The following is a 251,321-nucleotide window of genomic DNA, read 5'->3' as shown; positions in this document are numbered from 1 at the left end:
ATTTCTAATTGTGTGACTGTTTAGCTAGTCCTAGAATGATGGGCCATTTAGAACAGGTATTCCATTACATCATAGAAATATCAACTGAGAAGAGGTTGATGATTCAAGTGCACGCATATGAAGTGCAATACAGTTAGATAACATGACAGGTTAGATGTTAGATGGTTCACTGAGAAACCAAGCTGGGGTAAGGTTGATTGGCTAACTTTGGTTTGTCAAGTCAAGAAGAAATCCATGTTTAATGTAATCTGGTCAAGTCTGTTCAGCAAATATCTAAAAATAATTCAGTAAAGTAAGATGTGAAATTGATGCCCATTGAGCAAACGTGTTTAATTTGATTAATAAGTAACTTGGGGAAAATATCTAATTGATGGATATATCCTTTGTCGGCTTGCAAAAGTAAATTGGTCAACTACTTTAAGACATATCTACTCCATCTTTTAGTGAAATTAATACAATAATGAAATTAATGGACAATTTCAATGGCATTGAAATACTTTATTTCTGATTAATTATCTTCTGGCATTTGGACATGTTACAGCACCATCAAATTGTGAAGTCAGGAAACCTTTTATTTGTTAGTATCTGCAACTCATATGTGCTGGAACAATGCGTTTTAACCAGTTTATCTTGGGCACTTCTTTATAAGCATAATTTGGAATTATGTGATGGGTAATTTGTTGCCAAGCAAGATAATATGAGAACTGGGTTCATAGAGTTTGTTTCTTTTTTGTATGCTTTCTATTAAGCAGAGTAATGGTCTTCTGGAGCTAGATAGGCTAATCAGTGATTCAATTGAAAATTTTTAAAATGATTGGACAGTTCCTGGACAGTTCTTAATGGTAATGAAGTTTTTAAATGATGTATAGTTTGCTGCATTTCTCAAATTATTGTATAACTTTTATTTCCTTGTCCAGTCTTTCTCATTATGGTCAGATAAATTTCAGCAGCTAATTCTAGGCGCATTGTGTATGACATTGAAAGTCAAATCCATGGTATAGATTTCCAGCAAGGTTGAAAATTATTTTTGAAAAAATTATGAAGTAAATCAAAAAGTAAAGATTACCTTATGGTGAACTTTTGTCCTTTAATGCTTGATCTTTTAACGTAAAGAAACGACAGAGGGAGAGAATTCCACAATTTTAATATTCTGGGAAAGATGAATTGTAATAGGTGACTATGGCACAAGTGTTAATTAACTATCACCATTAGGTTTGGTCAATTTAGCTGGCACAGATGGAAAGACTATCGGAAGAAAGCTGCATAGCTAAAAGTTAACTGCAAAATAGCTTTTATATAAACATAAAACACCAATGTGTACCATTAATATATACATCTATTACGGTTATGTGTCTGTTCACTAAATGTGCTTCATATTTATTGAAATGTGGTTTAATGTTGTGATACTAGTTCTCCTTTTTTGAAAGCATGAGAGAAATCCAATGGAGACACAAAGTTCAGTGGTTCAGTATAAGAGATATACCTAGATATCAGGACCATTAAAGATGGTCTCAAGACTCAATGGGAGACCAATGTAAATATGGAAGCTGACGTTTTTCCAAATTGAAAGGACAGAAAAAGGCATGTAATTTCCACAGGACACAAATACATGATCTTCAGCTAACAAATTAATTTTAATTATGTCCTGGAAGTTCCTGGTGAAGAGATTCTGATAATTGTTCGGTTTATGGAAACATCTTTAAACTATACTAAAGTATGGTATATTTTACTTTGATCAATACTTTTCGAAGCTGATTATACAGACACAAAATGTTAAATGTAACAAATTACTTGATTGTTTTTAGAGCATGTTACTAAAATATGACAAGATCATTTTAATAAAGTTATTGGTTAACAGTTATTTTTTTATTAATGTATACAGTTCAGACTAAATTTTGCACAATAGTACACCAAGGCATTTTGCATTAAACAGAAGGTCAGAAGAAACTCATAGTGTATTCTACAGATTAAGAATTTGAAATGCATTGTTTACTCTTTCGGAAGCTATTTTACTCCCCATGTTAATTATGGAACACATGAAAACATGTAAGAGCAAATAGAAAGAAAATAGTGGTGGATTTTTACCCATTTGTAAGACTTTTTTAAACAACTTTTTGAAAAGATGAAAAGTGACATTAAGCGATCACTTGGAAAGAATGATGAAGGCATTGCAAAAGGCCAGTGAATAGAAAATCATGCAGAATGGTATAAGCTGGGTATCCATAGGTGAGGAATCAGATAGAAATTAAAAGTGATTCCTAATCTCCACCAAGAATGTTTTCTGTTCATTAAGTTAATACATATTCCAGATGTCACCACAGCATTCTGTAAATATTGCATCATCTCGGAATGATATGGGGGTGGTGCTGAATCTATATTGTTGAGATTATGAAATATGATGGCAAATGCTACTCCATGAGAGTATATTGTTGAATACTGCATGCTTGGCGGTAAACAAGTTAGAAAAACACACAAAAGAAAATAATAGGTAGTTTTAATTATGCAAATATAGACGAGGGTGATAAGTAATTTAAGTTGCAAATCAACAGACAGATTTATATAATGGGAATAAAAATCAACTTCAAGGATGCACAATGGATGGTGGAAGATCACTACCTGTTATAAACCATGTTTTATTTTATTTTCCAATTAAGTCAAAATCAGATAAAGCATGTATTTTGCATGGGTATTCACAAAGGAGAGGAACATGTTGATTGGTGGTGTCTCAGAGGGGTGTGTAAACACTTTAGAACAGGTCGTTATTAGGAGGGAGGAAGTGTTAGGTGAGTTAAAAAGCATTAAGGTAGACAAACCCCCAGGGCCAGATGGCATATATCCCAGATTACCGAGGGAGACGAGGTGAAATCGCTGGGCCTCTAACAGAAATCTTTGTGTCCTCATTGGCTACAGGTGAGATCCCAGAGGATTGGTGGATAGCCAATGTTGTACCATTATTTGAGAAGGGTTGCAAGGATAATCTGGGTAATTATAGGCCTGTGAGCTTGCCGTCAGTGATAGTGAAATTGTCGGAAAAGAATCTCAGAGATAGGCTCTATGCATATTTGGAAGTGAATGGTCTTATTAGCAACAGACAGCATGGTTTTGTACAAGGGAGGCATGTCTCAATTATTTAATTGAGTTTTATGAGGAGGTGACAAAACAGATTGATGAGGGAAGGGCTATGTTGTCTATATGAACTTTAGTAAAGCATTTGATAAGGTCCCTCATGGCAGGCTGGTGCAAAAGATTAAATCACATTGGGTCAAGGGTGAACTACCTGGATGGATTCAGAATTGGCTTGGCCATAAAAGACAGAGGGTAGCAGTGGAAGGGTATTTTTCCGAATGGAGGTCTGTAACTAGTGGTGTTCCACAGGGATCAGTACTGGGACCTCTGCTGTTTGTAATATATATATATAAATGACTTGGAAGAAAACATAGCGTGTCTGATTAGCAAGTTTGTGGATGATTCTAAGATTTCAGGATTTGCAGATAGTGATGAAGATTGTCAGAGAATACAACAGGATATAGATAGGCTGCAAAATTGGGTGGAGAAATGGCAGATGGAATTTAACCCAGACAAATGCGAGGTGTTGCATTTTGGTTACTGTGTCCAATTCTGGTCACCGCACTACCAGAAGGACGTGGAGGCTTTGGAGAGAGCACAGAAAAGGTTTACCAGGATGTTGCCTGGTATAGATTGTATTAGCTATGAGGAGAGATTGAATCAACTGGGATTGTTCTCCCTAGTGAGACAGAGGCTGAGGGGCAACTTGGTAGAAGTTTATAAAATTATGAGGGGTATAGATAGGGTGAACAGTTGGAGGCTTTTTCCCATGGCAGAATTGAAAATTACAAGGGGGCACAAGTTCAAGATGAGGGGGGATAGGTTCAGTGGAAATGTGCTGGGGAAGTTTTTTGACCCAGAGGATGGAGGTAGCCTGGAATGCACTGCCAAGTGAGGTAGTTGAGGCGGGTACGTTAGCGACCTTTAAGACTTATCTGGATAGGCACATGAACAGACGGGATATAGAAGGATACAGGCAGTTGGTCTAGATAGGACACGTGATTGGTGCAGGCTTGGCAGGCTGAAGGGTCTGTTCCTGTGCTGTATTGTTCTTTGTTCAATGTGATAAGCAACCAGTGCATAAGCGCTAGTTTTGTGCACCACTGTAGTTGAAATTTGCCCCCAACCTGTCTACGGTTGCTTTTTGGATTGGAAAATAGGTCATTCTGGATCAGGTTCTAGGAAATTAAATGGAACCAATAGGTGTTGTACAGATTGGAGAACATCTAGGAAACAGTGATCACAACATTATTAGGCTTCATACAAAACCTGAAAAGGAATAGTCAAAGATAAAGGTACTTGGGTGAGCAAAAGAGTCACTTTCCCTACAAAATCCACCCCCCCCCCCCCCCCCCCCCCCCCCCAACCACCGCCCCGAACCATTTCTGCCTCTCTTTACTTTTAAGATGCCCCTCTAAAGGTTATTTCATTAACCAAACTCTTAGCCATCTGCTCTATTCAGGACTACTAAGGTAATAATCCCTGGAATACTACTTGAACCATGAGCAAATTGGCAAAGTGTGAATAAGATCAGAGAGTTGAATGCATGGCTCAAAGGTTAGCATAGGAAAAATTGGTTTTGATTCATACAAACATAAGAATGCACCAGCAAATAAGGTCAAAGTAGGGGGGAAATGGCTTTAACCCAGCAGAGAGAAATTAGAGCTCCGGAGATTTAGAAATCCAAAAATAAATGTTGAGCCATAAGAAGAGTATATTTCAAAGATGAGCTGAGTAGATGGGCAACACGGTAGCACAGTGGTTAGAACTGTTGCTTCACACACCAGGGTCCCAGGTTCAATACTTGGCTTGAGTCACTGTCTGTGCGGAGTCTGCACGTTCTCCCCGTGTCTGCATAGGTTTCCTCCGGGTGCTCCAATTGCCTCCCACAAGTCCTGAAAGACGTGCTTGTTAAGTGAATTGGACTTTCTGAATTCTCGATCTGCGTACCCGAACAGGCGCTGGAGTGTGGCAACTAGGGGCTTTTCACAGTAACTTCATTGCAGTGTTAATGGAAGCCTACTTGTGACAATAATAAAGATTTATCATTATTATAAGACAGGAACGGGCAGAGAGTTTAATAGTAATTGTGCATCCATGAGTAAGGTCCATGGAGGTAATATTAGCTAAAAATATTTTTAGCTGACTATGCAGAGTAGCCATAATAATGTAGATGAACGAATGGCACAAATAGAGATAAGTAGTTGAGATCTAATCAACATTACAGAGACATGGGGCGTGATCTACCAGCCACGTCCCACCAGAATTGGAGAACGGTGCAGCTGGTAGATGCCGGGAGAGGCCGCCCCCAGGTTTCCCGATAGCCGATGCGCCTAGCGAGATCTGGTTAGATACAACCAGACCTCACAAAGTATCATGATCAGGATTCTGCCCACAATGGACGGGTCCCAGTCTTGCATGGCTAAACCCACTTAACCGTGCTGACGCTGGATCTAACCGGCTCCTGGCATCTACCAGCCTCCCTAAGGAGAACCCCGCCGAGTGCCAATTAGCAATGTGGACCAGGCGGAACGGCACCTGGGAGGTCTCCCAGGCCATTGGAGGCCCCTGGAAGCTCAGGGACAGGACAGGGTAGTAAGTCTGAGGATTGGACGTGTTTGAGGGACCAGTAAATGGTCATCAAAATCTTGATTTAAAAAAAAAGGAAAAAACAGAGCACAAGAGGAGATTAGTCAGTGAAAGGAAAACAGATTGAAAGAGTTTTCACAAGGATAAAAAGCAAGAGAGTAGCTTAATTAAACATTCTTCTCTTTTGAAGCAGAGACAGCATGGGGAATGAGGAAATAACAGAGCTATTGAACAGATATTTTGCCTGTCTTCACAGTAAAAGACATATATTACATGCTACAAATAGAGGGTAGTCTAGAGGCTAATACGACTGAGGAAATTAAGGTGATTATCAACAGAGAAAAGTACATGAGAAAGTTAAGGGACTAAAATTTGAAAAATCCCCAGACTTGATTGCCGACAGCCTAGAGTTTTAGAAGAGGTAGGCAGCACACCCATTGTTTCTCCCCAAATTCCCTAGATTCTGAAACAGATTGGAAGTTAGCTAATGTAACAACACTATTCAACAGAGGGAGAGAAAATGGGGAACAACAGGCCAATTAGCCTAAAATTAATCATTGGGAAAGTGCTGCAAACTATTATTAAGCAAGTCACAACAATGCACTTAGAACATAGTACGATTAGAACAAGTAAATATGGTTTTGTGAAAGAGAAATTGGGTTTGACAAATTTATTTGTTTTTTGAGGATGTTTCTATCACAGTAGATAAAGGGGAACCAGAAGATGTAGTATACTTGGATTTCCAAAACGCATTGGATAAGGTGCCACACAAAAGGTTAATACACAAGATAAGGGCTCATGGAGTTGGTTGTGATATATTAACATGGTTAGAGGATTGGTTAATGGACAGGAAGCAGAGAGTAGGGATAAATGGGGCATTTTCAAATTGAGAGGCTATGACCAATGGAGTGCTGAGGATGAGTGCTGGGGTCTTGGCTATTTAAAATCCATATTATTGATTTATACATTACTCTGTGTCACTTTGTCCCTAATTTTTCTGATGATACAGTGGTCATTTTAAAATCATATTGCAATCAAACCTCAGGAAGCTTGTTGTTTGTAGCCTAGATCGAGCCTGACTTTCTGTCAGTGAGATTATCTACTGTTGCCTTATATGGGAACAGGTCATGTGCAGCCCAACCACCAGAGATGGGACACCTGGGGCGGGCTCACGTGACCTGTCAAACAGTCATCAACTGGATCATTGGTTGCTGGGACCCCCTTCCCAAGATCTCATTAGCTGGAAGCAGAGAGGTTTCTGGAAAAGCGAGTGGAGGGGGGTAAAAGTACGCATCTCAGAGACAGCAGATACTACAGCAGCGGTGGCGGCGGCAGCAACAGCAGAGCAGGCGGAAGAAGCAGAGCAAGCGGAAGTAGCAGAGCAAGCGGAAGAAGCAGAGCAAGCAGAAAACAGGCAGAAGACTTGAAGCAAAGACTCAGTGTTTGAGGTGACCGTGGCAAGACCAGGAGGAAGCAAGCAAGAACAGCCAGCGAGAATCATGTTTGCAAAGAGAAATTAGAGGGACTCCGGGATCAGATCTACAACTTACCAAACCACCGTTGTGGGTAGTGTAGTCAAATACTGGGTGTTTCTTGTAAGTATAGTGGGTAATTTACGGGTTAACTACATTTAATAAAGTGTGTTGCATTATGGACATTGTTCTACTCATAATTAAAGACACCTGGGTAAACTTTAATCAAGGAGCTGGTTGAAGTATCTGAATTGGGACAGATACAACATTTTGGCACCTCAGACGGTCCATCGATAAGAAGCGATACGTTGCTCCGAAGTCCAACCTTCAACCCAGTATTCTCCAACACTCCGTCTGAGCCTGAATTAACAGGGCAGAAGCCCCACGTAATAACCAGTCTTAAGTGAGTGAAGAACCCGGGAAGCTCAACGAGCCTCCGGATGCCCTATCCCGCGGGACAGCGCCAGCGCGCAGATTGACCGACTGAAAGTCATCCACAACGACCTCTGCCACTCGGAGGTCCCCCGGCTCGCCTACTACATCAGAGCCCGAAACCTGCCTTTCTCCAACGAGGAGGTAAAAGCGGTCACCAGGGACTGCCCGATCTGTGAGGAGTGCAAACCGCACTTCTATAGACCAGACAGGGCCCACCTGGTCAAGGCTTCTAGGCCCTTTGAGCGCCTCGCTATTGATTTCAAAGGGCCACTCCCCTCAACTAACAAGAACGTTTACTTTCTAAACGTCGTAGATGAGTTCTCCCGTTTCCCATTTGCTATCCCGTGCCCCGACATTACCTCCCACACAGTCATTAGGGCCCTGCATAGCATCTTCACCCTGTTGGTTTCCCCAGCTACGTGCACAGTGACCGGGGTTCGTCCTTCATGAGCGACGAGCTGCGTCAGTACCTGCTCGACAAGGGCATTGCCTTGAGCAGGATTAACAGCTACAACCCCAGGGGGAACGGGCAGGTGGAGAGGGAGAACGCGACAATCTGGAAGACCGTCCTACTGACCCTCCGGTCTAGAAAGCTCCAAGTCTCCCAGTGGCAGGAAGACCTCCCAGACGCGCTCCACACTATTAGGTCCCTCTTATGCACAGCGACCAATCAGACCCCTCACGAGAGGCTCTTCATTTTTTCCAGGGGCACTACCACGGGGCTCTCACTTCCGGCATGGCTGAGGACACCGGGACCAGTACTCCTGAGGAAACACGTCAGGGCACACAAAACCGACCCCCTTGTTGAGAAGGTGCGCCTGCTCCACTCCAACCCCCAGCATGCCTTCGTCGAGTTCCCTAACGGCCGTCAGGGCACAGTATCCCTCCGGGATCTGGCACCCGCCGGATCCAGCGCCCCCTCTACCCCCACAGAAGGACCACTCACCCTACACCCCATGCTGCCGCCCCCTCGCGCTCCCGAGCCCACGAGCTCGCTCCATCAGTTCTGTGCACCCGCGCCGGCCAGCCCCCAGCGCCCCCAGTCCCCGGTCGAACCAGAAGAGTATGAAGCTCGGACACAACCCTCCCTGGAGTCCGCCATCGTACCCCAGCACACAACACCCATCCAGCCACCGCAAGAGGCTGCAACCCCGGTGCTCCGCAGATCACAGCGGACTGTTCGACCACCGGACAGACTTACTTTGTAGACCACCACCCCCGCCGGACTTGATTTTTTTGCAGGGGGTGAATGTGGTAAATGTAACTTAGTAATTCACACTGTATTTACCAATACCATTGTAAGCGCAGTAGCATTATCCGACCACTAGGGGGAGTAGCTCTGGGAATGCTCAGGAGTTTGTATAGGGCTCCACCCTTGGCTCCGCCCATGACTCCTCCCCCTGGACTACTGTATAAATACCCTTGTCCAGAGCCAGCCTGCAGTTCATCGAGAGTTCAACGGGTAACAGGCTGGCTCTGTAGTAAGTAGATTAAAACCACTGTTCATATCTTAAAGCACGTGTCTAGTGAATTGATGGTTCCATCAGGGAGTGAGACTCACGGAGACATGGGGAGAATGTGCAAACTCCACGGACAGTGACCCGGGGTCGGGATCGAACCCGAGTCCACGGGGCCGTGAGGCAACAGTGTTAACCACTGCGCCACCGTGCTGTCCCGAGAAATTTATTCACTGAAAGGTTTGCGAGTAATTGAAATTCTCTATTCCAGAGGGCTTAGATGTTCTAACGTGGTCAACTTCCGCCTTAAATATATTCATACTTTTGGTCTCTGACTAGATGGCTAGAGTGTGGTGCAGCATGACACCAAGACTGGCTCAATCCCCATGGAGTAGTTCATGAATGCCAAAAGGGGTGGGCAGCATGGTGGCACAGTGGTTGGCATTGCTACCTACGGCACTGAGGACCCGGGTTCGAATCCCGGCCCTGGGTCACTGTCCGTGTGGAGTTTGCACATTCTCCCCGTGTCTGCGTGGGTTTCGCCCCCACAACCCAAAGATGTGCAGGTTAGGTGAATTGGCCACGCTAAATTGCCCCTTAATTGGAAAAAATAATTGGGTACTCTAAATTTATATTTTAAAAAATGAATGCCAAAAGGGGAGGGGTGCCGATGAAAGGGGTACAATGTTATATAGGAAACGTGTCATTCTGTAAATATTATGTCCTCTTTGGTATATCTAAATGTTATATTATTAAAAGTGGAAAATTCTAATACAAATATTTATTTTAAGAAATGAAGGCCTGCCTCCTTGCCTTGCTCCACACTTGGTGTATCCCTCAAGCCTTAGAACCAATTATCTCTTCCTCTCTCACTCTCTCTCTCTGGATACCAAAGGTCCCTCGTGAGCTGCAGCTGCATCCCGTAAGGATGCACAAGGTGACAGTGACTGCACTTGGCAACAACCCAGAATTTTTTTTTTTAATTTAGAGTACCCAATTCATTTTTTTCCAATTAAGGGGCAATTTACCATCACCAGAGCATCAGGGGAAATTGGAAGTGGGCAGGAAAGTGAAGTTGAGGCCCAAGATCAGTTATGCTCATTGAATAATAGAGTAGGCTCAACAGACCATAGGGTCTTCGCCTGCTCCTATTTCGTGTTATGTTTTAATATCACCATTATATGGCTCGATAGCAAATTTTGCTTTATAATACTCTTGTGAAGCACTCTGGAATGTTTTATGTTAAAAGTACTATATAAATACTAGTTGTTCTCTTTAACCTGATGCATCTTGTCATCCATTTTGTTCCTTTGCTGGTCCAGCAGGTAAAACAATATTTCCTATGAGTAGAAGACTTTGAAAGAGGACAGGAATCGATTTTAGAAAATGAAACACTGAAAACCTGGCCTAAAGAGAAACTCGTATCTTCAAAAACTGAAAAACGGATGTGATGGGAACAGCACATAGCAAGTAGCAAGTTCATAGCTGTAGTATGTTAAGGGTTCAAATGATGGTTTAAACCCGTTCAGTATTATGATGGTTGCTCCACCATTAGTGAATGTGCCTTCAGCAGTCAAGGCACAAAGCTCTTGAATCCCCTACCTAAACTTAACCACCTTTTTCTCCTTTTTAAGATGCTCCTTAAAACCCGTCTCATTAGGCCAGATGACCAGAAACTAAGCACCCTCAAATTTTGTTTCATTATGTTCCTGTGAAGTGCATTGGGATTGTTTATTACATTAATGATACTATATAAATGCAAGTTGTTGATTGTTGTGGCAAAAAATGGAACAGGGACTTCCGGTGGCGGCGATGAGCAGTTAAGCCGCACATTCGGCGGCTCCCGCGGAGAACGGACTTTGGGGCTCTTTTCAGGGCCCCCAACGGAGCTGTAGCGGCAAACCCCAACGGGGGAAGAGGGCAGTAGTTGACCCCAACGGTCCCATGGTCCGGACCAGGAGTGGGGCAGAGAAAAAGCCGAAGAAAGCACCTCTGGAAAAACGGGGGCAGGGAGATAAAATGGCGGCCGGCGGAGACCTCGAGGAGCTGAGGCAGTGGGTCCAGGAGCAGCAGGCAACTCTGCTGCGCTGCTTCCAGGAGCTGAAGTTGGAGCTGCTGGAGTCCCTGAAGGTAAACTGATGGAGACCCAGACATCCCAGGGGGCTGCGATCCGGGAGCTGCAGCAGCAGGCCTCCAAAAGGGAGGACGAGGTCGTGGCCGTGGCGGGGAAGTTGGAGATGCACGAGGCGCTCCATAAAAGATGTCAGGAGCGGTTCGAGGAGATGGATAACCGGTCGAGGAGGAAGAATTTGCGGATCCTGGGCCTCACGGAGGGGCTGGAGGGGTCGGACCTAGCGGCCTATGTGGTGATTATGTTAAACTCGCTGATGGGGGCTGGGTCCTTCCAGGGGCCCCTGGAGTTGGAGCGGGCCCACAGAATTCTGGCTAGGAGGCCCAAGCCGAACGAGCCGCCGCGGGCGGTGTTGGTGCGGTTTCATCGGTTCATGGATCGTGAGTGTGTGCTCCGGTGGGCCAAGAGGGAGTGGAGCAGCAAGTGGGAGAACACGGAGGTGCGGATCTTCCAGGACTGGAGTGCGGAGGTGGCGAGGCGGAGGGCCGGGTTTAACCGGACGAAGGCGGTGCTCCATAGACGGAGTGTGAAGTTCGGCATGTTGCAGCCGGCGTGTCTGTGGGTCACCTATAAGGATCGGCACCATTATTTTGAGTCCCCGGAGGAGGCGTGGGCCTTTGTGCAAGCCGAGAAATTGGACTCAAACTGAGGGTCTAAGATGGGGGATGCTGTATAATACTGTATTTGTATTTGCTTGGTTTAGTGTAAGAAGTGGGTTGGCCTTAGGGTGGGTGGGGTGATGTCGTACTGTTTTTTCTATATGGGTTTTTAAGCAGGGATCGGGTGGACGGGTTCGGGCAGAGGGGTAAACGGGGAGTTCGGGGAGCTGGTGGGGGGGACTGACAATGGAAGTGGCCCTGGAGGAGGCGGGGCCCGGCAGGGTGAAAGCGCGGGCTTTCTGCGGGTTTCCCGCGCTGGGAGATGGTGGGGGCGGGGCCGGGGCTGAGAAGCGCGGGTCGTTGCTGGCTGTTTTCTTTTCCCGCGCAAGAGCGGGGGGAGGGAGGACCCGTTGACGGGCACAATGGAGGAGGGGCAGTCCCACGTGGGGAGGAGCCGAAGGTAGGGCGGGAGTCGCCGGGGTCAGCAGAAGTTAGCTGGCTCACAGGAGTGCTGTGGAGGGAGGGGCGCGGCTAGGAGGGGTCCTAGCCTGGGGGAGGGGGGGGGGGGGGGGGGGGGGGTACGGGTTGCTGCTGAAACAGTCAGGAAGGAGCTGGAGGACGCAGGGGGTGCTAGGAGGGGGGAGAGTTGCCGCCGTGGGAAACTGGCAGAGCGGGGGACGCTGGCCGTGGGTGGGCATGGGATGGGGTATGGCTAATCGGCAGGGAGCCCTCGGATCCGGCTGATAACCTGGAATGTGAGGGGGCTGAATGGGCCGGTCAAACGGGCCCGGGTATTTGCGCACCTGAAGGGGCTGAAGGCGGATGTGGCCATGCTCCAGGAGACACACCTAAGAGTGGTGGACCAGGTTCGGCTGAGGAAGGGATGGGTGGGCCAAGTATTTCATTCAGGGCTGGATGAGAAGAGTAGGGGGGTGGCGATCCTGGTGGGGAAGAAGGTATCGTTTGAGGCGTTAAATGTGTTGGCTGACAGTGGCGGGAGATATGTGATGGTGAGTGGCAAGCTGCAGGGGGAGTGGGTGGTGTTGGTGAATGTTTACGCCCCAAACTGGGACGATGCGGGGTTTATGCGGCGTATGTTGGGCCGCATTCCAGACCTGGAGGTGGGGGGCCTGATCATGGGGGGGACTTCAACACAGTACTGGATCCCCCATTGGATCGATCCAAGTCCCAGACGGGTAGGAGGCCGGCGGCGGCTAAGGTGCTGAGGGGCTTCATGGACCAGATGGGGGGGGTGGACCCCTGGAGGTTTGCGAGGCCAAGGGCCAGGGAATACTCGTTTTTCTCCCACGTACATAAGGCTTACTCGAGGATTGATTTTTTTGTCCTGAGCAGGGGGTTGGTGTCGAGGGTGGAGGATGTAGAATATTCCGCCATTGCCATTTCAGATCATGCCCCGCACTGGATGGACCTCGGGCTGGGGGAAGAGAGGGACCAACGTCCGCTCTGGTGCATGGAGGTGGGGCTGCTGGCAGATGAGGAGGTGGCCGAGAGGGTTCGGGGGTGTATCGAGAGGTACCTTGAGGCCAATGATAACGGGGAGGTTCGAGTGGGGACGGTCTGGGAGGCATTGAAGGCGGTGATGAGGGGGGAATTGATCTCCATCCGAGCCCATAGGGAGAGGGGGGAGCAGAGGGAGAGGGAGAGACTGATAGGGAGATAGTGCAGGTGGATAGGAGATATGCGGAGGCCCCAGAGGAGGGATTGCTGGGGGAGAGGCGTAGCCTTCAGGCCAGATTTGACCTATTGACCACCAGAAAGGCGGAAGCTCAGTGGAGGAAAGCACAGGGGGCTGTGTATGAATACGGGGAGAAGGCGAGCAGGATGCTGGCACACCTGCTCCGAAAGCGGGACGCGGCCAGGGAGATTGGGGGAGTGACGGATAAGGCTGGGAAGGTGGTGCGGAGGGGGGTAAATGTTAATGGGGTCTTCAGAGATTTCTATGGGGAACTGTACCAGTCGGAGCCCCCGGTGGAGGGGGGTGGAATGGGGCGCTTCTTGGACAAGCTGCGATTCCCGAGTGTGGAGGAGGAGCAGGTGGAGGGACTAGGGGCGCTGATCGAGCTGGAGGAGGTGGTCAAAGGGATAGGGAGCATGCAGTCGGGGAAGGCACCGGGGCCAGACGGGATTCCGGCGGAATTCTATAAAAGGTATTTGGACCTGTTGGGCCGGACCTTTAACGAGGCATGGGGGGGGGGGGGGGGGGGGGGGCTTTGCCCCCAACTATGTCACGGGTGCTGATTTCCTTGATCCTGAAGCGGGACAAGGACCCTCTGCAGTGCGGATCATATAGGCCGATTTTGCTGCTGAACGCCGATGCTAAGCTGCTGGCAAAGATCCTGGCCACTAGAATAGAGGATTGCGTGCCCGGGGTCATCCATGAGGACCAGACGGGGTTTGTGAAGGGAAGGCAGCTGAATACAAACGTACGAAGGCTCCTCAACGTTATTATGATGCCGGCTGTGGAAGGGGAGGTGGAGATAGTGGTGGCATTAGATGCGGAGAAGGCCTTTGATAGGGCTGAGTGGGAGTATTTGTGGGAGGTGTTGGAGAGGTTTGGGTTTGGGCAGGGGTTTATCCGGTGGGTGAGGCTGCTCTACGAGGCCCCGATGGCGAGTGTAGCCACAAATAGGAAGAGGTCGGAGTACTTTCGGCTGTATCGGGGACGAGACAGGGGTGCCCTCTGTCCCCCTTGCTCTTCGCGCTGGCAATTGAGCCCCTGGCCATGGCGTTGAGGGAGTCAGGGAACTGGAGGGGCCTGGTGCGGGGTGGGGAGGAGCACCGAGTGTCGCTGTACGCGGACGACCTGTTGCTGTATGTGACGGACCCGGTGGGGGGGATGCCGGAGGTGATGAGGATTCTTAGTGAATCCGGGGGTTTCTCGGGGTATAAGTTGAACTTGGGCAAGAGTGAGGTGTTTGTGGTACATCCGGGGGATCAAGAGGAGGGGATTGGTAGGCTCCCATTGAAGCAGGCAGGGAAGAGCTTCAGGTGCCTAGGGGTCTAGGTGGCTGGGAGCTGGGGGGCCCTGCACAAGCTCAACCTCACAAGGTTGGTGGAGCAGATGGAGGAGTTTAAGAGGTGGGATATGTTACCGCTGTCACTGGCGGGGAGGGTGCAGACCGTTAAGATGACGGTGCTCCCGAGGTTTTTGTTCCTGTTCCAGTGCCTTCCCATCCTTATCCCGAAGGCCGTTTTTAGGAGGGTCAACAGGAGTATCACGGGATTTGTGTGGGCGCATGGGACCCCGAGGGTTAGAAGAGGGTTAGGTGGATTGGCCATACTAAATTGCCCGTAGTGTCCTAATAAAAGTAAGGTTAAGGGGGGGGTTGTTGGGTTACGGGTATAGGGTGGATACGTGGGTTTGAGTGGGGTGATCATGGCTCGGCACAACATTGAGGGCCGAAGGGCCTGTTCTGTGCTGTACTGTTCTATGTTCTATGTTCTAAGAGTGTTCCTGGAACGTGGCAGGGATAGGGGGGGGGGGGCTGGCATTGCCCAACCTCTGTTTATTGGGCTGCTATTGGGCTGCCAACGCAGCGATGGTGCATAAGTGGGTAATGGACGAGGAGGGGGCAGCATGGAAGAGGATGGAGGCGGCGTCTTGTGTGGGCACGAGCTTGGAGGCGCTAGTAACGGCGCCGTTGCCGCTCCCTCCAACGAGGTATACCACGAGCCCGGTGGTGGCGGCTACCCTCAAATTCTGGGGGCAATGGAGACGGCACAGGGGAGAAGTGGGGGGCTCGATGGAGGCCCCAATACGGGGGAACCATCGGTTTGTCCCAGGCAGCATTGATGGCGGATTTCTGGGCTGGCACAGGGCAGGGGTTAGGAGGTTGAGGGACCTGTTTGTGGAGGGGAGGTTCGCGAGCTTGGGGGAGTTAGAGGGGAAGTTTGGGCTCGCCCGGGGGACATGTTTCGGTACATGCAGGTTAGGGCGTTTGCCAGGTGGCAGATGGAGGAGTTCCCCTTGTTGCCCCCACGTGGGGTACGGGACAGGGTGCTCTCGGGGGTGTGGGTTGGAGGAGGGAGGATTTCGGACATATACCTGGTAATGCAGGAGGTAGACGAGGCCTCGGTGGAGGAACTGAAGGGTGATGTACCATCGATTGTACGCGAGGCGAGTGATTTACCAAAGTCTGGCTTTAATTGACTAGAACATAGCTCTGCGATCGTCTACAGTGGAAAGGGACGATCGTCAGGCGTCTGAGCATTTATACCTCGTTAATAGAGGCGTGGTTAACTCAGCCTCTCGGCCAATCGGTCGTGAGGCACATGACCGACCAGGGCCAATGGTAAGCCGACGTTCTGGCCCAATGGCAGACGAGTATGCAGATCATATCACCACATTCACCCCTTACGGAGAAGGAAGGCGGGGGGGGGGTGGGTGTGAACGAGACCCGGGGGGGGGGGGGGGGGGGGGGGGGAGAACTGGTGATATGAGTAGCCGTCGGGAGAATCATTTTCTCTCCGTACCCTTATCGAATTTGGGGGCTTCCCACTGGCCCAGACATAACGATATTTACAAAAAGAAAGTCCATGGGGCTGTAGAACTCTAGAAGGATTCGATCAGTCTTTTGGTGGTCCTTGACGTCCTGGCCGAGCGCCGCAGTGGAGGAGTTGTTGTCGGATCGGCTGATGGTCCTGCTGATGTCCTGGAGTCCGGGAGCGATAGACTTCGAGTAGTCTCCGTCACCTGAGCTGGTCGCGGAGACGCCATGGATGAGGGATGGGGAAGCTGAGTGGGGTGCTGGGGTGAAAAAGGGGAGGCGGGGTCTGTGGTGGGGGGGGGCCGCACGCCGGCGGGTGCCAGGTCCCGGAGGGAGACCGTGTCCTGCCGACCGTCGGGGTACTCCACATACGCGTACTGCGGGTTAGCGTGGAGTAACTGGACATGCTCCACCAACGGGTCGGACTTGTGCACCCGCACATGCTTCCGGAGCAAGATGGGCCCGGGGGTGACCAGCCACGTCGGGAGAGGGGATCCGGAGGGCGACTTCCTGGGGAAAACAAGAAGACCTCATGAGGTGTCTGATTAGTTGCAGTACAGAGGAGTGAGCGGATAGAGTGTAGGGCATCGGGGATCACCTCTTGCCATCGGGAAATAGGGAGATTTCTGGACCGGAGGGCCAGTAGTATGGTCTTCCAGATGGTACCATTCTCCCGCTCGACCTGTCCGTTACCCCGGGGGTTATAGCTGGTCGTCCTGCTAGAGGCGATGCCCCTGTCGAGCAGGAATTGACGCAGCTCGTCGCTCATAAATGAGGACCCCCCAATCGCTGTGTATGTACGCGGGGTAGCCGAACAGTGAGAAGATGGAGAGTAGGGCCTTAATGACGGTCGATGTGGTCATGTCGGGTCAGGGAATGGCGAAGGGGAAGCGGGAGTGTTCGTCAATAACCGCCAGGAAATAAATGTTGCAGTTGTTAGAGGGAAGGGGCCCCTTGAAGTCAATGCTAAGACGTTCGAAGGGGCGGGATGCTTTGATCAGGTGTGCGCGCGCGGGGCGGTAGACGTGCGGTTTGCACTCGGCGCAGATGTGACAGTCACGGGTTACTGACCTGACTTACTCGATGGAGTAGGGCAGGTTGCGGGCCTTAATGAAATGGTGTAGGCGGGTCACCCCTGGATGGCAGAGGTCTGCGTGGAGGGAGCGGAGGCGGTCTGTCTGCGCGCTGGCGCAGGTACCGTGGGACAGGGCATCAGGAGGCTCATTGAGCTTCCCAGGACGATACAAGATATCGTAGTTGTACGTGGACAACTCGATCCGCCACCGTAAAATCTTGTCATTTTTGATCTTGTCCCTTTGTGCATTATCAAACATGAAGGCTACTGACCGTTGGTCTGTGAGGAGGGTAAACCTCCTGCCAGCCAAATAGTGCCTCCAATGTCGCACGGCTTCGACTATGGCCTGGGCTTCCTTTTCCACAGAGGGGTGGCGGAGTTCGGAAGCCTGGAGAGTTCTGGAGAAGAAGGCCACGGGTCTGCCCGCTTGGTTCAGGGTGGCCGCCAGAGCTACTTCTGATGCGTCGCCCTCGACCTGGAAGTGGAGGGCCTCGTCGATGGCGCGCATCGTGGCCTTTGCGATGTCCGCTTTGATGCGGCTAAAGGCCTAGCAGGCCTCCGTCGGCGGCGGGAAGGTCGTGGTTTGCATGAGGGGACGGGCCCTGTCAGCGTAATTGGGAACCCATTGGGCGTAGTTTGAGGGAATTGGGGGTATTGGGGAGAGGGAGTTCCATCAGGGGGCGCATACGTTCGGGGTCGGGGCCTATCACTCCGTTACGCACTACGTAGCCGAGGATGGCTAGACGGTCGGTGCGAAACACGCACTTATCCTTATTGTACGTGAGGTTAAGGAGTTTTGCGGTTTGGAGGAATTTCTGGAGGTTGGCGTCATGGTCCTGCTGGTCGTGGCCGCAGATGGTGACATTATCAAGATACGGGAAGGTAGCCTGTAATCCGTACTTGTCGACCATTCGGTCCATCTCCCGTTGGAAGACCGAGACCCCATTTGTGACACCAAACGGAACCCTAAGGAAGTGGTAGAGGCGCCCATCAGCCTCGAACGCGGTGTACAGTCGGTCACTCGCGCGGATGGGGAGCTGGTGGTAAGCGGACTTAAGGTCCACAGCGGAGAAGACCTTGTATGTCGCGATATCGTTTACCATGGTAGAAATACGGGGAAGAGGATACGCGTCCAGTTGCGTAAACCGATTGATGGTTTGGCTGTAATCGATGACCATCCGGTTTTTCTCCCCCGTCCAGACCACCAGCACTTGGGCTCGCCAGGGGCTGTTGCTGGCCTCGATGACCCCTTCCTTCAGCAACCTCTGGACCTCGGACCTGATGAAGGATCGGTCCTGGGCGCTGTACCGTCTGCTCCGTGTGGCGATGGGTTTGCAATCGGGGGTGAGGTTGGCAAACAGGGAGGGAGGGTCCACTTTGAGGGACGCAAGGCTGCAGACAGTGAGGGGGGGTATAGGGCCGCCGAATTGAAAAGTCAAGCTCTGCAGGTTGCACTGGAAGTCCAGTCCTAGGCGTGCCGGTGCGCAAAGGTCAGGGAGGACAAGGAATTTATAATTTAAAAAAACCTTCCCTTGGACCGTGAGGTCCGCGATGCAGCAGTCGGTGATGTGGACGGAGTGCAAACCTGAGGCTAAGCCGATTTTGCATGTTACGGGATGGACAGGGAGCGCGCAGCGTCTTACCGTGTCAGGGTGAACGAAGCTTTCCGTGCTCCCGGAATCCAGCAGGCAGTCCGTCTCGTGGCCGTTGAGGTGGATCAGCGTAGTCGTTTTGGCGAGCGTGCGTGGATGAGACTGGTCGAGTTGAACGGCCGCGAGCCATGGAGAAAATCCGTCGTCGCCGTCCGAGTCGATGCTGGAGGGACCTTGCGTGGCAGACCTGGAAGTCGGTGGCCAGGATCCATATGTGAGGTCTGTTCCCCAAGATGGCGGCGCCCAGTATCCGCACATGGGGTTGGGGCCCCAAGATGGCGGCACCCTGGACCCGCACGTGGGGTCGGTGCCCCAAGATGGCGGCGCCCAGGACCCGCACGTGGGGTCGGTGCCCCAAGATGGCGGCGCCCAGGAAGCCCTCGTGGCCGCTGGTGGCGGAGATAGCGTTGCCGGCGCTGCGAGCTGATGAGGTGAGGCGCGCAGGCCGGCTCCAGGAGGTGAGTTCGGTGCATCAGCTGTGGGGACGCGCAGGCCGGCTCCAGGACGCCGGTTAGGTGCATCAGCTGTGGGGACGCGCAGGCCGGCTCCAGGACGCCGGTTAGGTGCATCAGCTGTGGGGACGCGAAGGCCGGCTCCAGGACGCCGGTTAGGTGCATCAGCTGTGGGGACGCGCAGGCCGGCTCCAGGAGGTGAGTTCGGTGCATCAGCTGTGGGGACGCGCAGGCCGGCTCCAGGAGGTGAGTTCGGTGCATCAGCTGTGGGGGCGCGCAGGCCGGGTGCGGTGGGCCGGGGGCGGGGGGGAGCAGAGTCGTGCTGCGGGCAGGCAGGGACCGGGGGGGCCCGGAGAGGCGAGGCGGTCCGGCGCCGGGGCCCGGGGGCGGGGGGGGAGAAACGTGCGGGGCAGGCCGGCAGAGGCCTGGAGGGGCCGGGGAGGTGCGCTTGTCGGCCCGCGGGGCGCGAGTCGGGAGCGGCTGGGGCGGCCCTGGGGGAGAGAGAGAGGCACACAGGCCGTTCGTAGAGGCCTGGGAGCGGGGGGGAGAGTGCTGTGCAGCTTCCAGAAGCGCCGCAGCCAGCGTTTTGGCCTGGCAGACCGTGGAGTAGTGGCCCTTCTTCCCGCAGCTCTTACAGAGGGCGGAGCGGGCTGGGCAGCGCGAGCGAGGGTGTTTAGCGTACCCGCAAAAGTAGCAGCGGGGCCCCGCGGATTTATCGGGGCGCCCCGCGGCACAAGCCTGAGGGAGGCCGGGAGCGGCGGGTGGCGGGTGGGAAGCGTGCCAGGAGGCAGCCTGGCCAGGGTCATAGGTGCAAGCGCTTAGATCTGCGACCTCCAGGGAGGCGGAGAGAGTCAGCGTCTCCGTTAAACTGAGTTCGTCTCTTTCCAGCATCCGCTGGCGGATCACGGGAGACAGCATCCCAGCCATGTAAGCGTCTCTGATGAGTAGCTCCATGTGCTCTGTAGCGGACACCGCTACACAGGCGCAACCTCTCCCCAGGGCATAGAGGGCCCGGGCGTATTGGTCTAGAGACTCACCGGGGACCTGCATTCTGGTGGCCAGCAGAAATCGAGCGAATACCCTGTTGACCGGTTTGATGAATTGTCCCGTCATCATAATCCGTTTCCTCTTTGATTATTGCGTAAGCGTCAATACCCACGCTGGAGTGGAGGACGTGCAGCTTCTGTGCCCCGGTGGGGGGGGGGGTGGTTGTAGATGCTAGGAACCGTTCGAGGCAAGTCAGCCAGAGTTGGAAAAGTTCTGCAGAGTTCGGAGTTTGCGGGCTGATGCGGAGGCATTCGGGCTTGATGCGGAACTCCATCTTCAAAGTCGTAGTCAATTAAATTGATGTACCATCGATTGTACGCGAGGCGAGTGATTTACCAAAGTCTGGCTTTAATTGACTAGAACACAGCTCTGCGATCGTCTACAGTGGAAAGGGACGATCGTCAGGTGTCTGAGCATTTATACCTCGTTAATAGAGGCGTGGTTAACTCAGCCTCTCGGCCAATCGGTCGAGAGGCACATGACCGACCAGGGCCAATGGTAAGCCGACGTTCTGGCCCAATGGCAGACGAGTATGCAGATCATATCACCACAAAGGGTAAATGGGAAGAGGAGCTGGGTGAGGAGATTGAGGAGGGGACGTGGGCGGATGCCCTGGAGAGAGTGAATTCCTCCTCTTCCTGTGCGAGGCTTAGCCTCATACAGTTCAAGGTGCTGCATAGGGCCCACATGACTGGGTCGAGGATGAGTAGGTTTTTCGGGGGCGAGGACAGGTGTGCTAGGTGCTCGGGGAGCCCAGCGAACCACGGCCATATGTTTTGGGCGTGCCCAGCGTTGGGGGAGTTTTGGAAGGGGGTAGCAAGGACGGTGTCGAGGGTGGTGGGATCCAGGGTCGAGCCAGGCTGGGGACTCGCAATTTTTGGGGTGGCAGTGGAGTCGGGAGTGGAGGAGGCGAAAGAGGCCGGTGTTCTGGCCTTTGCGTCCCTAGTAGCCCGGCGGAGGATCTTGCTCCAATGGAAGGATGCGAGGCCCCCAAGCCTGGATCAATGATATGGCGGGGTTCATTAAATTGGAGAGGGTGAAATTTGCCCTGAGAGGATCAGTACAAGGGTTTTTCTGGCGGTGGCAGCCTTTCCTGGACTTCCTGGCGGAACGGTAGGGAAATAGGCCGGCAGCAGCAGCAACCCGGGGGGAGGGGGAGGGGGGCGGGAGGGGGGTGGGGGGAGGGAGGGGGGTGGGGGGAGGGAGGGGGGTGGGGGGTGGGGGGGGAAGGGAGGGGGTGGGGGGGAGGGGGGGAGGGAGGGGGTGGGGGGGAGGGGAGGGAGGGGGTGGGGGGAGGGGGGGAGGGAGGGAGGGGGGGTTTGGATTGGGGGGAGGGAGAACTGTGTACGTGGGTCTGTGGGGTGTGGCGGGTGCTATCTCTTTCCCTTTTGTTGTTTGGGTGATCTTTTGGGTTTTTTTTTCTTTTTCCTTTTGTTTGAAGTTGCTCTTGAAGTTAGGTGGGTATTGTTTTGGGGTGTTACCGCGGTTGTTTGTTAATAGAGTTAAGATGTTTATATTTTGTAAAAATTTCAATAAAAATTATTAAAAAAAAAAAAATGGAACAGGCCCAGAAAAATTGGCAAGAAAACCTGGCAAATAGGACAGCACAAAAAAAACGTGAAATGTTCAAATAGAGATGATTAGACCACAGACTAACATTCCCTGTAAGCTCTGCAGATGCACAGCCGTAACGTAATATGGAACATGCTGCAGCAAGGAACAAAGAGGCCACACACAGGCAATGTTCCCGTAAGGATGCACAAGGTGACAGTGACTGCACTTGGCAACAGCCCAGAATTTGTTTTTTTAATTTAGAGTACCCAATTCATTTTTTTCCAATTAAGGGGCAATTTAGCATGGCCAATCTACCTACCTGTACATCTTTGGTTTGTGGGGGCGAAACGCACGCAAACATGGGGAGAATGCACAAACTCCACACAGACAGTGGCCCAGAGCCGGGATCGAACCTGGGACCTTGGTGCCATGAGGCAGCAGTGTTAACCACTGCACCACCGTGCTGCCATCAACCCAGAATTTGACTAAGTGTGGCATCAAGGAAGCCAGTCAAGTTGAAGCCAATAGGGAAGTGGGGGAGGGGAAATCTTCACTGGTTGGAGTCATAGCACAAGCTAGATGGTTGTAGTTGTTAGAAGCCAATCATCCAAGCAATCCTTGCTGGCATGCAGAAAGACCTGGACAAGTTCAGGCTTGGGCTGATAAAAGGCAAATAACATTAAGTAACATTCATTGCAGACAATGACTATTTCCAACGATAAAGAATCTAATCATCTCACCTTGACATTCAATGGCGTTACCATTACTGAATTCCCCCAGCATTAATATGCTGGGGGTTACCATTGACCATCATAAACAAGTGGATTTCAAAGGCTGAGAGTTATGACTCCTCAAAGCCTGTTCACCATCTCCAAGCACAAGTCAGGAGTGTGATGGAATACTTTCAGCTTGGGAGGAGAGGAAGTTAGGGTATTAAAGGACCTGTTCCTGGGAGGTCGTTTTGATTCCTGCATTAAGTTTCACCTGACATTTGTACAATTTCATTCTCTGAAGAAGAATGATAGAATTTATTTACAGCAGAAGGAGACCATTCAGCCCATCGAGTCTGCACCGGCTCTTGGAAAGAAGACCCCTCTTAAGCCCATGCCTCCATCCCATCCCGCAACCCCACCTAACCTTTTAGAATCAAAATCAATTGTCGGCTAAAGTGAGGAGGCTGCTTAATGTGATAATGATGCCCCGGAGGGGCAGGAAGTGGCGCTGGATGCGGAGAAGGCTTTCGACAGGGTGGAGTGGAAGTACCTGTGGGAAGTGCTGGGGTGGTTTGGATTCGGGCAGGGATTTGTGGACTGGGTCCAATTATTGTATAGGGCACCGGTAACAAGTGTTTGGTGAACCGGGTGAGCTGAGGATATTTCAGTCTGCACCGTGGGATGAAGCAGGGGTGCCCGCTCTCTCCGTTGCTTTTTGCCTTGGCGATAGAGCCATTGGCAATGGCGCTTAGAGCGTCAAGGGACTGAAGCAGGATCGAAACTGGAGGGGCATTGAGCACAGGAATTCACTGTACGCGGGCGGCCGGTTATATATTTCAGATCCATTGGGGGCATTGGCAGCATTGTGGAGGACTTTGGTTAGTTTTCCGGGTACAAGTTGAACATGGGAAAGAGCAAGGTGTTTCAATTGAGACCAGAGGCTGGGAGAGGAGGTTAGGGGAGCTGCCATTCAAGGTGCTGGGGACAAACTTTAGATAATTGGGCATCCAGGTGACATGAGGTCAGTTGCAGCTAGATAAGTTAAGTTTGACTCGGCTGGTGGAGCAGATGAAGCAGGATTTTGAGAGGTGGGATATGCTGCCACTGTCATTGGCAGGACAATGCAGGCAGTGAAGATGATGATGCTGTCAAGGTATATGTTTACACTACATCGATCTTTGTCCCAAAATCATTCTTTAAGAAGGTTAATGAGCTGATCTCGGGGTTTGTATGGGCGGGGAAGACCCTGTGGGTCAAAAGGGCTTTTTTGGAGCGGGGGAGAGGAGGTGTGGGGTTGGTGTTGACAAACATAATGAATTACGACTGGATGGCAAACATCGCTATGGAGAGGAAATGGGTAGTGCAGGTGGACAGGAGGTATGCGGAGTCTCCGGATTAGGAGCTCCAGAAGGAGCGTCAGAGACTTCAAATGGAATTTGGGCTCCTGTCCACAGGTAAGGCAGAGGGGCAGCTGAGGAGGGTAAAAGTGGTGGTGTACGAATATGGGGAGAAAGCTAGTAGGATGTTAGAACATCAACTGAGGAATCAGGAGGCGGCGAGGGAAATTGGGAAGGTAAAGGATATAAGGGGGAAGTTGGTGGTGGACCGGGGGCGATAAATGATGTGTTTTGTGAATTTTATAGTCGACTTTATAAATCGGAACCCCCAGCTGGGGAAGAGGGGATGAAATGATTTCTGGGGGTGGCTAAAGTTCCCAAAGGTAGATGAGGAGCTGGTGGAAGGCTTGGGGGACCAATTGGGCTCAGGGAGGTGATAGATGGATTGGGGGCGTTGCAATCGGGTAAGGCCCAGGGACCTGATGGATAACCAGTGGAGTTCTACAAAAAGTTTTCTGGGTTACTGGGGCCGTTCCTTATTAAGGCTTTTAATGAGTCAAAGGAGTTGGGAGTGCTCCCCCCCACAAGCATCGATCTCTCTCATTTTGAAGTGGGATAAGGACCCAGAGAGCTGTGGATCAGACAGGCCGATTTCCCTTTTGAACGTAGGCGCTAAATTGCTGGCAAAGATCTTGGCCACATGTATAGAGGACTGTGTCCCGGAGGTAATCGGGGAGGATCAGACAGCATTTGTGAAGTGTAGGCACCTGACGTCCAACATTAGATGGCTCTTAAATGTTATAATGAAGCCAGCCAAGGGTCTCGGAGCCTCCAAAGTCATGAGTGTGGGTTAGCAACATAGCAGGGTTTCTCAGGCTGGAACAAATTAAGTTTGCCTCGAGAGGTTCAACCCAAGGGTTCGCCATGAGGTAGCAGCCGTTCATCGATTTCTTTAAGGAAAATTGAACGTCAGCAGTAATGGGGGGGGGGGGGGGGGGGGGAGGGGGGCTAGGAGGCATGGTAATGTAAGACAAAGACAGGGAACTTAATGTACGGGTAATCAGGAGATAGGGCGGAGGGGGGGAGGGGGGGGGGGTAGTCGGGTATGTTACTTTAATGTTGTTGCCTGTGTCGGCCCGCTCGGTTGTTTAAGAAATGTTAAATTGTTAAACTGTGAAAATTACAAATGCTTCAATAAAATATTTTCTTAAAAAAAAGGAAATGGGTAGTGGGGAGGGGTTGATATGGGGGCGGCTTCTTGTTGGGGAACACTCTCGAGGGCATTGTTGACAGTGCCTCTGCTTTTCTCGCTGACCAGGTACTCCGTGAGCCCAGTGTTGATGTCGGCCTTGAGGGTATGAGGGCAGTGGAGGCAGCATTTGAGACTGGGGGGGGGGGGGGCTCTGTGATACCAATCTGTGATAATCATAGGTTTGCACCCGGGGGGGGCTGGATGTGAGGTTTCGGGGCTGACGGCAGGCAGGGATTGAGTGATTCGGGGTCTGTTTGTAGGTGGGTAGATTTGTGAAATTGGAGGACCTGGAGGAAGAGTATGAGCTGCCGAGCAGGAACAATTTCAGGTACTTGCAGGTCCGGGGTTTTGTCAGGAGAGGTGCCATCCTTTCCCTTGAGGCTGCAAGATAAGGTGTTGTCGAGGAAGGGGGTAGGGGAGGGGAAGGTGTCCAAGGTCAACAAGGAGCTGATTGATTGGGAGGGGGCTCCTGTGGGGGACATTAAGAAGTGGGAGGAGGCCCTGCGGAGGGTGAATGCATCCTCATTGTGTGAGAGGCTCAGTCTTATTCAATTTAATGTAGGTCACAGATGCATATGACAGCGAGGATGAGTAGATTCTTTGAGGGAGTAGAGGATACGTGTGGGACGTGTGCGAAGAGGCCCGCCAATCATGTCCACATGTTTTGGGCATGTCCGAAACGGAAAGGATTCTGGCAGGGTTGGTGGACGTAATGTCAGAGTTGTTGGGGGTGAAGGTGGCCCTGAGTCCTGAGTCCTGAGGCTTTAGCCTCCCTGATAGCCCGGAGACAGATTTTACTTGAGTAGAGGGACTCTGGCCTGTGGAAAGCGGGAGTGTGGGTGAGTGACTTGGCGGAAGTCCTGAGAGAGTGGGTGTTTGGTTATTTATTATGTTGTATAATTTTACTTCTGCTTTCATTTATGTTATTAGTTGTTTGCTTATGCAAACGCCTGAATAAATATATATATTTTTAAACTGTTTCTCTCCACAGATGCTGGATGAACCTCCTGAGTATTTCTAACATATTTTTATTTTAGGGTTTCCGGTATCTGCAGTATTTTGCTCGAGTTGATTGCAGGTGTTAATAGATGCTGCTTTTCAGGCTATGGACATTGAAGACACAGCTAGTAGAAAATGTGTCTACTAGCATGATGGACTGTTACAATTTGGGGTCTATTTTAAAAGAGATGACTTAAACTTCATAGGAATGATATTTTTAGAATGGAGGAGCTTTCTTGGCTCTGTTCCTTGTATCGTTTGCTAATGGATAGAATTCCATAAATTAGTGCTCATGTACCACTGTTTTTCCAAGGTGGGAACTGGAAGGGCAAGGATCCTTTGTAAATTTGATACATAGCATCTGACTTCTACTTTTGCTCAGTAAATTGGAACAATATTTTAGCCTGTATGGTAAAGTTTTTCTTGGACAGACCCAGCAGAGGTGGCAGCACAGTGGTGGTATAGTCAGGAAGGGGTTGCCCTGGGAGACCTCAACATGACTCTGGATCTCATGAGGTCTCATGGCACCAAGTCAAACATGGGCAAGGAGACCTCCTGCTGCTGACCACGTACCATCCCCCTTCAGCTGATGAATCCAAACTCCTCCATTTTGGCAAGGATGGAAAATATAATAATAATCGCTTATTGTCACAAGTAGGCTCCAATTAAGTTACCGTGAAAAGCCCCTAGTCTCCACATTCCAGCACCTGTTGGGGAGGCCGGTACGGGCACTGAACCCGCACTGCTGGCCTTGTTCTGCATTACAAGCCAGCTGTTTAGCCCACTGTGCTAAATATATGCTAGGTGTCCATCATCAAGAATGGCTTGGTAGTACCACCACAGACCGAGCAGGCTGGGTCCTAAAGGACATAGCTGCTAGACTAGGACTGTGGCAGGGTGAGGGAACCAAGACAAGGGAAAAACATACTTGATCTCATCTTCACCAACCTGCCTGCCACAGCTGCGATCTGTCCAACACAGTATTGGCAGGAGTGACCACTGCACAGTCCTGTGGAGATGAAGGCCCGTCTTCACGTGAAGGAATCCCTCCATCATGTTGTGTGGCACTACAAGTATGCTAAATAGGATAGACTTCAAACACATCTAGCGACGCAAGACTGGGCATCCACGAGGCACTGTGGGCCAACAGCAGCAACAGAATTGTATACATCCACAATCTGTAATCTCATGGGCCGGCATATCGCCCCACTCTACCATTCCGACCAAACCCTGGTTTAATGAAGAGTGCAGGAGGACATGCCAGGAGCAAAATCAGGCATACCCAAATTAGAGGTGTCAACCTGGTGAAGCTACAACACAGGACTACTTGTGTGCCAAACAGCAAGTAATAGATGGAGCTAAGCTATTCCACAACCAACCAATCAGATCTAAGCTCGACAATTCTGCCACGCCAAGCCATGAATGGTGGTGGACAATTTAACAGCTCACTGATGGAAGAAGCTCCACAAATAGCCCCATTCTCCCCGTGATAGATGAGCCCAGCACGTTAGTGTAAAAGACAATGCTGAAGTATTCACAACAATCTTCAACCAGGTGCCACGTGGATGGTCCTTCAGGGTCTCCTCCGGAGGTCCCCAGCATCACAGATGTGTGTGTTTAGCCAATTCAATTTATTCCACGTGATATCAAGAAACGGCTGAAGGCACTGGATACTGAAAAGGGTATTGGGCCTGACAATATTCTGGCAATAGTCCCGATGACGTACTCTAGAACTTGCCACGCCCCTAGCCAAGCTGTCCCAATACAGCTACAACGATTGCATTTACCTGGCATTGTGGAAAATTGCCCAGGTATGCCCTCTACACCCAAAACAGGACAAATCCAACCCGACCAATTATTGCCCCACCAGTCTATTCTGATCATCAGCAAAATGATGCAAGGGGTCATCGAAAGTGCTATCAAACAGCATTTACCCAGCATTAACCTGCTCACATGCTCAGTTTGGGTTCCGCCAGGGTCACTCAGCTCCTGTCTCATTACAGCCCTAATTCAAACATGGACAAAAAAGCTCAACGCCAGGGCTGAGGTGAGCGTGACTGTCCTTGAAACCAAGGCAGCATTTGACGGAGTGTGGCCTCACGGAGCCCTAGAAAAGCCTGGAGTCAGTGGGAATCACAGGGGAAACTCTCCATTGGTTAGAATCACATCTGTCACAAAGGAAGATGGTTGTGATGGTTGAAGGTCAATCATCTCAGCTCCAGGGCATCACTGCAGGAGTTCCTCAGGGTAGTGTCCTAGGCCCAACCATTTTCAGCTGCTTCGTCGACGACCTTCCTTCCAACATAAGGTCAGAAGTGGACATGTTGCAGATGACTGCACAATGTTCAGCACATTTGCAACTCCTCAAATATTGAAGCAGTCCATGGCCAAACACCCAAGCAAGACCTGGACAAAATGCAGGCTTGAGCTGATAAGTGGCAAATAACATTCACCTCACAAGTGCCAGGTAATGATCATCTCCAACAAGAGAGGGTCTAACCACCGCCCTTTGATATTCAATAGCATTACCATCGCTGAATCACTGACTATCAATATCCTGGGCCTTATCATTGACTAGAAACTGAATTGACTAGCGATATAAATACGGTGTCTACCAGAGCAAGTTAAAGACTAGGAATCCTGCAGCAAGTATCTCACCTCCTGACCCCCTGTCCGGACCTCCTGTCCACCATCTACAAGGCACAAGTGTAATAGAATACTCTCCACTTGCCTGGATGAATGGGCAGCAAAGTGGTTAGCACTGCTGTCTCACAGCACCAGGGACTCGGGTTCAATTCCGATCTCAGTGTGTGAAGTTTGCTCATTCTCCCAGTGTCTGCGCGGGTTCCATCTGGGTGCTCCAGTTTCCTCCCACAGTCCTGAGATTTGCAGGTTCGGTGGATTGGTCACTCTTTTGAGGTCAAAAGAAGGAAACGAGCGGAGGGACAAAGCAAAAAGGGCCGTTCCTGTTAGGGACACTTCCCAAACGTAACAAAGGTCAACAGAAATTTTAAAACATCAAATGAAAGTGCAATTAAAAGGGTAAATAAAGTACCCCATCCCTTACGGTGCCCACCGTGCATGGAAGGTCACGATGGTGCCTCTGGACACCGCATGTTCCCTTTCTAGGCACACCCAGCCATGAATGTAGCCATGGAGAGGGGCAGAGAGTCTGGTTGGACGACCCTCTCAGTCGCTCGCTGGTTGGACCTATATATGGCGCACTTCGCCAGGCCCAGGAGCAGGTTCACAAGGAGAACCAGGTTCCGCCTTCCCTGTCTCTGTGCACCGGGTGCCCATAGATCAGGAGTGCGGGGCTGAAGTGCAAACCAAACTTCAACAAAAGATTTGTCAGAAATCTAAACAGGGCACACCTAACTTAAACGTGGCCCACAGATCCACAAGGCCGCAAAAAAAAAAAAAGAGAGCAGGCTTCTCGGGAGTCTGAGAACCGGTGCAACCAGTGATTATACGGCACTGCTGCATGCAATACCATCCACCCAAGGTGCTCAAGACTCCTCCATAGAGGGATGTCCAGTGGGGACCTCTGCCACCGGAAGGGAACAAGGCACGCCATGGCGTGTCCGGTCGATGGATGAGGGTAAGTGAAGAGTGTGCAGCAGCAGCAGCCTGTACAGGAAACCCTACGCGCAGAGCGAAAAGGCACAGAGGACATTTCCATGAGGCGGCTAGGATTACATAGAACATAGAACATAGAACAGTACAGCACAGAACAGGCCCTTCGGCCCTCGATGTTGTGCTGAGCAATGATCACCCCACTTAAACCCACGTAACCTGTATACCCGTAACCCAACAATCCCCCCATTAACCTTACACTACGGGCAATTTAGCATGGCCAATCCACCTAACCCGCACATCTTTTGGACTGTGGGAGGAAACCGGAGCACCCGGAGGAAACCCACGCACACACGGGGAGGACGTGCAGACTCCACACAGACAGTGACCCAGCCGTGAATCGAACCTGGGACCCTGGGCCCCAGCCCCCGAGAGAGGTTTCGGGGCTTGGGGGCCTATGTGGAATTCCGTCTGAGCAGGGGTTCGCTCAGACGGGATACCTCCACACACCTGTGTGTCCTTCAGACCACGAGAGCCATCGGACCCAAGCACGACCATTTAAAAAAAAAAAATGTTTTTATTCTCCATTTTCACATTTTCCTTCAAATTTTACACCCCACCAACAGACAGTAAATGGTAACAAATACAAAATCAATCTCCTTAACAATAACAATGATCCCAACCCCCCACCACCCCAAACAACCGCCCACCTGTCAATATATGCATTCAGTAAAACAAACCCTCCCACAGTGGAAACAAAAAACAAAGGAGTCCGGGACCGCCCATGGTCACCATTAACCTATAGAGTCCATTCCCCCCCACCCCCCCACTCAATGCCATCCAACCTCTGAAAGAGTACCATACATGATACCCAAGAGTTGTAAACATCCCCCTCTCCAACTCCTCCCTCCACTGCCTCTTGTAAAACTCCTCCCCCCAACCTCGGTTCCTTCCCCCCAACTTTCCACCCTGGCTAGATCCCTCGAACCCTGTTCTGCCAGGCCCCAATGGCCGCAGCCCCTCCCCCCACCCCACCTCACTCCGTTCACTGGCCGGCTTAAACCGGCCAGCATGGAGGCCCCCGCCCGGGTCCCTTTCCCCATTGCACGGCCCTAGGAAAACCCAGAAATCCCCTTTTAGCGCACACACCCCGCATATCCACCTACACCCCAAAGAGCCCTCATTTCGAGTGAAAGTCCCATCACTTCCCATGTCCAAATATATATAACATTGGCTCCTTTAGCCCATACACCCGCCCGCAGTGAAACAAAAAAGAGGAAAATACAGTCATAAGGTTACATCGGCACATGGCCATTTCTCAATTTCTCAGTTCTGCCACAGTCCTGCCTTTGCAAACTCCTCCGCTACTTCCACCGTTCCAAAATAAAAGTCCCTGTGCTTGTAAGTCACCCTCAGCTTCGCTGGATATACAATGCCGCACTGCACCTTGCCCTCTTCACCTGGTTGAAGGCAGCCTGCCTCCTCACCAGCTCCACCGTAAAGTCCTGGTATACACGTATACCAGCTCCAGCCCACTGTACCACCCGCTTCTGCTTGGCCCAGCACAGGACCTTCTCCTTCACACTGTACCTACGGAAGCACAGAGTCACTACTCTTGGCAGCTCACTCGCCTTTGGTACAGGCCTCCATGAGCGATGAGCCCGATCCAGTTCATATCGGGAAGGATCCTCTTCCCTCCCCCAATAGTTTCACCAGCATTGCGGCAAAATACTCAGTCGGCCTTGGGCAGCCCCACAATCCTCAAATTCTGTCGCCTGGATCTGTTTTTCAGGTCTTCCATTTTCCCTCGCAGATCCTTGTTAATCCCTATCACCTTCCGCATCTCCTTCCCCATCGAGGTAAGTTGATCACTATGCTGCAATAATGTCTTTTCCACTTCCTTCAGCGCCTCGCCTTGCTTCTGCACCTCCGCCACCGTCACCGGGGAAATCTCCCTTTTCACCAGCACACTCAAAACCTCCCTCATTGTCGCCATGTATTTTGTAAACTGCCTTTTGAATTCCGCAGCCATCACCTTAGTCATTTCTTCAGCCGTAAGCAATGCGGCCTCCCCTGGTGCTCCAGCCTCCATTTCCTTGGTGACCCCGCGGTGACCTTTCCACTCCCCGACTGACCTTCAGCTTTTTTTTTACGGTCGTTTTTGTGCTCACTGACATTTTCCTTTACTGTGCCTCCTCTGTGCCTTCTCCCTGCTTTTGCCGCCTCCGTGGACCCTGGGACTGGGCTTAAAGCCCCGAAAATGCCGTTCCCGAATGGGAGCCCTCCATTGTGCAGCTGCCTCCCGCCCGCAGTCACCGGAAGTCCTCCGAGCACGACCATTTTGAGGTCTCGGGTGGCATTGGCCATGAGCTGGACGTCTACCGCCGTGTGTTGTGCTAACCCATGGGGTGTCACCTAGCCCACTCCTCCGCCACACAGCGCATCCCCGATCCTAGTCACCCACAGCAGCCACAGCTCGCTCCTCCGCCAGCCACTCAAAATGGTCTTGGTGGAGGTGCGGATTCCTGAGTAGTGCCTCCCCGACGACAGCCACCACTGCTGATGGGGGAGAGCTATGACATGAGGTGACCATGCTCCAGACTTTGATACGGTCCTGGTAAAAGACAGGCAGCATCTACATAGAGTAACAAAGACACTGCAGATCTATGAACAGGAGCTGCATGTCATAATTCAGGCCGTGCACCTGGCGGACAAAATGCGTTGCCAGGTCATGGTGGAGGCTCAATGTAAAGGTATCGCTGCAGGGTCTGAAGGTGGAAGGTCACCACCTGGATGCAAAGGCACACCAACGCCTGTGCGCCCTCCCTAAGTGGGAGACTTCGAACCTCAGCAGCGACCCAGTGCAGTCTCTTGTTCCAGAAGAATTCTACAAGCGAACTCTACAAGCATTCTCTGGAGCCTTGTGACAGAAGTCAGGGAGAGGGGTCAACTCGACCCCTGTAAGTCAGCATTCTGAGCAGTCCTGCCCAGTGTCTCAAGCGAGCGGTGACCTTGGCCTCCAGCACCTGCCAGTTAACCGGCCAGGATTCCTCAGCTGGGCAAAGATGGACTGTCAAGTAGAGGAGGCTAGTTGTGCTCCAGGTGAAGGGCTTGCCCTCTTTTGGAAGGGGTCCACCTGCTACGGAACGACTAAGAGTCTAGAAAACTTGGCCCAGTTAATCCTGGCAGAGGTCGCAGCAGAGTACACAGCCTGGCACTGTCGCATTCTCCGCAGGGTCGGTGAACACAAGGACATGAGGAGCACATAAATCAGCATAAGCTGAAAGGACAACCCCAATTTCTTGCCCGCGCTGAACCAGTCCCGACAAACCAGCTGCTGTTGATGTTGGGGCTGGTGTCAGCAGTAAGGTGCCACCTTCATCGTCACCTTTTTTAGTGCTCAAGAGGGAGGAAAGATTTAAGCTAGCGCTGTTCAGTTGGATCCGTGTCTCCCACCTCTTTAGCGTAGGTGCAGCAAGACAATGAGCAGCACTATGCCCGACCACCAATCCAGGGCTAGCTGCACTCTGTTTCGGCGACCGCAGTTTGTTTTGGCAACCGAGGTTTGTTTCGGCGACCGCAGTTTGCATGTAGAAAATCCTGGCGTTCCCCCGGGGGGGGGGGGGGGGGATGAGGATGAGGAGCGACTCTGTGTTGGACAGGAGGGAGTCCACCGCTTCCCTACAGATGGACTGAAAATCATCCCCAGTGCCCCCGACTGAGCAGACGTCCCCTCCAGGCAGTCACCTTCTAGGACCCAGTCCCCCCCGGCCCCCCACCCACATTAAATGTGGCGGACGGCACGGACCCACCAACTAGCCCTGGGTCTGCTTCGATCAAACCTGCCGGATCGTTGACAGACAGGTTCCTCGTGGGCTCCTCTGGGGGTATTGGGCCAGAGGGAGATGGTGGCTCAGACACCCACTCCTCTTATGACACTGGGTCACCGGACAGATCTGGGAAAAGTTCCAGAATGGAGATTGAGGTGCCTGGCATCGGAGGTTGGGACAGAGAGGGGGGCACTCCACACCACCACCGTCCAATAGTTGAGGTTAAGGAGCCGTTGCAACCCTCCGGCATCATGAAAACGAACACCTCCAGGTGCTGTATTGCACCAAATGGAACAAGCTATGGGGGGGGGGGGTTTCCTCCACTCTTACCTGGTCCCGAGGCGTCCTGCTCGGTCCTCGGGGAAAAACATGACCTTCCCGTACATGCAAGGGGTGGCTACAATAGCCAAGGGGCTGATGACCCCAACTATTGCGCGAACGCATGCCTCTATGGCCACCGTAGGTTGAGCTTGGCACTTGCCCTCCAGCTTCCAGGTTAGCAACTGGATTTGTGGCGGGACTGTGGAAGTAGTGGAGGCCGAGGAGGCACGATCCCCGCATAGGCTCAGCAAATACACAATCCGTACTCCCACCCTGGGATGACCACACCGATGAAAAAGCAGAGGTTCTCCGTGCCAAAAGAAGCCGCTGGTGTGGGAGGTCTTCAGCCCTGGAGGGGCTCAGCAAATACACTGTCTACCAGATCCCCACAATGGGACAAGCACACCTGATTGAAGAAAAATGCTTCGTGCTCGCTGAAGGTAGTTAATGGGTGGGAGGACCAGGCCGGTCAGGGCCCTCAGACCGGGAGGAGCCCAGCAATTAAGCAGTCCATCAGGATCCGAAGAAAGACAACTCTAAAGTCTACACTGAGAGTGCCTGCATCAGATTGGCAATGCAAAATTGCCCCTTAATATCCAATGGTTAGGTAGGGTCGCAGGGGAGGGGGCCAGTGTACTCTTTCAGAGGGTCAGTGCAGACTTGATGTACCAAATGGCCTCCTTCTGCACTGTCAAGATTCTATGAGCTCCAACAACTCTTGAAGCTCAACACCATCCAAGACAAAGCAGCCCACTGAATTGCTACTCCTTCCACAAACATTTAATCCCTCCACCACCAACAGCGGCAGTCATGTGTACCATTTACAAGATGCACTGCAGGAACTCCTTAGGCTGCACCTTCCAAACTCACAACCACTACCATCTAGAAGGACAAGGGCAGCAGATACCTGGGAACCCCACCACCTGGAAGTTCCCCTCCAAGCCACTCACCATCCTGACTTGGAAATACATCACCATTCTGTCACTGGGTCAAAATCCCGGAATTTCCTCCATAAGTCAATGCACACCCACAGTTCTGAGTATGGAAACCAGTAATGAGCTTCAAATCATAAGTAATACAGAAACTATTTGTAAATATGTGGAAAATCTTTGGAGAAAAGCTGGAAGGATAAGGGCAGGATGGCCACTCATACTGGTGACCACAAACCAAGTTTAACGAAAAACCGCACAGCACAGTATTTAATTTCCAACACTGTACACATGCACAAGCAGGACTGCCCACACCTGGTTTTGGACCAGTTTAATGCTCAACATCCCCAACGCTAGTAATTGTTTGTGTTCAACTGGCAATTTTTAACCATCATGCTGTGAAATAACCAATTGAAAGACAACATACAAACCCTATAAATTCTCACACTCGAGTCCTCTTTAGGACTTGGTCAAATGTGGCAATTCTAATTATAGCAGAATAAACCATTGCATTGAATGATGGATCACATGTACACATTAAGCTAGTCGACATCTGCACTCCACCTACAGCTTAATGGAAAGGAAAAATGTTCATGTTGAGCAGAGTTAGAATACTTTAAAATGTTAGATATTAAGTACACAATGAAGTAGTGTTTTACTTTCCTCAAGTATCTGTCAGTTTGGCCCAATAATTAAATTGACTTTGACCAACTGCACTCAATAGTGATTTTTTTTCACGAAATAACATTTAAAAAATGAAGCCAATTTTTATTGTCCTCCTTCACCAACCTGCAGATAGTAGTTCACCCGACTCCTCCCCAGCACCCAAAATAAGCACTCCAGAGTGGTCTACCCAACAATATCTTGGAGGAGGAGCCCCCCCCCCCCCCCCCCCCCCCATCACTTTTCTCTTGTCCCATTCTGTTCAACCATTGAGCAGCATCAAGTTTCATATCCACCAACATTTGGGCTCTGGATTGTCAAATCTCTGCTCCCCTTAGGATCACTGCCAATGCCTGCAAGATCCATGCACCCCAACTTACAATCCAATGCCATTTTTTCAACTTCTACTTTTCTTTTGGAAGTTTAATCCATCTCCAGATCTTTGTTGTTTTTCAAATTACGGCCATTTGTCTCAACCATTGTTCACCAATGTGATTTTCAAATGATCCATTTGTGATCTGTAGTTGGCTGTATTGATGTGGCTATCCCAGTGGTCATGATGTGGAGATGCCGGCGTTGGACTGGGGTGAGCACAGTAAGGAGTCTTGGACTTTAAGTCGTAGACTTTAACCTGGTGTTGTAAGACTCCTTACTATCCCAGTGGTGATCTTGCCTGTACTACTCGATTTGTTGTCACGGACATCATTTCAAATGCCATAACAGTCTGTGACAAAGCTGTTCATGGCTAATTAATTTGACTCGAAACGTTAGCTCTTTTCTCTCCCTCCAGATGCTGCCAGACTTGGAGATTTTCCAGCATTTTCCCTTTCGTCTCAAATCTGTAACTGTTCTCGTTCAAGGATCCCCAAGCTGTCTACACTTCCATCATTCCCTATTCAGTGAGCATCTGATAGCCCTCAACAATAGGCTACAGCCTCTTTCTCCATCAGTCTCACTTTTCTCCAGTTTAAAAATCAATACTGCTTGTGAATGCTACCAGATTAATTCCAGATTCACCAGATCCTTCCTGTTACCGAAAGTATCTTTAAAAATAGTTTTGACCCTTCATTATCACAATTCCTCGATTACTGGGCAGCACGGTGGCGCAATGGGTTAGCCCTGCTGCCTCACAGCACGGAGGTCCCAGGTTCGATCCCGGCTCTGGGTCACTGTCCGTGCAGAATTTGCAAGGGCTGGTTTAGCACAGGGCTAAATCGTTGGCTTTGAAAGCAGACCTAAGGCAGGCCAGCAGCACGGTTCAATTCCCTTTACCAGCTTCCCCGAACAGGAGCTGGAATGTGGCGACTAGGGGCTTTTCACAGTAACTTAATTTGAAGCCTACTTGTGACAATAAGCGATTTTCATTTCATTTCACATTCTCCTCGTGTTTTACGTGGGTTTCAGCCCCACAACCCAAAGATGTGTAAGGTAGGTGGATTGAACACGCTAAATTGCCCCTTAACTGGAAAAAAAATGAATTGGGTACTCTAAATTTATAAGAAAAAAAATAAATAAAAATAATTCCTCGATTCTCTAGTCAAATTATCACTTATAGACGGCAATCAAACACAGGCCTTTGCAGAGCTGCACTGGTTGCAGCTTATGGGGTCATCACTTCCAACCAAGTTGCTTGTGTAAGTGTGTAGATTTATAGAAGAATTTACTAATGTTGCTTTTATTCAAAATCACATTCTGAAAACAAGCAAGTGTCCTGTGTGAACATTTTACAAGAACTTGACAAGTATGGATGATACGTTTCTGAATTGATCTTTTTTTTGTAAAAATATCCTTCACGAAAAGGTCCTAACAGAAATTTTCAATTGACACTCAAATACTTCACAAACAAAAAAAAAAATACACCAGAGGAAACCATTTACAGATAACTTCAAAACGCAGTCATTGTCAGTTACTGGTTGCATAAATAGTGATCTTGCATCTGACCATTGAATGCTGAACAGGTTGAAAATCTAACAGGAAATTACTGCAATAGTTTTCATTAAGCAATTCAGTTCATTACGTTGGTCCTGTACCACAACAGTGCCCTTGTGAATCCACCGCTTCACTATCATTTCAGACTGTATACCAGTGGCTGATTAAAGTACGGCCAGGGCTACAAAGCAGGCCTAGCAAAAGTTATGGAGAGCCAATCTGAACATGTCATTTGTGCAGATCCACTTGTCATTATCATTTTTCAGAAGGAATAACTGGTGAAATCCCATCACGGGGTCATCATCCACCTAAAAGGGAGACACAAAAGATTTGAATTAGTTGAGGTTATTTAGTGGAACAAAAAGAAAAATTAACCTTTCATTAGATTTGTACAGCACTATTTAAAAAAAAACACAGTACTGGTTAGCCTCAGAGTCAGAGAATTGCAGGTTAAAGTTCTACTCTGGAGCAGCAAATCCAAGCCGATACTCCAATGCAGGAGTGCTGCACTGCAATGGAGAGTGCTGCACTGCAATGGAGTGCTATCTTTCAGATGAGACGTTAAGCAGAGGCCTGATCTGCACTCAGCAGGTAACAAGAGACCCCATGGCACCACTCAAGTGCTCTCTCGGATGTCTGTCCAACTGCTCTCCTTCATTAAATGCTTAAAAAATCATTTAAAGTGCATTAGGATCTTTTATGGCCATACCATGAATACATCTTTTTAATGGCAGTTTTACAAAAAAGATGACTGCAGAATGATACGGCAATGTATAAAATAATTTAAATTTCCTGAGTGGCATGAAAATTAAATTAACTCTACATTTGAATGCAAAGCTATCCATTTGCGGAAGATGGTTGACAACTTGTTAATCGAGTACTCATTTTATTAAGGCAATAAGATCAACACAATCGATCTAGACTGCATTCAAACCTTAGGACACAATTAACAGCAACATGTGCAAGTTACTGTCACTGTAAACGGACTCTTTATAGTATATAAATATATATTCAAAAAAGTCCAAATTAGGTATGCAAAATGCTTGAAACACTCAAGTACACCTATGGTACAGGTGGCAAATCCACCTAATCGTCACATTTTTGGACCGTGGAAGGAAACCGGAGCACCCAGAGGAAACGTGACGGCGTTCACAGCAGCGCGGAAACTCTGTCCCGCGATCGGAGAATCGCGCCCTGCATGTTTCATTAATTCCAATACAAGAATTAGATAAAAGTTAATTCAAACAAACAGTAGATTCCTTTGGCACAAAATGTAAATCTGGAGCAGAAACTGAATTGACCAGAAGGGTGTACTTTGGAGGCTTCTTTTTCCGTGTTTAAAAGTATGTGCATAAATTTCACACTGACTGCAACCAATAAAGATTTGCATTTATAAAGCGCCATTTGCATGGAAAATCAAGGCACACCAGCAAATACACTTGGCTAATTCAAATACACTTGGCTAATTCAAATACACTTGGCTAATTCAAATACACTTGGCTAATTCAAATACACTTGGCTAATTCAAATACACGCGGCTAATTCAAATACACGTGGCTAATTCAATAACAAAATTCATGGAATTAGAACGAGGCATTAACTTTGTATAATCGATGCAGAAGCAAAGGATAAATTATAAGTTCAAACATTTCCATTAATCGTCTGGTTAATTACATTTCTTGGTAATTTCTGACCAGCTTTGTGCTTCTATTTAAATATCCAAGCTTTGGCACTTCCGAAATGAAAAAATTATACAGTTGAGCAGTGCATCAAGACTACTCAATTGGCTGTTGGAACAGTCGATCAAATTGCTCGCGTGACGAGTGCAAAAACAGCTCAAAAGCTCAATGTATACCAGGGGGGTGTTACGTAACCTCTGGCAGAAGTGACTCCCAATCACCAGTCTCGCACCAAAGGCAGGACTGAACCATTAAGCGTTCCTGCAAAAGCCATGCTGAACAGATACACAACCAAAGAGTTCGGCTTTTGTCATGGAATTAAATCCAATTCAGCTGCTGAACCAATTCCCAACTGACATTTTAATTTCAGCATAGTAGGAATTGGTCACATCACATCTGAAAATGGGTTAAACAAGGGGCAGAATTTTCTGTTATTGGCCAAGGTGTGAAACCCGGCGTGTTACTTGCAGGCCGCACAGCCCGCCTTTTGTGCCACATTTTGAAGCACTCTGCAGAAGAAATCTCCTGGTGTGGCCCACGCCGTCACGCTGGCGGGTTGGGCCTAATAGAGCTGGCAACACCAACCGTACAGAGGTCAGAGCGTCCTTGATCTGTGATTTTTAAAAAATTATTTTTATTCTCCTCCTTTTTCACCTTGAACTGTGATTTAAACCATTCACTACCCACCCTCTCAACAACACGCGCAAGAGGCCCCCCCACCCGGACAGGCGCAAGAGGCTCTCTTCCCCCCCCCCACCCCGGACAAGTGCAAGAGGATCCCCCGACACGTGCAAGAGGGCCCCCCCCCCCAGACAGGCGCAAGAGGCCCCCCCCAAATATGCGCAAGAGGGCCCCCCCTGGATAGGCGCAAAAGGCTCCCCCCCCCAAACCCAGACAGGCGCAAGAGGCTCTCCCCCCCCCCCCCCCCCCCCGGACAATGCAAGAGGATCCCTCGACATGCGCAAGAGGGCCCCACCCCCCCGATATGCGCAAGAGGGCCCCCCAAACATGCACAGCGGGAACCTCCCTGCCCCCCAATATGTAGAAAGGCAATTCTCACCCCCCCCCCCCCCCCCAATAAAAAGTGGAATCCCCAAATGGAGCTCCCCAAAAGGGCCCACGGCATTGCCAGGGGGAAGTACAGAATGCTGTGTACTGCCCAGCCACGTCCCACTCCCCCCAGGGAGGCTATAATTAGCTGTGCGCCCCCAGCAGGTTCCCTTCTCCTGGTTCCCGTTTTTGAAAAGCAGTTTTAATACTTGCGAGCATGACCGTTTTTTCCAAATGTGAGTGGGTGGGGATTCCCTCATCCTGTCAGTGGCAAGGGCAAGGAGTGGGGAGAATCGGAAAACGAGATCTCACCAGCAAGGTTCTTCTTTTCAGAGTCTTGCGGGATTTTGCAGCCACGTCGCCCTGTGCACTCCTGGCGAAAGTGGGCACAGAATCACAGCAACTGTCTTTAAATTATCACGGATTCATTGGTTTGGTGGATTGCACTAGAGATTCACCAGAATGTTACTACAGCTATGACAAGAGGACAGGCTGCCTGTATTTCTTTGAGCAGAAGGAGTGACCTAATTGAGGTGTTTAAAATGGTTAAAGGATTTTGCTTTTTGTTGCATGGAGGGGTGGGGGGGGGGGGGGGGGGGGGGGGGGGAGAGAATCTTAATTAGGACCAGGCTGTTAAAGGGTGAAATCAAGGACTTGAGTATTGATGAGAAAAAAAAATGCTGTTGAATCTTTTTGTCCTGCACTCATCAGAACAGGTAGGCAAGAATACCAAATCCCAAAGGTAACAACCTGTACTGCAGAAGAAAAGATCCGATTGGTTAACAAGTGGACTCTGATTGGTAGCGGTGGTTACTATGGAGAATGCACTGAGGACAGTTAACTGCCACGTTATTGTTTAAATTCAAACCAACCAGTCGACTGATTGGTCAAGGTCTTGCCATGGGGAATGAACCAAAGTATGGCTGTCCCCAAAATTGTTTAGTTGGAAAAGGCGTGCACCTCTGTCTGCAAAAGACAGCCCTGTATGTGAATATATGTAGTGCTTAGTGTTATGGGCCAGGGTTTAGAGAACCCCAAAGTGTATCATGGAGTTCACCTGACCCACAACTTTTAATAGATTGTGGTATGGGGAGCACATGGCCCACTCTACAGGTGTGGTACAGCAGAAATGGAAAAGTATTTTTTAAAGCAAAACAATGAACTCAAGTTAACCTTTTTAAAACATAGTGAACATCTCAGCAACCATCAATTCAAATACAACCCCCAAAAGAATATAACACTAAATAATCCTTAATAATTTCCTAAACAACATCCAGAAGACAAAAGAAACACCTTTTAACAGAAGCACATTAGGTTTACATTCACTATTGAGAATATTTATAATTCTGAATTCACCAAATGATCAAGTGATAATCTTTTCAGCACAGAGCACCTGCTCTGTCTGGCTTCAGCTCCAACACTGAAAACAAAAATCTAAAACACACCCTGCAGCAAGCAGCCTGAAACAAAAGTAAAAAGCTGACAGACAGCCCAGCTCCACCCACACTCTGACATCACTGCAGTAATATGAGCAGCCAAACATTTCTTAAAGCGGCATTCTCATGACACCTCCCCCACCAAAAAAACCCATCAACTTTAAGATGGTTTCATTTTTCACCATCCTTCAAGAAAGACATACAGTAAATATACTTTTTTGTTTCAAAAAACAAACACACGTAAACAGGTATAATAATGTAGTCCATTTATTTTCCTTCTTCCTCGAACTGGAATCCTTCCTGATTGACGGTCTCTGAACAAGAAGGTCTCTGCATGATCCGTCCATTTCGCTACGCCTTGGCATTTCTCTTTAAAGTCAGATACTTTAGTTCAATCTGATTGCAGAGTGCTTTGTAATTCTCCAACACAGGAGCATTGGTTATCACAGCTTTCAGGCCGTCAAATGCCTTTTGAAAGTCCGCTGTCTACTGAAATTTTCGACGTTTCTTCAGCAAGTCCATCAGTGGAGCAATCACGCTACAAAACCTTTGCACAAGTGTTCGATCAAATCTATTCATGCCAAGAAATCGTATTATTTCCCTTTGTCTTGAGGGTATTGGAAACTCGTCAAGGAAAGTGACGTGGGCTTTTCCAAATTCACTTTTAACTAGGTTTGTCAGCAAACCCGCCTCCTGAAGTCGATCGAATAACTCCATCAGATATTTCAAATGTTCTTTCCATGTCTGGCTGAAAATGACCAGATCGTCGATGTATACCGCACAATAGGGTAATCCTGAAACAACTTCGTTAGTTAACCGTTTAAATGTGGCTGGTGCGTTTTTCATGCCAAATGGCATAACTTTGAATTGGTATATACCATCTGGAGTCACAAAAGCTGAAATTTCCTTTGCTCTTTCGGACAAATGTACCTGCCAGTAACCTTTAAGTAAATCCAATTTGGAAATAAAAGCTGATTGTCCCACTTTCTCAATGCAATCCTCTAAACGTGGGATAGGATAAGAGTCTGTTCTTGTAACTGCATTAACCTTTCTATAGTCCACACACAACTGTTGGGTACCGTTTGGTTTTGATACCAATGGGCGAGCTCCATTGGCTGCAACCCACTTCAATTATGCCATTTTTAAGCATACTCTCAATCTCACTGTTAACCTGTGCCAATTTTAAAGGGCTAAGTCTGTATGGATGTTGTTTGATTGGAACAGCATTTCCCACATCTACATCATGTATAGCCATTTTAGTACTTCTTAATTTAGCTCTACAAACTTGCCCAAGTGATATCAATAACTTTCAGGACAGTCCGTTTTTCCTCTGGAAGGTAACTCAACAATTTATCCCAATTTTTAAGAACATCCTCGTTTCCCAATTTAGTTTGAGGTATGTCAAATTCACAGTCATCTGGATTTGGTTCATAACTTTGAGTTAGAATCATTAAAAGAGGCCCATTTCAGAGGCTAGATTCACAGTATAAAAAGAATCCAGCTACAGTGCAGACTTTGTTTGCACTGGAGTGCTGAACTTGGTGCATTTGAGTGCTACAGTGAGAGTTTCGTGACTGAGGGAGTTAGGCGAGAAGGGAGCAAGGTACTCCTTTCATTTCATTTCCGTAAAGAGCGAGAAGGGAGCCAGGAGTTTACAGAGTGCAGCTGACTGGAAGCAGAGTCGGAGGGCGGAGGTCCAGTTGGTCTACAGGGCAGCTATATTCTGCAAAGTAAGAGGGGATGGAGGCTAGGGCCGTTGCATGCTCCTCCTGTAGGATGTGGGTGGTGAGAGATACCACCGGTGTCCCCGCTGACTATACCTGCGGGAAGTGCACCCAACTCCAGCTCCTCAGAGACCGTGTTAGGGAACTGGAACTGGATGAACTTCGGATCATCCGGGAGGCAGAGAGGGTTATCGAGACGAGTTACAGGGAGGTAGCCACACCCAAGGTACAGGGTAAGAGTAGCTGGGTTACAGTCAGGGGAAAGAAAACTATCGGGCAGACAGTGCAGGGATCCCTCGTGGCCGTTCCCCTTCAAAACAAGTATACCGTTTTGGATGCTGTTGGGGGGGGGGGGGGGGGGGGGAAAGAGAATGACCTACCGGGGGAAGGCCCTAGCGGCCAGGTCTCTGGCACTGAGTCTGGCTTTGGGGCTCAGAAGGGAAGGGGGGAGAATAGAAAAGCAATAGTAATAGGAGATTCAATGGTTAGGGGAATAGATAGGAGATCCTGTGGTCGCGAGCGAGACTCCTGGAAGGTTTGTTGCCTCCCGGGTGCCAGGGATGTCTCGGATCGTGTCTTCAGGATCCTGAAGGGAGAGGGTGAGCAGCCAGAAGTCGTGGTGCACATTGGTACCAACGACATAGGTAGGAAAATGGGTGTGGAGATAATAAACAAGTTTAGGGCGTTAGGCTGGAATTTAAAGGCCAGGACAGACAGAGTTGTCATCTTTGGTTTGTTGCCGGTGCCACGTGATAGCGAGGCTATGAATAGTGAGAGAGTGCAGTTGAACACATGGCTGCAGGAATGGTGTAGGAGGAAGGGCTTCAGGTATTTAGATAATTGGAGCGCATTCTGGGGAAGGTGGGACTTGTACAAGCAGGACGGGTTGCATCTGAATCAGAGGGGCACCAATATCCTGGGACGGAGGTTTTCTAGTAGTCTTCAGGAGGGTTTAAACTATTTTGGCAGGGGAATGGGAACCGGATTTGTAGTCCAGCAACTAAGGAAGCCGATATTCAGGATGCCAAAGCGTGTAGTGACGCAGTGGGGAAGGTAACACTGACAAAGGAGAGTACTTGCAGGCAAGGAGATGGGTTGAAGTGTGCATACTTCAACGCAAGAAGCATCAGGAATAAGGTGGGTGAACTTAAGGCATGGATTGGTACTTGGGACTACGATGTGGTGGCCATCATGGAAACTTGGATAGAAGAGGGGCAGAAATGGTTGTCGGAGGTCCCTGGTTATAGATGTTTCAACAAGATTAGGGAGGATGGTAAAAGAGGTGGGGGGGGGGGGGGGTGGTATTGTTAATTAGAGATAGTATAACAGCTGCAGAAAGGCAGTTCGCGGAGGATCTGCCGACTGAGGTAGTATGGGTTGAAGTCAGAAATAGGAAAGGAGCAGTCACCTTGTTGGGAGTTTTCTATAGGCCCCCCCAATAGCAGCAGAGATGTGGAGGAACAGATTGGGAAATAGATTTTGGAAAGGTTCAGAAGTCAAAGGATAGTAGTCATGGGTGACTTCAACTTCCCAAACATTGAGTGGAAACTCTTTAGATCAAATAGTTTGGATGGGGTAGTGTTTGTGCAGTGTGCCCAGGAAGCTTTTCTAACACAGTATGTAGATTGTCCGACCAGAGGGGAGGCCATATTGGATTTAGTACTTGGTAATGAACCAGGGCAGGTGATAGATTTGTTAGTGGGGGAGCATTTTGGAGGTAGCGACCACAATTCTGTGATTTTCACTTTAGTAATGGAGGGATAGGTGCGTGCAACAGGGTAAGGTTTACAATTGGGGGAAGGGTAAATACAATGCTGTCAGACAAGAATTGAAGTGCGTAAGTTGGGAACATAGGCTGTCAGGGAAGGACACAAGTGAAATGTGGAACTTGTTCAAGGAACAGGTACTGCGTGTCTTTGATATGTATGTCCCTGTCAGGCAGGGAAGAGATGGTCGAGTGAGGGAACCATGGTTGACAAGAGAGGTTGAATGTCTTGTTAAGAGGAAGAAGGAGACTTATGTAAGGCTGAGGAAACAAGGTTCAGACAGGACGCTGGGGGGGATACAAGATAGCCAGGAGGGAACTGAAGAAAGGGATTAGGGGAGCTAAGAGGGGGCATGAAAAATCTTTGGCGGGTAGGATCAAGGAAAACCCCAAGACCTTTTACACATATGTGAGAAATATGAGAATGACTAGAGCGAGGGTAGGTCCGATCAAGGATTGTAACGGGAGATTGTGTATTGAGTCTGAAGAGACAGGAGAGGTCTTGAACGAGTACTTTTCTTCAGTATTTACAAACGAGAGGGGCCATATTGTTGGAGAGGACAGTGTGAAACAGACTGGTAAGCTCGAGGAGATACTTGTTAGGAAGGAAGATGTGTTGGGCGTTTTGAAAAACTTGAGGATAGACAAGTCCCCCGGGCCTGACGGGATATATCCAAGGATTCTATGGGAAGCAAGAAATGAAATTGCAGAGCCGTTGGCAATGATCTTTTCGTCCTCACTGTCAACAGGGGTGGTACCAGGGGATTGGAGAGTGGTGAATGTCATGCCCCTGTTCAAAAAAGGGAATAGGGATAACCCTGGGAATTACAGGCCAGTTAGTCTTACTTCGGTGGTAGGCAAAATAATGGAAAGGGTACTGAGGGATAGGATTTCTGAGCATCTGGAAAGACACTGCTTGATTAGAGATAGTCAGCACGGATTTGTGAGGGGTAGGTCTTGCCTTACAAGTCTTATTGACTTCTTTGAGGAGGTGACCAAGCATGTGGATGAAGGTAAAGCAGTGGATGTAGTGTACATGGATTTTAGTAAGGCATTTGATAAGGTTGCCCATGGTAGGCTTAATCAGAAAGTAAGGAGGCATGGGATAGTAGGAAATTTGGCCAGTTGGATAACGAACTGGCTAACTGATAGAAGTCAGAGAGTGGTGGTGGATGGCAAATATTCAGCCTGGAGCCCAGTTACCAGTGGCATACCGCAGGGATCAGTTCTGGGTCCTCTGCTGTTTGTGACTTTCATTAATGACTTGGATGAGGGAGTTGATGGGTGGGTCAGTAAATTTACAGATGATACGAAGATTGGTGGAGTTGTGGATAGTGAGGAGGGCTGTTGTCAGCTGCAAAGAGACATAGATAGGATGCAGAGCTGGGCTGAGAAGTGGTAGATGGAGTTTAACCCTGACAAGTGTGAGGTTGTCCATTTTGGAAGGACAAATATGAATGCGGAATACAGGGTTAACGGTAGGGTTGTTGGCAATGTAGAGGAGCAGAAGAGATCTTGGGGTCTATGTTCATAGATCTTTGAAAGTTGCCACTCAAGTGGATAGAGCTGTGAAGAAGGCCAATGGTGTGCTAGCGTTCATTAGCAGAGGGATTGAATTTAAGAGCCGTGAGGTAATGATGCAGCTGTACAAAACCTTGGTAAGGCCACATTTGGAGTACTGTGTGCAGTTCTGGTCACCTCATTTTAGGAAGGATGTGGAAGCTTTGGAAAAGGTGCAAAGGAGATTTACCAGGATGTTGCCTGGAATGGAGAGTAGGTCTTACGAGGAAAGGTTGAGGGTGCTAGACCTTTTTTCATTAGAATGGAGAAGGATGAGGGGCGACTTGATAAAGGTTTATAAGATGATCAGGGGACTAGATAGAGTAGGCAGTCAGAGTCTTTTTCCCCGGGTGGAACAAACCATTACACGGGGACATAAATTTAAGGTAAATGGAGGAAGATATAGGGGGGATGTCAGAGGTAGGTTCTTTACCCAGAGAGTAGTGGGGGCATGGAATGCACTGCCTGTGGAAGTAGTTGAGTCGGAAACGTTAGGGACCTTCAAACAGCTATTGGATAGGTACATGGATTATGGTAGAATAATGGAGTGTAGATTAATTTGTTCTCAAGGGCAGCACGGTAGCATTGTGGATAGCACAATTGCTTCACAGCTCCAGGGTCCCAGGTTCGATTTCGGCTTGGGTCACTGTCTGTGTGGAGTCTGCACATCCTCCCCGTGTGCGTGGGTTTCCTCCGGGTGCTCCGGTTTCCTCCCACAGTCCAAAGATGTGCAGGTTGGGTGGATTGGCCATGCTAAATTGCCCTTAGTGTCCAAAATTCTATGATCTATGATTAACCTAGGACAAAAGTTCGGACCAATATCATGGGCCAAAGGGCCTGTTCTGTGCTGTATTTCTCTATATCAAAACCTCCTCCTTTTTCTCTCCTTCCCTTTTAAAGTACCTTTTAAACATATTCACATGACACACTCAGTGAGTCTTCCTTCTGTCTGGTGTTTTTACCACAATTCACCTCATTTAATTTCCTTTCAATCTGATATGGTCCACAAAACCTAGCTTTTAAAGATTCACCTACCACTCGTAACAACACTAAAACTTTATCTCCACTGGCAAAACTACGAACTTTGGATTTCTTGTCCGCGACCCTTCATCACATTTTGTGCAACTTTCAAATGTTTTCTAGCCAATTCACCTGCTCTATTTAATCGTTCCCCAAAATTTGACACGTAACCCAATAATGCAAGTTCTGATTTCGCACCCACCAATTTTTCCTTAATCAATTTAAGTTGTCCTCTTACCTCATGACCAAAAATTAGTACAAAAGGAATAAATTTGGTTGACTCAATAGGTGCATCCCAAACTGCAAACAGTACGAATGGAATTTCTTGATTCCAATTCTCTGGATATTCTTGACAATAAGCCCTCAACATTGTCTTTAATGTCTGATGCCACCTTTCTAACGCTCCCTGCGATTCTGGATGGGACACAGTTGATTTAAGTTGTTTTATTCTTAAGCTATCCATAACTTCTTTGAATAACCTAGAGGTAAAATTCGATCCTTGATCCAATTGTATTTCTGTGGGTAGTCCATATCTAATAAAGAATTTAAGTAACACCTCCACAATCCTCTTAGCTGTAATATTGCATACTGGAATGGCCTCTGGAAACCTAGTAGACACCTCCATTATCGTCAAAAGATATTGATTTTTCACTTTTTGTTTTAGGAAGTGGTCCTACGCAATCAATTAGGACCCTTGAAAAAGGTTCCTCAAATGCTGGAATGGGTATTAAGGGCGCTGGTTTTATCACTGCTTGAGGTTTCCCTATCACTTGACATGTGTGACATGATTGACAAAATTTAACTATACCTTTATGTAGTCCAATGTAGGACATTGAAAAGAGCGCAAGAGGAGAGACAGCTGGGACATTGAAAATAGCGCGAGAGGTAAGACAGCCGGGACATTGAAAACAGCGCGAGAGGAGAGACAGCCAGGACATTGAAAAGAGCGCGAGAGGTAAGTCAGCCGGGACATTGAAAAGAGCGCGAGAGGAGAGACAGCCGGGACATTGAAAACAGCGCGAGAGGAGAGACAGCCGGGACATTGAAAAGAGCGCGAGAGGTAAGACAGTCGGGACATTGAAAACAGCGCGAGAGGAGAGACAGCCGGGACATTGAAAAGAGCGCGAGAGGTAAGACAGCCGGGACATTGAAATGAGCGCGAGAGGTAAGACAGTCGGGACATTGAAAAGAGCGCGAGAGGAGAGACAGCCAGGACATTGAAAAGAGCGCGAGAGGTAAGACAGTCGGGACATTGAAAACAGCGCGAGAGGAGAGACAGCCAGGACATTGAAAAGAGCGCGAGAGGAGAGACAGCCGGGACATTGAAAACAGCGCGAGAGGAGACACAGCCGGGACATTGAAAAGAGCGCGAGAGGTAAGACAGTCGGGACATTGAAAACAGCGCGAGAGGAGAGACAGCCAGGACATTGAAAAGAGCGCGAGAGGTAAGACAGCCGGGACATTGAAAACAGCGCGAGAGGAGAGACAGCCAGGACATTGAAAAGAGCGCGAGAGGAGAGACAGCTGGGACATTGAAAAGAGCGCGAGAGGTAAGACAGCCGGGACATTGAAAACAGCGCGAGAGGAGAGACAGCCAGGACATTGAAAAGAGCGCGAGAGGTAAGACAGCCGGGACATTGAAAAGAGCGCGAGAGGAGAGACAGCTGGGACATTGAAAAGAGCGCGAGAGGTAAGACAGCCGGGACATTGAAAACAGCGCGAGAGGAGAGACAGCCAGGACATTGAAAAGAGCGCGAGAGGTAAGACAGCCGGGACATTGAAAAGAGCGGGAGGGGACACATTGAGAGCGGCGGGGTGCCAGTGGGAGCAAAGATAATATAAGGCGGGAACCGGAAGTACGACCCGCGGACTTCTGGGAAGGATTTTCTCCTAGCCAATAAATTGTGGTGGAGAGGATACCCGAGACACTACACGTGTAGTGTCTCCCACCCGCCCTCCTCCTCTAACCTAATAATAAGACCCATTGGGGTGAGCAGGTAAGTGCTATATTATATTATTATTTTTTTATTTGTTTTATATTTGTTTACCAGAACTTGGTTGAAATTAAGTGGGATGGCAGGGAAGGTAGTGCAATGTTCCTCCTGCAGGATGTTTGAGGTGAGGGATGCCGTTAGTGTCCCTGCTGATTTTACCTGCAGGAAGTGCAGCCAGCTCCAGCTCCTACAAGACCGAGTTATGGTACTGGAGCTGGAGTTGGATGAACTTCGGATCATTCGGGAGGCAGAGGTGGTCATAGATAGGAGCTTCAGGGAAGTAGTTACACCAAAGACTGGAGATAGATGGGTAACTGTAAGAGGGACTGGGAAGAAGCAGACAGTGCAGGGACCCCCTGCGGTCATTCCCCTGAGTAACAAGTATACCGTTTTGGATACTTGTGGGGGGGACGACTTACCAGGGGTAAGCCATGGGGTGCGGGACTCTAGCATGGAGTCTGTCCCTGTTGCTCAGAAGGGAAGGGGGGAGAGGAGCAGAGCATTAGTAATTGGGGACTCAATAGTCAGGGGCACAGATAGGAGATTTTGTGGGAGCGAGAGAGACTCACGTTTGGTATGTTGCCTCCCAGGTGCAAGGGTAAGTGATGTCTCGGATCGTGTTTTTCGGGTCCTTAAGGGGGAGGGGGAGCAGCCCCAAGTCGTAGTCCACATTGGCACTAACGACATAGGTAGGAAAGGGGACAAGGATGTCAGGCAGGCCTTTAGGGAGCTAGGATGGAAGCTCAGAGCGAGAACAAACAGAGTTGTTATCTCTGGGTTGTTGCCCGTGCCACGTGATAGTGAGACGAGGAATAGGGAGAGAGAGCAATTAAACACGTGGCTACAGGGATGGTGCAGGCGGGAGGGACTCAGATTTCTGGATAACTGGGGCTCTTTCTGGGGAAGGTGGGACCTCTATAGACAGGATGGTCTACATCTGAACCCAAGGGGCACCAATATCCTGGGGGGGAGATTTGTTAGTACTCTTTGGGGGGGTTTAAACTAATTCAGCAGGGGCATGGGAACCTGGATTGTAGTTTTGGGGTGCGAGAGATTGAGAGTAGAGAGGTCAGGAGCACAGATTTGACTTCGCAGGAGGGCAGTGTTCAGGTAGGTGGTTTGAAGTGTGTCTATTTCAATGCCAGGAGTATACGAAATAAGGTAGGGGAACTGGCAGCATGGGTTGGTACCTGGGACTTCGATGGTGTGGCCATTTCAGAGACATGGATAGAGCAGGGACAGGAATGGTTGTTGCAGGTTCCGGGGTTTAGGTGCTTTAGTAAAGTCAGAGAAGGGGGCAAAAGAGGGGGAGGTGTGGCGCTGCTAGTCAAGGACAGTATTACGGTGGCAGAAAGGGTGCAAGATGGGGACTCTTCTTCCGAGGTAGTATGGGCTGAGGTTAGAAACAGGAAAGGAGAGGTCACCCTGCTGGGAGTTTTCTATAGGCCACCTAATAGTTCTAGGGATGTAGAGGAAAGGATGGCGAAGATGATTCTGGAAAAGAGCGAAAGTAACAGGGTAGTTGTTATGGGAGACTTTAACTTTCCTAGTATTGACTGGAAAAGATATAGTTCGAGTACATTGGATGGGTCGTTCTTTGTACAATGTGTGCAGGAGGGTTTTCTGACACAATATGTTGACAGGCCAACAAGAGGTGAGGCCACTTTGGATTTGGTTTTGGGTAATGAACCAGGCCAGGTGTTAGATCTGGAGGTAAGTGAACACTTTGGAGACAGTGACCACAATTCGGTGACCTTTACATTAGTGATGGAAAGGGATAAGTATACCCCGCAGGGCAAGAGTTATAGCTGGGGGAAGGGCAATTATGATGCCATTAGACATGACTTAGGATGTGTAGGTTGGAGAAGTAGGCTGCAAGGGTTGGGCACACTGGATATGTGGAGCTTGTTCAAGGAACAGCTATTGCATGTTCTTGATCAGTACGTACCAGTCAGACAGGGAGGAAAGGGTAGAGCGAGGGAACCGTGGTTTACCAAAGAAGTGGAATCTCTTGTTAAGAGGAAAAAGGAGGCCTATGTGAAGATGAGGCGTGAAGTTTCAGTTGGGGCGCTTGATAGTTACAGGGAAGCGAGGAAGGATCTAAAGAGAGAGCTAAGACGAGCAAGGAGGGGACATGAGAAGTCTTTGGCAGGTAGGATCAAGGAAAACCCAAAAGCTTTCTATAGGTATGTCAGGAATAAAAGAATGACTAGGGTAAGAGTAGGGCCAGTCAAGGACAGTGGTGGGAAGTTGTGTGTGGAGGCTGAGGAGATAAGCGAGATACTAAATGAATACTTTTTGTCAGTATTCACTCAGGAAAAAGATAATATTGTGGAGGAGAATGCTGAGACCCAGGCTATTAGAATAGATGGCATTGAGGTGAGTAGGGAAGAAGTGTTGGCAATTCTGGACAAGGTGAAAATAGATAAGTCCCCGGGGCCTGATGGGATTTATCCTAGGATTCTCTGGGAAGCCAGGGAAGAGATTGCTGAGCCTTTGGCTTTGATTTTTAGGTCATCATTGGCTACAGGAATAGTGCCAGAGGACTGGAGGATAGCAAATGTGGTCCCTTTGTTCAAGAAGGGGAGTAGAGATAACCCCGGTAACTATAGGCCGGTGAGCCTAACATCTGTGGTGGGTAAAGTCTTGGAGAGGATTATAAAAGATACGATTTATAATCATCTAGATAGGAATAATATGATTAGGGATAGTCAGCATGGTTTTGTGAAGGGTAGGTCATGCCTCACAAACCTTATCGAGTTCTTTGAGAAGGTGACTGAACAGGTGGACGAGGGTAAAGCAGTTGATGTGGTGTATATGGATTTCAGTAAAGCGTTTGATAAGGTTCCCCACGGTCGGCTATTGCAGAAAATACGGAGGCTGGGGATTGAGGGTGATTTAGAGATGTGGATCAGAAATTGGCTAGTTGAAAGAAGACAGAGTGGTGGTTGATGGGAAATGTTCAGAATGGAGTTCATTTACGAGTGGCGTACAACAAGGATCTGTTCTGGGGCCGTTGCTGTTTGTCATTTTTATAAATGACCTAGAGGAGGGCGCAGAAGGATGGGTGAGTAAATTTGCAGACGACACTAAAGTCGGTGGAGTTGTAGACAGTGCGGAAGGATGTTGCAGGTTACAGAGGGACATAGATAAACTGCAGAGCTGGGCTGAGAGGTGGCAAATGGAGTTTAATGTGGAGAAGTGTGAGGTGATTCACTTTGGAAAGAACAACAGGAATGCGGAATATTTGGCTAATGGTAAAATTCTTGGTAGTGTGGATGAGCAGAGGGATCTCGGTGTCCATGTACATAGATCCCTGAAAGTTGCCACCCAAGTTGATAGGGTTGTGAAGAAGGCCTATGGTGAGTTGGCCTTTATTGGTAGAGGGATTGAGTTCCGGAGCCATGAGGTCATGTTGCAGCTGTACAAAACTCTGGTACGGCCGCATTTGGAGTATTGCGTACAGTTCTGGTCACCTCATTATAGGAAGGACGTGGAAGCTTTGGAACGGGTGCAGAGGAGATTTACCAGGATGTTGCCTGGTATGGAGGGAAAATCTTATGAGGAAAGGCTGATGGACCTGAGGTTGTTTTCGTTAGAGAGAAGAAGGTTAAGAGGTGACCTAATAGAGGCATACAAAATGATCAGAGGGTTAGATAGGGTGGACAGCGAGAGCCTTCTCCCGCGGATGGAGGTGGCTATCACGAGGGGACATAGCCTTAAATTGAGGGGTAATAGATATAGGACAGAGGTCAGAGGTGGGTTTTTTACGCAAAGAGTGGTGAGGCCGTGGAATGCCCTACCTGCAACAGTAGTGAACTCGCCAACATTGAGGGCATTTAAAAGTTTATTGGATAAGCATATGGATGATAAGGGCATAGTGTAGGTTAGATGGCCTTTAGTTTTTTTCCATGTCGGTGCAACATTGAGGGCCGAAGGGCCTGTACTGCGCTGTATCGTTCTATGTTCTATGTTCCAGGCCAATAAAAATGTTTTTGGATTTAGCTTAAGTTTTCCTTATTCCCAAATGACCTCCCACTGGTACCTCATTTGAAACTCTCAACACCTCCTTTCTATACCCTACCGGCAATACTACTTAATGAACTTCTGTCCACTTTTCATCCACTTGCATATGTAAAGGTCTCCAATTTCTCATCAAGACATCACTTATACGGTAATAACACTCTGGTATCCATGCAGATTCCTCTTCTATGTATGCTTTCTGATACACGCGTTTTATTTCTATATCTTTCTGTTGTAACTCCGCCAATTTTCCTGAACTAAAAATATCTGCCTCATCCTCCACCTGTTCTTGTTCTTTTTCAACCATCTGAGCAAAAATCGTTTCTGATAATTGCACTTCAACGTCGTCTTCACTGTTCGATTTCTCCTCTCGTCTTAACCTGTGACTTTGCGACCTTGTTACTACACAATCCGGAAAAATCCCAGGATATTCGTCCGTCAACATTTCAATTGTCTGATTTTCCACTGGCTTATCAACCACAGTAGGCATCACTTCCACCTGCGATCCAGCTATATCATTACCCAAGATAAACTGTATTCCTGGACAAGATAGCTTCTCTATTACTCCAACTACCACTTCACCACTCTTCACTGGACTTTCCAACCTTACCTTATATAATGGAACACTACTCCTCTCACGCTGAATTGCACATATCACCACCTTTTGTGGCAACATTCTTCCCAAACTGCACAATTCCTCATCTCTTACCATTAAAGATTGACTAGCCCCTGTATCTCTTAAAATTGTGACTTCTTTACCTGCTCCTCCTGAGGCACACGAGTAAACTTTACCCACACAAGTAAATTCTTTAAAGAGATCTGGCACCATCTTATCAATCACCTCTTGATCAGGCTGTACAATCTTCTGCACCTCCTTCGCTTCACTTGGGCTTTCCTTTACCATTTCACAAACCCGGTCTTATCCTGTTTTACCACATCAGCCTTCCCAGTGCTTTTCTCCAACCACCAACACTGACTTTACATGGCCGAGTTTATTACAGTGAAAACATTTGAAATTTTTCATGTCTCTTCCACCCTCCTGGATTTCTTTTTTAATCTGAGGTATACTCTTCTTTATTGTCTCCCATCAGATCACCTTTACCACTTGAGTATTTCTCATGTCCCAAGTGTCTGTCCCTCACAGGCTGAAACTGATGTCAGAAACCAAGCTCTGATTAATGAACTAATTCCTAATCATCTGCCATTTCTGCTGCTAATCTCGCAGTTTTAACCCTCTGCTCTTCCACATGAGTTCTCACTACATCAGGAATTGAATTTTTAAACTCCTCCAAAAGTATAATTTCTCCGAGAGCTTCATGCGTTTGGTCTAGTTTCAAAGCCCTTATCCCCCTATCAAAATTACTCTGTTTGAGCCTTTCAAACTCCATGTATTTTTGACCAAATTCTTTCCTTCAGTTTCTTAACCTTTGTCTTTCAGCTTCAGGCACTAGTTTATATGCACCCAAGATGGATTTTTTTCACCTCCTCATACGTCCCACATACCTCCTCCGATAGTGATGCAAACACTTCACTAGCCCAATGTTGGAACCAACAATTCTACGGACACGTGCTTGTAGGATTAGAATAGCGGTTTTAATATACTTACAACAGAGCCAGCCTGTTAGCCGTTGAACTTTCGGTGAACTGGCTAGCTGACCCTGTGGCACGGATCTTTATACAGCAGTCCAGGGGGAGGAGTCCTGGGCGGAGCCCAGTACAAACTCTCGAGTACTCCCAGTGCTACTCCCCCTGGTGGTCAGGTAGTGCAACTGCACTTACAATATTGATACATATATATATATATATATATATAATATATATATATATATATATATACACACACAGATTATAATACCGTGTGAATTCTCATTCACCACATGTGAAAAAAATAGAGTCCGGCGTGGGTGGTGGCTCACAGAGTTAGTTTGTCCGGTGGACGAATTGTTCGTTTCGATCTGCGGAGCACCGGGGTTGCAGCCTCTTGTGGTGGCTGGGTGGGTGTTGAGAGCTGGGGTACGATGGCAGACTCCGGGGCGGGTCTCGTCCAAACCTCTGGCTCGACAGGAGACTGGGGCGCGCTGGTGCTGGCGCGTGGAACCGGTGGGGCGAGCTTGCGGAATCGGGAGCGGGAGCATAGGGAACGGGGTAAGGGGTTCCTCAGTGGGGGTAGGGGGGGGCTGGTTCCAGCGGGTGCCAGGTCCCGAAGGGATACTGTGTCCTGGCGACCGTCCGGGAACTCCACGAATGTGTACTGGGGGTTGGAATGGAGGAGGCGCACCTTTTCAACAAGGGGGTCAGTTTTGTGCCCCTGACGTGCTTCCTCAGGAGGACCGGGCCTGGTGTCCTCAGCCACGCCGGAAGTGAGACCCCCATGGTAGTGCCCCTAGAAAAAGTGAAGAGCCGCTCGTGAGGGGTTTGATTTGTAGCTGTAGAGAGGAGGGATCTGATTGCGTGGAGCGCGTCTGGGAGGACTTCCTGCCATTGGGAGACTTGGAGTTTTCTAGACCAGAGGGTCAGTAGGACGGTCTTCCAGACCGTTGCGTTCTCCCTCTCCACCTGCCCGTTCCCCCTGGGGTTGTAGCTGGTAGTCCTGCTCGAGGCGATGCCCTTGTCGAGCAGGTACTGACGCAGCTCGTCGCTCATAAAGGACGAACCCCGGTCGCTGTGCACGTGGCTGGGGAAACCGAACAGGGTGAAGACACTATGCAGGGCCCTAATGACTGTGTGGGAGGTCATATCGGGGCATGGAATGGCAAAAGGGAATCGGGAGAACTCATCGATGATGTTGAGGAAATAAATGTTCTTGTTAGTGGAGGGGAGTGGCCCTTTGAAATCGATCGCAAGGTGTTCAAAGGGCCTAGAAGCTTTGACCAGGTGGGCCCTGTCTGGTCTACAGAAGTGCGGTTTGCACTCTGCACAGATCGGGCAGTCCCTGGTGACCCCTTTTACCTCCTTGTTGGAGAAAGGCAGGTTTTGGGCTCTAATGTAGTGGGCGAGCCGGGTGACCCCTGGATGGCAGAGGTCCACATGGATGGCTTTCAGACGGCTGATCTGCACGCTGGCGCATGTCCCGCGGGATAGGGCATCCGAGGGCTCGTTGAGCTTCCCCGGTCGATATTTAATATCATAACTATAGGTGGAGAGTTCAATCCTCCACTGAAGGATTTTATCATTTTTTATTTTGCCCCTTTGCGCGTTGTCAAACATAACGGCAACCGATCGTTGGTCAGTGATGAGGGTGAACCTCCTACCTGCGAGGTAGTGCCTCCAGCGTCGAACAGCCTCCACAATGGCTTGCACTTCCTTCTCGACAGAGGAGTGTCGGAGTTCTGAAGCGGATAGGATACGGGAGAAAAATGCAACAGGACTCACTGCCTGATTTAAAGTGGCTGCTAGAGCTACCTCTGAGGCGTCGCTCTCAACCTGAAAGGGAGTGGATTCATCCACCGCCCACATGGCTGCCGTGGCGATGTCCTCCTTGATGCAGCTGAAGGCCTGGCTCGCCTCAGCAGACAGGGGAAATCGTGTGGCCTTAAAGAGTGGGCGGGCTTTGTCCGCATATTGGGGGACCCACTGGGCGTAGTATGAAAAGAACCCCAAGCACCGTTTGAGGGCCTTGGGGCAATGAGGGAGGGGTCTGGGTTCCAGGACTCCGTTCTCCACGACGTAGCCGAGGATGGCCAGTCTGTTTGTGCGGAAAACGCATTTCTCCTTGTTATAAGTGAGGTTTAATTTCTGTGCCGTCTGGAGAAAACGGTGGAGGTTGGCGTCGTGGTCCTGCTGGTCATAGCCGCAGATGGTAACAGAGTCCAGATACGGAAACGTGGCCCGCAGCCCATACTGGTCTACCATTCGGTCCATTGCTCGTTGGAACACCAAAACCCCGTTAGTGATGCCGAAGGGAACCCGGAGGAAATGGAAGAGGTGGCCATCGGCCTCGAGCGCTGTGTAGTGGCGGTCCTCCGGGCGGATTGGGAGCTGGTGGTATGCAGACTTCAGATCCACCGTGGAAAATAGCCGATATTGGGCGATCTGATTAACCATGTCTGCAATTCTGGGGAGGGGATACGCGTCTAGGAGCGTAAAGCGATTTATGGTCTGGCTATAGTCGACGACCATGCAAAATTTTTCCCCAGTCTTGACGACCACCACCTGAGCTCTCCAGGGACTATTACTGGCCTCTATGATACCCTCACTCAGCAGCCGTCGGACCTCCGATCGGATAAAGACCCTATCCTGTAGGCTGTATCGCCTGCTGTGAGTAGATACTGGCTTGCAATCTGGAGTGAGATTTGTGAAGAGAGGAGGGGGGGGGGAGATGCGCAGCGTGGCGAGGCTGCAGATAGTGAGTGGGGGCAGGGGCACGCCGAAGCCGAGGGTGAGTCTCTTGAGGTTGCACTGGAAATCCAGGCCTAATAAGAGTGGTGCGCAGAGGTCAGGCAGGACATAAAGTTTAAATTTTGAATAACTAGCGCCTCGAATTGTAAGTGTAGCGACAGTGCGTCCTTGGATTTGCACTGAGTGGGAGCCCGAAGTGAGGGCAATAGTTTGGCTCACAGGAAAAATAGGAAGCGAACAGCGTCTTACCAGCTCTGGATGTATAAAGCTCTCGGTGCTCCCGGAGTCAAAGAGGCATGGCGTGCTGTACCCGTTGATCTGGACCTCCGCCATCGAACTTCGTAGGTGCTTGGGATCGATCTAGGGTGACCGCGTTGAGTTGCGGGCCGCGTGATGAGTGCCCGGGAAGGTCGTAATCTTCCGAGTGGGCGTCCGGTCGAGTAGATGCCGGTACGTTCTGCCGAGCTTGATGCAGTATCGCTGCGCTGAGTTGCGGGCCGTGTGATGAGTGCCCGGGGAAGTCGTAGTCTTCAGATGAGCTTTCTGAGCATACCGATGCAGATGGGTCCCGTGGATCGCACGTGGTGAGTGGCGAGGAAGATGGCGGCCCCCATGAGTCGCACGTGGCCGGCCGCATGGTGGGGGTTTGCCAAGATGGCGGCCCCCATGGATCGCACGTGGCGGGAGGGGGCGGAGTTGGGGCGTAGGCTGCAGCATTTCGGGCCCCGCTGGTGTTGGGAGCGATTTGTTCTCTCTACTGGGGAGTTAAAAACTGGGGCCCTTTTCGCGAGGCACACTCTGGCATAGTGGCCTTTCTTCCCGCAGCTGCTGGTCGCGGATCGGGCTGGGCAGTGCTGCCGCGGGTGCTGGCTTTGGCCACAGAAATGGCAGGCTGGGGCAGCTGAGTAGCTGGCTGGAGCAGCTGAGTAGCTGGCTGGGGCAGCAGAGCAACTGGCTTTGGCAGCGCGGTAGCTGGGGGGCCGTGCGGCACAGGCCTGGGGGGATTGTTGGTCGGGGGTCAACGATGAGGCCGCGGGGTCCGCGGGAAACAACGTGAGGCTGCGGAAGGAGACTTCCATAGTGGTAGCAGCCTCCACAGTAGTATCTAAGTCCTGTGTCCCCTTTTCTAGCAGTCTTTGGCACACAGTTAGATCTGAGGCCCGCTACGAAAACGTCCCGCACAGCAAGCTCCCTATGTTCAGCCGCGGTAACGGCCTGATAATTACAGTCATTGGAAAGATTGTTCAGTTCCCGTACAAACTCGGCTACCGTTTCTGTAGGCCGCTGACGGCGAGTCGTAAGCACGTGGCGTGCATAAACCTCGTTAATGGGCCTAACGTACATTTTGTCCAATATCGCCAGTGCCGCGGTGTAAGAACCGGCCGGATTTAGCTGTGTGGAGATTCTGTGGCTTACCCTCGCGTGCAGTAGGCTGAGTTTTTGTTCCTCCATTGTTCCAGCGGTGCTGGCTTCTGCCAGGTCGGCCTTAAAACATCTCAGCCAGTGGGAAAACATTTCATTAGCCCCTGCATCCTGCGGGTCAAGTTCTAGGCGTCCGGGCTTGAGGGCTGCTTCCATAATTTACTTCGACTGTTTCGTAAGTATATTAAATTGTTGGAACCAACAATTCTACGGACACGTGCTTGTAGGATTAGAATAGCGGTTTTAATATACTTACAACAGAGCCAGCCTGTTAGCCGTTGAACTTTCGGTGAACTGGCTGGCTGACCCTGTGGCACGGATCTTTATACAGGAGCTCCAGGGGGAGGAGTCCTGGGCGGAGCCCAGTACAAACTCTCGAGTACTCCCAGAGCTACTCCCCCTGGTGGTCAGGTAGTGCAACTGCACTTACAATCTAGATACATATATATACAGATTATAATACTGTGTGAATTCTCATTCACCACACCCATCATATCAGCTTTGTTTGAATCAGTAATACCCACATGTCCTATGGCCAGTTCATTTGTTTAGCCACCTTCTTAAATGAAATAAAAAAAGGCTTCTCCCTCCTTCTCGTCAAACCTTGGCAATGCTTGGACATATTTAAATAGATCCCCACCAAGCCTTTGACGCTCTTTCTCACTATCCTCATCACTATCATCCAATTGTACGTTTCCCTTTACGTCTGCCAATTTTAACTGACTGTCATGTTTCATGGCCATTTTCCAAAGTTCAAACTCTCTCTCTCTCTCTCTATCATTTTCCCTGATCTGTATCTCCCTTTCTCTTTATTCTGCTAGGGCAATTCTTTCTTTTCTCCTTTCTTCTCTCTCCCTTTCTTTTTCCTCTATCTCTTTCTCTTTCCACTCTTTCTTTTTCCTCTTTCATATTCAAGCTGCTTTCATTCTTTCTCATGTTACATTTGTTTAATTTGTAACTGAATTTTTGCCATTTCCAATGAGTCAGACTGTATCTCAGGCAACTTTAAATGCTTAGCCACCGCCATAATGACCTCATCTTTCCGCATTTTGCCAGGTAATGTTAACTGCAATGTTTTTGCCAAACCTAACAGTCTGCTTTTAGTCACTATCCGTAAGGTACTGCGTGTGACCATCCCCACCCCCAAAAACTTGAGCCTCTGAAAGAGCCATTGTCCACAACACACTCCCTACTTAAACTAGAATACCGCACCTGAAAAGCAACCACAATATGCTCACCCCTCACTGTCTTTAAGTTCACTAAGCCAATCCAATAGATAGACTTTTATCCCCCTCGAGCCCCCAGTTTATGTGCCAGGATTTAGAGAATCCCAAAGTATAACGTGCAGTATGGGGAGCAAACGGCCCACTCTACAGGTGTGGTACAGCATAAATGGAAAAGTATTTTTCAAAGCAAAACAATGTTTATTCTATGAACTCAAGTTAACCTTTTTAAAACATACAGTGAACATCTTAGCAACCATCAATTCAAATACAACCCGCAAAGACTACAACACTAAGTAATCCTTAATAACTTCCCAAACAACATCCAGAAGACAAAAGAAACACCTTTTAACAGAAGCACATTAGGTTTACATTCACTATTGAGAATATTTATAATTCTGAATTCACCAAATGATCAAATGATAGTCTTTTCAGCACAGACATCAACAGTGCACCTGCTCTGTCTGGCTTCAGCTCCAACACTGAAAACAAAAATCTAAAACACACCCTGCAGCAAACAGCCTAAAACGAAAGTAAACAGCTGACAGGCAGCCCAGCTCCACCCACACTCTGACATTACTGCAGTAATATGAGCAGCCAAACATTTCTTAAAGCGACATTCTAATGACACTTAGCACATATAAAAAGTGAGCCACACTTCAAGCCTGACTGATTATCTTAAAATTGGTTTTCAGTGTAATTCTCAGCACAATCAAGATTGTTTAGCAAGTGCCGTCCAACCACAGAATCACATCTAATGTTGGACACTATATTTGAGTTTTGCTAGCGATATTGTAGTATTGTCACTGGATTAGTAATCCAGAGATTTTGGGTTTGAATCCGCCATGGCAGATGGAGCAATTTGAATTCAATAAAAATCTGGAATTAAAAGTCTAATGATGACCATGAAACCATTGCCGATTTGTTGTAAAAAAAAACATCTACCCATCTGGTTCACTAGAACAGAGAACAAAGAAAAGTACAGCACAGGAACAGGCCCTTCGGCCTTCCAAGCCTGCGCCAACCATGCTGCCATAAACTAAAATCTTCTACACTTCCAGGGTCCGTATCCCTCTATTCCCATCCTATTCATGTATTTGTCAAGATGCCCCTTAAACGTCACTTTCGTCCCTGCTTCCACCACCTCCTCCGGCAGCGAGTTCCAGAAACCCACTACCCTCTGTGTAAAAAGAGCTGCCTCGTACATCTCCTCTAAGCCTTGCCCCTTAAACCCATGCCCCCTCGTAATTGGCCCTTCTATCCTGAGAAAAAGCCTCTGACTAGCCACTCTGTCTATACCCCTCAATTTTGTAGACCTCTATCAGGTCGCCCCTCAACCTCCGTCGTTCCATTGAAAACAAACAGTTTATTCAACCTCTCCTCATAGTTAATGCCCTCCATACCAGGCAACATCCTGGTAAAGCTCTTCTGCACCCTCTCCAAAGCCTGCACATCCTTCTGGTAGTTTGGCGACCAGAATTGAACACTATACTAACTAAGGTTCTATACAGCCGCAACATGACTTGCCAATTCTTATACTCCATGCGCCGGCCAATGATGGCAAGCATGCCGTATGCCTTCTTGACTACCTTCTCCACCTGTGACACCCCTCTCAGTGACCTGTGGGCCTGTACACCTAGATCTCGGACTGTCAATACTCTTGAGGGTTCTACCAGTCACTGTATATTCCCTCCCTGCATTAGACCTTCCAAAATGCATTACTTCATATTTGTCTGGATTAAATCCATCTGCCATCTCTCCGCCCAAGTCTCCAAACGATCTAAATCCTGCTGTATCCTCTTAATTGCTACCCGCAATTCCACCAACCTTTGTTTAGTCCGCAAATTTACTGATCAGACCAGTTGCATTTTCCTCCAAATCATTTATATATACTGCGAACATCAAAGGTCCCAGCACTGATCCCTGCGGAACACCACTAGTCACAGCCCTCCAATCAGAAAAGCACCCTTCCATTGCTACTCTCTGCCTTTTTTGACCTAGCCAGTTCTGTATCCATCTTGCCAGCTCACCTCTGATCCCGTGTGACTTCACCTTTTGTACCAGTCTGCCATGAGGGACCTTGTCAAAGACCTTATTGAAGTCCATATAAACAACATCCACTGCCCTACCTGCATCAATCATCTTTGTGACCTCCTCGAAAAATTTTATCATCAAGTTAGTGAGACACAACTTCCCCTTCACAAAACTGTGCTGCCTCTTGCTAATACGTCCACTTGCTTCCAAATGGGAGTAGATACTGTCTCGAAGAATTCTGTCCAGTAATTTCCCTACCACTGACATAAGGCTCACCGGCCTGTAGTTCCCTGGATTATTAGTGAAGGAGATCTGCCGTTGTTATCCGGTTTGGCCTACATGGGATTACAGACTTACACAGTGATGCGATTGACTCTCAACTGCCCCCCACTAAAATGGCCTCAAATGCCATCCAGTTCAAGGGCAATTAGGGATGGGCAACAAATACTGGCCCAGCCAGCGATGCCCACATCCCAAGAACAATTTTTTTGAAAAAGCACATAGTCTGGTTGGGTACGGTTAGTACTTTTTGTTTCAGTCAAAGGGACATGCTGTTTGATACAATCCGGTAGTCATTGGCACGCACGTCCGACATACCTGGATTCACACTGGCACTGAAATCTATAAACCAAATTACTCATTTATGTGGGAGGCAAAACATATTTTTAGTTGGCAGCATCCTGTTGGGGGAGAATACCACTCATGTTGAAACTGCATAGTAGCAGCATGAAACAGCTAGCTTCACTCGTTGCTCAAATTTTTGGAGACACCTTACCCTCCCTTGGTAATCCGAGCTAAACTGGGTACCTTTCAGGGCTGAAAGTGGCAATCTTAGGCATGTGTTTGTGCAATATACAGCGAGCAAATACCTAATCAGAGTAACCATTATCCCACAGAATGGTTAAGATGCACCTTTTTCGGTATCAAGCAAGCAAATGGCTCAGGCCCTATTTGAGGTTTCCGACATTAGCTGTGATTCCCCAACTGGACAGCACTTGCTAAACAATCTTAATAGTGCTAAGAATTATACTGACAATCAATTTAGTGTGGCTCACTTACACATGCTAGAAACTACATATATTCACAAAGGGCCCTATCCTTTGCAGATAGAAGGAGCATGTCCGTGCATAGTGTCTTTTTCAACTCAAAAAAGCTTGGGGGACAACCATTCCCTGGTTCATTCCCCACAGCAATTCTTTGACCAGAGCCGACCAGTTGACTTTGAATTTTAACAAAAGCATGGAAGTTATCTACTCTTTGCATTCTTTATAACATTCGGATTTGGATTTGTTTTATTGTCACGTGTACAGAGGTACAGTGAAAGGTATTATTTTGCGTACAGTCCAGACAGATCAACAATACATGAAAAAAACCTAGGAGATGCCTAAATACAATGTAAATACATAGGCACAGGCAACAGGTGAGCATACGGAGTGCAGTAATTCTCAGTAGAGAAGATGTGTTTAGAGATCTGTTTAGTCCACAAGAGGGTCATTCAGGGGTCAGGTAACAGTGGGGAAGAAGCTGTCTTTGAACTTGTTAGTGCATGTTCTCAGACTTTTGCAGAGAGTAACCTGGGTGGGAGGGGTCTTTATGTTGCTCGCTTTCCTGAGGCAGCGGGAGATGTAGACAGAGTCAATGGTTGGGAGGCAGGCTGGTCTGATGGTCAGGGCTGTGTTCACAACTCTCTGTAGTTTCTTATGGTCGGTCTTGAGCTGAGCAGTTGCCAGATCAGGCTGTGATACAGCCAGATAGGATGCTTTCTATGGTGCATCTGTAAAAATTGGTGAAACACTCTCCTCTCAAACAGTATAAAGTTGCTGCTCGCTAATTGGTATTCTTACCTATCTGACCTGATAAGTGCAACGTGAAACATTTCTCTTTTTTTCTCAATCTGCAAGCAGCAATGTGGAAACTCGGCCCTAAAAAGGTTCTTGTGATTAGGTAATTGTAAATTAAAAACAGAGATTGATAGGTGTTTGTCAGCGGAGGGTATTAAGGGTTATGAAGCAACGTGGGCAAATTGGTTTAATTGAATAGTGGACTAGGACTGCAGAGCTCAAAGGTCGACCGAAGTTCCACTGCCCTTTTAAAAAATGCAATTACCAATTTCACTCTGATGACAATAAATAAACTAGTGAAATACACAAGGATGGAGTTTATTGGTTTGTTCATAGTTCCAATTCTAAACACCCAATTTTGCTGTTGAAGACAAGATGCTGTCTGATCGGTTACTGAGTCACATCACTAACACAGTAATTCTCCACTGAAAGAAACCCACAATTACCGAGCAAATTTCCCTACTCACCTTTAGCTGTCCTACCACCATACTGAGAACACAGCTATCTGGTGCTGGTTGATGGTCCTCCGCAGTTATACTGTGCTGTATTTTCTGGAATGGTAGGCTCTAGAGAATTTAAAAACAAGAGATGTAGCAAATAAAGTTTCACTTTATGCTTATGATTCAGTCAAACGATCAATGACAAAACCATTAGCAGTTGGACAGAGACGCAAAACCACAATTGTGATGTGGCAAGTTTCCAAAGCTTAAAGAAAATGCAACTACTTTGAAGTTCTCAAAACAACCTCCAGTGCTCAGGACAAATATCTTGTGGCTGACTCGAATGAAGGGTCTGCTTGCCAGTGAAAAGTATTGGATATATCCCCATCACGTTGTTAGGCTTATATTGTTTTATTATTAGCAAGTGCACTTAATGTGTACATCACTGGGTTACTCTGCAATCAGGCACACCCTGGGAAAAGCGGCATTGCAGGAAGCACACATTCAGGAAATCACAGACACAGAGCCCTTGGAAGCACCAATGCATGGAATCACCACGGATAATCCTTGCTCAATGTATCAAATAGCACCCAGTCAATTCCAGATTGAATTTGCTAATCACAGAATTTATCAACAAAAATATTCCAATTCTTTTTGAAGACACTGAGACTGTTACTTATTGGTATCACACAAAACGCCACTGACAAAAGACTGAATAGGCTGGGTGACAAGGCAGACCAGCATGATGGATAAGAATCCTTTACATAGGCCCTTGAGCCAGAATACTGTATACATTTAATTTTTTTTTAAAAAATCAGTCATGTATTCCCATGGCTACTGCACTTGGTCAAATCTTTACAGAAACAAGTCAAGCATGCATGTCTGATTTCCACGTCTGATACCATTCCATAAAACTATATACAGCAACAATCTGCCGCACATTTTCAGGAAGGAACCCCAGCCCATTCTTTTTTTATTGCACTTTCACACGTTACTGAACCCGAAATACATGTTACAGAAATCTGAGTACTTGATCTCAAATTAATATATTTTAATATTAAAGTGGAAACAACATCTGAGCAATCATGACCAAATGTTTTTAAGGATTAAAATTGACCTGGACACCAAGGAGACTGCACCTATTCTTCAAGATCACGCTGTGAGGTTTTCTGCATACAGCTGAGGGGGCAGACAGGGCATAGGTTTAATGTTTCATCCAAAAGGTGACACCTTCAACAAAGCACAAGCCTAACAATGTGACAGGGATACATCCACTACTTTTCACGGCTGCACACATATGATGGACTCAACTCTGTGGGACTTCTGACAAGATGGACTAATAGCCCTGATGATCTGAAATACAAACAGGAATTTACTATAATAGATCGGGATGAAACAAAGTTTTGGGATCTGTTTGGAAGACTGTTCCATCCCAAGTACGGAAATAACAAAACACAAACACTGATATGGAAAGTATGTTACTGGAATTAACATTCTCAGCAAACACATTTCAAAAGACATCCTGACTGCACAAAGATTGGCAGGGCATCAACATTACAACAAAGCAGGAAAAATGCACCTGCAGAAACCGGAGGTGGAATCGAAGAGAAACTAAAATTACCGAAAACATAAGACACTGTGTCAGAGGTGTCAAAACACATGGGGTCAATTCCCCCCCGGCGGGATTCTCTCTTCCGCTGGGAGCGCATCCCTGTCCGCGAGTTCCCCGGCAGCAGGGGAGGGGTGGCTAAAATGGGAAATCCCATTGGCTAGCGGCGGAACAGAGAATCCCGCTGCCAATGAGGGCACGCCTCCTTGGAACCCGCGGCCGGGGAGGCGGAGAATTCACCCCCACATTGCAACAGTCTGGTTAACTCACATTACAGAGGTAATCATAATGAATGAAATGAAAATCGCTTATTGTCACGAGTAGGCTTCAATGAAGCTACTGTGAAAAGCCCCTAGTCGCCACATTCCGGCGCCGTCCGGGGAGGCTGGTACGGGAATCGAACCGTGCTGCTGGCCTGCTTGAAAAGCCAGCGAATTAGCCCAGTGAGCTAAACCAGCCCCAGTGTGGTAACACAAGAATTGCACTCAATAACACTGGGATTATACATACAGCTATTTTCTCCATTATTGCAGCTTTCCCCTGGAAAGGTTGTCCTTCCCATGTTAAACAGGAACAGTCACTCTGGAGCGAAAAAAAAGAAGTTTCAAATTAATAACATGTTATGAAGAGTAGATACTTACAAACTTTGACAAATTTCAAACAGCTCAAGTTTTTTTTCCCTCTCCCTTCAGTTATTTTTAAAATATGGGGACCAGAATTATGCACAGTACAAGCGGCCTAATCAAGGTTAAATACAGGTTCAACAAAAGTACCGTTTTTTCATTCTATCCTTCAAGTAAACTCCAGAGCTCGTTATGCCATTTAAAAAACAAACCTGCATTGCTACATTTCAATTTGTGCCTGCCATCCCAAGATCCTTTTGCTCCTCTACCTCATTCAAATTCATTATCCAGACAATATGCGGACACCTCCTTCCCATCTGAAGACATCACCTCATTTATCTATATTTAAATTCAATTGCCAATTACACACCTATTCTGCAAGTTTATTAATGGCTTCTTGTATTTTGTCTCAATTGTCCTTTTTATTAACTACGCTCCCAATTTGGGATTGTCTGCAGATTTTGGAAATTTACTTCTGATTCCATTACTAACCATTAGTGTTGACCAACTACTACCTGTGAAACACCACTTCCCACCTTTTGCTAGTCTGAGCAACTTTGTTTTGTAGTCAGCTTGCTTATCATTTTACTGCCTGCTCTCTTGTCTCTGAAAATCCAAATGTATTACATCTGCTCTATTGCTTATTTAAATATTTCAATAAGGTTGGTCAAACATGACCTTCTCCTTTGAATAAATCCATTGTTTGAATAAATCCATTGGATATTAGATCAGTTAACCTATCTCCCCTTTCAAGTACAGCAATCACATTAGCCGACTGTCAATCCCCTGACATTATTTCCCTTCTAATAAAAGCCAATAGATATGAAATAGCACCTCTGCTATCTCTTCCCTAACTTTATTTACTATGCCCAGATGCAATCCATCTAGACCAGGGATTTGATCCTTGAAGTTCGATTAGTTCATCGATTATCTCCGCTTCTCGATCTTAATAAGTTTAATTTTTTTAAAATCTGACCTAATGTCATGCTCAGCTTGTTAGTTTCCTGGTAAATAACATTTCTGCCATTTCATCGTCATTGGCTGAGGGGTTATTTTGTGTTATCCCTTTCGTGACTTTATCCCACCATGTTTTTTTGTGTCTGTAGAATATTTTACTTTCTTATATTCCTCAATAATTTAATTACATAGCTCCCATTTACTTTCCCAATTTAAAGCGTTTTTCCGACTCGCTTTATATTCCCTTTGTGTGTTAAAGTGGCAGTGATAGATCATTTAAAACAATTAAGGAGGCAGAATTCAATGGAGCCTTCAAAATTAAGACAGTGAAGGAACATGTCGTTCCAAGTTAGGAGGCATAAACTCAGGATTAGTTTTGACGGCAGGGGTTAATGTGTTTCTAATGCACATTCCACTTCTCCAGCATTGCCTCTCCTACTAATTCCACTATCGCCTTCCTCCCCACCTCAATCTCTCTGTTCCTCATCTACCCTATACCCTCTTCATCACTCCTCTTCAGAGCAGTGTCTTTTTTAATATGTTTTAATTAAAGACATGGAATGTTTTTGCCTTAAGTGACTACTGAAACCAAGTCAATCACATTTAAAGGGAAAATTTTGTACAAGAAAAGGGGACAAGGAAAAGGGACGAGTGCATCAACAGTGGGGGAAAGCATTGACAAAGTGGGCCACGTGGTTTCCTCCTATTCCATGATTCTGGGTCTTTCAAAATTCACCCAATTGCTGAGAGTTCAGCTAGTCTTTAGAAGGGATACTGCAGTGGCATGGGGTAAGTGAAATCTTTCTGCAACATAATTCATTCCAAACCTCGTTCAGCAAGTAACAGTTCTCCTTTTCCCATTACATGGTTTCCCTGTTGGGACTATTTTATCATGTCATGTGGAGTACGCAAAACAAGAATCAGTAACAAGATCAGCAGATGGCGAATTGCACAAGTACTGTAATTTTGGGAGCCCACTAAAGCAGAACTCACAATACTCTGTCTTGAAACACAACTAAAACTACTCCAAAAAAAATACAATCAGCTGCAACACAAACACAAACTCCGCAATTAGTGCAAAACTGTACAAACTTACATACAAAGTCCCAAGCTGTGTTCGGTCTACATCAAACTGTTGGTAATAGTGAAGAACAAAACCTCTACCAATCTGCTCCCACAATGGGTGTTCAGCCATTCTGATGCCCAGTAATGAATGATTCAGTCCTGCCAAAGAGATGATAGTAGTGAGATCATTATTTTCAACATAACCTAACTTCACCAGAATGCTTGAGTTAAGCTGACGGCAATAAAACATTATTTATTCAAGATTTGCATCCTCAAGACTTTGCCGATATGCTCCGAATGCAGCCGGCAGCAATTGTAAACAAGGCAAGATGGCACTCTGTCCAAACTCCACATTGGCGATTTCCAGCAATACTCTGGTCATAAGCTAAACTGAGCATATGATGGATTACCGGGTATCTATTCCACTGCGCAGATCCACAGAGTTGCCAACACCTTTGAATCGCCCGGGAGCCTCAACGGATGGAACACTGACCTGCCGGACTGATGCGGGCAACAGCTAAGTGGTTTGCAGCAGTGCACCCAATGTACTTTTTACTGGCAGGAAATCTTCCCATCACCCCTACTTTCTTACCTGCCTTCTGATGGCGGGCTCCGCAGTTAAAACTATCTGTCTTCTCTTGGCAGCTTAATAAATCTTTCCTGGCCTGGCACTGTAATTATTACAGGGCACCCCCCCCCCCAGAAATTGAGTTTTAATCAGAATATCAACCCTCTGACCGACCGAGTGCAGACTGCAAGTGAAATTACTGTGAATGCAATTCAAGGTGAGAGAAAGGAGCTTGCTATCTGATCTGACTATTAGTATGGACAAAGTTCCCCTGTTCCAAATCACTCACTATGTCTAGCCATCAGTAAACGTACCAATGAATTGTGTGCAAGGATCCAGGCCCATTATGAATAATTTGAAAAATGTCCACCGCGTTTTCTGTTCTGTTTGTTGTAACGTTTTAAAAGAAACTGGTTGTTGTACAAACAAAAGTTTCCTCCAGGTCGTATCAAGACGCGACAAATAATGCTGCTCCCCTGACTGCGCAAGATTTATTTACTGAATGAGGGACTTTGCAGAACACACGTGGCTGATGCATTTCCCAATATTATACCAGTAACTTCATTTAAAAAGTACCCAATTGGGAAAAAGGACCTACTGGACAATGCAAAACAAGAATCAGCAACAAGACAACTGATGTGTATATAAATTTTCTTTTGTTTTTTTTCTTTTCTGCTGTTTTCAATGTATGTTCGCATAGGCTTTGTTTTATATAACATAAAATCCTTAATAGAAACATTCATTAAATAAAAGTACCCAATTAACTGGAAAGTCCTTTGGGATGTCCAGTGTTGTGAAAGGTGCTATGTAAATACATTCGTAAATCCCTGGCTCCCCAGCATCAGATTTGGGGGAACACCAAAGGTGCGCTGGGGAATCTCTCCGAAGTTCCCAGATAAGGGTTTGCCTCGCAATTATCCAGAAGCACTAACTTCCCCTGGACAATTGCGCTGGGCTGGAAACCATCTGACCAAGCAATTTAAAATCACTAACTTCGGATGGTTCGGCCAGTTTTAAGACCATAAGACATAGGAGTGGAAGTAAGGCCATTTGGCCCATCGAGTCCACTCCGCCATTCAATCATGGCTGATGGGCATTTCAACTCCACCTACCAGCATTCTCCCCGTAGCCCTTAATTCCTCGCGACATCAAGAATTTATCTATCTCTGCCTTGAAGCCATTTAGCGTCCCGGCCTCCACTGCACTCCGCGGCAATGAATTCCACAGGCCCACCACTCTCTGGCTGAAGAAATGTCTCCGCATTTCTGTTCTGAATTTACCCCCTCTAATTCTAAGGCTGTGCCCACGGGTCCTCGTCTCCTCGCCTAACGGAAACAGTTTCTTTGCGTCCACCCTTTCTAAGCCATGTATTATCTTGTAAGTTTCTATTAGATCTCCCCTTAACCTTCTAAACTCCAATGAATACAATCCCAGGATCCTCAGCCGTTCATCATATGTTAGACCCGCCATTCCAGGGATCATCCGTGTGAATCTCCGCTGGACACGCTCCAGTGCCAGTATGTCCTTCCTGAGATGTGGGGCCCAAAACTGGACACAGTACTCCAAATGGGGCCTAACCAGAGCCTTATAAAGGCTCAGTAGCACATCGCTGCTTTTATATTCCAACCCTCTTGAGATAAATGACAACATTGCATTCGCTTTCTTAATCACAGATTCAACCTGCATGTTTACCTTTAGGGAATCCTCGACTAGCACTCCCAGATCCCTTTGTACTTTGGCATTATGAATTTTCTCACCGTTTAGAAAGTAGTCTATGTTTGGATTCTTTTTTCCAAAGTGCAAGACCTCACATTTTCTCACGTTGAATTGCATCAGCCATTTCCTGCACCACTCTCCCAAACTGTCTAGATCCTTCTGCAGCCTCCCCACTTCCTCAGCACTACCTGCCTGACCACCTAACTTTGTATCATCGGCAAACTTCGCTAGAATGCCCCCAGTCCCTTCATCCAGATCATTAATATATATGGTGAACAGCTGCGGCCCCAACACTGAACCCTGTGGGACACCGCTGGTCACCGGCTGCCATTCCGAAAAAGAACCTTTTATCCCAACTCTCTGCCTTCTGTCAGACAGCCAATCCTCAACCCATGCCAGTAGCTCACCTCGAACACCATGGGCCCTCACCTTACTCAGCAGCCTCCTGCATGTTTACCTTTAGGGAATCCTCGACTAGCACTCCCAGATCCCTTTGTACTTTGGCATTATGAATTTTCTCACCGTTTAGAAAGTAGTCTATGCTTGGATTCTTTTTTCCAAAGTGCAAGACCTCACATTTTCTCACGTTGAATTGCATCAGTCATTTCCTGCACCACTCTCCCAAACTGTCTAGATCCTTCTGCAGCCTCCCCACTTCCTCAGCACTACCTGCCTGACCACCCAACCTCGTATCATCGGCAAACTTCGCTCCTTATCAAAGGCCTTTTGGAAATCCAGATAGACCACATCCACTGGGTTTCCCTGGTCTAACCTACTTGTCACCTCCTCAAAGAATTCTAACAGGTTCGTCAGGCACGACCTCCCCTTACTAAATCCATGTTGACTTGTTCTAATCCGACCCTGCTCTTCCAAGAATTTAGAAATCTCATCCTTAACGATCGATTCTAGAATTTTACCAACAACCGAGGTTAGGCTAATTGGCCTATAATTTTCCAACTTTTGTCTTGATCTTTTCTTGAACAAGGGGGTTACAACAGCGATCTTCCAATCGTCCGGGACTTTCCCTGACTCCAGTGATTTTTGAAAGATCTCAACCAACGCTTCCGCTATTTCTTCAGCCACCTCTCTCAGAACTCTAGGGTGTAGCCCATCGGGGCCAGGAGATTTGTCAATTTTAAGACCTTTTAGCTTTTTTAGCACCATCTCTTTTGTAATGGCAACCATACTCAACTCAGCACCCTGACCCTCTATAATTTTTGGGATATTACTCATGTCTTCCACTGTGAAGACAGACGCAAAGTACTTATTAAGTTCTCCAGCCATTTCCTCGTCTCCCATCACTAGCCTTCCGGAATCAGTTTGAATTGGCCCAATGTCTACTTTGGCCTGTCGTTTGTTTCTTATGTATTGAAAGAAACTTTTACTATCATTTCTTATATTACTGGCTAGCCTGCCTTCATATTTGATCATAAAGGTGGAACCTTTAAACTCAAGTTACTCTGAAAAAGGGGGAATAAAAGGCACTTCTAACCTCAACATAACCATTTTAAATATCCAGACTGAGCCCTGCACAGTACACCCCCAACCAATGTCCAACCCCCTCCCCCACTGATGTCCAGAATCTCTCAGCCTCCCCCCACTCCATGTCCAAATCCCCACATTTCATTCACTACCATCTCCCCATCAACGGGACCTTTAAACTCATCTGCTTTACAGCGGCTAGTGCTACAAAAAGGGCATGTCCTCCTTCCCTCTGCTCCTTTCACACTTTGCCACTGACGCAAGGCGCCTACTTCAGGAATAGTAAGGCGAAAAAGTCACTGATAGGAGTAGTCTATCGGCCACCAAATAGTAACGTTGTGGTGGGGCAGGCAATAAACAAATAAATAACTGATGCATGTAGAAATGGTACAGCAGTTATCATGGGGGATTTTAATTTACATGTCGATTGGTTTAACCACGTCGGTCAAGGCAACCTTGAGGAGTTTATAGAATGTATCCGCGATAGTTTCCTAGAACAGTATGTAATGGAACCTAGGAGGGAACAAGCAGTCCTAGATCTTGTCCTGTGTAATGAGACAGGATTGATTCATGATCTCATAGTTAGGGATCCTCTCGGAAGGAGCGATCACAATATGGTGGAATTTAAAATACAGATGGAGGGTGAGAAAGTAAAATCAAATACTAGTGTTTTGTGTTTAAACAAAGGAGATTACAATGGGATGAGGGAAGAACTAGCTAAGGTAGACTGGGAGCAAAGACTTTTATGGTGGAACAGTGGAGAACCTTCCAAGCGATTTTTCACAGTGCTCAGCAAAGGTTTATACCAACAAAAAGGAAGGACGGTAGAAAGAGGGAAAATCGACCGTGGATATCTAAGGAAATAAGGGAGAGTATCAAATTGAAGGAAAAAGCATATAAAGTGGCAAGGATTGGTGGGAGACTAGAGGACTGGGAAATCTTTAGGGGGCAACAGAAAGGTACTAAAAAAGCTATAAAGAAGAGTAAAATAGAGTACGAGAGTAAACTTGCTCAGAATATAAAAACAGACAGTAAACATTTTTACAAATATATAAAACAAAAAAGAGTGGCTAAAGTAAATATTGGTCCTTTAGAGGATGAGAAGGGATTTTAATAATGGGAGATGAGGAAATGGCTGAGGAACTGAACAGGTTTTTTGGGTCGGTCTTCACAGTGGAAGACACAAATAACATGCCAGCGACTGATAGAAATGAGGCTATGACGGGTGAGGACCTTGAGAGGATTGTTATCACTAAGGAGGTAGTGATGGGCAAGCTAATGGGGCTAAAGGTAGACAGGTCTCCTGACCCTGATGGAATGCATCCCAGAATGCTAAAAGAGATGGCTAGGGAAATTGCAGATGCACTAATGATGATTTACCAAAATTCACTAGACTCTGTGGTGGTCCCGGTGGATTGGAAATTAGCAAACGTGACACCAGTGTTTAAAAAAGGTAGGCAGAGAGCAGGAAATTATAGGCCAGTGAGCTTAACTTCGGTAGTAGGGAAGATGCTGGAATCTATCAAAGAAGAAATAGCGAGGCATCTGGATAGAAATGGTCCCATTGGGCAGACGCAGCATGGGTTCATAAAGGGCAGGTCGTGCCTAACTAATTTAGTGGAACTTTTTGAGGACATTAACAGTGCAGTAGATAACGGGGAGCCAATGGATGTGGTATATCTGGATTTCCAGAAAGCCTTTGACAAGATGCCACACAAAAGGTTGCTGCATAAGATAAAGATGCATGGCATTAAGGGTAAAGTAGTAGCATGGATAGAGGATTGGTTAATTAATAGAAAGCAAAGAGTAGGGATTAATGGGTGTTTCTCTGGTTGGCAATCAGTAGCTAGTGGTGTCCCTCAGGGATCCGTGTTGGGCCCACAATTGTTCACAATTTACATAGATGATTTGGAGTTGGGGACCAAGGGCAATGTGTCCAAGTTTGCAGATGACACTAAGATGAGTGGTAAAGCGAAAAGTGCAGAGGATACTGGAAGTCTATAGAGGGATTTGGATAGGTTAAGTGAATGGGCTAGGGTCTGGCAGATGGAATACAATGTTGACAAATGTGAGGTTATCCATTTTGGTAGGAATAACAGCAAATGGGATTATTATTTAAACGATAAAATATTAAAGCATGTAGATGAAAAGTTCTGTGGAAAAGTTACTTCGTTGGTACAGGAGTATGTAGAGTTCAACCAAAACGGGGAGGTATCGCCCTCCATGTTTTGGGGAAGTGTTGAAGGTAGTGGTGCAGGAGGGGGGATATCTTAAAAGGTCCATAGAGATAAGGTGGAGAGGACAAAGGATCAGAGGTTGGTTGGGCGATACTACTCAGTGGCCCCGACCAGAAAACATTTGCGAGTGGAAGAAGTTGTAAGGGGAATTTGATTTGCTGACGATTGGGAAGGGAGTGGGCCAGTTTTGGCGATCAAGGGTTCTGTACGAGTATGGGGAGAAGACCAACCGCCCGATAGCACATCAGTTGATGTGACAAGTGGCCATGTAGGAGATAGTCCAGATGAGGGATAGTGAAAAGAGGGAGAGTTGGTGATGGCGGCAGAGAAAATTAATGAGGCATTTGTGACCTTCTACAGGGGGCTATGGGAAGTAATGGAATAATTTGGGTCGATGCCAGATGGCTTCCCACTTAATTTCTTCAAGCAGTTTTTGGCAGAGTTGGCCCCACATCTTCTGGGAATGTTTAATGTTTCATTGGCGCAGAAAGGGGAGCTGCCGGTCACATTGGCTCAGCATCGATTTCTTCAATCTCCAAGAAGGATAAGGACCCGGTGGAGTGTGGGTCTCACGGTAGCATGGTGGTTAGCATCAATGCTTCACAGCTCCAGGGTCCCAGGTTCGATTCCCGGCTGGGTCACTGTCTGTGTGGAGTCTGCACGTCCTCCCTGTGTGTGCGTGGGTTTCCTCCGGGTGCTCCGGTTTCCTCCCACAGTCCAAAGATGTGCGGGTTAGGTGGATTGGCCATGCTAAATTGCCCATAGTGTAAGGTTAATGGGGGGGATTGTTGGGTTCGGGTATACGGGTTACGGGGTTTAAGTAGGGTGATCATTGCTCGGCACAACATCGAGGGCCGAAGGGCCTGTTCTGTGCTGTACTGTTCTATGTTCTATACAGGCACATCTCCCTCTTAAACACAGACATGGCTAAGGTGTGAGCTAGGCAGCTGGAGGAGTGTGTGCCAGAAGTGGTCTCGGCTATCAAACTTTTGGCTATTGTGCTCCGGGCATCAAGACAGTGGTCGGGCATTTTAAGTGGAGGTAGGGAGCATAAGTATGCGGATGACTTGTTCCTGTACATTTCAAATCCATTGGAATGTATGGATAAGATAATGGGCATATTGGGGAAGTTTGGTGCTTTTTTGGGTTACAAAATGAATGTGACAAAAAGCGAAGTGCTTCCAGTGAACACTGAGGGGAGGAGTGCAAATCGGAGTGCCCCATCATTCAGGCTGGCCAGGATCAAGTTTAGATACTTGGGTATTCAGGTGGCCCCACGACGATGCACAAATGGAATCTGGCCAGCTTGGTGGAAGGGGTGAAGGAGATTTGAAGACGTGGGACGCCCGCCTGCTGTCACGGTCGGGGAGGGTGCAGACTGTCAAGATGAACGTCCTTCCAAGGGCAGCACGGTGGGGCAATGGTTAGCATTGCTGCCTCACGGTGCCGAGGTCCCAGGTTCGATCCCGGCTCTGGATCACTGTCCGTGTGGAGTTTGCACATTCTCCCAGTGTTTACGTGGGTCTCGCCCACACAACCCAAAGATGTGCAGGTTAGGTGGATTGGCCAGACTAAATTGCCCCTTAGTGTCCAAAGGCTAGTTGGGGCTACAGGAATAAGGCAGGGGCCTGGGTAAAGTGCTCTTTCAGAAGGGTTGGTGCAGACTCAATGGACCGAGTGGCCTCCTTCTGTTTTGTCAGGATTCTATGAAATAGCTAGCTTCACCTGTTACTCACATTTCTGAGATGCCTTACACTTCCAGGGTAATCAGAGGTAGTCTGGACACTTTTCAGGGCCCAGTGTGCCCTTTAGGCCCATTCAGGAGTTCACATGATATACGTGAGCAATAATCTGACCAGAGTATCCCACAAGATAGCTTTGATGCGCAACATTTTCACATCAAGCTTGCACGGTAAGCAAATGGCCTAGGCCACATTTACGAGGTTGCCAATAAGGCCAATCTTATAGCGTGTGGAACTATAGGAATTTCAACCCGTATACAGAACTGTGAAGGTAGGCTTACAGTAGACAGTCCGAGAGGACCCATTGACAGACTTATCAATTGGTACTTCATGGAAAGGAAGCTCATTTGACAGCTCTATTTCATAGGTAATTTCGAAGCAGGATGGAGCCCATCGAGATGCGCAAGGAAATTTTTACATGTAGCTGCAGATTCAAATATAGCAAACAGACCATCTGCATATCAAAGATAGGCAAGGGATAGGAAGTTAGGTGTAACTCCATCCAAGATATATTTCTTGGGCAAACCAAGGAAGATGTTGGCAAGAGCAGGGCCGAGAAGCAATCCCACGAGGGTGTGGAACGGACTGCCTGCTGTGATGTGGAGTCGGACACTTTAGGAACTTTCAAGCGGTTATTAGATAGGCACATGGAGCACACCAGAATGACAAGGAGTGGGATAGCTTGATCTTGGTTTCGGACAAGGCTCGGCACAACATCGAGTTCCAAGGGACCTGTTCTATGTTCTATGGTAACACCATCTATTTGGGCATGCAAGAGGTCATTAAAACTGAACTCAACTAGGGTGGCATGGTGGTGCAGGTTCAATCCCGCCTCGAGTCACTATCAGTGTGGAGTTTGCACATTTCCCCGTGTCTGCGTGGGTTCCACCCCCACAACACAAAAAGATGTGCAAGTTAGGTGGATTGGCCATGAAAATCGCCCCTTAATTGGAAAAAAATAATTGGGTACTCTAAAACATTAAAAAAAGTGAACTCAACTGCACGAGTTGCTGACTTCATAAGTTCAATGAATATGGATTTAGAGAATGGCAGCCCCTCCAAATTGCCATGACAATGAAGTAGTGAAAGTGTCGATGGCTTCCTTGAATGGTACATTAGTGCATAGGCTAGAGATGTCAAACGAACATATGGCCTCACCATTGATATAGATATAAAAGGTCCTGCCTGGTCTTTGCAACTGGAAAGGAATCCTTCACCATTTAGGTGGAAAACCAGCTCAAAATTGGTTGTTGCAAGTGGACCAAACCATGCTGTGCAGAACGAGTCATATATAAGATACAGCATAAAGGGACATCACTTGTGCATGTATTGAGCAGCCCATATACATGGACAGAGTGAACTGTGAGGATGAATCCTCCCATATATATCACTAGTCAACTCCAGACTCTTACTCAAGTCCAAAAAAAGTTGTGACTTACTTTGAGCAGAGCTGTGTGGTCATGCTTAACGACAGGCCCAATGGATTTAAAATGTATAAAGTATAAAATCGCTTATTGTCACGAGTAGGCTTCAATGAAGTTACTGTGAAAAGCCCCTAGTCGACACATTCCGGCGCCTGTTCGGGGAGGCTGGTACGGGAATTGAACCGTGCTGCTGGCCTGCCTTGGTCTGCTTTAAAAGCCAGCGATTTATCCCAGTGTGCTAAACCAGCCCCATACAAATGTGGACCTATCATTAAGAATGGCATACATTCTGTTGATATAATCACCCTCGTTAATAAGTCCCTTTGTCGGGCTTACAGATATGATGAGCTGGGTTGGTCCCGAAGCCTCAGAACACTACTCATCATTGGGTATCCTCCTATATACAGCAGTTAGCTCAGTGCATAGAATTTAAGTCAATTTTCCAATTTATTACATCATGCATACATAAATATTTCAGGCAAATGTGCTACTTTTGGAATTAGATTTTTTTTTTTAAAGTGTCCTCACAGAGTAGATAAAATCATTCTGCAGCATTATTTCAAGAATGAATAGGGGACTTATCTCCCATGTCCTGCAAAAACCTATCCCTCAACAATCATCACCAAAGCAGATAATCTGGTCATTATCAGTCACATTGCTATGCACAACTTTTGTCCAGTTTCTTACACTAGTAAGTCATTGCACTTCAAAACTTGTGAAAGGTACTTTAGAAATGCAAATATAGAACATACAGTGCAGAAGGAGGCCATTCAGCCCATTGAGTCTTCACTGACCCACATAAACCCTCACTTCCACCCAATCCCCGAAACCCAATAACCCCTCCTAACGCTTTTGGACACTAAGGGCAATTTAGCATGGCCAATCCACCTAACCTGCACGTCTTTGGACTGTGATCTGTGATCATTTCTCACCGAGGTCAATTGAAACAGAAAATTGCAGATAACCCTTCCGGGTCCCAGCACAAAATTAAGAAGTATGTCAGGGATACATTGCATATCTTGAAAAGGAACATTCATCTTGATCAAAAAGGAGATCAGAAATACACAATTTCAATTCGAGGTGTAGTGGAAACCAGCAGAGGGCAGGAGGAGGAAGAGACCAATTAGAGCGTACACAATAAATCAGAGAGATTTACAGCTCACAGAAAAAGAGGCCCTTCGGCCCATCATGCCTGCGCCGGCCATCGAGCACCTATCTATTCTAATCCCATTTTCCAGCACTTGTGTTTTGTATGCTGTGGCGAAAATTGTCTAAATATCTTCAACATTATTTATATCCTTACAAGCTATACGCTCTGAAAAATTAATATTCCACTAGAATGGTAGGAAAGGGGCACGAGGACAAACAACAAGCTGCATACCTTCCCGCCGGCTAGTGAGCCATTGAGCATCGGAGTCATGGGATGCAAACTATTAGCTTTCCCAGCGCTAGAGGTGCGGACACCCCCTGCATCCCCACCAGCTCTACAACCTTGAAACCGTGATCCATGTTCACATCAAGCTTGCAAATATGTGGCACTGACGCCTGTCCATTGCTCTCAAAATTGATAACCGCCCTCCAATAAAAAGTGATTTTCACGCATGTACCTTTTGAAACAGAGAAAAGATCTGTCTGGAAGGGGAGGGGGCGGATAAACTTAAACTTCGTGGGCATTAAACATGCTTGAAAGAAACGTGGGGAGTGCTTTTTACCGCCTCCCGTACACATGCACCATTGATTGAGTTGGTGATTGAAAGTGTTTCAAATGCCTAGTTTCAATTAAAATCCATGCCACACACAGAGTGCGAGGTAGCGGTGCTGAAAAGTAGCAGGACGCCAGATTTGCATGAATTGTTACATCTTACACAAGGCCCAGAAGGTGGGGTGGGGGGGTTATGCACCAAGCACAAAACAAACTTTTACCCAGCAGACTGTCGCTTTCGGCGAGGAGCTGGGAACCACACTGAACATTTTCCCCACCTCGTGTCTTCTGACTGAAACTTCAGCCCGTTCCTCTATCTACCGGCTCCAAGCGCTCACGCTGTGCTTTTCGTAATGCGCGCTGCAGTCCGCCCAGGGAGCGCCAGCTCCGCCCAGGGCCCGGGGAAGGAGCTCCGCCTCAGGGACCGCCAGCTCCGCCCGGGGAAGGAGCTCCGCCTCAAGGACCGCCAGCTCCGCCCAGGATTGGAGCTCCATCCCAGGGACCAAAGCCCGGGGTTGGAGCTCCGCCTCAGGGGCCGGAGCCCGGGGAAGGAGCTCCGCCTCAGGGACTGCCAGCTCCGCCCAGCGGGGGGTGTGGCCACCTGCTGACTTTATGATGGATCAGTTATGCTTGTAATTTTTAAACAAATGTTTTAATCTCTTTGAACATCCTTAAGTAATTAGGGCTAATTTGACTAATCTGTTCAAAATCATCCAATTGTTGGATTACTGACTTTGTCTTATTGTGTTCTTATTGACTTCATGTCATGAGCTCTCGTCTGATCCATCCATCTCCAAGTTCTTTATATTGAATAAAGGAAAATTTTCATAGCAAATTTAAAAATATTTCAATACCCTTGTCATTTTTCTAATGGGTTGCTGGCAATAGTGTTCAAGAGATTAATCTTTAATTCCTTCAGACTTCAGAACAATCAGCAAATAACCTTTGCAGCATTTAAGATTAGTGATAATGGTCTTAGAATCCATAGAATCCTTATAGTGCAGAAGGAGGCCATTCGGCCCATCACATCTGCCCCGACACTCCGAAGAACACTTTACCTAGGCCTGCTCGCTCACCCTATCCCCGTGTATTGCTCATAGCCATCTACCGAACCTGCACATCTTCAAACTGTGGAAGGACACCGCAGCGTGTGGAAGAAATGGAGAGAATGTGCAAACTGCACACAGACAGTTGCCCAAGGCCGGAATCGTTCCTGGCACTGTGAGGCAGCAGTGCTAGTCACAGTGCCGCACTATATTAATCGTGTTCGTGTGTGTGATGAGTGGTGTTCACCAGTTACATCTTGACATCCAGAAAAATGCCCATTTATCCCGACTCACTGTCTTCTGTCCATCAGCCAGCCTTCTATCCATGCAAATAAATTACCCCTAATCCCATGTAATCTAACTTTCTGTGCGGCTCCTTATCAAATGCCTTCCAGAAGTCCAGATATACTACATCTACAGGATCCCCATTATTCACTTGGCTTGTTACATCGCTGATAAACACTAACAAATCAGTCAAACATGATTTGCCCTTCATAAAACCATGCTGACTGAAGTATAGCATTTTGACTTTCCAAACGTCCTGCTATTACTTCCTTAATAATGAATTCTAATAATTTTCCAATAACAGATGTTAAGCTAACTGGTCTGTAATTTCCTACATTCTGCCTTCCTCCCTTTTTGAATAAGGACTTTATATTAGCATTTTTCCAATCCACTGGAACCTTTCCTGCGTCGAGGGAACTTTGGAACATTATAACCAATGGATCCACTATCTCTGCTGCCACTTCCTTTAACACCCTAGGAGGTAGGCCATCAGGCCCTGGGGACTTGTCTGCCTTCCATGGCACAAGTTGTTGAGTACTGTTTCCCTATTGATTCTGATTGTTCTAAGTTTCACCCTTTCTATTGCCCCATTCAGTGTCCTCCACCATGCAAACCGAGGCAAAATATTGATTTAGCATCTTCGCCATTTCTGTCTTCCCCACTATTATCTCTCCAGTTTCATTTTCCAAGGGACCAGCATTCACTTTAGCGACTCTATTCCCTTTTATGTACTTATAGAAGCTTTTGCTATTCTTTTTGATATTTTGCATTAGTTTTCTTTTGTAATTTATCCTAGCTCTTTTTATTGCTTTTTGCGTAACCCTTTTTTTATATTTGAAAGTTTCCCAATCTTCCAGCCTGCCACTGGCCTTTGCAACATGGTATGCCTTAGTTTTTGTCTTTGTATTGTCCTTAACCACCTTGCATAGCTATGGATGTGTTTTTAGCCCTCTTACCATCTTTCTTCCTCACTGAGATACATTTTAGTTGTGAGGAATTTAGAATCTCTTCAAATAACTGCCACTGCTCATCACCTGCTCTACCTATTAGCCTTCCTGCCCATTCTATTTGGGCCACATCTGTCCCCTTCGCAAGAAATTATCTTTGTTTAATTCCAGAACTCCACTTTCCCGCCCAAACTGAGACTTCACTTCATGAGTGATTCAACTGACAGAGTGATTTTTTATGTTAAAACAGACTTTATTATTAATGCAGGATTAACTCGATTAACATCGAAGGAAAACCAGCTTTTCAATTAACAGTTAAAGAGTTCTTTTTAAAACAAAGTCTTTAAACTTACTTTGGGCAGCACGGCAACATAGTGGTTAGCAGTTGCTCCACAGCTCCAGAGTTCCAGGTTCGATTCTTGGCAGGGTCACTTTCTGTGCGGAGTTTGCACGTTCTCCCCGTGTCTGCGTGTGTTTCCTCCGGGTGCTCCGGTTTCCTCCCAGTCAAAAGATGTCCGGGTTAGGTGGATGGGCCATGCTAAATTGCCCTTAGTGTCCAAAAAATGTTAAGTGGGGGTTACTGGGATAGGGTAGATACGTGGGCTTCAGTAGGGTGCTTTTTGTAAGGGCTGGTGCAGACTTGATGGGCCAAATGGCCTCCTTCTGCACTGTAAATTCTATGATTCCCATCTTCTTCCAAAATTTCAATTAAGCAAAATCCACACACACAGGTCAAATGACACTTATTAATAAAGTTAACACTTAATGGCTTACAGATTTATTCACAAAGTCCATGGGAAAGAAACTTTCAGACGTCAGTCCAAAAAACACAGCTCCTTTCCTCAGAATCCAGAGCAGAACTTTAAAAATGAAATTAAACAACATGCATAGGATAGAGCTCAAACTGAAATGAAAAACTGCCTCAGAGCCTCCCATGAGTGATATCACAGCCTGTCGAGCTGTTAACCCCTTCATCACAGCTTTGCCAGACATATAGGGCATGACTTGACATCCTTGACACTTCTGTGTATATAAAAGGGAGTGTCAGATCCTCTGCACTACCGGTGTAGACAGCAGACTGAATGGTCATGGTTGTTCAGCTGTTGGGTTTGTAAATAAAAGGAATTCTGCCTCCGTGGACATATTATAAGCCCGTACAGAGGAGTGTTTCTCAGCACATAATGACCCCACAATCAAACGGGACTTTTTTTTTTAACCTCACTTCCTGCACTCACGACCTCATCTCGTCAGTGCAGGAAGAGATCAGGGCGCCATTTTTAAATACCGCTCAATCTCTAGACCCCCCTTCAGACTCCCCACTGTGACCTCTGGATACCCCCGATGCCCCAACTTACATCTTCCAGGGTTCTCAAGCCGCCCCTCACCTCACATCTTAAGGCAAGGCATCCCCGGGCTCAATCCCTGGCATAGGCAGCCTGGCACTTTGGCATTTCCTGCATGGCATCCTGGCAGTGCCACCAGCCTGGTAATGCCACCTGGGCACTGCCAAGGTATCTTGGGTGGCAGTGCCAATGTTCCAGAGTAGCACTGCCAAAGAAGAACCAGGCAACGTGCCTCAACGACTCAATGACATTGATCATAATGAAGTGCTTCGAGAGGTTGGTCATTTTCATAGAATTTACAGTGCAGAAGGAGGCCATTCAGCCCATCGAGTCTGCACTGGCTCTTGGAAAGAGCACCCTACCCAAGCCCATACCTCCACCCTGTCCCCATAACCCAGTAACCCCACCTAACACTAAGGGCAATTTGGACCCTGAGGGCAATTTAGCCTGGCCAATTCACCTAACCTGCACATCTTTGGACTGTGGAAGGACACCGGAGCACCCGGAGGAAACCCACTCACACACGGGGAGAACGTGCAGACTCCACACAGACAGTGACCCAAGCCGGGATTCGAACCTGGGACCCTGGAGCTGTGAAGCATTTGTGCTATCCACAATGCTACCGTGCTGCCCATAAGGCACATCAACTCCATACTCCCAGAATGCCCAGAACAACTGCAATTCGCACACCTCCACAACCATTCCACTGCAGACGTCATCACCCTGGCCCTACACTCATCCCTGGAGCATTTTGACAACAAGGACTCCGATGTCAGACTCCTATTTATTGACTGCAGCTCTGCCTTCAACACCATAATCCCAGCCAAGCTCATATCAAAGATCCAAAACCTAGGACTTGGCTCCTCACTGCAACTGGATCTTTGATTTTCTGACCCATACACCACAAACAGTAAGACTAAACAACAACACCTCCTCCACAATAGTCCTTGTGGTGAATGCCACTTAGTAATTCACACTGTATTTACCAATACTATTGTAAGCGCAGTAGCGTTATCCGACCACTAGGGGACCGCTCTGGGAATGCTCAGGAGTTTGTACAGGGCTCCACCCTTGGCTCCGCCCATGACTCCTCCCCCTAGACTGCTGTATAAATAACCGTGTCCAGAGCCAGCCTGAGTTCGAGAGTTCAACAGGTAACAGGCTGGCTCTGAAGTAAGTAGATTAAAACCACTGTTCATATCTGAAAGCACGTGTCTCGTGAATTGATGGTTCCATCAGTCCTCAATACTGGGGCCCCGCAAGGCTGCAATCTTATCCCCTTACAATACTCCCTATACACACACGACTGTGTGGCAAAATTTGGCTCCAACTCCATCTACAAGTTTGCTGACGACACGACTGTAGTGGATCGTATCTCGAACGATGAACCAGAATACAGGAAGGAGATAGAGAACCTAGTTGAGTGGTGTAATCACAACAATTTCTCCCTCAATGTCAGCAAAACTAATGAGCTGGTCATTGACTTCAGGAAGCAAAGTATCATACGCATCCCAGTCTGCATCAATGGGGTCAAGGTGGAGATGATTGACAGCTTCAAATTCCTAGGTGTGCGAATCACCATCAATTTGTCCTGGTCCACCCACGTCAATACTATGACCAAGAAAGCACAACAGTGCCTATACTTCTGCAGGAAATTAGGCATGTCCACATTGACTCTTACCAACTTTTAGATGCACGTAGAAAGCATCCTATCTGCCTGCATCACAGCCTGATCTGACAACTGCTCGGCCCAAGACCGTAAGAAACTTCAGAGAGTCGTGAACATAGCCCAGTCCATCATGCAAACCCCCCTCCTATCCATTGACTCTGCCGACACCTCCCGCTGACTTGGGAAAATGGACAGCATAACCAAAGACCCCTCCAACCCGGCTTATTCCCTCTTCCAACTTCTTCCATCGGGCAGGAGATACAAAAGTCTGATAACACGCACCAACAGATTCAAAAAACAGCTTCTTCCCCACTGATAACAGACTCCTAAAAGACCCTCTTATGGACTGATCTGATCTCTTCATACATCTTCTCTACTGAGTAATACTACACTCCTGTATGCTTCACCCGATGCCTGTATCTATGTATTTACATTGTGTATTTATGTTTGCCCTATATTTTTTTCAGGTATGGAATGATCTGTCTGAATACGCAGACCAATACGTTTCACTGTACCTCGGTACACGTGACAATAAACAAATCCAAAATCCAAAGAATACCACCCTGCCCAGAGCTTGACCACCCGGGGATGTGGGGTCGAGCTATATAGAGTTGTTGAATTTGATGTGGAGACTGGAAAGCTGTAGTGTGCCTAACCGGAACATGAGATGTTCCTCCAGTTTGCGTTGACCTTCACTAGAACATTGTAACAGGCCTAGGACAGACATGCGGGCATGGGAGCAGGGTCTTGTGTTAAAATGGCAAGCAACGGGAAGGTCAGTGTCCTGAATGCACACAGACCAAAGGTGCTCAGCAAAGCGGTCACCCAGTCTGCGTTTGGTCTCTCTGGTAGAGGAGACCACATTGGGAGCAGCGAATGCAATAGACCAGATTGAAGGTGCAAGTGAAATGCTGCTTAACCTGGAATGAATGTTTTTGGCCTGGAATGTTAAGCATGGAAGAGGTAAAGGGGCAGGTAAATTACTATTAAACTGGTAGGGACAGCTGGTTTTCGAACAATTGTGCCAGATAGGCCTTTTGAAGTTGCGTGGGAAGATGCCATGAGTGATGGGAGAGGAGTTGGGTATGGTGAAGGAGTGGACTAGATTATCTCGGAGGGATAATCTGCAGAATGCTGACAGAGGGAGTGAAGGGAAGATGTGTTTGGTGGTGGCATCATGCTGGGGTTGGCGAAAATGGCAGAGGATTATGCTTTGCATACGGAGGTTGGTTGGGTGAAATGTGAGAATGAGGTGTCGCTATCTTGTTCTGGGAGAGAGGGGTGGGTGCAAGGTTTGTGGTACGGAGATGGACCTCACACTGTTGAGGGCCCTGTCAACAACTGTAGGTGGGAAATCACAGTTGAGGAAGAAGGAACATTTTCAAAGCACCATTTCGGAAAGTGGCATCATTGGAACAAATGCGACGGAGGCGAAGCAGCTGAAAGGGATGGAGTCCTTACAGGGTGTAGGGTGCGAAGAGCTGTAGTCCAGATAGCTGTGGGAGACAGTGGCCTTGTAGTGGATAGTCTATTGCCGGAAATGGAGACAGAAAGATCAAGGAAGGGAAGTGTCTGAGATGGACCAGGTGAAAGTGATGGAGGGGTGGAAACTGGAAGCAAAGTTGAAGAATTTTTCCAGGTCCGGACCAGAGCATGAAGTGGCACCAAAATAGTCATCACTGTACCAGTAAAGGAGTTTGGGAGGGGACCCGGGAAGGCCTGAAACAAGGAATGTTCCACATACCCCATAAAAAGGCAAGTGTAGCTAGGACCCATGCGGGTACCCATTGCTACACCTTTGATTGGGAAAGTGGGATGAGTTAAAGGAGAAGTTGTTGAGAGATAGAACGAGTTCAGCAAGGTGGAGGAGAGCAGTAGTGGATGGGAATTGTCCAGGTCTCTGAGAAAGAAGTGAAGAGCACTCAGCCTCGTAAACCTGGCCAACCACATCCACATGTTCTGGTCCTACCCCAAACTTGTTGGGTGCTGGACCACCTTTTTTTGAAGCCATGTCCAGGGTTGTGGAAGTGAGGGTGGAGTCACCTAAGACCGCAGACTGGCTGTCTGACCTGTCGGAATTCCTCAAATAGAGGAAAGAAAATTCACCAGCAGGGAATGGAAGAAGGTTTCCACAATATATGGAGGCAATGCACCAGCCTCTGAGGACCTGTTTGTGACCAACAACTAACTTGGGGGGTGGGGGGCGTGAAAGAGATCAAGCTGGACAGGGGAAAAGAAAGCAACACAAGTACAGAGGGATTAAAGGGTGCTGAGGGGGAAAACAATCCACTGATGCTGCCAAAGCAACTATGTTACGTCTTTGTTGCCTCGATCACACCCCTAGTATGTTTTAATACAAGGGGGTAGCATGTCTATTATTAATGGTATGGTTGTTGTAACCGATCATTTGGATTTTATTGTTGATATGCCTCATATTCTGAGTTTTCTTTATACTTTCTTTTTTGTTAGAAATACAACTGAAAAGCAACAAAACTACTTTAAAAAAAAAAAACTGCAACCAGCCTTACTAAACTTCAAACTCAAATACATCTCTGCCAGTAGCATGGCACAATGGGACACCCTCAAAGACTTTCGTAGCTCTCCAGCAGACTTACCACTCCCCACATGAACAGTGACCCAGGGCCAGAATCGAAAACTCCACATGGACAGTGACCCAGGGCCAGGATCGAACCTGGGATCTCAGCGCCGTGAGGTATCAGTGCTAACCACTGCATCACCGTGCTGCCCAGCATCAAAATGGTAACAAACTGAAGAAAGCTACCCCCTTTGAACTTTGGGACCAGCTAAATGTAATGCAACTTCTTTCATCATACCTACTGCAGCAATGAAACATCAATGCACATCTTGAACTCTTTACCGGAGGAGTTTTATCAAAAGTTTTTAATAAAAGCAGCACACAACTTTTCACAAAAAAAAGGATACAAGTGACTCAGCACTAAAGAACAAAAACGTAATTACAAATTGCAACGGTTGTGTAAGTCATGGCTCAAGTACACACTTTAATTGCCGTATGTCCTTTAGAGATTGTAATTCTTTTGGATCTTCCCGTGTCGAGTTCCTTCATTTCCTAATCCTTGTCTGACAATGTGTCGGCAGAGTCCATGTAATACTTTTCAGAAAAGTATGCATCAGGTGTGATATCATCAGGCTTGTACTTGGACTTTTTCTTTTTTCTCTTTAGTTTTTGAAGATGAGCTAGTTGCTGTTGGTGCTGTTCTGATAACATACAACTATTTGTTTCCAATAACTTTTCATTACTTTTCTTTTTGTATTCCAATATCTGTCTGTTGAGTAAGTCATGGTCAATACCAAAAAGATCTCCTTCAGGAGATGGAGGCAGGTCAGGCGAGGCGGTTATAGTTTCTCGAGAAGTAGGTTTCCAAGTCGAATCTTGAGGAACTTGTCTACAATGGAAAAAAAAGTTGACAAGGGGATAAAAGAGGCCTTTTTTGAATTATTAAGTGTTCCTGTAGATAGCAATTGCTCGATTAAAAAAAACAAGTTCCATCGAGTTCACTTTCTACTATCCTCAGAGTCAACATGATTGACTAACTATAGTAAATCAATCTTTTATCAGTTCTTCTACAACAAAACCTTGGGTTTTGGGGATAGCGTAGAAGAGAGGACTTAAGTGGGTTGGTGCTGACTCGATGGGACGAATGGCCTCTTTCTGCACTGTATGTTCTATAACAATCTAGTGTTGGGGACTTGTGGGAACCATAGGTCCAAGGCCCCCAAAATCCCTATTCCTTTCAAATACGTCCCCCAATTTAATGATCAGATCATTCATTCTGCTGCCACCAAGAGAATGGAATGTACAAGCCTTCAAATGGTTAAGAGACTGGACTAGCAACAGATGCATTGTACATTCATGGAATGGAATTCAATAGATTTGGTTTTCTGTAGGCTAGCACCAAAGCAAATATAACAATGAAGTCAGCTGGATTGTCAAAGGACACAATTTATTAATAGCGCAGCTGGTCTGACCTACATGTGACTTGGTCCACACGATGGTAGAAGCTCGCTGAAATGATACTGGCAAGCCACTTCATAGAATCCCTACATTGCAGGAGACGACCATTAGGCACATTGCTTCTGCACCGACCCTCTGAAACAGCACTCTACTGTGGCCCATTTCCCTCACCAGTAGTTTAGCTCACTGGGCTAAATTGCTGGCTTTTAAAGCCGACCAAGGCAGGCCAGCAGCACGGTTCAGCAGCCTCCCCGGACAGGCGCCGGAATGTTTCACAGTAACTTCATTGAAGCCTACTCGTGACAATAAGCGATTTTCATTTTCCTTTTTCATTTTTTTCATCTATCCCCGTAACCCCACCTAACCTGCACATCTTTGGATACTAAGGGAAATATAGCATGGCTAATACTGCAAATTTTTGGACTGTGGGAGGAAACCCACGCAGACACGGGAAGAATGTGGAAATTTCACACAAACAGTAGTCACCAAGGTCGGAATGCAGGTCCCTGGTGCCATAAGGCAGTAGTGCTAACCATTGTGCCACTCACTTGTAAAAGATTTGCGACAAACAGTGATAGGCAATATATGCATCCTGATCCATGGCAGAAAAGAAAAATAAGCCCATTATCATATCTGTTCTGGTCACCCTTAAAGATGGGTGCTTTGGGGAGCTCTCAGGCATTTTTCCTTTTCTCCAAGAGTTCAAGGCTGCAATTCCACAGTGGCCTTAATCTATCAGCATAGTGCAACATTGGTTAGTTTCAATTCTTGCAAATATTGCGTCTGGACAAAATAAGTTGTCACATGCTGTTTTGGTGTGACTAGGAGTTTATGCGTGGACAGAAACACATTAGCCACCAACATCACTGCCCTTCTTTAATTTTCTTACAAATATCAAAAAAGGTCAAATTTGTAGGATTAAAACACAATTTAAAAAATAAATGTTATAAATAGTAGTTACCCAAAATGCTTTGGGTTCCGAACTTGCCCAGCATAGGCAGTCTCCTCTTCAGAGCCATAATCAGCAATTTCTAACAATCTTTCTACCTGTATTAGAAAGTAAAGTTTATTTTAATACGGTGTGCTTTAAAACCCTGTATATTAAAATGACATATACGAATTAAGTGCTGTATTTTTTTTACGGTCTTGTCAAAATTGTCTACTACAAATACATCATGTTCGTATTAAGCTCAGTACATTATTCTGTTCAGAACAGATGAATGATACATGAAGCTTAATTTACTGATGTTCAGCTATTGTATTCATACATAATTTCATCATAGAAATTCATTGTAATGATTACCCACCTCAGCTATTGCTGTTTGTTGTTGGTCCTTGACAAAGACCACTGGAGGAACACTGCCCATGACTTGCTGGGTGATAAGGACGTGTCTAGAAATTTAAAGAAAAATACATTTGATTTGATTGGAATTTGTTCCCCCCCCCCTCCCTACCCCCACATTGCCCCGTTTCTATGAATGGTTTGGTGGAAACTATAGAGAAAGCAAATGTGGTTTATAAGTAGTCATGTGGTAGTAGAGAACTTCCATAATACTGAAAGAGACACGCTGTCACAAAATTTCATTTTGCACTCGTTTGCAAGAATACCAATAATATTAGGAACAACAATTTATTACTGCATGAGAAGAAAATGCCGATAGGTTGGCAAGTGGATTCTGCTTGGTAGAGGCATTGCCACAGAGAATGATAATAATCTTTATCTTCACAAGTAGGCTTACATTAACACTGCAATTAAGTTACTGTGAAAAGCCCCTAGTCTCCACATTTTGGCACCTGTTCGGGTACACAGAATGAGAATGCAGAATGTCCAAATTACCTAACATCGTTCGGGACTAGTGGGAGAAAACTGGAGCATCCGGAGGAAACGCACGCAGACACGGGGAGAACGTCCAGACTTCGCACAGACAGTATGCACTATTTTTTGAACTTTGAGAACTCAGTGTAGTTTTCGTGACAATGTACTGTCATGTAAGAAATGGGTGTTCATTACTGCAGTGATGTCAGAGAGTGGGTGGAGCTGGGCTGTCTGTCAGCTTTTTACTTTTGTCTTATGCTGTTTGCTGCAGGGTATGTTTTCATTTCGTTTTCAGTGTTGGAGCTGAAGCCAGACCAAGCAGGTGTACTGCTGTTCTCTCTGCCATCAAAAGACTATCTCTTGATCATTTGGTGAATTCAGTAGTGAATGTAAACCTAATGTACTTCTGTTAAAAAAGGTGTTTCTTCCGTCTTCTGCATGTTGTTTGGGAAGTTATTCAGGATTACTTAGTGCTGTATTCTTTTGGGGGTTGTATTTGAATTAATGGTTGCTAAGATGTTCACTGTATGTTTTAAAAAGATTAACTTGAGTTCATAGAATAAACATTGTTTTGCTTTAAAAAATACTTTTCCATTTCTGCTGTACCATACCTGTAGAGTGGGCCGTGTGCTCCCCATACCACAATCAATTAAAAGTTGTGGGTCAAGTGAACTCCACAATACACTTTGGGGTTCTCTAAACCCTGGCCCATAACAGTATGCCAAAATAGATGGTGTTTCTCAGTTCTCAACAAATCTTTGTTGCGTTCCACGAGAATCATATTTTCGATGGATTGACACCTAACCTTCTACATCTCGCACACTTCAGATACTTGGATGATACGTTTGTTACATTTAAATCCACAGTTCCAAGCAAGAACTTACTTACACATTTTAATAGGGTCAGTCCTGTGCTCAAATACACTTTTGAAATTGAGCAGTCAAATTAGCTCCCTTTCCTTGAAGCATTAATGAGAAATCTGCCAATGGGTTCTCTACTTCTATCCACCACAAGCCTACCGTCACTGGTCAATATAGGCATTGGGATTCCTACAGTTCCTGAGGCCACAAGATTGGTCTTTTCAGAGCCATTTGTTCAGCGTGCAAGCTTGATCCTGAAGTAACTTCATTGCAGTGTTAATGTAAGCCTACTTGTGACAATAAAGATTATCATTCTCTGCACATCAAAGCCATCCTGCAAGATAATGGCTATTTTGATTGTTCTCTGTACATTAAGCAAACTCGTGAGTGGGCCTAAGCCGCCACTTCAGCCTTGAAAAAGTGCCCAGCCTATCTCCGATCACCCTGAAGGTCAAGGTGTCCCAAATATTTGAGCAACCGGTGTTATGATGCAGTAGCAACACGAGTGCTATTTTCCACTAACAGGATACTGCCGTCAAGCCAAAGACATCTGTCTATCGCATTAATGAATAATGTGATACAAGCAGACTTTGACTTTACAACATATGGTATTTATAGTTTATAAATGGATACCACATTTCGACTTTACTACGCCACGCCATCATGTTCATCTGTATGCAGTAGCGTCCTGTGCTGCCCCACCTATGACTAAACAGGTCAAACTGTCTTTAATCAGGTTGGAAACAAGTGTTTTATTCTGTTCAATTTTGTGGCATATCTGTCACTATTGTAATGCATTTAATATGCACTCACTCTCAGAAGTTCAAGATTAAACTGGCAACTGACAATGATCGATGGCTTCATTATATCCCGCATACTAACCAAGAAACTTGTGCTAAGGCACGCAGGCATCAACAGTCCCCTCAGCGACTTAACAACGCAAGACTGGAGAGCATTTTACAATGCCAAGTGCTCCTGGAGTGACTTCTGTCCATGGTTCATGAACCACTGCCCCATTTATACCCTTGTTACGATGGGAAAATCAGTTCTGACTTATGATGTTTTGACTGACAACTTGGTTTTCAGGAACCAATTGTGTGGCAAGTGTGAAGACTGCCTGTTTATTAATTTCAGTGTCAGTGTGATTTGGATTTGGTTTGTTGTCACATATACAGAGGTAGTGAAAAATATTATTTTGCATACAGTCCAGACAGATCGTTCAATACATTAAAAAAACCTAGGACCTTCATAAATACACAATGTAAATACATAGACACCACAGGCATCGGGTGAAGCATACGGAGTATAGTACTTCTCAGTAGAGAAGAAGTATGTGAAAAGATTAGTTCAGTCCATAAGAGGATCATTCAGGAGTCTGGTAACAGTGAGGAAGTTGTTTTTGAACCGGTTAGTGTGCGTTCAGACTTTTGTATCTCCTGTCTGATGGAAGAGAGAATAACTCAGGTGAGATAATCTTTGATTATGCTGCCCGCTTTCCCAAGGCAGTGGGAGGTGTAGACAGAATCAATGGATTGGAGGGGGGTTCGCGTGATGGAGTGGACTGCGTTCAAGACTCTAGTTTCTTACGGTCTTCGGCCGAGCAGTTGCCATACCAGGCTGTGATGCAGCCAGATAGGAGGCTTTCTATGATGCATCTGTAAAAATTGCTTAGAGTCAATGAAGGCATGCTGAATTTCTTTAGTTTTTGGAGGATGTATAGGTGTTGTGCTTTCTTGGTTGTAGCGTTGGCATGGGTGGACCAGGACAGATTGTTGGTGATGTGCACATCTAGGAATTTGAAGCTGTCAATCATTTCCACCTCGGCACCATTGATACAGGGGTGTGTACGATACTTTTCTTCCTGAAGTCAATGACCAGCTCCTTAGTTTTGCTGACGTGGTGGGAGAGATTGTTGTTGTTGTTACGCCACGCCACTAGGTTCTCCATCTCCCTCCTGTACTCTGACTCATCGTTGTTTGAGATCCGACCCATTATGATCATGTCATCAGCAAACTTATAGATGGAGTTGGAACCAAATTTGCCACAAGGTCGTGTGTGTATAGGGAGTATAGTAGGGGTCATGTACATAGCCTTGAGAGGCCCGGTGCATAGGCCTTGGCAGATTAAATCAAACAGCACACCCCTTCGGCTGCTCACAATAGGCAGAGTACAGACACCACCCAACCAACTCTTGCTTGCAAAATTCAGAGAGTGTGCATCATTAGACGCAATTCTGCAAATGGACAGCACTTCCTGAACAATCCAGATTGTGCTAAGAATTACATTGTCAGCCAATTTAAGATATCAGTCCGGTTCGGCGGTGTGGCTCACTTACACATGCTAGAAGTTACATATATTCACACAGGGGGCCCTGTTTGTTTGCAGACAGAAGGAGCATGTCCCCACATTGCACCTTTTTCAACTCAAAAAAGTTGAGGGACAGGCATTCCATTGTTCATTGCCCTCCGTTGTTCATTGCCGTGACAACGGATTTGAACAAAGCTGGGTAGTTGATTGTTCCCTGGTACATTCTCTACTGCAACACCTCTACCAGAGTATAACTTGCCAATCAATCAGCACTCCCTGTTGTTCCCTTTACTATTGAATTGTCCTGATGGGTGCAAGGCGAAAGGTTTTGACAACATGCCTCTTTTCTCAACAATACTCCATGTGGTTTAGTTAACATCCAACTAATGATCAGAGCACAATTTAACAGAAAAAATGGAGATGTTACTTACCTTACACGTGGGGAATATTTTTCTAAGACTTGCTGAATGTGATTATCTTTTTCCACGGAACCACTTGCCACCCAGTAAGCTCGACATGCCGAATAATCCACAGCCAGAAGTACCTATGATATCAGCAGCCAATCCCAATGAATCTCTAAACTTTGTACAGCTGTGAATTCAATCTTGATTAGCAGACTGCCAGAACTCAGCAGGTTTTAACCTGGCTGCAATTAGTTCACAGTATTATCCAGTGTTATTTATACCATCACAAATAATTCTACAGATTTCATAAAAAAGGTCATCCAATTTGCCTCAAAGAAACCAAAAGATGAAATGCTTAATTGAAAGGGTAAAGTTCTATCCTCTGGATTAAATATTCCAACACTTGTTTTTTTTAAATTTAGGTTTTTTTTCCCCCAGCATAAAACTTTATCTTCCCAGAGATTTTGTTTTTTCTCTGTAACTTAAAAGTGATTTGTAGCAAAATCAATCTCATTCCTTAAAAAAATATTTACAACTTCACTACAAATAGTGAACAGAAAAAATTACTGTGATAATTTCTAAACTCCTAGCTGACATTCAAGTTAATTCCTTCTGGGGAGCACGGTAGCATAGTGGTTAGCACAGTTGCTCCACAGCTCCAGGGCCCCAGGTTCGATTCCCGGCTTGGGTCACTGTCTGTGCGGAGTCTGCACATTCTCCCAGTGTCTGCATGGGTTTCCTCCGGGTGCTCTGGTTTCCTCCCACAGTCTAAAGATGTGCGGGTTAGTTGGATTGGCCATGCTAAATTGCCCAAAGTGTCCAAAAAGGTGAAGTGGGGGTTAGGGTAGATACATGGGCTTGAGTAAGGTGCTCTTTGTAAGGCCCGGTGCAGACTCGATGGGCCAAAAGGCCTTCTTCTGCACTGTAAATTCTATGATCTTAGGCTGCTGCTAGAAAATTTCCTTCACATTCTAAACACCGGCTGTTTAATCAGTTTCTAATTACATTCAATATACAACAGAAAGGATCCACAAAGACCCTTGATTTCACATAATGGGAATAAGTTACCTTTTGGATTGTTAAGACTTGACTGAAATTTGGTCAAGATGCTGAGGACGCCAGAAGGCAGATATCCTAATCAATCTGTAGAATTTTCAGAGACCTAATTCAAAATGTGCAGTCCCGAAATCATTTTTTTTGTACAGAAGATGGTAACTGAATTACTAAGCCAACCTGGGACTTTCTGCAGAGAAGAGAATGATGGGGCATTCAGTACTGGCAAGAGTTTTGCAGGCATGAAAATTCTGAATTTAGGCAAGTTCTCCTTTCATAATAATATTTATTATTGTCACAAGTAAGTGTACATTATCACTGCAAAGAAGTTACTGTGAAAATCCCCTAGGTCGCCACACTCCGGCACCTGTTCGAGAACACAGAGGAAGAATTCAGAATGTCCAATTCACCTAACAGCATGTCTTTCGGGACTTGTGGGAGGAAACCGGAGTACCCGGAGGAAACCCATGCAGACACAGGGAGAACGTGCAGACTCCGCACAGACAGTGACCCAAGCCGGGAAAATACCATTTAAAACAATGGATGTGAAAGAAGGGGAAATGCCACTTTTTAAATATAATAGCGTAAAGGTACTTTGGAACACTCCCACGAAGGGAGTGAGTCCAGAGGATAGCTAGGTGGATCAATGATCTGCACGTCTATGTACGTGGACACATGTCTTGTTAAAAGTGGAACACTGGTGCTTGTAAGGATATTTCACAGGGATGACCTTTCACTATTGAATTCTCAGTATTTTTTTAAATATTAAAATAGTTTGTATTGTTTCCTTCTCCTGTCCTCTACCTTCAGACAGAATAACACATGGAAGATAATAAAGTTGCACTTACTTTGGATATCTCAACTTTTTGGTCATATACTTCTGAGCTAACTTCATTACTGTTCACCAGCTCTGTGATTGCTTTATAAAGAATATTATTGAGTGTTCTCAATCGGATAGAGTCCTCCTTCTGCATCTTGCGTTGAGGTTTCAATACGTTCTCGTAACCGGAGGGCTTGTAAAACTACAGAAAAACAGTAAATGAAACCAAACAATTGTAAATTATCAAGATAAATAAGGTCCTACTTTTTAAAGAGGTAATATCCAGGTAGATCCATATCTAGTGAGTTTCATTTCATCTCAACTTTCATGTTTCAGCTTGGACCCGTCACCGGCGCTCCCGCCTCAGCTTGGACCCGTCACCGGCGCTCCCATAATACCAGTACCAAAGAACAAGGTAGCGTACCTCAACGACTACCGATTGGTGGCCCTGACGTCTGTTATCAAGAAATACTTCGAGCGGCTAGTCATGAGATGGATCAACACCAACCTCCCAGATGGTCTCGATCCATTGCAGTTCGCCTACCACGACAACCGATTTACAACAGATGCCTCTCTCTTGCCCTACAATCAAGTTGCGAACATCTTGACAACAAGGACACCTACATCAGACTGCTGTTCATAGATTATAGCTCTGCCTTCAACATCATTATCCCAACAAGACTAATAACCAAACTCTGCAACCTTGGATTTGACCCGTCCCTGGGTCCTGAACTTCCTCACCAACAGACAACAATCTGTCAGACCAGATGTGTGCTGAGTCATCTACTGTATATATATATATACGCACGCGCGCGCGCACGCACGCACGCACGCACACGCGCACACACACACAGAGACGAACGTGTGGCGAGATATAAGTTTGCAGATGATATGACTGTGGTGGATCGTATCTTGAACAACGACGAATCAGACTACAGAAGGGAGATAGATCACTTGGTTGCATGGTGCACCGAAAACAACCTCTCTCTAAATGCTGGTAAGACCAAGGAACTGATCCCCCCCCCCCCCCCTTTTCATCAATGGTTGCGAAGTAGCGATGGTCGATAGCTTATTCACAATGCCCTATGCTGCTCTTGTTTGGTCTTGTTCTGCACTGTCACGAATCACTATGTATTTGTTAATGCACCACTGTCAATGTACTCTGTCCATTATTCTTGCCTACTAAGTACGCACTGTGTACATTCCCATGGCCGTAGAAACTCACTTTTCACTGTACTCCGATACATGTGACAATAAATATCAATCAAGTTTGGACTCGTCACCGGCGCTCCCACCTCAGCTTGGACCCATCACCTCCGCACCCGCCCAGAAGGTTGTGGACTAAATGCCACTACTAGAATTCAAGATATGATGAAAGCTTTATTGCTCTCCAGGTATTTTATTGCTTCTCAGATGAAGTGGTCCATTTGCATGTTAAGTAAAATCCCACAGCACTTTTCGTCCCATATTCAAGGCAACATTACTCACTGAACAAATGCAGCTAAAAATCGAAATTGATTGCTCAATCAACTTGGCTGAACCCAAGAAGTGTTTCATTGTGTATTACACAATTATTTAACAGTTTAGGAAGAATGTTTGAAAAGGTAACAAAGTTCACACTGACCTAGGCCTGTGCTTGCTTAACAGAGCTCAAGTGCTAATGAATTTGAGGTTACAAGTTAGAAGCATCAAGTATATGAGCAAAATACAAATTTTCTGGAAATTGCAGTGTCCATAAATCATTCCAAACTCAGCTGAGTCACAATTCATTCACTTCATTTGGTTAACTAGGTTTTATTTTAACTCCCAGGCAGAAACATAGCAAAGCATACATCTGGTCTATCAGGGGACAGGAGTAGGAAGGCAAGATTTATTTTCATGGCCAGATCTCATTATCATGCCACCTGCTCACCCAATAGGTCATCATGCACTGACAGCCTGGTAGTTAAAAGACCATTGTCATGAACCCAGGGAATAGTCCCTGGCTCAAAAAAGGGAACTGAATGGCAGGGGGATATCCACTGGTTTCCTTGCTGGTCTCAGAGCCCCTGGTCCACAGAGAAGCCAGAAAGAACTCACCTAGCTGAGCCTTTTCTTGCCCTAAACGCGGTCTCTATTTTAGCTCTTGCATATTTTCCTTTTCTTCAAATATTTATTTACACATCCTATTAAAAAAAACAATGGTCCCTGCTCAACTATTACTTGTAGTGAAGATTTTATAACTTATTTATCCCACCCTCTTACTTTGATTTCAGGGACGAGTTTTAAATTGATCCCTCCCCATTTAACTACCAAACCAGAAGTCTTTTCCAACTGACCATTACAATATAATATAAGGTACATACAATATAAGGTAACTATTGGTCCTTTAGAGGATGAGAAGGGAGTTTTAATAATGGGAAATGAGGAAATGGCTGAGGAACTGAACAGGTTTTTTGGGTCGGTCTTCACAGTGGAAGACACAAATAACATGCCAGCGACTGATAGAAATGAGGCTATGACAGGTGAGGACCTTGAGAGGATTGTTATCACTAAGGAGGTAGTGGTGGGCAAGCTAATGGGGCTAAAGGTAGACAAGTCTCCTGGCCCTGATGGAATGCATCCCAGAGTGCTAAAAGAGATGGCTAGGGAAATTGCAGATGCACTAGTGATAATTTACCGAAATTCACTAGACTCTGGGGTGGTCCCGGTGGATTGGAAATTAGCAAACTTGACGCCACTGTTTAAAAAAGGAGGTAGGCAGAAAGCAGGAAATTATAGGCCAGTTAGCTTAACTTCGGTAGTAGGGAAGATGCTGGAATCTAACATCAAGGAAGAAATTGCGAGGCATCTGGATAGAAATTGTCCCATTGGGCAGACGCAGCATGGGTTCGTAAAGGGCAGGTCATGCCTAACTAATTTAGTGGAATTTTTTGAGGACATTACCAGTGCAGTAGATAACAGGGAGCCGATGGATGTGGTATATCTGGATTTCCAGAAAACCTTTGACAAGGTGCCACACAAAAGGTTGCTGCACAAGATAAAGATGCATGGCATTAGGGTAAAGTAGTAGCATGGATAGAGGATTGGTTAATTAATAGAAAGCAAAGAGTTGGGAAAATGGGTGTTTCTCTGGTTGGCAATCAGTAGCTAGTGGTGTCCCTCAGGGATCCGTGTTGGGCCCACAATTGTTCACAATTTACATAGATGATTTGGAGTTGGGGACCAAGGGCAATGTGTCCAAGTTTGCAGATGCCACTAAGATGAGTGGTAAAGCGAAAAGTGCAAAGGATACTGGAAGTCTGCAGAGGGATTTGGATAGGTTAAGTGAATGGGCTAGGGTCTGGCAGATGTAATACAATGTTGACAAATGTGAGGTTATCCATTTTGGTAGGAATAACAGCAAACGGGATTATTATTTAAACGATAAAATATTAAAGCATGCCGCTGTTCAGAGAGACTTGGGTGTGCTAGTGCATGAGTCACAGAAGGTTGGTTTACAAGCCTAGTTTAAGACTAGGGAGGTTATGTTGCAATTGTATAAGGTGTTAGTGCGGCCACACCTGGAGTATTGTGTTCAGTTTTGGTCTCCTTACTTGAGAAAGGACGTACTGGCGCTGGAGGGTGTGCAGAGGAGATTCACTAGGTTAATCCCAGAGCTGAAGGGGTTGGATTATGAGGAGAGGTTGAGTAGACTGGGACTGTACTCATTGGAATTTAGAAGGATGAGGGGGGATCTTATAGAAACATTTAAAATTATGAAGGGAATAGATAGGATAGATGCGGGCAGGTTGTTTCCACTGGCGGGTGACAGCAGAACTAGGGGACATAGCCTCAAAATAAGGGGAAGTAGATTTAGGACTGAGTTTAGGAGGAACTTCTTCACCCAAAGGGTTGTGAACCTATGGAATTCCTTGCCCAGTGAAGCAGTTGAGGCTCCTTCATTACATGTTTTTAAGGTAAAGATAGATAGTTTTTTGAAGAATAAAGGGATTAAGGGTTATGGTGTTCGGGCCGGAAAGTGGAGCTGAGTCCACAAAAGATCAGCCATGATCTAACTGAATGGCGGAGCAGGCTCGAGGGGCCAGATGGCCTACTCCTGCTCCTAGTTCTTATGTTCTTATATCGTAAATCTCCCGCAAACAACTCATCTGGTCCACTGAAAATAAACCCAACAGTCTTTTCTCCTAACTATAGATGATCATCTCAGGAATTTATAATTCTTCCTTAAGGATTGCATGAAAACCATACTCAGTGAGTGCTTTGTACCATAGGGAGATGACCATAAAAAGAAATACTAACATCTGCGAAAGGATTTTTATCTGCATGTCCTGTCGTCCATCCTATCCATGACAAGAAACCTATTCAGCTGAATATAAAAACTTTCATTTCCTCAATTGCAGACTCTCTGAATCGGTGTTTCTCTTAAAATAAAAACTCAGAGTCTGCCAAGTATGCACTCCTAAGAATAGATATTTTGGTTACCCTCCTCTGTACCTTCTCCAGGGCTATGATATCCCACAGCACATGTGGGGGTCAAAGCCTGGCACAGTACTCCAAATGCTGCCATGCTACATCATTTTGTAGTCAAGCATTGTGTTCTTAGTTTCATTTTGCACTTTCCTAGCATTACAACTTAAAACCTAGAAAGTAAAATCGCCATAGTCCCAACTGACCATAGGCTGCTTTCCCCTTTGACGGTGAGAGTAGAATGGTGGTGATTTAACTTGAAGATCACCACACCTCAGGTGAGGAGCAAGGTCGAGAAGGCGGAGCTTACCTGAATAAACTCAGCCAGTACAGCAATTGAACCCGCGCTGTTGGTCTTGCTCTGCATCTGGCTATCCAGCCAACTGAGCTAAACCTAATATTGGGACCAATGCTGATGGAGTGAGGGAGAGGATTTAAACTAATTTGGCAGAGGGAGGAGTATCAGGATGATCCTGGCGCAACAAGGGAAGGAATGGGGACTTCCGGTGGCGGCCATGGAGTGAGGGGCCGCTTATTTGGTAGCTCCTGCTCGTGGTGGACCTTTGGCACCTTTTCCCCCCGACTTATGGGTGATTTGATAGGTAAAATTGGAGACTGGTGAGGTAGAGGAGAAGAATCCCCCACCAGGTTATGGAGTCATGGACCAGAAGTGGTCTGCAAAGGAGAGTTTATTGGGTAAAGAAGGGAGTGGAGTCTGCAGCACAGGAAAACATGGCGGAGGCCCAGGGACTGGGATTGCCGGCCTAGTGGTCCACGGAGCAGCTGGTGGAATTCCTTCAGGAGAGCTTCGGCAAGCAAAGATAAGAGTACCTGGACCCGATTAAGATGGGGATTGATCGGGTGGAGCAAAGATTGGAAGCCCAGGGACAGGCGAGCCAGAAGGTGGAAGAGGCGGTGGCTGAGCACGAGGATCAGCTATTATTTTATCTTGGTCAGAAAATGAAGCCTGTATTCACCAGTTATAAATTGAATTTGTTTATTTACTAAAATGTTCTTACCAGTTGTGATCTCAGTGTAGGGCTTTCATACCAAAACTTCTTCCTGTATTGATGGACAGAAAACAATACGCTGAGCATATAAATATTTAAGGTACAGTTTTAGGCTGCCATTACACCACTTGAGGCCAGGAGCTACACAATTACACTGCAGTTGTGAATCTCAATGCTACCACCAAACATGCTCACACACATGTAGAGTTATCCTCCATGGAAAACTCCTGAAAGTTTTGAATCCGACAGGAATGAGCATGGTAGGGCAGCACGGTGGCCTAGTGGTTAGCACAACCGCATCACGGCGTTGAGGTCCCAGGTTCGATCCCGGCTCTGGGTCACTGTCCGTGTGGAGTTTGCACATTCTCCCCGTGTCTGCGTGGGTTTCGCTCCCACAACCCAAAAATGTGCAGAGTAGGTGGATTGGCCACGCTAAATTGCCCCTTAATTGGAAAAAATAATTGGGTAATCTAAATTTTAAAAAAAAGGAATGAGCATGGTGGTTGCAAGCTTAACCCAAGTCGTGTAATTTCAATGAAGGTTGGGTAAAATGGTTTAGAGTTAATTTTAAAATGACTAATAATTTCCAGTTCCAATATAGCTCTAAATCTATTTGTTTTTATTCCATGAATATTAAAATAAAATAAAATTAGCATTAAAAGCGGTTGTTATATGTACTTAAAAATACCACAAAAATCTTCTTGTAATAAATCCCAAAGAGTAATTAAATGGCCAGCTTGAAGGGTTACATCGGATTTTTACAAAAGATCCACAAGGGGGGAGGGGGGGGGGGGGAGGAGGAGGAGAAAGAGAGAGAGAGAGAGAGAGAGAGAGAGAGAAAGAGAGAGAGAGAGAGAGAGAGAGAGAGAGAGAGAGAGAGAGAGAGAAATCAGTTTTAAAAACAAATCATTTCATGGGACCATGGGTGTTGCTGGCTGGGCCACCATTTATTGCCCGTCACCAACTGCCCTCCATTTCAGACAGCATTTGAAAATCAACCACATTGGACTTGCATGCAAGCCAGACCAGGTTAAGAACAGCAGATTTCCTTCCCTAAAGGAAATTAGTGAGCCAGATGGGTTTTTACGACAATGGTTTCATGGTCATTAGACTTTTAATTCCAGATATTTATCAAATTTAAATTTCACCACCTACCTTAGCAAGATTTAAACCTGGGTTCCCAGATCTTTCTCTGGGTATCTAGATTACTCGTCCAGTGGCAATACCACTGGACTCTGCCTGGTTATGTAAACACTATGCAAGTGTAGGAGGCCACTTAACTTGTATTAATATATTCATCAGAATAATTCTGATTAAAGGTTAGAGTTGAACCTTTAACTCTGGTTTCTCTCTCCGCAGATGCTGCCTCACCAGCTGATTAGTTCCAATATTTTGTTTTAAAATTTATTGTCCACTTTCAGTGACAGAGATAATGTTTTCCACCCAGTTGTCTGTGGATAATACCTTAAAACAACTGGATAGAGTTCAACAAAACTTGGTCTACAGATTGCCCAAGGAAGAACTGATTAGTTTTTGGTAAAGGTGCAAATTTGGACCGTTGAATTTTTAAAAAAAAGTACCCATTAACATTGGGAAATAGGGCATACTCACTTTTTCTGATTAACATTTTGTGGACTGAATGCTTTTTTTTGGATGGTACAGACGTGAACCCTTAGAGAATTTTTTTTTTTTAAAATGTAAAGTTTCAAATCATTTTTTCTCCCAATTAAGTGGCAATTTAGTGTACCCAATCTACCTACCATGCACATTTTGGGTTGTGGGGGTGAGACCCATGGAGAATGTGCAAACGCCACACAGATAGTGACTCTGGGCCAGGATCAAACCCAGGTCCTCAGCGCCGTGCCATCCTAGTTAAAATGCTGTTGATTGTCTTAACTGCTCTGGTGGAATTTGCCACAGCTGTCAAAACATGGACAGTGTTTTTATAGCAGATTGTTTGATGTGGATCAGCTTATAGCCTCCTCGTGAGTATAAAGCTCAAAATAAAAAAAATTCTTACAAAGCATCAGCCAGCAGGAAATAGACTCAAAGAAGAGTTGCACAATTGTAATCACATTAACACAGCATGGCAGAGGTATAGGGACCAAATATCCTCTTGTCATCGTCATATCTGATATTACAATTTTAATTTATTAGCTTGTACATAATTATATTTCAGATTCAAATTGCTCACAATTTGGACGAAACAAAATTCTATTCATACGTATCTGTTTTGTTCACCATCGCCAACAGTCTAAACTTAGCCTTTTGGCTAAAATCGAGCGTAGATTGAGCCTTTTGGCTCAAATCTGGTATGTCTCTCTTGCGAGGACTATGAATTGGATTCAATTTGAATTGGTTTTTGGAGCAGGCAAGGAACTGGATTAGGGGTTCGCCTCTGATCCACACTCTGAGCCCTGGCTTTGTAACTCAGATAAAATAATTACATTTTTAAAAAAAAAGTCTAAACTCGGAAATTGGAATAGATTAGCTTTTTTCTTTACTTTCCCCTTGCTGTTTTGAACCACAAAGCTTTCATACTGGCTGTTGGTAATAATATGCATCTATACTATACAATAACTAAATAAAAATTCTGCTTGAGGAGGGCATTACCATATAATGGCAACATCGACTTAAAAAACACATACAACATTCACATTTCATCACAGCAGGAGCAGGTCTTTTTAAACAAATCATAAACTCGCTGCATCACCATCCTGCCACCAAAATAACTCCCAAGCTGCAAGTCCGATTATCAATCAGGTTTTGCACAAACGCGCTCACTTTGTTTTGGAGAGGAACTTCTTCAGTAAGGATTTCTTCGCAAACAGACAGCAAGTAGTCTGCACGTTCCTGCACTGGCTCCCACTCACCAGCAGGCCCTGCAATTTGCAGCAGTCAGCCCGCGCCGCACACCTCCGCAGCGCGCTCAGCACTCCAACAGCCGCCATCGGGCCGACTGCGAAGACACGGATCGGGGGAGCAATCGGAGGCCGCCCCACGCCTACAGACACGCCCGCTTGTCCATCATTGCCTCAGGAGGAATGGCTTTAGGAGCGCGGGTGGTAAAGGAGATCACTTCTGGCCGGAACTCCCCTTTATAAAAACCCTGGAAACATCTTTGGGACTGGTCATCGCCGCGCAGGCGCACTCTGGCCCGGTGACGCTGACATCGCCATGCACGCGCACTCTGGCCCGGTGGCGCTCTGTCATCGCCGCGCACGCGCACTCTGGCCCGGTGGGATCTGGCATAGGTGCGCATGCGCGCGCTTGCCCTGGACGGCGACTTGTTATTAGCGCCCTTTTCCAGACAGCCAGCTATCACGTTGCATTCATTTGCTTCTGAAGTTTGCACTTGCTGCTTCCTTGCTATTTCACACAAGCTCCCAGGATTCTTAATTTATGGTAAGAAGTCTTACAACACCAGGTTAAAGTCCAACATGTTCGTTTCAAACACTAGCTTTCGGAGCACTGCTCCTTCCTCAGGTAGGAATGCTCAGGTAGGCTCCTTCCTGAGGAAGGAGCAGTGCTCCGAAAGCTAGTGTTTGAAACAAACATATTGGACTTTAACCTGGTGTTGTAAGACTTCTTACTGTGCTCACCCCAGTCCAACGCCGGCATCTCCACACATCTTAATTTATGAAAAGCAGAATAGAACGGATGCTGGAAATCTGAACTATCAGCAGAAAATGCTGGAAATACTTATCAAGTCTGGCAGCATCTGTGGAAAGAGAAAAATAGTTAATGCTTCAGACTGTTGACCTTTCATCAGAACTGGTAAGAGTAAAAATAGGTTTTGAGCAAGGAATGAGTGGGACAAGGACAAAAGGAAGATCTGTGATAGGGTGCAAGGCAGGAGATTGAATAGCAGAAAAGTCTTTTTCAGGCCAGAGGGAATGCTGATGGGGCAAATAAAAAACAAAAGATGTGCCTACAGCAGTTATGCAGCTGTCAACGCGACAATGAGAAAATGAATCATGCAAAGCAAAGGAAACAAAATAGGGGACAGCGTTTACAATCTAAAATTGTTGAACTTAATGTTGAGTACAGAAGGTTGTAAAGTGTATAATTAAAAGGTGAGGTGTTGTTCCTCAAGCTTGTGTTGAGCTTCACAGGAACAGTATAGCAGGCCAATGACAGAGATGGCAGTGTGAGAGTAAAGTGGAGAATTAAAATGACAGATCACCAGAAGGTTGGAGTCATGCTCACATACTGAACAGCAGTGTTCTGCAAATCAAAAATTGAATGCTTGCAGTCAAAGTATTGTCTTGCATCTTTGACATTTTCTGTATATATGTTTTTGGAACCTACCTCTTCATTCACCTGAGGAAGGAGCAGTGTTCCAAAAGCTAGTGATTTGAAACAAACCTGTTGGACTTTAGCCTGGTGTTGTAAGACTTCTTTCTGCAAATCAGTCACCCAAACTTAATTTGGTCTCCTCAATGTAGAGGAAAACCCAGCTTAATCAGCTTTCGTGCTTAGTATGACATTGAACTCTTTGCTTCCGTGCTCACTTCTTTGGATCTTTTCATTGAGAACAACTGGAATGATATTGGTCGTCTCAATTTCTTTGCTTCCTTCACTTAAACCTGTCTTCCTCTGAACTTACTGTACTGTATTCTGTCAAGTCTAACCCTGGAATTATTAAACTAACTGACAAAGTTGCTGTCTGGTGAACTGACCTATTTTGCAGAGGCCGAGCGCCTTTAAAAAATCTTTCATGGGATTTGGGTGTTTGTTTTTAATTTTGAGGACCCAATTATTTTTTTTTCCAATTAAGGGGCAATTTAGTGTGGCCAATCCACCTAATCTGCACATCTTTGGGTTGTGGGGGTGAAACCCACGCAGACACGGGGAGAATGTGCAAACTCCAAACGGACAGTGACCCAGGCCTGGGATTCGAAACCGGGTCCTCAGCGCCGTAGTCCCAGTGCTAACCACTGCGCCACCGCACTGCCCTGCGGTGTGGGTGTAACTGGCTAGGCCAGCATTTATTGCCCATCCTTTGTTGCCCTCGAGAAGGTAGTGGAGAACTGCCTTCTTGAACTTTTGCAGTCCATGTATTGTAGCTATATTCACAATGCTGCTAGGAAGGATTTCTGGGATTTTAATGCAGTGACAGTGCAGGATTAGCGATATATTTAACATCAGGATGGTTATTTTGCTGGGAGAGGAACTTGCAGGTGACGGTGATTCTATGCACCTGCTGCCCTCGACCTCCCAGGTGGTAGAGGTCACAGGTTTGGAATGTGCTATCGAAGAACCCTTGGTGAGTTGCTACAACGCATCGTGTAGATGGTATGCATGGCCGGTGGTGAAGGGAGTGCAAGTTGAAGGTAGAGGATGGGTGCCAATCAAATAAGCTGCTTTGTCCTGGATCATATTGCGCTTTTTGAGTGTAGTTGGAGCTGCACTCATCCCGGCAAGTGGAGAGTATTCCATCACACTCATTACTTTTGCCTTGTTGATAGTGGACTGGTTTTGGAGAAGCAGGGGATGAGCTCCTCATCACAGAATTCCCGGCCTCTGACTTGCTCTTAAAACCGCAGAGTTTATAAGGATAGTTTACTTCAGTTTCTGGTCAACCTTCTAACACTTCCTCCTACCTCCCCTGAACCATGACCCCACCACTGAACATCAGGTCGTTGTTTCCAGAATAGTTACTGACCTCATCTCCTTTGGTAATCTTCCCTTCATCATTTCTCAACTTAAAGTTCCCCAAATTGCTTCTAGCTCCTTCCCTATAAACATGATTTCTTCCTACCTTGATTCAATTTTTTCTCCCCTTGTGTTTGTCCCAACTTACATCCACTACATTTCTGATGTCCTCTTTTACTTTAAAGTTTCCAATATCTTGGCCCTAGTACATCTTCTTCACCATTGACATCTAATCTCACTACATCTCCTACCCCACCAGGATGGTCTGAGGGTGCTCCGCTTCTTCCTTGAACGGATGCCCAAACAGTTTCCATTGCCCACCCCTCCTCCACCTGGCTGAACTTGTTCTCTCAATGATCAATTTCTCTTTTAATTCACCTCACTTCCTCCAAATAAAAGGTGTTTATATGGGCATCCATATGGGTGCTAGTATGCCTGTCATTGTATGGGATATGTTGAGCATTCCTTGTTCCAGCCCCACTCTGGCCCCTCCTTCAAATTGTTTTCTGGTACATTAATGACTATTTGGTGCCATTTTCTACTCTTGCCCCGAATTGGAAAATTTCATCAACTTTGCCTCCAATTTCCAGCCTTCCCAGTTTTATACGGTCCATGTCTTATCTTTTGTTCCTTGTAATCTCTGGTGAAAGGCATTCAACTGATATAATGAGCCAACTGACTTCCACAGCTACATTGACTACACTTCCTCACACCCTCCCTTGTAAAGATTCTATTACATTCTCCCAGTTCCCCTGTCTTCAACGCATATGTTCTGGTGGTTTATTCTTCCTTACCAACATTTCTGAGATTTTCTTTTGTGTGAAAAGGAAGATGTTTGGATTAAAAGGTCTGTACGTTGTGGCTTGTCATAGTCATGTGACCTCTGATGTCATAATATGTAAATAAAGGTTTTAGGGCAGTAGCTATTTTTGTACACCACTCAGATTAGAGCAAGAGGCTGGGGATCAGTGTTCTCACAAAGCAGAGCAGCCTGGGAAGTACTAGCAGGACTTGTTTCTTTTTTTTAGTCTTTCATCCTCTGCCATTACAACAGCGAAAGAAAGCAAGAATAATGCCTTTCAGTGCGATCGTAACCCAGCTCCTATCACATTTTTTTGTTGCCAAAGAATATTTATGCATAAAGTATCTGATAGAACATTACAAATATTTGTCACAAACCATGCTGATTGTATCTGTGAGGGTATCCCAACTTGAAACACTGGCTCGTGGGGGTGTGTAGATGGAATGATGCGAGGAGTCATGTGAAACCCTAGTGAGAATAAGCAGCCCAGTTGTGTAACAATTATTAACGACTATTTATTAAATTTAAAAAAAGACAAATACACGCAAACTTAATTGTACTCTGAGACAATTAAGTATATGAATTACTAAACACACTGTTACGGGCCAAGGTTTAGAGAACCCCAAAGTGTAGCATGGAGTTCACCTAACCCACAACTTTTAATAGATTATGGTATGGGGAGCACACGACCCACTCGACAGGTGTGGTACAGCAGAAATGGAAAAGTACTTCTTTAAAGCAAAGCAATGTTTATTCTATGAACTCAAGTTAACCTTTTCAAAACATACAGTGAATTTCTTAGCAACCATCAATTCAAATACAACCCCCAAAGAATACAACACTAAGTAACCCTTAATAACTTCCCAAACAACATCCAGAAGACAGAAGAAACACCTTTTAAGAGAAGCACATCATATTTACATTACTGAAAACATTTGTAATTCTGAATTCACCAAATGACCAAGAAATAGTCTTTTCATGGCAGAGAGATCAACAGTGCACCTGCTCTGTTTGGCTTCAGCTCCAACGCTGAAAACGAAACTAAAACACACCCTGCAGCAAACAGTCTAAAATGGAAGTAAAAAGCTGACAGACAGCCCAGCTCCACCCACTCTCTGACATCACTGCAGTAGTAAGCAGCCATTTCTGAAAGGTACTCTCACTAAGATATTTATATACACACCCATTTATAAATACCCATTTTTTAAAGGTACTCTCACATGACAACACTCACAGTTTATGTAGAATGTATCCCTTGCTCTAAAATATATCTACAATCCTTGAAGTTCTTAAGACATCCCCTTTCCCCAAACAACATCCAAAAAAAATAAATCTAAAGTCAAATCCAGCTTTTAGTTACCCTTAAAATACAGAGCTGATAATCAAGCCTGGGAAACGTCTTCCTGGTCCAACAAAGATATTTAAACTACCTTTATGAAGATATCTGCATGGTCTTGGTTCTGACACTTAGATGCAAGCCTGGTTGTGAGTTGTGGACTATCCTCTCAGGCTATGAGATGTAAATTGCCCTTCCTGCATCTGAGGGTGCTGGCAATTAAACCAATTATCCCTTGATCCTTCATTCTGTGTATTTGGCTGTCTGCTTCTCTCAAATTCCTTGACTCTAGAAATTAGCATGTGTATACCCCCCACCGATCTCTCAATCGTCTAGGTAAGCTGTTTCTATTAATAGGATGATTTACACTTGAATCTGTCTCGATGCCTGCTAATCTCGTTACTGAAAATGTTGCATCTCATTATGCCTTTGAATGCTGCTACTGCTGTTGCTAAGCATGTTTTTATCCAATGCTAGGGAGATCGCTTCCTATCATGTCTCATTAAATTTGATTTACTGCTGTTGCTAGCAGATCCATGACACATTCCCCTCTTAAAAAAAATATACTGGGCAGAATTTACTGGCTGTTCACGCTGGTGGGATATTCCATTCCCACTAACGGCACACAGGTTTCCCGGCGACGAGGGATGCAGTCAACGGGAAATCCCAATGACAAGGCGGGACCAGAAAATCCCGCTGGTGGGCAGCCTCCGCCGTCGAAAAACAGTGGCGGGTTGGTCGGTAAACCCTGCCCGAAATGTCTTAATTTGAAAGATTCTTATTAACTCTCATATTAAACATTACAAAATTCAAGAGCATGCATTAACTTAGAAGATATCCCAGAGAATTTACATCCACTGGTCCCAAAAGTCTCTTTTATACTCAGGATAAAACGCCTGCAATGATGTTTTCTCTCTTGGCTCCATGAACGGTTTTAAGTAACTCCATCAGAATAGACAGGTGTTCCAATCTCAAAATTTCTCCCGAAATTTCAAACGGTTGTGAAGTGCATAAATGATTGTTTCTGCTGGGTTGCTGGCAACGTAAATCTCAAAATGTTGTAATGCTAGTACCATACTTAAAGTCTCTTTCTCAATGGTCGAATACTTCTGCTGGTGACAATTTAATTTCCTTGAGAAATATCCCACCAGCTTCTCAAGGCCAACACCTTTTTCTTGCAACAACACGGCTCGTACACCAATGACGCTAGTGTCCACCGCCATTTCAAACTGCTTGACATAATTGGGTGCTGCCTACACTGAGTTTGTCGTCAACACGGTTTTTAAATGGTTGAGTGCTATTTGGCAGTTCTCCGTCCAGTTAGAGTGCTTCTTCTTTAAGAGCTTTGTGAGTGGTGCTACCACACTGCTAAAGTCTGGCACAAATTTACGGTAGAATCCGCTCATGCCCAGAAATCTTAAATCTCTTTTCTGGTGATGGGTTCTGGGAAGTCCCAAATGGCCTGTGTTTTAGCCTTTCGTGGTGCCAATTAGCCAAGTCCCACTGTGTGTCTCAGATATGAATTGTGGCACTTAGGAAATTCGCTTTTCGCTAGATTCATCACAAGATTGGCTTCTCTGAAGCGGTCAAACAGTTCCTTTAGGTCAGTGCTTCTCAAACTATCTGATGTGGCGTACCGGCAGTTTTTTTTTTCAATGTGCCAGGGACCGGTGAGCGAAACAAGCCAATCCAGCTGGGGGTTCGGGGGGGTGGGGATGTGAACCCCCAGAAAATCTTTTGAGATATATCTTATTGCAGGGGCAATTATATTACATTATATTATATTATTGCAAATATAATGGATATATAATAAAAGTAAGTTGACATATGTTTTTATTTTATATTGATTTTGTAAACAAAGAATAGGTATCATTAAACCCCCGCCCCCCAGCCCCCAGCACGGCCCGAGGACGCAATCCCCCCCCAAGCACGGCCCGAGGACGCAACCCCCCCCCCCCCAGCACGGCCCGAGGACGCAACCCCCCCCACCCCAGCCCCCAGCACGGCCCGAGGACGCAATCCCCCCCGCCGCCCGCCCGCCCCGCTCAGCACGAGGACGGAACCTTGGAACGCCCCAGCCCCAGCTCCAGCTCCAGCTCCAGCTCAGCACTCACCTTTGCGCAAGTGTGAAAGTGTTTCTTTTCTGGGAGTACTCCACGTACCGGCAGACGACGGCTCGCGTACCGGCACCGGTACGCATACCACACTTTGAGAAGCACTGCTTTAGGTGATGTAGATTATTTTCCCAACTCTGGCTGAACACCACCAAGCCATCAATACGGCACGGTGACTCAGTCCTCGAATCATTCTGTTTGTGAGCCTCTGAGAAGTTGTGAGCCGTTCTTCACCCTGAATGGCATAACTTTGAATTGATAAAGTCCTTACGGTGTCAGCAAACAATAACAAGCAACAATAAAACAACATAATAAGTATAACCCCCCCAAGACCGTAACAACGCATGTATCACACCCCCCCCCCCACACCCCCAAACCCAGTAAACAACAAGATAACTTAAAAATAAATTAAAATTAAATACGCATAGTCAACGCCCGCCCCCCCCGCCCCACCTTTTCCCCCCCTTCCCCCCGGGTTGCTGCTGCTGCTGACCCAGTACCCTATCGCTGAGCCAGAAAGTCGAGGAAAGGCTGCCACCGCCTAAAGAACCCTTGTACCGATCCTCTCAGCGCGAATTTGACCTTCTCCAGCTTAATAAATCCCGACATGTCATTGACCCAGGTCTCTACGCTTGGGGGTCTCGCATCCTTTCACTGTAGCAAGATCCTCCGCCGGGCTACTAGGGACGCAAAGGCCAAAACACCGGCCTCTCTCGCCTCCTGCACTCCTGGCTCCACCGCAACCCCAAAAATCGCGAGTCCCCAGGCTGGCTTGACCCTGGATCCTACCACCCTCGACACCGTCCTCGCCACCCCCTTCCAGAACTCCTCCAGTGCCGGGCATGCCCAGAACATATGGGCATGGTTCGCTGGACTCCCCGAACACCTGATACACCTGTCTTCGCCCCCAAAGAACCTACTCATCCTAGACCCGGACATGTGGACCCGGTGCAGCACCTTGAATTGGATGAGGCTAAGCCGTGCACATGAGGAGGAAGAGTTAACCCTTTCCAGGGCATCAGCCCATGTCCCATCTTCGATCTGTTCCCCCAGTCCCCCCTCCCACTTAGCCTTTAGCTCCTCTACTGACGCCTCCTCCACCTCCTGCATTACCTTGTAGATATCAGATATCTTCCCATCCCCGACCCAGACCCCCGAAAGCACCCTATCACTCACCCCCCTTTTAGTTTAGGAAGCACAGGGAACCCCTCCACCTGCCACCTGGCAAATGCCTTTACCTGCAGGTACCTGACATGTTCCCCGAGGGGAGCTCAAATTTCTCCTCCAGCTCCCCCAGGCTCGCAAACCTCCCACCAATGAACAGGTCCCTCACCTGTCTGATGCCCGCTCTGTGCCAACCCTGGAACCCCCCATCAATGTTCCCCGGGACAAACCGATGGTTCCCCCTTAGCGGAGCCTCCATCGAGCCCACCACTTACCCCCTATGTCGCCTCCACTGCCCCCAAATCTTGAGGGTAGCCGCCACCACCGGACTCGTGGTATACCTCGTAGGAGGGAGCGGCAACGGCGCCGTTACCGGGGCCCCCAGGCTTGTGCCTCCACAGGACACCATCTCCAACCTTTTCCATGCTGCCCCCTCCCCCTCCATCACCCACTTGCGCACCATCGACACATTGGCCGCCCAATAATACCCCGAGAGATTGGGTAACGCCAGCCCCCCACCATCTCTACCCCGCTCCAAGAAGACCCTCTTCACCCTCGGGGTCCCATGCGCCCAAATAAAGCTCATGATGCTGCTAGTCACCCTCCTGAAAAAGGCCCTAGGGATAAAGATGGGCAAACACTGAAAAAGGAAAAAGAACCTCGGGAGCACCGTCATTTTGACGGACTACACTCTACCCGCCAGCGATAGCGGCACCATGTCCCACCTTTTAAATTCCTCCTCCATCTGCTCCACCAGCCTGGTGAAATTAAGCTTGTGGAGAGTCCCCCAACTCCTGGCCACCTGCACCCCCAGGTACCTAAAACCCTTCACTGCCCTCTTAAACGGGAGCCTCCCAATTCCCTCCTCCTGATCACCCGGGTGCACTACAAATACCTCGCTCTTGCCCAGATTCAGCTTATAGCCCAAAAAGCTCCCAAACTCAGCCAACAGCTCCATCACCCCCGGCATTCCCCCCTCTGGGTCCGCCACATACAGCAGCAAGTCGTCCGCATACAGCGATACCCAATGTTCCCCCCTCCACCTCCCCGACTCCCTCAACGCCAAAGCCAGAGGTTCAATCGCCAGTGCAAAAAGCAAGGGGGACAGGGGGCACCCTTGCCTGGTCCCACGGTAGAGCCTGAAGTACTCTGATCTCCTTCCATTAGTAACTACACTTGCCATCGGGGCCTCATACAGCAACCTCACCCATTTGATGAACCCCTCCCCAAATCCAAACCGCTCCAGCACCTCCCACAGGTACCCCCACTCAACTCTATCAAACGCCTTCTCTGCATCTAGCGCCACCACTATCTCTGCCTCCCCCTCCACCGCCGGCGACTGATCCTCGTGTATCACCCCTGGCACACAGTCCTCTATCCTGGTGGCCAAGATCTTCGGCAGCAACTTAGCATCTACATTGAGGAGCGAGATTGGCCTGTATGATCCACACTGCAAGGGGTCCTTATCCCGCTTCAGGGTCAAAGAAATCAGCGCCCGTGACATCATCGGGGGCAAAGCCCCCCCTCCCATGCCTCATTGAAGGCTCGCACCAACAGGGGGCCCACCAGGTCCGCATACTTTTTATAAAATTCCACCGGGAACCCATCCGGCCCCGGCGCCTTTCCTGACTGCATTTGACCAATCCCCTTGACTAGCTCCTCCAACTCAATCGGCGCCTCCAGCCCCTCCACTAGCTCCTCCTGCACCTTTGGGAAACGTAGCCTGTTCATGAAGCTCTCCATCCCCCCCCCCCACCCCTCCCCCCCCTCCCCTCCCCCACCGGTGGCTCCGATCGGTACAGTTCCTCGTAAAAGTCCCTAAAGACCCCGTTCACCTCTGCCCCCTTCCGCCCCACATTCCCACCCTTATCCATCACTCCACCAATTTCCCTAGCCGCATCTCGCCTGCGGAGTTGATGCGCCAGCATCCTGCTCGCCTTCTCCCCATACTCATATACCGCACCCTGCGCCCTCCTCCACTGTGTCTCCGCCTTTCTGGTGGTCAGCAAGTCGAACCTGGCCTGCAAGCTACGCCGTTCCGCCAGCAATCTCTCCTCCGGGGCCTCCGCGTACCTCCTATCCATATCCAAGAGCTCCCCCACCAGTCTCTCCCTCTCCCTCCTTTCCCTATGGGCCCGGATGGAAATCAGCTCCCCCCGGATCATTACCTTCAGAGCCTCCCAAACCATCCCCATCCGGACCTCCCCCGTGTCGTTGGTCTCAAGATACCCCTCAATACTTCCCCGGGCCCTCCTACACACCTCCTCATCAGCCAACAACCCCACGTCCAGACGCCACAGCGGGCGCTGGTCCCGCGCCTCCCCCATCTCCAGATCGACCCAGTGCGGAACATGGTCTGAAATTGCTATGGCCGAATACTCGGCATCCTGCACCCTCGGGATCAGTCCCCTGCTCAGGATGAAAAAATCTATTCGGGAGTAAACCCTATGCACATGGGAGAAAAAGGAATACTCCCGCGCTCTCGGCCTCCCAAACCTCCAGGGATCCACCCCTCCCATCTGGGCCATAAACCCCCTCAGCATCTTGGCCGCCGCCGGCCTCCTACCCGTCCTTGAACTGGACCGGTCTAGTGGGGGATCCAGCACCGTGTTACAGTCTCCCCCCATGAACAGGCACCCTGCCTCCAGGTCCAGAATGCGGCCCAGCATACGCCTCATAAAGCCAGCATCATCCCAATTCGGGGCATACATGTTTACCAGCACCACCTTCTCTTCCTGCAGCCTACCCTTCATAACAAATATAACCTCCTTGTCCGCCACCACCTCAGACGCTTCGAACGTCACCCTCTTCCCCACCAAAATCGCCACCTCCCGGTTCTTTGCGTCTAATCCTGAGTGGAAAACCTGCCCCACCCACCCCTTCCTCAGACGAACCTGGTCCGCCACCTTCAGGTGGGTCTCCTGGAGCATAGCCACGTCCGCCTTCAGCCCCTTCAAATGAGAAAATACCCTAGCCCGCTTAATCGGCCCATTCAGCCCCCTCACGTTCCAGGTGATCAGCTGGATCAGAGGGCACCCCTCCCCCGCCGACTAGCCATAGCTCATCGACTGCTCGCCCCAGGCCAGCACACCCCGCCCGACCCGTTCCCCATGACGATACCGCCTCTCCTCTACCCCCCCCCCCCCCCCCCCCCCCCCCCCGGCCCACCCCAGCTCCTTCCTGGCCATTCCAGCAGCAACCCGGTATCCCCCCCCCCCCCCCCCCCCCCCCCCAGGCTAGGACCCCTCCTAGCCTCGACACACCGTCCATGGTACTTCCATGAGTCAGCTGACTTCTGCTGACCCCGGCAACTCCCGCCAAAAATGGGGTCATCCCCCCTCCTGCCACACCTCCCTGGCACCGCTTCAGCGCGGGAAAAAAACAGTAGAGGCCACGCCCCCACCGCCAGCTCCACCCCTCCTGCCCCGCATCGTGGGAAACCAGAGGAAAGCCCGCGCTTTCACGCTGCCCCACCCCACCTTTCTAACGCAGCTCCCAAACTCCAGCTCCACCCCATCCCCCAGCCCCGTACAGAAGAAAAAACAAACCCCCACATAACACAAAACCATACCCAACAGAACCACCCGGAAACAGAGCAAGAACCAGCATAAAAAACACATGTCAAAATTACAAAAACAGCAACAGCAAAAACAGTAACGACCGTAGGACACAGGACCCCGCAGCCCCCAGACCCTAGTTCGAGTCCAGCTTCTCCGCCTGTACAAAGGCCCACGCCTCCTCCGGGGACTCGAAGTAGTGGTGCCGGTCCTTATATGTCACCCACAGACGCGCAGGCTGCAGCATTCCAAATTTGACCTGCTTGGCATGCAGCACCGCCTTCGTCCGGTTAAACCTGGCCCACCGCTTAGCCACCTCCGCACTCCAGTCCTGGTAGATTCGCACCACCGAGTTCTTCCACTTGCTGCTCCTCTCCTTCTTGGCCCAGCGCAGCACACACTCCCGGTCACTGAATCGATGGAACCGCACCAGCACCGCCCGCGGGGGTTCATTCGTCTTGGGCCTCCTGGCCAGGACACTGTGGGCTCCCTCAAGCTCCAGGGGCAAATGGAAGGACCCGCCCCCATCAACGAATTCAGCATTGTGGCCACATAGGACGGGAAATCCGACCACTCCAGCCCCTCCGCCAGGCCCAGGATCCTCAAATTCTTTCGCCTCGTGCGAAAGTCCAGCTCCTCCAAGCGGTCTTGCCACTTTTTGTGAAGTGCCTCGTGCATCTCCACCTTCCCCACGAGGACCACGGCCTCCTCCTCCCGATCAGCGGCCTGCCGCTGCAACTCCTGAATGGCCGCCCCCTGGGCTGTCTGGGTCTCAAGCAGCTTGTTGGTAGCCGCATTCAAGGAGTCCAGCAACTCAGCCTTCAGCTCCGCAAAACAGCGCAGAAGAGCAGCTTGCTGCTCCTGCGGCCACTTCCACCAATCCTCGGGTGCTCCGCCGGCCGCCATTTTGTCCTCCTTCCCCCGCTTTTTCTGGGGAGCTGCTGCAGCCTTTTCCTTTGCCGCACTCCGGGTATGCACCATAAATTTCGGGGAATGTTCCTCCAAACACCTTCCCCCACCGGGAATCGTCGAAACAGCGCCGTTTGGGGCCCTCAAACAGGCCCGAAAGTCCTTTGATAGCGGGAGCTGCCGAATGTGCGGCTTAGCTCCGCATCACCGCAACCGGAAGTCCATCAATAATGTCATTCTGATGCATATACTCAAAATCGCTCTGTATCTGCGATAGCTTAGCTGGACTTAACCTAAATGGATATTGTTTAATTGGAACAGTGACCTCACATCTACGTCATGCGTCGCTAACCCTGTTCTTCCTAGTTTATTCCTCAAATACATTTATAGGGAAGCAGTAATTGTCAGTTTGCTCCGGCTCTTACCTGGGAGATGAATTAACCTCTGGTTTAAAATTTCTCATTGCCCAAATGAATTATAGGTTCGCTATAACTCGCTATCAGAATTTGACCCCTCCTCGTCTTCCCCTGCTTTGTTACTAACAAGACTTTGTGTTTGTTCTCACCGCCTCTGTCCCAATATTTCTTTAACATGTTCACGTGGCACACTGTGTGAGGGGGCAGGATGGTCAACGAAGGGAGAACAGAGTTCTCGGGGAAGGGGGAATGGGGTGGTCAGGGGAGGGGGAACAGGGTAGTCAGGGAAGAGGAGGTGTGTAGAGCTCACGGACACACAGCCTCATCTCATGCGAATCTGGAGACAGTGAGGCATGACATACCTTACCACCACCTGTCCTCCATCCTCTGGCTTCTTCTCAGGCTTGTCCTCCAGCACTCCTGGTCCACCTTCTCAGGCAAGGCTGCATGTTCGTCCTCCTCCTCATTGTCCAGCATGTTGTCCTACTGCTGTGCTACGTTGTGGAGGGCACAGTAGACCACCACAAAGTGGGAGACCCTCTGGGGGCTGTATTGCAAAGCATTGCCAGTAGAGTGGCCCAGGCAGTGGAACCCCATTTAAGCAGCCGATGCACTGCTCAATGTCAGAACAGGCGACAGCATGGTCTTCATTGTATCGGGTCTCAGTCATAGGCCTCCGCGCTGGCGTCATCAGCCATGATCTCTTATCCCCCATGACTCAACCCATCATCCTAGGTTTGTCCTTGAAATGTAAGATGTAGCTGTAATGCATGCTCTGTTGCGTCTCCTGGATGAGGGTCATAACTGCCATGTCAAACAAAGTACTTCCACAAGTATTCTTGAATTCAAGTTTACTTTATTCGGATCAAATCTGTCACACAGACTCTTATGCAGTTAAGACCAGTACATAACCCTTAATAAAACTGTCACACAGACTAATACTCAATACGTGTCATTCATACTTTAACTCAGTAAGTGATAACTTTTACTAAACTCACAAATTGAACTCAAACATCATCCTAATCAGAACAACGGGGCAAGCATTCTCGAAGGATGCTTGACTGGTCACCGAGTTCTTGACTTGGGGTAATCTTCTGGAATTGTTGGTCCCAAGGTTTTAGTTCAGAATCTTAGAAGCCCTGCTTCTTTATATGATTTCTTGTCCCTTTTTGAAAGTTCGATGATGTCCGGTTTACGATCCTCTGTCTCTTGAGGTTGTGTTTCACAGATCCAAAAAACAGGATCCATTTGTTCCATTATGCCATAAAACAACTTCCAGATTAACAGTTTCTGTGACTATAAAGGTTATGTGCCCTCTTCTCAAGTGTCTGCAGTCACCTAGTTTCAATCATCTTCCTGCTTTCTTTCTCGCATAGTTGTTATCTTTTGCCTTATCACATAGAACATAGAACAGTACAGCACAGAACAGGCCCTTCGGCCCTCGATGTTGTGCCGAGCAATGATCACCCTACTCAAACCCACGTATCCACCCTATACCCGTAACCCAACAACCCCCCCTTAACCTTACTTTTAAGGACACTACGGGCAATTTAGCATGGCCAATCCACCTAACCCGCACATCTTTGGACTGTGGGAGGAAACCGGAGCACCCGGAGGAAACCCACGCACACACGGGGAGGACGTGCAGACTCCACACAGACAGTGACCCAGCCGGGAATCGAACCTGGGACCCTGGAGCTGTGAAGCATTTATGCTAACCACCATGCTACCGTGCTGCCCCTTTAGCTATCACTCACATAGCTGCTAATGATCTCCTTTTGAGACCAGAGGCCTTCAGGTGTCCTGCATCCTGTTGTAGAAAGTAAATTTCCAAAAAGTCTTCAGAGACCGTCTGTGAGTTCTTTAGTATCTTTGTTACTTGGCCACAATTCCCATCAGGCTACAGTGTATCTTGTAACTTGGTCATATTTCCCAGTAGGTTCAGGATCAAGGCTACATTTCCCCCTTTGATCCATTCATACAGATATCTTTATACTGGATCACTAATCTGGCCTTTCCTCTGCATAGGTTTACCTGACATCTTCAGGTGATGGCCCGGAGGACTGGAGATTAGCCAATGTTGTTCCTTTGTTAAGAAGGGTAGCAAGGATAATCCAGGAAACTTCAGGCCGGTGAGCCTTACATCAATGGTAGGGAAATTACTGGAGAGAATTCTTCGAGACAGGATCTACTCCCATTTTGAAGCAAATGGATGCATTAGCGAGAGGCAGCACGGTTTTGTGAAGGGGAGGTCGTGTCTCACTAACTTGATATAGTTTTTCAAAGAGGTCACAAAGATGATTGATGCAGGTAGGGCAGTGGATGTTGTCTATATAGACTTCAGTAAGCCCTTTGACAAGGTCCCTCATGGCAGACTGGTACAAAAGATGAAGTCTCACGGGATCAGGGGTGAGCTGGCAAGATGGGTACAGAACTGGCTAGGTCATAGAAGGCAGAGAGTAGCAATGGAAGGGAGCTTTTCTGATTGGACGGCTGTGACTAGTGGTGTTCCGCAGGGATCAGTGCTGGGACCTTTGCTGTTCGTAGTATATATAAATGATTTGGAGGAAAATGTAACTGGTCTGATTAGTAAGACACAAAGGTTGGTGGAATTGCAGATAGCGATGAGGACTGTCAGAGGATACAGCAAGATTTAGATTGTTTGGAGACTTGGGCGGAGAGATGGCAGATGGAGTTTTATCTGGACAAATGTGAGGTAATGTATTTTGGAAGGTCTAATGCAGGCAGGGAATATACAGAGAATGGTAGAACCCTCAAGAGTATTGACAGTCAGAGAGATCTGAGTGTACAGGTCCATAGGTCACTGAAAGGGGAAACACAGGTGGAGAGGTAGTCAAGAAGGCATAGGGCATGCTTGCCTTCATTGGCCGGGGCATTGAGTATAAAAATTGGCAAGTTGTGTTGCAGCTGTGTAGAACCTTAGTTAGGCCCCACTTGGAGTATAGTGTTCAATTCTGGTCACCACACTACCAGAAGGATCTGGAGGCTTTAGAGAGGGTGCAGAAGAGATGTTGCCTGGTATGGAGGGCATTAGCTATGAGGAGAGGTTGAATAAACTCAGTTTGTTCTCACTGGAACAACAGAAGTTGAGGGCCGACCTGATAGAGGTCTACAAAATTATGAGGGGCATAGACAGAGTGGATAGTCAGAGGCTTTTTCCCAGGGTAGAGGGGTCAATTACTAGGAGGCATAGGTTTAAGGTGCGAGGGGCAAGGTTTAGAGGAGATGTACGAGGCAAGTGTTTTTTACACAGAGGGTAGTGGGTGCCTGGAACGTTTAAGGGGCATCTTGACAAATACATGAATAGGATGCGAATAGAAGCAACGCTCCATCTAAACTTCACTGTTCTCCGGGTTGGATTTTATTTGATGCACCAATGTTACTCATAGTATACACTTTCATTCCCTGCTTTCCTTCAGGTATGATGGGTATTCCAAATACCATTCGAATGGCCCCAATAGTGGGTCCAGTACAGTCCTTGGTGAAAGTGTTGACACCAGGCCTGAATTGTATGCAGTTTGTGTTCCCGTTGGGGGCGCTATTTGTGGAGCAATTAGGACATGCCAATGGGCCAGAACTCTTCTGGTGCAAATTCCAAGCAATTCCTGGTCCAGTGGGCATGCTAACCGCTGGGGCCAGATACAGCACCAAAGAGCCTGGCAGCTGGAGTTTTAAGCGCTCCACCTACCACACACTGACTGCAGCCAATAAGATGGCTCAGAGAAGACCTGCCCCCCGAGGTCAGGTATCTGAGGTGGATCCATAGCTCCATGCCAAGTGAGGAGTGGAGGGACACCCTCTTCCTCAGCGTGGGCCGCAGACTCAAGCCTGCCTTCCTGAACACTGCCTGGGAGGTGGTGGGAGAGGCAGTCAACACTGCCAGTCTCACCAGGCGGAGACAGCTGGTGATCCAGTGGGTTGGGTCTCACTGGCGAGTCCTCAGCCTTGAGAGGGGCAGAGAACCAGGGAGGGTTCCAAAGGCCATGGTGCAGGTGGCCTCTGGTTGGGGTGAACTCTGCTGATCCCCTGCTTCCTCTGCAACTGGGCAGTGCTTCTGAGGAGTGCCAACACCTTCTGGGCTCCTGATTGAGCTTGTCTCTTGACACAGCTGGGGTATGAGAGGAGAGGCCTGGGTGGGCTCCCTGATTACCAGAGGTCCTCTGAGTGATTTAAAGAACACAGGCAGCACTCAGTGGTGTGGGCAGCCAGGAGCCTGCATGTAGCATCAAGGGGGTGCATTTAAAAGACAGACTGCAGCATTGGCGGTCTGAGCTAGGCCACCCAGATCCTGAGGGGGGGCATCCCAAATCCATGGACTTGGCACCAAGTCACAACCTTCTACTGTCCCTGGCCCGGATAGCCATGCCCCAGAAAGCCCGACAGGTTTTTTAACCTACTGCCCCCTCTTTGCAGCCGTGGCGCCCAGTCCACCTTTGGCTGGTGGTCAATGAATTGGCTCAAAAGGCTGCACTCCGCCCAGTAACAGGTGGTGATTGGATCTGTGTCCACTGAAATGGTTCAGGGACCAAAATAGTTTTCAGTTTTGGTTGGGCAGCTTAGAGAAAAGACGTACTGTCTTTCCACCCCGTTTCTCTCCAGAAAGACTGTGTTTCTGAACTGGCAGAAAGCCTAGATGAATCTGGTTCCAGGAGAACCATTACAGGCTGGGAGGAAAAGTTCAGAATCTGATCACTCACTCTCCAGAAAAGCAGCGGCCAGGAAGCAAAGTTTGATGTGAAGCATGGAGCCTTCCAGGAGAAGCTGTGAGTAATATTGCCAAACTGTAAGGAAGATCATTGCAGGCTGTACACCTGAGACTTTAATCAACAAGCATACTGCGAAGAAGGCATGCTGTGAATCACCATTTGAAGCAAATACTATTTTCTCTGTGATTTCCATTTTCTCCCATACTTTGTGTTTGTGTGTAGAGAGTAGGGGAAGACAAGTTACAGTAAGAAATAGATACTTATTAATATTAACCAACTGTATCTGCTGCATAATTTGCCATTAATCTTGTTGTAAATAAACAGTAATTGTGTTTCAACTTACAAACCTGGTGACTGTAATTGTTAGGCAGCCATGGGTCAAAGGTTTCGGGAATTTTTATAAGAATTATTTATTAATTCGCTTGTTGTGACTCTGGGGCACATGGTGCTGGAATTGACACTCGCTTGCATGGGGGGGGTGGGATGTTGAAAGAAATGGATCTGATCCTTCTCTAATCTGTTTTAAATCACCATTTTGGCGTTGGAATTTAATAAGATCCTCGGGTTTACTCTGACATACCCATCGGTCATTCGGGGTTCCCAAGGAATGCTTTTCCTGGCCCCTTGCTTAGCTGACCCACATGTTCTTATATGGCCTGCTGGGGAGGATTGGTGGGGAACCTTTACCTTAATTACCCCATATTCATTTCCTTGGGCTTTCTCGATTATATATTTTAATAATGGGGCCGACGGGAGAGGCTTTCCGTCAACTGTCACAATCCTCTAGCTTCCGATTTCGGCAAAATGTCAGTCAAGCTATTTATTATACATGCTGTCTGAATAAATGTCAACCGGTGAAGGGAAATTCCCGTACCAGCCTCCCTTAACAGGCGCCGGAATGTGGCGATGAGGGGCTTTTCACAGTAACTTCATTGAAGCCTACTCGTGACAATAAGCGATTTTCATTTCAAATTAGGTGACCACATGTGCTACTGCTGCTGATTTAGCACTCTGAGTGTTCGTGGTACTGGGTAGGTTCAATCCTATTTCCTCCCTCACCTGTCCTTGATTGTTTTCCATATAAATGCCACATCCTGTTTTTCTCACTTCGTCCTCAACCGTCGACGATCCCTCTAGAAAACTTTTGAGCGGTTTTTTTTGTGCTGGTCTGTTGATCACTGGCACTGCCCCAATTTTCACCTTTTGTTTTGGCACAAACGGTCCCTTGGGACTGGCCGTTTTAGTTCTTTTAACTGTTATGTCCTTCCCTTGTAACATTAAAATACATCGGGCTATGCGATTCTGACGAATAATTCCACCTTTTATTCGTCCATCTAATAATAGTTGCAGGGGTGTGTGTTCTATAAAAATAGTGAATTAAGGCCAATAATACAGGTAACAGTTTGGATTACCCAAAAACTGCCAGTAGGTGGCAGTCACATGCAAAAGTGCTTGTTCTTCTGGACTTAACAGTCAGGATAGGCAACCCATGCCTTTCTCGTAGTAGAACGGCAGAGATAGTGGCGTCCATCGGCGTTACCTCAATGGCAAAAGCAATTCTGGATTCAATACTTGTACGGCTGGCGCCTGGGCCAATGCTTTTTTTTAGTTCATTCACGGCCTAAGCATGCTGCTGAGCACATTTCCACGGGGTGGTCTTTCTTTGCAGATCAGACAACAATGGAGCTTTGGTTGCAAGACCGTCTGTTTGGTTTCGGCAATATGCTACAATTCCTAAAAAGTATCTTAAGGATTTTAAATCACGGGGTAAGAGCAATTGTAAGGTGGTCTCTACTCTTTTTCTTTACATCTCGCTTCCCTCGGGTCACCGTAGTGCCTAAGTAAGTGACCTGGATTTTCATGATATGAGCCATTTTAAGGTTACCTTTTAGTCCTAGGAAGGCGCGAAGACCAAGCAATTCATCTAAGGGATCTGAGTGTCCCTCTCTCATTTCGGTTTGGAGGAAAAGGTCATCTACGTATTGAATTTAACATTTGGGTTTGGAGAAATTCACGAGACCGTTTGCTTATCTTTGATGGAATATGCAGGGCGAATTGTGAAATCCTTGCGGTAAACTTGTCCAGATGTACTGTTGACCCTCGAAGGTGAATGCAAATTTGTATTGCCCTCCCAAAATCCATTAATACCAGCAGACCACCCCGAATTGAATGGCTTAAACTATTATCATATAGGCTGCGATTGCTATCGTTTCTGTCAGTTTGGAACCTTTTTTCCCTCTGACTCTCGGGTCTGTTTCCAGTACTGCTAACCTGTGACTTACGTTCCCCGTCACTCAAGTGGAGAATTTGGCTGCCAAATACGTGGCTAACTCTTTCTTCCAGTCCTCCATGCCTGGATTTAACCTCTACCCAATCTTTACTTTTGTGTGATGTGTCGGTGGTTCAGCGCCTGTTTAGACCGTAACACGACCACTTTATTTTTTATAAGGGCCATACGTGACCACTTTATAAAAATCTTCAGAGACGCCAGAAATATTGCCCCTCCTGGACAAGGATCACAAATGAAACATCACACCATAAGACATAGGAGCAGAATTAGACCACTCGGCCCATCGGGTCTGCTCTGCTTTTCAAGCATGATTGATATTTTTCTCATCCCCATTCTCCTGCCTTCTCCCCATAACCCCTGATCCACTTAATAAGCAAGAACCTATCTATCTCTGTCTTAAGGACATTCAGTGATTTGGCCTCCACGACCTTCTGCGGCAAAATTTTCCACAGATTCACCACCCTCTGGCTGAAGAAATTCCTCCTCATCTCGGTTTTAAAGGATCGTCCCTTTAGTCTGAGATTGTGTCCTCTGCTTCTAGTTTTTCCTATCAGTGGAAACATCCTCTCCACGTCCACTCTATCCAGGTCTTGCAGTATGCTGTAAGTTTCAATAAGAGCCCCCCCTATCCTTCTAAACTCCAATGAGTACAGACCCAGAATCCTCGACAGTCCCTCATACGACAAGCTCTTCATTCCAGGGATCATTCTTGTGAACCTCCTCTGGACCCTTTCCAAGGCCATCAGATACGAGGCCCAAAACAGCTCACAATACTCCAAATGGGGTCTGACCAGAGCCTTTTATAGCCTCAGAAGTACATTCCTGGTCTTGTATTATAGAACATAGAACAGTACAGCACAGAACAGGCCCTTCGGCCCTCGATGTTGTGCCGAGCAATGATCACCCTACTCAAGTCAACGTATCCACCCTATACCAGTAACCCAACAACCCCCCCCCCAATTAACCTTATTTTTTAGGACACTAAGGGCAATTTAGCATGGCCAATCCACCTAACCCGCACATCTTTGGACTGTGGGAGGAAACCGGAGCACCAGGAGGAAACCCACGCACACACGGGGAGGACGTGCAGACTCCGCACAGACAGTGACCCAGCCGGGAATCGAACCTGGGACCCTGGAGCTGTGAAGCATTTATGCTAACCACCATGCTACCGTGCTGCCCCATTCTAGCCCTCTCGACATGAATGCTAACATTGCATTTGCTGTGTTAAAATGGATTCTGATTGAGGGAACAGAATCTCCATTTCAAAAATATTAAAATTCCCTATTTCATGAACTATGGCTGTTCCTACTTTCTGAGGTCTGTTTGAATTGCAGTCAAAATCTGGTACAATTATTAGATTGCAATTGCACCATGTGTCCGTGCATATATTTTAATACCTTTGTAATTCCATGCAATGGCTATATGTGTTTTCTGCCAGTATCATGCAACCCATTTTGAACCCAAATATCAGCTAATATAGCAAGTTTTATACAGTGATCTACAGGCCACCTTTTTATCCCCATCTGATGTCATAGAAGGATAAAGTGGCTGTGATCGCACACCATTTTTCCAATCACAGTTTCTTCACACACATTCTGCCAATATATTATGAGGTTTCCACGATAATAGAAACTTCAGAAGCAGAGATAATTTTTCTGCTTTGTTGTATTCTATTTGAAATAAGCTATTCAGTTTTCTCTTTATCGCAAAATTGGTTGTGTGATTCTTGAAGGTGAGGCTAAGATGGAAGTAAACACTTTAGAAGAACTTTAAACCCTCGCTAGGTTAACTACATACCCCCTCAGCAGATGCATTGCCACAACTGCAGACAGAGCAGCAGAAGGAAGCTGCAAATCATTTTGCACTTCTTTCGATGCTTTCTGGAATATAATTGTGGTAGTATGACTAGGTTTATTACGGTAGCTGGAAGTGTGAGCTGCCATTGGTGCAGAGGACTCGCTGCCCATTGGCCCAGGTATGTCATGTGCCTCTCTGCTGATTGCGGCCGTCTGTCAATCAAAAGCGGTTGCTGCGGTCCCGAGCAGAGACCTCAGGTCCTCCCCCTCTGCTCTCCTCAGGGGCCCGTGCGGCTCGCGGACCTCGCTGCCCCCTCCCCCCATCGCCACGTGCGATCCCAGGGCGCTGCCATTTTGGGCCCCCGACTCCACATGCGGGGAACAGGCGCCGCCATTTTGTTCACCCCCCACCACGTGCGGCCGACGGGTGCCGCCATCTTGGATCGGCACCGAGGACCCCGCAGGTGACTGCTCTCTGCCAGATGACTCGCCTCAGTTACATTGGACCAGTCGCGGCCTCGCACGCTATCTACGGCAACCACGAAGATCCTTCTCAATGGCCACGAGACAAGCTGCCTGCTGGACTCCGGGAGCACAGAGAGTTTCTTCCACCCCGCCACGGTAAGACGCTGCACTCTTCCTGTCTATCCGGTTAAGCAAAAAATCACTCTGGCCTCCGGTTCGCACTCGGTCCAGATCACAGGGTGCTGCATAGCGGACCTCACGGTCCAGGAGAGGGAGTTTAAAAATTACAAGCTCTCCATCCTTCCCCACCTCTGCGTGACAGCACTCCTGGGGTTAGATTTCCAGTGCAACCTCCAGTGCTTAACGTTCAAATTCGCCGGCCCTATACCCCCCCTTACTGTCTGCAGCCTCACGTCCCTCAAGGTCGATCCCCCGTCCTTGTTTGCAAACCTCACCCCGGATTGCAAACCCGTCGCCACCAGGAGCAGGCGGTACAGTGCCCAGGACCGGACCTTCATCAGGTCCGAAGTCCAATGGCTTCTGAAGGAAGGGGTCATCGAGGCCAGCAACAGCCCCTGGCGAGCACAAGTGCTGGTAGTAAAGACCGGGGAGAAAAATAGGATGGTCATAGACTACAGTCAGACCACCAACAGGTTTACGCAGCTGGACGCGTACCATCTCCCACGTATCTCCGACCTGGTCAACAGGATCGCGCAGTACAAGGTCTTCTCTACGGTGGACCTCAAGTCAGCCTACCATCAGCTCCCCATCTGCACGAGTGACCGAAAGTACACTGCGTTCGAAGCGGATGGGCGAACGCTCTACCACTTTTTAAGGGCTCCCTTCGGTCTCACAAACGGGGTCTCGGTCTTCCAAAGGGAGATGGACCGAATGGTCGACCAATACGGTTTACCTTCCCGTATCTTGATAACGTCACCATCTGCGGCCACGACCAGCAGGACCACGGCACCAATCCCCGAAAATTCCTCCGAACCGCAAAACTCCTTAATCTGACCTATAACAAGGATAAATGCGTGTTTAGCACCGACCGTCTCGCCATCCTCGGCTACGTAGTGCGTAACGGAGTGATAGGCCCCGACCCTGAATGCATGCGCCCCCTGATGGAGCTTCCCCTCCCCCACTCCCTCAAAGCCCTCAAGCGCTGTCTGGGCTTCTTTTCCTATTACGCCCAGTGGGTCCCCAATTACGCCGACAAAGCCCGTCCACTCATCCAATCAGCCACTTTTCCACTGTCGATGGAGGCCCGCCAGGCCTTTAGCCGCATCAAAGCAGACATTGAAAAGGTCACGATGCACGCTATCGACAAGTCCCTCCCCTTCCAAGTCGAGAGCGACGCGTCCGATGTAGCTTTGGCAGCCACCCTCAATCAAACGGGCAGACCCGTGGCCTTCTTCTCCCGTACCCTCCACGCTTCCGAAACCCGCCACTCCTCGGCCGAAAAGGACGCACAGGCCATAGTAGAAGCTGTGCGACATTGGAGGCACTATCTGGCCGGCAGGAGATTCACCCTCCTCACAGACCAACGGTCAGTGGCCTTCATGTTCGACAAGGCACAGAGGGGCGAGATAAAGAACAGCGGTGGAGGATAGAACTGTCCACCTACAACTACGACATCTTGTATCGTCCTGGGAAGCTAAACGAGCCTCCCAAAGCCCTGTCCCGCGGCACCTGTGCCAACGCACAAGTGGACCGCCTTTGAACCCTCCACGCGGACCTCTGCCACCCGGGGGACACCCGCTTTTTCCATTTTATAAAGACCCGCAAACTGCCCTACTCCATCGAGGAGGTCAGGATAGTGAATAGGGAATGCCACATCTGTGCGGAGTGCAAGACGCACTTCTACCGCCCTGAACAAGCGCATCTTATAAAGGCTTCCCGCCCCTTTGAACGTCTCAGCATGGACTTCAAAGGTCCCCTCCCCGCCAACAACTGCAACACGTACTTCCTCAACGTGATTGACGAGTACTCCCGCTTCCCCTTCGCCAACCCCTGCCCTGACATGACCACAACCACCATCACTAAAGCCCTACACACCATCTTCTCCCTGTTCGGTTTCCCTGAGTGACGAACTGCATCAATTCCTGCTCAGCAAGGGCATCGCCTCCAGCAGGACGACCAGTACAACCCCAGGGGTAATGGACAAGTCGAGAGGGAGAACAGTACGGTCTGAAAGACCGTCCTGCTAGCCCTGCAGTCCAGAAATCTCCCAGTCTCCCACTGGCAAGAGGACCTCCCAGACGCCCTCCATTCTATTTGGTTACTCCTCTGTACCTCCACTAACCAAACGCCTCACGAACGCCTTCTTGTTTTTCCCAGGAAGTCTTCCTCAGGGACCCCGCTCCCGACCTGGCTGGCTACCCCCGGGCCCATCCTGCTCCGGAAGCATGTGCGGGTGCACAAGTCGGACCCGTTGGTTGAAAGAGTCCAGCTATTCCACGCAAACCCGCAATACGCGTATGTGGAGTATCCCGACGGCCGACAGGACACGGTCTCCCTTCGGGACCTGGCACCCGCCGGATCCCGGCCACACCCCCCGGCGCCAGCAACCCCAACCACCCCCAACCCCAACTGCCCCCAGCAAGCACCCCCCCCCCCCCCCCACCCGGCCCCACCGACACCTACACACCCACGGCCCAGCGTACAGGACGACCCTCTCCCGGCCTGGCCCCCACTAGCTCCGACCAGGGGTACAGACACAAGAACAGGATCATCGCTCCCGGAGTCACGGACGACCACCGCTCCAACGTCGCCGGCACAGCTACGCAGGTCAAACAGGACATCCATGGCACCCGATCGGCTGATCGAATCAATGTGACCTGCTGATGGACTCTTGTTTTCCTAGTCTGTTCTCCATTTTTTTCCCCCCCAGTCTTTACACACTGTACATAGTTTTGTTTGTATTTTGCACATAATTGCGGGCCAGTAGGCAGCCATCAATGCAATGGTACGATCTAACATCTCTAGTCATACTACCAGTCTCTCACGGATTCACGGGACACGCACCACCCCCCCCAATGTCTGCGTTTCCCGTACCCCCCCCCGGTTCCTTTTTCAACAGGGGGTGAATGTGGTAGTATGACTAGGGGTATTACGGTACCTGGAAGTGTGAGCTGCCATTGGTGCAGAGAACTCGCTGCCCATTGGCCCAGGTATGTCATGTGCCTCTCGGCCGATTGGCTGAGAGGTAGGTAGCTCCGCCTACGAGGCAGGGTATAAGAACCCGTGTTTCCCGGCAGTCGGTCATTCTTCTGTACGTCTGCTGCCGGGTACACTTCTTGTGTATTAAAGCCTATCGTTCGGACTTTATCTACGTTACGTGTCCATTGATTGTGCATCAATAATACTCATATATGTTCTGATTTTAAACCTGTTTAATTTGAGTGTATTTTGTATAATTAACTCATATGGATAGGCGGGCAAAAGTTTCAAAGCGGAACTTTTAAAACTATTAATGTTTCAAATGGAATATACAAGATTTTTAATTTTAAAGAGCCTGTTTTTTTCAATGCTGGACCGAATAGTATGTTTAATGAATGAAGTGCCGTCAATAAAAACAATTAGAAATCTGAAAAAAAAAACATTTCATTTGCTTCCCTTTTGAGGCCAGGAGCATACTGCTGGGTCTTGAGGCTGTGCGACGGCCCCCTGCAGATGTGGTGCAGGCTCCAGCTTGCATTGGCCTTGATGCCTTCGGCGACACCTACTCACCTTGACTGCAACAAACAGAACAAGGGCAATCTCCGCCAGATCAACATCAACATTCATCTTTGTATCTAGAAGGATTTGAAGAAGGAGCAAGGCCGACAATCAGTTAGGTCTTATATCCCGGGACCCTCAAATCACCCAAGCCTCCCCCACCTTTACCATGACTGTCCCACCTTCTCTCAGAGTACCATCCAATGAGTCAGTTGAGCTGACAACCTTCGCTCTGCACACTCACTCCCTGCCAGATTAGCAGCCTCGAGAACCCAGACCTCTGCCAGCAACATTCGGGAGATTGTGCTCAGCTGTCATCCGCTCACCCAAATAGTTACCCTTTGGCCACAAGAGGGTCCTCAGTGGTGAACCCCTGCTCTTTACGGTTTGATTGTTCGAAGCTGGCTCCATAGTGCTGGTGCACCTAGAGTACAGGCACACTGTTCAGGCATCAAAGGTTGCAGAACACCCAGTCCACAAATCATCTTCTTGGACATCCACCTGTTCTTTCGAGAAGGCACTTGAGAGTTCAGGAACCATGAAGTTAAATCACAACTAACAAGGCTTTGAGCCTCCTTGACAGTCTTCAGTTGTCAAGCTAGAGGTTGCTCACAGACAAAGGGAGTGAAATGGAATGTGAACACCCAAGTACAAAGGTAGAAAAGAAGGCAGACAGCAACATTGACAACACGGAGCCACTTGGAAATGAAATAAGACAAGCTGCAACATGGCTCTGTCCTGTTATGGGTCTCTTCAATATTTAAAGATGGCTTGAATCCTTCACATACGCAACCCCCCCTCCCCCACCAGCCCAGGGCGACCCCCGACCTGGCCCCCTCCAGCCCTTCAAACAATCTCAATCTATTTTTAAATTCGTCCATGGCCCATTTACCGGCCTGGATTGTCTAAGCTCTCCTTTATTAGCATAGAGGTCTCGATGACCGTCCTTTATCTCTATGTTAGCTTTCCATTTGTTATAAGATGCCGGAAATACTCTTTCCAAAATCCTCATCTGCTTTCTGTACCTCGACAAAATATGTAAGGATGGTGGCCAAGGCTGCTCCAGCCTCCTCAGCCGGGGCATTGGTGCCCGGGGCATTCCCCCATTTTATTTTGGTCCGAACAGTCCCTTTGGATTGTTCGCTGTGGAGTCCTAACATTCCTGCTGTTCCCCTTCGTATCTGGGATTGTCTGCAAGGAAGGTAGGTGTTTAGATTCTCTTGACTGAAGTGTCACAGCCTTGGAGCATTTGTTTTCAGAGGTGTTTAGCAAAGGACGTGTCATGTTTTCCTTTCCTTTGCCTGATTCAGACTTTCTACCAGGTCTTCTCTACTGTATCCCACAGCTGTTAGTATGGCCATTTTCATTTCCCCGATTGGTCCCCCTGTGCCTGGAAAGGCTCATTTACTGGGATCTCTTTTTTGCTATTTCTGCTAACTGGGCCAATATATATATATATGGCGTGTCATACCTCATGCCCCCTGTCTGTCTTGTTGTGATGGGGTTCCTGGGAATTGCTTGCGGAGTGGCGGGGCTAGGATGTTCAGACCCCGGAGGAGGAGGAGTCAGGGCTCCCGACCTCCTCCCAAACAATATTCTTCCACGGTTTCACCCAGTTCACCCCGATCTACCTCACCTTCTTCCATATTCTTTGATTCTACATCTCCAAAGGCGCACATCAGATCCCTCCGGACCTGAAGTTGAGACTTCAACTTATCTATCTCATGCGGACATCAGTGGTCAGTGGTTTAATGTATAAAGGTTTTACTCGTTTGATGTAACACTTTTGCGGTTGTTTATAAATTAGCACATTTCGGACTTCCGGTGGCAGTTATGCAGCAATAAGCCACACATGTGGGAGCTCCCGTTTTAAAGAGATTTTTCGGCTCTTTTGAGAGCCCAAAACGGAAATTTTTCGACGTCTCCCGGTGGGGGAAGGTGTGCTGAACGACTTTCCCTGCAGTCCATGACTCGAACTCGGAGTGGAAAGGTGGAAAAAACAGCAGCAGCTCCTCAGAACAAACGGGGGAAGGGATCCAAGATGGCCACCGACAAAGCTCCAGGGGAGTGGAGACTCTGGGCCCAGAAACAACAAACTGATCTCCTGCGCTGCTTTAAAGAATTCAAGGATGAAGTACTGAGCTCTCTGCAGGAAACAAACAGAAGGCTGTCAGAGATTCAGTCCACCCAGGGTGCTGCCATCAAGAAGTTGCAGACGCAGGCCATTGAACGAGAGGAGGAGGCCGTGGTCCTCGTGAGTAAGGTGGAGGGGCACGAAGCACTCCACAAGAAGTGGCAGGAACGCTTCGAGGAGCTGGATCACCGCATGAGGTTGAAAAACCTGCGGATCTTGGGCCTTGCGGAGGGGCTGGAGGGATCGGACCTGACAGCCTATGTGGCTGTAATGCTGGGTTCGCTAGTGGGGGCCGGGTCTCTCCATCTGCCCCTGGTGCTGGAGGGAGCACACAGAGTACTGGCCAGGAGGCCTAAGGAGAATGAACCCCCGCGTGCGGTGCTGGTGAGGTTCCACCGGTTCAGTGATCGGGACTGCGTGCTGCGCTGGGCCAAGAAGGTGAAGAGCAGCAATTGGGAGAATGGGGTAGTGCGGATCTACCAGGACTGGAGTGCGGAGGTGGCTAAGCGGCGGTCCGGATTTAATCGGACGAAAGAGGTGCTTTATAGAAAAAAGATAAAGTTCGGAATGTTGCCGCCCGCGCGCCTGTGGGTAACTTATTCGGACCGGGACCATTATTTCGATTCCCCGGAGGAGGCGTGGGCCTTCGTGCGGACGGAGAAACTGGACTTGAACTAGGGGTTGGGGGTTGCGAGGTCGGCTGTAAGATATTAGTGCTGGATTCGGCTGTTGCTGTGTTCTCTTTTTCTTCTGTTTTTTTCTTCTTGTTTTAGTACTTTTGCAATTTTGATATGGTTATTTACGGGGGGGGTTGTTCTGCTATGTTTTTGTTTTTGTGCTTGGGGCATTGTTTGGGCTGTGTATCTTGCGGGGAGGGTCGGGGGGGTATGTTGTATTCTATGTCGGAGTGGGGGTATGGAGGGGGGCTGATATTTGGGAGCTGCGTCAGAAGGGTGTGGTGGGGCAGGGCGAAAGCGCGGGCTTTCCTCTGGTTTCCCGCGCTGCGGGGCTGGGGGGGCGGAGATGATGACGGGGGAGGTGGGGCCTTAATTGGTTCTTCCCCGCGCTGGAGCGGTGCCAGGAGGAGGGATAGATTGGGGGATGATCCCACTTCGGGAGGGGTCGGGCTATTGGCGGGAGTTTCCGGGGTCAGCAGAAGTTAGCTGACCCACGGAAGTACAATGGAGGACGGTTCGCGGCTGGGAGGGTTCCTAGCCTGGGGGGGAAGGGAGGGGGGGAAAGGGGAATACCGGGTTGCTGCTGGTAGGGTCAAGAAGGAGCTGGTGGGGGCTGGGGGACAGAGGTGAGGGGTTGTCGCTATGGGGACGGGTCGAGCAGGGGACGCTGGCCTGGGACGGGCAGTCGACGGGCTATGACTAGCCGACGGGGGAGGGGGGCGGGACGCCCTCTGATCCGGTTGGTCACCTGGAATGTGAGAGGGTTGAATGGGCCGGTGAAGCGGTCAAGGGTACTGGCTCACCTGAAGGGGCTAAAGGCGGATGTGGCAATGCTTCAGGAGACCCACCTGAGGGTGGCGGACCAGGTCCGCCTGAGTAAGGGATGGGTGGGGCAGGTTTTCCACTCGGGGTTGGATGTGAGGAACCGGGGAGTGGCGATTCTGGTGGGGAAAAATGTGTTGTTTGAGGCATCGGAGGTGGTGGCGGATAAGGGGGGTAGGTATGTGATGGTTAGGGGCAGGCTACAAGGAGAGAAGGTGGTACTGGCTAGTGTGTATGCCCCAAATTGGGACGATGCGGGCTTTATGAGGCGTATGTTGGGACGGATCCCGGATCTGGAGGCGGGAGGTCTGATCATAGGGGGGGACTTTAATACGGTGTTGGATCCTTCACTGGATCGGTCCAGCTCTAGGACGGGTAGGAGGCCGGCGGCGGCCAAGGTACTGAGAGGGTTTATGGATCAGATGGGTGGAGTGGATCCATGGAGGTTTGTGAGGCCGAGGGCACGTGAGTACTCTTTCTTCTCCCACGTACATAGGGTCTACTCTCGGATAGATTTCTTCGTGGTGAGTAGGGGACTGATTCCGAGAGTGGAGGAGGCCGAGTATTCGGCCATTGCAATCTCTGACCACGCTCCGCATTGGATAGAGTTGGAAATGGGGGAGGTGCGAGACCAACGTCCGTTGTGGCGGTTGGATGTGGGGTTGTTGGCGGAGGAGGAGGTGTGTAGGAGGGTCCGGGCAAGTATTGAGGGGTACCTTGAGGTGAATGATACGGGGGAGGTTCAGGTGGGGATGGTCTGGGAAGCCCTGAAGGCAGTAATTTGTGGGGAGCTGATATCCATCCGGGCACACAGGGAGAGGAGCGAGAGGAGTGAGAGGGATAGACTGGTGGGAAAGATGCTGGAGGTGGACAGGAGGTATGCAGAGGCACCAGAGGAGGGACTGTTGGGGGAGAGGTGCAGCCTGCAGGCTAAATTTGATTTGCTGACCACTAGAAAGGCTGAGGCACAGTGGAGGAAGGCACAAGGGGCAGTGTACGAACATGGTGAAAAGGCGAGTAGGATGCTGGCTCATCAGCTCCGTAAGCGGGATGCGGCTAAGGAGATTGCTGGAGTGAGAGACAAGAGTGGGAATGTGGTGCGGAAGGGGGTAGAGGTGAATGAGGTCTTCAAGGACTTTTACGGGGAACTGTACCAGTCGGAGCCAACGGGGGAGAGGAGGGGAATGGAGAGGTTCCTTGACAGGCTTTCTTTCCCGAAGGTGCAGGAGGAGAAGGTGGAGGGGCTGGGTGCGCCGATTGAGCTGGAGGAGCTAGTTAAGGGGATCGGGCAGATGCAGTCAGGGAAGGCACCGGGGCCGGATGGGTTCCCGGTGGAATTTTATAAAACGTTCGTGGACCTAGTGGGCCCCTTGCTGGTGCGGACACTCAACGAAGCGTGGGAAGGGGGGACTTTGCCCCCGACGATGTCACGGGCGCTGATCTCGTTAATTTTAAAGAAGGACAAGGACCCCCAGCAGTGTGGTTCATACAGGCCCATATCTCTCCTCAACGTGGATGCTAAGGTGCTGGCAAAAATCCTGGCCACCAGGATAGAGGACTGTGTGCCAGGGGTTGTGCATGAGGACCAGACAGGTTTTGTGAAGGGAAGGCAGCTGAACACGAATGTGCGGAGATTGCTGAATGTCATTATGATGCCGGTGATTGAGGGGGAGGCAGAGATAGTGGTGGCGCTGGATGCGGAGAAGGCCTTCGATAGAGTGGAGTGGGGGTACCTATGGGAGGTGTTGGGGAGGTTTGGATTTGGTGAAGGGTTCATTAGATGGGTAAGGCTGCTATATGAGGCCCCGATGGCGTGCGTGGCCACGAATAGGAGGAGGTCGGAGTACTTCCGGCTTTACCGAGGGACTAGGCAGGGTTGCCCCTTGTCCCCCTTGTTGTTTGCACTGGCAATCGAGCCGCTGGCGATGGCATTGAGAGATTCAGAGAGGTGGAGAGGCTTGGTGCGAGGTGGAGAGGAACATAGGGTGTCGTTGTATGCCGACGACCTGTTACTGTATGTGGCGGACCCGGTGGGAGGGATGCCGGGAGTGATGGAGTTACTAGCCGAGTTTGGGACCTTCTCAGGTTATAAATTAAACTTAGGCAAGAGCGAGGTGTTTGTGGTGCACCCTGGAGACCAGGAGGAAGGAATTGGTAGGCTCCCGCTTAGGCGGGCAGGGGAGAGCTTTAGGTACCTGGGGGTGCAAGTGGCCAGGGACTGGGGGACTCTCCACAAGCATAACTTTACCAGGCTGGTAGATCAGATGGAGGAGGAGTTCAGGAGGTGGGACATGCTGCCATTGTCGTTGGCGGGGAGGGTGCAGTCCGTCAAAATGACAGTGCTTCCGAGGTTCTTATTCCTTTTTCAGTGCCTGCCCATATTTATCCCCAGGGCCTTCTTTAGGAGAGTGACCGGCAGTATTCTGAGCTTTGTGTGGGCACATGGGACTCCGAGAGTGAGGAGGGTATTCCTGGAGCGAGGAAGGGATAGAGGCGGGCTGGCGCTGCCCAACCTTCTGGGGTACTATTGGGCAGCCAATGTGTCAATGGTGCGTAAATGGGTGATGGAGGGGGGAGGGGCGGCGTGGAAAAGAATGGAGATGGCGTCATGTAGAGGTACAAGCCTGGGTGCCATGGTAACGGCACCGTTGCCGCTCTCCCCCAAGAGGGTTACCACGAGCCCGGTGGTGGCGGCGACCCTAAGAATCTGGGGACAGTGGAGACGGCATCGGGGGGAAACAGGGGGCTCGATGGAGGCTCCACTGGGTGGCAACCATCGGTTCATCCCGGGGAACACGGATGGGGGATTCAGGGGATGGCAAAGGGCGGGCATCAGCAAATTGAGGGACCTGTTTATTGGCGGGAGGTTTGCGGGCCTGGGGGAACTGGAAGATAAATTTGGCCTTCCCCAGGGGAACATGTTCAGATACCTGCAGGTAAAGGCGTTTGCTAGGCGACAGGTAGAGGGATTCCCTTTGCTGCCCTCGCAGGGGACGATGGACAGAGTGCTTTCGGGGGTGTGGGTAGGAGAGGGGAAGGTGTCTGACATCTATAAGGTAATGCAGGAGGTGGAGGAGTCGTCAGTGGAGGAGCTGAAGGCTAAATGGGAGGAGGAACTCGGGGAGCAGATAGAGGACGGGACTTGGGCGGAGGCCTTGGAGAGAGTCAACTCCTCCTCCTCATGTGCGAGGCTTAGTCTCATCCAATTTAAGGTGCTGCACCGGGCCCATATGTCCGGGACTAGGATGAGTAGGTTCTTCGGGGGTGAGGACAGGTGCACCAGATGTTCGGGGAGTCCTGCGAACCACGCCCATATGTTCTGGGCATGCCCAGCACTGGAAGAATTCTGGAAGGGGGTGGCGGGGACGGTGTCGAGGGTGGTTGGATCCAGGGTCAAACCAGGGTGGGGACTCGCGATTTTTGGGGTTGGGGTGGAGCCGGGAGTGCAGGAGGCGAAAGAGGCCGGTGTCCTGGCCTTTGCGTCCCTAGTAGCCCGTCGAAGGATTCTGTTACAATGGAAGGATGCAAGGCCCCCAAGCGTGGAGACCTGGATCAGTGACATGGCGGGATTTATAAAATTGGAAAAGGTCAAATTTGCCCTGAGAGGATCAATACAAGGGTTCTATAAACGATGGCAGCCTTTTCTGGACTTCCTGGCTCAGAGATAGGTAACTGGGTCAATAGCAGCAGCAACCGGGGGGGGGGGGGGGGGGGGGGGGTGCATTATTGTAGTGTTTATTCTGTAACTTTATAGTGTGTTAATTTGCGTTGTTGTTAAAATGCTGGGTTGTTCATGGGGATGGGGCGAATGTATATGATTGTTAATATTATTATTATTTTCGGTATTTTACTAAGGTGCGTTATTGTTGTATAAAATCAAAATTTCTCAATAAAATTATTTAAAAAAAAAAATAAATTAGCACATTTCTTACTCAACCTTTTAGTTTATTTTTGGGTTCACTAACAGCTCGTCTCCTTTTCCAGATAAGCTTCCTCAGTTTCCATCTCGTGATCAATTGTTGCTTCGTATTTCATTCTCCTTGACCTTTAAATTGTTTCAAATAGAGTGTCCCTTTGTTTCCTCTCTCTCGTAATCAATTTAAGATTCACCTAAGGTGACTTCCGGTGGCGGCTATGAAGGAGTAAGTCGCACATTTGGTGGCTCCCGCTCGGGTCGGAGTTTTGAACCTTTTACTCCGATTTCTTTACTGGACTTCATTTGGAAAATCGATGACAGAGGCAATTGTGTACTGAATTCCCACATCGGTGCATGGAGAGGAGGACTAGAAGTGCTCGTAAAGGCAGAAACAGAAAGACAGAGAAGGCTTGGGCTGAAGCTGCACCGGGAAGAAGCAAGGCGGAGGACCGGACCTCTGGCTTATCGACCCAGCGGTCAACGGAGGGCTTCGCCAAGCAGAAGCAGGACTGCTTGGACTCACTTAAAGAGGCAATTGCGCGGCTGGAGCTTAGATTGGATGCGCAAGATCGGGCGATCCAGAAAATAGAGAAGGTGCTGGCTGAGCAGGAGGAACATCAAACAGCAGTGGAGGTGAAGGTGGGAATGCTAAGAGACCAGCAGAATAGGCTCCTGGAGAAGGTGGAGGACCTAGAGAACAGGTCCCGCCGGCAGGACTTGAGGATCGTTGGGCTCCCGGAGGGGTCCAAAGGAGCGGACGTTGGGGCATACATAGCGGGCATGTTCGAGAAGCTGCTGGGGATGGGGCATTCCCCCGACCCTTGGAGGTGGACAGGGCTCACAGAGCACTCGCGAGGAAGCCGCGAATGGGAGACCCCCCCCCCCCCAAGGGAAATGGTGGTGAAATTCCACAGGTATTTGGATAAGGAGCGTATTTTACAGTGGGCCAAGCAGACACGGAGCTATAAATGGACAACAGTATCCTGCGGATCTATCAGGACCTGAGTGCGGAGGTGGCCAGGAGAAGAGCAGGGCGGGGTTTAACCTGATCAGGTCGACCCTTTTCAAGAAAAAGGTGAAGTTTGGGCTGTTATATCCGGCTCGCCTCTGGGTCACATATGAGGAGCAACATTTTTATTTTGAGTTGCCTCAGGAAGCACTGGACTTCGCGAAAAGGAAAGTACTGGTGTCGGACTGAGAACTTTGAACTTTGCTGCAACGTTTATGTTCAAAAATGTTTCTTGTTTTTCGTTTTGCGGACATTATTTGTAATGCCTCCTGTATTGATCTGGGGCCAGTTGCAGAGCTGAGTGAGTTAAAGTTTGCATTTGCAGTGTTGGGGGATGGAGGTGTGTTTGTCTAGATGCTGGATCTTTTGCTTGATCTTTTCTTTGTTCAACTGGGTTTTTTTTTCTCTGTCGGCAATTGTGTTGGGATTGTTTTTCATTTGAATATGTATGTATGAGCGGGGTGGGGGATCAATAGGTGGGAGAATGTCTGGCGGCAGGGGCGAGGGCCACCAAGCTAGCTGGGCGGGCTAGCTCATGGAAGCGTAGTGGGGGGTGAGCAGATGTTAGGCTTATCAAAGGGATTGATTTATTTTGTGCTGTTACTGGGGCGGGGGGAGGGGGGGGGGGAAAGTGTTCTGCTGACGAGGGAGAGACTTTTGCTGAGGGACAGAGAGGAGGTCGGGGGCTGAGGCTGCCTGGGGGCAGGCCGGTGGAGGCATGGGGCGCAGGCTGGCGACTGGCCCAAGAGAGGGAATGGCTGATCGGCGAGGGGGGGGGGGTGATGAGCCCCCCAACTAGACTGATTACCTGGATGTAAGAGGGCTCAATGGGCCAGTCAAGAGGGCATGCGTGTTCCCACATTTGAGAGGGCTGAAGGCGGACGTGATAATTCTGCAGATTAATTCTTAGAGTAGCTGACCACATTAGATTAAGGAAAGGTTGGGTCAGACAGGTTTTTCACTCAGGACTGGACTCGAAGACTAGAGGGGTCGCGATCCTGATCAACAAGCGAGTGGTGTTTGAGGCGGGAAGAATAGTTGTGGATGGGGGAGGCCGGTACATTATGGTCAGTGGGAAATTGGAGCGAGTGCAGGTGGTACTAAATTGGGACGATGTGGAATTTATAAAGAGGATGCTGGGGAATATACCCGACCTGGATTCGCATAAGCTGGTCATGGGAGGGGACTTCAACACAGTCATTGACCCTGGTTTAGACCGGTCAAGCTCAAAAAGGGCAGGATGCCAGCAATGGCTAAGGAGCCAAAAGGGTTCATTGAGCAGACGGGGAGGGTGGACACATGGAGATTTTGGCAGCTGAGAGTGAAGGAGTTCTCCTTCTACTCACATATGCATAAAGTGTACTCCCGGATTGATTTTTGGCTGAATTAACATCCTCCTGTAACTTGTCCATATTTCCCAGTAGGCTGAGGACCAGGGCTACTATTCCCATGCATGAACATATGTGCATGATTCTGAGGCGGTGGACAGGATCTGTACATTCAGGGAGTGGAAACCCTTCCTGTTAATATAGGGTATTCCCTCTTCCCCCGGTGCTTGCACGGTGGCGTGCGCGCCATCGATGGCCCTCTGGACCTGGGGTATCATGGCGATGAGTGCGAGATGCCACACAGGTTCCCCGCTCGAACCCTGGAATGACTAATTGCCATAAAGACTGAGGGCTGCAGTGACCATGAGGACGTGGAACAGGTGCCGCACTATCTCCCTGTTCAGACGCAGTCTTCTGTAGCACATGGTGTCCGTCAACTTATACAACCATTGCCTCCTGTACACCCTGCCTAGCGTGTTGCTGGTCTCCCCTTCTGGCGCCCTCCTCAGCCTAATAGGTGGCCGGGTCTTGAGGCTGTGCGGTGGCCCCCTGCAGATATGGTACAGGCTCCAGACTGCATTGGCCTTTATGATTCGGCGACATCTGCCCACCTTGGCTGTGACAAGCAGAACAACAGAACCTCCACGGGATCAAAGCCAACATTCATCTTTGGATCTGGAAAGAATCAGATTGCAAGCCTCCCCCACGTTTACCATGACTGTCCCACCTTCTCTCAGAATGCCATCCAGTGAGCCAGTTGTGCTGGCACCCTTCGCTCTGTACACTCACTCCCAGCCCGGTCAGGAACCACTAGACACCTTGGCCAGGATTCTCCGCTACCTGGCGGGGTGGGCCATACTGGTGCCGAGGAGTGGCGTGAACCACTCTGGCGTTGGGCTGCCCAGAAGGTGCGGAATCCTCTGCACCTTCAGAGGTTAGGCCGGCGCTGGCGGGGTTGGCGCCCCACCAGCTGGCGCCAAAGGGCTTGGTGCCGCACGAACCGGTGCTGAAGGGCCTCTGCCGGCCAGCACGAGTTGGCTCAAACGCAGGAGCGCCAGCGTGTACTGGTGTCGTCCCCGCGCATGCGCAGGGGGGTTCTTCTCCGCGCGGGCCATGGCGGAGGTTGACAGCAGCCAACGCAGAGGGAAAGAGTGCCTCCCACGGCACAGGCCCGCCCATGGATCGGTGGGCCCCGATCGCGGGCCAGGCCACGTTGGGGGCGCCCCCACCCGGGGCCAGATCCCCCCCGCGCCACCCGAGGACTCCGCAGGCCACCCGCAGAGCCAGATCCCGCCGGTAAGGACCTGGTCTAATTTACGCTGGCGGGACCTGACGAAAATGGGCGGCCACTCGGCCCATCGCGGGGCGGAGAATTGCTGGGGGAGGGTGGGGGGGGGGGGGGGGGGAGACAGCCAACACCCCCCGACCGGCACGGCACGATTCCTGCCCCCGCCAAAAAACCGGCGGTGGAAAATTCGGTAGCCGGCGTCGGGGCGGGATTCATGCCGCCCCCCGGCGATTCTCCGGCCCGGTGGGGGGCCGGAGAATCCCACCCCAGACCTCTGCCACCAACATTTGGGAGGTTGTGCTCACTTGTCATCCACTCACTCTTTGGCTGTGAGAGGGTCAGTGCAACCAACAGGGGAACGAAGGATGTACCAATGACAGAGATTTTAGAGAGATGTGGGGCTGGAAAAGGTTACCGAGGTGGGGGTAGGGAGGCCACACATGGGTTTGAACCCAGGTGAGAATATAGGACGGGATTCTCCCCTACCCGGTGGGGCGGGGGGTCCTGGCGGGACAGAGTGGCGTGAACCACTGATGCACTATCAATTACGTTGAGACGAGAGTAGAATGTAATCAAGGCTTTATTACACAGAGATGTGTGGCCTCCTACAGCAGCTGATGAAATGGCTGCTGTACGGAGAGCACGCATATTTATACTCTGCCTTCTGGGCGGAGCCAGCAGGCAGGGACTATATACATACAAATTGCTTTTAAAAATCACAGAGAATGTTACAAATTCAGGCGGTCCGGTGCCTTGATCTGTTGTCGAGACCACCGCAGTGCTGGTGGCGACTCCGGCGTCGGCTTGGTCTTCGGTGACTCCGGGAGTGTGTCGAAATCCTCTTCATCCCCGGGTAGGAGCAAGGGGAGGACGGATTGTCCTGGAGCGGGGGCTGTGGTGGGGTGCGCTGGGGGAAGGGAGGGTGGCGCCGGGGCAGAAGGGGGTGTGTGTGGGGAACCAGCTGGTGCCAGGTCCCTGAGGGAGACTATGTCTTGGCGGCCGTCGGGATACACTACCTAAGTGTACTGCGGTTGGCGTTTTGTAGCTGTACCCTCTCCACCAACAGGTCTGAACGAGCACCCTACCAAGGGCCTCACCCGCCCTATCCCTGTAGCATTTGGGACCCAAGGGGCAATTTAGCGTGACCAATTCACCGAACCTGTACATCTTTGGACTGTGGGAGGAAACTGGAGCACCCGGAGGAAACCCACGCAGACACAGTGAGAATGTACAAACTCCACACAGACAGTCACCGAGTTCGGAATTGAACCTGGGTCCCTGGTGCTGTGAGGCAGCAGTGCTAACCACTGTGCCACTGTGCAAACCATTAAATTCTATCAGCTGCCATGGTAACTGCTCCTCAAAAATTGAATGCTCACAATGCAAATTTTACAGTTCATTCATCAATTATATAATTAAACCTATTCAATAAAATATAATTTTTTTATCAGGTTTAATCAACTGTTATTGGGGACAGGTGGTTGTCATCTCAAGGCTGTAATCTACTCAGTTCATGTGAGGCAGGATTCTGTTTGGGAGACTGCTCTCCAACTGGAGCTGAATCACTTCCGGGGCGAAATTCTCCGACCCCCAGCCGAAAATCCCACCCCTGCCATGTCCAGAATTCTCCCACCCGCAAAAAGTCGGCGTGCCGCCAACCCCGCCGCCCACCTCGGAGAATGGCGGGGGCCGGCGGGAGGCCGGGTTTCTGTGCTGAGGTTATTCTCCGGTCCAGATGGGCCGAATTTGCGCCGCTGAGAGGCCTCTCCCGCTGCCGTGGTTTGAACCACCTCTGTGCCGGCGGGATCGGCGGCGCGAGCAGGCCCCTGGGGTCCTGGGGGGGGAGTGGGGGGGGGGGGGGGGCGCGGGTCAATCGGACCCCGGGGGGTGCCCCTACGGTGGCCAGGCCCGCAATCGGGGCCCACCGATCGGCGGGCAGGCCAGTGCCGTGGGGGGCACTCTTTTTCTTCCGCCGCCGCCACGGCCTCCACCATGGTGGTGGCGGAAGAGAATCCCCCAGTGCGCATGCGCCGGTGGTGATGTCAGCGGCAGCTGACGCACCGGCGCATGCGCAAACCGGCGAAGGCCTTTCGGCTAGCCCCGGCGCCGGGCGTCAAAGGCCATTGTTGCCGGTTTTGGCGCCAGTCGGTGTGGTGCCAACCGCTGCAGTGTGGGCTTAGCCCCTCAATGTGAGGGCTTGGCCCCTAAAGGTGTGGAGAGTTCCGCACCTTTGTGGGGGCCCGACGCCGGAGTGGTTGGCACCACTCCACTACGCCGGGACCCCCCACCCCGCCGGGTAGGGGAGAATTTCGCCCCTGGTTTGCCCTTGGAGTGGCGCCCGAAAAACGATTCACTCTCCCTTGCCATGCAAATTCATGCATAGTGGGGAGCGCAAGGTATTACGCCGTGAATCCCGCTATCGGGTGACGTTTTGAGCAGGTGGCCCCCTCCCCCCCTGGCAATGTAAATCCTGCCCCCCACCCCCACCACGGGAATTGTTGGGTTCCTCCCCTGACAGTATGCACGCAAGAGGGTGACCCAATCCCCGTACCAGACCCACACCAGACCCCCCCCCATACAGAGAACCCCTCCTCCATATCAGAGACCCAGTCACCCCAGTCCAAGCAGAAAGAGTGGAAACAAAATCACCGGGCGCGATTCTCCGCCCCCCACGACGGGTCGGAGAATAGCGGGAGGGCCTTCCCGACATTTTTCCCGCCCTCCCGCTATTCTCCCCCCCCCGCCCCCCCAACTCCCGACACGAATCACTGCCGCCGTTTTTTTACGGCCGGCAGCGATTCACAGCTGATAGATGGGCCGAAGTCCCAGCCCTTTACGCCGTTTTTACGAACGGCAAACACACCTGGTCTGGCCGTTCGTAAAAACGGCGGGAACAACTCGCTTTTTATAACCATGGCACCGATTGGCACGGCAGTACCACGGCCGTGCCAAGGGTGCCATGGGCCCGCGATCGGTGGGCACCGATCGCGGGCAGCGGGCCCGATGCCCGCGCACTATTTCTCCTTCCGCCGCCCCGCAGTATCCATTCGCGGGGCGGCTGAGGGGCATCCCGGCCCGCGCATGCGCGGGTTTCGCGCAAATACGCGATGACGTCATCCGCGCATGCGCGGGTTGGAGTCTTCCAATCCGCGCATGCGCGGCTGACGTCATATGACGCGTCAGCCGGCGCTAACTCCGGCAAGCGGGCTTAACAAAATTCGTTAAGCCCGTGATGCCGGAGCTTACGGCGTCGGGCTGCTAGCCCCGACCGGGGACCAGAATCGGTTCCGCCCGGGTTTGACGCCAGCCTTACGATTTCTCCCGTTTTGGGAGAATCGCGCCCACCGTTTTTAAACCTGCTGCCTCAGACAAATGTCCCGAAAGCAACAGCTGTTATTTCATAGAAAGCCAAAACCACATCCCAAGGCATTAACTCCCCCTCAAATCATTTGATCTTCAAAGCTTCTATTCACTTCAAAGAGAAATAGCTTTTAGGTAGGCCCCAATTGACAGCTAGTTCAGAAGTTCGTTCAGCAGACTTTAAAAATGGTGGGCGGAAGCGGAGTCCAGGATTCCTGCTGTCGGCAACTTTCGGCAGTGCGGAATTAGGCAGCAAAAGAGACCTCATTTACAGGTGTCGTGACATTGGAGAAGTGGGCATTTCAAACCTTCCACAATTTTGATGGAGTTGGATCCATGATGAACATCCAGCCGGTGTTGCTCATGAAGCCAGTACATCTGTTCACCTCGTAATCTCTGCACAAGGACCTTTGTGCTTGTTGTGAGATTCGGGCTGGAGTTGTACAGCCTTTATGTCGAAGGAGGGTAAAGCAAAATCGAAATACAAACTCTTTATATGAAATATTTATCTTTTGGATGAAGATATAAAATCTTATTTCTTCACTACAGTAGTTAACATTCTTCTTTTGAATCGACGGATTCTGAGGAGGTCATTACTCCAATGTACTAAACCTGTATTATCTGTATCCATCAAGGTGGCAGCACTTCATCAGGAAGTGGAAGCCCATTGACAGCAGCCAAAGCATTTTCAATCATTTTCTCCATCATTTTAGTATTTGTTTTATCAGTGGCAGTTCCAAGATGGGGAGTCAGAATGATATTTGGTAAGTGCAGCAAAGGATGATCCCTTTAAAAAAAAACACACACACACAAGGTTTATCACCAAATATCTGCTGGGTTTCGATAATTCCAATAATGTTTCCTACTTTTTAGATGACCATTTCTGGTCATTTGAATTGTCATTTGACAGAGTGCAGTGAATGGGGTTCGTAGTTCAGTAAGTGATGGGAGTTTAAGGGTTAATCTCTTGCCTTAGAATCTCTAACTAATTGCTGCTAGTTTTTTGATAACACCCACTGTTTAGTAGGGTTTCAACTCTAAAGGGTAGACAGTTAAGTATCATGAGGTTGAAGGTTACATGGACAGCACATTTAGAGAGGTGGTCACACCGCAGCTCAAGGGACTTGAGGGAATAAAGGGAATGGATGACCATGAGGCAGTCAAAGAAAGAGACAGGTAGTGGCATGACTGTACAGGATGGGAGAAAGAAGAAAGCAGGACTGACAGTGGTAGGGAGCAGACAAGCATTTCTGTGGCCGTAGACTGACTCCAGGGTGGTGTGTTGCCTCCCTGGTGCCAGGGTCAGGGATGTCACTAAGTGGCTTCAGGGCATCCTGAAGGAGGAGGGTGATATGACCGAGGTCGTGGTATACATTAGTACCAATGATATAGGTAGAATGAGAGATGAAGCCCTGTGCCAAAGGTTTAGGGAGCTAGGCAGTGAACTAAAGAGCAGGACCTCAAAAGATTGTAATCTCTGGATTACTCATGGTGCTACCTGCCAGTGAGTACAGAAATAGGAGAATAGGGCAGATGAATGCATGACAAAAGAGTTGGTGCAGGAGAGAGGGGTTTAGATTTCTGAATCACTGGTGTTATAACTCCAATGGAGGTCCTGGAATCAGGACCATATGGTTTCCCATGACCTCCACGGAATATGAACTTCTCTTTCAAGGGGGCGGGGCTTCCCCTTAACAAGAGAGCCCCAACTTGTATAAAAACCCTAACCTGGGTGAAGGAAACCTTTAGCGGAGTGGAGGAGTTTTGTATTTGTATTTGAATAAACCTTGTTTGTTAATTTCTACTTATTGATGGAGAGTTTGGGAATCATATGACCGGTGCAGTTGTCCGACTGGGCGCTGCCCGTCGTCCGGTCATTAAACCGGACGGATCAGTGCGCTTATGTGGTAACCATAATATGACGGTCAACCAGCAGGAGAAATGTGTCTTCAATGCCACCAAAGTAATATATCTCTGCTGCCATGTAGACGGCCATGGTTTACACCCGGTGGAAGAAAAGGTACAGGCAATTCAACAGATTCCAGAATCAGGTGGTCCAACCGAACTCCAATCACTCCTAGGCCTGGTAAATTACGATGGCAAGTTCCTCCCAAATCTGGCTACCACATTAGCCTCCTCCACCGTCTGTTAAAGAAGGGCAACACTGGGAGTGGGCCCGAGAACAGCAGGCAGCTTTCGTCAAGGTGAAACAACAGCTCTCCTCATTAAGACTGCTGACCCACTTCAACCCTTCACAGCCGCTGCTGTTGACCTGTGACGCTTCTCCATACGGTGTGGGGCCATGCTGCCCCACACCGTAAGGAGGACGGATCTGAACATCCCATGGCCTTCGCCTCAAGAACTTTGGTCGATACAGAGAAGCGATATGCGCAGATCGAGGAGCAGGGTTTGGCTGTCCTGTGACAATCTTTTGGTACACCTCTGTGACACCAAGATTCCCCAAGCCGACGCGTTAACCCAGCTGGCTCTGTCGACCAGGCCACCTACACCAACGGCTGCTGGTGAGGTCATTGCCGCCCTCCATTTTATGGACTTGTAACCAGTCGCAGCACCTTGCATCTATGGGTGCACCAGACTGACCCTCAGCAATAGACTTTTGGACCCCTTTTCAGGACCCAATGTTCTTCAGCCTCCTTGATGCCTACTCCAAGTGGATGGAGGTCCTTAAGATGCAAGCAACGACAGCCCGGGCCACCGAGGAGAAACTCCAGCACATTTTCAGCACGCCTGGCATACCCAATGCGCTGGTATCAGACAATGGTATGGCGTTTACGAGTGCAGAATTTGCGACGTTTCTGTCGCCAACAGGATCCAATATACACCTCCTGACACCTCAAGGTCTGCGCCTGAATACTGGTCACAGCGCATTTACCCATGGATCTGGATGTTGCTCCAGATGTAGCGGGTGGGGGAGGAGTTTTATAACCCCAATGGAAGTCCTGGGCTCAGGACCAAACGGTTTCCCATAACCTCCCCAGAATATGAACTTCCCCTTTAAGGAGGTGGGGCTTCCCCTTAACAAGGAGAGTCCCAATTCTTTTAAAAACCTCGACCTGATTGCTGGTCGGGGAAGGAAGCTCTTAGGGGAGGGGAGGAGTTTTGAACTTTTGTATTGCAATAAACCTTGTTTGTTAATTTCTACTTGTCGTCTATGTGTTCTGCTCACCACGGATTCAACAACTGGAATTGTTTCTGGGGAAGGTCTGCACCTGAAGCAGAATGGGACGAACATACTTGTAGGTGGGTTTGCTAGTGCTGTTGGGAGGTATTTAAACTAGTTCACCAGAGTGTTTATGGAATAGGGACACAGAATTTGAGCTTCAAGGGAGTACGGTGTGGCTGGATGGCCTCTGGTTAAGACAGAGGAGTTAAAAGTGAGTAGTGACACCTGGAGTTGTGATGTTGCCATCAACAAAACATGGTTGAGGGAGGGGCAGGACCGGCAACTCAACATTCTGGGCATGGGATCTTCAGGGTGGCACAGTAGTTAGTACTGCTGCCTCACAGAACCAGGGACCTGGGTTCAATTCTGGCCTTGCGTCACTATGTTCTGCCTGTGTCTGTGTGGGTCCGGGTGCTCTGGTTTCTTCCCCCGGTCCAAAGATGTGTGGATTAAATCAGGCATATTCAAAGTGGGAGTCGCGATCCGCGGGTGGGTCGCGGGCGGCTGTCGGGAGGGTCACGGAACTAGCCATTGCGGCGTTCCCAGTCGCGGGAATTCACGCGCAACAGTCGCAGCAGCTGGCTTTTTGAAATGTCGGCTGAGAGCGGCTTTACAAATGGCAGTCGTGACCAGCTAAAAAAATGCGGGCGCACTGCGCATGTGTGCCTGCTCATCAGTGCGCATGCGGCGCGGGAGTGTTGGGACCAGAACCCGGGGTCAAAGTGTGATCACAGCATGCCGGTGGCTGACTGCGTGGTGATCACCGATGATGAACAAGGCTATGACCTCGATCTGTTTTACATCCCTAGACATTACTCAAATGATCTGGAGAGGGTATATATTCCTCGTAGTTCAATCATGGACAGAACTGAACGTTTATCAAGGGATATAATGAAAGCCATGGAAATCATCAGATCGTCGCCATTTGTGTACTAAAGGGTGGCTATAAGTTTTTTGCTGACCTTTTGGACTACAGTAAAGCATTAAATCGAAACCACTCAATCTCGATGACGGTGGACATCATCCGCTTGAAGAGTTACTGTAGTGATCAGTAAACAGGGGAGCTCCTCAGAGTTTACGAACTGAGGTATGAAATCCACGCTTTCCTCCTAGTGAAATTGTCCTCTCTGGCAGACATCTTTTCAATTCTAAATGAACGGAACCTCAAATTGCAAGGGAAGGATGATGATTGCTTTTGGCACTGTGAAGAAATCGCAGCTTTCCAAAATTCATTGAAAGCTTGGCAATTGCGAGTGCAAAGCCAAAATTACTACATGTTCCCCACACTGCTATGACACATCAAAAAAAACAGCACTAGTAAGGACTGGTCAATGGACTGGTAAGCCTGACTCGAAATGAAGCTGACTGAACTTCTGCACCTCAGCTTTGACAGCACATTAAAAACATGGCACAAGTCAATGTCACTGTCAGCATTCTGGAGTAGCATCTCCGAGGAGTAGCTGGAGCTGAGTAAAACTAGCATTTTGTTGCTTTTGTCCTTCACAACGACTGACATGTGCGAGGTTGGAGTTTCCGTCCTCACAAAGGTGAAGACGGCACAAAGGAACTGGCTCAATCCTACACCCGATATGTGCATAGCCCTCTCCTTCTCTGAACCTGATTTGGAATGAGATTGTGAGGACCAAGCAGGCTCACCTCTCGAAGGTCGACAGGCGTGGGTCACGATCGTTGGCCAGTTGGTAAAAATGGGTGCCCGGAAAAATAAGTTTGAAAAACACTGGGTTAAGTGGACTGGCGATGCTAAATTGCCCCTTTGTCCAGATGTGCAGGTTAGGTTACGGGGTTATGGGGATAGAGTGGGGTGGACGTGGGTAGAGTGCACATTTGAAGGATCAGTGCAGACCCAATCCTGCTGTAGGAATTCTATGACAGGAGAGGGTGTAAAAGAGGAGGTGGTGTTGCATTATTAATTAAGGAGGGACAATATCTTGGAAGTCTTCTAATGTGGCTTTGGGGGTAGAGCTCAGGAACAAAAAGGGAGCAGTCATACTGCTAGGAGTGTATTAGAGCACCAAATACTGTAGTCAGTGGGCAATAGAGGAGCAGATATAGACAATTCAGAGGTGTGTAAAAACAATAATAGAGTAATTATATTTGGGGATTTCAACTTCCCTAACATTAATTGGGATAGTCACATTGCAAAGGGTTTAGAGGGAGCAATTTCTCGAACTGTATTCAAGAGAGCTTTCAATATCAACATGTCGAAGGTCCAACAAGGATGGTGCAATGCTGGATCTAGTTTTGTGGAACAAAGCTGGACACGTGTTTGAGATTGCAGTGGGGGAGCATTTTAATGATAGTGACCACAACACTGTATGTTTTAAATTTGTCATGGAAAAGGAAAAAGATGGTCTGCAATAAAAAAAAATGGTTTTGGATTGGGAGGGGGTAGGGGGAGGCCAATTTTACTTTAAAAAGTCAGAAAAGGCCAAAATAGACTGGAAACAGCTACTTAGGGTAAATCTACAACAGAACAGTGGGAGGTGTACAAAATGGAATTGGCGAGCGTACAGGTCCAACAGGTTCCCTTTAGGATGAAATGTAGGAACAAGTCCAGAGAACCCTGGATGTCTAGGAATATTCAGGACTCGATAGGAAGAAAAAGAGACTTTTAGAGGTACAAAGAGAGCAAATCTACAGAAGCCCTCAGGGAGAATAGAAAGTGCAGAGGGAAACTCAAAATAGCATTTAGAAGCAAAGAGCCGGCATGAAAAAGCACTGGTGGGTAAGATTAGAGAAAATCCCAAGATACTCCATAAATATATCAAGGGAAAGAGTAGGAGCCATGTGGGACCAAGGGGGTAACCTATGCGTCGAGCCAGATGACATTGGTAATGTGTCAAATGAGTACTTCACATCTGTCTTCACTTTTGGAGAAGGAGGGAGGATGTGGGTGCAGAAGTCAGACAGAGGGACTGTGAGGTTCTTGAGCAGTTTTACATAGGGAGTGAAGAGGGAGAGGTACTGGAGGTTTTGGCAGGTTTAAAAGTGGACAATTCCACAGGTCCAGATGGGTTGTATCCCAGGTTGCTGTGGGAGGCAAGGGATCTCTGAAGGCAACAGGACAGGTTAATAGGGTAGTTAAGAAGGCATACGGTACTCTTACAAATTAAGAGCAGGGAGATTATTTTGGAGCTTGGTTAGGTCATAGCTGGAGTATTGTGTGCAGTTCTGGTCACCGCACTATAGAAAGATGTGATTGCACCAGAAAAGGAGCAGAGGAGATTGACCAGTATGTTGCCTGGGAGGAGCATTTTAGCCGTGAAGAAAGGCTGGATAAGCTTGGGTTGTTTTCTTTAGAGCAGAGAAGGCTTGAGGGATGACCTAATTTGAGGTGTATATGATTGAGGGGCATCGACAGGATGGATAAAACAGCATCGCTCCTTAGTTCAAGGGTCAATAACAAGGGGGCATCAGGTGAAAGGCAGGAAGTTTAGAGGGGACTTGAGGAAAGGCTTTTTTACCCAGAGGGTGGTGGGAATCTGGAATGCCCAGTCTGGGAGGGGAGTTGAGGCAGGAAACCTCACGATCTTTAAAAAGTACTTGGATGAGAACTTGGAATGTCCTAACATTCAAGGCTATGGGCCAAGTGCTGGAAAGTGTGGGATTAGTGTAGATTAGAATCGTTTTTGTTTTGTCGGTGCAGGCTTGATGGGCCGAAGGGCCTCTTCTGTACTATATAATTCTATGAATTAGTGATTATGACAAAATACCTCGGAAGTGGTTCTGGGTCAGTTACATCCAGAGCTGCTCCACGAATGGCCCCATTCTGAAGCACTTTCACCAAAGCATCCTGATCAACAACTCCACCTGGGAACATCAAAAAAACAAATTTGATTAATCTGGGCTCTTATATTGTACTGAAGGCGGAACAAAGACCGTAAATATGTTAAAACCTTGCCTGCAAACTGGCAATAATAATAATCTTTATTAATGTCACAAGTAGGCTTACATTAACACTGCAATGAAGTTACTGTGAAAATCCCTTAGTCCCCACACTCCTGTTCGGGTACACTGAGGGAGAATTCAGAATGTCCAATTCACCTCGCAAGCATGCCTTTCGGGACTTGTGGGAGGAAACCGGAGCACCCGGAGGAAACCCCGCAGACACTGGGTGAACATGCAGACTCAGCACAGACAGCGACCCAAGCTGGGAATCATAACCGGGTTCCTGGCGCTGTGAAGCAACAGTGCTAACGCTACCGTGCCGCCCATCTTTGAACACAAATTGTGCTGGAGTTGTGCTAATCTAATTATAATGATGAGGTGTATCATGAAATAGCTGTCTGTCGATTGGGGAAACATCTTGCATCTAGCTCAAACCCTTAATGTCAAATTTCTTCAAGGATACCACAACTCAAAAACTTGTTAAATCTGTAGGGCAAAAATAAATAATTGGTTCAGGTAACCACTATCTCACGAGTTCTTCTTGGATTAGTGGCCATGATATTGTCACATGAGTGTCCCTTTAAGAAAGGTTTTTGTCTTATCACATGGCTTCAGTGATGTCATTGTGTGGGTGGAGCTGGGCTGTGGCTTTGTGCACCATTTTTGGTTTTGCTTTGACATTTGACAGCTGTGGACTCAGACAGGAGAAAGAAGTGTTTTGGCCTGTCTCTCTCTAGTTTCATTTTAAATATGTGTTCTGGTAAAAAATCACCTTGGTGGTGGCTTTTAAGATATAGCTTGCTTTACGGAAGGGTTTAAACCTGCTGGTGAGACGGGGTCAGAATCTCAGGAAAAGTCAGTCTTATTCAAGTGAGAATGCAGAGTGCTGGGCCATGCCCTTGAAAAGGGGTTTTGGTTTATGGGATTTTGTTTTTGAATTGGAACAATTAAGGGGGGATTCATTAGGTATTATACATAGATTTCTGTAGCTGTGGGGTATCTTTATGTTTGTAATTGATAACAATTCTTGCAGTGTGTTTATATAAATATTAACTCAATTCTTAGAATAAAGCTTATTTTGATTAAAGTGTCTGGGAAGACTTGAATTACACCTCAAGTGAAGGCACTTGTGCTCATCCTAGCCAAATTCAACAAAATGTTATAGGTCAGGTGAACTCCATAATACACTGTAGAGTTTTTAAACCCTGGCCCATAACAATATCTTCTTATACTTGAGACAGCCGACTGACTTAATATCTTACCTGAAACATGGCACATATACCCAAGTCATGGTGCATGTCTTGAGCTCACAACCGTTGAAATATTCCAATGGTTTAATCTCCCTTCTCACATGGTCATTAAAATATATAATTTTAATGTGTTTGATCCTTTCCTCCCATCTTTGTTGACAGTATGCTGCCCATTGGTGAAATAATTGGACCAGATTTGCTGATGGTATCCTCTTTCACCTTTTACCTGCTCCAATTGCTTGTTCTAAATAAACTCTTGGGTGAATTGGATGAATCAAAATTTTTTCCAATTTAATTAGGCTGAGACTGAAGCCATTAATGCTCTCTTCTCTGATTGCTGTTCAAGCTAATTCTGATAGTGTGGAATCTTAATTGTGAGTTCGGATTCTTTGCAGTTTCCTGTCACCAAAACCGTTTCTTCACTTTCTTCTCAACTGTTTTGCCTCTAATCCATGACTTTGTCACCACAAGATTTAACTTTCCAATTATTCTCCAAGCTAACCTTCAGCTTCTTTCAATTATAACTCATGAAGAAGGCTGAAACTGGCAGCGTCCTTAACCATCTTTATCAGTCAGTTCCTTACCGAGCTCGGTGCTTCTTTGAATCAATATCAAAATCTTTACTCTTATCATAAAATACCATATATCCTCCTTGCCAAAACCCTCTTCAACCCCTTTGTACTATGTGCTCCTCCAATATTTCTCTATTCCTTGTTCCCTTCATGGTCCAAATGCTCTTTCCGGCACCAAGCCAGTCCTCTAGACACCCTCCCGAGTTCACAGAGTCAAAGAACTGTTACATCACAGAAGGAAGCCTTTTGGAACCGCATATCTGCACTGGCTCTCCGAATGAGCAACTCACTTTGTTCCATTCCACCGCCTTTTCCCTGTAACCCTGCACATTCTTCCGTTTCAGATAACAGTCTACTTCTCTCTTGAATGCTTCAATTAAACCTTCGCCTACCACACACTCAGGCTGAGTATTCCAGACCTGAACCATTGGCTGCATGAAAAGGTTTTTCCTGATATAATTATTTCTGCTTTTACCAATGACTTTAAATCTGTGCCCTCTCATTATCGATCCTTTCACAAGTGGGAACATTTTCTCCCTACCTACTCTGTCCAGATCCATCAAGATTTCAAATACATAGACATAGAACAGTACAGCACAGAACAGGCCCTTTGGCCCTCGATGTTGTGCCGAGCAATGATCACCCTACTCAAACCCACGTATGCACCCTATACCCGTAACCCAACAACCCCCCCTTAACCTTACTTTTTAGGACACTACGGGCAATTTAGCATGGCCAATCCACCTAACCCGCACATCTTTGGACTGTGGGAGGAAACCGGAGCACCCGGAGGAAACCCACGCACACACGGGGAGGACGTGCAGACTCCGCACAGACAGTGACCCAGCCGGGAATCGAACCTGGGACCCTGGAGCTGTGAAGCATTTATGCTAACCACCATGATACCGTGCTGCCCAATTAATTAGTTACCTCTATTAAATCTACCGCAGCTGCTTTCAAACACTATTGAATGACTTGCAATGCTGTTTCTTTCTTTTAAAAAAAAATAATTTAAAGTACCCAATTCACTTTTTTTCCAATTAAGGGGCAATTTAACATGGCCAATCCACCAACCCTGCACATCTTTGTGTTGTCGGGGTGAGACCCACGCAGACACGGGGAGAATGTGCAAACTCCGCAAGGACAGTGATCCGGAGCTGGGATGATCGAACCTGGGCCCTCGGTACAGTGAGGCAGCAGTGCTAATAACTGCACCACCGTGCCACCCTTGTAATGATGATTATCATGCACCACTGATGGTTAGTTTCACATTTTTGTATTCCATTAAGTCTCTGAGATCAGTCAAGTACAAAATAGAGGTGAAGTGTATTTTCGCCTGTCTTGGTTCATGGCTCTTGCCTATGGATCTGTAGGTGGTAGGTTCCAGTCCACACCTGCACTTCAGCACATAGTCTAAGTGCACTCTCCCGTGCAGTAAAGTCTTGGCCCTCCATTGAGGTTTTGCCTGTTGTGGCATTCCAGCAATTATGGTGTAAAAATCCCTTCACACAGCTTGAAGAAGAACAGGAAGCTTTTGTGATTTCCGAGCCATTCTTCTTCCCTTAATCAATTTCCACAGCACAAATGAAATGAGTATTTAACTTACTATTCAGTGTGAGCTCTTTCAGAGGGTTGGTGTAGAGTTGATTGGCCAAAAGGCCTCCTTCTGCACTGTAGGGATTCTATGGACTATGGATTTCCCACAAATTATTCTATGTACTACTCCTTTGGTCTCACCACAATCCCATTTACATTTGTTATTGTGCATGACATTATTACATACAATTGACTGGATACATTTTATGCAAAACATTTACTGTATTATCACTCTATATCACTTTTGTGCAACACTTCTATGTAATGTTATGGAATGCTCCTTGATCATTCTAACTTAGTCATGTTAATTCTACAATATCTGCTTGTTGCCATGTGATTGACTCCTAATTCCGATCTTAGCAGCCTTCCATTTTTGCAATGGCTGCATTGGATAATGAATACATTAAAACAACTGAAAAGTTCCAGGTTAGAGCTCATAATGCTTTTCTTAAGAACATTAAATAACAAATGCCTTTACTTAGAACTTTAACTTCTATCATTTGAGGAAAGACATGAACTAACCCAGTAAATTTAAACAACTGTACCACCCCAGAGGTAATTTATGAAAAGTCACAGATTTTATGATGATCAAACGTTTACCTTTATTTCATTTGTTAGTTTTGCTCTCGTTCATCTCTTCTAACACAGACAGCAGTGTGTTAGGAACACTGCATCTTGCTGACGGGTAATGGGAATGATTCCCTCTCTCCAGTGAATGCAGTGGAAGTGTGAGTTTTGTTATCAAAGAACAAAGAAAAGTACAGCACAGGAACAGGCCCTTCGGCCCTCCAAGCCCGTGCCGACCATGCTGCCCGACTAAACTAAAATTGTCTAAACTTCCTGGGTCTGTATCCCTCTATTCCCATCCTATTCATGTATTTGTCAAGATGCCTCTTAAAAGTCACTATCATCCCTGCTTCCACCACCTCCTCCAGCAGCGAGTTCCAGGCACCCACTACCCTCTGTGTAAAACACTTGCCTCGTACATCTCCTCTAAACCTTGCCCCTCGCACCTTAAACCTATGCCCCCAAGTAATTGACCCCTCTACCCTGGGGGAAAGCCTCTGACTATCCACTCTGTCTATGCCCCTCATAATTTTGTACACCTCTATCAGGTTGCCCCTCAACCTCCGTTGTTCCAGTGAGAACAAACCAAGTTTATTCAACCGCTCCTCATAGCTAATGCCCTCCATACTAGGCAACATCCTGGTAAATCTCTTCTGCACCCTCTCTAAAGCCTCCACATCCTTCTGGTAGTGTGGTGACCAGAATTGAACACTATACTCCAAGTGTGGCCTAACAAACGTTCTATACAGCTGCAACATGACTTATACTCAATGCCCCGGCCAATGAAGGCAAGCATGCCGTATGCCTTCTTGACTACCTTCTCCACCTGTGTTGCCCCGTTCAGTGACCTGTGGACCTGTACACTTAGATCTCTGTGACTTTCAATGCTCTTGAGGTTTCTACCATTCACTGTATATTCCCTACCTGCATTAGACCTTCCAAAATGCATTACCTCAGGTTTGTCCAGATTAAACTCCATCTGCCATCTCTCCGCCCAAGTCTCCAAATGATCTAAATCCTGCTGTATCCTCTGACAGTCCTCATCGCTATCCGCAATTCCACCAACCTTTGTATCGTCTGCAAACTTACTAATCAGACCAGTTACATTTTCCTCCAAATCATTTATGTATACTATGAACAGCAAAGGTCCCAGCACTGGTCCCTGCGGAACACCACTAGTCACAGCCCTCCAATTAGAAAAGCACCCTTCTATTGCTACTCTCTGCCTTCTATTACCTAGCCAGTTCTGTATCCACCTTGTCAGCTCACCCCTGATCCCGTGCGACTTCACCTTTTGTACCAGACTACCATGAGGGGCCTTGTCAAAGGCCTTACTGAAGTCCATATAGACAACATCCACTGCCCTATCTGTGTCAATCATCTTTGTGACCTCTTCGAAAAACTCTATCAAGTTAGTGAGACATGACCTCCCCTTCACAAAACCATGCACGTACATATAATTAACAGTGTTCCAGTGATATCTTTATTATCATCAATTCTAAAGGAAAAATGTTCCTTGCAACTGTCATTTTCAGTCATGCGGTCAACCAGGTTAGGTGATTGGCCACACTAAATTGCCCCGTAATTGGAAAAAAAATAATTGGGTATTCTAAATTTGTTTTTAAAAAAGTCATGTGATCAACTTCCACAAGTACATTGACTATATTCAGTCACACCTCCAGCATTTTTCTCAGTTCCTCCATATTGTCCATTGCCATTGGTTGTCCTGTATGTAGACTTGAACGAGCCACAATTTCCTCCTCTTAAACAATGGGAAGAATATAAACTTGCCAGCAATTCCTCCCACACCCCCCACCACCACACACACAAACTGTTCATAACATGGCAGCCTATTTGATCCTGTCCTGAATTTCTGATTCCATATCCTATCCATTTTCCACTTTCTCATCCAGCCCCTGCCTCTACTTAGGGGCCTCACGGTAGCATGGTGGTTAGCATCAATGCTTCACAGCTCCAGGGTCCTAGGTTCGATTCCCGGCTGGGTCACTGTCTGTGTGAAGTCTGCACGTCCTCCCAGTGTGTGCGTGGGTTTCCTCCGGGTGCTCCGGTTTCCTCCCACAGTCCAAAGATGTGCGGGTTAGGTGGATTGGCCATGCTAAATTGCCCGTAGTGTAAGGTTAATGGGGGGATTGTTGGGTTACGGGTTACGTGGGTTTAAGTAGGGTGATCATTGCTCGGCACAACATCGAGGGCCGAAGGGCCTGTTCTGTGCTGTACTGTTCTATGTTCTATGTACTTCAGCCCACCTTCTGCTAAACTCTTAAGCAGGCTTTTTTTTAACCTCCAAACTGAACTATTCCAATACTATTGTGGATGGCTTTTAATTCTCCACTCTCATAGACATAGACATAGAATGTTCAGTGCAGAAGGAGGCCATTCGGCCTATCAAGTCTGCACTGACCCTTGGAAAGAGCACTCCACACCTCCAACCTATCCCCATCACCCAGTTAGTTACCTCACCCAACCTTTTTGGACACTCAGGGCAATTTATCATGGCTAATCCATTTAACCTGCACACCTTTGGACTGTAGGAGGAAACCAGAGCACCCGGAGGAAACCAATGCAGACACTGGGAGAACGTGCAGACTCCGCACAGACAGTGACCCAAGCCGGGGATCGTACCTGGGACCTTAGAGCTGTGAAGCAACTGTGCTAACCACTTCAACTGATCAAAAACACTGCAGCCTCTTGTAGCCTGAACCAAGTCCTGCTCGTCCATCACACCTATATATGATATGCCATCAATGAACACATGACAAGTGATGAACGTAACTGAGGCTTTAATACACTAAACAGAAAGCCTCCTGGCCTCTCATCCCAAACTGGATCAGAGGCGGAGACCAGCCACCTTTATACATGAGCCCGAGGGGAGGAGCCACAGGCGGAGCCAGCAGGGACAGGCCCAGGCATGTAACAATACAACAGTACAATACAATACAGTGGTTTACCACATTCACCCCCTGTTAAAAAAAGAGTCTGGCGGGGGTGAAGTGGACGGGTTGAGTTATAGATCGAGTTTGTCGGGGGCTCTGACTTTCCGCTGCGACCGCCTCAGTCCCGGCTGTGGTTTGGACACTGGTGTCGGATGAGGTGTTGAGGCCTGCGTGTCCGGGAGTGTGTCGTCTTCTGCGTCTCATAGTAGATGAGTAGCAATGGGGGGGGAGACGGTGTAGGATCGGGGGTAGCGGTGATGGTCACTGGGGAACCTGCGGGTGCCAAATCCCAAAGGGAGACTGTGTTAGTGGTGATGGTCACTGGGGAACCTGCGGGTGCCAAATCCCAAAGGGAGACTGTGTCCTCCCGTCCATCATGGTGTGACACGTAGGCATATTGGGGGTTAGCATGGAGGAGAAGGACCTTTTCGACCAGTGGATCCGACTTATGGCTCCTCGCATGCTTCCGGAGGAGGACGGGCCCTGGGACGGTCAGCCAGGACGGGAGTGAGATCCCTGAGGTGGACTTCCTTGGGAAAACAAACATCCTGTCATGAAGGGTCACATTGGTGGCGGTACACTGGAGCGAGCGCATCGGGAAGGACCTCCTGCCAGCGGGAGACAGGGAGATTTCTAGACCGTAGGGCCAGGAAATCGGCCTTCCAGACCGTCGAATTCTCCCTCCCCACCTGTCCGTTGCCCTGGGGGTTGTAGCTGGTCGTCCTGCTGGAGGCAATGCCCTTGCTAAGCAGGAACTGTCGCTCATGAAGGAGGAACCCCGATCATTATGGATGGAGGTGGGAACCCAAACAGGGTGAAAAGACTGTGCAGGGCCTTGATGACCGTGGCGGAGGTCATTTCAGAGCAGGGGATGGCAAAAGGGAATCTTGAGTATTCGTCAACAATGTTGAGGAAGTACATGTTGCAGTCAGTGGAGGGGAGGGGCCCTTTGAAATCGATGCTGAGGTGCTTAAAGGGGCGAGAGGCCTTTATCAGGTGTTCCGTATCTGGCCGAAATAAGTGCGATTTGTACTTCGTGCAGACCTAGCAGTCCCTGGTCACTGTCCTGATCTCCTCGATGGAGTAAGGCAGGTTGCGAGCCTTGATAACGTGAAAAAAACGGGAGACCCCTGGGTGACAGAGGTCGTTCTGGAGGGCCTGAAGCCGGTCTACTTGTGCGCTGCACATGTACCATGGGATAGGGCATCTGGGGACTCATGGAGCTTCCTAGGTCGATACAAGATATCGTAATTATAGGTGGAGAGCTCGATCCTCCACCTCAGAATCTTGTCGTTCTTGATCTTGCCCCGCTGTGTATTACTAAACATGAAGGCAACCGACCGCTGGTCAGTGAGGAGAGTGAATCGCCTGCCAGCCAGGTAATGCCTCCAATGTCGCACAGCTTCTACAATGGCTTGGGCTTCCTTTTCGATGGAGGAGTGTCTAATCTCAGAGGCATGGAGGGTACGGGAGAAGAAAACCTGCCGCCTGGTTGAGGGTAGCGGCCAGAGCAAAGTCCGATGCATCGCTCTCCACCTGGAATGGAATGGATTCGTCCACAGCATGCATCGTGGCCTTGGCAATATCTGCCTTGATGCGGTTGAAGGCCAGGCAGGCCTCAGCCGTCAGGGGAAAAATGGTGGATTTAATAAGTGGACGGGCCTTGTCCGCATAATTGGGGGCCCACTGGGCATAGTAGGAGACGAACCCCAGGCATCTCTCCAGGGCCGTGGGGCAGTGGGGAGGGGGAGTTCCAGAAGGGGGCGAATGAGGTCGGGGTCGGGCCCTAGGACTCCGTTTTCCACAACGTAGCCAAGGATGGCTTGGCAGGTTGTGCGGAAAATGCATTTTTCCTTATTGTAGGTGAGGTTCAGGAGTTTAGCGTCATGGTCCTGCTGGTCATGGCCGCAGATGGTGACATTATCTAAGTATGGGAACGTGGCCCGCAGCCTGTAGTGGTCAACCATTCGGTCCATTTCCCGTTGGATGATTGAGACCCCATTGGTGACGCCGAAGGGGAACCTGAGGAAGTGGTAGAGGCGGCCATCTGCCTTGAAGGCAATGTATAGGCGGTCCTCCGGGCGGAAAGGGAGTTGGTGGTACGCGGACTTCAAGTCAACTGTGGAGAAGACTCGAGACTGCGCAATCTGATTGACCATGTCAGATATGCGGTGGAGGGGGTACGCATTGAGCTGCGTGTACCGGTTGATGGTCTGACTGTAGCCGATGACCAGCCGGTGCTTCTGCCCAGTCTTGACGACCACCACTTGGGCTCTCCAGGGGCTGTTACTGGCCTCAATGACCCCCTATCGTAGGAGTCGCTGGACCTCCGACTTGATAAAGGTCCTATCCCAGGCACTGTATCATCTACTCCTAGTAGCGACGGGGTTACAGTCCAGAGTGAGGTTAGAGAAGAGCGAGGGTGGGGCAACCTTAAGGGTCGCGAGGCTACAGATGGTGAGGGGGTGCAGGGGTTCGCCGAACTTTAAAGTAAGGCTCTGGAGGTGGCACTGGAGCCCCAGTAATAGGGCAGCGCAGAGATGGGGAAGGACGTAGAGTTTGAAGTTAGTGTTCTCTACGCCTTGTGCAGTAAGGGTCGCGACACAGTACCCCCGGATTTCTCCTGCATGTGATCCGGAAGCCAGGGAAATTTTCTGGGTCGCGGGTAAGATTGGGAGGGAGCAGCGCCTTACCGTATCTGGATGTATGAAGCTGTCTATGCTCCCGGAGTCAAAAAGGCAGGCCGTCTTGTGCCCACTGATCTGGACGGTCATCGTAGATTTAGTGAGGTGATAAGGCCGGGACTGGTCGAGCATGATGGAGGCGAGCTTCGGAAGGTGATGGGTAGGCCGGTCGGAGGTAGCGATGGCCAGCATACGATCAGGTGAGCAGGGCTCCCGGGAGGCTGCAGAGTTGTCCCAAGGTGGCGGCCCCCATGGGTCGCGCGTGGCGGGTGGCATCGGAGATGGCGTCAAAGATGGCGTGGCGGGTGAAGCACAAAATGGCGTCAAACAAAAGATGGCGGCACCCACGGGTCGCACATGGCGGGTGGCACGGCAGCTAGGGGAGGCCCCGACAGGCAGCAGGCAGCGCTGCTGGGCCTAGAAGCTTTAGGGAGAGATCGGGCCTGGCAGGCTTTCGCAAAGCGGCCCTTCCTCCCACACCCGTTGCAAGTCGTGTTCCGTGCAGGGCAGCGTTGTCTGGGATTATTACCCTGGCCGCAAAAGTAGCACTTCGGGCTTCAGGCATTGGCGGACTGCTGCGCGGCACAGGCTTGTGCCGCACCCGGGTCGGATGATGGTGGCGCCCACGAGTTCCACGAGGGTGCTGCGCGGTTGGAGGTGTAGGCCTCCATATTCTGTAAGGCCACCTCCAGTGAGTTTGAGAGCTGCATTGTCTCTGGGAGGCTGACTGTACCCCCTCCTAGCAATCGCTGGTGGATGTCGTTTGATTTAATGCCTGCGACATAAGCGTCCTTGATCAACAGCTCCGCGTGTTGTGTAGCCGCTAGCGCCTGGCAGTCACAGTTCCGGCAGAGTTCCCGCAAGGCACGCAATAATTCTGCTAGTGATTCCCCAGGGTGTTGTCGTCAAGTGGCAAGAAGATGCCTAGCAAACACCTCGTTCACAGACTTAACACAGTGCCCTTCAGCAGCATTATCGCCTCCATATACGAGGGGGCATCCCTGATGAGAAGAAAGACTTGCGGGCTCACCGGTGCGTGGAGGATCTGCTTCTTTTGGAGGTCAGTGAAGTGTTCGGTAAAGGATCCGAGGTACGCTTCGAAGCAGCTTAGCCAGTGCTCGAATGTTGCAGTGGCGGCGGCTGCCTGTGGTCCAGCTCCAGGCGATCAGGCTTGAGTAACAAATTCATATTAGATGTTTAGTGTATTAAATTGATATACCATCAATGAACACATGACGAATGGTGAACGTAACTGAGGCTTTAATACACTAAACAGAAAGCCTCCTGACCTCTGATCCCGAACTGAATCAGAGGCGGAGACCAGCCACCTTTATACATGAGCCCAAAGAGAGGAGCCACAGGCAGAGCCAGCAGGGACACGCCCAGGCATGTAACAATACAACATTACAATACAATACAGTGATTTATCACAATATACTTGCTATCTTACCTTGGCTCCCAGTCCTTAATACTTCAGATTTTTATCTTATTTTCGCGTCTTTATCTTTATGAAATCCTGCAGCCCTGCATTGTCCCCTCATCTTGCTGTACCTTCGAATCTGCCAGGAGCTGTCCAGACCCAATCACTGGAATTTGCTTTTGAAATCCCTGCAGCTCCCTCTTCTCGAATAAGGCCCTCCGCTTACAACCCACTTCATTCATAAAGATTTTGATCACACCTCCTGGCATCTTCTTTGTCTCTGCACCATTTTTGTCCGATTATGCTTTTGCTACATACAAGGTGCCAGATCAGTACAATTGCTGTTAATTTCATGTGCATAGCAGCAGTACTGAACTATTGTCAAATTTCCCTTGCCAGTGGGCAGTCCATTATGCTATGAAAAAAGTAGTTTTGTTGTCATCTGGAGAGGCTGTTGCAGACGATTGCTCCATTGCCAAGTCTGAGAGGTGCTGGGCCAAGTCATGGTTGATCCTCACGGATTGGGAAAGGCAGGTTCTATGAAAGGAAACAGGCTCAACAGATTTAGCTGAAATGATTACATAAATGCTTGGGCAACAGGAACTGCTGTTTTGGCTGCTCCCAGTGAGCCCAAAATGTCGAAGCCACCTATCACTCGGATCCAAGACTATTTCAGTGAAGAGGAGAACAAACGTGGAAACCTGTGAACCAGCCCAAAAGCCTTTGATGATTCCGAGTTAGAAATGTGTCATATAAGAGTTTCACAATTACAGATGTTAAAGGAAATAAGGAAAATAAACTAATTTAGTCATAAATAGGTAAGTAAACTGTGAAAACAGTTTTTCAGACTACAGCTAATGTTGTAAAGTAAGCAATAACATGTTTTCCTACCTCGGGAGATATTGATGAGAGTGGCGTTGGGTTTCATTAGATTAAGCTCTCTTTCCCCAATCAGTTTGTAGGTTTGAGGAGTCAGATTCACAACTAACATCACAAAGTCCGACTCCTGGAGGAGATCATCAATCTTAGCACAGTAACAGGCCCCAACCAGCCTTTCCTCTTCCTCAGTCCTAAAGATAGATCAGGCAAGTGCTGTAATTAATATAAAGAAACTGAATTTTGAGTCCCATCTGGACATTTTGTTTAATTTATAACAGCAACAGACCTGTGAAAAATCCCCTTTGTCTTTGTGCTTAATCCTCTCACTGTCCAACTTTGACCAATGGGGTACTTTCAAACAGACATTAAGTTGAAATCACCTCCAAATTCATATCATCTGTTGCTTACTGACAATTTCCCTTGTCCCTTTGTCAACATACAAAAACACTGAGATACTGTCGTGTTAAATTTATTTGGAACTCAGAATACTTCTGGGGTAACTGTGCAATTCTGGTCCCCATACTACAAAAACGATATTGAAGCTTTGGAGGAAATGCAGTAAAGGTTTCAAATATCCAGATAGGAAGAAACGAGAGAGTGGCATTTCATGGTAGGAGTGAGATGTTGCAGCTATTTTCTGTGGAAAAAGAGTTTACTGAGAGGAGATATGAAAGGGGTCTTTAGAATTAGGAATGCGTGGATGAGCAAAATGTGGGTGAGTCCAGAACAAAATTGTTTAGATCTAAAGCATTCATTAATAGATCAAATAAAGGATTTAGGAGGAATTCTTCACGCAGAGGGAGGTGAGAGTGTGGAACTCACTGTCGTGGAGAGGTTGAGTAGATCGCACTGACAATGTGAAGGGGATGATTGCTGTACATCTGAGCGAGAAGGGCATCAGTGTGCAAGGAAATAACTGGATTGGGTCATATGAAGTATAACCACTGGCACATGGATAGGAGGGTATAGAGGGATACGGCATAAGGAAGTGCTGAGGGTTTTGGCAAAGGTTGGTATCGTGACCGGTACAGGCTTGGAGGACTGAAGGGCCTGTTCTTGTATTGTTCTTTGTATTGCCAAGTTTGCGGACAACACAAAAATTGCTGGGAAGACAAGTGGTGAGGACAACACAACACAAAGGGCGGGATTATCCAACCTCCCACCGGGTCAGGGAAACCCCGGGGGGGGCGGAGTGAATCCCGCTCCGACACCGGCTGCCGTATTCTCCGGCGCCGACTTTCAGGCGGGGTTTACGCCACGCCGGTCGGGAGCCATTGGCAGTGCCCCCCCCCCTCCCCCCCACCCCGGCAATTCTCTGGGCCCCGACGGGCCGAGCGGCCGTCAGTTCCTGGCCAGTCCCGCAGACGTGAAATGGACATGGTCCCACACAGTGGGACCTGGCTGGAGGACCGTCTAGTGGAGTCCTCGGGGGGATCTGGCCCGGGGAGGGGGGGGGGGGGCACGATGGCCCACAATCGGGGCCCACTGATCTGCGGGCAGGCCTGTATCGTGGGGGCACTCCTTCCTTCGCCGCCAGCCTCTGTAGGGCTCCGCCATAGTCAGTGCAGAGAAGAACCCCCCTGCGCATGCGCAGGAAACACGCCGGCCGGCCTGTGCATGCGAGTAACCACGCAAGCAGTTCTGTGCATGCGCCAACTCACTCCTGCCCTTCGGCGCCATTGGTGCGGCGCCAACCCCTCCAGCGCCGGCCTAGCCCTCGGAAGTGCGGAGGATTCCACAACTTCCGGTTGGCCCGACGCCAAGTGGTTCGCGCCATTCTTGGCGTTGGGCCATCCCGCCAATTGCGGGAGAATCCCGCCCAAAGAGTCTACAGAGGGATGGACAGGTTAAGTGAGTGGGCAAAAACTTGATGGAGAGAATATAATGTAGGAAAATGTGAAGTTATGCACTTTGGTAGGAAGAACAAGGGAGCTGAATATGATTTAAATGGAGAAAGGCTGCAAAATGCTGCAACACAGAGGGACCGGGGGTCTTTTGTGAGGGCCACGAAGAATCCAGCATGAGTTTGTAGAGTCAAACAGAAAGTAACTTTATTTACAACAATGTATACACAGCACCAGTCGTTCACTACTGCTTCCCTCTCTAGCCGGTACCACACTGGCAAGCTCTATTTATACTGTTGTAAAGCTAACGATTGCCCACCCCCTCCCCCTCATTGGGGGAGCACATATTCCCCAAGGAACATGGGGTAACCAATTGTCCCCAGCCAAGATGGTCCAAGCAGGTTGTAACAAGTTTCTTGTGCATAAATCATAAAAAATAGGCATGCAAGTTCAGCAGGTAATAGGGAATGCAAATGGAATGTTGGCCGTCATTCCAAAGGGAGTGGAATATAAAAATGGGGAAGTGTTGCTAAAACTATTCAAGGCACTTGTTAGACCATACCTGGAATACTGTGAACAGTTTTGGGCCCCTTATCTAAAGAAATATAAACTGGCACTGGAGGCAGTCCACAAATGGTTGACTAGTTTGATCCCAGATTTTATAATGAGGAGAGGTTAAGTAGGTTGGGCCTGGACTCATTGGAGTTCAATTTGTGGGTTGTAATACCAAGTATTGCAAGGCAAAAACCAGGGAAATGCCCTGTAAAAGTGCCAACCACCATTTTCCAAAGTCCTCAGTGTGGCAGAATCTGTGTTTACAAGACAAAAGGAGAAACATGTTAAAAGAGCCTCCATTTGAGGAATTCAAGTTGCCTCAGAACACTGTGAATCTGTTCCCATAGCGAGGTCGCTCGCGGCTTTTAGCTTGAGGGGCACTGTCCACATCAAACATGGATAACCAGGGATTTCTCCCACACTTACCAGCAGCTATTGATGTGTGTTGGAAGGATTTTGCAGGTTGATACTTAACTTGTTTGACCGTATTATGAACACATCTTCCTTCACCATTTAGGTCCTGGGGTGGGAATCGAACCTGGAGCTTTTCGGCGGGAATTCAGCTGTTGGAGTGGGCGGAGCTACAGAGTCGAGCAGTAAGTATTTAAACTAGCTGCTTCGCTTCTTAAACAGCGACCACAGGGTCTTTGGGATAAATTTGAAGACTAACATCAGAGCAAAGCAGTGACCTGATTGGCTGGTAAGGAAAGTGCTCCAATTAGCAGTAGCTGGGAGAAATTTAACTCCTTGTTGTGTTGGTAAGTATTGTGATTGGTAAGTAAAATCTTTATTCCTTTCACTTATTCATTATTTGATATATTTGTAATCAGTTAAGGTAAAGTGTAAAAATGGCAGGAGATCCCAGACCCGTGTTGTGCTCCTCATGCTCAGTGTGGGAGTTCAGGGACGCGGCCGATGCCCCTGACTCCTCCATGTGCGGAAAGTGTGTCCAGCTGCAACTCCTGTTAGACCGCATGATGGCTCTGGAGCTGTGGATGGACTCACTTTGGAGCATCCGCGATGCTGAGGAGGTCGTGGATAGCACGTTCAGTGAGTTGGTCACACCGCAGATTAGGATTGGTGAGGGAGACAGGGAATGGGTGACCAAAAGGCAGAGAAAGAGCAGGAAAGCAGTGCAGGTGTCCCCTGCAGTCATCTTCCTCCAAAACAGATTCACCGTTTTGATACTGTTGGGGGAGATGACTGATCAGGGGAAGGCAGTAGTAGCCAGGCTCATGGCACCGTGGCTCGCTCTGCTGCACAGAAGGGCGGGAAAAAGACTGGCAGGGCTATATTCATAGGGGATTCAATCGTAAGGGGAGTAGACAGGTGTTTCTGTGGCCGAAAACGAGACTCCCGAATGGTATGTTGGCTCCCGGGTGCACGGGTCAGGGATGTCTCAGATCGGCTGCAGGACATACTGAAGGGGGAGGGTGAACAGCCAGTTGTCGTGGTGCATATAGGCACCAACGATATAGGTAAAAAACGGGATGAGGTCCGACAATCAGAATTTAGGGAGTTACGAGTTAGGACCTCAAAGGTAGTAATCTAAGAATTGCTACTAGTGCCACGAGACAGTCAGAGTAGAAATTCAAGAATAGTCAGAATGAATACGTGGCTTGAGAGATGGTGCAGGAGGGAGGGGTTCAGATTTTTGGGACATTGGAACCGGTTCTGGGAGCAGTGGGACCATTACAAATCGGATGGTCTACACCTGGGCAGGACTGGAACCAATGTCCTAGGGGGTGCTTTTGCGAACACTGTTGGGGAGGTTTTAAACTAATGTGGCAGGGGGATGGGAACCAGATTAGGACGTTAGAGGTCAGTAAAGAGGCAGCAACTAAAGCCAGTAAGGTACTAGATAATAAATTCATTGTGACTAAGGGGAAGAGTAGACAGGGAAGAGATGATGAACGCAAAGGACAGGTGGTCTGAGGTGCATTTGTTTTAATGCGAGAAGTGTAGCAGGTTAGGCAGATGAATTTAGGATTTGGATTATTACCTGGGAATATGATGTTATTGGTATTAGAGACTTGGTTGAGGGAAGGGCAAGATTGGCAACTAAATATCCCAGGGTATAGATGCTTCAGGAGGGATAGAGAGGGAGGTAAAAGGGGTGGAGGAGTTGCATTACTGGTCAGAGATGGTATCACAGATGTGATTAAGGAGGGCACTATGGAGGATTCGAGCACTGAGACAATATCGGTAGAGCTAAGAAATAGGAAGGGTGCAGTAACATTTTTGGGACTTTACTACAGGCCTCCTAAAAGCGAGCGTGAAGTAGAGGTACAAATATGTAGACAGATTATAGAACAATGTAGGAGCAATAGGGTGGTTGTGATGGGAGATTTTAACTTCCCCAACATTGAATGGGACTCATGTAGTTTTGGAGACGCAGATGGAGCAGAATTTGTAAGGAGCATCCAGGAAAGTTTTTTTAGAGCAGTATGTAAATAGTCCAACTCGGGAAGGGGCCATACTGGACCTGGTATTGGGGAATGATCCCGGCCAGGTGAAGTTTCAGTCGGTGATTACTTTGGGAATAGCGATCACAATTCCGTAAGTTTTAGAATACTCATGGACAAAGACGAGAGTGGTCCTAAAGGAAGAGTGCTAAATTGGGGAAAGGCCAAGTATAACAAAATTCGGCAGGAGCTAGGGAATGTGGATTGGGAGCAGCTGTTTAAGGGGAAATCCACATTTGAAATGCGGGAGTCTTTTAAGGAAAGATTGATTAGAGCGCAGGACAGACATGTCCCTGTGAAAATGAGGGATAGAAATGGTAAGCTTAGGATGACTGGTGGAATTATGAGACTAGCTAAGATGAAAAAGGAAGCATACATAAGATCTAGGCGACTTAAAACTGATGAAGCTTTGGAGGAATATTTGGGGAAAGTAGGACAAATCTCAAACACGCAATAAAGAGGGCTAAAAGGAGTCATTAAATATCTTTGGCTAACAGGGTTAAGGAAAATCCCAAAGTCCTTTATTCATATATAAGGAGCAAGAGGGTAACTAGAGAAAGGATTGGCCCACTCAAAGACAAAAGCGGGAATTTATGCGTGAGAGGAAATGGGTGAGATTCTTAATGAATACTTTGCATTGGTATTCACCAAGGAGAGGGACATGACGGATGTTGAGGTTAGGGATGGATGTTTAAATACTCTAGGTCAAGTCGGCATAAGGAAGGGGAAGTTTTGGGTATTCTAAAAGGCATTAAAGTGGACAAATCCCAGGTCCGGATGGGATCTATCCCAGGTTACTGAGGCAAGCGAGGGACGAAATAGCTGGGGCCTTAACAGATATCTTTGCAGCATCCTTGAGCACGGGTGAGGTCCCGGAGGACTGGAGAATTGCTAATGTTGTCCCTTTGTTTAAGAAGGGTAGCAGGGATAATCCAGGAAATTATAGACCTGCGAGCTTGATATCAATGGTAGGCAAACTGTTGGAGAAGATACTGAGGGACAGGATCTATTCACATTTGGAAGAAAATAGACTTATCAGTGATAGGCAGCATGGTTTTGTGCAGGGAAGGTCATGTCTTACAAACCTAATAGAATTCTTTGAGGAAGTGACAAAGTTAATTGATGAGGGAAGGGCTGTAGATGTCATATACAAGGACTTCAGTAAGGCGTTTTATAAAGTTTCCCATGGCAGGTTGATGAAAAAAGTGAAGTCGCACGGGGTTCAGGGTGTACTAGCTAGATGGATAAAGAACTGGCTCGGCAACAGGAGACAGAGTAGAGGTGGAAGGGAGTGTCTCAAAATGGAGAAGGGTGCTGAAGGCGGACGTGGCTATGCTTCAGGAGACGCACCTGAAGGTGTCGGATCAGGTTAGGTTGAGGAAGGGGTGGGTGGGCCAAGTGTTTCATTCGGGGCTGGATGCAAAAAACCGGGGGGTGGCGATCCTGGTGGGGAAGAGGGTGTCGTTTGAGACGTCGAGTGTGGTGGCAGACAGCGGCGGGAGGTACGTGATGGTGAGCGGCAAGCTGCAAGGGGAGCGGGTGGTGCTGGTCAATGTATATGCCCCGAATTGGGATGATGCGGGTTTCATGCGGCGCATGTTGGGCCGGATTCCAGATTTGGAGGTGGGGGGCCTGATAATGGGGGGGGGGGATTTCAACACGGTGCTGGATCCGCCACTGGATCGATCCAGTTCCAGGACGGGTAAGAGGCTAAGGCCTACTCCCGGATCGATTTCTTTGTTTTGAGTAGGGCGCTGATTGCTGGGGTAGTAGACGGCAAGCACTCGGCGATAGCCATTTCTGACCATGCCCCGCATTGGGTGGACCTCGAGCTGGGGGAGGAGAGGGACCAGCGCCTGTTGTGGCACTTGGAGGTGGGGCTGCTGGCGGACGAGGATGTGAGGGGGCGAGTCCGAGGATGCATCGAGAGGTACCTGGAGGCCAACAATAATGGGGAGGTCCGAGTGGGGACGGTCTGGGAGGCGCTAAAGGCGGTGGTTCGGGGGGAGTTGATCTCCATTCGGGCCCACAGGGAGAGAGGGGAGCAGAGAGAAAGGGAGAGATTGATGGGGGAGATGGTTAGGGTGGACAGGAGGTACGCGGAGGCCCCGGAGGAGGGATTGCTGAGGGAGCGGCGAAGCCTTCGGGCTGAGTTCGACTTGTTGACCACCAGAAAGGGGGAGGCTCAATGGAGAAAGGCTCAGGGTGTGGTGTACGAGTATGGGGAGAAGGCGAGTAGGATGCTGGCACACCAGATCCGTAAGCGGAATGCGGCTAGGGAGATTGGTGGAGTTAAGGACCGGGGAGGAAATGTGGTGCGGAGGGGGGTAGGCATTAATGGGGTCTTCAGGGACTTTTATGAGAGACTATATCGGTCCGAACCTCCGGCGGAGAAGGGGGGGATGGGGCGCTTTTTGGACCGGCTGAGATTCCCAAGGGTGGAGGAGGAGCGGGTGGAGGGACTGGGGGTGCCAGTTGAGCTTGAGGAGCTGGTTAAAGGGATAGGGAACATGCAGTCGGTGAAGGCGCCGAGGCCGGATGGGTTCCCGGTTGAATTTTACAAGGCGTATGCAGACCTGCTGGGCCCCCTGTTGGTTAGGACCTTCAACGAGGCGAGGGAGGGGGGGGCTTTGCCCCTGACGATGTCTCGGGCGCTGATCTCCTTGATCCTTAAGCGAGACAAGGATCCCCTGCAGTGTGGGTCATACAGGCCGATCTCACTCCTGAACGTGGACGCCAAGTTGTTGGCAAAATCTTAGCCACGAGGATAGAAGATTGTGTGCCGCAGGTTATCCATGAGGATCAAACGGGGTTTGTGAAGGGGAGGCAGCTGAACACTAATACACGGAGGCTCTTGAACGTTATTATGATGCCGGCGGTGGAAGGGGAGGCGGAGATAGTGGTGGCGCTAGATGCGGAGAAGGCCTTTGATAGGGTCGAGTGGGGGTACTTGTGGGAGGTGCTGGAAAGGTTCGGGTTTGAGGAGGTGTTTGTCAGTTGGGTGAGGCTGTTGTATGAGGCCCCGATGGCGAGTGTGGCCACGAATAAGAGGTCAGAGTATTTTCGACTATACCGAGGGACGAGGCAGGGGTGTCCCCTGTCCCCCCAACCTTTTGCGCTGGCAATTGAACACCTGGCTATGGCGCTGAGGGAGTCGGGGGACTAGAGGGGGCTGGTCCGGGGTGGGGAGGAGCACCGAGTGTCGCTGTATGCGAATGACCTATTGTTGTATGTGGCGGACCCGGTGGGGGGAATGCCGGTGGTGATGGGGATTCTCTGGGAATTTGGGGATTTCTCAGGGTATAAGCTTAACTTTGAGAAAAGCGAGCTGTTTGTGGTACACCCGGGGGACCAGGAGTGGGGGACTGGGAGGCTCCCACTGAAAAGGGCGGAGAGGAGCTTCAGGTACTTGGGGGTTCAGGTGGCCAGGAGCTGGGGGGCCTTGCATAAGCTAAACATCACAAGGCTGCTGGAGCAAATGGAGGAGGGGTTTAAGAGGTGGGACATGCTGCCGCTGTCTTTGGCGGGTAGGGTGCAGTCAGTCAAGATGACGGTGCTCCCGAGGTTTCTGTTCCTGATCCAGTGCCTCCCCATCCTTATCCCGAAGGCCTTTTTCAGGCGGGTTAACAGGAGCATTACGGGGTTTGTGTGGGCACACGGGACTCCAAGGGTGAGACAGGTGTTCTTGGAGCGGGGCAGGGATGGGGAGGGGGGTGGCTGGCATTGCCCAACCTCTGTGGGTATTATTGGGCTGCCAACGCAGCGATGGTGTGTAAGTGGGTAATGGACGGGGAGGGGGCAGCATGGAAGAGGATAGAGATGGCATCCTGTGTGGGCATGAGCCTGGAAGCGCTGGTAACGGCGCCGCTGCCGTTCCCTCCAACGAGGTATACCACGAGTCCCGTGGTGGCAGCTACCCTCAAGATTTGGGGGCAATGGAGGCGGCACAGGGGGGAGGTGGGGCCTCAATGGGGTCCCCGATACGGGGGAACCACCGGTTTGTTCCAGGGAGAATTGACGGCGGGTTCCTGAGTTGGCACAGGGCAGGTGTCAGGAGGCTGGGGGACCTGTTCATAGACGGGAAGTTTGCGAGCCTGGGTGAGCTGGAGGGGAAGTTTGGGCTCCCCCTGGGAAGCACCTTTAGGTACATGCAAGTAAGGGCGTTTGTCAAGCGGCAGGTGGCGGGGTTCCCTCTGCTGCCCCCGCGTGGAGTTCAGGACAGGGTGCTCTCGGGGGTATGGGTTGGAGAGGGGAGGATCTCGGAAGTCTACCAGGTGATGCAGGAGGTAGAGGAGGGCTCGGTGGAGGAGCTGAAAGATAAATGGGAGGAGGAGCTGGGTGAGGGGATTGAGGAGGGGACGTGGGCGGATGCCCTAGAAAGGGTGAACTCCTCCTCTTCGTGTGCGAGGCTTAGCCTCATACAGTTTAAGGTACTGCACAGGGCTCATATGACCGGGACAAGGATGAGCCTATTTTTTGGGACCGAGGACAGGTGTATTAGGTGCTCAGGGAGCCCAGCAAACCATGTCCACATGTTCTGGGCATGCCCAGCGCTGGGGGAATTTTGGAAGGGGGTAGCAAGGACGGTATCGAGGGTGGTAGGATCCAGGGTCAATCCAGGCTGGGGACTCGCAATATTTGGGGTTGCAGTGGAGCCGGGAGTGCAGGAGGCGAAAGAGGCTGGTGTTCTGGCCTAGTAGCCCGGCGGAGGATTCTTCTTCAGTGGAAGGATGTGAGGCCCCCAAGCGCGGAGGCCTGGGTCAACGATATGGCGGGGTTTATTAAATTGGAGAGGGTGAAATTTGCCCTAAGGGGGTCAGTGCAGGGGTTTTTCAGGAGATGGCAACCATTCCTAGATCTCCTGGCAGAACAGTAAAGTCAAAAGGTCAGCAGCAGCAGGAGGGGGGTCTCTTAGTTTTTGTTTTGAGTTGAATATCTGTTTTTTGCCAACGATGGGCATTAATTTATTGTTTCTCTTTTGTACTTGGGGGGGGGGGGGTTCTGTTCTTTTTGTTCTTAGAATTTTCTGTTATTGTTTTCTTTTTTGTGAAAATGTGAAAATTTGAATTAAAATTATTTTAAAAAAAAGAAGGGTGACTAGTGGTGTTCCACAGGGATCCGTGCTCGGACCACTGTTGTTCGTGATATACATAAATGATCTGGACAAAGGTATAGATGGTCTGATTAGCAAGTTTGCAGATGATACTAAGATTGGTGGAGTTGCAGATAGCGAGGGGGACTGTCAGAGAATACAGCAAAATATAGATAGATTGGAGAGTTGGGCAGAGAAATGGCAGATGGAGTTCAATCCAGGCAAATGCAAGGTGATGCATTTTGGAAGATCCAATTCAAGAGCGGACTATACGGTCAATGAAAGAGTCCTGGGAAAATTGATGTACAGAGAGATCTGGGAGTTCAGGTCCATTGTACCTGAAGGTGGCAACGCAGGTCGACAGAGTGGTCAAGAAGGCATACAGCATGCTTTCCTTCATCGGATGGGGTATTGAGTACAAGAGTCGGCAGGTCGGGTTACAGTTGTATAAGACTTTGGTTCAGCCACATTTGGAATACTGCGTGCAGTTCTGGTCGCCACATTACCAGAAGGATGTGGATGCTTTAGCGTGGGTGTAGAGGAGGTTCTGCACCCTCTGGAAAAACGGAGGTTGAGGGGGTACCTGATTTAGGTCTACAAAATTATGAGAGGTATGGACAGGGTAGATAGCAACAAGCTTTTTCCAAGAGTGGGGGTGTCAATTACAAGGGGTCACAATTTCAAGGTGAGAGGGGGAAAGTTTAAGGGAGATGTGCATGGTAGCGTCATTTAAGATGTATCTTGACAGATATATGAACGGGCGGGGAACAGAGGGAAGTAGATGCTTGGAAAATAGGCGACAGGTGTAGATAAAGGATCTGGATCGGCGCAGGCTTGGGGGGGGGGGGGGGGGGGAGGGCCTGTTCCTGTGCTGTAATTTTCTTTGTTCTTTGGAGCTTCTGGCTCAGAGGCAGAGGTGCTACCCATTGTGCCACAAGAGCTCTTTGTTCATAGATGAGGCATTACATAATACTTTGTTCACTGTTGCAGCAAATGCTTGTAGACCCTTTCCAGCTGTGCAGATCCTCACAGGAGCTGAACGAGCTTCATTCTTTCAAACAAGAGCAGCCAGCAGTCCAAACATTCCCCAAATTACCAAGAAGGAGGTAATCAAAAAGAAGAGCAGGAAAGGAATACTCTGTTCATCACCTTTCGACAGCTGAGCAGAACCAGAAATCTCTGTCTGAGGCAGTTGGTGCCTTCCAAGGAGAAGAATCTGGAGAGCATGCACCCTATACATCCTCAAGGAGAACAGAGAACATGTTCGGAGTTTACTGCCTCCGGCAAGTAAAGAAGAATTATTTTTTAATTCATTGACTGGATCTGTGAGATGCTGGCTAGGCCAGCATTTATTGCCCACCCCTAATTGCTCTTGCACTGATTGGCTTCCCAGGCAGTTGCAGAGGGCATTTAAGAGTCAACCACATTGCCGTGGATCTGGAGTCACATGTAGGTCAGACCAGATGAGGATGGCAGATTTCCTTCCCTGGGACATTAGTGAACCTGATGAGTTTTTCAGACAATCGACAATGCTTTCATGATCATTATTAGCCTTTTAATTCAAGATTTTTATTGAATTCAAATTTCACCATCTGCCCAGGTAGGATTCAGACCTGGGACTCCCTGTATCACTCATCCAGTGACAATACCAATACCTCATCACCCCTCCTCCACGTGTGTTTAATACTATGGGAATAAAAACTCGGGGGAGGGGAGGAAATCTAGAATAAAGGGTTAACTCTTATGACTCTTATGAGGACAGCACGGTAGCATTGTGGATAGCACAATGGCTTCACAGCTCCAGGGTCCCAGGTTCGATTCCGGCATGGGTCACTGTCTGTGCGGAGTCTGCACATCCTCCCCGTGTGTGCGTGGGTTTCCTCCGGGTGCTCCGGTTTCCTCCCACAGTCCAAAGATGTGCAGGTTAGGTGGATTGGCCATGATAAATTGCCCTTAGTGTCCAAAATTGCCCTTAGTGTTGTGTGGGGTTACTGGGTTATGGGGATAGGGTAGAGATGTTGTCCTTGGGTAGGGTGCTCTTTCCAAGAGCCGGTGCAGACTCGATGGGCCGAATGGCCTCCTTCTGCACTGTAAATTCTATGATAAATTCTATCTATGACATGACAACTACTGAGTGTATGTGCATAAGGAGCTACACCACAGTGATATCACTCATTAAGAGAAGATGAATATGAAGCAGCTCAGGGAGTAGTTCCAGCTATGACTTGGTCTTATTTAATCTTTGTAAATAGTTAGCATGTAACTAAATGTTTTTGAACAAATGGCCACTGCCTCCAGCAAGATCTCTTCTCCAGGAAGGAGCAAATAAATCCTGCGATAAACCCAGTTACAAACACCCTCTCCTGCCCAGCCAGGGTGCAGCTAGTGAGCTAAGTGCAGAGGCTAAAATTGTGCCAGTATGTCAATGTGTACCTCAAAACACTTTGTTACTCCATTATGTATGTGTTCCTCAACACACTGTTGAAGACATTCCTTTCATGGAACCTTTCACAAATCCTACCTCCTGTTCCTGTTGTGATACAGAATTTTCATATCGAATCCTTTGGCTCTTTGAGCAACTTTGTATCCAATCCGCCCCATTCCAATGATTCCAAGAGTGGCCTCAGTCACTTCTACTCCATACCAGTTCATAGGGTAACTTTTGGTATCCGGACAAGTTGCAATCTCCTGAGCTAAAATTAAAAAAAACTGTTTCAACCTTTCAGCAGAATTATTTCCTGATGCTGGAAAAAGGTGAAAATTGGTCAGGGTTACAAAAATCATCCCAGTTTGGCAATGAATAGGCAAACAATGTAAGAACTATTGCGATATTGGTTTCAAATGAAGGTAAGCAGTGTATCTGTGAGGTTGTGTGTAATAACACTCACGAGACCCACGGGGACATTTCAATTGATCTCTCCATGGGACTTGTGGAATACAAGCTTTCCCACTAGTGGGGGGAATGCCCGCCCAGCTGGGGTTTGTAAATTTGCCTTGGGAAAGCCGGCCCAGGTTGGGATCTTTGGTCCCAGGTTTGATCCCGGCTCTGGGTTACTGTCTGTGTGGAGTTTGCACATTCTCCCCGTGTTTGCATGGGTTTCACTCCCACAACCCAAAGATGTGCAGGGTAGGTGGATTGGCCAGGCTTAATTGCCCCTTAATTCCCATTGGGAACTCTAAATGTTTGACAAAAAAAAACCCTCATTTATCTTACCTTCTCGGGCATTTGAACTTTTATATTGATGGCAAGGAAAACGCCGGTGCAATTCTGGACGTTCTGACCGCACCGGAATACCCCGGCATGAGAGGGAGGTCGGTAGGACTTTGCTGCTTTTTGGAAAGCTAGAGGCCTTGGACGCAGGGGTGCCAAACAGATGCAGTATTTGATCCAGGTACCATTGGAGACGACCGATTAAAAGGTAATACTCTTGACTGCCTGCGGGACCCCAACATTTAACGTAACCAAGAGCTCACCTACCTGGCGGCCTCGTGGATCTTTGGTGAGCTCATGGAACTTCTTGCAAATCATTACGATCCTGAGCCGTCAGTAATAATGCAGAGATACCGGTTCAATATGGCCGGACGAACACCGAGGGAATTGGTTACGGAATTTGTGACGCGCCTTCGCAAGTTAGCTGAAAATTGTGACTTCAGTCCTTACATCCCTGAAATCTTAACAGATGGTTTGGTGTGTGGCATTAACACTATGGTGACTCAAAGGAAGCTATGAGTGGAGCCAGCCTTGGACCTGAACAAGGTCATAGAGTTTTCACTCTCCCGCAAGAATGGGGAAAAGGGAGGTCCAGGAACTCCAGGATTCCATGGATTACAGCCCAGGAACTCCAGGATTCCATGGGTTACATAGAACATAGAACAGTACAGCACAGAACAGGCCCTTCGGCCCTCGATGTTGTGCCGAGCAATGATCACCCTACGGCCCAGGATCATAGAATCATCATAGAATTTACAGTGCAGAAGGAAGCCATTCGGCCCATCTAGTTGGCACCGGTTCTTGGAAAGAGCACCCTACCAAGCACACACCCCCATCCTATCTCCATAAATTAGTAACCCCACCCAACACTAAGGACAATTTTGGACATTAAGGGCAATTTAATATGGCCACTCCACCTAACCTGCATATCTTTGGACTGTGGGAGGAAACCGGAGCACCCGGAGGAAACCCATGCACACACGGGGAGAATGTGCAGACTCCGCAAAGACAGTGACCCAAGCTGTGAATGGAACCTGGAACCCTGGAGCTGTGAAGCAATTGTGCTAACCACTATGCTATGTTCCATGGATTACAGTGTACACAGCGTTGGCTGCCCCTCAAGGACAAGGCTCACGTCACCCAGTCACCAATAAACCAACATCATGGCCAGACCCAATAGCCAAGCGTCACCACAGCCTGACTGGACATCTCCCCGGAGGACAATGAGGTGTACCACAATAGTCCTGCACTTGCAGTCGCAGGAACTGTGGTGGTCAAGGCTACCAGTATTAACAGTAAACGTATTGCCCTAGCCAGGTGACACAAGCGTTCATGCCAGGGCTTTGCACATTGCCCCACCCAAGGAGTAAGACCTAATACAGTTAAACTACATCACGGCCCCACAGACTAGCCCCAATTAGAATAAAGCTACAAGTCAACGGTCACCCATGGACATGAAAATTAATACGGTGACTGCTGTCTCTATTATCGGACAACAAAAGTTCCGCTTGGGAATCCTGAATGCGGGTTTGAGGGATACCAAGGCCTGGCTGGCAACATTCACCAGGGAACCATTCCATCATCGGGACCATGGTGACCTCGGTTACCCACGGACAACAGCCGGTTCGGGCCCAGCCTCCTGGGCCGTGATTGATCACAAAGACTCTGCATGGACTGGCAACAAATCACCCAGATGGGTACCGATGGTTTGTATGAAATCCTTGGAAAGTATCTGGAAGTTTTCCAGGAGGCCTGGAACAATAAAGGGGGCCAATGCAAAAAGCTATGTTGACCCAGAGACCCAGCCCAAATATTTCATGGCTCGGCTGGTCCCATGCGCCCTGCTTATGAAAGTGGATGACGAACTGAGCTGGCAGGAGAACCTGGGCATATGCATGGTCAGGTTCGCAGAGTGGGCTGCGCCAGTGGTCCCGGTGCTGAAGCCAGACAAGTCCATCACCGGTGTGTCGATTACAAGATGACAGTAAACATGGCATCCTGCTTGTTTACCCCATGCATAGAAGATCCGTGTGCAAAGTTGCACTCATTTACAAAGTTTGACATGCGCCATGCGTACCAACGGTCAGAGTTAGCTGCATGGTCACGAAAATAGTCACCATTAACACCCACAGGGGCTGTACATGTACACTTAGTTTCCATTTGGGGTGTCATCAGCGTGTGATTTTCCAGTGGGTAATGGAAAACATCCTCCAAGGGAGGCTCTTTACCTGGACGATGTGCACATTACATGAGCAACTGATAAGGAACCTAGAAGAGCCATTCATAGTATATATATATTAATGATTTAGATGAGGGAATAAAATGTAAAATGTCCAAATTTTCAGATGACCTCAAGTTGGATGGGAGGGTGAGCTGTGAGGAAGATGCAGAGATCCTTCAGTGTGATTTGGACAAGTTGAGTGAGCAAATGAGTGGCAAATGCAGTATAATTTGGATATATGCACGTTTATCCACTTTCATAGCAAAATCGAGAAGACAGACTATTATCTGAATGGCCATAAATTAGGAGAGGGGAATGTGTCTCGTGCACCAGTCACTGAAGGTAAGAATGCAGGTACAACTGGCGGTAAAGAAGCCAAATGGTCTGGCCTTCATTGTGAGAGGATTTGAGTACAGGTGCAGAGATGTCTTGCTGCAATTGTACAGGGCCTTGGTGAGGCCACACCTGGAATATTGTGTGCAGTTTCGGTCTCCTTCCCTGAGAAAGGGCATTGTTGTTCTAGAAGGAGTGCAGCAAAGGTTTACCAGACTGGTTCCTGATTTGGCGGGCCTGACGTACGAGGAGAGATTGAATCGGTTAGGATTATATTCGCAATGAGGGGGGAGGAGGGGGATCTCATAGAAACCTATAAAATTCTAACAGAATTGGAAAGGGTAGATGCAGAAAGGATGTTCTCGAATGTCCAGAACCAGAGGGTCACAGTCTGAGGATACGGATACATTTAGGACAGAGATGAGGAGAAATTTCTTACGGCCAGAGTGGTGAGCCTGTGGAATTCGTTACACAGAAAGTAGTTAAGGTAAAAAATATTGTAGGTGGGAATCTCCGTCCAGCGATGCAGGAATCATGGAATACTATTGGGCGGAGAATTCGGCATCAGCCGGAAATAGAGGTTGGTGCCAGTCGCCGAACAGAATGCCATGCTCTGGTCCCTCGACAGTGGCTTGAACGCGTTCTGTGCCACTCGTTGGCATAAGCCTGCAGATTGTACAGTAAAGACTGTTGGCATATCATTAACAGACTCAACTCGGCATTTTCCAGGCTTTCAGCCGGTGCTAGTTCATGAACGGGACCTGAATCGCTCCAGGACTGGCACCGCATTCGTTCACGTATAACACTTACGATTCAGTCCTGGCATCAGCACCTAGTCTCTCAAACGAAGAATTCTGCTGTATGTTTTCAAGATGCAGTTAGATATAGCACTTAGGGCAAAGGGGATCAAAGGATATAGTGGGGAAGTGGGATTAGGCTATTGAGTTGGATGATTAGCCAAGATAATAATGGATGACGAGCAGGCTCGAAGGGCCGAATTTCCTCCTGCTCCTATTTTCTCTGTTTAGGTCCTCTAATGGTTCTTTGTCGTGGGTGTCCACCTGAAGAAGGGCAAGTGCATCTTTCAGGTGAAAAAGCTCACATACTTTAGATACTGAGTCCCTAAGGACGGTTGCACCAGTGGAGGAAAACATCGGCTGGAGGGAGCCCCAACACCTGAGAATGCCACATTCTGAGGGCCCATCACATATTACCAGAGGTTCATCCTGAACATGACTACCATGTTGGCGCCCCTGCACGCGCTATTAAAAAAGAACCAGAAATGGTTATGGAAAGTGCCGCAGGTGGAAGCATTCGCCAGAGCGAAGCAGCAATTGTTATCATCCAAATTGTTAACGCACTACGATCGGTCAAAGTCATCGTCCTCACATGTGACACCTCTCCATATGGCATTGGGGCAGTGTTGTCCCACCGGTGAGATATAACAGCCAATAGCTCATCTGTCCAGAACCCTAACTGATGCAGAGCACCACGATGTGCAAATTGAGAAGGAAGGGCTGGCCTTGATATTCGCAGTAAAGAAATTCCATCAGTCCGCCTTTGGGCGTCATTTTGCAATATTCACGGGTCATAAGCCCTTTCTGGTCTTTTTAAGGAAGACAAGATGATTCTGCCACTAGCTTTTGCCAGAATCCAACGATGGGCATTGCTGTTGGCGGCGTATAAATACATCGTTGTACATCGTCCAGGTGCACAGATCGCGCATGTGGATGCCCTCAGCCAAACCCCGCTGCCTTAAGCCCCCCCCCCCCCCTACCCCCCCACCCCCCTCCCCCCCGCCTGCAGTGACCAAAGTCATATTGACATTGAACTGTATGAACACCTTACCCGTGACGGCTGTCTTACATGGCGGGCCCCCAGAGGAACTGTGGGCCTATCTCGCAAATCAGCAGGAGCTCAGTGTGGTGGATGGCATCGTCCTGTGGAGCTCACATGGTTATCCCGCGACCAGGTCAGCTTACAATCTTGCAGGATTTGCACAACAGGACACGCAGGTGTTTCCAAGATGGAGACGCTCACAAGGAGTTACTTGTGATGGCCAAGGCCTAATGGTGCAGCCAGGAACATCAGATGCTCCCTCCGTCAGCTCACTCCACCCTTGGCAGTAGCCAGGAAAACCCTGGAGTCGCTTGCCTGCCGACTTCGGGCCCTTCATGGAGTCAATGTTTCTGCTCCTTATAGGCGCCCACTCATAATGGATGGACATGCACCCAATGTCTTCCACCCCCTCACAGGTCACCATGGAGAGGTTGCATCAATCCTTCAGCACCCACGAGATCTCAGAGGTGCTTGTCCGCAAGGAATTCTGGGTGCTTATGGGTACCAATAGGGTGAAACATTTTCCAGAACTGCCCATTATCACTCATCCTCGAAAGGTCTGGCTAAACGGGCAGTATAGATGTTTAAACAGGGCATGAAGAAACAGACTGCAGGTTCCATTGAAATGAAGCTGGCACAGTTTCGATTTAATTATTGAACAATATCACACCTGGGGTTCCTACTTGCGTTTAACATTGCTGAGCCTTGGCGGGAAGGTGGATAGGAAGCAGGACCTCCAGAAGAGGTATCACAAAATGCGCCACAGAGGTTTTAAACCAGGAGACGCTGTTCACATTCGGAATTTCAGGCATGGCATCCAATGGATCCCAGGAACTGTAGTGGAGAGAATGGAGCTGGCTTCATACAGTCAAGATTAGAGAGTTGACCATGTGAAAGCACGTGGATCACCTCAAGGGCAGCGAGCCCGTCCCGGAGGAAGCCACGCCAAATGAATCTGTATGTCAACCACACTGCCTGCTGTCCTTTCGCCAGGAAGTAATTCCCTCCAGGGACCTATGCCTGGGCCAGGAGAAGGCTGATGACTCAGCATCAGATATGGATACAGAATCTTCGGCGCTCTCGGAGGATGTTACAGTCAGAGACGGGCCTCTGACGAGGCTCCTTCTCCATTCTAAGCAGGGTAGGTGCTCCCGACGCAATACACACCCCTGGCCTCGCCCCACAGCTGCTAGAAACACAGCCACGGGCGAAATGGCGAGGGAGACACCCTCTACAACCTGCTATGTGGAACCTTCGGACTTTGGTGGGGTGGGAAGTAATAATCCTCACGAGACCCACGGGGACACCTCAACTGATCTCCCTGTGGGACCTGTGGAATACACGGGTGACGTGGTGGCACAGTGGTTAGCGCTGTCACCTCATAGCGTCAGTGACCCTGGTTCAATTCCAGCCTGTCTATGTGGAGTTTGCACATTCTCCCAGCGTCTGCACGGATTTCCTCCGGGTGTTCCAGTTTCTTCCCATAGTCCGAAGACGTGCAGGTAAGGTGGATTAGCCATGATCAATACGCAGAGTTCCAGGGATAGGGCGGGGGAGTGGACCTAGGTAAAGTGTTCTTCGGAGGCTTGGTGCAGACTCGATGGGCTGAATGGCCTCCTGCACTGTAGGGATTCTACAAACTCCCCCGCTAATGGGTGGAGGGCCACCCAGCTGGGGCTCATAAATGTGCCTGATAAATGCCGGCCCCGACAGGGACTGGCGTGATTGGTAGTCACGGTTGTGACCTTTGAACTGTAAACAATGCGGCTTTTGCTTTGTGTTGACTTATTAAACATTGTTTAATGAAATGAAAATCGCTTATTGTCACGAGTAGGCTTCAATGAAGTTACTGTGAAAAGCCCCTAGTCGCCACATTCCGGTGCCTGTCCGGGGAGGCTGGTACGGGAAACTTACCTTCTTGGGCCTCCTGACCTTTTATCCTCTGAATTTGGGATTTAATCTACAACAAATAATTGAAGAAACCTGATGTACAGTTTGAGCACTGTAACACCAGCGATCGACTCCTCCAATTGGCTCTCTGTGAAACTCAGGCAGAAAATGGGCACTACAGAGATATTACTGGTCTATAACCCACAAAAAGCTCAGTGGTTAAATTAAACACCGACAATAGTTTTCAGAGTCATTTATAAATAAATTAGGCTCTCCTTTTACAATTCAAATATTATAAGTGTCTACTGCACAGTTAAAATATCATATCCACAAGAGAAATAAAGTTTGGTGACTGTCATGGGAGTGTCCCTTTAAGAAATGTTTTTGTCTTATCACATGGCTTCAGTGATGTCATTGTGTGGGTGGAGCTGGGCTGTGGCACTGGGAGTTGGATTTACTTTCACTTTGAGTTTGAACTGGTTTTGTTCTGCACAGGTTGAAAGAAGGTCTTTCTCTATCTGCATTTTAAAAGCTGTTTCCAGACTGCTTGAGAACTTAAAAAGAAACAACTGTTTTCTGTAAGAAATTCAAACCTGCTGTTTTGGAAAGGAAACAGGAGCATCCATACCAGGCCTTGAGTGCTATGTGCTGGGCCACCCCTTTGAAAAGGGTTTTCTGGTTTATTGGATCTTGTTATTAAATTGGAACAGCTAAAGGGGGAATTTATTAAGGATTATACATAGAGTGCTGTAGCTGTGTGGGGTATTTATGTTGGTAGTTGATAAAAATGCTTACTGTGTGTGTTTTTGATTAAAAGTGCTTAAGGCCTCTGTTGAATAACACTTGAAAGGCAGGCCCTTGTGCTCATCGTAACCAAAATCAATAACCAGTTCTGGTCAGGTGAACTCCATGATATAATTTGGCGTTTTCTAAATTCTGGCCTATAATAACTTGGGGGCTTGTGGGATAAAAGTCTATCTTTCGTGATTTGGTTGGCTTAGTAAACTTAACGACAGTGAGGGGTGAGCATATTTGTGTTTGCTTTTCAGGTGGTGTATTCCAGTTTAAGTAGGGAGTGTGATGTGGACAATGGCTCATTCAGAGACTCAGAAGTTTTTGGGGTGGAGAAGGTCAACACAGTTCCTTACAAACAGAGACTTAAAAAAAGGCTTTTAGATTTGGCAAAAGCATTGCAGTTAACATTGCCTGACAAAATACAAAAAGAGGTAATTGCAGCGGTAGCTGAGCATATAAAATTGCCCGAGACACAATCAGAATAATTGGAAAGGCAAGAATTCAATTACAGATCAAGCAGTTTAAACATGAAAAAGAATTAAAGCAGCTTGAATATTAAGAAAGGGAATACCAAAATCAATAAACAGTTGTAGGTCAAGCGATATACTTTGGAGTTTTCTAAACCCAGGCCCATAACAGTTACATATAATGCTCCTATATCATAGAAGATATCATATATCTTCACTAGTTAGGAGCCTGCAGGACTGCACTTTGGGCACTGGTCTCTCCCTCCACCTGTTCAATTTGAGTGGCAACGTGATGAGTCCTTGAGTGTCCTTAAGGTACCTTCCTGCCCAATCAAATGGCTTGCCTGGCTCAGAACCTGCCTCCTGGAGGGGCATTAAATTCCACCTGTAGTGTTGAGGGAGCAGCAGAATCTATCAATTATTTTCAAAAAATAGAAAGGGTTTCAAAAAAAGCCAGAGAATGTGGTTATTCTATGTGAATAGTCTTTTTCTGTGCTGTAAGATTCTATGATTCCAATCTGTATGTTTTGTATTTATTAAATCATGCCCTAACTTTAAACCACAAAAGTTATTTTCCAAAAGACAGCTGTTATCCGTTATGTACATTTTTCATTTTCCGTCCCCATCTTACCTTCCAGTATATTCCTGGCAGATGCCAACATTAAAGCCATGCCCATTTCAGCCGTAGCATTGTCCACCACATCAGGAGTGTTGGCTACCTTTACCCCAAAACTATAGATCAACGGTAGATTGAGATGATCCACACCAGCTCCATGGTTTACAACGATCTTCAACTGAGGTAGAGATTCCAGAAGGTTTTCATCTATCGTGGGAGAACATTCCCAGATAAAAACAACCTGGATCATATTAGCAAGCTGCTTTTTGTTTTTCAGGAATTCTTCATACTGGATGGTGTTGAAATATTTCTTGATGATCTCTTCATACCTTTTTGGCATACCTTCTGTTTCATTAATTTTGGAGACTAAAGCAAGAGCCTGTTCACTCATTGTCTGTGGGGGTAAAAGAAAGACAACAGCATTCTGTAAATTATTTATATATTATGTTGCTTGATATTCTTCTCCACATTTTCCTACCACTTCTGATGCATCATGCATACACCACCAGACTGCGAGCTAAAAGGGCATGACTCACCCATCATGGCTTCAGGGATGCAAGGTTGGAGGCAGGACAAGGAACAATATTTGAAACTTGAATATCTAGTTGGCTCCCCAACACATTCCCACACCCCCAAGCACTCTTGCCAGAGGCAAGGCCACTGTCACAGAGGATATCTGCCTGGCAGTGGTGGGTAGTCAATTAGGTCAATTGAGGGACCAATTACAGGCAGGTTTCTGATGTTTCGGGAACTAAGTGCTGTCAGAGCACCCCTCCGGCCTAGGCAGAAGGCTGGAGAATCTTCAGTGTGTCCATTCACTAGCCCCATGAATGACCCGCTAAGAACACAACCTCAGCCATGACTGCCCGTGGTGGGGGCTAGGGGGAGGTTTCCCTCTTATTGATGGCCCTAAAGGCTGCAGGTCTTCCATTTTTTCCAAATATTCAGGTTTGTGAGAGCACCTCCAACCTGAGGAACCCTCCCACACTTTACCTGCCGCAGCTGCACCCACCTCTGCTGGGGGGGGGGGGCTTCAGTTTAGCCAGTGCTCTAGGTCCTCCTATTGGGTTTCCTGCCTCAGGAACCTGCCCTTAATTCAATGGTGAATGTGAAGACGGCCTCTTAATTGGCTGCCTAATGGAAGAGTCCAACCTTCATTCGACCTCTGGCCCCTGTGGGACTGGGATTCAGAAATTATCTCAACTAGTGAAACCTTTCACTAGTTGGGCAGCACGGTAGCATTGTGGATAGCACAATCGCTTCACAGCTCCAGGGTCCCAGGTTCGATTCCCGGCTGGGTCACTGTCTGTGCGGAGTCTGCACGTTCTCCCCGTGTCTGCGTGGGTTTCCTCCGGGTGCTCCGGTTTCCTCCCACAGTCCAAAGATGTGCAGGTTAGGTGGATTGGCCATGATAAATTGCACTTATTGTGTCCAAAATTGCCCTTAGTGTTGGGTGGGGTTACTGGGTTATGGGGAAAGGGTGGAGTTGTTGACCTTGGTAGGGTGCTCTTTCCAAGAGCCGGTGCCGACTCGATGGGCTGAATGGCCTCCTTCTGGGCTGTAAATTCTATGGTTCTATGATTCTTTCAAAGGGCAGAAGATTCTGCGCAAAATGAGTCACTTTGTGACCAATCTGCTGAATATGTGACCCATGGAGTGAGTCAGTCAAGAGCTGATCCTTCCTTATGATGAAACAAATCTTTCCTAGAATGTGCTGCTCAGCTAGCATCTGATTTAACTAACTAAACCTGCAAAGTAAAACTATATTTACATAGAAACATAGAAAGTAGATGCAGGAGTAGGTCCTCTTTAGCCGCAAGGGCCAGGCCAGCTCCCTCTTGAATATATGCAACAAACTGGCCCCAACTGCTCCCTGTGATGGAGAATTCCACAAGTTTGGAACTCTGAGAGAAGACGTTCTTCCTCATCTGATTCCTGAATGGCTTACTCCTTATTCTGAGGCTCTGACCTAGTTCTGGACGCCCCTGACATCGGGAACATTCTCCCCGCATCTAGCCTGTCCAGTCCCATCAGGATTTTATATGTTTCTATGAGAACCCCTCTCATTCTTCTGTACTCCAGTGACTACAAGCCCAGTCAATCCAGTCTTGGATGTCACTGTCTGTCCTGCTACCCCTAGGAATTAGTCTGGTGAACCTTCGCTGGACACCCTCAATCGCAAGAATGTCCTTCCTCAAATAAGAAGTTCAAAACTGCACATAATACTCAAGGTGTGGCCATACCAAGGCCCTGTATAACTGCAGCAAGACATCCCTACTCCTATACTCAAACCCTCTCGCTATGAAGGTCAGCAGGCGGTGAGGAAAGCTAATGGCCTGCTGACCTTCATAGTGAGAGGATTTGCATACCAACCTTCAGCGACTGTTCCACCATGACACCCAGGTCTCGTTGAACTTCCCTTTTTCTTAAATTGCCACCATTCAGATAATAATCTGCCTTCCTGTATTTGCCACCAAAGTGGATAACCTCACATTTACCCACATTATATTGCATTTGCCAAGTATTTGTTCACTCAGCCAGCCTGTCCAAGTCACCCTGTAGCCTCTTTACATCCTCCTCACAACACACCCAGCTTAGTGTCATCTGCAAATTTGGAGATATTTCATACAATCCTTCGTCCATTCATTAATGTGGTCCCAGCACTGAATCCTGTGGTACCCTACTCGTCACTGCCTGCCACTCTGAAAAGGACCCGTTTATTTCCACTCTGCTTCCTGTCTGCCAACCAGCCTCTATCCATGCCAATACATTGCCCCCAATACCATGAGTTTTAATTTTGCTCACTAACCTCTTGTGTGGGACCTCGTCAAAAGCCTTTTGAAAGTCCAGATACACAACATCCACTGGTTCACCCTTGTCCGCTCTACTGGTCACATCCTCAAAAAATTCCAGAAGATTTGTCAAGAATGATCTCCCTTCAGTGAATCCATGCTTACTTAGACCAATCCTGTTCCCGCTTTCCAAATGCTCAGTTATTTTATCCTTAATAATTGACCCCATCATTTTCCCCACCACCGATGTCAGGCTAACCGCTCTATAATTCCCTCCTTTTCTCTCTCTCCTTTTTAAAAAAGTGAGGATCCGGAGCAATGCGGGTCATACAGGCCGATTTCTCTACTAAATGTGGATGCCAAACTGCTGGCTAAAATACTGGCCACTGTGTCCCGGGGGTGATAGTGGAAAACTAGACGTGATTTGTTAAGGGCAGGCAACTCAAGGCCAATGTTCGAAGGCTTCCCAATGTTATTATGATGCCCTCAGAAGGAGACTTACAACACCAGGTTAAAGTCCAACATGTTTGTTTCAAACACCAGCTTTCGGAGCACTGATCCTTCCTCAGGAAGGAGCCTACCTGAGCATTCCTACCTAAGGAATGATTCACCTGAGGAAGGAGCAGTGCTCCAAAAGCTAGTGTTTGAAACAAACATGTTGGACTTTAACCTAGCGTTGTAAGACTTCTTACTGTGCTCACCCCAGTCCAACGCCGGCATCTCGACAGCTCAGAAGGAGAGGAGGCAGAGATGGTAGTAGCGATGGATGCGGAGAAGGCTTTCGATCGGGTGGAGTGGGATTACTTGTGGGAGGCGGTGGGAAGGTTTGGGTTTCGTGAGGGCTTCATTTACTGGGTGCGGTTGCCCTATCAGGCACCAGGAGCGAGTGTGGTACGAACTGGCTGAGGTCGGGGTATTTTAAACTACACCGAGGGACGAGGCAAGGCTGCCCCCTCTCCCCGCAATGTTTGCTCTGGCCATAGAGCCATTGGAGCGTTAAGAACCTTTAGGAACTGGAAAGGGCTGTGATGTGACCATCAATTCACAGGACACGTGGTTGGAAGTGAACAGTGGTTTTAATAGTCTTACAACTGAGCCTGCCTGCGATGAGATGAACTGGCAGCAGGCTCACAACTGCAGATCTTTATACTTCCAGTTACTGGGAGAAGCCATGGGCGGAACAATGGGTGGAGCCACGGGTGGAGCCCAGTAAAAACTCCTCATCTCCCCCTGTGGGCAGAGCCACGCAACTGCTCGTATACCGAGCTTACAGAGACAGAACACATACAATATAACACAGTGTGAATTACTAGGATTGTGATTCACCACATTCACCCCCGTAAAAAAAATCAAGTCCAGCGGGGGTGATTGGTTTACAAATTGAGTCGGTCCGGCGGTCGAGTCGTCCTCTGCGATCTACGAAGCACCAGGGTTGTAGCCTCTTCTGGTGGCTGGGTGGTGGCTGTCGGCGAGGGTACCATGGCGGACTCCGGGGGGTGATTCGGTCCGAGCTTTGTATCCGACTGGTTCGACCGGTGGTGGGGAGCGCCGGAAACCTGCAGGCGTGGGGGCGCCGGGAGCGGGGGGTTGGGTGGGGTGTAGTGTGAGGGGCGCCTCGGCGGTAGTGGTGTCGGAGTTGGATCCTGCAGGCGCCAGGTCCCGGAGGGAAACAGTGTCCTGACGGCCGTCAGGGTATTCAATGAACGCGTATTGGGGATTCGAGTGGAGTAGAAGCACTCTCCCCATGAGTGGGTCAGTTTTGTGGGTCTGGACGTGCTTCCGGAGGAGAACCGGGCCCGGTGTCTTCAACCATGCTGGGAGTAAAACCCCCATGGTAGTGCCCCTGGAAAAAACAAATAGCCGCTCGTGAGGGGTCTGATTGGTGGCAGTCATTAGAGGGACCTAATAGCATGGAGCGCATCAGGGAGGACCTCCTGCCAGTGGGAGGTCGGGAGCTTCCTGGACCGGAGGGTCAGTAGGACGGTCTTCCAGACCGTCGCGTTCTCCCTCTCCACCTGGCCTTTCCCCCTGGGGATGTAGCTGGTAGTCCTGCTCGAGGCAATGCCCTTGTCGAGCAGGTACTGACGCAGCTCGTCGCTCATAAAGGACAAACCCCTGTCGCTGTGTACATAGCTGGGGAAACCAAACAGGGTGAAGATGCTGTGCAGGGCCCTAATGACTGTGTGGGAGGTCATATCGGGGCACGTGATAGCAAAGGGAAAGCGGGAGAACTTGTCTATGATGTTTAGAAAGTACACATTCTGATTGGTCGAGGGGAGTGGCCCTTTGAAATCGATGCTCAGGCGTTCAAAGGGCCGGGAGGCCTTTACCAGGTGGGCCCTGTCTGGTCTATAGAAGTGCGGTTTGCACTCCGCACAGATCGGGCAATCCCTGGTGATGGCTTTTACCTCCTCGGTGGAGAAAGGCAGATTTTGGGCTTTGACGTAGTGGGCGAGCCGGGTGACCCCCGGGTGGCAGAGGTCATTGTGGATAGCTTTCATGCGGTCGTCTTGCGCGCTGACGCACATCCCGCAGGACAGGGCATCTGGGGGCTCGTTGAGCTTCCCCGGTCGGTACATGATATCGTACTTGTAGGTGGAGAGTTCGATCCTCCACCGTAGGATCTTATCGTTTTTAATTTTGCCCCTTTTTGAGTTGTCAAACATAAAGGCAACCAATCTTTGGTCGGTGATGAGGGTGAACCTTCTACCTGCGAGGTAGTGCCTCCAGTGACGTATAGCTTCCATGATGGCCTGTGCTTCCTTTTCGACCGAGAAGTGTCGAAGTTCCGAAGCGGAGAGGGTTCGGGAGAAAAAGGCGACTGGTCTCCCTGCCTGATTCAGAGTGGCTGCGAGAGCGACCTCTGAGGCATCGCTCTCAACCTGGAAAGGGACGGATTCATCCACCGCCCGCATGGCCGCTTTGGCGATGTCCTCCTTGATGCAGGTGAAGGCCTGGCGAACCTCATCCGATAGAGGGAAGAGTGTGTCCATAAATAGTGGGCGGGCTTTGTCCGTATACTGAGGGACCCACTGGGCATAATATGAGAAAAACCCGAGGCACCTTTTGAGGGCCCTGGGACAATTAGGGAGAGAGAGTTGTAAGAGGGGGCGCATACAGTCCGGGTCGGGGCCCAGGACTCCGTTTTCCACGACATAGCCGAGAATGGCTAGCCTGGTCATGCGGAAAACGCATTTCTCAGTGTTATACGTGAGGTTGAGATTCTGGGCAGTCTGGAGAAATCGATGGAGGTTAGCGTCGTGGTCCTGCTGATCATGGCCGCAAATGGTGACGTTGTCCAAGTACAGAAACGTGGCCCGCAGCCCGTACTGGTCCACCATTCGGTCCATTGCTCGTTGGAACACTGAGACCCCATTCGTGACGCCCATCCGGGATCGCCGTGTAGTGGCGGTCCTCCGGGCGGATTGGGAGCTGGTGGTATGCAGACTTCAGGTCCACCGTGGAGAAGACTTTATAATGGGCGCTCTGATTCACCATGTCTGTAATCCTGGGGACGGGGTACGCATCGAGGAGCGTGAACCGATTAATGGTTTGGCTATAGTCCACTACCATTCGGAATTTTTCCCCGGTCTTGACAACCACCACCTGAGCTCTCCAGGGGCTATTACTGGCCTCTATGATCCCCTCACGTAGAAGCCTATGGTCCTCGGTTCTGATAAACACCCTGTCCTGCAGGCTGTATCGCCTGCTGCGAATGGCTACGGGTTTGCAGTCCGGCATGAGATTGGCAAAGAGTGGAGGGGGGGTCAATTTTTAGCGTAGCGAGGCTGCAGATAGTGAGTGGGGGCAAGGGCCCGCCGAAGCTGAGTGTGAGGCTTTTGAGGTTGCACTGGAAGTCGAGTCCCAGTAAGAGTGGGGCGCAGAGTTCGGGGAGTACGTATAGCTGGAAGTTCGAGTAGCTAGTGCCCTGGATCGTTAGGGTCGCGGCGGTGCACCCTTGGACGTGAACGGAGTGTGAGCCCGAAGCGAGGGAGATAGTTTGCTGTGCAGGGAAAATAGGGAGCGAACAGCACCTTACCAGATCTGGGTGTACAAAGCTCTCGGTGCTCCCGGAGTCAAAGAGGCACGGTGTCCTGTACCCATTGATTTTAACGGTCATCATTGAGTTGCGGAGGTGTTTCGGACGCGACTGGTCCAACGTGACCGCGGGTAGTTGGTGGCTCGATCAGCTGTGCTGGAGTGGCCCTGTGATGACTGCCGTCTGAGTTCGTAGTCTTCGAGATGGGTTTCAGAGTTTGAAGTGGGTGGATCCCAAGATGGCCACCCCCGTGGATTGCACGTGGCGGGCGGCGAGGAAGATGGCGCCCAAGATGGCGGCCCCCATGAGTCGCACGTGGCCGGCCGCTTGGTGGAGGGTTGCCAAGATGGCGGCCCCCATGAGTCGCATGGGTCGGGTGGGGTCGGAGTCGGAGTACAGGCCGCAGCATTTCGGGGCCTGCTGGCCTGTGAGTTTTGGAAACGAGTGCTCTGGGCCGCGGGAGGGTTAGGAGAGGGGGATTTATGTGCCAGGCAGACCCGGGCATAATGTCCTTTGCGACCGCAGCTGCTGCAGGTCGCGTTGCGGGCTGGGCAGTACTACCATGGGTGCTGGGGATGTCCACAAAAATGGCACACTGGGGCTGCGTAGTGGGTGGGTGGCCGCGCGGCGCAGGCCTGGGGCAGTTGCTGGTCGGGGGCCCAGGATGGGGTCGTTTTGTCCGCGGGGAACGAGGTGAGGCTGCGGAATGAGACCTCCATGGTAGTAGCCAATTCTACAGTGTCCTCCAAGTTCTGGGCCCCTTTTTCAAGCAACCGCTGGCGCACATAGTTTGACCTGAGCCCTGCCACGTACACATCTCTGACAGTGAGCTCCATATGCTGTTCGGCTGATAGAGCTTGGTAATTACAGTCCCGAGCTAAAGCTTTTAAATCCCGCAGGAATTCATCCAACGACTCCGTGGGGCGCTGGCGGCGGGTCGTAAAAATGTGGCGCGCGTAGACCTCGTTGATAGGCCTCACGTACATTTGATCTAGCATGGCTAGGGCCCCCGTATACGAGGTAGTACTGTTAAGTTGAGTAGAGATACGGTGGCTCACCCTTGCGTGCAGTAGACTGAGTTTCCGCTCCTCTGTAGTTTCTGATGTGCTTGATTCAGCCAGGTAGGCCTTGAAACATCTGAGCCAGTGTTGAAAGATTTATTTCACCTCTGCAGCCTGCGGGTCGAGTTCTAGTCGATCAGGTTTGAGGGCTGATTCCATAGTTGTTTTCTTCAAGTTTCCTAAGACTATTAAATTGATGTGACCATCAATTCACAGGCCACGTGGTTGGAAGTGAACAGTGGTTTTAATAGTCTTACAACTGAGCCTGCCTGTGACGAGATGAACTGGCAGCAGGCTCACAACTGCAGATCTTTATACTTCCAGTTAGTGGGAGGAGCCATGGGCGGAACCCTGGGCGGAGCCCAGTACAAACTCCTCATCTCCCCCTGTGGGTAGAGCCGCGCAACTGCTCGTATACCGAGCTTACAGAGACACAACACATACAATATAACACAGTGTGAATTACTAGGATTGTGATTCACCACAGGCTGGTTCGGCGGGGGGGGGGGGGGGGGGGGGGGGGAATGGAGCATCGGATCTCGCTCTACACAGATGACCTGCTCTTGTACATTTCAGACCCGCTGGAGGGGATGGGGGAAGTAATGCGAATCTTGGGAGAATTTGGCAATTTTTCGGGGTATAAGTTGAACATGGGGAAAAGCGGGATGTTTGCGATCCAGGCAAGAGGACAGGAGTAGAGACTGGGAGAGCTGCCGCTTAGAATGGTAAGGAAGAGCTTTTGATATCTGGGAATCCAGGTGGCCCGGGGATGGGAGGCACTGCACAAGTTAAACCTATCCCGGTTGGTAGAACAAATGGAAGGGGACTTTAAGAGATGGGACATGCTCCCGCTATCACTGGCCGGGAGGGTACAGACCGTGAAAATGACGGTCCTCCCCAGATTTCTGTTTGTCTTTCAGTGCTACCCATCTTCATCCCTAAGGCCTTTTTCAAGCGGGTGAATAAGATTATTTTGGGCTTTGTGTGGCCGGGTAAAACCCCGAGAGTGAAGAACGTGTTGCTGGAGCACACTCGGGGGGGGGGGGGGGGGGTTGGCGCTGCCGAACTTCTGCAATCACAACTGGGCGGCTAATATAGCCATGATCAGGAAGTGGGTAATGGGGGAGGGGTCGGCATGGGAGCGGATGGAGGTGGCGTCATGTAAAGACACAAGTTTGGGAGCACTGATAACGGCACCTCTCCATTCTCGCCGGCCCGATACTCCTCAGGTCTGGTGGTGGTGGCTGCTCTGAGAATCTGGGGGCAATGGAGGAGATATAAGAGATTGGAGGGAGCATCGATTTGGACCCTAATTTATAATAATCAATGGTTTGTACCGGGTAGGCTAGATGACAGGTTCCGGAGTTGGCATAGGGCAGGAATTAGAAGGATGGGGGATCTATTTATAGATGAGAGCTTTCCCAGCTTGAAAGCTTTGGAGGATAAATTTTAATTGCCAGCAGGGAATGGTTTTAGGTATTTGCAGGTGCGCGACTTCCTGAGAAAACAGGTGCCGACCTTTCCGCTGCTTCTGCCATGGGGGGATACAGGACAGAGTAGTTTCCAGTACCTGGGTGGGAGAGGGGAAGGTATCGGATATTTACCATGAGCTTTCGGAGTCGGAGGAAACCCCGGTGGAGGAGGTTAAGGGCAAGTGGGAGGACGAGCTAGGAGGAGAGATAGAGGCGGGTCTATGGGAAGATGCCCTAAGCAGGGTTAATACCGCCTCATCATGTGCCATGCTTAGCCTAATACAATTTAAGGTAGTCCACCAGGCACACACGACAGCGGCTAGGATAAGTAAGTTCTTCGGAGTGGAGGATAGGCGTGCGTGGGAAGCCCAGCAAATCTTGTCCACATGTTTTGGGCATGCCCGAAGCTTTGGGTGTTTTGGCAGGATTTTGCTAAGGCAATGTCCACGGTGCTAAAAACCCTGGGGGTGCTGAGTCCGGAGGTAGCGAACTTTGGAGTGTCAGAAGATCCAGGAGTTCAGGGGGCAAAAGAGGCTGATGTCTTGGCCTTTGCCTCCCTGGTAGCCCAGAGACAGATCTTGTTAATGTGGAGCGACTCGAAGCCCCCGAGTGTAGAGACCTGGGTTAGTGACATGGCTGGGTTTCTCAGTCTCGAGAAAATAAAGTTTGCCTTAAGAGGGTCAGTGTTAGGGTTCACCAGGAGGTGGCAGCCGTTAGTCGACTTTTTCGGGGAAAATTAAAATGTCAGCAGATGCAGTATTCCAAAGGGGGGGGGGGGGGGGGGCGGATTGTTGTTGTATGGTTGAGGTGCGTGAAGATTGGGCTGGGGGGGGGGGGGGGAATGTTTATTTTACCATGTTGATGTCCTTGTTTATGTTACTGTTATAAAAAAATTTCAAATACCTAAATAAAATATTATTTAAAAAAAACATTTGTTGCCTGATCAACTGGGTGTCTGACATAATTGTTACTTTCCCATCAGAGTTACCTGGATGGGCAAAATGGCCTTGCAAGCATTGGACACAACCTGAGAAATAATGAAAAAGAGAACTACTAAAACTTTAGAGCACCAACATTTCCTTCCTCAATATCCACACGTGCACTATCAGCCCAGCTTGTTGGCAGCAACCAGCAGTGCAAACCTAACTGATTTTTACCTGCTGAATTGGGACACGGTGGCCAATAGTAACTCCCCTTTCACCACGATAACATCACTGAGATTAACCAATTCAACTCAGTCAGGATTCAGTTTACCTGGACATTTGTCATTTGGTCCTGAGATTATCCTGACAATTGCAGCAGTGAGACCTGGTGCCAGGCAGCAAGTAGCCAGGAAAGGGTATTTTTTAAAGCTATTTTTGTTGACCAGGCTGAGCAACAGTGCCCCTTAAGATAACCTGCAGCTTGACCTGCTACCGCTTCCTCCCTTTTCCTAAGACCGTGATCACATCAAGACCTCCGCCTACCCAAAAAACTTTGGTCATGCCAGGGCCCGTTCCCTCAGGACCTCGGTCCCTCAGGACCCCGCCGGCAGCCTCCTGCGTCCCTAAATCCCACTTCTACTTGCTGGTCAGGTAATGAATACACCGGGATTCAGGCCGGAGTCAGAGTTGAATTATTTAAACTGCTGTCTGCCTTTGCCCTTCTAACGTCACACTTATGTCCTGAGTTAAGACAAATTTTTAACTCTGTGTAAGGTGGTTTGAACCTGTTGAAATTGGCTCCTCAAGCGTTTCTGATCAATTATCTGTCTTTACATACAATCCCCATCAAGATTAACTGGTCACGTTAAGGATAATTGCTGAGGCCACTCACGGCCTGGTACAACAGGTCCCACCCATTTGTACATAAATTTCAAATGGAGTCCTAAGCTTAGTATTAAGATCCCAATTTGGGCCACAGTAAGAAGAGTTCCAGCCGGTGGCCACGATTTGCGGCGATTTCCCTGAGGCATCACTCACCCCCCCGGCTATCGTCGGCCTTTGGGGCCGTCACGGGCAGCTGGCAGGGCCAGTTTAAAAACCGGTGAAGAACCCTGCGCGGGTGTCGGGCAGCGTGGAGGTCGGAGCAGCGGGGGCGGAGCTACAAGGAGGCTGAGGCGGCAGGCCTGAGACCAGGGCACGATGTAGGTAGGGTGTCCCACATCGGATGGCTCCCACCTAGGATGAAGAAGGCTGAAGTCCGGTCCCAGGGGAGCTCTGGGGGAATGTAGAGGAGAAAGAAAGAAGGTTTAAAGAAGTTGGGTGAAAGTTGTTTTTTTCTCCCCTCTAATAAAAAAAAAAGAATAATTCAGATTGATGAAGGACAGGAGGGTGAAAGGGGAGAGAAGAGAAAAGAAAGAAAAAACAATAAGCCGCTAAAGGATGCGAAGAGCAGCGTCGAAGAAAGGAGGAAACGCGGGTTCGCCGCTGAATGAGAGGACGAGCAAAAGTGCTGACAGGATGGCGGAAGCCGAACTGCAAGGCGAGGCCGCACTACTTATGGTGGAGAAGATGACCGAGGTGATGGCGGTGGAGTTGGCGAAACAGTTTGCAAGGCACATGGAGGCCTTGAGGAAGGAGACGACGGTCGCATTGAAGTCACTGGTGGAGGTGGCAATCGCCCCGGTGAGGGTGGCGGTGGCAAAGGCATCGGCCGAGGTGAGAGAGCAGGGCGAGAAGATGAAGGAAGTGGAGGAGGCCGTGTCACAACACAGCAACCAGGTCACCTCGATGGGGTATGAGCTGCGGAGGGTTGTGGCGGTCAGCAGAGGACTCCGAGCAAAGCTTGAAGACTTGGAGAACCGCTCAAGGTGGCACAATTTGAGAATTGTGGGCTTGCCCGAAGGGACAGAGGGCCCAAAGCCAACTCAATACTTTGCAAAGAAGTTGGCGGAGCTCACGGTGGAGGGTGAGAACCCCATCCGAATTGCTGGCTTTTAAAGCAGACCAAGCAGGCTAGCAGCACGGTTCGATTCCCGTACCAGCCTCCCCAGACAGGCGCCGGAATGTGGCGACTAGGGGCTTTTCACAGTAACTTCATTGAAGCCTACTCGTGACAATAAGCGATTTTCTTTTTTTTTCACTAGACCGAGCTCTTCGGTCATTAAGGCCGAAGCCCAAAGTGAACGAGCCAGCAAGAGCAGTTATTATCTGCTTCCATACGTTTTGCATGAAGGGGAAGGTATTAAGCTGGGCGAAGCAGAAGCGCGAGGTGCTGTGGGATGGTACTGCGGTTCGGATCTACCAGGACAGTGGAGTTGGCAAAAAGACAAGCAGCGTTTGGGCGATGAAGGGGTGCAATTTGGTATGGTGTACCTGGCGAAGTTGAGGGTAAGGTATAATGCCAAAGACTTTTATTGTGAGACAGCGGAGGCGGCTGAGGCATTCGTGAGGGCAGAAGGCTTGGCCAGACGTGAGGAGCGGAACTGGAAGAGAGACTTTGGACTGTGTTTGAGCAGCTGGAAAATGTATAAATACTACAACTTTCTTTTTACTGATGTGTATTGTAATTTACTTCTCTTTGCATTGTTACAAGTTATTAACAAGTTAATTATTAACATTATTAACAAGTTAATAATGGGTTGATTGGCGTTCTGTGTTGCGACGGTTAAATGTTATGTTCGTGAATTGTATGGGTTGGATTGTTGGTTTTGTTTTTTCTTTCTCTGGGATTGGGAGGAAAGGGACAATATATCTTGGCGGGTGAGCCACCCACGCTAGCTAACTAAAGTCAGCTAGTGAATGGAGGTGAGGTGAGAGGAGGGCAGCGGACGGCGGAGCCTGGATAGCAGGCTTCAATGGGCCCAAGAGGCAAGCGGGGGGGGGGGGGGGGATAGATGTTGGGAGGTGTTGTTTCAGGGGGAAATGTAGGTTCTTGGGAGGGGGGAGGGGTTCGATGTTAACAATGGACAGGGGCGGGTCAGGCTTATGGGACAGGGCCCGGTGTTATGATGATGGTGGATAAGAAAAGTGGGGGGGGTTGAGAGAACCCCAGTAAGGATAGTCACGTGGAACGTGAGAGGGCTAGGAGGTCCGGTCAAGAGGTCAAGGGTGCTTGCGCATCTTAAAAATTTTAAAGCCGATGTGACAATTCTGCAGGAGACTCACTTGAGGGTGAAGGACCAGGTGAGACTTACAAAGGGTTGGGTTAGCCAAGTGTTTCACTCTGGATTTGATGGAAGGACTTGAGGGGTAGCAGTGTTGGTCAGTAAAACGGTACGCTTCCAGATGGAGAAGGTGGTGGCAGATCAGGAAGGTAGATATGTGATTGTGACAGGGGCGCTAGAGAGGAGATTAGTGGCGTTGTTAAGTGTAATATTGAGGGATATTGAGTGGGATATTGAGCCGTTGGCCATTGCATTAAGAAGTTCGGGAGCATGGAAAGGAATAGTGCGGGGGGGGGGGGGGGGGTTAGAACATAGGGTGCTATGTCTAGGATAGGATAATTTTTTTTCATAAAGAGATTAGAATGTGTGAATGGCAGACAAAGGTGAACAGTGTGTTAAAGGGTAACGAGGAACAGTTGGCCCAAGTAGAGTGGGGGGAGGGGGAACAAAGGTGAGGGAAAAATAGGTCAGTGGAAGAAATGAAAATAAATTAATAGAAATAAAAATAGGGTGATAGCAGAGGAGGGAGTTCCCAGTCTGAAGTTGTTGAACTCAATGTAATGTCTGGAAGGCTATAACTTGCCGAATCGGAAGATGAGGTGCTGTTCCTCCAGATTGCGCTGGGCTTCACTGGAACATTGCAGCAGGCCAAGGATGGACATGTCTTTAATAATCTTTATTGTTACAAGTAAGCTTGCATTAACACTGCAATGAAGTTACTGTGAAAAGCCGCTAGTCGCCACATTCCGGCGCCTGTTCAGGTACACTGAGGGAGAATTACCTAACAGCCCGTCTTTTGGGATTTGTGGGAGGAAACCGGTGCACCCGGTGGAAACCTACGCAGACACAGGGCGAATGTGTAGACTCCGCACAGACAGTGACCCAAGCCACGAATGGCTAACCACTGTGCTACCATGTGGACGTGAGAGCAGGACGGTGAGTTGAATTGACAAACGACAGGAATGTCTGAGTCCCGCTTGCGGGCGGGCAGAGGTGTTCTGTAAAGCGGTCACCCAGTATGCGTTCAGTCTCTCCAATGTAGAGTAGACCGCATTGGGAGCAGCAAATGCAATAGACCAGATTGAAGGAGCGTTGCCTCACTTGAAAAGAGCATTTAGGGCCTGAGATGGTGAGCAGGGAGGAGGTAATGGGGCAGGTGTTACACCTTGTGCGATTGCATGGGAAGGTGCCGTGGGAAGCGGGTGAGGTGTTGGGGGTGATGGGGGAGTGGCCCACGATATCCCAGAGGGGAGTGAGGGGAAGATGTGTTTGGCAGTGGAATCATGCTGGAGTTGGCGGAACCGACGATGGGTGATTCTTTGAATATGGAGGCTGGTGGGGTGAAAAGTGAGGACAAGTGGAACCCTATCCTGGTTCTGGGAGGGAGAAGAGGGGGTGAACAGAGGTACGGGAGATGAGTTGGACACGGTTGAGAGCCCTGCCGATCACAGTGGGTGGGAAACCACGATTAAGGAAGAATGAAGACATGTCAGCAGCGCTATTTTAGAAGGTGGCATCATCAGAACGATGGAGGCAAAGGAACTGAGAGAATGGGATGGAGTCCTTACGGGATGTGGGGTGAGGGGTTTTAATTTTAATTAATACTGTGGGAATATATTTACTAATTTGCTACTGTGCTCACTTTGTTTACCTCAGTACGGTATTGATGGTGCCGGACAGTGCATCTATTCCAGTTTGTCTCTTTGAAGCATGAGTGTGTCCATATTGACTTCATCCTCAAGTCTGATGATAAAATTGAGGGAGATATCCCCCAACAGTTTTGGCTAATTATTTTCAGGAGCAGTTTAGTGGAAGCGTAAAGCGTCCATTTCTGATGACCAGTTTCATCATTACGGTTTCTTCAACTTCAAAAGAAGGGTCAATGGTTCAAAAGAGAACAAAAACTAACAGCATTTATACAACGTCTTCAATAGAGCAAAATGTCCCAAAGCTCTTTGCATGAACATCTCAAATAACATTTCAGCACAATCCAGAGACCCAGAGTCGTGCTCTGGGAACCAGGGTTCAAATCTCACCATGGCAGAAGGTGAAATTTGAATTGAATAAAAATCTGGTGAAGGGGGCAGTATCGGCGGTATACGGGGCTATTTTGGAGGAGGAGAAAGTGCCGCTGGAAGGGATCAAGGCAAAGTGGGAGGAAGAGTTGGGAGAGGGTATGGAGGAGGTGTGAGCTGCTCCGGAGGGTGAATGCCTCCAACTCTTTTTTTAATAAACATTTTATTGAGGTATTTTTGGTATAGAAACAACAACAAAATAGACCAACAAGATCCATGAAATCATAAACATAGTACAAAAACTGTTTACCTTTTGTACAGGTCCCACCCTTATTGACCCCCTACTCTAACCTAAACTACTCCCCACCACCCCCCCACCGTCCGTCCGTCTGCTGACGACTAATTTTCCGCGAAGAAGTCGACAAACGGTTGCCACCTCCGGGTGAACCCTAACAGTGAACCTCTCAAGGCGAACTAAATTTTCTCCATACAGAGAAAGCTAGCCATGTCCGATAGCTAGGTCTCCAACTTCGGGGGCTTTGGGTCCCTCCATGCCAATAGTATCCGTCTCCGGGCTACCAGGGAAGCAAAGGACAAAACATCTGCCTCTTTCTCCTCCTGGAATCCCGGGTCTTCTGACACCCCGAAAATCGCCACTTCTGGACTCAGCGCCACCCTTGTTTTTAAAACCCTGGACATGATGTCCGCAAAGCCCTGCCAAAATCCCCTAAGCTTTGGACATGTCCAAACTATGTGGACATTATTCACCGGTCCTCCCGCGCATTTTGTGCACCTGTCTTCCACCCCAAAGAATCTGCTCATCTGGGCCACTGTCATGTGCGCCTGGTGAACAACCCTAAATTGTATCAGGCTGAGCCTGGCACACGTTACAGACGCGTTGACTCTACTCAACGCATCTGCCCAGAGACCATCCTCTATCTCACCTCCCAGCTCCTCTTCCCAATTACACTTCAGCTCCTCAGTCTGCGTCTCCTCTGACCCCATAAGCTCCTTATAGATGTCCGAGATGCTCCCCTCCCTACCCACCCTCTGGAAATTGCCCTGTCCTGAATCCCCTCAGCGGTAGAAGCGGGAAGGTTGACACCTGCTTACGAAGGAAGTCCCGCACCTGCAAATATCTGAATTTGTTTCCCCTCGCCAAACCAAACCTTTCCTCCAACGCCTCATACTCGGAAATCTCCCCTCTATGAACACATCCCCCATCCACTCAATCCCTACTCTCCGCCATATCTGGAACCCCCCATCCATACTCCCCGGGACAAACTGGTGGTTATCACAAACTGGGGCCCAGACCGATGCTCCCACTGCTCCCACATGCCGCCACTACTGGCCCCAAACTCTCAGGGCTGCCACCAGCATGGGGCTGGTGGAGTACCGCGCTGGCAGGAGCGGCAGAGGCACAGTTACCAACACCGCCAGACTGGTACCCTTACAAGAAGCCGCCTCCATACGCTACCATGCCGCCCCCCCCCCCCCCCCCCCCCCATTTCCTGATCATGGCTATATTTGCCGCCCAGTAATAGTTGCTAAAATTTGGCAGCGCCAGCCCGCCCTCTCTCCGACTCTGCTCGAGCATTATCTTCCTTGCCCGCGGGGTCTTGCCTGCCTAGACGAAGCCCATGATCACCCTGTTGACCCGCTTAAAAAAGGACCGAGGAATAAAAATGGGAAGACACTGAAAGACAAATAGGAACCTCAGGAGGACTGTCATTTTCACCATTTGTACCCTCCCAGCCAGCGACAACGGGAGCGTGTCCCATCTCCGAAAATCGTCCTTCATTTGGTCCACTAGCCGGGCCAGATTCAATTTATGCAGCCGGTCCCATTCCCGCGCCACTTGGATTCCCAGGTACCGAAAACTACCCCCTACTGATCTAAACGGCAGCTCCCCCAGTCGCCCCTCCTGTCCCCTCGCCTGAATCACAAACACTCGCTCTTATGCATGTTTAGCTTATACCCCGAAAACCGGCCGACTTCCCCTAAATTCTTCATGATTTCCTTCATCCCCTCAACAACACTGGCCCCAGTATCCCCGATAACTTTTTATAGAACTCCACTGGATACCCGTCCGGACCCGGGGCCTTACCCGCCTCCATGGCCTTCAAGCCCTCCACTATCTCTTCCAGCCCAATTGGGGCCCTTCTACCTGCTCCCCGTCTACCTTTGGGAAATTCAGCCCCTCCAAGAAGCGCCTCATCCCCTCCGGCCCCGTAGAGGGTTCTGATCTGTACAACCTACTGTAGAAGTCCCTAAACGCCTTATTCACCCCTATCGAATCACCAACCAGGTTCCCCTCACCGTCCTTTATTTTCCCTATCTCCCTAGCTGCCTCCCTCTTCCTAAGCTGCTGTACAAGCATTCTGCTGGCCTTCTCCCCATGTTCATAAATCGCCCCCCTTGCCTTTCTCAGCTGCTCCACCGCCCTCCCTGAGGTTAGCAAGCTAAACTCCGCCTGCAGCCTCCGCCGTTCCCTCAGGAGCCCTGCCTCTGGGGTCTCCGCATACCTCCTATCGATCTGTAATATCGCGTTTACCAGTCTGTCCGTCTCTGCCCTGTCAACCTTCTCCTTATGAGCCCGGATCGAGATCAGCTCTCCCCTTACCACCGCCTGCAGTGCTTCCCAAACCACCGCTGCCGAAGTTTCCCCCGTGTCATTGACCTGCAGGTAGTTCTGAATGCATTTCCTCAGCCGCTCCTCTCTTACCACCTGCCATTGACATTGACATGTGTTGGAAGAATTTTCAGGTTAATAATTAATCTGTTTGGTCACATGATGAACATGCCTTCCTCTGTCATCAAGTCCTGGGATGGGTCTCAAATCTAATTCTTATGGCTCAGAGGCAAGAACCCTACCCACTGCATCGCAACCCATGACCTCCCATGGAATGGATATTGACTTCAAAAACTCTTCCCCTCTCTGCCATTTGTACTATTATTATCCAAGTAATCATTAATTAATACGAATAAGATAATTGAAATCCGCATTATTACTATGTATTTCTCTGCAAGTCTGGTCCTCTCTGCCCTTCCCGATAGAATATACCCAGATGCACCTCCACTGTTTCTTAACTCTAACCAAATAGATTCTGTTCATGACTGCTCCCGGACATCCTCTCTCTCCAGCACTGTGATATTCTCCTCAATCAATATTTCCACCACATACCTACATCTCTAGCTTTCCTGAACATCTTATATCCAGTAATATTTAGTAACCTGCTTTTCCTCTGCTCATTAGCTCATCCCATCAGGAGCATTGCTACCTTTCAGGTCCTGCTTACTAATCACTTTCTTAGCTACCTAAAGTCTGCTTCCAGTACCTCATCCCTCTTTCTATCTATCCCATCGGAGCCAAAATAGACCAGGACCTCTGGCGGTTCACATTCTTCTCCACACCCCACCCCTCAGAATATTCTGTAACCACTTAGCGATACCCTGAACCCTGTAACCAGGAGACAACATAACATTCTCGAATCACTAATGCGTTTGCAGAAATGTCTTCCGCTTCCTCTACCAATCTTCTCCCTGCAACCTCTTTACAGCTGAGCCACCAACCTCCAACCTCTGTACAGCTGGCACTGTGGACATTTCTGTGGCTGTTCCCACCTAGAGAAACCATCATTCTCACCAGTACCAGTGAAGAGTGAGATACCCTCAGAGATCTCCTGCCTGGTCCTCCTCGTTGGCCTGGCAGTCACCCATTCCCTGCCTGCTTCCACACTCTAAAGCCATGGGGTGCCTGTCTCTTGACACATGCACCATAGTAAAGTCAGCTGCTGCTCAGGCTCTTCCAATTGCTGATAATTCCTGCACATGTGGCTGTCTGGGACACAAGAAACATCCTAGAGCTTCTACATGGCACAGTATGTGCATGCGATGGGACTGAGGCTTGGCCATGCCTCTGTTTATTAGACTACTAACCTTTCAGAGAATAAACCTAAGACATGAAAGACTTGAGATTTAAAACTTTTAAATGTTCATGTTGTAAACCCAGTTTAATTATTGCAGTTCCTACTCTTAGATCCTTACCTCAACCGAACTTAAGGCTTGAACCTGGGTCTGGAGAAAAAAAAACACCAACCACTCACCAAGGGTCCTGGATGTCTCAGAGCGGCTGCAGGACATTCTAAAGGGGGAGGGCGCACAGCCAGCTGTTGTGGGTGCATTTAGGCACCAACGATATAGGTAAAAAACGGGATGAGGGCCTACATGCTGAATTTAGGAAGTTAGGAGCTAAACTAAAAAGTAGGACCTCAAAGGTAGTAATCTCGGGATTGCTACCAGTGCCACGTACTAGTCAGAGGAGGAATGACAGGATGAATGCGTGGCTTGAGAGATGGTGCAGGAGGGATGGATTCAGATTTTTGCGACATTGGGAGAGGTGGGAGCATTACAAATCAGACGGTCTTCACCTGGGCAGGACTAGAACCAATGTTTCATAGAATTTACAGTGCAGAAGGAGGCCATTCGGCCCATCGAGTCTGCACCGGCTCTTGGAAAGAGCACCCGACCCAAGGTCAACACCTCCACCTTATCCCTATTACCCAGTAACCCCACCCAACACTAAGGGCAATTTTGGACACTAAGGGCAATTTATCATGGCCAATCCACCTAACCGTGCTGCCCATAAAACTCTCTCTACTTTCCTAGTTATGCAGCTCGCTCCAACGTCAGTCCAGCACTATTCAGGTGTATACTGTTCCAATGGTAGAGACCTCATTTTCCCTTGTACTGGGGTCAATGCCTCATAGAATCACAGAATTTACAGTGCGGAAGGAGGCCATTCGACCCATCGAGTCTGCATCGGCCCTTGGAAAGTGCACCCTACCTAAGCCTATCCCCACATTTCCACCCTATCCCCATAACCCCACCTTGCCTTACCTTTTTTTGGACACTAAGGGCAATTTGGCATAGCCAATCCATCTACCCCTGCATATCTTTGGACTGGGGGAGGAAACCGGAGCACCCGGAGGAAACCCACGCAGACACAGGGAGAACGTGCAGACACCGCGCAGACAGTGACCCAAACCTGGAATCGAACCTGGGACCCTGGCACTGTGAAACCATTGTGCTAACCACTATGCTACTGTGCTGCCCAATATTTTATTGTCACAAGTATGAAGTTACTGTGAAAAGCCCCGAGTCACCACATTCCGGCGCCTGTTCGGGTAAGCCGGAATTGAACCCACGCTGCTGGCCTTGTCCGGCAATACAAACCAGCTGTCTAGCCCACTGAGCTAATACACAACTTAATAGACAATTGTTTCATGGTCACCATCAGACTTCCAGTGAATTCAAATTTCACCATCTGCCACGGTGGGACTTGAACCTGCATCCCCAGAGCATTACTGAGTCTTCGGTTAACTAGTCCAATGAAAATACCACTATGCCACCGCCTCCCCTCCTGTCCTAGGGGAGTTGTTTGCTAGCACTGTTGGGGAGGGTTTAAAATAATGTGGCAGGGGGATGGGAACCAATGCAGGAAGTCGGACGGTAGTAAAGAGAGGATAGAAACAAAAGTCAGTAACGAGAAAAGTGGAAGGCAGAGAAACAGATTGAACTGCATTTATTTCAATGCAAGAGGCCTAACAGGCAAGGCATGGATAGGTACATGGGACTGGGATATTATGACTATTGCTGAAACATGGCTAAAGGAGGGGCAGGACTGGAAGCTCAATGTTCCGGGGTACAGATGCTATAGTAAAGATAGAACAGGAGGGAGGTAAGAGAGGAGGAGGAGTTGCGTTTTTGATTAGGGACACTATCACGGCAGTACAGAGAGAGGATATATCCGAGGGTTCGCCCACTGAGTCTATATGGATAGAACTGAAAAATAAGAAAGGTGAGATCACTTTGATAGGATGTACTATATAGGCCCCCAGATAGTCAGTAAGATATTGAGGAGCAAATATGTAGATTACAGAAAGCTGCCAGAAAAATAGGGTGGTAATATTGGGGACTTTACGTTCCCCATCATTAACTGGCACTAGGGGTTTGGATGGACAGAAATTTGTCAAGTGTCTACAGGAAGAATTACTCATTCAATATATGGATGGCCCGACTAGAGAGGGGTCAAAACCTGACCTCCTCTTGGGGAATAAGGAAGGGCAGGTGGCGGAGGTGTTACTGAGGGATCACTTTGGGATCAGTGACCATAACTCCATTAGTTTTAAGATAGCTATGGAGAATGATAGTTCTGGCCCAAAAGTTAAAATTCTAAATTGGGGCAAGGCCAATTTTGAGGGTATTAGGCAGGAACTTTCAAAGGTTGATTGGGGGTGCCTATTTGCAGGCAAGGGGACAGTTGGTAAGTGGTGCTAACTAGGGTTCAGGGTGAGCATATTCCTCTTGGAGTGAAGGGTAAGGCTGGTAGAAGGAGGGAACCCTGGGTGACTCAGAATATTGAGGTCATGGTCAAAAGGAAGGAGACATGAGATTGTTTTGGCAGATAAGGTAAAGGAAAATCCAAAGAGCTTTTACAGATACATAAAGGGTAAAAGGTTGACAAAGGAGAGGGTAGGGCCTCTTAAGGATAAACAAGGTCATCTATGTGCAGATCCACAAGGGATGGGAGAGGTCTTAAATGAATATTTCTTGTCAGTATTTACTGTTGAAAAAGGCATGAATGTTAGGGAAATTGGGGAAATAAACAGTGATGTCTTGAGAAGTGTACATATTACAGAGAAGGAGGTACTAGAGGTATTAAAGCGCATCAAGATAGATAAATCCCCTGGACCTGATGAAATGTATCCCAGGACGTTGTGGGAGGCGAGGGAGGAAATTGCCGGCCCCCTGGCTGAAATGTTTGAATCATCGACAGCCACAGGAGAGGTGCCTGAAGATTGGAAGGTAGCAAATGTTGTGCCCTTGTTTAAGAAGGGCTTTAGGGATAAGCCCGGGAACTACAGACCGCTTAGCCTTACTTCTGTAGTGGGTAAATTGTTAGAAGGTATTCTGAGGGACAGGATCTACAGGCATTTGGACAGGCAAGGGCTAATTAGGGAAAGTCAGCATGGCTTTGCAAGAGGAAAGTCATGTCTCACAAATTGGATTGAGTTTTTTGAAGGGGTTGTCAAAGGCCTTGCTAAAGTCCATGTAGATAAGGTACCGCATGGTAGGTTGTTGCAAAAGGTTAAACTCTCGGAATCCAGGGTGAGGTAGTCAATGGATACAAAATTGGTTTGGCCACCGAAGCCAAAGGGTGGTTGTGATGGGTTGTTTGGCCTGTGACCAGCGGTGTGCCTCAGGGATCGGTACTGGGTCCACTGTTATTCGTTATATATATATTAATGATTTGGATGAGAATGTAGGAGGCATGGTTAGTAAGTTTGCAGATGACACCAAGATTGGTGGCATAGTGGATCGTGAAGAAGGTTATATAAGATTGAAACAGAATCTTGACCAATTGGGCCAGAGGGCTGATGAATGGCAGATTGAGTTTAATTTGGATAAATGTGAGATGATGCATTTTCGTAGAGCAAATCAGGGTAGGACCTACTCAGTTAACGGAAGGGAGTTGGGGACAGTTACAGAACAAAGAGATCTAGGAGTACAGGTTCATAGATCCTTGAAGGTGAAGTCGCCGGTGGATAGGGTGAAGAAGGCATTCAGCATGCTAGGTTTTATTGGTCGGAACATTGAATACAGGAGTTGGGACATGGTGTTGAAGTTGTACAAGACATTGGTAAGACTACACATGGAATACTGTGTTCAGTTCTGGCCACCCTATTATAGGAAGGATATTATTAAACTAGAAAGAGTGCAGAAGAGATTTACGAGGATGCTACCAGGACTTGATGGTCTGTGTTATAAGGCGAGGCTAGATAGGCTGGGACTTTTTTTCCCTGGAGCGTAGGAGGCTTAGATCTTATAGAGGTCTATGAAATAACGAGGGGCATAGATAAGGTAGATAATCAACATCTTTTCCCAAAGGTAGAGGAGTCTATAACTAGAGTGTATAGGTTTATGGTGAGAGGGGAGAGATACAAAAGAGACCAGAGCGGAAATGTTTTCACACAGAGCGTCTGGAACGAGCTGCCAGAGGCAGTGGTAAAAGCGGGTACAATTTTTTCCTTTAAAAAAAGTTGGACAGTTACTTGGGCAGGGTGGGTATGGAGGGATATGGGTCAAATGCGGGCAAGTGGGACTAGCTTAGTGATAGAAACTGGGCGGCATGGACAAGCTGGACTGAAGGGCCTGTTTCTATGCTTTAAAAATCTATGACTCCATGACTCTAATTATCTCATGCCCCCTCGCCTCTGGGCTTGATTTGTTTGGATTTGATTTATTGTCACCTACTGAAATACAGTGAAAAATATTTTTCTGCGACAAAACAGGATAATTGACAGAGTACATTGACAGATGGTACATGGACAAACAGTGATTGGTTACAGTGCAGAACAAGGGGCCAAACAAAGCAAATACATGAGCAAGAGCAGCATAGGGCATCGTGAATAGTGTTCTTACAGGGAACAGATCAGTCCAAGGGGGAGTCACTGAGGAGTCTTGTAGCTGTGGGGAAGAAGCTGTTCCTATGTCTGGATGTGCGGGTCTTCAGACTTCTGTACTTTCTGCCTGATGGAAGGGTCTGGAAGAAGGCAATGCCTGGGTGTGAGGGGTCTCTGACAATGCTGTCTGCCTTCCTGAGGCAGCGGGAGGTGTATACGGAATCAATGTGAGGGTGGCAAGCTTGTGTGATGCGTTGGGCTGAGTTCACCACACTCTGCAGTTTCTTGCGATCTTGGGCCGAGCAGTTGCCAACACAGGCTGTGATGCAGCCGGATTGGATGCTCTCTATGGCACATCTGTTGAAGTTTGTGAGAGTTGATGCAGACATGCCGAATTTCTTTAGGTTCCGTTGGAAGTAGAGATGTGGTTGGGCTTTCTTGACTGTTGCATCAACGTGAATGGACCAGGACAGACTGTTGGTGATGGTGACCCCCAGGAATTTAAAGCTATCGACCATCTCCACTTCGGAGCCATTGATGCAGACGGGAAGGTGTGTCATGCTACACTTCCTTAAGTCGATGATCAGTTCCTTGGTCTTTCGAAATTTAGAGAGAGGTTGTTTTTGGTACTATCTCCCCTCTGCAGTCTAATTTGTCGTTGTTTGAGATACGACACACCACAGTCGTATCATCCGCAAACTTATCATCCGCAAACTTATAGATTGAGTTGGAGTTAAATGTTGCCACATAGTCATGTGTGTATAGGGAGTACAGTAGAGGACTGAGCACACATCCTTGTGGGGGGGGCCCCGGTGTTGAGGCCTATTGTGGAGGAGGTGCTGTTGCCTATCCTGACAGATTGCAGTCTGTTGATGAGGAAGTCAAGGATCCAGCTGCACAGGGAGAGGTGAAGTCTAAGATTGCAGAGTTTAGTTATAAGTCTTGTCCGGATAATGGTGTTGAAGGTGGAGCTGTAGTCTACGAAATTCTGATTGAAGACTGTTTTGTTTTAAAAAAGTAAGTTCCTTACTGCTGACTCGCCCGATTTATACACCCTCAGAACTCATCCTCCGTATTCCAGTGTTGTTCCTTTTTGCTCGGAACTTCTTTGCAAACTTAAAATCCTCGGGCGCGATTCTACGCACCGACGGCCCGACACGGCCCCGTTCCCGAGGTATTCATGCCCGGGAAATGGGCTAGGAACGGGACCGCGGCAATTACGTTCCAGATGACATCGGAACGTGGTGACGCCACGAGCACGCCCACGTGATGCCGCCCGACGTCATAAAAAGGCGCGGGCGCGCACAGCAACGGGAGGCCAGAGATGTCGGAGCCACGGAGGGGAGCCCCGAGGTTCACAGAGGCTGATGTCGAGACGCTGCTCGATGAAGTTGAGCAGAGGAGGGGCATCATCCGCCCGAGAAGAGGGCATCGCCACCCTGCAAGCGTGGTGTGCCAGGCCTGGCGAGAGGTGGCTGCTGCCGTGAGTGCTGTGGGGCAGACCCCTCGCTCTGGGGAGCAGTGCCACAAAAAGCTGCATGACCTCACCAGGGCTGCCAGGGTAAGTGCCAAGAGGGTGCCCCCGGGTCACAACCATCCCTCCCCCCCCTTTACTTAATCACCCACCTCCCCCCCCGGCACGGGGGGTGGAGGGGGTTTGGGGCAGAGTGAGTTGAGGGTGGTTCACTAAGTAGTCACAGACCCAGCGCTCTGGCCCCCCTGGAGAGATGCAATAGTCTTGTTACAACTTGACCCACAACCTGTGCCAGTATCTGAACGGCCTGCTGATACCTGCCGTATTGTAATGATCTACCTATGCCCCCTCCCCCAACAGGCCAAGTCCGCTCACAACAACCGTGAGCGGAACAAGACTGGAGGGGGTTCGCCCATTCTACACCCCCTCACCACGTTCGAGCAGAGAGCACTGGACCTTGTTGGGGGATCTGCCACCCGGGAGGTCGCGCAATGCGAGGGTGGCGGAGCTGCACCAAGTGAGACAACCCTGAATGACAAACAGCCCCCCCCTCCCCCATCCTCTGTCCCTTCACACACCCTGCCCACTTGGAAACCTCCCCCATCCTCTGGCCCTTCACACCCTGCCCACTGGGACACCTCCCCATCCTCTGTCCTTCCACACCCTGCCCACTGGGACACCTCCCCCATCCTCTGTCCCTCCACACCCTGCCCACTGGGACACCTCCCCCATCCTCTGTCCCTTCACACTCTGCCCACTGGGACCGTCCAGCGCCCGGCCGAGCGTCTCTAAATAACCCGTTTCATTCTCTTCCCTAGGACGTGATGCCGTACGACCAGGGCCGTCTGCCTCCAGGCAGAGACAGGCATCTGCCCCCACCGCACCCAGGGCCGCACGACAGAGGGTGCCCGATCAGCGGGGAGTCCCATCCTCCCCCACCGAATCTGTGGAGCAGGACGCCCAGAGGGCGGCGATAGAGGGAGAGAGACAAATGGCCCGCGAACGCCCTGCGGCCTCCCAGTGGGCCGATGACATAGAGGAGGCGTGCACCCAAGACAACCTCGAGCTTGCGGCACAGCTATCTCCCACACCATCCACCATCCCAGAGACACTCACCCCGGTTGGGTTATTTAGTGATGAGGCTCCTGGGCCACAGTCTGAGTCGCACATCACAGCTGAGCAGGTACAGCAGGTGGAGGTCGGAGCAGCCGAGGGCCCGGACTGGCGGAGGGCAGGCCAGGCCCAGCATCCAGCTGGCTCCCAGACGTTTTCCGAATTCCTGGAGTTTCTCAACCCACCCGCACAGCCGATGCATCAAGAAACCCAGGGACACAATGACGGGATGAGGGCTGTCTTCCAGCATCTGCAGACGCTGTTAGAGGAGTCGAACCGCGTCCAGGAGCAGGGAGTGGTGCCGTTCATGGCAGCAACCCAAGCCGACACCGCACGGGTGGCATCCGCGGTGGAGGCAATGGGTCAGGTTATGCAAGGCGTTGGGCTTAATGTGCACGCGTCATCCTCGGCCCTGGAGAGGGTTGCCCTCTCACAGGCAGCAATGCGCCAGAGCCAACACGATACTGCCGGCGCGCTGCGGGCCTTGGCCGAGTCTCAGCAGGTCATGGCCCAGTCGCAGCACACCATGGCACAGTCACAGCAGTCGATGGCACAGTCCCAGCAGTCAGTCGCGGAGAGCATCAACCGCCTGACACACGTGCTGGATGGCGTCGTGCACTCATAGGTTGAGATCGCACAGTCCCTGGTGGGAATGTCTAACTCCCTGGACTCCGTCTCTGCAAACCTTCGGATCCTGGTGGAGACCGTTGCAGGCCTCCAGGACTGGCAGCGGGGGCACCTCCCCGCTCGCACCTCTGTCTCACAGTGAGGCCCGGGGGCCACCGGGCTCCCCGAGGGAGGAGGTGGTTTCGGGGCCCGTCCCATTAACTCCATCACGGAACGTCCCGGAATGCTCGGCCTCCCCCTGTCCCATCCCTGGTGCATCGGGTGGGCAGCGGGCAGAGCAGGGTGGCACAACGTCACCCGAGACGCCCGCAGAGCAGCCTGGCCCATCAAGGCCGGGTCGCCCCAGGAAACGCTTGCCGAAGGAGAAACAAGTCGTAGGGGGCGATTCGCAGCAGTCCTCCTCCACTCCTGCTGTATCATCTGGGGAATCACTTAGACGTAGTGGTAGGGCCCGTAAGGCAACAAAGAGAGATACAGAGTAAGTTGGCACGGGTGAAGGGCACAGTTTAGTTGTAGGGGCTAGGGCATCTGTAAATTATTGTTAACATTAAACGCACTGTTCCACCTTACTTGTAATACCGTGTGATTGTTCCACAGCCACAGGGATCGTGATGGTGACCGAGTGTCGCTGGGGTTGACGAGCGGTGAAACTTCGGTGCCGGGTGTGTAGTCCCTCCCCCCCCCCCCCAACCCCCTCCCACAGCTAGCCCACGCGGGCACGTGATGGAGTGCCGCAACGAACTCAGCGGCCACCAAGGTGGATGGTTCAGCTATTGCCATGGGTCAGACTCTCTCTAACGATTCTGAGCTCACAGCTCATCGCAGAGCGGGCTGTCATCATTCCACATGGCACTGATCACACCCGCTGACACAGCCATCAATGTTGTGCCATACCGTTGTGCCGCAGTGGTAAGGGTGATGTCGAAGTGGAGCAGTGTACACTGAGAGGGGGTGTGGGGGGAGGGGGGGTGATGGTGGTGGTGGCAGTTGTGTGTTGACCCTCTGCGCGACTGGCAATGCAGGTGGTGGTTTGGTGTTCAGCGGGGACGTCGCGCGCGAGGCGTGAACCGTGCTGCCACCAAGGCGTTGCGTGCCCGCCGTCCTCGCCGGGTCCATTGTGCCGCCTCCTGGGCATCACCAGCACCTGGGTCGTGTCTGCGTGCTGCGCCTGCCACTCCGCCAGCCTCCTCCTCCTCCTCCTCCCTCTCCTCCTCCTCCTCTGTGCTGGCACCACTGCCACTGGCTTCTCTCTCCGCCTCCTGCAACAGGGCATCTCCCCTCTGCATCGCGATGTTGTGCAGCGCACAGCAGACCACAACAATGCGAGCGACCCTGTCGGCCTGGTACTGCAGGGCCCCTCCGGAGCGGTCCAGGCACCTGAATCTCATCTTCAGGAGCCCAAGGCAGCGCTCCACCACACCCCTGGTTGCTGCGTGGGCCTCGTTGTATCGTGTTTCCGCATTGGTCTGAGGCCTCCGTATAGGCGTCATCAGCCAAGACCTCAGCGGATAACCCCTGTCGCCCAGCAACCAGCCCCTCAGCCGGGCGGGCCGTCCCTCAAACATCGCAGGGATGTACGACTGCGCCAGTATGTAGGAGTCATGCACACTCCCTGGGAACCTTGCACAGACGTTCATGAACCTCATGTGGGGGTTGCATACCACCTGGATATTCATGGAGTATGACCCCCTTCTGTTTGTGAAGACCTCCCTGTCCCCTGCAGGCAGGCGCATGGGGACGTGAACACAATCGATTGCCCCCTGCACACTCAGTATCCCGGCCACGCTTGCAAATCCACGAGCTCGTGAATCTTGACTTGCTCGGTCCTCGGGAAAGGTGACGTAGCGATCGGCGATGGCATAGAGGGCGTCGGTCACATCCCGGATGCACCTGTGCACCGATGACTGGGAGATCCTGGAGAGGTCCCCCCTCGGAGACTGGAAGGAGCCGGTCGCATAGACGTTAAGAGCGACCGTCACCCTGACGGCAACCGGGATCGCGTGTCCTCCCCCCGTTCCACGTGGGGCGAAGTGCGCCACGAGGTCACAGATATGTGTCACCGTCCCCCTACTCAGCCGGAGTCTCCTCCTGCAGGTGATGTCCGTCATTGTTAGGAAAGAGGTCCGGGCACGGTACACCTGGCCTCTGGCGCCGTGGCTGCACCCTCACTCTCTCCTCCTCCCCCTCCTCCTCCTCCCCCTCATGCTGCTCGAGGACTGGCAACTCCTCGGCCCTTCCCTCTGCTGCTGCAGCTGGCCCTGCATCCACTGCGGGTTGTGGCTGTGGATGCTGCTCCATCTCCAAACGCAGTGCAGCGGCCCCAACCACTGCGCAGAACATAGCCGTTCTGTTCACAGACATTGTGCTAACCTACAGAAGGGTGGAGGGGGGCAGAGAAACGGGACATGTTAGATGGAGGTTATTTGACACCTCGGCAGCCGCCTGCCACGGGATACCTGTGTGTCCCGGTGGCCTGGTCGCGCTGCTGACACGCGGGCAGCCTAACCACTGGTCACTTTCTGCATCCAACGGGCAATTAACTAAGTCCTCCTCACCGGTGCGTCAGTGGCCTGTGGCCGTAAGCCACAGGGCAACCAGCGGCCGTGTCCTCGTGACCGACACGCCATGGCATGGTGGCAGACATTTTGTAACTGGGGTTGGACGGGTCGCTCGCTCACTCTCTCCCTACCCCCCCACTCCCACTCCCCCCTTTAGTCTCCCACTTCCCCCCTCAGTCTCCCCCACTCCCCCCCTTCAGTCTCCCCCACTCCCCCCCTTCAGTCTCCCCCACTCCCACCCTCCGTCTCCCACTACCTCCCTCAGTCTCCCACACTCCCCCCCTCAGTCTCCCACTCCCCCACTCAGTCTCCCACTACCTCCCTCAGTCTCCCACACTCCCCCCCTGTGGTGAGATAACCACTGTAGTTATGTGTACTGCAGTAGGGGGATGTATGCCTGTACCTGTAATACAGGTTCCTCCGGTCAGCTCCGGTCAGCTCCGCCCACAGGGAGCTTATGTATAAATGTATGAGAGCTGCTCAGACCCTCAGTCTACAGTTGCGGATGGAGGGACAACATCGTACAGCAATAAAGCCTCTATTGTACTAGTCTCTCGGCTTTGAGTATAATTGTTAGCGCCACAATTTATTGCTGTACGATTTCCCAGTCACCATGGACATCAGAGTCAAGCCTGACCGTCTGCAGCTGGATCCACATTCGCCTCACGCCAGAAAAGACTTTGATCACTGGCTCGCAGTCTTCGAGGCCTACATCTCTTCAGCACACCCTCCCCCGACGGAGGCTCAGAAAAAGCAACTCCTGTACTCCAGACTTAGCTCCAGCGTCTTTCCGCTCATTCGAGATGCGACCGACTACACCGCAGCTATGGAACTGCTCAAGGAGAATTATGCACCATCGACGAACACCCTGTTTGCGAGGCATCAACTTTCTACTCGCGTCCAGCAGCCGGGTGAGTCGATTGAGGACTTCTGGAGGGCCCTTATACCTCTGGTACGAGACTGCGACTGCTGGGCCCTCACAGCCACAGAACACTCTGATTTACTCATGCACGATGCCTTCGTTACAGGCATTGCATCGGACCCCATCCGGCAACGACTGCTGGAAGGGGTCGCCCCCGACCTCGCGGCCGCAAAGGCCCTGGCGCTCTCCATGACGGCCGCCTCCCGTAGTGCGCACACTTACTCCGCTAGCCACTCGGCCCACCCGTCCTACCCCTCGTGGACCCCGCAAACGGCTCCCCAGGCCCATCCGTCCCACCCCTCGTGGACCCCGCAAACGGCCCCCCCAGCAGCCGCCCCCGCGCACTATGCCTGCGCTGCCCGCCGCACCGCACCCCCTGGGGGTCCCCACTGTTACTTCTGCGGCCAACAGAAGCACCCTCGCCAACGCTGCCCGGCCCGCACAGCGACCTGCAAAGCTTGTGGAAAGAAAGGCCACTTTGCAGCGGTGTGTCAGTCCCGGACGGTCGCCGCTATCGCGCCGCCGGTCCCCACGCCTCAGCCGCTCCCTCAATGGGCCCCGCCGTCCGCTTCCCCCGACCCCGCGTGCAATCAGTGGGCGCCGCCATCTTTTGCCGCCCCCGCCACGTGCGCCGCCATCTTCATCCACCACAGCCATGTGCGTTCCATGGGCGCCGCCATTTTGTTCCGACCCCATAACGTGCGCTCCATGGACGCCGCCATTTTACCCACAGGTACTGCGGATGCCGCCATCTCGTCTCCAGGGGCCGCCATCACGGGACACGGGTCGCTACCGCTCCTCGTCGGACTCATCTGACTCAACCGCCGACCAACCACTGCTCGCCTCCGTTACGCTCGACCAGTCCCGTCCTCGCAACCTGGCACCCTCTTCCACATCGGTGCTGGTCAACGGCCATGTGACCTCCTGCCTCATCGACTCCGGGAGCACCGAGAGCTTCGTCCACCCGGACACGGTAAGGCGCTATTCCCTTGCGATCCATCCCGCCGACCGGCAGATCTCCCTTGCCTCCGGTTCCCACTCTGTCCCGATCCGGGGTTTCTGCCTGGTTAAACTCACTGTACAGGGTGTGGAATTCGACCGTTTCCGTCTGTACATTCTCCCCGACCTCTGCACTTCACTCCTACTAGGCCTGGATTTCCAGTGCAATCTCCAGAGCCTCACCCTCAAATTCGGTGGACCCCTACCTCCCCTCACCGTTTGCGGCCTCGCGACCCTCAAGGTCGAGCCCCCCTCCCTCTTTGCCAATCTGACTGTGGATTGCAAGCCCGTCGCCACCAGGAGCAGACGGTACAGCACCCAGGACAAGGCCTTCATCAGGTCCGAAGTCCAGCGGCTGCTTCGGGAGGGTATCATCGAGGCCAACAACAGCCCTTGGAGAGCCCAGGTGGTAGTGGTTAAGACCGGGGAGAAGCACAGGATGGTCGTGGACTACAGCCAGACCATCAACCGGTACACGCAGCTCGACGCGTACCCCCTCCCCCGCATTTCTGATATGGTCAATCAGATTGCACAGTACCGGGTCTTCTCTACTATTGACCTGAAATCCGCCTACCACCAGCTCCCCATCTGTAAATCGGACCGTCCCTACACTGCCTTTGAGGCGGACGGTCGTCTGTACCAATTTCTGAGGGTTCCCTTCGGCGTCACGAATGGGGTCTCGGTCTTTCAGCGAGAAATGGACCGAATGGTTGACCGGTACGAATTGCAGGCCACCTTCCCGTACCTCGACAATGTCACCATCTGCGGCCATGACCAGCAGGACCATGATGCCAACCTTTATAAATTCCTCCACACCGCATCTCTCCTTAATCTCACGTACAACAAGGAGAAATGCGTGTTCCGTACAGACCGCTTAGCCATCCTTGGCTACGTAGTCCAAAACGGACTACTGGGGCCCGATCCCGACCGCATGCGCCCCCTCATGGAGCTCCCAATTCCCCACTGCCCCAAGGCCCTCAAACGCTGCCTTGGGTTTTTTCTCTTATTACGCCCAGTGGGTCCCGCAATACGCAGACAAGGCCCGGCCACTTATCCAGTCCACACATTTTCCCCTCTCGGCCGAGGCACAACAGGCCTTCGCCTGCATTCGATCTGACATAGCCAGGGCGGGGATGCACGCCGTAGACGAGACTCTGCCTTTCCAAGTAGAGAGCGACGCTTCAGATGTCGCCCTTGCCGCCACGCTGAATCAGGCCGGCAGACCCGTGGCATTCTTTTCACGCACCCTCCACGCCTCCGAAATTCGGCATTCCTCTGTCGAAAAGGAAGCCCAGGCAATCGTTGAAGCGGTGCGGCACTGGAGGCATTACCTGGCCGGCAGGAGATTCACTCTCCTCACTGACCAACGGTCGGTAGCCTTCATGTTCAACAACACGCAGCGGGGCAAGATCAAGAATGACAAAATCTTGCGGTGGAGAATCGAGCTCTCCACCTTTAACTACGAGATCTTGTATCGCCCCGGCAAGCTCAACGAGCCCCCAGACGCCCTCTCCCGAGGTACATGTGCCAGTGCACAAGTGAACCAGCTCCGTGCCTTTGCCATCCGGGGGTCACCCGCTTGTACCATCTGATCAAAGCCCGCAATCTGCCCTACTCCGTCGAGGAAGTACGGACAGTCACCAGAGACTGCCAGATCTGTGCGGAGTGCAAGCCACACTTCTACCGGCCAGATCGCGCGCGCCTGGTGAAAGCATCCCGCCCCTTTGAACGCCTCAGCGTGGACTTCAAAGGGCCCCTTCCCTCTACCGACCGCAACACCTACATCCTTAGTGTGGTCGATGAATTTTCTAGGTTCCCCTTTGCCATCCCATGCCCAGATATGACGTCTGCCACCGTCATCAAGGCCCTGGATTCCATTTTCGCCCTGTTCGGTTTCCCCGACTATATCCACAGTGACAGGGGATCCTCATTCATGAGCGATGAGCTGCGTCAGTTCCTGCTCAGCAGGGGTATCGCCTCCAGCAGGACGACCAGCTACAACCCCCGGGGAAACGGGCAGGTAGAGAGGGAGAACGGGACGGTATGGAGGGCCGTCCAGCTGGCCCCACGGTCCAGGAACCTCCCAGCCGCTCGCTGGCAGCAGGTCCTCCCTGACGCGCTCCATTCCATTCGGTCGCTACTGTGCACCACAACTAACAGTACACCCCATGAACGTGTTTTTGCCTTCCCTAGGAAGTCCACATCCGGAGTGTCGCTCCCGACTTGGCTCACGACTCCGGGCCCAGTCCTTCTCCGTAGGCATGTACGGCACCACAAGGCGGAACCCCTGGTGGACAAAGTACGCCTTCTCCACGCCAACCCTCAGTATGCCTACGTGGAGTTCCCCGACGGCCGCCAGGACACAGTCTCGCTCCGGGACCTGGCTCCCTCAGGTGCGATCCCATGCCCACACCCCTTCCTGCGCCAACCCCAGCGCCCCCCTATTCGTCCCCATCAGGTCCATCCCTCATCCCCCTGCCCACCCTGGAGGACATGGAAGATTTCGGCTTGCTCTCGGAGTCATCCCGCCAGCAGCCAGCACCAACACCGCCAGCACCTGCACCATCGGGGCCATCACCGCCTGTGCCGACGTCACCACCACAGCTACGCCGCTCACAGCGGAACGTCCGACCACCGATTCGGCTCAACCTGTAACCTGCTAACCGGATGGACTCTTGATTTTCCTTGTTGGAGACTCTTGTAAATAGCATCCTTTGTATTAGAGTTACATGTCACCCCCGCCGGACTCATTTTTACAGGGGGTGAATGTGGTGAGATAACCACTGTAGTTATGTGTACTGCAGTAGGGGGATGTATGCCTGTACCTGTAATACAGGTTCCTCCGGTCAGCCCCTGCCGGCTAGCTCCGCCCACAGGGAGCTTATGTATAAATGTATGAGAGCTGCTCAGACCCTCAGTCTACAGTTGCGGATGGAGGGACAACATCGTACAGCAATAAAGCCTCTATTGTACTAGTCTCTCGGCTTTGAGTATAATTGTTAGCGCCACACCCCCCTCAGTCTCCCACTCCCCCATTCAGTCTCCCACACCCCCCCTGCTCTGAACTCCCTCCCATTCTCGGGGATGCCTTCCCCATTGTGGCCAGATTCCAGCAGTGCGCTGAGCTGTGTGCTGAGCGGTGAGCTCACCTCCTCAATGCTCTCGTCAGCCGGCACGACTGGTTGACGAACTTGAAAAGCAGGTGTGTTGGCCAGCGTGAAAACATTGTGTGATTACATCGGGACTTCGGCCCATCTGGGCCAGAGAATAGCGGGGGGACATAAAGTCGGGCTTCTGGTCGTGTCGGGGGGTCTGTCGAGGCCTTTGCCGGGAATGCCAACGTGAAGTTTGTGCGGGGTTCGGAGAATAGCGGGAGGGCATCGGACCGGCGTCGCCGTGAAAATCGGCACGGCCCGCTATTCTCCGAACCGGCGTAAGAGCGGAGAATCGCGCCCCTCGTCTTCTCTGATGTTCCCTCTGCATTGATTGTGATATCACTCTGTCTTCACCTTTTGATTCCTTCTGTTTCGGAACAAACCCACTTCCTTTCATCCCCATTTCTTGGTCACAATTCCCTCTCTTTCTCTATCTGCTTTTGCTCCTTTATACCCTCCGCGCTCGGACACTGCTCTCTCTTTCTTCCCACTTTTGCTTCCTTCCTTCCCACCTCTGTCAGTCACTGCGGATGGTCTGATTAACTGTGTCAAAGATTGCAGGTAGGTTGGGAAATATGAGCAAGGATAATTTACTGTGGTGACTATCACATTGGATGTAATTTGTGACATTGATCAGGGCTGTTTCAGTGCTGTGGCAAGGGTGGAGCATGAAGTGATGGGAAAGATGCGCAAGGATTTGGGAGATGATAGTGTGTTCAAGGACATTGGAGAGCAAAGGGAGATGACGGAGCAGTTTGCATGAACAGAGGGCACAAGGTTGTTTTTGTTTAGGATAGCAGTGATGATGGCAAGGGTGATTTAAGGAACTGATTTGGGTTCCTACTGACCTTTACCTAGTGATCCCCAGCTGCAAAGCAGATGTTGGGGGTGAGGGCAGAATCTAGCTTGGCTGTAATGGCTCCAACTTCTCAACGCTCACCATTTCACACATGACGACAAGCTACCCAAATGAAGTGTGAGCCAACTGGCAAAAACTTGTCCAAATCAGATCCACGTCTTGGCAAGCTCCTTTAGGTGGAGATGGTCGAAAAATTGATGAGATTTGTTTGTGACAATAGAATGGATGATTAGAAGCTTTTCTGAAAATGCAGAATTTTAGAAGGGTCACTGTGGCAACCAATAACCTTTCAGTCAGATTCAGCACAAAGGTACAAGGCCAACATGCACTTGCAGTTGGGGCAATTGTGATGGCATAGGCTGACTGACTGGTTGTACCTGTTGGCATAGAGATCACAGGCGGGATTTATTCACCACCATATGTACCTCACAACCCTGAACTCATGCAGTGAGCAATACACACTCAAAGCTTGACTATGTTACCTAGATATTAAAATGTATGGCTATGGGCTGTTCATTGATGATATCGATGGATTACCACATCCACATGTTGCATGGGGAAGACATGTTGAATGATCAGATGTAAAGGTTTTAAGTTCTATTTAGAAAGCTGAAAATTTGAAGTTGCCAATCCATGGAGATGAAGCAGTGTGCAAAATTCAAAAATATACCAAAGGGTTTACTAATCCCAAATATGATTGTAGCCAGTTAGCAGGAGTAGAGTACTAAACAGGACTCCCTCACGGAGTGTAGGTTTCGATGAAGGCCACCATAGAGGTTCCTTTGAATTTGTAATAATTAGGAGAAAGTTCAGGCCAACTCATAGAATCATAGATGTTTACAGCATGGAAAACAGGCCCGTCGGCCCAGCTTGTCCATGCCGCCCAGTTTCTATCACTAAGCTAGTCCCACTTGCCCGCATTTGGCCCCTATCCCTCTATACCCACCCTGCCCAAGTAACTGTCTAACTGCCTCTACCACTGTCTCTAGCAGCCCGTTCCAGATGCTCACCACCCTCTGTGTGAAGAAATTTCCCCTCTGGTCTCTTTTGTATCTCGCCCCCTTTCACCTTAAACCTATGCCCTCTAGTTCTAGACTCCTCTACCTTTGGGAAAAGATGTTGGCTATCTACCTTATCTATGCAACTCATTATTTTATGGACCACTATAAGATCACCCCTAAGCCTTCTACGCTCCAGGGAAAAGAGTCCTCCGATATGATCAGTAATTAAACCTTTCAATTCATGGAGACTGATCACAGATTACAGAAAATCTCCTTAAAGTCAACATTGTTCAGCAACAGAGACAGTATAACAACTTAAAATGAGGGCAATGCAAGCCTGCCCCACAAACAGACATGTCATTCCACATGGAAGTGACTGGCACCAGCCAAAGTTTTGCTGCAGTGTTATGCCAAGAGATCCACTGCCAACCACAACCTGTTGCCTGTGCATCACTGGCATTGAAAAGTCTTGAGCCCACAAGCAACACATCCTCGTCTCTTTTGAGCCATCAAGAATTTTACCGACATTGCAAGATTGTAGGTACCCTTAACTCGCCTCACACCTCCGTACTTATGAGGGCAAATGCTTTGAAATCACCTCTAAACATACCATCCTGCTTCTGGACAATTTATTATATTTTGGAGAACCTCATTGATGTATACTCCCAGTCCTTGACTTGGCAATAGCTTCATACATTCTCACGAGAAAGTGGGGGCTGCAAATGCCCATTTGATGGGCAGACATAACATAATCAATGCTGCACATTTACTGTATAAATACCGACCACGCACACACGGGGAGGATGTGCAGACTCCGCAAAGCTTCTTACACCTTTTTTTGAATAATGTTGTCATATTTGCCACCCCAATCCTGTGGTACCTCCGCTGCGTCGAGGGAAGATTAAAAGATAATGGCTAGCCCGCCTGCCATCTTCACCCCCACTTCCGTTAGCAAGCTGGGATACAAGTCATCCAGACCAGGTAATCTATCCACTCCAAGTATAGTCAAACATTCCAGTACATCCCATGTATCAATTTTCATCCCATCCATTACTTCAACCATCTCAGCTTCGACCCATATTTTGTCTATTTCCCCTTCATTATTAAACACCAATACAAAGTACTCACCAAATATTGCCTGGTCCCTCTAAGCACATATCACCCTCTGTTCCTAATAGAACTAGGGGACTGCATGGTATGGCAACTGCTCGGCCCAAGACCGCAACATACCTCAGAGTCGTGAACACAGCCCAGTCCATCACACGGATCTGCCTCCCATCCATTGGCTCTGTCTACACCTAACGCTGCCTGGGGAAAGCGGGCAGCATCATCAAAGACCCCTCCCACCTGGCATACTCACTCTTCCAATTTCTTCCATCAGGCAGGAGATCTGAAGTCTGAGAGCACGCACTAACAGATCCAAAAACAGCTTATCCCCACTGTTACCAGACTCCAAAACGATCCTCTTATGGACTGACCTGACTACACTCCTGTATGCTTCACCCAATGCCGGTGTCTATACAGTTACATTGTGTACCTTGTGTTGCCCTATTATGTATTTTCTTTTAATTTAATTTTATTTTCATGTACTAAATAATCTATTTGAGCTGCTTGCAGAAAAATACTTTTCACTGTACCTCGGTACACGTGACAATAAACAAATCCAATCCAAACAAATTCAATCCAAATAATCTCTCTTGTGGAAAAGGGAGAAAAACACAAAGGGGCGAAGAGAAAAGGTAATACACCTGCTTTGTAGAAATTAGCGGTTATTAGTTCCACACGAGTAACTGACAAGATGTCCACTCCCATAGCCCCCAAATACTCGCACGCCTTGTCATTGATTTCTAGCTCGGCTGCCATGATTTACAGCCGTGAGTCTCATTTACTTAAAGTTAGGAAGTGGAAAGTTAACTACTGCTGTGATACTTTCGTTATGGGGCCAAGGACTGCGCTCCATTCGATTTCCCCCTTACACAGCACAGTATGAGCTCCCCTGGTAATTGGGGGTGGGGTGAAACGACTATGTATAAAACCCTGACCTGGGTGCAGGTCAGGGAGGCTGGCCCTTCGGGGCGAGGTGTACTTTTCATGATTTAGTGTATACCGTAAGAAACCAGTTGTTCATTTCTACTCTGCCGTATGTTCCTGTTGTCTCTCCTTTTTGGGGCGACAACTTTTGTGTACTCATTTGGGCTGTGCAGTGAGTAAATGCCACTATAATGCTTCCTTGGCCTGCTGAGCATTTGTGTATTTGGGCTGTGCAGTGAGTAAATGCCACTATAATGCTTCCTTGGCCTGCTGAGCATTTCCAGCATTTTATGTTTCCCTGAATCGTTTGTTGGCTTGGTCCTTGTATTCTTGGAAAAGCTGCCAGTTTGACTTGCTTAACTTTTACACTATGTTGAAATAATGAGCATGATCGCCATGCACAGGGTGGCCAGTGAAAGCCGGGAAACCCCACCCCCGCGGTCTAACCAGCTTGCAACGCCTCGCGAGATTCAACAATCTTGTGAGATGTTGCGATGTGAATCCTACTCCTCACATTTTGGCAAATCTGCATATTAGAGCAAGATAGCTAACCTCACTCTAATATATGCAGATACCCGAGATACCTGAGGCTCTGGGATTCAACCCCCTCGCCTCAGAGACCGCGGGCAAGCACTATTTAGCACTGGTCCCAAACAGGGACCAGATCAAACGGCACTCATGGGGGTCTCCAAGGGGATCGGAAGCTCCAGCAGCATTCCCTATGGGCAGGGTGGTGCCTTGGCACAGGAAGTTCCAGATAAATACCCTGGCAGTGCCAGCCTGGCACTTTGGCAATGCAACCTGGTGTCAGCCTGACACTGCCAAGGTTTCCCGGTGGCATTTTTTGCGCACCTGCGATTAGGCCGGGGTTGCCTGGCTTGGGTGTTGGTGGTGGTGGTGGGGGGAGGGACCGTCCTATACTGCGTTTGGGTTGGTGGGGAGGGGGGGGGGGGGAGACAATCGGGAATCGTGGGATTTGAGTCATTCCATGCTAATAGTATCCGTCTCCGGGCTACCAGTGAAGCAAAGGCCAGAACATCTGCCTCTTTCTTCTCCTGGATTCCCGGGTCTTCCGACACCCCGAAAATCGCCACCTCTGGACCCAGCGCCACTCTTGTTTTTAACACCGTGGACATGACGTCCGCAAACCCCTGCCAAAATCCCCTAAGCTTCGGACATGTCCAAAACATGTGGGCATGGTTCACTGGTCCTCCCGCACATTTTGCGCACCTGTCCTCCACCCCAAAGAATCTGCTCATCTGGGCCACTGTCATGTGAGCCCGATGAACGACCTTGAATTGTATCAGGCTGAGCCTAGCACATGTTGCAGACGCGTTGACTCTACTCAATGCGTCCGCCCATAGACCATCCTCTATCTCACCTCCCAGCTCTTCCTCCCACTTGCGCTTCAGCTCCTCGATCTGCATCTCCACAGCCACCATAAGCTCCTTATAAATGTCCGAGACGCTCCCTTCTCCTTCCCACCCTCCAGAAACTACCCTGTCCTGAATCCCCCTTAGCAGTAGGAGGGGGAAGGTTGACACCTGTTTACGAAGGAAGTCCCACACCTACAGATACCTGAATTTATTTCCCCTCGCCAACCCAAACCTTTCCTCCAACGCCCTCATAATCGGAAAGCTCCCCTATAGGAACATATCCCACACCCTCTCAATCCGTGCTCTCCGCCATACCCGGAACCCCCGTCCATACTACCCGGGGCAAACCGGTGATTATCACAGATTGAGGCCCAGACCGATGCTCCCACTGCTCCCACATGCCGCCTCCACTGGCCCCAAACTCTCAGGGCCACCACCACCACAGGACTGGTGGAGTACTGCGCCGGCGGGAACGGCAGAGGCACAGTTACCAACGCCCCCAAACTGGTGCCCTTACATGAAGCCGCCTCCATACACACCCATGCCGACCTCTCCTCCACCACCCACTTCCTGATCATGGCTATATTAGCCGCCCAGTAATACTTGCTAAAATTTGGCAGCGCCAACCCGCCTTTTCCCCGACTCTGCTCAAGCATTACCTTCCTTACACGCGGGATCTTGCCTGCCTAGACGAAGCCCGTGATCGCTCTCTTGACCCGCTTAAAAACGGACCGCGGAATAAAGATGGGGTGACACTGAAATACAAATAGGAATCTCGGGAGGACCGTCATCTTCACTGTTTGCACCCACCCAGCCAGAGACAACAGAAGCGCGTCCCATCTCCGAAAATCGTCCTTCATTTGGTCCACTAGCCGGGCCAGATTCAATTTATGCAGCCGGTCCCATTCCCGCGCCACTTGGATGCCTAGGAAATAGTCTCTGAACGTCCACTCTATCTATCCCCCTCATCATCTTATAAACCTCTATTAAGTCGCCTCTCATCCTCCTCCGCTCCAGAAGAGAAAAGCCCGAGCTCCTTCAACCTTTCCTCATAAGACCTATCCTGCAAACCAGGCATCCTGGTAAACCTCCTTTGCACCCTTTCCAATGCTTCCACATCCTTCCTGTAATGAGGTGAGCAGAACTGCACACAATACTCCAAATGTGGTCTCACCAGTGTCATGTACAGTTGCAGCATAACCCCGCGGCTCTTAAACTTAAGTCCCCTGTTAATAAACGCTAACACACTGTAAGCCTTCTTCACGGCTCCATCCACTTGAGTGGCTACTTTCAGAGATCTGTGGATGTGAACTCCAAGATCTCTCGGTTCTTCCACATTCCGCAGAACCCTGCCGTTGACCATGTAATCCGCATTCACATTTTTTCTACTAAAATGAATCACCTCACACTTATCAGGGTTAAACTCTATCTGCCATTTTTCGGCCCAGCCCTGCATCCTATCAATGTCTCTTTGCAGCCTACAACAGCCCTCCCACCTCATCCACTACTCCACCAATCTTGATGTCATCAGCAAATTTACTGACCTACCCTTCAGCCCCTTCCTCCAAGTCATTGATAAAAATCACAAATAGCAGAGGACCCAGTACTGATCCCTGTGGTATACAGCTGATAACTGGCCCCCAGTCTGAAAATTTTCCATCCACCACCACCCTCTGTCTTCTATGTGATAGCCAGTTACTTATCCAATTGGCCAAATTTCCCTCTATCCCACACCTCCTTACTTTCTTCATGACCCGACCATGGGGAACCTTATCAAACGCCTTACTAAAATCCATGTATACGATATCAACTGCTCTACCTTCATCTACACGCTTAGTTACCTCCTCAAAGATTTCAATCAAATTTGTGAGGCAAGACTTACCCTTCACGAATCCGTGTTGACTATCCCGGATTAAGCTGCATCTTTCCAAATGGTCAGAAATCCTATCCTTCAGGACCTTTTCCATTAACTTACCGACCACCGAAGTAAGACTAACTGGCCTATAATTACCAGGGTCATTCCTATTCCCTTTCTTGAACAGAGGAACAACATTCGCCACTCTCCAGTCCTCTGGCACTATCCCCGTGGACAATGAGGACCCAAAGATCAAAGCCAATGGCTCTGCAATCTCATCCCTTGCCTCCCAAAGGTCTTAAAATTGACAAATCTCCTGGCCCCGATGGGCTACACCCTAGAGTTCTGAGGGAGGTGGCTGAAGAAATAGCGGAAGCGTTGGTTGAGATCTTTCAAAAATCACTGGAGTCAGGGAAAGTCCCGAACGATTGGAAGATCGCTGTTGTAACCACCTTGTTCAAGAAAGGATCAAGACAAAAGATGGAAAATTATAGGCCAATTAGCCTAACCTCGGTTGTTGGTAAAATTCTAGAATCGATCGTTAAGGATGAGATTTCTAAATTCTTGGAAGAGCAGGGTCGGATTAGAACAAGTCAACATGGATTTAGTAAGGGGAGGTCGTGCCTGACGAACCTGTTAGAATTCTTTGAGGAGGTGACAAGTAGGTTAGACCAGGGAAACCCAGTGGATGTGGTCTATCTGGATTTCCAAAAGGCCTTTGATAAGGTGCCACACAGGAGGCTGCTGAGTAAGGTGAGGGCCCATGGTGTTCGAGGTGAGCTACTGGCATGGGTTGAGGATTGGCTGTCTGACAGAAGGCAGAGAGTTGGGATAAAAGGTTCTTTTTCGGAATGGCAGCCGGTGACCAGCGGTGTCCCACAGGGTTCAGTGTTGGGGCCGCAGCTGTTCACCATATATATTAATGATCTGGATGAAGGGACTGGGGGCATTCTAGCGAAGTTTGCTGATGATACAAAGTTAGGTGGTCAGGCAGGTAGTGCTGAGGAAGTGCGGAGGCTGCAGAAGGATCTAGACAGTTTGGGAGAGTGGTGCAGGAAATGGCTGATGCAATTCAACGTGAGAAAATGTGAGGTCTTGCACTTTGGAAAAAAGAATCCAAGCATAGACTACTTTCTAAACGGTGAGAAAATTCATAATGCCAAAGTACAAAGGGATCTGGGAGTGCTAGTTGAGGATTCCCTAAAGGTAAACATGCAGGTTGAATCTGTGATTAAGAAAGCGAATGCAATGTTGTCATTTATCTCAAGAGGGTTGGAATATAAAAGCAGCGATGTGCTACTGAGCCTTTATAAGGCTCTGGTTAGGCCCCATTTGGAGTACTGTGTCCAGTTTTGGGCCCCACATCTCAGGAAGGACATACTGGCACTGGAGCGTGTCCAGCGGAGATTCACACGGATGATCCCTGGAAAGGCGGGTCTAACATATGATGAACGGCTGAGGACCCTGGGATTGTATTCATTGTAGTTTAGAAGGTTAAGGGGAGATCTAATAGAAACTTACAAGATAATGCATGGCTTAGAAAGGGTGGACGCAAAGAAACTGTTTCCGTTAGGCGAGGAGACGAGGACCCGTGGGCACACCTTAGAATTAGAGGGGGTAAATTCAGAACAGAAATGCGGAGGCATTTCTTCAGCCAGAGAGTGGTGGGCCTGTGGAATTCATTGCCGCGGAGTTCAGTGGAGGCCGGGACGCTAAATGGCTTCAAGGCAGAGATAGATAAATTCTTGATGTCGCGAGGAATTAAGGGCTACGGGGAGAATGCTGGTAGGTGGAGTTGAAATGCCCATCAGCCATGATTGAATGGCGGAGTGGACTCGATGGGCCGAATGGCCTTACTTCCACTCCTATGTCTTATGGTCTTATGGACACGCAGTATTTGTTCCTTGAACAAGCTCCACTTTTCATTCGTGCCTTTCCCTGACAGTTTCTGTTCCCATCCTAGCTCCCTAATTCTTGCCTAATCACATCATAATTACCCCTCCCCCAATTATAAACTTTGCCCTGCCGTATGGCCCTATCCCACTCCATTGCAATAGTGAAAGACACCGAATTGTGGTCACTATCTCCAAAGTGCTCTCCCACAAACAAATCTAACACTTGGCCCGGTTCATTACCCAGTACCAAATCCAATGTGGCCCCTCCTCTTGTCGGCCTATCCACATATTGTTTCAGGAAACCCTCCTGCACACACCTGTACAAAAATTGCCCCATCCGAACTGTTCGACCTAAAGAGGTTCCAATCAATATTTGGAAAGTTAAAGTCACCCATGACAACTACCGAGACTTCCACACCTATCCATAATCTGTTTTGCAATTTCTTCCTCCACATCTCTATTACTATTTGGGGGCCTGTAGAAAACTCCTAACAATGTGACCGCTCCTATCCTATTTCTAACTTTGGACCATATTACCTCAGTAGGCAGATCCCCTTCGAACTGCCATTCTGCAGCCGTTAAACTATCCTTGATTAACAATGCTACTCCTCCACCTCTTTTACCACCTTCCCTACTCTTACTGAAACATCTATACCCCGGAACTTCCAACAACCATTCCTGTCCCTGTTCTAACCATGTCTCCATAATGGCCACAACATCGTAGTCCCAAGTACCAATCCACGTTCCAAGTTCACGTACCTTATTCCGGATGCTCCTTGCATTGAAGTAGACACACTTCAACCCACCTTTCTGTCTGCCGGTACACTCCTGCGACCTTGATACCCTCCTCAGTACCTTACTACTCTCAACACTGGCTTCTGGACTACAGCTCGTTTTCCCAGCCCCCTAACAAATTAGTTTAAACCCCCCCGAAGAGCCGTAGCAAATTTCCCTCCCAGGATATTGGTGCCCCTCTGGTTCAGGTGCAAACCGTCCTGCCTGTACAGGTCCCACCTTCCCCAGAATGTGCTCCAATGATCCACGTACCTGAAACCTTCCCTCCTACACCATTCCTGCAACCACGTGTTTATCTGCACACTCTCCCTATTCCTCATCTCACTAGCACGTGGCACCGGCAACAAACCAGAGATGACAACATGGTTTGTCCTGGCTCTCAGCTTCCACCCAAGCTCCCAAAATTCCTGTTTTAAATCCCCGTCCCTTTATTACCTATGTTGTTGGTACCGATGTGTACCACGACTTGTGACTGTTCCCCCTTCCCCTTAAGGATTCTGAAAACGCAGTCCGAGATGTCACGGACCCTGCCACCCGGGGGGCAACATACCATCCGTGAGTCTCTTTCGCTGCCACAGAACCGTCTATCTGTCCCTCTAACTATCAAGTCCCCAATAACTATTGCTCTCCTGCTCTCCCTCCTTCCCTTCTGAGCCACAGGGATGGACTCAGTGCTGGAGATCCGTTCACCGTGGCTTACCCCTGGTAGGTCGTCCCCCTCAACAGTATCCAAAATGGTATACTTGTTACTGAGGGGAACGGCCACAGAGGATCCCTGCACTGACTGCTTCCTCCTAGCCCCTCTCACCGTCACCCATCTATCTTGATTCTTCGGAGTAACTACATTCCTGAAGCTACTATCTATCACCACCTCTGCTTCCCGAATGGTCCGAAGTTCATCCAGCTCCAGTTCCCTAACGCGGTTTCTGAGGAGCTGGAGATGGGTGCACTTCCCACAGGAAGAACATTGCACTGCCTTCCCTGCCATTCCCTCTATATATAAAAAGAAAAAGAAAGAAAGAGCTTACCTGTTATTCACTCTACCCCTCAGGTTAAAGGAGGTGGAAGGGTGGGGGACACTACAAGTGTAGTGTCTAGGTTTTAGGAACTGCCCAACTTAAATACAGGTAAAAATAAAACACTTAACCAGCAACCACTGTGCCCCACACGAGAACAGCAATCAGCTGTTATGGGCCTGCGCAAACAATTTAAATCTTTACTACTTACCCAGCAGTCACTCTGTCCTCACTCCGACTGGATTCAGCTGGAAACTCCCAACTGTAAGTTTTTTTAAAATTTACTCCCCTTCTCAGCAAGCATTCACTCAGCAACCACTGCGCCTCTCACAAGAACACTTCAGGGAAAAGAAAAACTGCTTACCAGTCACCAGCCAATCACTTAGCTGTAGGCTGTGATATCACGGTTCAACTTCTTTCTACTTCTACCTGCCCTCGAGTCTCCCTCTTTATCTTTACTCAGCTGGGATCTTTGCAGTGATTTTGGTTAGAGGAGGAGGTAGGGAGGGAAACACTGAAGAATTGTTTGGGGTTTAACTGTCACATGCCAACAGCTCCTCCACAAACCACCTTCAAGATACAGTGACACAATGCACTGATGCAAATTTTCCCCAAAACAGCCAATCAGCAGTTCCGCTCTACTGACCTCTGCTGGATGCTTGCCTTCACTTGAACACAGAGGGTGTCTTGCCCAGGTACACGTTCTGGATGCAGTGACCGCAATGCACTGATGCAAATTTTCCCCGCAACAGCCAATCAGCAGCTATGCTCTACTGACCTCTGCTGGATGCTTGCCTTCACTTGAACACGGAGGGTGTCTTGCCCAGGTACACGTTCTAGATGCAGTGACCGCAATGCACTGATGCAAATTTTCCCCGCAACAGCCAATCAGCAGCTCCGCTCTACTGCCCTCTGCCGGTACAGTCTAAAATAGTCCGATATTGTCCTATCTGTCCGTACACTTGCCACAGGAGCCTGATACAGTAACCTGACCCAGTCAATAAAGCCATGCCCGAATCCGAACCGTTCCAGTATCTCCCACAGATAGTCCCATTCTTCCCGATCAAAATCCTTTTCTGCATCCATTGCGATCATTACATCCACCTCCCTACCTGCCGGGGGCATCATGATCACATTTAACAGCCTTCTTACATTGGCCACCAACTGCCTGCCCTTAACAAACCCCGTCTTGTCCTCCCCAATAAGGCCCAGAACACAATTCTCGATCCTGGAGGACAAGATTTTGGCCAGCAACATGGCATTCAACAGGGAGATCGGCCTGTAGGACCCACACAGCTCCGGGTTCTTGTCCCGCTTAAGAATCAGCTAAATCATTGCTTGTGACGTCATCGGGGGAACACCCCTCTTTCCCTTGCCTCATTGAACATCCTCAACAACACCGGCCCCAATATCCCCGAGAACTTTTTATAAAACTCCACTGGGTACCCGTTCGGACCCACGGCCTTACCCGCCTCCATGGCCTTCAAGCCCTCCACTATCTCCTCCAGCCCGATTGGGGCCCCCAGCCCTTCTACCAGCTCCCCGTCCACCTTTGGGAAATTCAGCCCCTCCAAGAAGTGCCTCATCCCCTCCGGCCCCGTAGGGGGTTCTGACCTGTACAGACTACTGTAGAAATCCCTAAACGCCTTATTCATCCCTAATGAATCTCCAACCAGGTTCCCAGCTCCCTCCTTTACTTTCCCTATCTCCCTAGCTGCCTCTCTTTTCCTAAGCTGCTGTGCAAGCATTCTGCTGGCCTTTTCTCCATACTCATAGATCCCCCCCCCCCGCCTTTCTCAGCTACTCCACCGCCCTCCCAGTGGTCAGGAAGCCAAACTCCGCCTGTAACCTCTGCCGTTCCCTGAAAAGCCCTGCCTCTGGGGTCTCCGCATACCAGCAATCAATCTGTCGTACCTCCTTTACCAGTCGGTCTGTCTCCGTCCACCTTCTCCCTATGGGCCCGTATCGAGATCAACTCACCTCTGACCATCGCCTTCAATGCTTCCCACACCACTGCTGCTGAAATTTCCCCCGTGTCATTGACCTGCAGTTAGTTCTGAATGCATTTCCTCAGCCGCTCGCACACCCCTTCATCCGCCATAAATCCCACATCCAACCTCCAGTGCGGGCGCTGGTTACTGCCTTTACTAGCCTGCAGGTCAACCCAGTGTGGAGCATAGTCTGAGACTGTAATTGCCGAATACCCCGTCTCCACCACCCAAGCCAGCAAGGCCCTGCTCAAAATACAGAAATCAATCCGGGAACACACTTTATGCACGTGTGAGTAGAAGGAGAACTCCTTCACCCTCGGCTGCTCATACCTCCATGGATCCCTCCCTCCCCACTGCACTTCCGGGAGCTAGTTCACCCATCCCTGGTGCCAGATAGTCTCCCACCTATTGTGTCCTCCCCCCCCCCGCTCATACAAACTCCAACATCAAACAATCCCCACACAATTGCCCAACAGAAAAACACCAAGATTAAAACAAGCACCCTTCCAACCCCAACAGTGCAACTGAAAACCTTAACGCGCTCAGCTCTACCGCTGGTTACAAATCAATTCAAACGGCATCACAAACAAATTCCATGAAACTCAAAACGGGAATCTTTTTACAAAAACCGAGAAACAAAAAGAAAATACAAGAACATGAATGTTGCAGCAAAGTTACAAAGTTCTCAATCCATCACCAGCCATTTCTTTTTTGCAAAGTCCAACGCGTCCTCATGCAACCCAAAGTAGATGTGCTGATCCTCACGCGTGACCCACAGACGGGCTGGGTATAACAGTCCAAACTTCACCTTTTTCTTAAAAAAGATCGACCTGATCTGGTTGAAGCCTGCACTCCTCCTGGCCACCTCTACACTCAGGTCCTGGTAAACCCACAGGATGCTATTGTCCCACTTACAGCTCTGTGTCTGCTTGGCCCACTGTAGAATGCGCTCCTTATCCGAGAACCTGTGGAATCTCACCACCATTGCCCTCGGGGTCTCCCATTCGGGGCTTCCTTGCGAGTGCTCTGTGAACCCTATCCACCTCTAAGGGCTGGGAGAATGCCCCATCCCCCAGCAGCTTCACAAACATGTCTGTGATGTATGCCCCACCATCCATTCCTTCGGGCCCCTGCGGGACCCCGACGATTCTTAGGTTCTGTCGGCGGGACCTATTTTCTAGGTCCTCCACCTTCTCCAGGAGCTTCTTCTGCTAGTCCCCCAGCATCCCCACCTCCAGCTCCACTGCAGTCTGATGTTCCTCCTGCTCAGCCAGTGCCTTCTCCACCTTCTGGATGGCCCGAGCCTTGGCGTCCAATCTATCCTCCAACCGCTCAATCAACTCTTTTATCGGGTCCAAGCAGTCCCGTTCCTGCGTAGCAAGGCCTTCCTGAATGACGTGCATCAGCTGCTCCATAGACTGCAAGGTCAACAAGCCAGAGGTCCGAACCTCCATCATGCTGTCTTCTGTTGCAGCTACAGCCCAAGCCTTCCCTATCTTTTTGTTTCTGCCCTTACGAACACTTCTAGTCCTTCTCCCCATGCACCGAAGTGGGAATTCAGTAAACAATTGCCACTGACATCCATTTTACAATTCAAGTCCGGTAGAAAATCGGGAAAGGTCCAAATGTCCGACCAGAGCGGGAGCCACCAAATGTGTGACTTACTCCTTCATAGCCGCCACCGGACGTCTGAGTCGAATCTAAACTAGGGCAGCACGGTAGCATGGTGGTTAGCATAAATGCTTCACAGCTCCAGGGTCCCAGGTTCGATTCCCGGCTGGGTCACTGTCTGTGCGGAGTCTGCACGTCCTCCCCGTGTGTGCGTGGGTTTCCTCCGGGTGCTCCGGTTTCCTCCCACAGTCCAAAGATGTGCGGGTTAGGTGGATTGGCCATGCTAAATTGCCCGTAGTGTCCTAAAAAGTAAGGTTAAGGGGGTTGTTGGGTTACGGGTATAGGGTGGTACGTGGGTTTGAGTAGGGTGATCATGGCTCGGCACAACATCGAGGGCCGAAGGGCCTGTTCTGTGCTGTACTGTTCTATGTTCTGTATTAAACTGTTACGCAATGTGTTTATAAATAAAGTATACTTTTGGGAAGAAAATGTGTATCCTTACTGTTTGGTTTATTTGGTGCATGTCATCACTGTCTATAATAGAACATAGAACATACAGTACAGAAGGGGGCCATTCAACCCATCGAATCTGCACCGACACAACTAAGCCCTCACTACCACCCTATCCCCATAACCCATCCTCATAACCCAATCTGAAATAATTCTCGAATTGCTGCTCTAAGTAAATGCCTGTATTCTGAAAAGCATTACTAAAGCACTGTTTAAATGTAGTAGTACATCTGCATCTGGGGGTGGGAAGTGGGGGGGTGGGGGGGGGGGGGGGGGTGCATTCAGCTGAATGGAAAATTTGAAAATCAATGTTAAAGGAGAAGGTAGGGATACAGGTTAGTGATGAGGTTGATTGTTACCGGAAAATAAAAGGAAGGCACAGAACATGTGAACATCACATTGCACCAAGGAATTATACAAGAATAGGGAAATTTGATAATAGAGCAAACTTGGTATCTGAATGCACAAAACATTCCAAATAAAATCAATGGACTTCCGGTGGCATAATTTAAAGGGAAGACACGCACGAGGTAGCTCCCCCTTGGAGAACTCTACGTTTTGCACCTTTTCTTGGTGTTTATTCTTCGAAGCTCATACAGTTATCGGAATTGAGATCTTTTATGACAGAAATGCCCACAAAAAATCACAGAAAAGAAAGCTGGGAAACCCGCCGATGGAGTCTGAAGCCTCTCGGCGCTCAGCGGCAAGTAAAATGGAGCATTCGGTTTCTATTTCTCTGTCCACTCCACTAACGGCCGAGGTTCTTTCTAGTACCTTGGTGAAAGTACTTCAAAAGATCAATTGAAGAGGCTTTGGCCCCCATTCGAGCGGCTCTGGGGAAAAGGATTCAGAGTATTGAAGTCCAGGAAACCACAATCAAAAATATGGAGGTGGCCTTAACGGACCACAGTGATCGGATTGCCGCGCAGGAATCCAAATTGTCCTCTGTGACCAAAATGAATAGATCACTGATAGGCAAGGTGAATGACCAGAAACAGGTCCAGGAGGCAAAATATCTGGATTGTGAGGATTGAGGGCCCTATTCCCATGGAATATTTCTCGGGAATGTTCTGCAAAATGGTGAGTGAGGATGGATTCACATCCCCACCAGAATTGGACTGAACCCATCGCACACTCAGGCCGAGGCCTCGTCCGAAGGCCCACTGTATAGGATGATAGTGAGGTTCCACTGCTTTAAAGAAAAGGAGGGCAAGGGAACACTGCGATTTTAAGTCAGAAGGCTACTCCATCAGGTTTAAGCAGGATATGGATGCGGAATTATCAAAGAAAAGGGCCGCATTCAATGGAATCATGGTTGCACTATCTAAGAGCGGAGTCCAGTTCGAATTCGCCTACCCAGCTCATCTCAGAGTAACTTTTGAGGGAAAAGACTATTTCTTCAAATCCCACCATGGCAGCTGTGGAATTTAATGGGCGGCACAGTGGCACAGTGGTTAGCATTGCTGCCTCACAGCAGCAGGGACCCAGGTTCGATTCTGCCCTCGGGTGACTGTGTGGAGTTTGCACGTTCTCCCCATGTCTGTGTGGATTTCCACCGGATGCTCAAGTTTCCTCCCACAGTCCAAAGACATGCAGGCTACGTGGATTGGACATGCCAAACTGCCCTTTAGTGTCAAAAGGTTAGATGGGTTTACGGGGATAGGGTGGGTGAGTAAGTTGAGGTAGAGTACTCTTTCAGAGGGTCAGTGCAGACTTGATGGGCCGGATGGCCTCCTGCACTTTCGGGATTCTATGAAAATAATTTTCCACAATTCTCCAAATCCCAATAGTAACAGGTAATGCAGAGGTAACAGAAAGGGAGGAGCTTAGAACAATCATCATCAATATAGGGCAAAAGTACTAAACTATTGGGATTGAAGGCAGACACGTTCCCAGGGCCTGATGGCCTCAATCCTTGGGTCTTAAAGGAAGTGGCAACGGAGATAGTGGATTTGTTTGTTATAATTTTCCAAAATTCCCTGGATGAACAGTTCCAAGGTGCAAAAAGTGAATATTTTATTAGACTGAGAACTAGCCCTTAACTAGCAAGGTAATTTAAGTTTTGCTTTGTTTTACATATTACTTTGCTAGTTTTTCCTAGAAGGCCAATGAGAGTATTAACTCCAACGCCAGTACTATTCAACAGCAGATGACATGAAGAAATATTTTCCCTTTTAACAATCCTGTATTTGTCTTTTGAGTGTTTTCCCCCTATAACGGTTGAGCTTCATTGTGACAGGAGAGGAGCCAAAGACAGAGAGATCAGAATGAAAGTGACCTACTTGACAATGAAGCTCCACAGAAACTGGCGGAACAGTGCCTCATTTTTCATTTATACACCTTAATAACATTTTGGACTATTTCATTGAGTTCAACGATTTCAGACCATAACCACTACTCTCAATTTGGACCTTAGGCAGGGGTGATGATTACCTTGTTCCATCATTCTTTTTAGCAATGGGGAGATTAGTTTGCACAAAGCTATTTTAATGTGTAATCTCTCCCTCCTGGGTGGTGCATTTCATGTGTCCATCCAGCACGGTGCAAGAACTGCCTCCCGGTCATTTCTATCTGTCCTGTCACTGCTAACTTGGCAAAGCAATGGCTGCAGCCACAGTCCACTGGTGGTGTATAAGTGAAGACGGAGACCAGTCACAGGGCTATAGAGTGTGAAACAGCCTCTCTCTCTCTCTCTCTTTCTGCCATTCTCTTGGTCTCGAAATAAATTGTTTTTTTTCTGTGCAGCAGTTCTGATTTCGTTCCATTTCTACATTACAGCTTGTCTTCAGTTTGGAATCCCCCTGGCAGCCCCCTACCGTAAGTAACTTAATATCGGCTCATTGTAAAGGCACCCTTTCAAAATGAAACTTCTGCGTTACAAGCTGCAACTGAGTAAACAACTTTTGTACAGCCCCCAGCTCGATGCTTTAAGCGAGTCAGTTGCGCGAATACTTATTTAAATGGCTTTTACTTTTCAAGAATCATCCTTAAATACAAAAATAGAAAGTATTCGAATGGGGGGGGGGGGGGGGGGGGGTCAGGGTGTTTCTCCTGGGGGGAGAGGGGGGGTCAGGGTGTTTCTCCTGGGGGGAGAGGGGGGGTCAGGGTGTTTCTCCTACGGGGGGTCAGGGTGTTTCTCCTACCCCCGGGGGAGGGGGGGGGGGGGGGGGGGGGGGTCAGGGTGTTTCTCCTACGGGGGGGGGGGGTCAGGGTGTTTCTCCTACCGGGGGGGGGGGGCAGGGTTTCTCCTACCCCCGGGGGAGGGGGGGGGTCAGGGTGTTTCTCCTACGGGGAGGGGGTCAGGGTGTTTCTCCTACGGGGAGGGGGTCAGGGTGTTTCTCCTACGGGGAGGGGGTCAGGGTGTTTCTCCTACGGGGAGGGGGTCAGGGTGTTTCTCCTACCCCCAGGGGAGGGGGGGGTCAGGGTGTTTCTCCTACGGGGGGGGGGGGGTCAGGGTGTTTCTCCTACGGGGAGGGGGTCAGGGTGTTTCTCCTACAGGGGGGGGGCAGGGTGTTTCTCCTACCCCCGGGGGAGGGAGGGGGGGGGGGTCAGGGTGTTTCTCCTACGGGGGGGGAGGGAGGTCAGGGTGTTTCTCCTACGGGGAGGGGGTCAGGGTGTTTCTCCTACGGGGAGGGGGTCAGGGTGTTTCTCCTACGGGGAGGGGGTCAGGGTGTTTCTCCTACGGGGTGGGGGTCGGGGTTTTTCTCCTTCGGGGGGGAGGGAGGTCAGGGTGTTTCTCCTACGGGGGGGTCAGGGTGTTTCTCCTACGGGGGGGGGGGGTCAGGGTGTTTCTCCTACGGGGGGGGGGGGGGGGGTCAGGGTGTTTCTCCTACGGGGGGGGGGTCAGGGTGTTTCTCCTACGGGGGGGGGGGGTCAGGGTGTTTCTCCTACGGGGAGGGGGTCAGGGTGTTTCTCCTACGGGGTGGGGGTCGGGGTTTTTCTCCTTCGGGGGGAGGGAGGTCAGGGTGTTTCTCCTACGGGGGGGTCAGGGTGTTTCTCCTACGGGGGGGGGGGGGTCAGGGTGTTTCTCCTACGGGGGGGGGGGGTCAGGGTGTTTCTCCTACGGGGGGGGTCAGGGGTGTTTCTCGTACGGGGGGGGGGTCAGGGTGTTTCTCCTTCGGGGGGGAGGGAGGTCAGGGTGTTTCTCCTACGGGGGGGGGGGTCAGGGTGTTTCTCCTACGGGGGGGGTCAGGGTGTTTCTCCTACGGGGGGGGGGTCAGGGTGTTTCTCCTACGGGGGGGTCAGGGTGTTTCTCCTACGGGGGGGGGGGGTCAGGGTGTTTCTCCTACGGGGGGGGGGGGTCAGGGTGTTTCTCCTACGGGGGGGGGGGTCAGGGTGTTTCTCCTACGGGGGGTCAGGGTGTTTCTCCCACGGGGGGGGGGGGGGGTCAGGGTGTTTCTCCTACCCGGGGGGGGGGGGGGTCAGGGTGTTTCTCCTACGGGGGGGTCAGGGTGTTTCTCCTACGGGGGGGGGGGGGTTTGGGGTGTTTCTGCTGCCCCCGGGGGGTGGGGGGGCTCAGTGTGTTTCTCCCACCCGGGGGTCAGGGTGTTTCTCCTACCGGGGGGGGGGGGGGGTCAGGGTGTTTCTCCCACGGGGGGGGGGGGGGGGGGTTGGGGTGTTTCTCCTGCCCCCGGGGGGGGGGGGGGTCAGTGTGTTTCTCCCACCCGGGGGTCAGGGTGTTTCTCCTACCGGAGGGGGTCAGGGTGTCCTAGTTTCTAGCATCCTGTCAACAACATTCTGCAGAGATCTGACAACTGCTGTCAAAGCGATCGCTCTGAAACTAGTCCAGACCCGCAAACATGCATCCTGCACTCACCGGGATAGCGGCCTTTTAGTCAGGGGAGAATTCGGCCCACAAGCTGTACGTTGATTGGAGAGGAGTGATTCTGTGCTTGACATTAAAACATCTGCATGTGGCTAATTCAGACACAGATGTGTCCACTCTTCAATGTCTAGGCCCGAGGTCCTGATAGCCCAATTTAGGGGAGTATTTAGGGGGGTATTCGCTATGCGGTGTCGATGGATCCAGATCTATTTTTCGTGAAGGTCTTCCTCCTCCTGATTATCCCACATACCAACCTTGTTTTTTCCTGGAGCATTTAACATTTCTTTCTTTCACTCCAATCAAGCCAATTAAAGCATCTCACCATAATTTGAGCATCACTAGGAGGTCAGAAGCTACTTTTTCTCTGACGACCCACTCACTTCGTGACACCCCAAGGGAAAGGTATTGCCCCATATTTATTAAATGAGATGCACTTGTATTTTTAGTCAATATTTTCTTTGTAAATATATTTGATGAATTCCATCCCTTTTGTATCACAGACTTCAGTGGAATGGAAATGGAAAAAAGATTGTGATTAACTTCTATTGGAATTTAAATCTTTTGCAGATACATTCGAACACATCAAGGCATCTGGCTCTGGTCAATTAGAGAGGGCAGGCAGGACAATGCACTGGATCAGTAAGAGGAAAATTTTCTTGTTAATGAGACCATGATATAACATTGTCAAATCCCATTCCCCACAATCCGATTTGTTTACCATTCTTTTTTTTTAAATTTAGAGTACCCAATTATTTTTTTTTCCAATTAAGGGCCAATTTAGTGTGGCCAATCCACCTTCCCTGCACACCTTTGGGTTGTGGGGGTGAAATCCACGCAGACACGTGCAGATCGTGCAAATTCCACACGGACGGTGACCCAGAGCCAGGATTCGAACCCCCGTCCTCAGTGCCACAGACCCAGTGCTAACCACTGTGCCACCGTGCTGCCTTTGTTTACTATTCTACTGTATAGCTTAGATCAGGGGTGGGCAAACTACGGCCCGCGGGCCGCATGCGGCCCGACAAAGGTTTTTATGCGGCCCGCCAATGAGTTGCCCGTAATCATAACCGGCATTTTTGAAAAGCCGCCGGGGAAAAGCCGCTGAAGTAAATGCGCTTATTCAATAAGCGCATTTACTTCAGCGGCTTTTCCCCGGCGGCTTTTCAAAAATGCAGGTTATGATTCCGGGCACCTCATTGGCGGGCCGCATAAAAACGCGCGTTGTGGGGTGGATGAGTGGGGCTGTCTCATTGGTCGGTTGAGTTGGGTGTGCGACGAATAGGAGTCCAGGTTCCAAACAATAAGCCTTATTATTGTTTGTAACCTGGACTCCTATTGGTCGCACACCCAACTAAACCGACCAATGAGACAGCCCCACTCATCCACCCCACTACGCGCGTTTTTATCGTTGACTCGGCTAGGCTGTGCTCCTGTCAGTGTTAAGGATCAGCACAAGCAACTTGACACCTGATTTCAACAAACTGGTAAATGACTGCAGTCAGATGCATCATTCTCATTGACATTGTTCTGTTACTTACTGAGTTACTTTGTTTTTCAAATAAATGTGCTTTTTTTTCTTTAAAGACCTTTTATTTTGGCTATTTAAAATATTAATTATTTTACTTAACATACTATGCGACCCTTTAAAATTGTGAATTTCTGAATGTGGCCCTTGCACGGAAAAGTTTGCCCACCCCTGGCTTAGATCAACAGTGGCAACTTCACTCATTCTTCTCTCTGCAGGCAACCCAACTGAACATACACCACTCTCACACTAAACGCACTGAATATTTTGATATTTGTTTTTCTTTGCACAATAGGACTTTGAATTTAAGAGATTAGAGCTGATAATTTTAATTACGAGGTAGTTGGATAGGTACATTCCAGTAATTGTTCAAACTCTCATATCACTGTCTTAAGGCCATATGTTCTTTGACCCTTGTCATGTTTGAATCTGATGCTTGTTTTGGGATGATCAAGGGGCCGGGGAAGTTTTGATGGTTGAGGTGGATGGTTTGGCTGTGGGTGTTTTCTAAGGGAATCACTCCCTGTTTTGGGTGCAATTCAGCTACAGTGGGAGAACATATTTCCCCAAGCGGAGAACCTTCTCATTACTTCTCTCAAAGGGTTGTGAATCTGTGGAATTCACTACTCCAGAGTGTGATGGATGCCCGGATATTGAGTAAATTTAAGGAGATGGACAGATTTGTAAATTAATAATGGGCTGAAGGGCTATGGAGGACGGGCAGGAAAGTGGAGCTGAAATCAGCCATGATTGTATTGAATGGCGGAGCAGGTTTAAGGGGCTGAACTGCCTAATCCTGCTCCTCGTTCTTATTATGTATTATAATTCAGATGAGGGGGATCCAAGATAATTAATTCAGGCAACCAAAAATGCTTTGAGAACCAATAATCAGGTGTGCAAGGGTTTTAAACATTTTTAAAACTGTCAGGTTTTATTCACTTTGTCTGAATTGTTGACATTTTACGTTAATGAAAGGTTTCTATGGCCATGCTGTGCACATTTCCAAGGTGCAAAAATCAAATATTTTATTAGACTGAGAACTAGCCCTTAACTGGCCATGTTAATTTAAGTTTTGCCTTGCTTTACATATTACTTTGATAGTTTCTCCTAGGAGGCTAACATTATTAATATTGAACAGGAGATCACATGGACAAATACTTTCCCTTTTCCTGTATTTGTCAGTTGAGGTGATTTTTTCCCTGTAATGTTCGAGCTTCATCAAGACAGGATAGGAGCCGAAGACAGAGATCAGAATTAAAGTAGGACAGCACGGTAGCATTGTGGATAGCACAAATGCTTCACAGCACCAGGATCCCAGGTTCGATTCCCCGCTGGGTCACTGTCTGTGTGGAGTCTGCACGTTCTCCCTGTGTGTGCGTGGGTTTCCTCTGGGTGCTCCGGTTTCCTCCCACAGTCCAAAGATGTGCAGGTTAGGTGGATTGGTCATGATAAATTGCCCTCAGGGTCCAAATTTCCCCTTAGTGTTGGGTGGGGTTACTGGGTTCTGGGGATAGGGTGGAGGTGTTGACCTTGGGTAGGGTGCTCTTTCCAAGAGCCAGTGCAGACTCGATGGGCCGAATGGCCTCCTTTTGCACTGTAAATTCTATGAAACTAAATTCTATGAAACAATGAAGCTCCACAAAAACTGGTGGAACAGTACCTCATTTTTCAAATATACACCTTAATAACCTTTTGGACTCTTTCATTGAGTTTAGCGATTTCAGACCATAACCACTACTCTCATTTTGGACAGCAGGCCAGGGTGATGATTACCTTGTTCCATCATTCTTTTTACCAAGTAATGACTCCTGCCTTGCACCTATCACAGACCTTTCCTTTTGTTTTTTCCCTCCCCTGTCCCATTTCCTGTTTAAAACCTCTTACATTTCTCACTTTTTCCAGTTCTGCCCCGAAATGTAAATGCTCTCCACAACAGTTCTGAGCTTTTTCAGCCACTTTGTTTTCATTTCAGATTTCCAAAATGCGCAATAATTAGCTTTATTTGATAAAAGCATCAGCCAACTGCAAACTGACAATTATGAAAACATCTCTGTTCCATTGGTGAACATCCTTTACCTTTTATAAATTATAAGGTAATTGTTGTGAAATATGAGCATGCATCTCATAGAGTCATAGATGTCTACAGCTTGTAAAGCTATAGAGAACCCTGGCTTGGGCTGAGCTACCCAGAGCAATGGGGAGATTTGTTTACACAGTGTGTAATCTCTCCCTCCTGGGTGGTGCATTTCACAGGCAGGATTCTCCGCTGGCCAAAGCTGAAATCAGAGATTGTGCGGTGAATCAGTTCTGACACCGAAATCGCGGCGGATGCCGATTTGACGCCAAATCACGTTTCTCCGTTGCCTCAACAGCGGCCTCAATGCATTCCGGAATGCACGTACAGTAAATGCCATTGGTACATCATTAGCGGCCCCAATCCTGTATTCGCCGGGGCCTTTGCGATTCTCCATGCAGCCTGTTGGACCTGGTTGGGCACGGGGCTATGCACCATGCTAACATGTTGGCCTTTCACAGCTGGAGGGGGTCCGGGTGGTGCTCGTGAATGTCTATGCCCCAAACTGGGATGACGTGTATTTTATGAGGCGCGTGTTAGGCAAAATCCCGGACGTTGAGTCGCACAACTTGGTCATGAGAGGGGACATTAATACGGTCATTGAACCTGAATTGGACCGTTCAAAATCCAGGACAGGGAAGAGGCCGGCGGCGGCTTTATGGAACAGATGGGGGGGCGTAGACCCCTGGAGGTTTACACGGCCAAGGGTAAAGGAGTTTTCCTTTTTCTCCCATGTCCACAAAGTTTATTCCCGTATTGACTTCTTTGTTCTGGGCAGGTCGTTGATCCCAAAGGTGATGGGGACGGAATACTCGGCAATTACTCGGACCATGCCCCACACTGGGTGGATTTGCGGCTTGGAGAGGAGAGAGGGCAGCGTCCGCTGTGGAGACTGGACATAGGGCTGTTATCGGACGAGGTGGTTTGTGGGCGGGTAAATAAGAGTATCCAGAACTATTTGGAAACAAACGACATGGGAGAGGTATCGGCAGCGACGGTCTGGGAAGCCCTGAAGGCAGTTATTAGAGGGGAACTTATATCAATCTGGTCCCATAGAGAAAAGAGAGAAAGGGCGGAGAGGGAGAGATTAGTGGTTGAGATACTCCGGGTGGATAGGAAGTATGCAGAGGCCCCTGACGCGGGACTCCTGAGGGAGCGGCGCAATCTTCAGGCGGAGTTTGAATTGTTGACCACAGGGAAAGCGGTAGAACAGCTGAGGAAGGCTAGGGGGGCGGTGCATGAGTATGGGGAGAAGGCGAGCAGGATGCTGGCGCACCAGCTTAGGAAGCGCGAGGCGGCCATGGAGATTGGTGGGGTAAAGAATAAGGAGGGTAACTTGGTCTTAGACCCGGAGGGAATGAATGAGGCTTTTAAGGAATTCTACAGCAAATTATGTGAGTCGGAACCCCCGGCGGGTGTGGAAGGGATGAGGCAATTTCTGGACCAGTTGAGGTTGCGAGGGTGGAGGAGGGTCTGGTGGAGGGGCTGGGAGCACCGATCGAGATAGAAGAAATTATTAAGGGGCGAGAGGGCATGCAGTCGGGCAAAGCTCCGGGGCCGGATGGGTGGAGCATCGGGTCTCGCTCTACGCGGATGATCTCCTCCTGTATATTTCGGACCCACTGGAGGGGATGGGGGAGGTCATGCGGATCTTAAGGGAATTCGGCTGTTTCTCGGGGTATAAATTGAACGTGGGGAAGAGCGAGTTGTTTGTGATCCAGGCTAAAGGACAGGAGAAGAGACTGAGTGAGCTGCCGTTGAGGAGGGTAGAGAAGAGCTTTCATTACCTGGGTGTACAGGTGGCCCGGAAGTGGGATCTGTTACATAAGCTTAATCTGACCCGACATACTCCCGCTGTCACTGGTGGGGAGGGTACAGACTGTGAAAATGATGGTCCTCCCCAGGTTTCTGTTTGTATTCTAGTGCCTTCCCATCTTCATCCCTAAGGCCTTTTTCAAGCGGGTTAAGAAGATCATCTCGGCATTTGTGTGGGCTAACAAGACCCCGCGAGTAAACAGAGTGCTGTTGGAACGCAGTCGGGGTGAGCGTGGGCTGGCACTGCCGAACGTTTGCAACTACTACTGGGTGGCCAACATTGCCATGATCAGGAAGTGGGTATTGGGGGAGGGGTTGGCATGGGAGGGGCTGGAGGTGGCGTCATGCAAAGGCACCAGTTTAGGAGCGCTGGTAACGGCACCTCTGCCGTTCTCGCCGGTCCGCTACTCCACAAGTCCGGTGGTGGTGGCGGCACTGAGGATCTGGGGGCAGTGGAGGAGACACAAGAGGGTGGAAGGAGCGTCGGTCTGGACCCCGATATGTAATAACCACAAGTTCCTGCCGGGCAGGATGGATGGCGGGTTTCAGAGCTGGCAGTGGGCGGGGATCAGAAGTGTTATGTTTGTTTTTTCGATTATTTTAGGTGGTCTGTGAAGATGGAGCTGTTCGGGGAAATATAAATTTTTGCACTATGTTAATTTTTAATGTTTATTGTTCTTTTTCTGTTTTTGTTATAAAATTTTACAAATATTTCAATAAAAATATATATATTTTAAAAATATTTTTATTCTCCATTTTCACATTTTCCTTCAAAATTTACATACCCCCAACAAGCAGTAAACGGTAACAAATACAAAGTCAATACCCTTTAACGTCAACAATTTACATAGAATTTACAGTGCAGAAGGAGGCCATTCGACCCATCGAGTCAGTACTGGCTCTTGGAAAGAGCACCCTACCCAAGGTCAGCACCTCCACCCTATCCCCATAACCCAGTAACCCCACCTAACGCTAAGGGCAATTTTGGACACTAAGGGCAATTTATCATGGCCAATGCACCTAACCTGCACATCTTTGGACTGTGGGAGGAAACCAGAGCACCCGGAGGAAACCCACGCACACACGGGGAGGATGTGCAGACTCCGCACAGACAGTGACACAAGCCGGAATCGAACCTGGGACCCTGGAGCTGTGAAGCAATTATGCTATCCACAATGCTACCGTGCTGCCCGACAATGATCCCATCCTCCCACCACCCCAACCAACGGCCCACCTGTCAATATATGCATCAAATAAAACAAACCCTCCCATGGTGGAAAAAAAAGGAGAAAAAGAAAAAGGAGTCTGGGACCGCCCATGTTCACCATTAACCTATAGAGTGCCCCCCCCCCCCCCCCCCCCCCCCACCGACACTCAATGCCATCCAGCCTCCGAAAGAGTACCGTAAATGACACCCAAGAGTTGTAAACCACCCCCCCCAACTCCTCCACTCCACTTCCTCTTGTAAAACTCCTACCCCCCACCTCGGTTCCTACCCCCCAACTTTCCCCCCACCCCCAGCTAGACTCGTCGCACCCTGTTCTGCCAGGCTCCAATGGCTGCAGCCCCTCCCCCCACCTCATCCCCGTTCACTGGCCGGCTTAAATTGACCAGCGTGGAGGCCCCCGCCTGGGTCTCTTTCCCTCTTGCCCGGCCCCAGGAAAACCCAGAAGTTCCCTTTAGCACACAAACCCCGCATACACACCCACATCCCAAAGAACCCTCATTACGACTGAAAGTCCCATTTCTTTCCTTGTCCAAATATACACTATGTTGGCTCGTGTTTCACCACAGCGCGAACAGGGCCCGGGAATGACCTATTCTGGCCCCCACAGGGGGCCAGCACGGCACTGGAGCGGTTCACGCCGCTCCAGCCTCCTAACGCCGCGCCAATCGGCGCATGCGCAGTTAGGCAGCTCATTCCTGCGCATGCGCAGTTGGGCCGCGCCATCCTGCGCATGTGTGGGAACGTCTTACACGTGCCTATCTCACCAACATGGCGCCGGTGTTCTGGGGCTGGCCGAGGAAGGAGGTAGGCCCGGGGGGAGAGGCCAGCCCGCTGATCGGTGGGCCCCGATTGCGGGCCAGACCCCATCGGAGGCCCCCCCCCCTCGGTGAAGGAGCCCCCCCCCCACAGGCCCCCCCCCCCCCCCCCAGCATTCCCGCACAGTTCCCGCCGGCAGCGACCAGGGGTGGACGGCGCCGGCGGGAACCTGTCGTGTCAGAGCGGCCGCTCGCCCCATCCGGGCTGGAAAATTGCCGCTCGCCGCTTGCAGCGATCTCTGAGCGGCCCGGCGCAATTCTCGCGGCACTGTTTCGGGGGGTGGGAGAATCGCGTGCAGGTGTTGGGGCGGCGTGGCACAGCTCGTGCGGCGCCCCAGCAATTCTTCAACCCGGCGTGGGGGGGGGGGGGGGGGGGGGGAGAGAATATCGCCCCTTGTCTTTTTCAGAGGAGGCAGCTGTGCTTTTAATGACTGAGCAGCATTCAGATCTTCGCTCCACTCAACCTACTGCCATCCAAGCAGTTGGTTGGCAGTAGGTTGAGTGGAGCGAAGATCTGAATGCTGCTGAGTCTTTGAATGCTTTGAATACCAGCCTGTCACCTGGCCAAGGCTGGGGCTCTTCAGTGAAACTGATCAAAGCCTTCACGGCTTGTAATTTTTCCGAGGAGCAAGATTGGATGCTGTTTCAGGGATGGGAGGAGCGAAGGCTGGTGGAAATGAAGGACTAATTTCTGAAGGGGCGGTTTGGGAGCATGGAGGAGTTGGCGGAGAAGTTTGGGATTCCACGGAGGGAGGCCTTTAGGTGTATGCAGGTGCGGGACTGTGCAACAAAGGCTTTTCCGATGTTTCTGGTGACACCCACCTCCTCATTGTTGGGGGGGGGGGGGGGGGGTCATCCCAGCGATTGATAGGAGGATTCTGGAGGAGGATACGGTCTCATTGAGTGGTTTAAGGCCAAGTGGGAGGAGGAGCTGGCGGTGGCACAGGAGGAGGTGTTGTGTGGTGTGAGGTGTTGTGGAGGGTGAACGCCTCAACCTCGTGTGCGAGAGTGAGTTAATACAATTAAAGGTAGTACACAGGGCACACCTGAAGAGGCCAAGGATGAGCCGATATTTGAGGGGGTGGTGGACACTTGCGAGTGGTGTGGGAGGGGCACCGCCAAACATGTACATATGGGGGCCAGTCTAGCTCACTTGACTGGACAGCTGTTTTGTGATGCAGAGCAAGGACAGCAGTGTGGGTTCAGGTCCTCTACTGACTAAAGTTATTCATGAAGGCCCCACCTTCTCGACCTTGCCCCTCACCTGAGACGTGGTGATCCTTAGGTTAAATCACCACAAATCAGCTCTCCCCCTCAAAGGGGAAAGCAGCCTATGGTCATCTGGGACTATGGTGACTTTACCTTTACACAAGTTCTGGTTCTGCCCGAAGTTGGAGGTGCTTTAGGGTTCTTTTTTCAGCACCATGTTGGAGACCTTGCACTTGGACTTGTAGCCCAGTCCCCTCGGGGCCATATTTGGGGTATCGGACTTGCCGGAGTTACAGATGGGGTTGTGGCCGGATGTTTTAGTCTTCGCCTCACTGATTGGTTGCAGGCGGGTCCTGTGGAGTGTCATCTCCTCCGCCCTGTCAGTGTGGCTGAGGGACCTGATGGAGTTTCTAATCTTAAGAAGGTTAAGTTCACCTTGAAGGGGGCGATTGAGGGGTTCCATAAGAGATGGGGGTCTGTTTATTCTTCACTTAAAAGAGTTGGTCACCGCCATCTGCTAAAGGGGGGGGGGGGGGGGGGGTGGTTCGTTTTCAAGTCACGTATGTATTGATAGAGTGGGGGATCTTCTGTTATTCTTTCTGCCTTGTGTTGTTTTGTTTTATGTATAAAATGTTGAAAACCAAATAATCTTTTTTTAATTACTGACGAGGTCTTTCCTGCAGTGCATTTGTCCTCTCCAACTTGCCACATTGCAGACTGAGAGTGGTGCTCCTGCAGTTTGGAAAAGAGGGGATACATAGCTTCCCGTCTCAGCCACCAGGATTCCCTGACACATTCCCAATCCACCGCTGGGAGGCGAGATCAAGTCAAGTTCCCAACCTGATGCCATTTTCCGCAGTTTTTCAGCCTTGCAATTCTCCAAGCCAGTTTCCACTGGCCTTGGAAAATTCCACCTGGTATTTCCATTGCTTAGTAAGATGATAACAAGGGAACAGAATGTTTTAGACAGGGTGGCCAGAAAAAGTTTACATAAAAGGCAGTAAAAATTTGGAATTCTCTGTGTCATAAACCATTTTGAAGGAGAATCCATAAATTCTTGTAAATGGGCATTGGACAACCCCTGCCAGCAAATGTGAAGGCAGATGGGGCTTGTAAAATTAAGTTAGTGGCCTTCCCACCACCTTCTTACCCACTCAACATGTCTTCATTGTTACATTGGGTGGGAAAGGCATCAGACACTGTCCTCCCATTAAACCCCTTAAATGACCACTTAAGGACCTCAATCTGCCTCCGCCATTTTATGTTTGGTAGGGGACAGTAGATGCAAGACAGGTAGCCCAGCAGCTTTCACAGCTTAGGCTGCTGTTGGGCAGGAAGGGGGGAATCTTCTTTAGGGTGACCCCATGCTCATCGGAGCCTACCCCAAGACTGTAGCCCCCCCCCTCCCCCACCCCCTTTTAGCCTCCCCCACCTCTCAAATCCACCTCCCCCATCCCCCTTCACTGGGCCAGCCAATTGTCCAAAATCCAAGACTTTATAAGAATGGGCTCCATTCAACCACTGTCCTCAAGGACAGCCTGTAGTCCAGCGCAGTAGCCACTGTTTCATCCTGATGCTGCTGCGATTACAGAGCTACTGGATCATCAAATTGGCAAGCAACACTCCAGGGCAAGACTTCTTCCTAACTAAGAACCAACTTTTCAGTCAAGGGTACAGGGAATACAGCGCCTTGTAAAATCCAACCCAGTTTATCGTAAAAGTATGTAATAAAGGTTCTGGGGGGGGGGGGGGAGGGGTGCAAGATTAATGTACATGACTAGCATGAGATTAGAATATGTGACTCCTAGCCCTGCTGCCTCACGGCGCCGAGGTCCCAGGTTCGATACCGGCTCTGGGTCACTGTCCGTGTGGAGTTTGCACATTCTCCCCGTGTTTGCGTGGGTTTCACTCCCATAACCCAAAGATGTGCAGGGTAGGTGGATTGAACACGCTAAATTACCCCTTAATTGGAAAAAAAATTAATTGGGTACACTAAATTTAAAAATAAATAAATAAA

The 251,321-nt window shown here is 49.0% G+C and overlaps 3 protein-coding genes across 7 annotated transcripts; all 3 read right to left on the bottom strand.

Annotated features, from left to right (window-relative positions):
• Positions 1 to 37,316: 37,316 nt before the first annotated feature.
• LOC119965963 (nuclear transport factor 2-like) lies at positions 37,317 to 80,761 on the bottom strand. Of its 3 annotated transcripts, none has more exons than XM_038797004.1 (5): positions 80,482 to 80,761; positions 69,421 to 69,548; positions 67,255 to 67,326; positions 65,163 to 65,261; positions 37,317 to 37,894 (listed from the first exon to the last, which is right to left on the bottom strand). In XM_038797004.1, the coding sequence occupies exons 2-5, from the start codon at positions 69,517 to 69,519 to the stop codon at positions 37,781 to 37,783; spliced, it is 384 nt and encodes a 127-aa protein (XP_038652932.1). In that variant the 5' UTR covers positions 69,520 to 69,548; positions 80,482 to 80,761; the 3' UTR covers positions 37,317 to 37,780. The 3 variants fall into 3 exon arrangements, with proteins under 3 accessions (XP_038652932.1, XP_038652931.1, XP_038652934.1); XM_038797003.1 differs by having other exon boundaries at positions 80,539 to 80,759; XM_038797006.1 differs by lacking the exon at positions 80,482 to 80,761 and adding an exon at positions 79,940 to 80,093.
• A 7,662-nt stretch (positions 80,762 to 88,423) lies between these two features.
• Positions 88,424 to 105,425, bottom strand: rbfa (ribosome binding factor A). Its single transcript, XM_038797002.1, has 7 exons — positions 105,048 to 105,425; positions 102,273 to 102,315; positions 96,833 to 97,006; positions 94,959 to 95,071; positions 90,852 to 90,936; positions 90,506 to 90,591; positions 88,424 to 88,975 (listed from the first exon to the last, which is right to left on the bottom strand). Exons 1-7 carry the CDS (start codon positions 105,212 to 105,214, stop codon positions 88,639 to 88,641), a joined length of 1,005 nt encoding a protein of 334 aa, XP_038652930.1. The 5' UTR covers positions 105,215 to 105,425; the 3' UTR covers positions 88,424 to 88,638.
• A 25,617-nt stretch (positions 105,426 to 131,042) lies between these two features.
• zgc:136493 (uncharacterized protein LOC692276 homolog) lies at positions 131,043 to 240,819 on the bottom strand. Of its 3 annotated transcripts, none has more exons than XM_038797001.1 (7): positions 240,630 to 240,819; positions 201,197 to 201,410; positions 186,110 to 186,488; positions 177,244 to 177,415; positions 164,779 to 164,957; positions 152,670 to 152,766; positions 131,043 to 131,294 (listed from the first exon to the last, which is right to left on the bottom strand). In XM_038797001.1, the coding sequence occupies exons 2-7, from the start codon at positions 201,278 to 201,280 to the stop codon at positions 131,276 to 131,278; spliced, it is 930 nt and encodes a 309-aa protein (XP_038652929.1). In that variant the 5' UTR covers positions 201,281 to 201,410; positions 240,630 to 240,819; the 3' UTR covers positions 131,043 to 131,275. The 3 variants fall into 3 exon arrangements, with proteins under 3 accessions (XP_038652929.1, XP_038652927.1, XP_038652928.1); XM_038796999.1 differs by lacking the exon at positions 131,043 to 131,294 and adding an exon at positions 145,714 to 146,538 and having other exon boundaries at positions 240,630 to 240,818; XM_038797000.1 differs by lacking the exons at positions 131,043 to 131,294; positions 201,197 to 201,410 and adding an exon at positions 145,714 to 146,538 and having other exon boundaries at positions 240,630 to 240,813.
• Positions 240,820 to 251,321: the final 10,502 nt, after the last annotated feature.

This window comes from Scyliorhinus canicula, chromosome 5 (genome assembly GCF_902713615.1).
Source record: "Scyliorhinus canicula chromosome 5, sScyCan1.1, whole genome shotgun sequence".
Taxonomy (NCBI): domain Eukaryota; kingdom Metazoa; phylum Chordata; class Chondrichthyes; order Carcharhiniformes; family Scyliorhinidae; genus Scyliorhinus; species Scyliorhinus canicula.
This window is presented reverse-complemented; position numbering and strand designations above follow the sequence as displayed.

Excerpts from the sequence above, each read along its gene's own strand:
- rbfa (XM_038797002.1), bottom strand. The coding sequence starts at position 105,214 with ATGGCGGCTGTTGGAGTGCTGAGCGCGCTGCGGAGGTGTGCGGCGCGG. Across the intron at positions 97,007-102,272 it reads CTACACTGAGATCACAACTG|TTTTACAAGCCCTCCGGTTA; the intron begins GTAAGAACATTT and ends GTTTTTCTGTAG. Across the intron at positions 95,072-96,832 it reads AAAAAGTTGAGATATCCAAA|GTACTTCTGGCTGTGGATTA; the intron begins GTAAGTGCAACT and ends CTGATATCATAG.
- zgc:136493 (XM_038796999.1), bottom strand. The coding sequence starts at position 201,280 with ATGAAGTCAATATGGACACACTCATGCTTCAAAGAGACAAACTGGAAT. Across the intron at positions 186,489-201,196 it reads ACCATCAATACCGTACTGAG|ACAATGAGTGAACAGGCTCT; the intron begins GTAAACAAAGTG and ends TTACCCCCACAG. Across the intron at positions 164,958-177,243 it reads TATCACAACAGGAACAGGAG|GACTGAGGAAGAGGAAAGGC; the intron begins GTAGGATTTGTG and ends ATCTATCTTTAG.
- LOC119965963 (XM_038797004.1), bottom strand. The coding sequence starts at position 69,519 with ATGGCTGAACACCCATTGTGGGAGCAGATTGGTAGAGGTTTTGTTCTT. Across the intron at positions 67,327-69,420 it reads CACAGCTTGGGACTTTGTAT|AGTGACTGTTCCTGTTTAAC; the intron begins GTAAGTTTGTAC and ends TTTTCGCTCCAG. Across the intron at positions 37,895-65,162 it reads TGGTGGTAGGACAGCTAAAG|GTGGATGATGACCCCGTGAT; the intron begins GTGAGTAGGGAA and ends TCTCCCTTTTAG.